Source organism: Geotrypetes seraphini, chromosome 1 (genome assembly GCF_902459505.1).
Source record: "Geotrypetes seraphini chromosome 1, aGeoSer1.1, whole genome shotgun sequence".
NCBI lineage: Eukaryota > Metazoa > Chordata > Amphibia > Gymnophiona > Dermophiidae > Geotrypetes > Geotrypetes seraphini.
The window spans coordinates 427,365,905-427,654,262 of NC_047084.1; the positions used below are offsets into that span (position 1 = coordinate 427,365,905).

Genomic DNA, 288,358 nt, shown 5'->3' on the forward strand with positions numbered 1-288,358 from the left:
GAGAGATCTGCATACAATGAAGGTGCCAGGCATGCAAATCTGCTCCATGCATATTCATTAGGGCTATCCTGAAAACCCGACTGGCCTGGTGGTCCCCCAGGACAGGGTTGGGAACCACTGGTGTATGTTATTCAGATGATATGCATTGTTTACTGTTGCCTGTTTGCCTCTGATTCCTTAATAAAAATGATTAAAAAAAAAAAAGAAGAGTAGTATATCCAAGATATCAGAGGAGAAATCATTAGAACATGTTTCATGCTTTTGAGATGTGATTTGTTTTCCAAAATATCTGCAAAGAAAAAAAAGATAGAAGACTGTTGATTGTTGGAGTTGCAGTGCTCTTGTCATTAACATAGTAACATAGTAGATGACAGCAGATAAAGACCCGAATGGTCCATCCAGTCTGCCCAACCTGATTCAATTTAAATTTTTTTTTTTTTTTTCTTCTTAGCTATTTTTGGGCAAGAATCCAAAGCTTTACCCGGTACTGTGTTTGGGTTCCAACTGCCGAAATCTCTGTTAAGACTTACTCCAGCCCATCTACACCCTCCCAGCCATTGAAGCCCTCCCCAGCCCATCCTCCACCAAATGGCCATACACAGACACAGACCGTGCAAGTCTGCCCAGTACTAGCCTAGTTCAATATTTAATATTATTTTCTGAATCTAAATCTTCTGTGTTCATCCCACGCTTCTTTGAACTCAGTCACAGTTTTACTCTCCACCACCTCTCTCAGGAGCGCATTCCAGGCATCCACTACCCTCTCCGTAAAGTAGAATTTCCTAACATTGCCCCTGAATCTACCACCCCTCAACCTCAAATTATGTCCTCTGGTTTTACCATTTTCCTTTCTCTGGAAAAGATTTTGTTCTACGTTAATACCCTTCAAGTATTTGAACGTCTGAATCATATCTCCCCTGTCTCTCCTTTCCTCTAGGGTATACATATTTAGGGCTTCCAGTCTCTCCTCATACGCCTTCTGGCGCAAGCCTCCTATAATTTTCGTCGCCCTCCTCTGGACCGCCTCAAGTCTTCTTACGTCTTTCGCCAGATACGGTCTCCAAAACTGAACACAATACTCCAAGTGGGGCCTTACCAATGACCTGTACAGGGGCATCAACACCTTCTTCCTTCTACTGACTACGCCTCTCTTTATACAGCCCAGCATCCTTCTGGCAGCAGCCACTGCCTTGTCACACTGTTTTTTCGCCTTTAGATCTTCGGACACTATAATCCCAAGGTCCCTCTCCCCGTCCGGGCCTCACAGCAGATTTTTTGTCCTAGAGTGTTTGTGAGACAGCAATTTGAGAATAGTGTTTTCTTGAGAGAAGAATTTAAAAGATCTTTTAAGCCCTGCACAGATATTTGTTGAACATAAAAGATTTTGTTCTCCTTTACCTAAAGATTTTTTTTTTAATGCCTATCATGCAGCATTTGCACTATAACACAACAGAGCAAGGCATTTATGAATCCAATTGATGGAAAGGTGATCATTTAGGAAGGACAGAGACAGTCAAAAAGGTGGAGGAGTAGCTCTCTATGTAAAGATCGATATCCAAGCGACCAAAATGCAAGGGACCTGGGGAGAGGAAGAAGTAATATGGATCGCTCTGAAAAGAGAAGATGGAACTTCTATCTACGTGGGTGCAGTCTAGAGACTCCGACTCAATTGCAGCAAATTGATAAGGATCTGATTGTGAATATCAAAAAGTTTGGAAGGAAAGAGGAGGTGCTGCTGCTGGGAGATTTCAACCTGCTGGATGTGGACTGGAATGTTCTGTTTGCGGAATCGGAAAGAAGTAGGGAGATTGTAGATGCTTTTTAAGATGCTCTGCTCAGACAAATGACGGAACCCACGAGGGAAAAAGCGATATTGGATCTGGTCCTCACAACTGGAGAGAATATCTCTAATATTCGAGTGGGTGCTCACCTGGGAAATAGTGGTCTTCAAAAGGTTTGGTTTGATATAACAGCTAAAGTGGAGAGCAGCCGCACGATACTTAAAGTCCTAGATTTCAAACATACAGTCTTTAATAAAATGGGAGAGTACCTGAAGAAAGCTGTTAGGATGGGAGGACATAAGAGAAGTGGAAAAACAGTGGTCTAAGCTGAAAGGAGTGATAAAAATGGCTAAGGATCTTTATGTGAAGAAAATAAATAAAAACAAGAGAAAAAGGAAACAGATATGGTTCTCCAAACTAGTGGCGGAGAAAATAAAGGCAAAAGAGTTGGCGTTCTTGAAATATAAAAAAAACCAAGAAGAGGAGTGCAGAAAGGACTACTAGGTGAAATTGAAAGAAGCCAAGAGAGAGATACGTCTGGTAAAAGTGCAGGCAGAAGAACAAATGGCTAAAAATGTAAATAAAGGAGATAAAAATTTTTTCAGATATATTAGTTGCTAAACTAAAAGATGCTGGGAACTGATATGTGGAGAGCGATGAAGAAAAAGCAAATGTGCTAAACAAGTACTTCTGTTCTGTGTTCATGGAAGAAAATCCTGGAGAAGGACCAAGATTGTCTGGCAATGTAACGCAAGAAAATGGAGTAGATTCTGTGCTGTTCACGGAGGAAAGTGTTTATGAACAACTTAAAAAACTGAAGGTGGACAAAGCGATGGGACCGGACGGGATCTATCCCAGGATACTGAGGGAGCTCATAGAGGTTCTGGTGGGTCCTATTAAAGACTTATTCAACAAATCTCTGGAGACGGGAGTGGTTCCTGGGGATTGGAGGAAAGCGGATGTGGTCCCTATTCACAAAAGTAGTCACTGAGATGAAATGGGAAACTACATACTGGTAAGCCTCACTTCGGTTGTTGGAAAAATAATGAAAATGTCGCTGAACTTCCTAGAATCTAATGGGCTACAGGATCCGAGGCAACATGGCTTTACAAAAGGTAAATCTTGCCAAACAAACCTGATTGAATTTTTTGATTGGGTGACCAGAGATCTGGATCAAGGACATATGCTAATTTACTTAGATTTCAGCAAAGCCCTTGATACGGTTCCTCATAGGAGGCTCTTGAACAAACTTGAAGGGCTGAAGTTAGGACCCAAAGTGGTGAACTGAATTAGAAACTGGCTGTCAGACAGACGCCAGAGGGTGGTGGCTAATGGAAGTCGCTCGGAGGAAGAAGGCTCTGGTGAGATGTTTATGTGGCACCATTTTTGTGAAGTTCACAGCAATGTTGTGTAAGATGCTCTCCACTGCTTTGTTGCCATATCTGGGTGGCCAGTCATTCACAATGCTGGCCCCTCCCACATCCAAATGGTCTTCTTCTGGGCATTTGGGACTTACACAAATTTTTGGTAGAAAATGTAGTATAAAGATAGATGTACTGGCAGTCTGGATGATCAATAGCCTGGATATCCAGATAGATGATTTTGGGGGAAAAAAATATTTTAGACTTATTTTTTTTAAATGGACATTTTTCTACTGCCAACTTTGGGTGTCTAGTGCCCTCGTCCGAATAGAACTTAGACATTTCTTTTGATTATGCCCATCCATGTAATTACAATATACGTTCTCCAGAAAATATAACTGCTATGATACTTCAACAGACACGCCAAAAAGCAGTAGAAGTCAATGGGTTCTCAGAGGGGCCCAATCTGCATAAATATGCACTTGAGAGAAAAATGAGAGGTAGAATAATTTAATTTAATTAATTTAATTTTATATGTGAAACGGAGTGTCCTCAGTGTGAGAGGTCAGCGAAGGGAGAAAATTCTCCAGCGCTTTACACAAGGCATAGGTTAAACAACTTCTGCCCGCACACCATCACTGGACACCTCACGTGTGCTCAGATTAATAGTGTTTATAATTTAAACAGTGATATAAAAAATTCATAAATCACACAAGTGCATAAATAAAGCAGGAAGCCCCACTCTGAGCACCCCCCAGCCAACTCCCAAAAAACATAAACTCAGACTTAGCTTGAAGATTTGTCCGTTAGTCTGTAGTCAAAAAAGAAGGGCAGCATTCCACACAGACCCAATCCTGAGCATTAAAGTGTCAAAAGGGGTTGCTTTAGAGTCCTCAGAAAACAACAGGAAGTGTATAGTCATCTTGGGAGATAATAATTCTATTAGAAATGCTTTGTTTGAATTTTCCAAAATCTTTGGGAACAGCTCCTATTGAATTGCTTAAGAAATACTTTATTGAGGTTCTGGGTTTTTCTTCTGAAAATATTCCCCCAATAAGTCAGATATATTATTTACCTGGGAAGAAAGAAATAGGAGATGACCTGGAGAATGTGCAAATGAATACAGCTCTAAATGACACGGATTTGCTTGAAACAACTATATCTGAAAATTCTGAAAAAGCAACTTTATTAGTATTCTTTGTGTTTGAGCAGGATGTTAATGCTATATTCAGATTTATTTTTTTCATAACTCTTATTCTATGGTAGAAAGGTTTGGATATTCCCAGATGTGACTAGACGAACACAAGAGCGAAGAAAATTGTTTCTCGCAATGAGAACTAAAACAGTGTCTCTGGGGGCTTCATTTCTTTTGGCCTAACCATGCAAATATTTAAGGGTAAAGTATGTATTTTTTGCCCTGGAGCAGTTAAGAGCATTTATAGATTTGAAGAAAATGATAACTAGCAATGTTTAGTTATTATGAACAGTTATTGTGACAAGTGGGATTAGCTGTTAAGCCTTATTTGTATATTTATTTCCACAATAAGTTTCTCTTCATTTCCTATGCCTGGGCACTCCCCAGCTGTGGTGGTCTAATGAAGATTTATATATTTTTTTCCTTTTCTTATACTGTTCAAGTATTAAAATTACTTTCTGTATTTCTGTAACAAGAATATTCTTGTGAATTATGGTTAAATGGCAATAAAATATAAATTTAAAAATGCTTTATGTTGAATAAAAAGGTAAAGAAAAACGCCGCCCCATCTTGTCTAGAGAACTATACGGACTTGATGAGGGATCGCGAGATAATACAGTAAGTAACAAAGGTATAAGGATAGTAGCTATAAAGTAGTGGGTGAGTTATAAATGAATAATTTTGTTGGGGTTTACTTGTCCTTCCTGCGGGAGATGTATCTCAGAAGACTAATAGAGTTTGTAGTTTCCTGAGTTTTTGCTATGATAACGATTTGCGATGGGAATGGATGAGTTGGGGGTGGGGGTATTATAGTCTGGTTCATTTAGATGTCGGTTTTCTTTTTTTTTCATGTTGGAATTGCTGTTGCACTGCACTATTGTGTCTCTTGATTTGTCTGCCTTTTGGGTCTTTATCTGGTGGGATGTGGTTCACTTTCTTGCTGTTGTCTTAGTATTTTTGTACCGCATTCTGGAGGATGCTCCCTGCTTCGGGTAGGGGGTGGGGGGTATAAGCTGTTTACTCTTGCTTGTTGTTCTAGTTTTGTATGAGACTTGTTTTGGTGTGGGGCTATGCCCTGAGTGCTTGTTTGTACTTTAATTTGAAAACCAATAAAAATTGTTGTACCATAAATGAATAATTTAGTTGCACTATCTTTCATGGGTACAGAGGAAAAAATTGGGGATAGTTTTAATGATAACACAACTGACATTATTCCTTTATGTATAGGGGACAGGCTTGATATAGCCTTAACGGCGAAACATGTCGGCAGAGTTCCCTAGCCGACAGAGCTTCAAATAAGAAAGATAAGTGATGAAAAAGCTTTTCAATAAGTTAAAGAAGTTAAGAAATTAATTAAATTATATAAAAATAAATGGGATCGATGACAATTTAGCAACTTTTCTATATAAAAAATGTGAAGAAATGACAGTGCTAAATTCTGATGATCCAAGAAAGGGATTTGAAAGGATCAATTGATCTAAGAAAATTGTATATTATTGGTATATGATTACACACTATTGATAAACGAGTTATGTTGTCTCTGACCATAATTCTCTGTACTGGGCCAATGCTCGTGATCTTTAGATACTGCATCTAGCACCCACACTCCATATGCAAATTGCTCTAGGAGGGGAAAGAGTTCTAAGTACTTGAAAGGGATGCAGCAAAATAGTTGTTCAATATTCCTCTTTACAAACTGGTATGAGTAAGTGAGAGAGACAAATTTATAATAGTGTGGTCCCAAGGCTAGATTCATAAGCTTATCAAAATCTGAATTTTTTACTCTTATACTTCCATAGACCCCAATGAATCATAATATCCCTCTCCCTGCACCCCAATTCCATTTACACCATTCATTTATGTTAAAAGGCATCAGGCCAACTTTCTGCACTATCTTTTCAATGTCACTTTCATTGAGTCCTGCAGCTCCACTGCTACTGGTGCTTTAAATTCATTTATAGGGGCTACAGCAGGGGTGTCAAAGTCCCTCCTCAAGGGCAGCAATTTCAGGATTTCCCTGATGAATATGCATGAAATCTATTAGCATACAATGAAAGCAGTGCATGCAAATAGATCTCATGCATATTCATTAGGGAAATCCTGAAAATCTGACTGGATTGTGGCCCTCGAGGAGGGACTTTGACACCCCTGGGCTACACTAACTTTCTGAATATTGCTCTTGTATGGCTGTGAAATTTCCTCCTTTATATTGGTCTGATTTTCCTCCTCTGATTCTGTGGCCTGTTTACCTTTTTTTTCTGTCCAGCTACAAATACTTCTGTGTAGTTTTGTTTCTCTATAAATTGACTGCATGACTTGTATGGTAGAGGTGCAGAGGGAGAAATCTGAGGTGCAGACTAGGGCACAGCATAAACCTGTCCCTGTGAGGCCAGTTTAGTTTTTAAATATTTCAAGTCTGCCTTAGCCTCTTCTAATTGTTCATTAGCAGATAAAAAATAATTTGTAGCTTGACATAAGAAGACTTGAAGCAGTTCAGAGAAAGGCAACAAAAATGGTAGGAGGTTTGTGCCACAAGACATATGAGGAGAGACTGAAAGCCCTGAATATGTATACCCTAGAGCAGGGGTCTGCAACCTTTAAGACATAAAGAGCCACTTGGACCCGTTTTCGAAAAGAAAAAAAAACTTGGAGCCGCAAAACCATTATAAAACAAATCTAACACTGCATATATTGTTTCTTATCTTAATGCTATATACAGGATCACTAAATTGAAAATAAAATCATTTTTCCTACCTTTGCTATTTGGTGATTTCATGAGTCTCTGGTTGCACTTTCTTCTTCTGACTGTGTATCCAATCTTTCTTCCTTTCTTTCAGCCTCCTGTATGTTTCCTCTCCTCCAGACCTCATTCTCTCCCCCAACTTTTTCTTTCTGTCTCCCTGTTCCCCCTTCTTTCTGTCTCCGTGCCGTCCCCCAAGCCACTCGGTTTGCTGCCACCGCAATCGGGGAACAGCCCCCAAGCCACCGCCGTCCCAAGCTTTCCCTGCAGAAGTGTTGCGCTGACCAGCATTCCGCTCCCTGACGTCAATTCTGACGTAGGAGAGGAAGTTCCGGGCCAACAAGGCATTTCTCCTCATTCCATCCAGCCTGAGCCCCATCTCTCCTTGATCCAGCATTTCCCTTCTGTGTCTGTCAGAATTACCATTCCACCTATTTTCCAGCATCCCCCTTCTTCATTTGTCTCTGTCCTTGTCTTTACCCCATGTTCACCATTTGCCCTTTCAATGTCTTTATCTCCCCCCCACACACACACTTTTTCAGTATTACTTCTATGTCTCTATTTCACCTCCTCTTCATGTCCCCTCTGTATCTCTATCCTTATTCAGTAGGTCCTGCTTACCCTTTCTCTTCTTTGTGTCACTATCTCCATTTTCAGCTTTCCCCCCTTTTCCATTGTTAATGCACCCTGTAGCCAGAATCTTTCCACCCTCCCTCCACTCCGGCCCAGCCCAGTATGAAATATTTCCTTTTGTTTCCCTCCCCTCTCTCTTTCTCTCTCTCTTCTGCTCCCTCACCCACGAGTCCTGCATCTGGCCCTCTCCCTTCTACCTGCACCTGGCAACATCCCCCTGCTCCGCGGCTCTCTTCAGCAATTCATCAGCAGTGGTGATCAAGACAAGCTGCCGACATCGAGGCCTTCCCTCTACGAGTCCCGCCTTTGTGGAAAAAGGAAGTTGAAACAAGCGGGACTCGCAGAGGGTAGGCCCCGACGTCAGAAGCTGCTGCTGAGTTGCCGAAGAGAGCCGCGGAGCAGGGGGGTGTTGCCAGGTGCAGGTAGAAGGGAGAGGGAGATAGGAAGGCTGTAGATCTCCGGAGCATGACACCGACCCCGGCCAGGATGATTTCTTTTTCAGGCACCTTACAAGTCCAGCGTCGCGGCGGGAAATAGCCACGCTGAGCAGTGAGCTCAGCACTACACAGATGAAAGCCTTGCTTGCTGATTGGTCCGGCGGCACGGCGGGGCGGGGCCGCCGGACCAATCAGCAAGCAAGGCTTTCATCTGTGTGTGCTGAGCTCACTGCTCAGCATGGCTATTTCCCGCCGCGACGCTGGACTTGTAAGGTGCCTGAAAAAGAAATCATCCTGGCCGGGGTCGGTGTCATGCTCCGGAGATCTACAGCCTTCCTATCTCCCTCTCCCTTCTACCTGCACTTGGCAACACCCCCCTGCTCCGCGGCTCTCTTTCAAAGTTATTCACTGTCCAAGACAATCAGTGAGAGGAGGGGGATTACTGTGGCTGTATAGGTCATTCTTTTCCTTGAGGCTTCAACTGTAATGCACTGCATTTAGGGGTGGTGAAAACTAAGGACTCCTTTTACTAAGGTGCGCTAGCGTTTTTAGTGCACGCACAAGAATAGTGCGCGCTAGCTAAAAAATTACTGCCTGCTTAAAAGGAGGCGGTAGCAGCTAGCACGCGTGGCATTATAGCGTGCGCTATTCCGCGCATTAAGGCCTTAACGCACCTTTGTAAAAAAGAGCCCTAAGTGTAAAGCGCTTCAAGTGCTGATGAACTCTGCTGCTAAAATGATTAGGGGTGTTTCAAGAATGACCCATATCATGCCTATTTTGAAACAGCTCCATTGGATTCCTATACAGCAAAGGATCCAATATAAAATATTTTTGATAATTCAGCGAGTGCTATATGATAAAGCACCTGGATGTTAGCAAGAGATGTTGGAGATATACCATCCAAGAAAGGTATTGAGATCTCAAAATACCATGAGATTATCTACTGAGAAGGAGAGTTAGAAGTTCAATGTTCTCTGTTGCAGGTGTGAATCTGTCCAGAGAGATCTTTAAAAAGTTTTTGAAAATGCCATTATTTGTTGATGTGTTCTTTTGAAAAGCCTTTTTATGACAGCTAATTTTATTGGAGTTGTGATATCCTTGAAGACTAGAGGATTTAATGTTTTGTACTGATAATATTATGCGAATAAGCAGGTTTTAGTCCGCCTTCTTGTTGGAATATTCATTTCTATCTCTATCTCTACCTCTGTCTTTATATTTTTATCTTTACTTTTCATAAATTGTTTCTTCAGGTACTTTAGTTAGATTGTGAGCCTTTGGGACAGTTAGGGAATTTCCAAGTACCTGTCTTATTTATTTTTATTTATTGTATCTTTTAATGCATAATTTTTGTAAACCGCTTAGAAACCTCACGGTTATTAGCAGTATATAAGAATTAAATTAAATTAAAATTAAATTAAATGTGGGTAGCAGTAGCTTTTGATAGCTATAAGATGTATTGTCTTTTAAAAGTTTTGTATGTTGATTGTAAACGGCTTAGTTTTGTAAGCGGTATATACATTTTTTAAATAAATAAATATATAGCTTTAATTAATGACTTGAATATATGATCTGGGATATGCAGAGCCCAGAAGATGGAAAAGAGCTGGGTATACTTCTGATCTATAGACCAGCAGGTAACTGGAATATGATAAAGGATAAACTTTCTAACTTAATACTGCACTGCACAACTACCTTTTCTAATTTGATATTGCTTGGGGATCTAAATTTACAACTCAAAATGCAAGAGGACCCTAAGGTTTATACCTTTCAAAATTTACTAAAACAGCTAAGCGTCACAACTTTTCCATATGAATCATAAAAAGCAGTGCCGTACTAAGGGGAGCGGTTTACCCCAGACACACATACTAAGGGAATGCACAGTTGGCATATCAGATCCAGGACCTCTCACCTTACTCTGCCACTGCTGCTATCCATTGTCCACCATCTCTCTCCCGGCTTCCCGGTCTCACCTTCAAAGCAACCTGCAGAAGATCGCCAGTCGGCTGTAATGAACCTAGCAGGCTGCCGATGACCTCTGCAGCACGTTCCCTCTGCTGCAGTTCCGTAGGTCAGAGGAGCAGCGGTACTGCAGGAGAGGGAACATGCTGCAGAGGCCAACGACAACCCAGGTTCGCTACAGCCGACTGTCGATCCTCTGCATGCTGCTTTGAAGGTGAGACCGGGAAGCCGGAGGACACTATAAAGAAGGGAGAAAACATGCAGGCCTTGGGGGGGGGGAGGAGCGGCAGGCCCTGGTGTAGAAATACACGGAGGGAGGGAAGAAGGGGTCCAAAGAGACATGCATATGCCATTCTGAGGGTGAAGGGGAGGGGTAGAAATAATGGGTCTAAAAACAGAGGAGAGGGAGAGAGATGGTGGACAATAGGATGGAGGGAGGGAACAGAAAGGGAGAGAAGTTGGATATAAGGGATGGTGTGGAGGGGGGATGGTTGTTGGGAAGAGAAAGGGAGCGATGGTGGACCCTGGGGTAGTGGGAAAGGAGGGAGAGATGCTGGATGAAAAGGTAGTTGAGAAAAGGAGAGATGGTAGATCTGGGGCTAGTGGGGTCTATCTCTGTAGCTGCAGGGAGGGAGATGAAAATAAGGAAAGATGACAGACCTCCGGGGAAGGGAAATGGAAGGAGAGGACAGAGATAGAAGATGGATGGTTAGCACGGAGAAAGAAGAAAATGACAAATGGGCAAGAGACCCTGGCAAGCGAGTTATCAGAAGACAATCAGAGCCTGGGACCAACATGATTTGAATAATGACCAGACAACAAAAGATAGAAAAAATAATTTTATTTTCTATTTTATGATTACAATTATGTCAAATTTGAAATGTGTATCCTGCCAGAGTTGGTGTTAGACAGCAAGTATGAACTAGGACCTAAAAGAGAAAGGAAAAGTCTTTTTTATTTATTTTGTTTACATCACAGAGCCGGCGTGGGGTTGGAGAGGTTGTAACCCTATACTTCTACCAAGACTAAGGGGTCCTTTTATTAAGGTGCGCATTTAGCGTATACTAAATTGTATAGTGTATCTTAATAAAAGGACCCCTAAGTATCTTAATAAAAAATTTGGCCCGTGACTTAGTCTATGTTTTAGATTTCGGCCCCTTATGTGATTAAGTTTGACACCCCTGTTCTAAGTCAATGCTACATAAAATGCAAACATTGCAAAATACAGAATTCTGTCTGATTCTCTGATTTTTATTTTTTTTTTTAACAAAAGGAGACTGAATCTCGCCTTATCTAATGAAGATGCATTGGCTTCCAATTGAAGCCAGGATCTGATTTAAGCATTTCTGTCTGTTTAAAATGTACTATGGAGAAGAGGCAATCTATATTTTTATTTATTTATTCAATTTTCTATACTGTTCTCCCAGGGGAGCACAGAATGGTTTACATAAATTTATTCAGCTACTTAAGCATTTTCCCCTGTCTGTCCTGGTGGGCTCACAATCTGTCTAATGTACCTGGGGCAATGGAGGGATTAAGTGACTTGCCCAAGGTCACAAGGAGCAGCTTGGGTTTGAACCCACAACCTCAGGGTGCTGAGGCTATAGATTTAACCACTGCGCCACACTCTCCCATATATATGACCCTCTTACTATGTTTTCCGGTGGTATGGGTTCATTATCTAGATTATGCAAATTCCATTTTCATTATTATTTATTGAAATTATATTGGTGTTTCTACTTTTATTGGTGAAAGGGAGGGGGGGTAAAAATGATTGTTTTCAAAATGTTTGTATATTTAAAGTGCTTTTCCTGATTCGTTTATGTTTAAATTCTTTGTAATGCACTGTTAATATTTGAAAAATAATAAAGATTTTTTTAAAAAAAGAGTTTATATGGGATTTTTTCCCCATTGTTTCCTCTTTCTTTTAACTCCTATCTTTTTGAATCTACAAGATATATACATAAATTTAAATTATTACTTCCCTCTATTAAACGGATTCAAACTTTAGGTAGGTTTTCAAATTCTTTGGTTTTTACGATGGTGAATATCTGGAATGACCTTCCTTCTGATATTGGAACTCTTGCCTCACTCACTCATTTTAGAAAAACCTTGAAAACATATCTGTTTGCGAAATATCTTATAGATAATTGATAGAACCCTCAGTTGATAATTGAATGTTGATATCTACTGATTCTTCCATTTTATTGTAAATTATGGATCCTTAACACTATGGGCTCCTTTTACGATGGTGCGCTAGCGGTTTTAGCGCACGCTACACGCTAATGCCTCCATAGAGCTGGCCTTAGTATTTTCCGTGTACTAGCATTGTAGCGTGCGCTCTGCACTGTTCCCATCACTCATAGGAACTCTATGAGTGTTGGGAACAGCGCATTCAGCATGCCAGTCTGCACTAAAACTGCTATTGCGGTTTTGTAAAAGGGGGGGTTAGTTACTATAAAACATTGAACATAAGAATTGCCGCTGCTGGGTCAGACCAATGGTCCATCATGCCCAGCAGTCTGCTCCCACGGCGGCCCCTAGGTCAAGGACCTAAGCCCTGAGTCTAGCAGGAACTTGTCTAATTTTGTCTTGAAACCCTGACGGGTATTTACTCCTACGACAGCCTCCGGAAGAGCGTTCCAGTTTTCCACCACTCTCTGGATGAAGAAGAACTTCCTTACATTTGTACGGAATCTATCCCCTTTTAACTTTAGAGAGTGCCCTCTCTTTCTCTCTACTTTAGAGAGGGTGAACAATCTGTCTTTATCTACTAAGTCTATTCCCTTCATTATCTTGAACGTTTCAATCATGTCCCCTCTCGGTCTCCTCTTTTCAAGGGGGAAGAGGCCCAGATTCTCTAATCTCTTGCTGTACAACAATTCCTTCAGCCCCTTAACCATTTTAGTCGCTCTTCTCTGGACTATTTCGAGTAGTACCGTGTCCTTCTTCAAGTACGGTGACCAGTACTGGATGCAATATTCCAGGTGGGGTCTCACAGTACAGTGGCATGATAACCTTCTCTGATCTGTTCTTGATCCCCTCCTTAATCATTCCAAGCATTCTGTTTGTCCTTTTTGCTGCCGCCACGCATTGCACAGATGGCTTCATCGACTTGTCGACCAGTACTCCCAAGTCTCTTTCCTATGGGGTCTCTCCGAGTACTGCACCAGACATCCTGTATTCGTGTATCTATCCAAGAAAATTTATTGTGTTGTACTTTTAAATATTAAACTTTGATTTGCATAGATATGCATAATGAGGCAGTTTATAAATTAACCAAATGTAATAAAGGTACAATCGTATTCTGTAAAGAACAATCTCAACTAAATGTATGTTGTAGATAGTTAAAGTAGGGGTTCATTCACACAAAAAATCACAAAAACAGGACAGTTGACAAAATCATAAATAAACGGAGAAAAATAAACCTCAATTGTGGGTCGCCAGGACTACACAAGTACCTAAGCTCACCACCTCATCACGGGTTTATAAAAAAACTCCGTACAGTTATAAATTACTTTCATACTTCAGCATCTCTTTAGAAGAATAGTTTTCAGAAAATTCTCAAAGGATTTGAAATTCAACGTCCTATAATTTTCTATAAGTAAGTGAGACAGCCCCAAACTAACTATATGTATGGCAATCAGCTACAGCTGAAGTATGAAAGTAATTTATAACTGTACGGAGTTTTTTTTATAAACCCGTGATGAGGTGGTGAGCTTAGGTACTTGTGTAGTCCTGGCGACCCACAATTGAGGTTTATTTTTCTCCGTTTATTTATGATTTTGTCAACTGTCCTGTTTTTGTGATTTTTTGTGTGAATGAACCCCTACTTTAACTATCTACAACGTACATTTAGTTGAGATTGTTCTTTAATGAGGCAGTTTACCAGGTAAATAGGCTTTTTGAAAACTGCCCACCTTCCCTGAAGGTAAAAATCTTGTGGATCTTTGAGTTTGTGTGATTGTCAGAATGTATTTTGCTTTGACTGCAGCAGCTCTTTGCTGTCACTCAAGAAGCTGCCACCTTAGGCAACTGCCTAATCTACCTAATGATAAAGTGAGCTCTGCTAACAGAATCAAGGAATTCTGATAGACTTTACAATCCTGAGCTGGTGAAACTTCTAGGTCAGCAAGGGCTCATGAGGCCACAGAGGTAGGGGAGTAGAAAGAAAAGGGTTATTCCCATAGATGGCCCAAGAGTATCCAACACCCTAGATCAGACATGGGCAACTCCGGTCCTCGAAGGCCAGAATCCAATTGGGTTTTCAGGATTTCCCCAATGAATATGCATGAGATCTATTTGCATGCACTGCTTTCAATGCATATTCATTGGGGAAATCCTGAAAACCCGATTCGATTCAAGCCTGATCCTCAAGAGCCAAACGCAGGTCAGGTTTTCGGGATATCCACAATGAATGTGCATGAGACAGATAGAGAATGGCATGTACACCTGACCTGCCTGTGGCTCTCGAGAACCGGAATTGCCTACCTCTGCCCTAGATGAACCTTCAATCATGCAGCTATCCCATCCCAGGTTAGCTCAAGGCCATCCACCACCATGTCTAGCATCTTTCTTTTCCCTACCTCCTCCTCCAACAAGTGTTCAGCATCTCTCTGCTTCCTTACTCCTCCCCTCCTCCAAGGTGTTCATACATCATAACATAGATGATGGCAGATAAAGACCCAAATGGTCCATCCAGCCTGCCAAACCTTACTCACTCTTTAAAATTACTGATTTAATTTAAATTTTCCTTCTTCTTAGCTATTTCTGGGCCAGAACCCAAAGCTCTGCCTAGTACTGTGCTTAGGCTCCATCTACTGAAGTCTCTGTCAAAGCTCACTCCAGCCCATCTTTCATCAACTTCCCTTCTCTGAAGACAAGCAGGATACAATAGCTTTACATGTGGGGTGATGTCATCTGACAGAGCCCACTTGGGAATGCTCTCTAGGTTGTTTACAACAATGTTTTAGAACATTGCACCACACACGTGTGTCTTCACACCTGCTGCTGTTTCACAAAATCTAGCCAGTTGCCATTTTTCAGAAGAGCAATTTGGTTGCACTTTTCTGCATTCCTCTCAGCTCATGTCAAAACATGGTTTCTGTGATTTCTTCGTAGTTTCTGTTTTCATTTGGTAACTCCTGTCATCTGATTCATGAGAGCAGTTCAAACTCTTTTGTTATTTTTTTTTCCTAGTAAAGTTTTTCAGCAATTTTGTTTTCTTTATTTTCCATGGCCTGTATAGGTTGTAGTTGAGTAACTTAAAAAAAAAAAAAAAAATCAAGTTGTTTGATTTCACTGCTGTTATTTTTCCTGACATGTCTCAGAAAAATATGTGCTTACTGGCTTTAAAATGTGTTTCAGGTATAACAGGATCACCAAAGAAAGGAGAGGAATTGCCCATCAAAATAAAAACAAATTCAAAGAAAGGGCAAGTGAGATGTCCAATCAGTGCACAGGACCAATTCCAACGGAATCCCAGTTTCGGCAATACACAGTAGCCTTCCTCAGTGGACTACAAATACATACCTGGACCCACACACACACAGCCCTCCCCCCCTATATGAATATCGGCAGGACAGATGTCCATTCCCTCCTGCCTCGGCAGCTACCTTATCCCCACACACATCCTAAACCCCCCCCTGATTATCGGCAGGAGGCATGCATACCCACTCCCTCCTGCCTTGGCCACATGTACCCTCTCCCACACTTCTCGACCCATCCCCCATACCTTATTAAGAAGATCGACAGAAGGGATGCCCCCTCTCTCCTGCCAGCAGGCCCGCCTCGTCAAAGTGACGGGCCTTCTGCTTCCCAGTGCATCCTGGGATGCACTGGGAGGGGCCTAAGGCTCTGATCGGCCCCTTTCCAGTGCATCCTGGGTCATGTGTCCTTTTTTTATTTCACAAATATGGTAACCCTGAGAAGAGGGACTATTGAGAATTGACTGGGAGAGGGAGAATATGGGTTATATAAATGGACCAGTGTGGACTGGAACGCATAACTTGAGTTGGGTTTGAGGAGGAAGAGAGACTGGTGGGACTTGCAGTGCTAACCCTAGATTTCTTTTAACCACAAGTCCTCCCTGTGTGGCATCATCTGGTGTGCTCTTCATTTCAGACAGCCTGACCAGTTGTATAGACAATCCACCATGCTTTAATTTCCTTTATGTGGACTTGGTAATTAGTGCTGAGTTAAGCACTCCAAATTATTTTGAAAAGTTGACTCCTATGGCTCTTGTTCAATTATTTTGTCAGGGAGATAGATAGCTGTCCATCCCTTTTTTGGGAGACTGAGAATGAGCCTGAAGCAATACCTTTGGACATCCTCCAGTTCAATGACACCCCACCCCCCACTCCTACCCTTGAAGAAGCTTGTGACAGTGCCTGTTCACAGAATCCTGAGGCAAATATAGATGAAGATGTGGGAGACTCCCCTCTCTATACAGCAGGTAAACAAGAAGATCAACCCTACATTTAGAGTTCAAAAGACTACAACCTTTGAGAAGCTCCAGCTTCTTCATCAATCCATGGTAGTTGAATCTGCTCTCAAAAGAGCTAAGATGAAGACTTACAGCATGGTGCCCCCAAGGAGGGAGGCAAGGACTTTGGAATCTTTTGGAAAAAAAAGATTTACCAAAATACTATGCTTACAGCCCACATAGCTTCTTACTAGCTCGTCATAAGCATGAATTTGTGGAATGTGCCAGTTGGAAGTTTGCTCCCTGCCCAAATAAATCAGGCAGCAACCAAATATCACAGCTGTAGAGCACAATAACCTTTGTTAGAGCTCTTTTAGTCATGTTAAGGAGCAAATAATGTAGGATATTTTCCTAACATAGCTTGATTACTTCCCCCTAACACTCTTTATTCTTCCCATCTAATCTTTTCATACCCCAGGCCCTCTTCCTCTTCTAGTCAATCCTCCATTCATTGCCCAGTTCCTCTACAAATTATTTACAGTCAATCCTCATCTCATCCTTTATGCCCACCCCTGGTTCAAAGCCATTTCAGCTGACTATGCTGTGACAGTCTGCCTTGGTAGGTCAGACAAAGGTCTATGAAGCCCAACATTTAGACTGAGTAAGTGGGAACGTATCAGAATACTATATTAAATTATACTGGCTGAAATTAGATTACCGGACACGTTACAAGTTGCTGGAACCAGCTGCCTTCACAGATCAGATCACTGAACTCTGATGAACTTCCGAAGAACAGTAAAAACCTTCCTTTTCATCTAAACTACCTCTAGCAAGCTGCCTCCCTCTACTCAAGTTTATTAAAAGTTTGTTGTACACACAATGTCAAATACTTCAATGTGTATGACAATTTAAAAATTAGAAGACAAAAATAAAACAATTTATACAAATAAAAATACAATCTTAAGAGGTGAACTTAGTAGTCTGAGAATTGACTGAGCAGGTACAGAAGGTTGAAGTTTTACCTAAGGTGCCTAATATCCTTGCACTGGTCCTGGCTGTCAGGTAATCTTCCCTAATCTCGAATGTTTCAAAAGCCTACTCAAGAATCATTTATTTAAAGAAGCTTTTAACATTTGATTTAAATATTACAGTATCCTTTTTAAACTCCCTTAAGGAATTAAGCAGCAACGAGTCCTTTCCTTTTGTTTTTTTCCTTATTTGTCTTTCGTTCCTATCCAAATTGTATTTCTAACCCTATTTCCTTTTGTCTCCCGCCTGTCTGTCTCATTTATCCCTTTTTAATATGCCAATTATTAGTTGATGTTTCTTTGTAATTTTTTTAAATTATTAATGGTATTGTTAATGGCATTTTTATTATGTTCATGCTCTTTTTTTATATATATTGTAAACTCGCTTAGAAATTAGATAAGCGATAAAATCAAATTTTAATAAAATCTTGAAAACCTTGAAAGTAGAGGAACAGGAACATCTCTGGTGAGTTAAGGAATATGATTTAAGGGGAGAAGGATGAGTTTGCATGCCCCTGTGTTTTGCTGGACAGAGAGGCCTTGAGACTTGGAGAAAGTGCACATCTGATATCATCACAGCTCACTCTCTAGTGCAGTGGTTTCAAACTCATGGCCCGGGGGCCACATGCGGCCCTCCAGGTACTATTTTGAGGCCCTCAGTATGTTTATCATAATCACAAAAGTAAAATCAAACAGTTTCTTTATCATATGTCTCTTTAGCTATAAATGACAATATTATTATTAAGACTTAGCCAAAAGGAAAGATTTATAAACTATAGAGTTTTACCTTATGCAAAAATGTCATTTCTTTAATAAGACATTAACTATTTTTTCTGCGGCCCTCCAAGTACCTCCAAATCCAAAATATGGCCCTGCAAAGGGTTTGAGTTTGAGACCACTGCTCTAGTGTCAGTCCTGTGGCATAAGAATTGCCGCTGCTGGGTCAGACCAGTGGTCCATCGTGTCCATCGTGTTTGGATAGTGGTAACTAGGACTGAGAGGTGGATTAAGTCCTCAGCATACTGTTGATAAGTTTGCAGAGAAGAGAATTTCTATTTTGGAACTAATAGGTGAGAAAATAGAACTGCAGCTTGCTTTATTACAAGCTCTTAATTCTTCAGCTATCAAAAATAGCTTGGTAAATCACCATCAGGTGGAACTTCTAGAGAATGTTTCAACAGTCAAGATATATTACTGAGGCATTATTTCAAGAATGTTTTGCTTTTTGATTATTACAATAAAATTATGATTCTAAATTGTTATTCCTCCTCTTTCACTAACGCTTAGCGTGGGTTTTAGCGCCGGCAACAGCGGTAACTGCTCCGACGCTCATAGGAATTCTATGAGTGTCTGAGCAGTTACCGCTGATGCTGACGCTAAAACCCGCTCTACGTGTTAGTAAAAGAGGGGGAATATTTATTCAAATTTGATATACCGCTTGATCAAATAACTGCTCCAAGCGGTTTATAATCATAAAATAACATACATTAAAGAAAAGAACACCATTAAAAAATAACATCTATCTTAATACTAAAAACACATTCACACAAGTATTCAAAGCAAAGTAACAAACAAAACAAAGAACGTAGTAACCACAGGACCCTACATTCTGATCCATTGTTCACTTATTTTATAAAACGGTAGTGTGGTTTTAAGCACCGGCTGCAGCAGTAACAGCTCCGACGCTCATATGAGCGTTGGAACTGTTACCGCCACAGCCAGCGCTATAAACCAGGCTACAATTTTGTAAAAAGGGGGAGAGGGGTGTTTAATTTAATAGACATGTGTCTCTTGGAGTGAATTTACCCCAAAGGCTTCTCTGACAAAAAAAATCTTCAACATATTCTTAAAAATTGTAAATTAACATCCAAGTGCAAATTGCGTGGAAGGAGGTTCCAGAGTTTTGGTGCTATTAAATTTTAAAAAAAAAACAACTCACCCCCCTCCCCCACCTTTTACAAAACTGCACAAGAAGTTTTTAGCGCTGGCCAGTGAGCTGAATGCTCTGTGCTGCTCCAATGGTCATAGAGTTCCTATGAGCGTTAGAGCAGCACAGAGCATTCAGCGTGGGATTGGACCCTAATATTTGAGGGTACTGTTGCATCTCTATGAGCCAGGCTTATGGCTGCAGTAGTGGTCAGGGAAATTTAGAATTAAGTACTGGCAGCAAGAGATTTTCGCTTGATATGGACAAAAGAATCATGGACACAGAGGGGAGATACTGAACGAGAAGGATAGGGGAAACAGGAAAGATGCACAGTGGACATAGAAAGAGAAGAAAGTTCTATAGGAGAGGAGACCCTGGAAAGAGATTTAAGAAAAAGAAAAAAAAAAGCAGAAAAGAGGCACAAAGATCAAAGTGATGCTCAGACAACAACAGAAAAATATATACATGTATATTTTTTTCTGAATTGATTAACTGTATTATTTAGCTTTGGGAAATGTGCATCTCTGATATCTTGCATTTCAGTTTCTGTTACTATGACAGGTTTTCTATATGTGTTTTGCCTTTTGTAGGGTTTGTTTACAGGAACACTACAGTTTCCCCTTCCCACCCACCCCTCCTATCTTGGGAGAGATTGTGTTAGAGGGCGGCTATCTTAATTTTTCTATTCAGGACCCGTTCACGCCTAGTTATGCCACTGGGAGACTTATTTTATATTTTAGTATTGTTTGAATTAATTTTAACATGATTTTGAATGTTGGTTGTTGCTTCCTTAAATTATGGGATAATGCAGACTAGAAATATTTTACATAAATAAGGAGAAAGAATGAGTGCTAATGAGCCAAAAAGATACATAAAAATAAAAACAATCAGAACTTTTCAATAATAAAATAAGGATTGGTTAAATTATACTTTTTGGTGGGAATCTCTGTCACACTTTTAAATGGCACGTATGGTGGCCATACAACAGGGACATTATAGGAAGTTTATGGATATTTGGGAGGCATTGACAAAATTCTGTAAGGAGTGATTGTTGATTTTTCCCTTTGATAATGCACGTCCAAGCTGGGTGGGAAGATTTTTTTTTAATTTTGAGTGCAAATTTTTGGATAAGTAGAAGGGGGGGGGGGGGATGATATATGTATTTGTCATATAATATAATTCTGATTGCATTTAAGTGCTGTTAAAGTGTAAATGATTGTATAATATGTTGCACTTATTTTTGGCTTTAAAATAAATAAAGATTTACAAAAAAAAAATAAAACAAGGATCTTTTAAAATGAGAAATTATATTAATAGGACACTTCACAAAGTTTATATAAAATGAAATTCAAACGCATAAGTTTCTTTTAAGGACTCTTTTACAATAATGTGTTAGAAGCTGGTCTTAATGCATGGTGCTATGTGACTTTTTCCCCTCTCCTTGACTACATCCCTCCACCATGTCAAAATCAGTTACACACGTTGCTTCAGCGTTAGGTACAGTATTAGATTTCAAAGCCATACATTTTATTTTGAGACGATGTGCCGTGGTACCCCATCCACACAAACATTTCAGGACACATGGTCTGGGGGGGAGGGGGGAGAGAAAGAGGATTCTGACGCGTAAGCGGGCTGTATTATTTACGAGAACAGGACTTCGCGAGCGTTTCCGTACTGCGCTACGTACGGTACCGGCGTCCTAAGAAAGCCGGTGGCAGCTCTTTTCGGGCGTGCTGTGCTCTGCTACCCACGTGCTGCAGAAAGGGGCGCGGCGGAGGTGGAGGTACGCCCCTGGCCGGCCCCAGAGGAGGACGAGAGCTCTGAGAGCGCCGCTGAGCCGGTCATCTTTTAGATCGCGGGAAGGCGGTGGGCCCGGGTCCCCCCCCCCCTCTGACAACGCCCACAGGTGGCTCAGCCTGGCATCGAGCCGCCGCCGAGAGGGCGCAAAATGGCGCGCGTGGCCGACCAAAATGACGCGGAGGAGGTGAGTGTGGCCACTGAGAGGCGCTGAAGGGTGGGCGAGGGGGGTTCGGATCCGATTTGTATTTTCTATGGTAAGTGCTTTAAAGCGTGTCAAACTTTAGGAGCAGCCGATCCGGGGGGGCGGAGAGAGTGGCGCCTCGGTCCCGCCATCCGGCTTTTACCTAGTTCCGAAAAGCGGGCTGGAGCTGTCACTGGTGCTCAGTAGACGGGAAATCCGTGGGCTGCCGGGAACAGGTCGTGCTCGTCGCGTTTGCTAGAGCATGAAATCAATAAAAAAAAAGAAGTCGATCAACCAGGCGAAAAAGAAAAAAAAAAACAACGAGGTGATGGGGAGAGGCGATCTGTTGATTTTACTGATCGCTGCTTTCACTGGGGCAGACGGAGTCGCTTCTGGCTTGGAATTCTTGTTCCCTCCCCCATCACAGAGCTCGCCATCTCACCTGGCGGCCTTGAAAGGCTTTTTTTTTATTTTTTAAATTTTAAGAATTACACCCAATGTAATCCACACGTCTCTGGCCCTGATGAGCGCGCTGTGTAACCAGGAAGTAAGCCAGCGGTTGCCCCCGTTTCTCACTTATTGTAAAATAGAGGAATTAAACAAATAATAAAGGATATGCTGTCCTACAGAGGTGACATCCTGGTTGGCATTTGTAAGGTTTATGGTGAGAATACTAAGAGACAGGTCAGACCACTGTGTGGACAGATATGTTTATTTAAAATATTGAATTTCAGTTAAAATTCGCACAGGTATACATATAAATGAAACAAGTCGTGGCAGGCATACTAAAAGGAAATTTTAAGACAATCCAGGAACATAAAACCTTTGAAATCGAAATGAGAAAATATTTTGATACTCACTAGACAGGACTTAACAAAGATCTAGCTTTTCTTTTTTGTTTCAAATATTTATTAATTTTTATGTAGTTCTTTTATAAAAGATTCATAAATAGATGGCAAAGGACATATACAGTTCATGCTTGTAAATAATAAAGTACAAAAATAGAATAAAGAAAAATTGTTTTTGAGTTATGAAAGATAATTGTCTAAGGATTTAAATTTTCTAATTCTTGAAGAGTAATTTGAAAAGTTGAGAGGTTACCTTCATATTTTTATATAGTAGAACCCACATGTATATGATAAATGATAATTATCTTTCCAGTTATTAATAACTAGATTTAAAGCAATGGAAATAAAGAAGTCAAAAAGGACTTTATCTTCTGAGAGATGTTGTAAGTGCTAATAGAATAGCTTGCATTTTGGTCTATATGTCAGACAAGGAACAAAAGCAAAAACTGCAGGAATGGTGTACAAGATGCTAAGTCTTTAATACACAAACAGTAATTTTTCACATGCTGACTTCTTCCCCCAAAATTACGTCACGAGTAAAGTACCTGTACTGTACCGATAAAAATGTTTGGCGCTTACCAGCTTTCTCTCAGAAAATTGCTGCTTCCAAGCTTTTACCCTCAAAATTGCCACTTCCCAGCGTGCACAGAGAAAATAGTTACTTGCCTGCTATCAGCCTGAAAATCGCTGCTTTCTTCACCGATATTGCGTCTCCTTTAGGAACAGGTCAGGTCTCTCACCGTTGTTTGCTATTCACGATTTCAATAGTAATAACGGTGGCTGTTACAAAAAACCGCAAATAACATATAAAAAGTTATTTGCAGTTTTTCCATATTTGCGGTTATGTCCCGCCCCTAACCACTGCAAATATGGGAGGGAGGAGTGTACTGGGGAACCTTATGGATAACAACTGGAAACAGCAATGTCGTGAACAACAGAGTGCTGGGTAAGCTCCTTCGCAGTGTGGGTACGAAAGCGAAAGTGAGGTCTATATGTCAGTCCAGAAACTGTGAGAATTGCCACAGTACACTTCTCCCTCCGTATTCGCTATGATAGGGGATTGACAGAACCGCAAATAACTTTTTCATATGTTATTCGCTGTTTTCTATTAAAAACCATTGTGAATATGGTGAAACCGTGAATAACATGGTGGGAGACCTGGTCTGTACCGGAAGGAGAGGCAAAACATGGTGAAGAAAGTGCTGGGAATCAGCGATTTTCTCTGTAAATGCTTGGAATCAGCGATTTCTCTATTCAAGCTGATGTAATTTGGGGGGAGGTGCCAGCAAGCTAAAAACCGTGAATAATCAAAACCACAATTGCTGAAATCGCAAATATGGAGGGAGAAGTGTAATGAATTTGATGCATAAAAGTACCAACTTCTTATGACATGACCAGCATAAGTCAGATTCTGTGGAATTACACAGCTTAGCTTTCCTTGGTGTCCATAGGGCATGGTGTTGGAGAATAACAATTGTGTGATAGCAGAGGATCTGGAACCTTGTGACTGAAATATATTTTAATTATGAGGGAATGTTGAGTCCAAGTCTTTTTCTCATAATTTTTGAGTGCCAATACAAAAATTTTTTGTGCTAAGCCTGGTGAGAGGACATATAAGAACATAAGAAGTTGCCTCCGCTGAGGCAGACCAGAGGTCCATCTCGCCCAGCGGTCCGCTCCCGCGGCGGCCCATCAGGCCCATTGCCTGAGCAATGGTCCCAGACTATCCCTATAACCTACCGCTACTCTTATCTGTACCCCTCAATTCCTTTATCCTCTAGGAACCTATCCAAACCTTCTTTGAAGCCTTGTAACGTGCTCCGGCCTATCACAGCCTCCGGAAGCGCGTTCCATGTGTCCACCACCCTCTGGGTGAAAAAGAACTTTCTGGCATTTGTTTTAAACCTGTCTCCTTTTAATTTTTCCGAGTGCCCCCTTGTACTTGTGGTTCCCCGTAATCTGAAAAATCTGTCCCTGTCTACTTTTTCTATACCCTTCAGGATCTTGAAGGTTTCTATCATGTCTCCTCTAAGTCTCCGCTTTTCCAGGGAGAACAGCCCCAGCTTTTTCAGTCTGTCAGTATATGAGAGGTTTTCCATACCTCTTATCAGTTTAGTTGCTCTTCTCTGGACTCCCTCAAGTACCGCCATGTCCTTTTTGAGGTACGGCGACCAATACTGGACACAGTACTCCAGATGCGGTCGCACCATTGCACGATACAGTGGCAGGATGACCTCCTTTGTCCTGGTCGTGATACCCTTCTTAATGATACCCAACATTTTGTTTGCTTTTCTTGAGGCTGTGGCGCACTGTGCCGACGCCTTCAAAGACGTGTCCACCATCACTCCCAGGTCTCTTTCAAGGTTACTTACCCCTAGCAGTGATCCTCCCATTTTGTAGCTGAACATCGGGTTCTTTTTCCCTACATGCATGACCTTGCATTTCCCTACGTTAAAGTTCATTTGCCATTTTTTGGCCCATTCTTCTAGCGTCGTTAGGTCCCTTTGCAGATCTTCGCAGTCTTCCATGGTTTCAACCCTGCGGTAGAGTTTGGTGTCATCCGCAAATTTAATAACTTTGCAATTTGTTCCCGCCTCCAGGTCATTAATAAATATATTGAACAGGAGCGGTCCCAGCACCGACCCCTGCGGAACTCCACTCGTGACCCCATGCCAGTCTGAGTTTTACATGCCAGTCTGAGTTTTACAATATAAGATTCTAGTAAACTTGCATCATGTATGCTATTAGGTAAATATGAGTAAGTAGCACATGTGAGAGCTGATACCATTTAAAGAATTGGGTAAATGAAATTCCTCTTTCAACTGTTCAAAGGTTTTTTAAAATATCACTAGTTAACAGTTGACATAAGTGTCATATATTGTACTTTTTCCATATAGTCCAATTAATTGGAGATTTATCAATTAGAATTGATGAATTACTTTTTATGACATGGTTATTTGGAATATCTAAAGGAATAGGTAAGCATTTACTCAAGTATGTGAATGAAGAAATTGTAGCAGGTATAATATGAAAAATGGTAGATGTAGATAAAGCATACATATTGGATAATACAAATAAAGACCTGTACTTAAGACAATTTCCAGTGTAATAGGTGAGACATTCTATACAAGTGGGTTGTATCCCAATGGCCACGTGCTATATGCAGAAGGAATCCACTCCAGATTTTTTCTGTGACTCCTGTACTTCACTGGGAGCTATAGTATCACCTACAGTTTTCCCCTTCTGCACTGTTCTGCTCTCCCCTTTTTCTTATTTTATTCAGTGTTATGGTCCCCTTTTCGGGATTTCTTTGTACTCGGAGCGATTCTTAAGCTCTGCCTGCATTGTGAACACAGGGGCTTCAGTCTGCAGCTGATAGGCCGATCCCAGTGGGTACCTGTTAGCCAGCCTGCATTGGTTTCTTAGGAGCTCAAGGCTGTCCCTGCACTTTTTTCCTACTGCCGAACTGTGGTTTGAGCGCAGGCTGTTAGGCATACCTAGGTGACTCAGCAGTGTCTAGCAGGGTGCCAGTTGCGTTTTTTGCCTTCGCCCTTTCCTGAGCATGTCCGTCGGTATGCGAGGGTGGAGGTACGGTCAGACACCATGTCTGACTGGCAGCCAGAAGATCAGTGTCGAAGAGGCATTCCCAGCACGAGGCAGTGATTTTCTGATTCAAGCTACTTACTGTAAGAGAGCTGAAGCAGGCTGCAGCACATTTCCAGCACAGGTTGCAGTGAGTAAAGGCTGTCACAGCCTGTGAGGTGGATGGGGGTGTGTCTGATTTTGGCACAGGCAGCTTTTCCCTCCTCCAACTGCATGGCGAGGTTCCATGGGCGGATGTCACAGTCGGTGTCTGACTGACTGGTAGTCCGAAAATCTTCAAGCCTGTCCATTTGAAGCAGTTTCTGGCGCAGATAATCCTTTTCCCCCTTTTTCTTCTGACAAGCAAAGCACAAACCTCCATTATTTCCTATGGGAACTTCGGGGGTGGCTTGTTAAACAATTTAAAAGTCATTTCTCACAGTTTCTGAGGGTAGGTTTCAGGTCCCTCACCTCCCCAGATCCCAAATCGCTATTTTTTATTTTCGGGTTTTATTTTTGCTTGTTTTGGCGCGAATTTGCTGGTGGTGGCCATCTTGGATTTTAAACAATCTTTTTTTATCCAAAGTTTTATTTCTGCCTCAAAACCCCTCGATTTGATAAAAAAAATCATTTGGGATGGACTCCCCAACCCCTAATCTGTTGAATGTGGGCATTGATTGCGCCGGAAGGGGGAAGGAGCTTCGGACTTCGCCTCCTCTGAGTACTTTAGGGATGGGGAGCTACCCTGGGTCCATGGCTTCAGAAAAAATCTCACACAGAGGCTGTTCTGGAGTCTGGCACAAAATGCATGTGTTCCGAGTCTGGGGACTCTTTTGGCATGGCACTTGTACCTCAACAGAGTCCTGGCGTGGTTGTGTGGTATCAAATATAAATGCCTGGACTAGTGTAAAGAGACTCGTTAACGTTCATGAGTAAGCCTCAGCCCCACCACTCCGCCGCTGTTCTATTTCATGACTGCGGGGAGAATTATGTGGCACTTCATCACTGGCTGCTCATAATGATTGTATTTATCATTTTTAATCAATTTGTAAATATTTTCTAAAAAGTATTTCAATACTAATTTTATTTGTGAAGTAATATATATACTTAGCTTATGTCAGCCAAAGCCTGAGAGTCTAACCCGACATGTTTCGCACCCACTGGCGCTGTATCAAGGGTCTCCCTGTGTACAGTACTAACCGCCCCTCTGTGTAGCCCTCAGCTCCTAACAATTTAAAACCTGTAAGTGCTTACCGAGGTCGCGCTTGTCATCCGACTCATGTTCATATTAAGGGTAAGATGGGGGCGGCATCTGACCTCGGGGTATATATACTCTCACCTATCATTCATAACTAAGCCTCTCCCCCCGGGTCTGATTGGTCAAACCTCTAACCAATAACCGAAATTCACTCTGTCTCCCCATTCAATCCATGAGGTTCAACAGTATCCAATGAAAAGATGTATCTCTGCTCACTTTCATTAAAAAAAGCTGAATGAAAGTGAGCAGAGATACATAACAGCTTTGCTTATATTTGCATTTCACTATTATTTCATGTGAGCTGCCAATTAATATTTTTTATGTGGCAAAAATCATGGGTTGTTTTTTTAACATGTTACTAAGTTTTCATACACATTAGAGAAACTCAAGAGTATTTTAAAGCAATAACTTACTGACAAATGCTTAAATTTCAAATGATACATACACATGTGCAGAGAATCATTGGACCAGAGCACAGAAATACAGCATTGACCAGTTAAGTGCAACTACTGGAATGTTGACAGTATTAAAAAAAAAAACAACAAAAAAAAACTTCGGCCAGACTTATAAATGGAACGTCTCCCATCAGGATCTCTACTTTCTGAAGAGCCTGCTTAACAAGACAAAAACAATCTTAGAAGTGTCTCAATCATTTAGCAGCATTTCTGACTACAAAATGCATGCTAAAAATGTACATTAATCATAAATGTGTACTTTGCCTATCCATTTCTTTATTAAATTAACAAAATCAAGAATCAGGTTACTTAAGCCACAACTTAGGTAAATAATATTGAGAGGAAAAGACCCCGGATGCCTGCGCTAATATAGAATATGAATTCCAAAATAGATTATGCAGGATCAGGTTATCTTTCATCGGTCTAAAAACCTCTCGTTGCTGATCAAAAACATTTTTAAATCAAATGTAACTTTTTGCACTATTTTCTATGCAAATGATCAGCAAACGATAAACAAAATGCACTTATCTTAGTGCTTGTCAGGTAAGGTTTTAAGCCCGATGGGACCCGTTTCACCAAAACTTGGCTTCCTTGTTTTTTTTTTTTTTTTAAAAAACTGCAATAAGAGAGAAAACAGTGCAATAAATAACTGCACAGTAGCGGTAACCACAAGTTGTCAAATCTGGGTCGGAGTGGAAGTTCTTGCCGTGGAGGGGTCCGGATGAACTGCGCCCTTTCTCTTTGAAGGAGGCGTTTGGTTATTTAGCACGGTCAAACAACGAACGGCTGAAGGTAATTTTTCCAGCAGTGAAGGGCTCTGCGATATTGACGCCGCTGCCAACTCCACCAAGTTCTGATGTTTTGAGTAGCCTATGTTTTTCTGTGTTTTGATCACTGAGTTGGTACCCACCCAATGTGGTGAATTGAGCAGCCTTACCCATTCTTCCCACTGGACTACAAGTATACATTGACTCAGTGAAGCCTAACCTCCTCTTTTTTTTCAGAGAGCAGCACCCCACACAAGACAAGGAGGCACAGGAGGGAGTAGGGATGTTGTGGTTGGAGTAAAAATTCAGAATCATCACTTTCATTTTTTGAGTGCTGTTCTTGAATACTATATTAGACATATTTTCCTGTGCAACTAATAACTAAGAATTCAGTACACATAATGATCCCCAGACACCATTAACATATATATTATTAATATCATGGCATAAAGATTGATAAATTTAACAGATGACAATGTACTACCATAATGTTTTAGTTTTAATGGCGAAAGATAAATACCAGCACAATCGCATCTGAAGATGGGACTTATTTGATTTTGAAAGATATGTTCTACTCCACCCTTGGATTATTTTTACTGAGCAAGACCTCTCACTAAGTCCTCTTTGGCTGATGCAGAAAACTATTGCAAGCCAGCCCACACAGTTACCATGCAGTTAATGTGCAGGTTACTGGCCAAGCAGTGCAGAAAGGGGTTGAAAGCAGGTTTAACTCGCACAGTAAACAAGGCTGCACACTGAATTAAAAATGAATGGTGGTGAGGCTATTACATATTCTCCTTAAGTGCAAAGGTAAAACTAGCTGTTGACTCGTGCACAATATGAAAACTTTTGTTGTAAGGTCTAGGGCATAGAAGAAGAGTTGATTGAATGAAGTGGATATTTAGCAATACCCTTTACTTCCCCCCAATCTGACCCGCCCCCATACAATAAAAAAAAATAATTCCTGGTGTCTAGCGGTATCCCTTCCCCAACATAACTGACACCCTCCCTCCCCCCTTCTGACCCCCAAAAGCTTTTAAAAAAAAGAAACTCGAAACAACCTTTCCCTGGTGTCTAGTGGTAGCTCCTACCCTTGACCTCTTTCCCAGGCCCCCCAGACCTTTGTACAGAGGTAAAACAAAATTCCTTTTATCCCAGGACAAGCAGGCAGCATATTCTTAACGCATGGGTGACGTCACCAACGGAGCCCCGGTACGGACCTTTTTAACTAGAAAGTTCTAGTTGGCCGCACCACGCATGCGCGAGTGCCTTCCCGCCCGACGGAGGAGAGCGTGGTCCCCAGTTTCTTCGTTTCCGCGGAGCGAAGAAGACGCATGTGTTTTCAACGGCCGTTGAAAAACTAATTTTTACCTTCCCGCTCGCGTATTTTTTCACTTTCTTTCCTTTTTTCTTATCGGATTCCCTTTATTTTTGTTTTCAAAAAAAAAACAAAACAAAACTCATCGAGTTTTCCTTATTTTTTCAGGCCGGCCCCGGTGGGGCCTGTTGCCACCATAAAGGCCTCCGGGTTCGATTTTGCGGAGGCCGTGTTTCCATTCATGCCCCCTCAACCGGGTTTTAAGAAGTGCCAGCGGTGTGCACGCCCAATCTCCCTCACCGACCCACACAATTGGTGCCTCCAGTGCTTGGGTCCAGAGCATCGGGCTGACACCTGCACCCGCTGTGCTACGCTTAAAAAGCGTACTTTGAAAAATCGGCAGATCCAGCAAAATATTTTGTTTGGTACCGGATCTGCCATGGAACCGGCTGTGACGTCGACGGCACCACAAAAGTCGGCTCTGAAGACATCGACACCACCGGACCCTTCCTCGGGGTCGTTGGGCCCAGGTAAGCCGGCTAAGAAGCCTCCCACTTCCCTTGAGTGCCCTCCTGCCATGGTTGCGACACCGGCCCTCCCGGCACCGCACCGGCCCCGCAAACGCTCCGCTCCGATCTCGGTGAGTGCCTCATCATCGGCCTCCTCATCGCCGGAGCGTAGAGCGGCACCTATGGTACCGAAGAAGAAAAAGCGGTACCGGTGCCTCCCTTGGACGACCGCATCGCGGCCATACTCCAAACACAGTTACAGGAGCAGCTGCAACAACAGCTCCAACAACTGTTGCCGGCTTTGCTGGCACCGCACCTTCCGGTACGGGACCGGTCCGAGCCTCACACTGTCCCATCGGTGTCGACCCCCTCAGTACCGATTAATACTTCCATGCCGGTGCTCTTGGCAGAAACACCTACAGTACATACCCGTGATGCTGCCGACCCTGTCCGGTCCCAGGAACGACATCGGTCTTCCTCACCCGGTACCGCCTCGGTGCGCTCAGGCAAATCTCTTTCAAAGACCCGCCATGCCGAGCCCTCCACACCGATGTCCAAACGTACGCACCCCGACGTTAGGGACCCAGATTTGTGGGAAGACTCCCCTCACGGTACCGAGGAGGACGCTTCGTCAACTGACGAAGAACCCTCCATGACCGACACCGTCTCCAAACCAGAGCAATCCTCTTTCTCCAAATTCCTTAGGGAGATGTCAGCAGCTCTTTCCATTCCCTTAGAGTCCGACTCTAAAAAGTCTCAGGCTTTCCTCGATGCCCTAGACTTTGAGCAACCTCCCAAAGAATTTCTGAAGTTGCCCGTCCACGACATCTTACGGGAAACTTTCTATAAAAACTGGGAAGCTTCCCTCACGGTTCCTGGAGCCCCTCGTAAATTGGATAGCTTGTACCGGGTTATTCCAATCCCAGGATTTGATAAGCCTCAATTGCCCCACGAGTCCCTCCTGGTGGAATCTACTTTGAAAAAATCTCAGGGTTCCAGTGTATATGCCTCCACCCCTCCTGGCAGAGAGGGAAAAACCATGGATAAATTTGGTAAGCTTCTGTGCCAATTTGGTTGGTGTAGTATATATTGAGGGAAGGGGATTGAGTTGGGTGTGTGGTGTGTGTATGCCAATGTTAACATCAAATTTTTTTTTTGGAGGGAGGGCTAGTATGGGCTGCTAAACTTTCAAAGCTAATGCAATAAATATGCTGATAGCTTGTTTTTAAATTGTCACCCCACCTGTCAGTTTGTGAGCCAAATCACTTACTATCAGGAAGGGAAACATTTTGCAATGAGCTGCAGGCTGTTGTATTTTTAAACATAGCAGTAATTTGTATGCTTAGTAAATACTGCATCCCATGGGCAATTTTTTTTGCTGAAAGCTTATGATAGAAGCCATGTAGCTGTGCAGTCAGCAGCTATGCTGCATGACTTTCTGCGTCAGCTCCTCTGTGTTCAGACAAGGGCACCAAAACAAAGGCAGGTTTATATATAAAGTCAATATTCAGTTTCAGTGAGTGTTGCATGTGTATCACTTCTGCATCCTATATAATAAAACCCTAAGTGCACATGCGCACTTAGGGTTTTGTGATCCCTGCTGCCGTGTTTTCTGTTCTGTGGCCGAATTCTATTTTAGAACACTGCGGCAGGGAACATTCTGGCGACTCTCCTCCTCCCGCCCTCACTCACCAACTGCTGTTGCTGGAGGAAATGCAGGCAAGCTCTCTCCTAGCGGCGCCTGAGCCGCGTTGTCGCCACCCGATTGCCGGTCACGGTGGCCGCTGCTGCTGTGAAACTGCCCAGTCCCACTGACGACACCGCTCTTCAAAGGAGCCTGGTGAGGATAGCGGCTGGCTGTAGCAAACTTCGCAGGCCGCTCAACACCTCGGTACAACATTTCCTCTGATGTACACGATCACGTCAGAGAGAACTTGCTACTGAGGTGCATAGCAGCCTCCGAGGTTCGCTACAGCCGGCCGCTATCCTCACCAAGCTGCAAATGAACATGCTGGACAGGGGGAGCAGGTAAGGGGTGCTGCTGGACCGAGGGAGCAGGGAAGAAGGACAGGGGGAGCACAGAAAAGGTGCTGATGGACCGGGGAAGCATGGAAAAGGTGCTGATGGACAGGGGAGCAGGGAAGAGGGACAGGGGGAGCACGGAAGAGGTGCTGATGGACGGGGGAGCAAGGAAGAGGGACAGGGGGAGCACGGAAAGGTGCTGATGGACCGGGGAGCAGGGAAGAGGGACAGGGGGAGCATGGAAGAGATGCTGATGGACCGGGGAGCATGTAAGAGTGATAGGGGGAGCATGGAAGAGGTGCTGATGGACCGGGGAGCAGGGAAGAGGTGCTGCTGGACATGGGGGAGATAAAAGGAAGGGAGAAGGGCTACTGCTGGACAGGGGGAGCTGGCAAGGGGTGGTGGTGGACAGCAGAGGAAAAAGAGACAGAAAGAAAGAAAGACAGACAGAAAGTGGCCAAGGAGAGAGAGAGAGAAATGCAGACACACACACATCTATTCTAGCACCCGTTAATGTAACGGGCTTAAAGACTAGTACATAAATAAAATCCAAGGCCTTCTGGAGTCCCTGCTCCTAATCTGTCTACAAAACAGGGTACTGAAGAAAGCCCCTGGCAGTTAATCATTAATGAGGCAGTGTCCCTAGCATTGCTTTTTTTACACAGCATTAGAACATATTGCTCTCCCAAACTTTTCAAGAAGAAGGACAAAAGTACAAACGTATCAAATTCATAGAAGGTGGGAAAGGTGAAAGGGAATAGGATTTGTATACTGCTTTTTCTGGTTACACATTCAAAGCCTATTTTGTACCTGGAGCAATGGAGGATTAATGGGCAAATTCTACAAGAAGCGCCCAAAAGTTAGGAACCGAATTAGGCACTATTCAGCGTGATTCAAGTAAAATTGGGTGTTGTTTAATGAATCACGCTGAGAAGCACCTATTTTGGAGGCGCTGGATAAGTAGGCCAGCTCTAGGCACAACTAAAAGTTAGGCGCCTATATGAGTGCCTAAGCACGCTTAAGAGCAGCAATTCTGCAACAAGGCGCCTAACATGTAGCCATGCCCATGCCTAACGTGCATAGCACGTATTTTTTTGAAGGCCACCTAAATTTATAGAGGTGCCTTATTGCAGAATCACTCTTTCTTGATAGGCGCCTAAGTTTCAATTATTGCTGATTAAAAAGCTTAATTGAGCTTGTTAATCAATTTAGATAGGCGCTTATCTAGATAGGCACCTCCAAAATAGTGCCTAACATTAGGCTTCGGTAACAGAATTTAGGCATAAGTGACTTGTCCAGGGTCACAAGGAGCAGCCCATAATCTCAGGGTGCTGAGGCAGCAGCTCTACCATTAGGCCATCTCTCCCTCTTCCATGAGATAAATTTCAAGGAAAGATAAAAGGCCCTGTGTACTGGGGCAACAGAAGTACTAAATGTGATGGAACAATGGATGACTGAATTTAGATTGAAACTAAACTTATAAAAAACAAAATTCTTTGGAGCTTCGCCACACTCACTTGACACTAAAACATTGCTGCGCATCAACAAACTCAGTTACCCTATCCAATCTACTATGAAGGTACTGGGTGTAATACTAGACCAGGGCCTAACCATGAAAGACCAGGTGGACTCTTTGGTTAGAAAGGTTTTTTTTACTCTGGAAGCTTCGGTCCATTAGAGCATATTTTGATGCTTCATCATTCAGAATTCTGATACAATCCCTTATACTGAGCCAACTTGACTATTGTAATATAGCCTATCTGCCAATTTCCCAGAAGAACTTGCAATGATTACAACTGGTGCACAATGCGGCGATCAGGCTGATTTTGTGTTTGAAGAAGTTCGACCATGTAACTCCTTCCTACCGACTCCTGCATTGGCTAAGGATGGAGGCACGTGTGAAGTTTAAATTTGGATGTTTCTGCTTTAAGGTACTTTTCGGCCAAGCCCCCAGATATATAACCGACCTTTTCTCTTTCTCAACCAATCGACTTAAGAGAAGCTCAAACTTGAATTTTGTTTCTCCGCCGGTTAAAGGATGTAAATTTAAGAGATCATCAACATCTTTTCTCTTATCAGGCAGCATTATGGGGTAAAGATCTGAAACAATTACTCGTGCTTGCAAATACTTACGGGGAATTTAGGAGACACCTAAAAACATTTTTGTTCCTAAAGTACTTAGGCAGCTACACTGAACAATCTTTCCTCACAATAACTGACCGCTAAATCTTAATTCTGTTAGTACTACTCAATCTGTAACTTTTTAATCATTGTAAACCGCATAGAACTTCATGGTCCTGTGGTATATAAACTGTTATTATTATTATTATCTTGTGCTCACTACAAGAGTCTGGTGACGAAGAAGAAGATGCTGCAGAAATATAAGGGAGCTGAAATTGCAGCTTAAGTGTCCTCCTGATGTTAGATAGGTCATGCAATATGTGTGCTCTACTTTCCAGCTGCATACATGGATTCATCCTACTACACTAAAATCCTATACTTTGAGATTTTACACCACATGCACTTCGACATGGGTTATCTATGTCATAATTTGTCCCTGTCAAAAATTGTACGTGGGCCGGACCACTAGGTAGCTGAAAACGCATCTTGCTGAGCACAAGAGTAGATTAAAAATGACTGTGGTTATGACCCCTATGGTTAGCCATTGTCTTGAATTCCACCACACATTTGCTGACTTACGCTGGCTGGTAATTGAACAAATTCCTTTTAATTTCATTGGAGATAAGTTAGCACAGGAGCAGTTCTGGAGTTTTGAATTGGAGACAGTTAAACCAGCAGGACTTAGAATTCCACTCAATGAGATCCATTGTCATTTGATGTGATCCATTTTGTTTTGGTTTTGGTTTTCACTGTGTGTTTCTTTTATCAGCTGAGTGATGATGAGTTTCTCATTGATGCTTTCGATCTGTTGCTCTGACGTCATCTTTGGGCTGTGTATTTAAGGGATGCTCTGTGCCTCTTTTGTCTTGCTGACCCGCGTACTCCCAGACTCCTTGGCATTACTTTCTTCTTATCTGGTTCCTGATGAAGGGGCTGGCTGCCCTGAAACCTTGCTTGGTTGGACCGCAGGGGGACAGAAATTGAATGTTTGAACCATTCGTGAACACTCTGATTGATTCTGCTGTCACCAGCTTTAAAAAGTCTTAAATCCAGCTAAGTACTTGAACTGTTTTTTTTGTAATCTGACCGCCAGTGGGTCTGCAGGATTGGCTATAGTGGGGTCTTGTATGCCATAAGCTATTACTTTTTACACGAGTGGTTTTCACTTAATTAATTTTACTAATTGCACACGTAGAGTGTCTGATGATGGCGTGTGACTGGCCCTTGTAGTGGTGCCGGCATTGACGGTTTACGAGCGTTAGAGCGGCTCATTATCCCAGGACAAGCAGGCAGCTATTCTTGACTGATGGGTGACGGCACCGACGGAGCCCCGGTACGGACACTTTTAGAGTGATTGCACTCTAAGAACTTGGAAAGTTCTGGATACCGCACCGCGCATGCGCGAGTGCCTTCCCGCCCGACCCCGGCGCGCGGTCCCTCAGTTTTCTAGTTTCCGCGGAGCTAAGAAGACGCGTTCACTTCAACGGCCGTTGAAGAGATTTTTTCACGCCTTCCCGCTCGCGTAAACCCCCCTTTTTATAATATAGTTTTCTTTATTTCTTTATTTCTTTTCTTATTTTCTTAAAATAAAATAAAAATAATAATTTTTTCTCCTCTTTTTCGATTCGGCCCGGCGGGGCCTGTTGCCACGATCGAAGCCTCGGCTTTCGATTTGGCAGAGGCTGTTTTCCCGTTCATGCCCCCTCAGCCCGGTTTTAAAAAGTGCCAGCGGTGCGCTAGACCAATTTCGCTGACAGACCCCCATAACTGGTGTCTGCAGTGTCTTGGTCCTGACCATCGAGCATCTTCTTGCTCCCGCTGTGCAACTTTAAAAAAGAGGACCCTCAAAAACCGCCAAATCCAGCAGCGGATCCTTTTCGGTGCCGAGATGTCCGACTCCGCAACTCCGGCACCGACATCTGTTCCACAGTCGGCTCCGACTTCGTCGACACCGCGTGATTCGACGCCGGTATCGCATCCCACAGGTAAGCCGGCTAAGAAGCCTTCCCCGTTGGAGCGTCCTCCGGTCTCTACAGCAGTGAGCCCAATCCTGCCGACCTCGAGGCGCCCACGGAAGCGCTCCGCTCCGATCGAAGTTAGTCCCTCGACATCGGGCTCTTCTTCGGAGTGTCGAGCGGCACCCAAGGCACCGCAGAAGAAAAAAGCGGTGCCGGTGCCATCCTTGGACGAGCGCATCGCCGCCGTTCTGCAGGTTCAGCTTAAGGATCAACTTCAAAAGCTGTTTCCTGCTCTCTTGACCCCGAACCTTCCAGTTCCAGTTCGGTCGGAGCCTCCGGTACCGATGGAGGAACGCCCTCTTTTATCGGCATCCAATTTATCGGTACCGGCACTTACCACATCGTCATCGATGCCGGTTCTAGCTCCTGAACCTAGGTCTCAGCACCAGGCGGTACAGACCACGGTACCGATACATCAGGTTGCATCGCCTGGTACCGTCTCTATGAGATCGGGCAAATCTACACATAAATCCCGACACGTAGAGCCCTCCACACCTGAGTCTCGACACCACTCTCAGGTTAGAGACCCTGATTTGTGGGGAGATTCAGAAGAGCCCTTCCTATCTGAAGGAGAATGCTCTTCCGATGAGGAGGAACACCTGGTGGCAGACCCTCCTTCTAAACAGGATTCCACCTCTTTTACCTCCTTTTTGAAGGAGATGTGTGAATCCCTGTCAATTCCCTTGGAGGCTGAATCCAAGAAGTCCAAAGCATTCCTTGATGCTCTGGATTTTGACCAGCCTCCAAGGGAATTCCTTAAACTTCCTCTCCATGATATTTTACGAGAGACATTTTATAAAAACCTTGAAACTCCCCTGACTGTGCCAGGAGCTCCTCGTAAGCTGGACTCTCTATACAGGGTAATCCCCATTCCTGGGTTTGACAAGCCCCAGCTCCCACATGAATCTCTTTTGGTAGAGTCTACATTAAAGAAATCAACGGGGGCTAATGTGTATGCTTCAGTCCCTCCTGGCAGAGAAGGGAAATCTATGCACAAATTTGGCAAACGGCTTTATCAAAATGCCATGTTGGCCAATAGATCAGGAAACTATGCTTTTCATTTTTCTTTTTATTTAAAGCATTTGGTCCAGCAGTTGTCTTCATTTGAACAATTCCTTCCTGATCGTAGAAAACCTTCTTTTCATTCCTGTGCTTCCTCTCTCCTTCAGTTGAGGAAATTTCTTGTCAGGTCAATTTATGACACCTTCGAATTGACTTCTAGAGCCACGGCTATGTCAGTGGCTATGCGCAGGTTGGCATGGCTCAGGGTCTCAGAGCTAGAGGTGAACCACCAAGACCGTCTAGCAAATGCTCCTTGTCTGGGGGATGAGCTGTTTGGAGAATCCATGGATTCAACAACACAAAAACTGTCGGCTCATGAAACCAGATGGGATACTCTTTTAAAGAATAAAAAGAAGACTCCCCCTGCTAGACCGTTTCGCCAACAATCGGCATACCAACGCCGATTTGCTGCTCGGCCTTTACCTCAGCATTCCCAACAACCTAGGCGTCAGCGACAGCAGCAACAACGTCAACCACCTAGGCAAAATCAGCAACAACAGGTGAAACCTCCTCCACCTCAAAAGTCTGCTCAACCCTTTTGACGTGTTTCTCCAGAACATAGCCATTTTGCCTCCATCAGTTCAACTTCCCCTACCCATTGGAGGCCGTCTCACTTATTATCTCAGCCGTTGGGAGAACATAACATCCGATCAATGGGTTCTCAACATCATCCGCCACGGCTACTCTCTCAACTTCCAAACACTTCCATCTCAAAGTCTACCAAGAGAGTCTGCTTTGAACACTCCCCAGGCTTCTCTCCTTATTCAAGAGGTTCAATCTCTTCTTCTTCTAAACGCTATCGAAGAGGTTCCTCTGGACCAGAAGGGGCAGGGGTTTTACTCCCGTTATTTTCTGGTTCCAAAGAAGACAGGAGATCTCAGACCCATCTTAGATCTTCGAGATCTCAACAAATGTCTGGTCAAGGAAAAATTCAAGATGCTCTCTCTGGCCACTCTTTACCCTCTTCTCAATCAAGACGACTGGCTATGTTCCCTCGACCTCAAAGAGGCATACACTCATATTCCAATCCATCTAGCCTCCAGGCAATACCTCCGCTTCATGATCAACAACTGTCATTACCAGTACAAAGTTCTCCCCTTCGGTCTTGCCTCATCTCCACGAGTATTCACCAAGTGTCTAATTGTGGTAGCTGCTTACCTACGCTCCCATCACCTTCAGGTGTTTCCTTACCTGGACGATTGGTTGATAAAGGCCGACTCATCTCAAACAGTTCTCCTGGCCACCAATCAAACCATCTTGTTCTTACAGCTTCTGGGGTTCGAGATCAATTTTCCCAAATCTCATCTACTCCCCACTCAACGACTTCAATTCATTGGAGCGGTGCTGGACACAGTCCTCATGAGAGCATTCCTACCGTCCAACCGTCTTCAAACTCTCCAATCTCTGTGTCAGCAGGTACTTCCACGACGTTCCATCTCTGCCAAACAAATGATGATACTCTTGGGTCACATGGCATCCACAGTCCATGTCACCCCCCTCGCACGTCTTCACCTGCGCATTCCTCAGTGGACCCTTGCTACCCAGTGGTCACAAGCGACGGATCCTTGCTCACGGCACATATCTGTGACATCATCTCTTCGTCAGTCTCTACAATGGTGGTTGATATCCTCAAATCTCTCCAGAGGTCTTCTATTCCATCTACCTCCTCATCAACTGATCATCACCACAGATGCCTCCCCTTATGCCTGGGGAGCTCATTTGAACGAATTCCAAACTCAAGGTCTTTGGACAGTGCAGGAAATGACACATCACATCAATTTCCTAGAACTCAGAGCGATGTTTTATGCCCTCAAGGCTTTCCAACATCTTCTCTATCCTCAGGTCCTTCTGTTGTGCACAGACAATCAAGTGGCCATGTACTACATCAACAAACAGGGTGGGACAGGCTCTCGCCTCTTGTGCCAGGAAGCCCAGAAGATTTGGACTTGGGCCACAGATCACCATCTCTTTCTGAAAGCGATTTACATTCAGGGAGAGCAGAATTACTTAGCGGACAAGCTGAGCAGAATTCTCCAACCTCACGAATGGACACTCGATCCCTTGACTCTTCAGTCCATCTTTGCTCAGTGGGGCACTCCTCAGATCGACCTTTTCGCAGCTCCTCAAAATTACCAGCTGCCTCTCTTCTGCTCCAGACTATACACTCCTCACCGTCTGGCAGCGGATGCATTTCTCCTCGATTGGTCCAATCTATTCCTGTATGCCTTTCCTCCGCTGCCTCTCATGTTACGAACATTGTTCAAGCTCAAGAGGGAAGGAGCCACCATGATTCTGATTGCCCCACGGTGGCCCAGACAGCATTGGTTCTCCCTTCTACTTCAACTCAGTTCCAGGGAACCTTTTCTGCTTCCACTGTTTCCTTCTCTGCTTACGCAACAACAGGAGACTCTTCTACATCCCAACCTCCAGTCTCTGCACCTGACAGCTTGGTATCTCTCGGGCTGACTTCACAGGATTCTCTTCTATCTCAGCCCGTTCGTTCTATTCTGGATGCTTCCAGGAAACCAGCCACTCTGCAATGTTACCATCAGAAGTGGACACGGTTTTCATCCTGGTGTCTTCTTCATCATCATGATCCCACGTCCCTTGCAGTGGAGACCCTTTTGGACTATCTACTTTCTTTGTCTAACTCTGGTCTCAAAACTACCTCCATCAGAGTCCATCTCAGTGCTATTGCTGCATTTCATGAGCCCATCCAGGGAAAACTCCTTTCAGCTCATCCCCTAGTCTCTAGATTCATGCGAGGTCTTTTTAATGTGAAACCACCTCTAAAAGCTCCTCCTGTGGTCTGGGATCTTAATGTGGTTCTCTCTGCTTTGATGAAGCCTCCTTTTGAACCCTTAGCTACTGCCGCTTTCAAGTTTCTCACTTGGAAGGTACTTTTCCTCATCGCTATCACCTCTGCCAGGAGGGTCAGTGAGCTCCATGCACTGGTTTCTGACCCACCTTTTACAGTCTTTCATCACGATAAGGTGGTTATGCGTACACATCCAAAGTTTCTCCCAAAGGTTGTCTCTGAATTCCATCTCAACCAATCTATTGTACTGCCTGTTTTCTTTCCAAGACCTCACACTCACTCTGGTGAACAGGCTCTTCATACTTTGGACTGTAAGAGGGCTTTAGCTTACTATTTAGACCGTACTAAACCCCACAGATCTTCGCCCCAACTTTTCTTATCTTTTGATCCTAATAAGTTGGGACGCCCTGTTTCTAAACGTACGCTATCTAATTGGCTCGCAGCGTGCATTTCATTCTGCTACTCTCAATCCGGACTGGCACTGGAAGGTTCTGTCACGGCCCATAGAGTTAGAGCTATGGCAGCATCTGTAGCTTTCCTCCGCTCCACGCCTATTGAGGAAATCTGCAAAGCTGCTACTTGGTCCTCAGTTCACACTTTTACATCACATTATTGTCTGGATACATTCTCCAGACGGGATGGTCACTTCGGCCAATCTGTTTTGCAAAATTTGTTTTCCTAATGGCCAACCTTCCCACCATCCCTCCTTTTGTTAGCTTGGAGGTCACCCATCAGTCAAGAATAGCTGCCTGCTTGTCCTGGGATAAAGCACAGTTACTTACCGTAACAGGTGTTATCCAGGGACAGCAGGCAGATATTCTTGCGTCCCACCCACCTCCCCGGGTTGGCTTCTTAGCTGGCTTATACTAACTGAGGGACCGCGCGCCGGGGTCGGGCGGGAAGGCACTCGCGCATGCGCGGTGCGGTATCCAGAACTTTCCAAGTTCTTAGAGTGCAATCACTCTAAAAGTGTCCGTACCGGGGCTCCGTCGGTGCCGTCACCCATCAGTCAAGAATATCTGCCTGCTGTCCCTGGATAACACCTGTTACGGTAAGTAACTGTGCTTTTGAGCTGCTCTTTAGAGTTTACAACCACACACTGAGGGCTCTCCTTCACCATTCAATTATTTAAATTATCTAAATATTGTAAGATTTGAATGTTTTTGCTTTTGGTATACAATTCCCCTGGCAAGCCCTCTAGTTTCTTTTGTGACTTTTAAGTATCAAGCTTTTTTCCTTGGGGCTCTTTGTTTGAGGCATATAGGGCCAGAATCAGCTCATCTTGCTGAAAAATAGGCACCAACACAGAAAGAGGCAGGTTTGATCCACAGATCATAGCAGTGAAGGAAAAAAATGATCACAACAGATGAGGTAGCTTATACTTTTATCAAAATAGCCATATTTCGCCTATTGCATGTTGATTTAGGGGCAGCAACTAGAAATCATAAATAAAAACATAACATCCATACAAAATTAAAATACCACATGCAATACATAATATGATTAAAATCATAACACATGTAAATTTAAATTAGTGGCATAACATATAATAAATTTAGTATAAAATCTTAATCGACCACAATTGTGGCATCAATGATTAAAAATTGAAACAAATAATATACATGTATAATAAAGGTACTGCTCTTAAAGGAATGTAAAAACAAATTGACTAGAAATATAGCATATTGGACTTAATAAATAATATGCATAATAATGGGAGTCTTGCATAATAAACATGCATATCTTTGAAAAATATGTAGTACTTTTCCTAAATGCTCTGATTTTCAATAGAGTGGGTACAATAAATTGAAATTCAGTATCTCATTTTAAGAGTAATTGTGAATAAAGCAACTATCAAACACCTTAACACCTACCTAAATGGGTAGGTGTGGAGCCTTAGCCCAGTAGTTGGTGGACTAACCTGGGAACCTGGGTTCAATTCCTACTGCATCTCCTTGTGACTCTGGGCAAGTCACTTAACCTTTCATTGCCTCAGGTACTAAATAAGTGCCTGTATACTATATGAAAACGACTTTGATTGTAACCAAAGAAAAGTGGCATATGAAATTCCATCCCCTTTCTCTTTATGAAAACGCGCTTCCCCTTAGTAGTACTGGCAGCCTATAAATATTTATAGTCATGTAGAGGTTAGTAATTGAATCTCGCCACAACAAAGCCTTACATTATTATTAAAAAGTCTGGAAGAAAGCAAGAATTGCTTTGGTATCTCTACAAAAACCAATTGCGGAGGGTGGGGTAAATTTTCCCAATTTTTATAGGTATCATCAAGCCTTTATAATGCGTCAAGGTATGTATTGGATCCTCCCTGAGCTCCTAGAACATTACCCAGACTGGCTATATCTTGAGTGGAAAATCATGTCCCCAATGAGACTGTCTCATATATTCAGTATTAAAATACCTAGGTACGCTAAGGATAATGTGATTTTATTGGACACATGGAAAACAATTACATTTATTGATAAGTTAACAGATGTTCCCGTAATAAAGTCTACTTTGCAGTCCTTATGGTTAAACTCCAAGATTCAAATAGGCGGTGCTGGGATTGCTTGGAAGAATTGGATTCAGGCAGGTATTCGGACATTAGATGACGTTATGTCTAATGGAAATCTGCTTGATTTTTCACAATTGCAACAGTCATTTGGAATTTTAAAATCTCACAAACATATTTTAGCCTGCAAATCCTTTGCTACCAAACTGATTTAGTAGGTCATCAGGCTGCTTAGTGATACAAATTGATTTTTGAATAAAAAGCCAAAAAATAGTCTTGGAGACAAAACAGTATATTTCTGTGTCTCGTTGGCCACGAATTTGGACTTGATTGAAATGTGCAGCGTCAGCATCTATGAGACAAACATGGTTATTTTTGTTACATAGGATTTTCTGGACCCCAGTTCGATTAAATAAAATAGATAGTTCTAAGTCTAATAGATGCTGGCATTGTCATACTGTTATAGGGCCTTTGGATCATCTGTTGTATTTTTGTCCATTTATATTAATATATTGGAAGTCAATTGGGACAAATAAATTTAGTACTAGATTCATATCATGTCATATGAGGCTATAATTTGTGGAACAATTTTACATGTGAAACCCACTCTAGATAAATATAAGAGTTGTCTATTTACTCACCGGCCCCGGCAGCCGCACCTGGACCGAGCAGAGGAAAGGAAGCGTGGGAGCGCACTCCGCCCCTTTCCCCCACGTTCCACCGCTGAGCCAGTTAAAAGACTCAGCGGCAACGGCGCACAGCCGTTCGGCGCGCCGTCGAAGGCGCTCGTACGTCAAAGGCGCCTTAGCGAGCGCCTTTGCGAAGCGACCAAGAAGTGACCGCAAAATCATCATCCTCTGACTTTAGGAATGGTCTCAACACAATACAGCGACCTCGAGCCGCAAAGGAGACTAGTCCCGCCTCCCATAGCCAGAAAGGTCCAACTACAAGACCTATTTTCCACACAACAGGGAGCACAATCACCCCTTGCCAGCACCCTGAACCAGCACAAGACCACATCCCCAATCACCAAAATGAAGTTATCCCAGAAAGCACACACTCATGCCACCCTACTGATAATCCTCCTCATTACCAGTTGGAAAGTAAGAGCAAACAACCTACCCACTTTTCCCGCAAGTTCCTATGCAACCAACATCCAGAACCTCAACAGGAGACCCCTCACAACAGGAAACTCGAACCACCACCCAAGCACTCAATACCCTATCACCATAACATGGAGTAGAAGACCTGCACACCACAAAACCAAACCCCAACATCATCCCAAAACTCTCATCTACCCTGAAACGGAACACAGTCAGCAAACAGACATCGCTTCCATAAACTGTGCATATGTAAACATCAGAGCCATAGGACCCAAAACGGACCATATAAAAAACTGGATAACAACAGAAAACCTAGACTGTCTCTTCCTCACAGAAACCTGGCTAACCTCAGACACAGACCCTAGAATAACCGAGGTATGCCCTCAGGGGTACAAAATATCAGTGACCTGCAGAGAAAAAAAAAGAGGAGGAGGTCTAGCAATAATAACCAAGGACTCCCTTACCCTAAACATACTAGAAAAAACGTCCACCCCACAAATGGACTTTCTCGCCTGCCATCTCACAAGCACTACTCTAAATAACTCATTAAACTGCATGCTCTGCTATATAACACCAGGCAACTGGACCACAGCGAGACCGGAATTTGAAAACTTCATTTACCAAAACTCCTTAACTGCGGAATACAACCTTATCCTAGGAGACCTAAATCTTCACCTAGATGACCCAACTTCCACACCAGCAAAAAACTGTCTATCCTTCCTCAATGCCCTGTCCTTCCAAATCCTAAACCCACAAACCACACATGAAAAGGTCATCAACTGGACATTGCAGCATTCATGACGCACCAACGATCCACCCCAGCAATTCAAACCCCCAAAGGTACCTGGTCCCCATCGCTTTGGTCAGACCACTTCACTTACAACTTCAAAATCAATTGGAACAAGACCAAAACCACACCTCAATCTAACATAAAAAGAACATACACCTCACGCAAATATATCGAACCAACCACCTTCTGGTCAAAAGTAGATGAATCACTCCAAGACCAAGACCCAAAAAACTTCATCTCTCACTGGAAACATATGTCCACCAACATCCTTGATGAATTAGCCCCACTACAAACCAAAACCAGAACCAGCAGAAGATTAGACCCATGGTTTGACAATGAACTGCTCCAACTCAAGAGACAATGTAGAAGATTAGAAAGAAAATGGAGAAAAACAAACCTAGAACAAACAAAAACTGCTTGGAAAAACATCATCAAACAATACAAACGACTACTAAAAGACAAAAGGAAAACTCATTACTCAAATCTTATAGGCACAGAAACCCAAGACACCAAAAAACTTTTCCAAATCTTAAAAGATCTGACAGACACCAAACCCTACACAACCACAAACAATACCCCACCCCCATCAGCTACCCTCCTAGCTGATCACTTCAAGAACAAAATTACCAATGCCAGAGCCACCCTCGATTCTACCCCATCCCACCTAAGCATAATCACAATTCACCCCACAGAAAAAGATTCAACCGCAGCAGACAGAACTTGGTCTCAATTCACCAACATACAATGGCCCGAGTTCAATAACCTCTACAAAAAATACAGCCACGCCTCCTGTGACTACAACCACTGCCCTTCTTACCTCCTTACCACCTCCAGTGTAAAATTCCGAACACTACTTCTACAATGGATTCAATCCACGCTCACGGATGGCATTTTCCCCACTGTACTCAGCAAAATCATCATCACTCCAATCCAAAAAGATCCAAAAGGACCACCAGACCAACCCTCCAACTTCAGACCTATTGCCTCAATACCGCTATACGTCAAACTTACAGAAGGGCCTAGTGGCCAAACAACTCACTAATTATCTGGATGACCATAACATACTCCACCCCACGCAATCTGGCTTCAGATCCAATTTCAGCACAGAAACTCTCCTAGCCTCCCTTATGGACACAATCGGACAACACCTCAGCACAGGGAAAAAAATGCTCCTTATACAATTAGACCTGACCGCAGCCTTTGACCTAGTTGATCACAATATCCTTCTGCAAATCTTGGACGCAATAGGTGTCTCTGATAAAGTATACGCTTGGTTTGAAGGCTTCCTAAAATCCAGAACCTACAGCGTAAAATCAAACAACGTAAAATCAGAACCTTGGGCAAACCCCTGTGGAGTACCACAGGGTTCCCCACTGTCCCCCACCCTCTTCAACCTATACACTGCCTCTCTCGGAACACATCTGAACAATCTAGGTATAACCACCTATAGCTACGCGGACGACATTACCATCCTCATACCTTACGATCAGCCTAAACCCACCATGCCAAACATCCTACACCGAATACTTAATACAGTTATGATCTGGATGAAAGATCACAAACTTAAACTCAACCCAGACAAAACCAAATTCATCCTATTTGAAAATGACAAAATCCAAACCTCAACAAATTTAGAACTCAACTCAATCAACTATCCCATCCAAACCACCATAAAACTACTAGGGATGACCTTAGACAGAAGCTGTACCATGCCACCACAAATAAATAATACAATCCAGAAATCCTTTACAATCATGAGAAATCTGAGACAAGTCCGGAAATTTTTTGAAAGAAATCAATTCCAGCTTATAGTACAATCTTTAATCCTAGGACTGCTAGACTATTGCAACATCCTTTTCCTCCCATGCCCTGCTACTATGATCAAACAACTTCAAACAATCCAAAACACAGCCTTGAGACTCATCTTCTCATTAAGAAAATTTGACCACATCACAGAAGCTTACATCAACTCATATTGGCTACCAATCCAAGGAAGAATACAATTCAAATTCTACTGTATGCTATTTAAATCCCTAAATGGAGACAGTCCTTCTTACCTGAATAACCGCCTCAACCAAGCATCCACACTCAGACACAGAAAAGCGCACTCCCCATTCATACCTCCTCCGATCAATGAAGTAAAAAGATCAAAGCTTCACGATGGCCTCCTAGTCACTCAAGCCGCAAAAATGGATACCCGAATCTCCAACCTACTGATGACCACATCAGACTACAAGACATTCAGAAAAGAAATAAAAACAATACTTTTTAAGAAACTCCTAAATCAGCCCTAACTTCACCTAATTTTACCTCCATGTACACAATTTCCTGTAAACTGTATTTATCCTTACCTCGAAATTACCTATCTACCACTCTAATGTATCTTCGATTCCTACATTGTAACCCCGTTTATAAATCTTTTGTAAGCCGCCTTGAACCGCAAGGTAATGGCGGAATAGAAATCCCTAATGTAATGTAATGTAATGTAATCCTAACAGGTATAGCCATCCAATTGATTACAAGTAATTGGAAAAACCATGATAGAATTAATTATACATTTTGGTGGGAGAATGTGTGTACTACATACAGATACGAATGAATTAACACAGAATGTAGGTGAGGTATTTAATAAAATTTGGAGCCCATTGACTAAATTTGTAAAAACATAATAATGTATTTTCATCATATCTCTTCTTTTCTTTGGTTTATTTATCTTTACAAATCCAGGGGGGTGGGGGGTTGGAGGAAGGGGAATAAATATTGATAGTGATATTTGGGTAACTTTATTCTTTATTTGTATTGCAAGAAAATGAAATTATTTAATGATATTTATGTTACCTGTATAGATAATAGTGTAATATGTGTAATATCTTTTGTTCTTTCATTTGTATGACACTGTTTTTGATTAAAAATCAATAAATAATTTAAAAAAAATAAAGTCTGCTACAACAGGTTTTATTTATGTATTTTTTAAATTGACACACTCAATCTTTCTTAATTTCTGTGGCAATATGTTTTATTCTACCAGTTGCTGAAAAAGCATGCGTTTCTGCCAAATAATCTTTGATCTTAGCGATTTGTGTTGGTCTATACATTTCTTAACACTGGGATTGTATACTGCAGAGTTTCACCAGTTAGTACCTGGCAAATCAAAGTTAGGATTTTGAATTTCACCCTCTAGGCCAGTGTTTTTCAACCTTTTTTGGGCAAAGGCACACTTGTTTCATGAAAAAAATCATGAGGCACACCACCATTAGAAAATGTTAAAAAATTTAACTCTGTGCCTATATTGACTATATATAAAGTAATTCTCTTGAATAGGAATCAAATAAACACAAAGAAAGTATTTTATAATGGTGCCACCGCCAACAACACCGTTGGCGGCGGTGGCACTCAAGTGGCTAAAGAGACGCAGTTTGCCAGCCTAGGGACAACACTGGAGGGTGGGGCAGACCGCCCCCCCCACCCTGGTATGCCACTATCTGTACCTCACTCCCTCCCTATGACCAAAAATTCTCCTTTCTTCTATTTCCCGTGTACACAACCATCTCTTTCCCTCCCTTCCTCTCTCCAAAGTCCATGCCTTCTGTGTCCAAACACTCATTCCCTCCCCCACCTCAGCATCTCTTTCCCTCCCTTCCTCTCTCCCAAGTCCATTTCTTCTGTGTCCAAAAACGCATTCCCTCCCCCACCTCAGCATCTCTTTCCCTCCCTTCCTCTCTCCCAAGTCCATTTCTTCTGTGTCCAAAAACGCATTCCCTCCCCCACCTCAGCATCTCTTTCCCTCCCTCTCTCCCAAGTCCATGCCTTCTGTGTCCAAAAACCCATTCCCTCCCCCACCTCAGCATCTCTTTCCCTCCCTTCCTCTCTCCCAAGTTCATGCCTTGTGTCCAAAACGCACTCCCTCCCCCCTTTTGTGTTCCGTGTTTGCCTCCCAGCCCATCTTTGCAACTTTCTCAGCCAAACGAAGCTCAAGCCGCGAGGCTTGTCTTCTGCTTCCTGCCTGCCCTGCCGCGCACAAATAGCCGAACGGAAGTATTCTCAGACGTCAGCGCTGACGTCGGAGGGCAGGCTTTGCTTAAGCCCTCCCTCCGACGTCAGCGCTGACATCGGGGAACGTTTGCGATTGGCTATATGTTAGCTGCAGGGCAGGCAGGAACAGAAGACGAGCCTCGCGGCTCGAGATGTATTGAACTCCGCGGGTCCCCCGTCCAGCTCTCTCCTGTCCACGTGGGGCGGACCGCCCCTCTCCCTAGACTGGTGGTGCGGCCCTGACCGTACGGCACACCAGGCAACATCTCGCGGCACACTAGTGTGCCGCTGAACAGCGGTTGAAAAACACTGCTCTAGGCTACTGAAAGCCAACACAATGTAGCCAAACAAGCTGAAATTTGATAAAAAATTAATTACCCCTGAAGCAGATGGGCTGCCACATTCCAAATGGTCTGTAATGCTTTCATTTTTAGCAACCCTAAGTATGATTAGTTGCAGTAATCTAACCACAAAGTAACCAAGCCCTGCAATACAGTTCAAAAATTGACTATGGGCAGGTGATCCCACAGTATTTGCAACAAATACAACTTTAAAAATGCAGAATGTACAACATCCTTTATCTATGATTTCACTGAAAGCAAGGAATCAAAGATCACCCCCAAACTATGCACATAATATACCACTGTAATCTGATATGTCCTCAGCTAGACAACATCTGAGTAGCCCAATCCTCTAGGACAGGGATAGACAATTCCGGTCCTTGAGAGCTGGTGCCAGGTGGATTTGCATGAACTGCCTCCTTGAGATGCAAATCTATCTCATGCATATTTATTGTGGATATCCTGAAAACCTGACCTGGCTCCGGCTATCCAGGACAGGAATTGCCTACGCCTGCTCTAGGACCACTTAGCACCATCAGCTGGGTCTTATCTAGGGTGATGTACAACCGGTGTCTATTCATCCATTCTTCACAGAGTGGTCTCCTTTTTGAATCTTTCCAGCTTCTCTTGGGGTTCCGTTTCCCTTGTTTTTCTTTTGAGGTTTTCTCTTTGCCCATTGTGTTTGCTGAATATAAATGACACATTAAGAAGACTAGCTTCATATCAAAGGAGCCTGGGATAGGCATGTAGGATCTCTTGGAGAGAGAAAGAGATAATGGTTACTGCGGATGGGCAGACTAGATGGGCCATTTGGCCTTTATCTGCCATCAAGTTTCCATGTTAATAGCTCCTTTCAGTTTCACTGTTTTCCTACTTCTTCCAGATGTTCCATCCAGACAAGAATTCCTTGACGTAATCCCCCATCTGAACAAAGTTAGTTTTTTAAAAGTCTAGAACCTTTACTTTTGAATGAGCCCCGTACACCTGTCTTAATATTAAAACACACCATGCGGTGTGATCACCATACGGTGATCACTTTATGCCAGATGATCAACCACTGTAACATGAGAAACACTTTCCCCATTTGCAAGCACTAAGTCCAGTATGGCCTCATCCTGTGTGGGTTCTATTACCAAGGGCTAGAACAATTCTCCTTGTAGAAAATCCAGGCTCTCTACTTCTGGAGGGCATCACAATAGGGATATCCCAATCAATATCTGGCATGTTGAAATCACATATTAGTAATGCTTCTCCTTTTACAGCTGTATTCTGAATGTCTACTATTAAATCTCTGCCTACTTCAGTTTGTGAAAGAGGCCTGTATATCACCAATGTAAATACATTTTCTATCCCTCTTTTCAGATTGTTCCAAGTACCTCTTCCTTACCCTGTAGGTCTTGCAATTGTATGACTTTAAAATGAACTTTAACATATAACACTACTCCCCCTTCCTTTTCTTCCTACCCTGTCTTTCCTGAACAGATTATTGCCCGGTATAACTATATCCCAGTCATGGTTCTCCATGAACTCTTATCTCTGTGATCACCACTAAATCCAAATCAGCCTCTTCCATCAAAGCCTCTAGATCCAGAACCATGTTTCCTATTCTTCAAGCATTAATATATACTGTTTTCCTGGCATTGCCCTCTTTTCCTATTTGTTTTGAGGTATTTAGTGATTCACTTATACTCACCAGAGGGCTTTGATCACCCTGCCCCTATGATTCTAGTTTAAAGGCCTCTTCAGTAGGTTAGCTAGTTTGCTACTGAAGACACTTCTTCCCTTCCTTGAGAGATGCATATACCATCCCTGCTCAGTAGCCCTTGGAAAATCATCCTACGATCCAGGAAGCCGAAATGCTCTCAATGATACCATCTGTGTATTCGTCTCCAGGATGTGAACTTCTCTGCCTTGGCCTTTAACCTCAACAGGGAGGATCAACAAGAATACCACTTATTCACCTGACTGCTTCTCTATTAGAGCCACAAAAGTCACTTTTGATACTTTCAGAGGGTTACCTAGCAATATTTTTAGTGCCAATATTAATGAGCAACATTGGATAATAGTCATTAGAACATAAGAATTGCTGCTGCTGGGTCAGACCAGTGGTCCATCGTGCCCAGCAGTCCGCTCACGTAGCGGCCCTCTGGTCAAAGACCAGTGCCCTAACTGAGACTAGCCCTACCTGCGTACGTTTCGGTTCAGCAGGAACTTGACTAACTTTGTCTTGAATCCCAGGAGGGTGTTTTCCCCTATGATAGACTCCGGAAGAGCATTCCAGTTTTCTACCACTCTCTGGGTGAAGAAGAACTTCCTTACATTCGTACGGAATCTATCTCCTTTCAATTTTAGAGAGTGTCCTCTCGTTCTCCCTACCTTAAAGAGGGTGAACAACTTGTCCTTATTTACTAAGTATTCCCTTCAGTACTTTGAATGTTTCGATCATGTCCTCTCTCAATCTCCTCTGTTCGAGAGGGAGAAAAGGCCCAGTTTCTCTAATCTTTCACTATACGGCAACTCCTCCAGTCCCTTAATCATCTTAGTCGCTCTTCTCTGGACCCTTTCGAGTTGTACCGGGTCCTTCTTCATGTACGGCGACCAGTGCTGGATGCAATACTCCAGGTGAGGGTGCACCATGGCCCGGTACAGCGCCATGATAACCTTCTCCGATCTGTTTGTGATCCCCTTCTTTATCATTCCTAGCATTCTGTTCGCCCTTATTGCCGCTGCTGCACATTGCGCAGACGGCTTCATTGACTTGTCGATCATAACTCCCAAGTCTCTTTCCTGGGAGGTTTCTCCAAGAACCGCCCTGGACATCCTGTATTCGTGCATGAGATTCGTGCATTAGGCTTAATAAGTCTCGGCAAGCTTTCTGTAACATCTTGGATTTTGGCACTAGGCAGACAACATCCTTCCTGAGACATCATGTGTGCAGATGGAAGCCTTTGTGTCCCTCAGAAGAAAATTACCAGCCACCACTAGCTTATGCCTCCTAGTGGTCACTGATCCAGCAACCTTAGGGATTTTGGTCCTTCCTCAACTCCTCCACTTCCAGGGTTGCATACCAGTGAAGTAATAATTCTGAGGAGTTCAGCGGGATGGGAAATGAGAAAAGGAGATACCTAGTACCTACCCAAAGAATGCTTTGATGCAGGAATCTGGAGTTACTAAAGAGCTCTTTGGGGAGGATGGGATAGAAAACAAATTTAATAAATATATAAATAAGAGTGCAAATGACATATTTAAGTATTGTGAGCAGCAGATACCAAAAAAGTGTCCTTGAGAGTTGGAGAACCTGGTAAAAGACCAGGGGGAATCCAGAATCCAAGAGAAGAAACAGAAGATGTCCCCAAGGTGTCTAGAAGAAACAATCTATCCCTTAGCCCAGTGTTCTATAGTGCAAGGTCCGGAGGCCAATGGCAGCCCCTGGAGACCTCTAGGGTGGCCCCCATTGTTTTCTGGGGGGGGGGGGGTTTCTTCTACTCTGCCTCTTTACCCAGGCTTAGGACAAAAGGGGAAAAACGATAGGGGGAACAGTTGCATGCTAGAAGGACAAGGCATTTCTCATTAAACAAAATAAAAATGCATTTGGAAATGCTCACAACCTTAAGAATACCCCCAAATGAAGCTGGAAAGAAGGATCTCATTGACATACACTGGTCAGCAGTACTGTGAACCTGCATTTGAAGAAATTTGGTGGCTCTCCTTCAGCTCATTAGAATCCGAAGTGGCCCCAGCTTAAAAATTAATGAAGACTACTGTCTTACTTTGTTTTTTGTATACAGTGTTCCCTGCAAATTCGCGGACTGAGTAATTAGCGGTATGCACTGACCACCTCTTTCTGTACTAAAGTCAGGCTACACCAATCAGGAGCTGCGTGTCAAAGCAGCTCCTGATTGGTGTAGCCTGACTTTAGTAACAGGAAGAGGCTGTCGGAGCATACTGCAAATGATTTTATGCACCTGCCGGCGCCCCAGCTGCCCTCTCTTGCCTTTTGACAGACGCAAAACCGCATTTGCAGTTTTTTGAAATTCGTGGGTGTTCCTGGAATGGAACCCCCGTGAATTTCAGGGGAATGTACTGTATTGTGAATTAGTAACTTGAGTTTGTTAGCATATACACTGTTTGATTTGAAGAAACATTTATCAGTAAAGACTTATTATCTAATCTAATCTGGTATTATGGAGCACCACTTTATTGCCTGAAGTATCATCTTGAATTTTCTTAGTATGTGTTGGGCCCAAAGTGAAGAATCTATGCAAGGTTCTATGGGACTTAGACATTGAATTCAGTGAACTGGGGCTTCTTGGAAGCCTGATTGAGCTTTATCGCTGTTGAGTAGTAACATAACTATGGTTTGGTAACACTTTCACATATTTTCATATCTGATTTTATAATTACAATTGTATGCAACTCCATGGTTCTGTAACATGCCACCTCACCACAAATATTATTTGTTCTCTTATACCTCAGTTTGATGCAATGATCAATAATGCAATGATTTTTGTTTGAGAAACTAATTCTTGTTTGTGTTTTCCATGCAGGACCAATTTGAAGATGCCTTGGAATGCATCCCAGTGTAAGTGCTGTTTTCTCCATGGTCTTTCCTTTTGATAATGGTCATACAGAGCCCACGTTAAACTTTTTATCTTGCTGTTGCCCATTGTCACTTAAAATGTACTAGTTTCTTTTGAGTTCCATTCATTTATTTATAATTACACAAATCTACTTCCTTTTACCCTGTATCCTTATACCGATCCTCTGAAAAGGGGGAAAGGGATTGGGACTTGTATACCACCTTTTTGTAGTTATACAACCATGCTCATTAGCCGGCTTGTTCTTGGCAGGAGGAGCCGGGTTCCTCCTCTTGCTCTGTCTTACATGTATCACATATGATGCTGCTAGTACCTGTTGTATTTTGTCTAGTTTGTACATTTGTTAATTGTGTTATTCCTTTTCTCTTGTTGACTCCTTAATGATATTAAAAAGAAAGAAACAAAACAACCACACTCAAAGCAGTTTACCTATATACAGGTACTTATTTTGTACTTGGGACTTTCCCAGGGTCACGAAGTGCAGCCCTGGGATTCGATACCTTAACCTCTGGGTGCAGAGGCAGCAGCTCTACCACTAGGCCACTCCTCACCTACTCCTCTTTAAGCTGGTACTGTGGTAATAGAGTAAATTGCTGTTGACTTTTAAAGATAAGAATAATGAAGGGTATATCTAGAGTTTCTGCTGTAATGAAGTGACGCTGCAAGTGCCAAAAATTTTACTTTCTGCTACAGAATATGCCCCCAGACACAGAAATGAGTCAAAATCCAGTCTATGCCATCACTGTGCCAGGCCTGTATCCTTTCTGTTGCAGTTGACACTCAATGAAGTTACAGGGAAATACTTTTAAAACCAATAGGAGGAAATATTTTTTCACTCGGAGAATAGTAAAGCTCTGGAACGCATTGTCAGAGGTTGTCGTAAGAACGGATAGCGTAGCTGGTTTTAAGAAAGGTTTGGACAATTTCGTGGAGGAAAAGTCTTTAGTCTCTTATTGAGAAAGACATGGGGGAAGCCTCTGCTTGCCCTGGATCGGTAGCATGGAATGTTGCTACTCTTTGGGTTTTTGCCAGGTACTAGTGACTTGGATTGGCCACTGTGAGAACGGGCTACTGGGCTTGATGGACCATTGGTCTGACCCAGTAAGGCTATTCTTATGTTCTTATTTCCTAGCTGTTAATTGCTCCCCTACTTCTTCCATTACTCTATTTCTGTCTACCACCATTTTTTTCTCTCTTCTGTGTTGCTGCTGTCCTCTTGCTTCCCATTCCTTCTGGTCTCCTGTCCACCCTCACTGCTTGCTTCAGGTTTTCGGTCAATTTTGTCCTCTTCTTCCCCTCCTCTTCTCCTGTGGTAATGCCATAGCTATCTGGTATTTTGTGTATTCACTGTATATCTGAATATAGAGCTTCTGAGTTTAAGTTTTAGCTGATTAAAGTGCGAGAGGTGGCTGAAAAGTTTTCAGCTTGACCAAGAAGAGAATGATGTGGAGGCATGAAATTTACAAGTTATTCCACGATTGTCGTTTCAATGATATGAAATGAAACGAAAAGTGTCAAGAAGAGTGTGGAATAACTTGTAGGTTTCATGGCTCCACATCATTTTCTTGCTTGGGCTGAGAACTTTTCAGTGGCCAGTTGGAGTCTGAAGAGCGGAGGGCTCCTTGGGAAGGCACAGTTTATGGGTTTCCCCTCGTTCCTGTCTGCTTTCTCTGGAGGCAGTGTGCCTGGGTCACTAATGTCTGTTTTTCCGCCATGTTACTCAAATACATTCAGACTCTCTGTATTGTGTAGGGGGTTCTTCACTGTACTCTGTCCCTTCTGGGTAGTGGTTCTGCTAATCTGTGGCCTGTTCCAGAGTTACTCTCCTCAAGAGTTCTGGTGTTCCTTTGGCAAGTTTCTGCTTTTGCCTCTCCTTGGACAGTCCTGGGATTTACTTTCTATCTCTATTGGCATCAAGCCCCGGTGGTGGGGAGCTGACTGGATCTCAAGTGCTGACCTAGCTTGAGGTTGGCTACATTTCCTTCTTTTTGGGGAGATGGGATTTGTCTTGATTTCACAGATCTTTTTTACTCCTCTGCGTGTCTCCAGGACCCCTGTCCTTGGGTAGGGGTGGAGGGCCCTTCCCTTGCAGGGGCAGTGAGGTGCCTAGACATTTATAGGCCACAGCTGTTTATTGATGGTTGAGTTCTCAAGAGTTATCTCGGCTGTAGGCTAGCCAGTTCTATATCAGGATTAGTATTCCCCTGTATTGCTCACCTTATCATAAGAATTGCCGCTGCTGAGTCTGACCAGTGGTTCATCATGCCCAGCAGTCCACTCACACAGTGGCCCTTAGGTCAAAGACCAATGCCCTATTAGAGTCTAGCCTTACTTGTGTATGTTCTGTTCTAGTAGGAACTTATCCAACCTTATATTGAATCCCTGAAGGGTATTTTCCCCTATAACAGCCTCCGGAAGAGCATTCCAGGTTTCTACCACTTTCTGGGTAAAGAAAAACTTCCTTACGCTTGTATGGAATCTTTTCCCTTCTAACTTGAGCGAGTGCCCTCTCGTTCTCTTCACCTTGGAGAGGGTGAACAGTCTCTCTTTCTCTACTAAGTCAGTTCCCTTCAATATCTTGAATGTTTCGATCATGTCCCCTCTGTCTTCTCTTCTCAAGGGAGAGGAGGCCCAGTCTGTTCTTTCAAGTAGTGAGTGATTACTTCAGCTACAGTTATGCGGCTTCAGGTTGTTTTTCAGCACCTGGTAAGCTCCTCGTCTGCTGTAATGCGTAGCTCAGTGTCACTACTGGATAAGCTCCATCACTGGCCCTTCTCCCTTTCTGGAGGGAGGATGTGGCTCCTCCTATAAGTTTGTGCTCAGCTCCTGTTGCCAGCCCCATTTTCAAAGCTCGAGGTAAGACTTTCCAGGCAGGTAAATGGAACGATTGGCTGGGTAACATTATCATTCATTCTTCATCCTATTTTAGTTTTAGAAAATCAGTAAAAACGAAATTGTTCAGTCGATTTGTAACCTAAAAATTCTATAGTTTATACTTCTATTCTGTATGCACGTATCTGACATTACATTACATTAGTGATTTCTATTCCGCCATTACCTTGCGGTTCAAGGAGGATTACATCCAAACTAAAAACATGAATTACATTCCAAATTTGAAGTAATAGAATAAGCGATGAGATAAAACATTTAAGGTTACCAGCAGGAAATAGAAGTCTTTAGGAGATAAGAATAGGGTGAATTATGGGGTTTTAGATAATGTTTGGTAAATAGAATATTAGAGAGTACTAAGGGTATAGAGCAGCGATGGCGAACCATAGAGAGCTGCACGGGTCGCGGGGATACCGTGGGGACGCCTCCGAGGGTCGCGGGGTTCCTGCTGGGCTGGATGTACTAAGTCGCGCGGCTTTTCTCCCTACCTGCTCTGCTTGCAGCACAGAGCCGAACGGAAGTCTTCCCGACTTCAGCGCTGACTTCGGAGGGGAGGGAGGGCTTAAACAAAGCCCTCCCTCACTCCGACGTCAGCGCTGACGTCGGGAAGACTTCCGTTCGGCTCTGTGCTGCAGGCAGGGTAGGTAAGGAGGAGTAGCCTCGCGGCTCGAGTGGCTACCAAGGGAGGGGGCGGTCCGCCCCGCCCCGTGTGCAGCACAGCCGGCCAGGTCCCCTTACTTTTGTGGCGCTTCCGCGACCGACAGACCGACAACAGCCCCGGTCTGACAAACCTCCCTGCCCTTAACCGCGAATCTAAATTACCTTCTTACAGCATCTGTAAGAAGGAAATTTAGATTCGCGGTTAAGGGCAGGGAGATTTGTCAGACCGGGGCTGTTGTCGGTCCTGGAAGCGCCACAAAGGTAAGGGGACCTGGCCGGCTGTGCTGCACCCGGGGCGGGAGAGAAGGAGGGGGGAGAAGGACGCTGAAAGCACTGGGGAAGACGAAGGGGTGAAGAAGGACGCTAAAAGGCCATGGGGAAGATGGGGTGGGGGGGGGAAGGACACTGAAAGCATTTGTGGAAGACAGAAGGGGGAGAAGGACGCTGACAGGACATGGGGAAGATGGGGGTGGGGTGGAGAAGGACGCTGAAAGGTCATGGGGAAGACGGGGGGGTGGAGAAGGATGCTGAAAGGCCATGGGGAAGACAGAGAGGGGAGAAGGACGCTGACAGGACATGGGGAAGATTGGGGGGGGAGAAGGAAAAGAGACAGTGGATGGAAGGAACTGAATGAGAACATGAGGAAAGCAGAAACCAGGCAACAAAGGTAGGAAAAGAATTCTATTTCTTTTTTTCTTTTTTTTTTGCTTCAGGATAAAGTAGTATATTAGTTGTGTTGATAAAAATTTATAAACAAAAGAGGCTCTGGTAGAAACCCGTTTACAAAGTGTGTATTCTTCCCAATTAATATTTCCAAATTAATAAAGTCTTTTTGCTTATTTGTAAATGGGTTTCTACCAGAGCCTTTAATTCAGTAGCATAATTAAATGAAATAACTATTTCTGAAGTTTATAGGGACGGGCGGGGACGGAGGGGATTCCTCACGGGGACGAGTGGGGAAGGAGGACATTCCTCACGGGGACGGGTGGGGACGGAGGACATTCCTCGCGGGGATGGGTGGGATTTCTCACGGGGACGGGTGGGGACGGGTGAGACTTTGGCGGGGACGGGTGGGATTTCTGTCCCCGCGCAACTCTCTAGTCCGAAATTAAGATATGCGGTGCGGCGGGAGGTGAGTGTGCCGGTGTCTGCTTTGCAGCTCACCTGGCAACAGGGCCGGACTGGCCATTGGGAGGACCGGGCATTGTCCCGGTGGGCCGCAGCCCATCCTCCTGTGCTGGCTGCAGTCCTGTGAGTGGATGTTTAGCCTGCCTGTCTTCCCCTTAGTATCCTATGAGCCAGGCAGTGTGTGAGGGGGAAGTGGGGGGAGGAAGAGAAGCTTCACACTGAGTCTGTCACAGGAACTCAGTGAGGCTGTAGTGTGACTCCACATGTGACATCTGTAATCAGGAACAGTTCCTAGTGCTCTCATGCTAGAGAGGTGAGGATATGGGGGGAAGTTAATGTGTCTAATAATGTGCTCCTCTGTAAAAACCTCTGTATCTTCCATGGGGGACATGCTAAATTTGAGGAAATAAAAAAGCTGCTTATGATGATTGCATAGAGAAGTTCAGTAAGCTGAGAGGAGGGCTGGGCTCTCTGTGAACAACCAACACACTAATCCTTTGCGCTGTACCTTATGGAAAACTCAATATAGCAAAAAACAGTAAAGTGTATATGTGGCCCTTCACAGTGCTTTTGTAAACATCATAATAAAATAACAAAGGCTCCAATAATGAAAAATAAAAGTCCTTTTCCCATACACTCAGGTTGCACAAGTCCGTTTTTCACCCGGACAGTATATTTTTTGACCAAAACGGATGTCTACAATTAGTAAAATTCCCCAATCACATATTTTTTTATGGGGACGGATTTGTATACAGCACTTCATTAGATTTTTTTTATTATACAAATTTTATCTTTTTGTAGACTTGAAGTCTTGAACAAAGAAAATGAGTACAGCAAAAAAAGCAATAACAGATAGTGGAAGACCATTCCAAGAGGCCTGGACAGAGTACATATGGAGTGATTGAACGCAGTGGGAAAGCATTGTGTATTATGTGTAATGAAAGTGTTGTGTCTCGCACATCAAGTGTCAAACGTCACTTTGAGACCAACCATAACAGTGTTGCTGAACTTGGTTTAGCTCAAAGAAAAGAGTTCCTTGTAGGAAAATTAAAGAAATATCACTCCCAGTCTCTTAGTTTTAGCAACTATCTTTCAAAAACTAATCATCTTACAGTTGCCGGCTTTCAAATTTCACTGTGCATGGCAAAACATGGTAAGCCCCTCTCTGATGGAGATTTTATCAAAAAGGCAATTTTGGCTGGGAGTAATTCACTCTTCCATGATTTCCAAAACAAGGATAAAATTGTGCAGCGCATCTCTGAGATGCCGCAAAGCAGAAATACTGCAAAAGATAGGGTTCTGCGAATGGCTGCTGGTGTTAGTCAACAGCTTACTTGCGACTTACAAAAAGCACCCTTCTACTCCATGTGCTTGGATGAAAGTACAGATATTACTAACCATGCAAGACTAGCGCTCATTTTGCGTTATGCTACTGGTGACATCATGAGAGAAGAGCTGGTAAAACTGCTGTCTTTGTCTGGAAGAACACAAGGGATAGATATCCACAATGCTGTGATGGAGGCTTTTTCATCACTAGACATAAGTCCAGAAAAAGTGGTTTCAATTACTAGCGATGGAGCACCTAGCATGGTGGGGACAACATCAGGATTCATTCATTTCTTTGCTAAGGAAGCAAAACATCCACTGATTCAATTTCACTGCATAATACATCAAGAGGCTCTCTGCGCCAAAGAAAGCAGCAAAAAACTTGACGATTTCCTCAAAGATGTAACAAAAATGGTGAACTTCATCATGGCGCGTGCTCTTAATTTTCGACAATTTCAAGCCCTTCTTGATGAAGTTCAGGCACAATATAACACTTTACTGATGTACAATAATGTCCGGTGGCTGAGCAGAGGACGAGTGTTAGAGAGATTTGTGGCCTGCTTGGAAGAAGTTAGGCTATTTATGAACGAAAAGGGGGAAGACTGTCCTCAACTCACCAACATGGCCTGGCTTACCAACCTCATGTTCTTTACAGATTTTACTAACCACTTTAATGTACTAAACAAAAAATTACAAGGCATGGGAAAAACAACAGAAAGCATGTTTAGTGACATCAAAGCTTTTGAGAGAAAATTGCATGTTTTTGAAAAAGACCTTGAGAGTGGACAGCTAAAATATTTTCCCAACCTAAAAATACATTTGGATAATTCTACAACATTTGTGGACAGTCATAAAAAACACCAGGAAATCCACAAAGCATATTCCACCATTGTAGCCGAAGCAAAGGAGAATTTTAGTAAAAGATTTTCTCAGTTCCGTAAGATGAAGACAACCCTTTCATTTATAACTTCCCCAGAAAAGTCCACATTTGAAGATCTTGATCTTTCCTGCTTACAGTGGTTGGATATTAAAAATTTGGAAATGGAGCTACTGGAATTTCAAGAAAGCTCTATCTGGAAAAGTAAATTCAATGACCTGCGTATTGAGTGTGAAAGGGTGACAAATGAAATCACTGCTAGCAGTTCTGAAAATGAAATCCTAAAAGCGTGGAATTCTCTGCCAGACAATTTTAAGTCCATGAAAGCACTTGGGATTGCTCTTCTTACTTTGTTTGGGTCATCCTATGCATGTGAGCAGCTGTTTTCGGCTTTGAATCATATAAAATCTGATGCTAGAAACAGATTAACGGATGACATGAGTGCTGCATGTGTTGCTCTGAAATTAACGCACTATGAGCCAAGGATTGCCAAGTTATCAGCATGCATGCAACAACAAAAATCACATTAATTTTTTTCAGAGCATGCCCAATGCATATGTTTACATGAAGCAGTGTTTTCAGTTTGCTGTTAAGACACTTTCTAAGTTATTTAAATATTATTTAAAGATGTTATTTAAAAAAGGGACTTTACATGGCCCTGTTGTATTCCAATCTGGAATTTCCAATAAAAATGGTTGGTTTAATTGAAAGCTCTTTTGTTTTCTTTACATCATATTATTAGAAATGTAATGATTTAACTATTTTCTAATTTGATTGTAAATTTTACAAAAAAACATGTATAGACTCTTTGGGAATGCACACCGAGTCTTGACACAGTTAACAGTTTTAAGAAGTTTATCTTTTTTTTTACTCAGGATACATTTGACATGTTATGTGAATAATACATTTAAAATATATTGTGTAACTGAATCAAATTCTTCCTAAATTCATTAAATTGAATGAAATCATTAAAACATTATAAATTGCCAATAAATTGAAATGAAAACCAAAGGAATGTGAATCAAATTGATTCTCTAACAATACAAAGATTCCAACCTTTAAAAATGATTTTACATAGTTCAGGCAACTTTATAAAGAGTTTTTAGATACTAAAATCTTGTTATTAAGTAATTGACGTGCTGGCACTTTGAGGAAATTCTTTGGTTTTGTGCGGCAGTTTGGGCACTCGGGCTCAAAAAGGTTAGCCATCACTGGTATAGAGAATGCTGGATGTTGGGTTGGGATTGGTTGTGCTGGATAGGTTTTATGTGTTTTTTGAAGAGTATAGTTTTAATATCTTTCTTGAAGGTTTTGTAGTCTGTGGTTGTAGTTAACAGAGTGGTGATTTGTCTGTCCAGCTTAGCTGCTTTGGAGGCTATTAGGTTGTCATAAAGTTTTTTTCGTTTGACATTTTTGGATGATGGGTAAGAGAATAGTGAATGGGTTCTTCTGTGTCTGGTTGAGGAGGATTGATTTAGTCGATTATTCCAGTAGATTGGACTTTCTCCGTTGATAGCCTTGTAAAGTAAGCAGTAGAATCTGACGACTCTATATTGTGACTATTTCTCTGATTGTCCAGCACCTCTTGTTGTAAAACGCCTCTATGGCTTTGGCGGTATGTAAGAATAAAACTGATACATGACAATCACCACTTACAAATTAACAAACAGAAATAAAACAAATAACAAGAAATAAGAAAATACCATTTTATTGGACTAATCCATTTTTCAATTAGCTTTCAGAGGCCAGATCTTTCTTCAAGACAGTACAGTATACTGCTGTTATGGTATCCTGTCTTGACCGTAGGAAAGGGGTTTAGTCCCCCCAAAATTGCCTTATTTCCATTTCCAGACTTTTATCAATACAGTTACAACACTACTTGATTCTACGTAAAGCAACAAAAAATTTCTTTCTACTTTTTGTCATTTTTTAAACATCTTCTCTTCGCTCTCTTCTTTCTATTCAGCGTTTGTCCTTTCTCCCTTCCATGCAATATCTGCACTCTCTTTGCCCCTTCCACCCAGCTTTTTCCCTCTCTCTCTCTACCCTTTCCATCCACTGTCCACCCTCTCTGTCCTTTCCATTCAGTGTCCACCCTCTCTCTCTTCCATATGGCATCTTCCCTCTTTCTATGTCCCTTCAATAAACTGTATATCCTGTGCCGTTTCTCTCCTTTGTACATGATTCATTTCAGCTTCACCCCCTCCATTTTTTTTTGTCTCCACCCTCTCCCCTATGCTCTGGCACCTCTCTCTTCTCCTTCCTTCCTTCCCACTCCACCCCATGGTCTGGCATCTCTGTCTCTTTCCCTTCCCTCCCCCCCATGCCCTGGCATCTCTCCCCTCTCTATCTCTTCTTTTTCCTCCTTGCTCTTGCACCTCCTCACCTTCCTTTCCCTCTGGTCTGGCATTTGTCTCCTTAATTTCTCTCACTCCCCCATGCTCTTGCATCTCTCTCCTCTCCTTCCACCTTCCCCCTCCATTATCTGACATATCCATTCCTTCCTTTCTCTCCCTCCCTCCTTCCTTCCTTTCCCCTGGTCTGGCATTTGACTCCTTCCCCCCCCCCCCCCACCCCATATGCCCTGACATTTCTCCCTTCCCCTCCATGGTCTGGTATCTCCTTTCCTTTCCCTCCCTCCCATGGTCTTGGCATCTCTTTTTCCTTTCCTCTTCAGTTTTTTCATCTACTGTCTTTATATTTTGCACATTATTAGGGAACACGTGTCACTGTTTCTGTGGTGTTGCATTGCATGTAGAGTCTGGTTTCTTGATGGTATAGTTTAACTTTTGTCTACATATTTCTATTTTTAGTTTGTGATTATTCCATATTGGGCGAGGGTGTATCTGTGTTCTGTGTGTATGAAAAGGACTGTACAGGATTAATCGACTGTGCAGGATCTGGCTTGTTTAGTTTTACAATGCGTGTGTTGGTGTTCTAGTGCTCACTGCAGTGTTTAAGATGCTGCCTTTTCCTAGATGCACCCTTGTTGTGTGACTCAGATTATTACTAAAAATAACTTTTTTATATAGAGGAGGGAGTTGTTAAAAAACGATCAGCACTGGCTGTCATATATACTAGGTACGCCACTGGATTTAATGACCCTATTCTAACTTTATTGTTGACGTAGGTGTTGTCCGTCCCCACCCCACATACACACTATAAAGAATTAAAGTTGTATTATCATCAAGCAGCTTTCAAATGACATTATAAGCAAATAAAAATAAAATATTTTTAATACATTACTAATTATCTGCTATTAACATAAGAACATAAAAACTGCCATCTCCGGATCAGACCTTCGGTCCATCAAGTCCGGCGATCCGCACATGCGGAGGCCCAGCAAGGTGTACACCTGGCGTAATTTTAGTCACCCATATCCCTCTATGCCTCTCGTAAGGAGATGTGCATCTAGTTTGCTTTTAAATCCTAGAACAGTAGATTCTGCAATAACTTCCTCTGGGAGAGCATTCCAGGTATCCACCACTCATTGCGTGAAGCAGAACTTCCTAATATTTGTCCTGGACTTGTCCCCCCTTAGCTTCAGTCCATGTCCTCTTGTCCGTGTCACATTGGACATTGTAAATATTTTTTTTCCTGCTCTATTTTGTTGATTCCTTTCAGTATTTTGAAAGTCTCGACCATATCCCCTCGCAGTCTCCCCTTCTCAAGGGAGAACAATCCCAGTCTCTTAAGTCTTTCCTCGTATTCCAAGTTCTCCATACCTTTTATTAGCTTCGTTGCTTGTCTCTACACCCTCTCCAGCAGTTTTATATCCTTCTTTAGGTTGGGAGACCAATGTTGGGCATAGTATTCCAAGTGTGGTCTGACCATTGCCCTATAAAGCGGCATTATAACTTTCTCCAATCTACTCGTGATTCCTTTCTTTATCATGCCTAACATTCTATTTGCTTTCTTTGCCGCTGCCACGTACTGTGCCAACGGTTTCAGGGTCCTATCTATCAGTACACCCAGGTCCTTTTCTTGTTCACTCTTACCCAGAGTTGCACCTGACATTCTATACTTGTGTTCCTTGTTCTTTCTGCCTAAATACATTACTTCATCTGCCATTTCTCCGCCCATTTCTCTAACTGACACAAGTCACTCTGGAGTTCCTCGCTATCCTTCTGCGATCTGCATAGCTTTGTGTCGTCTGCAAACTTGATGATCTCGCTGGATGTTCCTTCTTCTAGGTCATTGATGAAAATATTAAATAAGATGGGCCCAAGTACCGAGCCCTGGGGCACACCGCTAGTCACTTTCTCCCAGTCTGAGAACTTCCCATTTATGCCCACTCTCTGCTTTCTGTTCTCCAGCCATTTGCCTATCCATCTTAGTATATCTCCCTCTATTCCATGGCTTTGTAGTCTTTCATGTGGAACCTTGTCGAACGCTTTTATTTTGCTGTAGTGCAATCTAACAGGTCTCCTTCAAGGCTCAGTAATACCTCTTCATAAATTATGTGGAAAAGGTCTGGAAGTAGGGAATCGCATCTATTTCATATCCTCAGTGAGACCTCAGGAAGTAACCTAATGATCAAAACATTATTAGAGATGTTGTAGAGGCGTTTCTTGTATGAGCTATATTTATCTTTTTTTTTTAGTTGTTTAAATTAATGCAGAAATAAATGGCTAGATTAGAAACATAGAAACATAGAAATAGACGGCAGATAAGGGCCCACGGCCCATCCAGTCTGCCCACCTTAATGTCCCTCCCCTACCTTTGCCCTGTGAATAGATCCCATGTGCCGATCCCATTTTGCCTTAAAATCAGGCACGCTGCTGGCCTCAATCACCTGTAGTGGCAGACTATTCCAGCGATCAACCACTCTTTCAGTGAAAAAGAATTTCCTGGTATCACCTCGTAGTTTCCCGCCCCTGATTTTCAACGGATGCCCTCTTGTTGTCGTGGGACCCTTGAAAAAGAAGATATCTTCCTCCGCCTCGATGCGGCCCGTAAGATACTTGAACGTCTCGATCATGTCCCCCCTCTCTCTGCGCTCCTCGAGCGAGTATAGCTGTAATTTGTCAAGCCGTTTTTCGTATGGTAGATCCTTGAGTCCCGAGACCATCCGGGTGGCCATTCTTTGCACCGACTCCAGTCTCAGCACATCTTTGCGATAATGCGGCCTCCAGAATTGCACACAGTATTCCAGGTGGGGCCTCACCATGGATCTATACAATGGCATAATGACGTCCGCCTTACGACTGACGAAACCCCTTCGTATGCAGCCCATGATTTGTCTTGCCTTGGACGAAGCCTGCTCCACTTGATTACCCATTTGAAATAGGGTAAATATCTAATTATTCACTTCTAGAATTGGATACTTCTTAAATTTAATAAAAATATTCTGGCACAAGTGTCAAACCTTAAAAAAGGAAGTCATATTGAGCTTTAGAAAATAATAATAATTAACTAATAAAAATAGTACACATTTATTTTTCCCCACTACCAAATTTCCCAATCCGGCTACTTTTTCATGCCACCCAGCTGGAAAAAATTTCTGGGGAGAACACTGAACGGTTGTTTGATTATGCCCCTCCACGTATCCTTACCTATCTCCCGCCTTAGCCTGTAGCGAATCTATTTCTTGGACTTGCTTTATTCCTCTTAGGCACCTTCTCCCTCCTTTTCCATGTGCCAGCAGCAGTTACTTAAGCACGCAGCTGCTAGCTTCTGCCTCCTCTTTCTGATTGGTTCTCCCGCACAAAGCGAAACCAGTGTCCTGCAGAAACAGATCAGCCTGTCTTGTGGGATCAGCAGCAGAATGGAAGCAAACACAATATTGGGGTTCTCCCTGTTTTGCGCACTCAGTCGTAATGAGCCTGCAGCCCCTGCCACCAACTGCGACCATAAAAACCAACCAGCAGTAGGAAAAATTTTTTTTTAAAGTTGAAAACCCGCTTGCTGGCGCTTAAAAAAAAAAGTCAGGCTGAGGCGAATTTGCGACCGAGATGACAGCCGGGCGCTTTCCTAAATTAGCCAGGCAGAGTGCCTGGCTAAAAGGCGCTAGGGAGAACACTGCAAACATCTAAGTCCGTTTTGGGCCTAGGGCACTAGTCGTGCAAAGTCAGCAGCGACCAAAGTCCATTCTCGAAAAATACATCCTAAACATTTTTTTTTGTGAAAATCGTCTACTTCTATGTCCAGCTGTCTGATCGTCCACACAGCTAGTACGTCTATCTTTATACTACATTCTTGTCCAAAAAATCATCTGAGTTCCAAATGCCTAGAACAAGACCTTTTGGATGTGGAAGGAGCCAAATAAATGATGGGCTGGTTACCCAGACATGGCAACAGAGTAGTGGGGCACCTTATAGGGCACTGCTGTGAAGTTCACAAAAAGGGTGCCACAAACCTCACTACAACTCCCTTGCAGGCCATGATGAGCTCACCCAAAACACACCCAAAACCTACTACAACCCCAGTAGCCCTTATGGCTGTAGGTGCCACCTATATGGCAGTACAGTAGGGTTTTTTAAATTTTTATTTGGGGGGGTTGGTTGATTCAAATTTTCCATCATGAAGCAGTGGTTAGAGTGGCTTATGGGCCTGGGTTCTTCTCTCTATGGTTCACTAGCCCAACTCCAGACTATTTAAGCCACCTCTGTGCAGCTCTACTAGGCTTTTCTATGCCAGGTGCTGATGTTCTGGAGGCAGGTATGCACATTTTTATTTCGATTTTTATGGTAGGAGGGCAGTGATCATTGGGGGAGTGTGTGGGGGTCTGTACTTTGTGTCTGCAGTAGTTCTCTGGTCACTTTGGATGCCTTCTGGACACTTAGACCAGTTTTTAGATTGCCTAAGCCACAACATATAAGTTTCTTCCAGGCAGCCTTGTCAAACTTTCGATTATCCCTGCAGTATTACTAAGTCTAGGTTTTCCCACATCCCGCCCTAACACTCCTTCAAAAACGCCCCTTTCAGCTCTGGGCGCACAGTGGGATTCAGACACCTAAAAAGTCTCTGGATACGTCTTAAAAACATTTTGATTATTGGCACTTGAATGACCTGTCTTTTAGGTCATCCAAGTGCCGATATGGGCGGGTTTTTAGACATATTTCTCTTTCAGTTATGAGCCCTATAATGTTTCTTTTGGCTTTACTTGTATGATTGAAAAAGCTAAAAGTACAACCAAAGAAATATATTTTGAATTATTAAGTCTTTGTTGGGTCCTGTTAAGATTGTTGTTGATCCTACCCCATCTGTGGAAGAATTTGATAATTGGCTGGCTGTTTTCTGGACAAAGTAAAATGATGAAAGAGGAATACACAACATCAAAACATAGCTTTATGATTGAAGAATAGGCTATTTCTAGGAATGTACCATATTTTTCGCTCCATAAGATGCACCTGACCATAAGATGCATCCTAGATTTAGCACAGGAAAACAAGAAAAAAAAACAACATTCTGAACCAAATTGTGTACTAATATATACCAGGCTCTGCACCTAGCCCCCTCACTCCCTGCCAGGCTCTGCACCCTGTTCTCCCTCCCTGCCAAGTTCTGTCCCCTGTTCCCCCCCTCCCCTTCCTGTCTAACACCAGCTCTGGCAGGATACACATTTCAAATCTAACATATTGTAATCACAAAATAGAAAATAAAATCATCTTTCTACTTTTTGTTGTCTGGTCATTATTCAAATCATTGTGGTCCCATGCTCTGGTTGTTTTCTGATAACTCACTTGCCAGGGTCTCCTTCTTTCTTCTTCCCTTCCCTCCCTCCATCCCAGCAGCTGAAGACAGGCACCTCCCCCCAGCGGTCTGAGACAGGAGGCAGGAGAGGGCCAGAGGCCAAAGAGGGGCCCAACAGCCAAAAATAAGACCATATTGCAAGACCCTATTGCATGTGTCAATGTAGACTTACATGTCAATCTTGGTATCTAGAGTGCTGCCTTTCAACTTTTCCGTGAGAATGGCCAGCCTACACTGCCTGTATGCGGACCCGGGGGGGGAGGAGGAGCTGGAACTCCGGTGCACCCCATCCCCCCAATTTCCAGGAGAAGGATATCTTGCCCTTGCAGAGAAGTTTTTGACAGTTATTGTACATCATGTTGTTGATGCTGAGGCTACCCCGGTTCATTCTGCCTTCACCGGGCGAGTCCATGGCCGACTACCCTCTGGCTATCTCCGCAGCGAGCCAGGGTTGAAGATGCTGGGGGAGGGGGGACAGACAATGGGGCATCCAACGCTATTGGCATCAGCGCATCGAGTGCAGGGCTGCTCCGAGTTCCTGCGTGAGTCACCGGCCCGGTCTTACACCCTACCACATTCCCCAACCCCACACACAAAGAGCGCTCGCGACTGACAGTTCAGAGCTGCGCTCTCAAGCTCTGATTCATGCCTACAATCCAACAAACGGCCAATCACAATGCTGAGCCACACCCTCTGCAACTGCCCACTGGCCGCGCTTTGCTTGTTGACAACAAGGCAGCCAATCTGAACGCCCCCACACTGCACCACGCCTCTCCTTTCGCTAAGCCATCGTTTCACCCAATTGCCAATCAGGAGGCAGGAGCTCCTTCTTTATACCCAGAGACCCTGATCCAGAGGCAGGAGGGAGGTATGGGTTGTGATGTTACGCATCCCTCTCTTAGGGCTCTCGGGGGAGGGGGGGTTGGTTATATTCGCTCCATAAAACACACCTTTATTTCCACCCACTTTTATGGGGAAAAAAGTGTCTTATGGAGCGAAAAATACGGTATTTGGTTTAGTTTTCTTTGCATAGAATACCTGAGTTGGTCAAGGTATTAAATGATTCATTTTGTGCACTGGCCTGAAGCCTTTTCTTTCAAACTGTTTTATAGTTCAGGTTCAGATTCTCTTTTGAGGGTAGCTTATAGATTGCTGAATGCTTTCTTATAGCAGCAAATATTACCCCTTATGTTTGAAACCAGCAATTGTAACTCTATTTTTAAAGAAGGAAGGAGTCGATAGATTAAACAATGGTAATTTTAGACTGATTTAAGATCTATTAATACTTACTAATTGAGAAAGAAGGTGTTTTGTTTTGTTTTTTGAAATTTCAGGTTTCTTGGAAGATAACAAGTTATTAGATATGGCCCAAGCAGGGTTTAGGATAGGGAGATGATATTCAAATTTTGGAACAAATTTATTACGTTGAACCACTGCCTGGTTCAGTTAAAGTACTAGTTTTTTTTATTTATAATATTTATTTATTGGGCAGTAATAACACCAAATAGTACAACACCAATCTTGTACAAAGCATCAACACCAACATAGAAACATAACAAGATAAACCCCGCCAGTGCAGGTATGCAGAGCTTCAAAACAGCCCAATACAGTGTTTTACTATTGACCCCCAACCGCCCTACATGTGAAACCCCACTCTTCCCCTCCCCCCCAAGCCCCCCCCCTCAAAACCCAAACCCAAACCCGTATGGTGCATAACACTCTAAATGAGAATATACCAAGCGAGGAAGAAAGAAAGAGAAAAAGAAAAAGAAGAAGTCCCTAGATAAATAATTCCCTAGAGTAAAGAGACCAGGACAAAAGTCCCAGCACATTCAGTGTGAAGGAAAGAGCGCATGAACCCCCACCCAGGCCTCACTGTCCAAACGATTAGTTATTCAATAATATACTCCGTTCCCTATGAGTAAGGGACAACCAGTATCCCTCCCACACATCCTGAAACTTAGCCCATCTGCCCTCATCATGGGACCCCGTCATCCTGCGCTCTACTAGCGCTAACTCAAATAGGGACCCGTGCCATTGGGGAAAAGATGGGATAGATGGAACCCGCCAGAATATTAAGATGGTCCTCTTGGCCAGGAGCAAAGCCTTAAACACAAACAATTTTTGTCCCCCAGAGCAGCTGGAGAGAGCCGCTCCATCATAGAAGAGCGCCACCTCCGGGGTACACGCTGGGAGCGTGAGGGATAGGGAAGACAGGAAAGCCCACACTCGCTTCCAAAAAACCTGTATGAGAGGGCAGCCCCAAAACATATGTCCCAGGGTAGCAGAAGTCACTGAGCATTTGGGACAGCGCTCATGCTCCGCAAAGCCAGCTCTGCAGGCTCTCCGGGGAGAGATATACATTCTCTGGAAGAATTTATACTCCTGTTCTCTGTGTAACATATTGCATGAAAGGGAGCGCAGGAAAACAAAACAATGGGAAAGCATTGTGGACGTAATAATGCAGCTCAGGTCAGCGCTCCATGCCCCAGCCAGGAAGTCAGCCCTCTCCGATAACAAAGGCAACCTTAGCTCAGTGACATAGAAACGCAGGCGCGGAGCAGAATCCTCCCCCAAAGCCAGGCTTTGACCCAGTCTCTTCGCCGCCACAGCGCTTCGGTCGGCCCCCTCAAGCCCAGCAACATAGTGGCGTAGCTGCCCATAACTAAAAGTATCCACTCGATCCAACCCATATAAAGACGCCAGTCCCTCGGCGGACAAAATAACTCCACGGTCGTCAAGAACATCCCCCACTCTGCGAATTCCCCGTGAATGCCAGAGCCGAAAGACCCGATTGTCACTGCCCGGGCTAAACAGGGGGTTCCCCATAAGTGGTAACATTGGAGAGGCATCATAAGGTACACCCAGACGTTTACAAAGCAATTTCCAAATGAGTCTCATATAGGCCCATACCACATGTCCCCGTTGTAATGGGTCCAACTGGGCCGAGGGGGCATGTAGCAAGAACAGCCCGGAGACCGGATATAAAAAGTCCCGTTCAACCGAAAAAGTCAAGAAGGAGGAGCTCTCTAGACACCAATCTCGGACCAATCTCATACCACACGCTAGATTGTAGGCTCTTAAGTCCAAGAGGCCGAACCCTCCCTGCGCCTCCGGTAGCATTAACACACTCAGGGGCAGTCGGGGCCGTCGCCCCCTCCACAAAAATATCCGCAGGGCACCATACAATTCGTCTAGGTCCGCCCGGCGCAACCATATTGGCAAAGTCTGTAGCAGGTACAGCCAGCATGGCACTATCATCATATTATATAAAAAAATTCGACCTGCCAAGGAGACCGGCAAAGCTCCCCACAGGCGGAGGCTCTCAATAGACCGCCGAAGCAAGGGTCGTACATTTATCTCATAAAGGCGTGATAGAGATGCAGGGATGAAGACTCCCAAATATTTCACCTGTAGGGAGGCCTCCTTCATGGGGAAATCCGACCAATTATGCGAGATATTTAGATGGATAGGTAAAGCCTCAGATTTAGATACATTAAGCTTTAGACCCGATAAAGCTCCAAATGTAGCAAACAGATCCAACAAAGGAGAAAGATGTGAAACCGGATCGGTGAGGAGAACCATGATATCATCCGCGAAGGCCATGCATCTCAGGGATGAACCCCTAGTCTCCACACCCACGATCGAGGGATGGGTACGAATACCTAATAATAGAGGTTCTAAAAATAAGATGTAGAGCAAGGGGGACAGGGGGCAGCCCTGCCTAGTGCCTCGCCGTAGAGAAAAAACCGAGGACGGCTGCCCATTGACCAGCACCGCAGCCTCCGGATTTGAATACAGGGCTCGTAAAGCCCCCATAAAAAACCCCCCAACCCCATATCGGTGCAACAATGGGAACAGAAAGGCCCACTCCACCCGATCAAAGGCCTTTTCGGAGTCAAAACTAATGGCTAAAGCTTGCTGTTTCTGTGAAGCGCAATGGGCTAATGCAATCAAAAGCTTACGGACATTGTGACCCGCCTGTCTCCCCTTCACAAAACCCGCCTGTTCCACCCCTACCAACGAGGGAACCAAAGGGGCCAATCTATTAGCCAATATTCGGGCCAGAATTTTTAAGTCAACGTTGATGAGTGAAATAGGGCGGTAGGACTCCACCATAAGCGGGTCCTTGCCAGGTTTAGGTAGGACTGTTATCAACGCCCGATTGGATCCCACTGGGAACTGTCCCCCGTCCACTGACTGTTGAAAATAGTTTCTCAGCGGGTCCGCCACGTAGCCTTGCAGTATCCTATAGAACTCCCCACTATAGCCGTCCGGGCCTGGGGACTTACAGAGAGGAAGAGTCTTTATTACCCCCAATACCTCCTCCCGAGTAATTGTGGAGGCCAATCTTTCTCCATCCTCCTCTGAGAGACAAGGCAAAGGGAGAGAATCTAAGTAGTCTTGAATCGGAACATCCCTATCCACCACTTCCGCCGAATAAAGGGTGCTATAAAATGTAACAAAAAGCCGTTCTAAGTGGGATTGTGCTGTCACTAGTCGCCCCCCGGCATCTCTGAGAGAGGTAATGGAGGAGGATCCCCTCCGCGCCTTAGTCAACTGAGCCAACATTCTACCCGGCTTGTTGCCAAAACGGTGTAATCTATACTTATAATAAAAAAGGGTTTTTTGGGCACGTTCATGTAATAGGGCATGGAGCGCCGACTGCGCCATTTGGAATTCCCGTTTATGGGACCCCGTAGGGGACCGCAGGGCCAAAAGCCTGCTCTCCCTAACCTTGCGCTCAAGGGCCAGAATCCTGGCTGCCATCATCTTCTTTTTACGAGCACAGTAAGCCAGCACCGCACCCCGGAGCACCGCCTTAGCTGCTTCCCAGAAAAGACATCCATCCCCAACATGCTCACTATTGAATTCTGCGTAATCGCGCCACTGTTGCTCAAGGAAGGTTTTAAATTCAGGGTCGGAGTACAAAGCTACTGGAAATCTCCATTTTCCCCCTCCACCCTGTTGGCCCCCTGTCAGATTCACATCCATCCACACCGGAGTGTGGTCAGAGATGACCAGCGCACCTATTTCTGAGGTATATACTTCTGAGAAGAAAGAGCGAGATAGAAAAATAAAATCAATTCTAGATGAAGAATCATGCGCTCTAGAAGAATGTGTGTAGTCCTTTTCATCAGGGTGCAAAGTTCTCCAAACATCCACCAGATTCAGTGCATCCATCCACGCTAGGAGCCCATTGTCAGATCTACCCGACGGCCGGAGGTCTCCCCTGACAGAATCCAATACGGGATCCAAGACAGAATTAAAGTCCCCCAAGAATATCATAGGGACCCCCGGCGTCTGAGAGATGGACAGTAGAATCCCCAAAAGCTTCTTGTAAAAGGCTCGTTGGGCACTATTGGGAGCATACACTGATATCAAAAGCACTGGTCTATGAGACAGCATGCCCTGAACTATCACATAGTGGCCCTCTGGATCTGAAAGAACTCGGGAATGTACAAAGGGTATCGCTTTATGGATCAGCAAGGCCACCCCGGCCTTTGCCTTAGGGGAAGAGGCTGAGTAACACTGGCCTACCCACGACCTTCTCAATTTACCATGTTCCTCCTCACTAAGTTTAGTCTCTTGCAACCCCACAATGTCTGCCTGGTGTCTCGCTAAGTGTTGTAAAATCTTAGTCCTCTTAATAGGGGAATTAATACCCGAGACATTCCACGTCACACAACGCACTCCTCTCTTAGGGGACATCCCACACAAAGATCAGATCATCCCTCAAACCACAGGAAAAAGAAACCGTTGCCAGGAGTCCCAGCCCCCCCCCCCCAGCAACCAAACATCCAATCCTCTTTTATCCGTGTCCACGTCAGCACCACACACATCCCCCCCCTTCCCTCCCCTCCCATTGCCCCCAAGTCCCATCCCCACCCGTCCCCACCCCACCAGATACCACCACTCCAACAGAGGGACTCCCATAGGCCCAGTCCCCCTCCCCCGACCCATGAAAAACAGTATCCCAGGAAATCACAGATCGAAAGCACAACCTAGCAAGCCAGTAACTAAACTTATAAGTGGGTCTGTACCCCATCCCAGCCAAGGATAACAAACCCAATTACTCCAACTGACTACAGCTATTGAACCCATAAGGGAAAACCCACCAAGTGAGTCCCTATAAGCCAGCAAGTAGTATAAGAACATATTCACACAGACCCCAGTTCCAGAGAAATAGCATACATCAAGAAAATCCCACTGAAAGCCCCTGGAAGGGGCTCACCCACTCTTCAGCAGCCCTAGGGCCGCCAGTCAATAGATGCCAGGAACCAGAGCGCCCACTCAGGTGCGAGCTGCCAAATCAGGGAACCAGACATTCAGCTGTGTGCGGGCCGCCGCACTCGTGTCAAACACTACAGGTTGTCCATTGTAAAGGACCCGAAGTTTGGCAGGAAATTGCAGGGTAAAACGCAGCTGCTTCTCCACCAGGATTTTGCATACGGGTGAATAGCCTCTCCGCAGGGCTGCCACTTGCGCCGAATAATCCTGAAACAGCAGAATCCTATGGTTCTGGAATAAGAGTTCTTTCCGTTGTCTAAAGTTCTTCAACAGCAAATCCTTAAGAGCGAAATTCAGAATGCGTATAATCACTATTCTGGGTTTAGGTGACCCCTCCTGCTTTCTGCCCAGTCTGTGGGCCCTCTCAATCCTGAGCGGGCCAAAGGCAGAGGACACAAGCAGCTCCTCCGCTAGCCATTTTTCTAGCACCGCATGTAGGTCTGAGTCCAGCACAGTCTCTGGGATGCCTACCAGACGTAAGTTGTTTCGCCTGGAGCGATTCTCCAGGTCTTCCAGCTTGTCCGACGTGCTCTGGACTGTGTGCTTGAGCTGGCGAAGTTCTTCCTGCACCATAGTAAGAGAGTCCTCAGTAGTGCTCACTCGTTGCTCCACCTCAGTCACCCGATTATTAAAAGTTGTCACGGAGGCCGAGAGTGTTGCCAGGGATTCAGTGACCTGATCCAGCCTGGTCCCCAATGCCAGAACCACCGCCTCCGTAATTCGTGCGACCATGTCTTCGCACGTGGCATCCGCGGTTTCCGTGGCGCCCGCCATTTTGCCGTCGGCCCCCGCTCCCGACTTCGGCTTTTCACGCTCTTTTCTGCCGCCTCTAGTTGTCATATCCGGGGTTCCTTTGTGGACAAATTTGTCCATATAACTGCTGGCTTGTTGCTAAATATTCTGGGGTAGTTTTGTGCAAGGATTTTTGATCAGAAGGGCCGGTGCAGAGGGAGAACAGCGGAGCTCAGGGGAAACACGTCTTCCCTGCGCTCTGCACGGCCACGCCCCTAAAGTACTAGTTTTAAGAATCAGTTTTAGTAATTAATGTTTCAAAGACATCTTGCTTGAGAATAATTGAATTAGATCACAATGAACTGAGTGAAAATCCATGGTTTTATCAAATAGAGATTCTATGGGTGTCTGAGATTCTTTGGGGTTAATGCTTGGTAAAAGACGAGTGGGTCATGAGCATATGAGCAGTGCCTGAATTGGCTTTAATCTGTATATAGGTAAGTATGGATATGGTCCGATTTTTTTTTTTTTTTCTTCTAAGACTTTAGGCCATATAGGCTATGAATCTATGCATAGCTGAAATAATGCAAAAAGTGTACATGGCCCACTTTTGCTCTGAAGAGCTTATATTAATTTTGGAAACTCAGAGCTGTGATTAAATTGAAGGCTATTCACCGACTACAGCTCTACTTAGAAGGTAAAACTTAAAGGATTGTGATGCAGACCTTATTCATATGTCTATTAGATTATTGCAATGTGAGCATTGAAAAGGTTAACCAATATGATGAAAAAAAATTATAGATACTTTAGAACGGTATTCTTCAACCTTTTGACACCTATGGACGGGCGGAAATAAAAGAATTAATTTGTGGACCAGGAGTTGAAGAACACTGGGCTAAGTTGTGGGCCAGATCCCGCCACCATGATAGTATTAATTGTAACACCATTTTTTCCATATATATATATATACACATATACACACACACACACAATATAATCTTATTAACAACACATCTGGAGGCCTTCCCTCTGACGCTGCAACGTCAGAGAGAAGGCTACTGGTTCAGGCGCAGGACGCGCGTAGGAGCCACTGCCCGCAGCTTTGTGCACTGCAGCAGTGAGGAAGAGGGAGCCGGCCCGAAGATAATGCCGCATTGATCACATCGACAGCTGAAGAACACTGTCTCAGACCAGATGCACGTTCCGGCCCTCGGCAGGAAATTTCTGCGGACCGGCATTGGTCTGCGGACCGGCGGTTGAAGAACACTGCTTTAGAACATGACAGCTATGCTTTTATTTGAGAAGATAACGTGGGAAAGTGCCCACCCTTGATTTCAGCTTTATTGGCGTCCTGGAAAAGAGAAGTGTCAAAATATTATGGGGCTCATAATCGAAAGAGAAAAACGTCCAAAAACTGGCCTAAGTCAGCACTTGGACGAACATTTCTCAAAAACGTCCAAGTGCCGATAATAAAACCGAGTTTTGGACGAATTTCTAAACGACCTAGGCCTTCATAGTGCTGCTGAACGACCAAAGCTAAACGGGGCGTTTCGGGAGGCATGTCGAGGGCGGGAGTTAGGCGGGATGTGGGCCGGCTTAGACTTAGTCATACAGCATGTATAACCGAAAGTTTTACAACAGACGGAACTTGGACATTGTGACTTAGACCATGTCTAAGTCACAAAAACCCACCTAAAGTCATCAGATAAGCACTGAAAACACATAAAACAGACCCCCACACACTACCCCAGTGATCAACGACCCCCCCATCCCCATAAAAATTTTAATCACAACTTTAAAATTCAGCTTCCAGACCATCATCACCTGGCTGCCTGGCATAGGAAAGCCTAGTCGTCCAGCACAGAGGCAGCTTAAGTCGACTTTGGGGTGGGTTAGGGACTCATGGAAAGGAGGACCCATGCCCATAAGTCCCTGTAATCACTGCATTGATACTTAAACATGTGCACTGTCCTATAGACCCCCAAAACCCTTTTGTAGTAGCATATAAGTGGCTCCTGCAGCCATAAAGGCTATTGGGGTGGTAGATAAGTGGGTCTAGGGGATTCTGGAGGTGGTTTGGGGGGGCTCACCATGACTTATAAGGGAGCTGTAGTGAGAAGACATGACACCCTTTTTGTAAAGTTCACAGCAGTGCCCTGTAAGGTACCCCACTATTTAGGTGCCATGTCTGGGTGTGCAGTCCATCACTTTTCAGACCACTCCCATGTCCAACAGGGCTTGGTCTAGGCGTTTTGGACTTGGTCGGAAATTTGGACGAAAATGTGGTATAAAGATAGACGATTCAGTTGCTTGGTCGATCAGATCGGCAGGACGTATAATTAGACGATTTTCGAAACGAAAAAAAAAGTTGGACGTATCCTTCGAAAATGTGTCTTAACCTGTTTTATACTTTGGACAACTTGCGAGATGGATGTAAACGTCCCTTTCGATTATGCCCCTCCACGTCTTTAAAGTTGTCTTTGGCACATAAATTTATTAACAGTTACAGATAAGGTGGTAAAATATGAGAAATTCTGGGCCTTGTACTTTCTTTTGTATCTTGGGGTTAGGTGGGTCTGGGGGGGGTTCTATGCTGGTATGTGTGTTGTGGAGTTTTGTGTTTGAGAGTGTGTGTTTGGTGGTGTGAGGAGTGTATGGTTGTCTTAGGGGTATTTACGAAAATGGTGGAAGGGCACTCTAATTGTTGCTCTTGATTCTTTCCCTTTCCTGTTACTTTTGGTATTAGCACATGGCACTGAGCCCTGTTTTCCCTTTTGTCATACTGTACTTTTGGGTCGCCTGAATGGGTGGCTAGTTTGTGGGACGCTCTGTTTTTTTGCTGAACATTTTCTGTGTTTGGATGCTTTTGTATTTTTTTCAGAGTTTGGATGCTTTTGTATTTTTTCAATAAATATTTGTTTAAAAAAAAAAAGAATGAAAGGTGCAATGGTCTTTACTTTCATTCAGAGGGGGACTGAAAACAGTATTTGCTCAGGCTTGTGATTGTTAAGGTCATCAGTCTTCGTCTGTCCTTCTGAAAGAACCGGATAGCTTAACAGTAGCATTTAAAAGAAGCTTTTCTTTTAAATTGTATTGTTTTATTTGTATCTGTGAACCATTTTGAATAATTATTTTCATAAAAATGGTATAAAAAGATTTAGAAATAAATAAGGCCAGCTCTCTATAAATAGCAAAGCTTGCTGCTGTTCTTAAAGAAAAAAATCCCTGTATTTTTTTTCCTTACTGACCTATTGCATGTCTAAAACGAAATTGTGGCTACACAGGTAGGCAAAGGCGCTAAATTAATGTTCAGAGATATTGGGACCATAATATCACAGAGATCTGTTTAGTATACCAACACTCTCCAGGGATGGCAAAAGCTAGAGAAACCATTGCTCTGCCCTTCCGTGTCCTGATTCACAGACTGCAAATTTTCCCACCTCTATGTAGATCATTGTAGCATGAGTCTCCATGCTGTCAGGATACATTTTCTATCTGTGTAGGTGAAGCTTGTTGTGTATTCTTTTCGGGTTTGTTTCTAATTTTTCATTATGTCCCTCTTAGCTCAGCAGCATGGATTAGAAGTAGGCTGCAGTAGAGATTAGATGGGGAAAAAAAAAACAAAAAGCCGAAACCTCCCAGCATCCCTTTCCTGCATCAGCAGCATCTGTAGCTGCCTGCTCGGCTGACATTTCTTTTAAATTCTGATATGGAGAGCTCCTGGGATGCCAGCTGCTGTCTTGTGAACTTTATCTGGCCGCCTTTTTTTTTTTCTTCGGCGTGATAATTAATTAGAATTCCAGAGGTAACAAGAAGTAAAACAAAGGAAGTGGATATCCGCTGGGGGTCCCTCCCCATCCCTAGTAGAACTGTGTTTATTCATTTCAACTTTGCTGATTTTCATGCTGTAAGTATTGCTTGGCGATTCTCATCATCATGATTGCCGGTTTCACATCCCTGTGTTTCAGTTTGTTTTTATCTCGCAGCCCCATAGTGAAGAATCAGAACTACTGCTTAGAAATTTATAGTTTTAAGTATTAGGTCACAGTTTTGAAAGTTAATAAAGTAGGCGATGCAGAGGGTGAGTGATTGTATTTTTGCATTTCACCTTGATATATTCTCAGGGCTTCAGTCTCTCTCGCTGACATAAGTGATCACTGTGCTAGAGAACAGGAGGCTGGGATGTGGAATATTGCAAGGGATGCGTTTTCTGGGATGCTAATTTCCACTTTCCTTAAGGCAGCAGCCCTGGGATTCTTTGCAGTGCTATTTTCAGTTATCTTCCTGTATTCCTGCAGCCCCAGTTTGCTGACCAATGTGTATGTGCATGTCATTAGTTTCTGTTGTGTCCAGTGTAAATTTAGGAAGGTGCTTGAATTGGGTGTGGGGTTTGGTTAGTGCGGGTTTTGAAGGGCAGATGGCAGCATGGTGCATAACAGATGCTTACGTCACCGAGCAATACAGGAATACATTATGATATAAATACCAAATTGGTAGCAGTGTTCGACCACTTAGTTTTAATTGTTTGGACTGGAGCCAGCATTTGCAAGGAAGCCCTTACTAGTGTTATAAACATGATCTGATTGTGCCCTCCAGGCTAGGGTGTGAGCTGATAGCAGGAGTACTTGAAATTGGCATTGGTCTATGTCAGTGGTCTCAAACTCAAACCCTTTGGAGGGCCATATTTTGGATTTGGAGGGCCTAAAAAAAAAAAAAAAAAAAAAGCTAATGTCATATTAAAGAAATGACAATTTTGATTGAGGTAAAACTCATTATAGTTTATAAATCTTTCCTTTTGGCTAAGTCTTAATAATAATATTGTCATTTATAGCTATATGATCAAGAAACTGTTTTATTTTACTTTTGTGATTATGATAAACATACCAAGAGCCTCAAAATAGTACCTGGTAGGCCGCATGTGGTCCCCGGGCCGCAAGTTTGAGACCACTGGCCTATGTGCTGAATCTCTACAACCTACCTAACATTTTAAAGTGAACATGAATGACATTTTATGGTTGCTTCCCCCCCCTTTTTTTCATTCTTATGTTAAGCTACTTATTTTAGAAGCGCTATTTTCATTTTAGACATGCATGAACTGGCATTTAGACGTTTATGTAGCATAAAGGTCTAAATCTCAAATTTACAAAGCAATCTAAAATTGAAAAATGTGCACTTGGCAAAGGGGCCTGTTATGCGTCGTTTACTGTAATCCTTGGAGCATAGCGTGGATCAGGTGAGGGTCCTAGCCAAAGGAATTTGGTTTTGTTCTTGTTTAGGTGGAGGCGGTGGGTTGAGATCCAGTTTTCTATGACCTGGTCACGTTTTTTGACGGCGGGGAAGATGTTGGCAAATGCAGCCGTTGCAGGTAGCATGATCATTATGTCGTCTGCAAGGGTGAAATGTTTTATTTGTGCAAAATCTAGGTTGGCTCCCTAGGATTGCATTAGATGATTGAACACTGATGGCTAAAGTGGGAATCCTTGTGGGACCCTGCTTGGACGGTGTCAGCTGTCAGAAAGTTCACCATCCTTATGTACAGCATAGTGCCGAGTGGTTATTTATTTGAATTTATTTGATTTTTTTTAGCCCTTCCTCCCAGAAGAGCCCAGAAAGGGTTACAGGTTTACATACATAAAAGGAGTTAACAGTTTACAATTTTACTGACACATAAGAGTTATCAGTTACAAGTTTACATCCTTAATAAGAGCTGACAGTTTGACAATTAGTTGAGAGTTAACATGGGTGTTGGGAAGAATTATAAAACAGGATAAGTTCTGCGACTTCTCCCATTATTAGTAATTTCTTGTGAATACAGTATTGTAGTTTAGTAGTTTCTCATGGACAACATAGTCGCGGGAACTGTTTACGTTAGCAAGACAGTTCTGGCTGGTTCCCACAGTTGAAAGGACTTTGATATAATGGGATAGGATATATGGAGGATCTGGTCCGCTTTGGTTTACAGGATTACAGGTTTGGACAATCTATGTGACTGTACTAGGAAAGAGATGGGTTTTGATCGCTTTTCTGAAGTTAAGTAGTTTAGTTAGGAAGCCCTGGAACCAGGAGAGGACTGGGTGCTGAATCTGAAATCACTCAAGATCTCAGACATTTGATCGAAGTCGACTAGGTCAAATTTAAGTCAGATTGGATTATGTTCATAAGAACATAAGAAATGCCTTCACCGGATCAGACCGAGGTCCATCTAGTCCGGTGCTCCTGCACACGCGGCGGCCCATTTAGGTACTCCTTTTTGGAGACCCGACTTTACCGTATCCCTCAATATGATATGCAAGAAGGTGTGCATCCAACCTGCGCTTGAATCCCAGTACAGTAGGCGCCGCCACAACCTCCTCCGGGAGAGCATTCCAAGCACCCACCACTCGCTGTGTGAAACAGAACTTCCTGACATTTGTCATAAACCTGCTGCCGCTCAGTTTCAGGCTATGACCTCTTGTCCGTGTCACATCAGAAAATGTTAGCAATGCTGCTTCTTGGTCTATTATATCAAATCCTTTTAATATTTTAAAAGTCTCTATCAAATCCCCTCTCAGTCTTCTCTTCTCGAGGGTAAACGATCCCAGTTTCCTGAGTCGTTCTTTGTAGCTCAAATGCTCCATTCCTTTGACAAGTTTCGTGGCTTGCCTCTGCACTTTCTCCAACAGAGTTATATCCCTGTTGAGGTATGGAGACCAGTGTTGGACACAATATTCTAAGTGCGGTCTGACCATTGTTCTATAAAGTGGCATTATGACATCTTCTGATCTACTCGTGATCCCCTTCTTAATTATGCCTAACATCCTGTTTGCTTTCTTCGCTGCCGCCGCACATTGTTCTTTATAGTCAAATATATTTTATTGAGCTCTTAAGAAATGACAATCAAAACAACACAACAATACAAGAAATTCAGCTCACAATTTTGTCATGCATCCCTCTAAACTCTCCCCACCCACACGTTTATGCTCTTTATAACATAGGAACTGATTTGAAAGCTCAGTTTTCAAAAGAGGTTTACTCTGAGAAGTGAAAAGCACTAATGAGGCAGGTCTACAACTGGGCTGCATGGTAGGAGCCTATTCTTCAATAGCACCTGGGTGCAGATGTGCCATGTATAGAATACTAGTGTAACCCAGAATTGGTGTACGTAAAATTTAGGCACCTGCAGCTAGAACAGCCATGGATCTGGAATAACCGCAGGCACTAAAATGAAGCAGTCGTATGCATTACTTAAACACACATTACTTATAGAATGCTTTAACTGGACGTAGAGAATGTCACCGGGACAAATTTTCCCCGTCCCCGCAGGAACTCAATTTTCCCATCCCCGTGAGTTTTGCTGCTGTCCCTGTCCCATTCCTGTAAGCTCTGCCTTAACCGCACAAGCCTCGAACACATGATTTTAAAGTGTTTGAGGCTTGTGCAGATGAAGATGGAGTTTGCAGGAATGGGGCAGGGACAGGAAAAGAACTTGCCGGGACGGGAAAAAATTTGTCTCCGTGTCATTCTCTAAGTCAGGGGTGTCAAACTCAATCACATAAGGGGCCGAAATCTAAAACACAGGCAAAGTCGAGGGCCAAATTTTCTATTAAGATGCTTAGGGCTCCTTTTACAAAGGCGCGCTAGCGGGGTTAACGCGCGCGACTTTTTATCACGCGCTAACCCCCGCGCTGGCTAAAAACTACTGCCTGCTCAAGAGGAGGCGGTAGTGGCTAGCGCGTCTGGCGGTTTAGCACACGCCATTATGTGCATTAAACCACTAGTGCGCCTTTGTAAAAGGAGCCCTTAGTCTTAGTAAAAAAAATAGATCCTTCCTCGCCCTGAGACACCTGTGGTGTGGTCAGGCACTTCTGTGGAGTGCCCTGCTCCAACCTAGCTTTTACACTGGGACTGGGTCCTTCTGCCAGCAAATGGGTACTGAGGCAGCATGGTGAGGAGCTTGGAGTGCCACTGGGACCGGGGCTGCACAGTCAGGCACTTAGATGCGACAGAGTCACCGAGGGCCACATAAAACTGCCAGGCGGGATGGATTTGGCCCCTGGGCCTTGTGTTTGACGTGTGCTCTAAGTGGAAGCTCTACCCATATTATGGTATGTCCCCTTGTAATTTGAGTAGGTGTTTGCAGAATAGCTCTTAGTTGCTCTGGTGGCATTCTTATGGGTAACATAAGAAGTGCCTCTGCTGGGTCAGACCAGAGGTCCATCGTGCCCAGCAGTCCGCTCGCGCGGCAGCCTAACAGATCCAGGACCTGTGTAGTAGTCCTCTATCTATACCTCTCTATCTTCTTTTCCTTCAGAAAATTGTCCAATCCCTTCTTAAATCCTAATACCGTACTCTGTCCTATCACGCCCTCTGGAAGCACATTTCAGGTGTCCACCACCCGTTGGGTGAAGAAAAACTTCCTAACCTTGGTTTTGAATCTGCTCCCTTTCAACTTTTCCGAATGCCCTCTTGTTCTTGTAGTTTTCGAAAGTTTGAAGAATCTGTCCCTCTCCACTCTCTCTATGCCCTTCATGATCTTGTAAGTCTTTATCATATCCCCTCTTCTCCAGGGAAAAGAACCCCAGTTTCTCCAGTCTCTCAGTGTATGAAAGGTTCTCCATACCCTTTATCAAACATGTCGCTCTCCTCTGAACCCTCTCGAGTATCGCCATATCCTTTTTAATGTACGGTATGTGCACAAATGTTAGTATTCTAAACTTTTATGTATGCAAGGGCCACATAAATGTGAATGCTCAACACAAAAGCTTTGAACATTTTAGTGTACAACATTTAAGCAAGCGATATTTAAAATAACTACGTCATTTATATGCGCATCACTTCGGCAACTGTATCGGTTAAGCCCAAGATAGTTTAACGCATGTCCGTTGAGTGTGTCTCGTGTTTACTGTAAAGTCTGTTAAACTTAGCTGAGGCCACAAATATCACAGGCCAAACTTGCACGCACCTAAAAGTATAGCAGAAAGCCACCCCCAAATATTTAGAATAGCCCGGTCCCTCTCTATCTTCTTAGTCCCTCTCCTTTATCCCTTCATTGTAGTTCCTTTCCTCTTAACTTCTGTAAACCGTGCCGAGCTCTGCGCTTGCGGAGATGGCGCGGTATACAAACCTAAGATTTAGTTTAGTTTAGTTTAGCCCACAATGCTTTTTACTATATGGTTGGTCAAACAAAAAAAGGCAAGGGTGGTGTCTTTTCAATCAGTGGTGAAGTCTTTATTTAACAAATGATACTTGAAGTAGTGTCCCCTGAGGAAGGCGTTCTTATACGCCGAAACAGGGATCCTTGGTGGGACTATTTTTATTTAAATAAAGACTTCACCACTGATTGAAAGACACCACCCTTACCTTTTTTTGTTTGACTGTCCTGTCTCAAAGGCGAGGTGTTCTTCTGTTTTGCCTGCTTTTACTATATGGTTAAAATATTATTTTTTTTTAAACTGTGTATTGAAAATATTACAATACATTGGTTAACTTTACATATTCAAACTAACCCCTTCTTTTTTCAAGCTGCGCTAGAGGTTTTTAGGGCAGGCCGGCGAGGTAAATGCTTCATATTTATAGAATTCTATGAGTGATGGAGCATTTACTGCACCAGCCCGTGCTAAAAACCTCTAGTGCAGCTTGATAAAAACTGGGGCCAATTTTATAAGTGGCTTTAGTTAAAACCATTTTGTGTTCAATATTATTCAGAGTAATCATTAATCCAGTTTAATAAAATTGCACATTTAAGAACATAACATAAGAACATAAGCAGTGCCTCCGCCGGGTCAGACCATAGGTCCATCTTGCCCGGCAGTCCGCTCCCGCGGCGGCCCAAACAGGTCACGACCTATCTGAATCACCAGAAGGGGCTCCCTTGCCACCTTGGTTTCTCATTGAAGTCCTATCTTCCCATCGAAGTCCTAACTCTCCGGTCTTGCACATGCACGACCTGGTTGGGTTTCTATACTTATTACCTGGTTAGCTTTCTATACTTGTGTTACATCCCAGCTCCTCCCTCAGTATCCCACGATCCCTTTATCCCTCAGGAATCCGTCCAATCCCTGTTTGAATCCCTGTACCGTACTCTGCCTGATCACTTCCTCCGGTAGCGCATTCCAAGTGTCCACGGCCCTTTGGCTTATGTATTTCATTTCTTCAAAGTTTTAACTGTCTGAATGGTCTCCAGAAACTTTTGTATACTAGGAGGCTCATTTTCAAAAATGATAGACGTCCAAAAGATGGCATAAACTGGCACTTGGACGTCTTGCTAGTCAAAACATCCAAGTAGGCATTTTTGAAACTGTCTTTTTAGATCTCTTTCTGGTCATTTTGTCTTTACTGCATCTAAATCTTGAGGGGCATGTTAGAAGTGGGATTGGGGCAGGCTTAGCATGTGGACGTTTTACAGTGATATACTCAAACATTTTACAAAATGTTCAGAGCACAATTTGGATGTTTTGGACTAGACCTGTTTTTAAAATGAATAAGGGCCAAAAAGGAACCCAAATTGGATGAAAATATGGCCCCACACTTTCTCCCAGTGGTCAATGACCCTCTCCACCCCCCAAATATATCTATGAAATAGTACATATCTGTGTAGACTCAATAACAATGTAAGGAAATTCTTCTTTATGGAGAGCGTGGTAGATGCCTGGAATGCTCTCCCAAGGGAGGTGGTGGAGAGGAAAATGGTGACAGAGTTCAAACAAGCATGGGATGAACACAGAGGATCTCGAATCAGAAAATAATAGTAAATATTGAAGAACTAAGGCCAGTACTGGACAGACTTGCACGGTCTGTGTCCGTATATGGCTGTTTGGTGGAGGATGGGCTGGGAAGGGCTTCGATGGCTGGGATGGTTTAGATGGGCAGGAGTGAGCTTTGACGGAGACTTCAGTAGATGGAACCTAAGCACAGTACCGGGCAGAGCTTTGTGTTCTGGCCCAGAAATAGCTAAGAAGAAGGAAAATCTAAATTAAATCAGTAATTTTAAAGAGTGAGTAAGGTTGGGTAGACAGGATGGACCATTCGAGTCTTTATCTGCCATCATCTACTATGTTACTATGTCTCTGACAGCTACAGATACTTAGTCCTAGTAGAGCTGCAAACATAAGAATAGCCTTACTGGATCAGACCAATGGTCCATCAAGCCCAGTAGTCCATTCTCATGGTGGCCAATCCAGGTCTCTAATACCTGGCCAAAACCCAAGGAGTAGCAATATTCTATACTACCAATTCAGGGCAAATAGTAGCTTCCCTCCCCCCCCCCCCCGTTTTTGTCAATAACAGACTATGGACTTTTTCTCCAGGAACTTGTCCAAACCTTTCTTAAAACCAGCTTTGCTACCCGCTCTTACCACAACCTCTGGCAATGCATTCCAGAACTTAACTATTCTCTGAGTGAAAAAAAATTCCTCCTATTGGTTTTAAAAGTATTTCCTTGTAACTTTATCGAGTGTTCCCTAGTCTTTGTAATTTTTGATGGAGTGAAAAATCGATCCACTTATACCCATTCTACTCCACTCAGGAGTAGCCTGATGGACAGTGCAGTGGACTGCAAAGAAGGAGCCCCATGTCATATGCCACCCTAACTAGTACACCTATGGTGGAAAGAGTGAGCCCAACAAAACCCACCAAAAACCAAAATACTGCCATATAGGTGGCACCTGTAGACATAAGGGCTATTAGGGTGGTCGACAGGTAGGTACAGTAGGATTTTTGAGAGTTTTGGAGGGCTCACCATTAAGGTTTTAATGTGAAGTTCATACCAGTGCCCCCTAGGGTGCCCCACTGCTCTCCTGGCAAGTCCATTAAAAGTGTGGCAAGTCCATTAAAAGTGCTGGCCCCTCTTACATGCAAATGGCTTGTTTTGGCTGGTTTTTATTTGAACATTTTTTTTTTTTCCAATAATGGCAAAAAGTAGATGTCTAGTGGGACAGAACCATCTACCTGGGGCCTTTTTTTTTTAATAAGATAAGACGTCTTTTAGGTTCAAAAATGGACATTTTCTTTACCCGATTTTTGGACGTTTTTCTTAAATCCTCCAAAATCGGACTTAGATGTCCTATCGAAAGCGTCCCTCCGTGCGTATTGAAATCCTTCATGTTGAAGAGCTGCTAGAAATTTGAAGGAAGATGAATGGGGATTGTTGATCTGTGTTTGGAATGCCCAGTGCCACCCTTCTAGCTTATGTGTTCTCGGAATTCCTTTGGTTATCTTTTTGTGCAAAATCTACATATCGGGTAGAAAATTTGGACACTTTCATATACCTCTATGATTTCTTCAGCCAATGTAAGTATCCTAAAAGTAATCCAGCAAATCCCAAGATTCTTTAGATCAGTTCCATCCTGAAGATCATCAAATGCCTTGCCGACCTTGGTACTGGTAAAGCCAGGGAGCATAGCAATTTTGTTATATGACACACACCTTGGTTTTCTTGTTTACAGCATAAGCCACAATCAATCCATTCATTTGTACATTTCTCTAAACAGACTAGTCAAATAGAAAAAATAACCTTGAATATTGACATTTGGGAATTCCTGCTCAAAGGGTGCCTTTGTTGCAGATTCAAAATCCATTATGCAAGTTTTAGGCACAAGATTTTAAAAATTGTTTTTAAAAATCCCAAATGGCCAATAATACATAGAATGACATTTATCAGGTGGGATGGTGAAAACACAAGGGTAACCATCTACACCAGGGATCTCAAAGTCCCTCCTTGAGGGCCACAATCCAGTCGGGTTTTCAGGATTTCCCCAATGAATATGCATTGAAAGCAGTGCATGCACATAGATCTGCCTTAAATGACCCATCACACATCCAAACTTTGGCAGATCCAGCATAGAATCACTAGCATATATTAAGATGGATTTTACATTTGGCTTATCTGCATATAGACCAATATTTTCACAATGAAGAAGAAAATGCACAATGCTGCCTGAATGAACAGTGGTTTATTATCTCACAGGAATCTGTAAGTCAACAATAGAGATTGGTTCAGTTACATACACATCTGCACATTTATGACAACTCTGAATTCTATGCGCCATTGACCTTTTCAATGGAGCACATGTGAGTGCTTCTTCAGTAAATGATCTCATTGCAGAACTGATTATGTGCCTAGGGAGAACATGATTTATATACCTATCATCAATCATTTTTTTGTAATTAACCTTTAGCTCCTCAGCAGCAGGATCTGGTGGATGGTTATGGCCACTAAGGCCCATATTTTATAAAAGGTGCCTAAAATTAGGCACTGATAGATGCCCTACCGGCGCTTAACTTAATTGCAAAACACTGTTTAACAAAAAAATAGTGTTTAAAGAAAAAAATGTAGCTAGGATAAGGAGCAAAAAATCTGTTTTACTACTTGGGATCTAGCTAGGTACTTGGGACTTGGGTTGGCTACTATTGGAAACAGCAAGCTGGGCTTGATGGACCTTCAGTCTGTCCCAGTATGTCAATTCTTATGTTCTTATGATTGCATGTCAATAACGCACATGGCCTCGTGAAATGGAAATGTAGGCCAGTGTTTTCAAGGCCTACATTTCCAGTGCTTTACGACGCCTAATGCCACTTCTGATGTTAGCCACGCCTACAGTGGTGTTAGGTGTTGTAAAGTGCCTCTGTAGCCATGATGTAGGTGCCTACATATTTCTTTCTTTAAATGCTACAGCTCCCCCTCCCGATTCATGGTTTCCCCAATCACAAATTTTGTTATTTGCGGTTTTTTTGCTCTTTGATTTTTAATTCAGAAATGCTGCCCCGGACATTCCTCAGACCTTACTTGGTGGTCTAGCAGCGACGCAGGGCAGGAGCGATCTTCCTATACTCCTGCCCATGCAGAGCTGTCATTTCACATAAAGGCCACTATTTATATCTCACTGGAGTTTTCCTCTGTTTTTATTGATTATGATAATTTTTACCATTTATACACGCTGAGATCCCTTTGGAGTCATTCTCCATTTTTCCATCCATGTCATTTTCTTTATCACCTTCATTCTAATTCATCACTCTCATCACATTTGTCACATTCTTTCACCAACACTTCACTAGTTCCCTTTTTATTCTTGCGCTATATCACTTTTATGCATGATGCCACCTGCATCCGTAGATCTACCAACACAGAGACTGCACCAAATTGTTTATATATCACCCCAGTGTAACCCTATTCATTTATAGGACCCCTGAAGAAGACTATCTTGTTGAAACACGGACCGTGTTGGGTCCTACGCTTTCAGCGGACTAGGTCCTTTAGGGTTTTATGTGGATTACTTTATTTTTATGTGGATTGTTCAATTGTACTTTTGGAACTTTGAAATTCTCAATAAAGTCCATTTCAGGAACATCATCACTCCACAGTGTTTTTTGGTTTCTCTTGGACTTTCTTCTCTGTGGATTTCCTAGAGTCAATTTTTTTTTTTTTAATTCTTTATTCGTTTTGAAAACTTACAGCAAGCGTACAGGAATATATCATTAGTAACAATAATAACACTTGTAATTCTCATATAATTCTAAAAACATAAAAATTATATCCCGTCCCACCCACCTTCTTTCAAATATTATAATCAATTATATCATAAATATAATATAAACATATAATTTAGTGAAATTTCCAGAAAAACTCCCCCCCCCACCCCCCTATGTGTACATCTATTCATCCATTTTTTTGTTTTTAAAATTTTAAGACAACGGTAAATCTGTCGTCATGGATATTGTATCTGACAGCCTTACCAGTAGGTAAGGGTAATGGGATTTGATATACTACCCTTTTGTGGTACAATCAATGCAGTTTACATTTATTTATTTTTTTTAAATTTATTTTAGTATTTATATAACACTTATAGCTTAAGTGGTTTACATTCAGGTACTGAAGCAGTTTACATTTATTAAATACAGGTTCTTTCTCTTTCCCTAGTGGACTCGCAATCTAAACATTGTACCTGGGGCAACTGAAGGTTAAGGGATTTGCCCAGAATCACAATTTGTTACAGTAGTAATTGAACCCAGTTCCCCAGGGCCCTTGAGATTTAAATAAAAAATAAAAAAAAATCCAGGCAAGTAGAACGCAGGATTTTCATGCTAGTGTTGTAGGCCACTCTCGTGATGTTTATAACTGTTATTAATATATACCTTATTTTTATTAGGGCATCCAAAATGGACCTCATGTCTTCTCTGGAGGAATGTTCAATGGCATTGAATTTATTTCTAAATAACAAATTCTCAGAAGCACTGAATTTGTTGCATCCTTGGTAAGGTAATTTTGTTTCCTGGAGTTATCATAGTTCTTGTGCCATTTGTTTTCTGAGGATTGTTAATTCTTCAACAGACAGTGAAACCAATCGGGGTCTTAGGCTCCTCCCTCTCCCAGGAGGGGCCTTAGGCATCTGAGACAGTCAAGACATTAGGCCCCTCCCCGTGCATCACATGATGCACCAAGGGGAAGGCCTGCCATTTTGGATCGTTGGGCCTCAGAGCTGGAGGGACTGAACCTCCCTCCTGCTCTCTTCAGTCAAAGGTAGTGAGAGGAGGTTCGGGGGGAACAGCTGGGGCAGGAGAGAGTGAACATCCTTCCTGCCTTTTTGGGGAGAAGGGGGGAGGGGAGGGAATGGTTCGGTGGTGGCGCCTGGCACGGGGGGCCTCTGTTGGCAGGATGGAGTGAGCATCCCTCCTGTCAATTTTTTTTCTCGTGCTTGGGGATGGGGTTGGCATGGGAAAATGGAGTGGGCACCCTTCCTGCCATTTTTGCTGCCATGGGGGCAGTTTGTTGGGGGATGTCAGGGAGGTCTGTCATTGGTGGAAGGGGCTTTTTTATTTATTTATTTTTAATAATAGGGCAGATATTGTGCATGTGTAACACACACACAGCATCTTTGCCTATTGGAAAAAAAAAAGGTTTGGCATGTTATAAATATTTTTGTATTGGTGGGACAGGTCTTTTTTCAGATGGCTAAAAGCAATTACTTTTTTTGTGTATCAGCAAGCCATGCTTAAGTATCAGTCACTCTGTTAGTTTACATGGCATTTCAATATTCATGAGCAATCGTGCAGAAAACCACACGGTGAGCCATTTTCTGCATCAAGTCAGCAAATGCGATCGTTGCTAAACCATTCAAAATTGGTTTAGCAACGATTGTTAGTCAATCACTGACTTTAGTGCATCTAGCTCTGTATTCTGTAAATTGAGAGCTCAATTTTGCATGATAATTGTAAAGTTGAACACCCAATTTTATAGAATTTGGGAGTATGTCTCAAGGAATATGGACTTATTTGAATTATATCCTTTTTTATTGCAAAGGAAATGATATGTTCAATTAAACAAGGGTATCATGGTAAGAAATAAACACATTTATTTTTATAAAAAAAGGCTACATATAGGCACCTTCTTGCTCTCCATGAAGGTAATTCTGTAAAGAGGATGCCAACATTTAGTTGCCAAGAATGTGCATAATTGACCAGAATACCAACATATATGTGCACATAGGACTGAATTTCTATACATGGCGCCTAAAAATTGGCACAAAAAGAACCCCTCTTAAGTGCTATTCTATAAATGTTGCCTAAAGATAGGTGCAGTTTATAGAATAGCACCAACACCCAGGAGCTACACCTAACTTTAGGCACAACCATATGCACAATGTGAAACACTGTAAAAATCTTTGCACCGAAAGTTAGGCACCAATGCCCCTTATTCTATAATTATGTGCATAAATATGAGGAATGCCCTGATCTGCCCATGACCCTCCCATTTCTGCACCTCCTTTTTGGCTCTGTTTGTAAAATTTAGGTGCAGATCCCATACCTACATTTATACACACAAATTTAAATTCTGGTGCTGGTATTCGTGGAGTTATTCATCTGAACTCGCAAGTTGCTTGCAGAATGAACATAAGAATTGCTATTCTGGGACAGACCGAAGGTGCATCAAGCCCAGTATCCTGTTTCCAACAGTGGCCATCTTTCAACTCTGCCTCCTTCCCAGAAGGCTTGATCCTGCCTCCTCAGTTTTTCTTCTGCAAGCAAGTTGCTCAGATGTGTTTCTGATCTGCTCTATGGTTTTATTATTTTTAGGGGATTTTCTCTGTTGTTTTAAGTTTGAGGATTGGTGCCCAGAGGTTTCCTCTTGTTAGGACTTCTGTCTGGGAGAAGACAGAAACTTGCACGGTAGAAGTCTGCTGCTAGCAGGATCAGTCCCTCAGGGATACCTGTCTACCTAGCCCTATAAAGGAGATATGACTAAACACAGTTGTGTGAACACCACAGAGTCAGGAAGAGTCAGGGAATCCGTGCTGGGGTCATTGAGACCTTCTGTACAAGGCTTCACCCCAGATTTTGTGAGCCTAATGTGGAATGCTTATTTAAACTGATGTGGTCCTTTAGTGTCTGCTGAAGTTGTGACAGTGGTGGTGGATGGATTAGTCCTGGGCCCACACCACGTTCAGACAAGGACCCAGATCTGGACCAGAATGTCTAGTCTGACATCAACTGGGAGGATGGAAGGTCTGATTCTATGCCTTTATTGTCCCAGGGCACAGTTTCCTTGGCAGAGTCTGGTTTTCTGCATGACCCCACAGTACGGAGGCTGTTCAAGGCAACAGCGCTCCTGGGCATAATAGCTAATTCACTGTGTAAATTGCAGCTGGAATTTCCGCCAGCCTCCATGTCATAGTGCTCAATTATGAGTGGCTCATTGACTCCATCCACATTCTTCCCCTCACATCCTGACATCATGAAGCTGGTTACTGACCACTGAGAGTCTCCAGAGGGGATTATGCGAGTGGCCAAGACTATGGCTAAGCTTTACCCCATAGTTCCAGATTTTCAACAGTTGTTCAGCCAAAAGTGGATTCACTGGTAGCACAGGTCACCAAGTAGACTTCCTTGCCCAATGAAGGAGGTATGATGTTGGATGATACTCAGGATCACAAGGTAGATGTGGTTCTCAAGAGGTATTTTGAAGCTTTATCCTTAGGAATTAAAGCACCAGTTATGGCTTACTTTCTGGCATGTGCTTGCCACACTTGGCTATCTTGGGTCCCAGCCTTAGAGGAAAACGAGGACCCTTAGGTGATCTTTTCTGGGATGAATTATTTAGCAGATGCTGTGTATGACATGTGACTTATTAGCTAAGTGTCAGCCTATTCTGTCTCCTCACGATGGATGCTCTGATCAGGCAATCCGTAGGAGGCTTGGCTTCTAAGGCCATCCTCAGAAGGCTTCCCTTCAAGGGGCAGATGCTATTTGGAAAGGGTCTGGATGATCTGATGGCTAGTGTTATCACCCTAAGGCCTTGCTAGACTGCAGACCTCAGGTGGCTCGGAGTTTGAGGCACATAAATTTGAGACTTTCGAAGATTCCATTCTTATGCAGGAGCCAAGTAACAGAGAGGTCTTTTCAGGAGCTGCGAAAGAGGTTCAGGGTAGGCAGAAGGCAGCAAATCTCTGACTTTCTCCCGTTTCCAGCCTCCAAGAAAGTTTAATGATGCCAGGTTAGCAGTCGCACACCCCCACACACACACTAGATAGGGGGCAGGCTGTTGGCTTACTGGACGGTCTGGTCACAGGTACAGATCGTTGGAGCCTGGATGTTGTTTGAGAAGGTTACAAAATTGAGTTCTCTGCCCCCCTTCCAGACATCTTTGTAGTTTCTCCGGCCAGCTGGAAAGAGCCCTCAGAGTCTGGGCAATGGTGCAAAGTCTCCTAGATCTTCATGCCATAGAGCCAGTTCTGGACGAAGACGTGGGCTTTGGCAGATACTCCGTATAATGCATAGTGCCAAAGAAAGGCTCAGACAACAGGAAGCCAATTCTGGACCTCAAGTCAAGCAATGCTGTGCTGAAAATACCATGCTTCCACATGGAGACCGTTCGTTTGGGCATCACAGCAGTGGCCCCTGGAGAATTCCTTGGCCCCCTTGATTTGTGACAGATGCTTATCTCCACATTCTCATTTTTCTGATTCACAGGAGCTACTTGCAGTTCTGTGTACTGGAGCAGCATTTCCAATTCACCACTCTCCCCTTTGGCCTTGCCACAGCATCTTGCACCTTTACCAAGGTGATGGTGGTGATAGTATACTTGCTCAAGGCAGGGATCCAAGTGCATCCATATTTGGACAATTGGCTAATCAGGGCCTCGTCAAAAGAAGAGAGCGAATCGGTAGTCTCAAGAGAGGTCCAATTCCTGCAGGACTTGGGATAGATAGTCAACTTCAAGAAGAGTCACAACTTCAAGAAGAGTCACTTAGAGCCAACTCGTTCTGTTCAACATGGCTGTAGCTCAGGTTTTTCTTCCAGAGCCACACAGACAAGAGGCACCAGTAGCAAATATTGAACCTGCTACCGAGCCCGGCTTCGACGGTGTGGAATTATCTGCAGGTCCTAGGGTCATTGGAGGCAGCTATAGACGTGGTTCCTTGGGCCAGGGCACACATGAGACCTCTTCACAACACTCCCCTATCTTCCTGGTCTCAGATAGATTCACTTCAACAACAGCTACCATGGATACTGGAAGCAAGGTACAGTTTACGATGGTGGCTGCAGATAGCTTCCCTCTCAAAGGGCATGCCACTTCATGTATCTTCCTGGGAGATCCTAACGACCGATGCCAGCCTTTACGGTTAGGGGGGGGGGGGGTTATTGGAAACCCAGTTCAGGGTTGTTGGTCCCTAACCCAGCAAAAGTGGTCCATAAATCGTCTGGAACTCAAAGCCATTTGGCTTTCATTACAGGTCCTGGAGAAGTCCCTGGAAGGCAAGGCATTCAGGGTGCTCTCAGAAAATGTGACAACAGTGGCCTACATCAACAAAGAGGCTCAAGGAGTACCCTGTTTTGCCTAGAGGTTTAGCTCCACTTTTGGTGGATAGAAGCTCATCTGCAGGCTTTCTCAGTTGCACATGTTGTGGGAGTGGAGAATGTTTAGGCTGACTATCTCAGTCGGCAGATGCTTGACCCAGGCGAGTGGTCGCTGTCTCCACAAGTGTTTGATGCTATTGTTCAGCGGTGGAGGGGGGGGGGGTGGCACCCACTGATGAATCTCATGGTCTCAGCCACAAACATAAAGGTGGATCCCTTTTACAGCCAAAGATGTGAACCTGGAAGTGCAGGGTTGAACAAATTGGGCCAGCCATGACTGGAGAAGGGGCTCTTATACATGTTTTCTCCATGGCCCATGGGTTGAGTCATACGGAAGATCACGAGTCATCTTTAATTGTGCATCATGTATATAGGGTAATTGTGCATCATGTATATAGGGTAATGCAAAGCTTATATACATACATGCATGGGAAAATATTCTTAAATGAATACAATAACTCTGAATACATGTGCACAAATAGTAATACTGTGATACAGACTATACATAAGAAACTAGGTCGCTCAGATAAAGGAAAACACAGCTAGGATTTTAGTACTGAACCTATCACCAAATCTCAAACTTATCCAAGGCTCTAGAAAGTCACCCCTTTATACAATTGACCTCCATGTGTGTAACTTCATGCATAATTTATAAGCACATATTTCCATGCTTTTGGCTTTTAAAGTGTTCTTAATAGGTACATTTCAAAATGAAAGGTAGAAGAACCAACATTTCAGAGCAGACCAATGAAGAAGTTGATAGAGATAGGCTAGTCTCTTCCTCCTGTCTCCTAGTTCTGGTGGGGAAGGTTCTTTCAAATACCTTCAGGTTGAGTGCTGGTTGAAGGGTGGGTATGTTTGGATTTAGGACTTCCCAGCATCAAATTCAATAACTCTGAAAGGGCCTATGTTGCTGTAATTTATTTATAAATGTGCTCAAACTAAAGAGACCAAATATCAAGGTCAAGCGCAACTATGTATCTCTTTCAACTCTCAATCACTCTACATTTGTATCCGTCTCTCCCTTCTCCTCTCTTTATTTGTATCTTTATCTCTCTCCTCTCCTCTCACACTCTCCTCTCTATTTTCTCACTCTTTCTCTAGTTCTCCTCTAGCTGCACTACCTCTCCTCTTCTCAGTAACTCATATCTCACACAAATGTTTCTCCATGTGTAGAGCTATATATACACATTTAGCCCATTGTGGCAACGTTTCGCCATTGTGGTACCTTATTGACATTTATGCAGACGTTCTTCATACTCAGTAATACATTTGGCCCAGATTCTGTATAGGATGCCCGGGAAGGTCGTCCTATACAGAATTGGGCCTAGACCCACCCAAAATAAACCAGATTCTGTAACCGACATCCATGTTACAGATGCTGGTTACAGAACCGGGTTACTGTAGACGTGGCTGCTATACTTATCGCGGCAAGGGATCACCCTGCCATTATAAGTATGGCTGCCACTCCCCCCATACGATTGCGGCAGGAGGGAGCCCAACCCCTCCTGCCCAATGACTGCCCACCCCTCACCCCCACGTATGATCGCAGCAGGAGGAAGCCCAACCCCTCCTGCCCAATGACCGCCCACCCTTTTCTGAAGATCGCCGGCAGGAGGGTGCCCAAACCCTCCTGCCGAACCCCCAATGACCCTCCCCCGTCCCTGCCCCCCCAACAAAACACCCCAACCCCCCTCCCTGGCCTCCCCCCGACTCACTGAGCAAGTTGGCCAGCCGGGTCCTTGCACTGTCCAGCTGGCAGGCCCGCCTCTGTCCAAATGAGGCAGGCCTGCCCTACCCCTGCCCAACCAACAGGAGCCTAAGGCTAAGACTCCTGTGGGTTAGGCAGGAGAGGGGCGGGCAGAGGCAGGCCTGCTGGCTGGTGCAAGGACCCATCCGTCTGGCCAACTTGCTCGGTGAGCCCGGGGATTGGGGGGGGTTGTTTGGGAGTCCGGGGAGGGGGGTTGGGGTATTTCATTGGGGAGTTCGGGGATGTGGGGTTTCAGGGGGGGGGGTCCAGCAAGAGGGATTGAGCATCCTTCTACTGGCGATCAGGAGCGGGTGGGGGGGTCTTTCGGCAGGAGGAATTGGACATTCCTCCTGCCTCATTCTTTTAGGGGGAGGGGGTAGACTGGCAGCCATGGCTGCTATACTAGTCGCGGCAGGGAGATCCCTTGCCGCGATTAAGTTTAGTGGCTGCGTCTACTTACCATATAGGCCAGCATTTTGCTCTACTAGGGAGATGCGTAGGTTCACCTAAGGCTACCGCCTAGCCTTAGGCAGGCTTACGGGCCTCCCTAGGCTCCCGGAGACGCCATCAATATAGGCGACCTGCCTGGGGAACTTTATTTTTAAAACATGTATCACAGAATCAGGGCCTTTGTGTGGGTATTTTTGAAGAGTGGTGATGTTTTTCGATGGACAGTGATACCATCTGTAGACGCCAATTTCCCAGACATTTATTTTGGCAATTTTTGAAACACGTCATACATTTTAGGCAATTTTTGATTGCCATTAGATTTTGGACATCATCCAGCGACATCTAACTTCAGATTTAGAAAGTGCCCCTCTGTATTTCCTATTTTTTCTCTAAGCTTTTACAATTAATATTCCTTTTTAATATATCTTATATTTTAATTTGTAAACCACCCTGGAAGGCTACTCAAAATTGGTCAATCTACCCATCCTCCCACCCAACGTCTGCCCTCTGCTTCTCTGCACTCTCTTCCCCTTCCATCTACAACTGCTCTCTCTTCCACGTAGTAAACCCCTCCCCTCCAAACCCTCCCATCTGGATCGGGGGGGGGGGGGGCTGCTCCCCTTCCCCCTACAGAAATACATGCAGTTCCCTCGAGCCTGTCCTGTGATGCATCTTCATAATTCTGTGTGGTTGCATGTGATCTTGTCTATCTCGGTGGAATCCTTTTCAATTTGATTTAGGGATTATTTGGGGGAACCATTTTGATCTTGTACTTTAGCTAAGTGGCATATAAAGTATTTAAAGAAAAAACGTGAACAACTTCAACAGCGCTTTTTAGCTGGGAGACCGGAAATGTGGCTGTGTATTTGGAGAGGGAATGTCTTACAGAGAGAGGAAGATTGAGTTAGTAAACACAAGAGCCCCCCCATCTCGTGCTCCGTTCTGATGCTCGGAATTCAGCTTGGGAGTCAGCAGAGGAAAGGGCAGGATCGCTGAAAGCTCCTTCCATGCAGCGCTGGACGACAGGGTTTTTTAAAATGTATGAAGGGTACGGGGGGGTATTCGCCCAATAAGACACACCCTTATTTCCATCCACTTTTGGGTGGAAAAAAAGTACGTCTTACGGAGCGAAAAATACAGTAATTCTGTTCACATCCCCCTTCCTTTTTATTATTTTGTATGTAGAGGGGTCGAATGGAAGATAATTGGGGAAGGTAATTGAGGAGGAGCTATGGTGTGAAACTATCAGCCACCACCTTTATTTAATCCTGGGGGACAGCCTCAGCGGTTCAATGGGTTTTATAAAGTTTTCTAGAGTTGAACCTGCCGATCATATAAGTTATCCTCTCACTCTGGGCAGATAACCTCTTTCCCCCACCCCATGAGCTCCTCTTTTTTGGGTTTGTGTGTTGGGGGGGGGGGGTGAGTTATGTTTTGCTTTGATTGGAAGTATACTATATACTTTATTCTTTTCCCAAATGATGGATGTTGTGTGTATACCCCATGTCTTTTTGAATTGCATAAAAACAGAAGAATAGCCTATTTTTTTTTTTCTATGTTTCTATTTGGGTTTTGGTTCTTTGTACACCATTATGGATTGTTTGGGATATGTGCAATGTATAAATAAACAGTCTGTATTTGTATAATTTATTTGTTAGATAAATTAGAGGTATTTTCAGTGGCAATTGTTTGGGCTACTCTGACACAAGTTGGACTACTTTTGGCCATAAGTTTGGCTGGAAAATTTTTTGTCATCTGGCAACCCTGACTCAAATCGAAAAGAAGTTGGACACTACAGCACAGGAATTAAGAGCTCAGAGGAGCGTCTGTTGCTCAGTATAGAATGGTTTTGTTTTATGATTGGTTATGTTTCCACGCTCGGGGAATTTCAAAAAGAAGAATTTGAGCGAGTTGGGGGGGTGTTATGGTTGATATTACAGAGGAAAGGGCATATGAATTCGTTGGTAACTTTTAAAAAAACTTTTCAGAGACGCTGGATCTAGACATGGGGGGGTGGGGGGAGAGGATTTGGAGAGAGAGACAGAAAAGGACTTTGAGGAGGGGCGGGAAAGTAGACTTAAACCAAAAGGGAGGGGGAAGACAGGGCAGATGCTGGACTAGAGGGGTATAGAGGAAGAGAAAGAGACTGCAGAGATGGGAAACACCCTGAACCAAGGAGAGAGATATGCATATGCCAGGCCCTGGGAAGTTAGAAGACAGTGAGAGTGAGAGATACAGCAAGACCTGAAACAAAGGTGGGATGACTCGAAATGTTAGCAGAAGAAAGACAGAGGGAGAAACCTGAAACAAAGGGGAGGCAGAAGAGAGGGGGCAGATATTGAACTTGTGGGTGTATAGAGAGGGAAGAGAGAAAAAGACTGCAGAGAGGTGGAAAGATTCTGGACCAAGGAGGGAGGAAGGAAGGAGAGAGAGAGAGAGAGAGAGAGAGAGAGGCAGAGAAAGACCTGGAAGAAAGGAGAACAAATACTGGACATGAGAGCGGGGTGTTTGTAAGCAACAGAGAGACAGAAGCCTGGACCAAAGTGGCAGACTGGATAAGCCATTTGGTCTTTATCTGCCATCATCTTTCTATGACATGAGGCAGATGCTGGACTATGGCAGGTGCAGCAGACTCAAAACTTCTGAGTTTCTACAAGCAAGTCTGCTTGCGAGGCTGTCCGCATCCGGGCTCTGTTGATGACGTCACCCACATGTGAGAATAGGCTGCCTGCTTGTCCTGGGATAATTGGTGAAAACTAAAGCAACAAAAGGATAAGGGGGTGCTGTGGAGCTTAATGTTTAGAGTAGCAGGCTGAGAACTAGAGAAGCTGTTGACATTCCACTGCAATTCTTTGGGTAAGTCACTTAACTCTTCATTGCCTCAGGCATGAATTTAGTGAGTCCTCCAGGGTTGGGAATCTACTTAATGTCCCTAAATATAACTGCAGGTAGGGTATGCCCTGGGACAGTACAGACAATCTGATTCCCCAGCCTCCACACTTCAAAGCTGAATTAAATTTAAATATTTAAGTGAAGGAACACCCTCAGGGTGGGTTTGAAAGCTCTTAAGAGTTGCTCAAAAGAGCCGCTCTGATGCTTAAAGAAAGCAGAGCCAGCAAACATCAGCGCAGACAATGCTACTCCAATCAGCCGCACACCATCATTTGGGTGGTCCCGGGTGCTTAATAAGTGCAAATCATCGTGATAAACAAGTGCCCAATAAATAAGTGGAATGCCTGAAATAAACAAGGAATCAACTGTCATGTAATGCCCCGTAAGCCTGAGCCCGTTGACCCGAAGACAAAAAAAAAAATCAAATAGCAATCACTAATCCCTCCGTGAATCCGCAGTCCTGATGTTAAGCAGTACCAGAGGTAACCCAAGTCCTTTGTATTTATAGGCAGAAGTTGAAATAATGTCCTGTTTTCACACGGTGTAACCCAGCAGGGTTTCAGAGCAAAAGCCCCTTCCTCTGGAACCAAGCAGGATTGGGTAACACAGCCGCAGGTCAGAAAAAAATCCAGGCGGGCAAGGCAGATTTGCACTTATTAAGCACACGGGAGCACCCAAATGATGGTGTGCAGCTGATTGGAGTAGCATCGTCTGCGCTGATGTTTGCTGGCTCTGCTTTCTTTAAGCATCAGAGCGGCTCTTTTGAGCAACTCTTAAGAGCTTGTAAACCCACGCTGAGGGTGCTCCTTCACTTAAATATTTAAATTTATTTCAGCTTTGAAGTGTGGAGGCCGGTGAATCAGATTGTCTGTACTGTCCTAGGGCATACCCTACCTGCAGTATTGTGTCTTTTAAGTACCTTATTAGTTCTTTTTTGGGGTATTTTTTGTAGTACACTATATACAGTGGTGTGTACCCCAAGGAAGGAGGATCTTAAAAACCATTTCTTCCTTTAGCCATGGAAATGATTTCTAGAAAACTGCCTGTTAATCTATGCATAGGTTAATCTTCCTTCTGCATTCTTATTCTCCCCATGTCTAGCCATCTCTCTCTGTCCATATACCCTCCCATTTCTAGCATTATCCCTCTTTGTCCATATACTACCCCCATGCAGCATTTTCCTTTTTGTCCCTGTTCCTATGCTCCCATCCATGCCCACCATCTCCCCTCTTTTTTGTATATCTCCCTGTGTCCAGCTTCTCCCCTTTCTTACTCCCTTACACCAATGTGTCTCTCACACTCTCTCTTTTGTCCCTCCCTCCACTATGTTCAATATTTCACTCACTCTTCCTTCATCCCCTTGGTTCAGCTTTTCTCTTTCCCTTTCCTTCTCTCTCTTCTTCCCTGCAGATCCTGCACCTCTCTCCCTTCCCTCTAGCCCCTGTCCCATAACACCTCTATCCCCTCCCTTCAGTGCCCAGGGGTGGGTCTGGCACCTCTCCCTTCCCTCCAGCTGCACTCCACTTACCACATGGGCCCAGCACCTGTTTGCCTTCCCCCAGTCCCCAAACCAGACCTGGCAACTGTTGCCCTTCCCTTCAGCTCCTGCCGGTCCAGCAGCCCAAGCAATCCCCTCCCTCCTTGGCGGGTACAGTAGCAACCCCCCTCCCTCCCTATTGTGGGTCCAACAGCCCCCACCCTTGTACCCTCAAACCTGCAAATCTTCTGGCTTGGCCCCTTTGTACCTCCTGGGGTGGGCCTACCAGCCTCTTAGAAGCTTCCAGCATGCAGCGCTGCTACGGAACCTTCTTGCCGCTGAGTCCATCCTTCTAGTGTAACTTCCAGTTTCGCTGGGTCCATGGGGCGGTGAATGGCCTTGTCCCTGTACCCGCAGCAACCAGTCAATTTCCCCCCACCCCTGTTCTTGCGAGTTAGCCGCAGGTAACAGTCACCGTATCATTCTCTAATTCAAAGCGAAGATCATGAAGTGCAGGGACATAAAAAAAATAACCTGTAAAGGATTATAAAAAGCTTATAACAAAGCCTTAAAACACCAGAACATAAAAAACTATGAAGGAATAAACAAGGCAATCAAAACTATAACAAACCAAAAATACCTTAACACTCTTTAGCTTCCAGCATTAATGAAAAAATCTGCTCAGATGCCCAGGGAACTGGCATTCAAAATAGAAACATGGCTCGTGTCAAAGCCGGGGTTACTTCAAGCTAAGTGCCTTTTGCTATTGGTTACATGTTGATGCATTATACTCGTGGACAGTATTTCAAAGCTCCTTTTGGCAATAGTATGTGCCATGATTAGACCATTATTTTGTACCACTGGTAGAAGATTTTTTCCTTTTTACCACTTGGTGCCTTGTGAACTAGCATTCTATGAGCACATGAAGTAATTATTATCTGATATAATATCCAGGGCTATGGAGTCGATAGAAAAACCCTTCGACTCTGACTTCTCAGTTTCTGGTACCCATGACTCCGATTCCAGGTACCCAAAATTGTCTCCAACTCTGACTCCACAGCCCTGGTTTTATCTATATATTCTGAAATCAGGACTGTGGAGTCGGTAGATAAATCCTCAGTTTTTGGTACCCACAACTCCGAATCCAACTCCAGGTACCCAAAATCGACTCTGACTCACTCTCTCTACATAGTGTGTTGGGGGGGGGGGAATGGTTTAAATTTGTGTATGTCTGTATTACTGATTTTAGCCATACTGAGTCAGACTGATGGTCCATCTAACCCAGAATCCTGCTTCCAACTGTGGACAATCCAGGTCACAAGTACGTGGCAAAATCTCAGAGTAGAATGATTCCGTGCTACTGATCCCAGAGAAAGCAGTGGCTTTTCTCTGTGTCTACCTTAGTACAGTTTATAGACTTTTCCTCCGGGAACTTGTCCAACCCATTTTTAAACTAAAATATGCTAACTACTATTACCACATCCTCTGTCATAGAATTTCACAGTTTAACTATTTGATGAGCAAAAAATATTTTATTTTATTTATTTTAAAGGTATTACCATGTAACTTCATGAAGTGTCCCCTAATACTACTGTTACTATTATTAATCATTTCTTTAGCGCTGTCAGACGCACACAATGCTGCGCATTACATTAACCATGTAAGAGAGAGTCCCTGCTTGATAGAGCTTACAATCTAATCAGACAGACAAATTGGGATAGGGAATTACAGAAGGAGTAACAAACAGAAATGGGTACTTTGCAGAGTTAAGGGTTAAAAGTAGTCTAAAAAAAGTAGGATTTTAGTCTTTGTTCTTTTTGAAAGAGTAAACAGTCGATTCACATTTACCCGTTCTACTCCACTCAAAAGTTTTGTAGACCTCTATACTATTCAACTGTCTGTTTTTCCAAACTAGAAAGCCGTAACCTCTTAACCTTTCTTCTTATGAGAGAAGTCCCATCCCCTTAATCATTTTGGCCACTTTTCTTTGAGCCTTTTCTAATTCTGCTCTATCTTTTTGAGGTATGGCGACCAGAATTACAAACAAGCTGAGGTTGAACCACGGAGCAATAGAGAGGCATTATAATATTCTATATCCGTTTCCTAATAATTACTAGCATTTTAATTGTAATACACTCTGTACAAACTGTTGGTCGAAAGTGGCAATCTGCAAAAGTATGTATTGTATTAAATTAATCCCCTGTAATCGCAAAACCTCTGCGTTAGCTATTGGGGATGTTTTGGCAGTTTGGGGAAAGCAGTTGTGCAGTTAAAGCAGAGCAAGTCAGTACTGCTCCCCCTGGAAACCGAATTGTGGAGTCCCGCAAGGCTCTCCCCTATCTCCTATCCTTTTCAACATCTCTATGTCCTCCCTCAAACTCCTCCATCTATCCCCCCTTGAAACAATTTACACTTATGCTGATGACATCCTCGTCCTCCTCGAGACCGATTCGAACCTCACCAACCTGTTTAAAAACATATCCTCTTGTATACTGAACCTACAATCCTGGGCCCACACTGTACAAATGAAATTGAACGAGCCCAAAACAAGACTTCTCTGGCTCGGCCCAAAACTAGACCAACTACCCACCTCTGTCCCACTACCCTCTGGCTCCACTCTGCAGCTTGAGTTTTCGAGCAACGTTCTGGGCGTCATCATTGATTCCACTTTGTCTTTCAACGACCACCTCCAATCCTTGGTAAAAAAATGCTTTTTCAGCCTTCATAATGCAGAGGAAAGTTAGATCCTGCTTCCATCAAAACCATTTTACCCTCCTTGTCCAATCCATCATCCTTTCCAGATTAGACTACTGCAACTCTATCTACTTAAGCCTAACTAAGAAAATCCTTCATAGACTTCAGCGGATTCAGAATGCCACAGCCAAGCTCATCTTCGCTAAAAGTAAATTTGACCATGTCTCTCCGCTCCTGTCCAAACTTCACTGGCTTCCGATAATCACCAGGGTCCACTTTAAATGTGCCTGTCTAGCTTTTAAGATCCTACACGGTATCCTCCCTCCCTTTATCCCTCTTACTTGGAATTCTTCAAACCCTAATACCACCAGACCCCTCCACAAATTAAAACTTTCCTTCCCCTCGCTAAAAGGCATTTCCCATTCTGGAAAGCTAGGGACCTCCCTCCCCTTCAAAATCACTGAGCTCTGGAACAACCTTACCTCCCCTCTTCGGAACTTGAGCTCTCTCCAAGTTTTTTGCAAACATCTGAAAACCTGGCTTTTCTCAAAAATGTAAGCCTCTCTCCAACTTTGGAGCCTCTCCCCTCTTCGGAACTTGAGCTCTCTCCAAGTTGGTATCCCAAGTCCTCAAAATCTCTTCATATCTGGCTTCCCTAGTCCTCTAAATATTCTTCATACTTCGACCTCCAACTCTTTATTGTAGTTCCTTCATATTACATCTCCTGTAAAATGCGCCGAGCTCCACGAACGTGGAGAAGATGCGGTATAGAAACCTAAGGATTAAATTAGATTAGATTTGATAATGTATGTTTGTTAGATATAGCTATTAATGGGGCGTTGGCTGGTGCTATCAGTTGCATTAGCAAGTAACATGAAGGCATGACCTCTATGTTAACTGTAAGGAGCAGACCTACAACTCTTTCCACATTAACTCTTGAATGTGGCAGTTTGCATGTGGTAACACTTAGGGTCGGATTTGCACCATATGTTAGGCAGCAGTAGGTGACCTACTGCTGCCTACCTTAATTATTTTAATTGACTTTAATCGGCATGGTAATTGACTGTGTCATTAAAATCAATTAAAAAATTGTTAAAAAAAAAAAATAATAATAATAACAGCTTATATACCGCAATACCGTGAAGTTCTATGCGGTTTACAAAGATTAAGCAAAGGTACAAATTGATTGACTTTCAGAGGGGAGGAAGAAAGAAGGTTAATAGGACAGGAAATCCATTTTTGAGGCATCGTAATTGCAACTAGACCAGTGGTCTCAAACTCAAACCCTTTGCAGGGCCACATTTTGGATTTGGAGGTACTTGGAGGGCTTCAGAAAAAAATAGTTAATGTCTTATTAAAGAAATGATAATTTTGCATGAGGTAAAACTCTTCATAGTTTATAAATCTTTCCTTTTGGCTAAGTCTTAATAATAATATTGTCATTTATAGCTAAAGAAACATATGATCAAGAAACTGTTTTATTTTACTTTTGTGATTATGATAAACATACTGAGGGCCTCAAAATAGTACCTGGCGGGCCACGAGTTTGAAACCACTAATCCAGGCAAAGCCACCTAACAACACCTAATGTCAAAGTAGGCGTGGTTAGGGGCAGAAATGACAGGTGCCATTAGTCACGATTCTCAAAAGAACCTAGGTATCTGCAATGTAGGCCAGTAAAACCCTGGCCTACATTGCAACCGCCCAAGTTTTGTGGTAGACGCTGTTAGCTGTGATTCTTTAAATGGCACCTAAGCATACCGTATTTTCACGCAAATAACACGCACCCGTATAAAACGCGCACACGTATATAGCGCGCAGAAATCACGATGATAAGCACAAAAACTTTGGTATAACGCGCTCACGATTATACCGCGCATGCTGCCCGACTCTCCGTTCACCCCCCTGACTTCCGTGCACTGCCCCGCCTCTCCGTGCGCTGTCCCGACTCTCCGTTCACCCCCCCTGACTTCCGTGCACTGCCCCGCCTCTCCGTGCGCTGTCCCGACTCTCCGTTCACCCCCCCCTGACTTCCGTGCACTGCCCTGACTTTCCGTGCGCTGTCCCGACTCTCCGTTCACCCCCCCTGACTTCCGTGCACTGCCCTGACTTTCCGTGCGCTGTCCCGACTCTCCGTTCACCCCCCTGACTTCCGTGCACTGCCCCGCCTCTCCGTGCGCTGTCCCGACTCTCCGTTCACCCCCCCCTGACTTCCGTGCACTGCCCCGCCTCTCCGTGCGCTGTCCCGACTCTCCGTTCACCCCCCCTGACTTCCGTGCACTGCCCTGACTTTCCGTGCGCTGTCCCGACTCTCCGTTCACCCCCCTGACTTCCGTGCACTGCCCCGCCTCTCCGTGCGCTGTCACGACTCTCCGTTCACCCCCCCCCCCGACGTCCGATTCATCCCCCCCCCCGGCAGGACCATTCGCACCCCCACCCCGAAGGACCGCCGACTCCCCGACAATATCGGGCCAGGAGGGAGCCCAAACCCTCCTGGCCACGGCGACCCCCTACCCCCACCCCGCACTACATTACGGGCAGGAGGGATCCCAGGCCCTCCTGCCCTCGACGCAAACCCCCCTCCCCCCCCAACGACCGCCCCCCCCAAGAACCTCCGACCGCTCCCCAGCCGACCCGCGACCCCCCTGGCGACCCCCACGACCCCCCCACCCCCCTTCCCCGTACCTTTGGTAGTTGGCCGGACAGACGGGAGCCAAACCCGCCTGTCCGGCAGGCAGCCAACGAAGGAATGAGGCCGGATTGGCCCATCCGTCCTAAAGCTCCGCCTACTGGTGGGGCCTAAGGCGTGTGGGCCAATCAGAATAGGCCCTGGAGCCTTAGGTCCCACCTGGGGGCGCGGCCTGAGGCACATGGGCCCAACCCGACCATGTGCCTCAGGCCGCGCCCCCAGGTGGGACCTAAGGCTCCAGGGCCTATTCTGATTGGCCCACGCGCCTTAGGCCCCACCAGTAGGCGGAGCTTTAGGACGGATGGGCCAATCCGGCCTCATTCCTTCGTTGGCTGCCTGCCGGACAGGCGGGTTTGGCTCCCGTCTGTCCGGCCAACTTCCAAAGGTACGGGGAAGGGGGGTGGGGGGGTCGTGGGGGTCGGCCAGGGGGGTCGCGGGTCGGCTGGGGGGGCGGTCGGAGGTTCTTGGGGGGGGGACGGTCGTTGGGGGGGAGGGGGGTTTGCGTCGAGGGCAGGAGGGCCTGGGATCCCTCCTGCCCGTAATGTAGTGCGGGGTGGGGTTAGGGGGTCGCCGTGGCCAGGAGGGTTTGGGCTCCCTTCTGGCCCGATATTGTCGGGAAGTCGGCGGTCCTTCGGGGTGGGGGTGCGAGTGGTCCTGCCGGGGGGGGGGGATGTATCGGACGTCGGGGAGTCGGCCGGGCAAGAGGGCTTGGGCTCCCTCTTGCTCCGATCGTGGATGCGGGTGCGGGTGGGAGCGCGTGCGAGTGGTCGTTCGGGGTGGGGGTGCGAGTGGTCCTGCTGGGGGGGTGAATCGGGCGTCGGGCGGGGTGGGAACTATGTTTGAAAACTTTCGTATACCGCGCTCACGCATATAACGCGCGAGGGGTATGCGCGGTAGGTAAAAACGCGTATAACGCGCGCGTTATATGCGTGAAAATACGGTAATTGACATGCGGCAATACCATTTTTGTAGGCGGCTGCTGATTTAGGCACTGTTTATATAATCTGGCCTTTAATGTACAAGACGAATTGTTACTGTGCATTAATTTGCATGTGAAGCAGGTAATACAATTTAGTAAATAGCCCCCTTAAAATTCTCTCCACAGAGAAATTGTGTCCATTAGTAATCTCTTGCTATATATTCACATAGTTTCTTGAGTTTTGTTTTCAAACATTAGATTTGCTGTCTTAATTGCTTAGCTTAAGCACTTGAGAATTATTTCTGTATTTTTTTCCTCCTCGCTCCCTCCTTCCAGGTCTAAAGATAGTATGTATCACGCCCTTGGCTACGGCAGCATTTTAGTTATGCAGGCTACGATGACCTTTGAGCAGCAGGACATCCAAACAGGAATCAGCACCATGAAAGAAGCGCTGCAGACCTGTCAGAAGTAAGACTGAATAATTTAGGCATGCAGTTAGCACTTGCAAATCACTTGCCATTTGTGTAATGTTTATATCTGGCCAATTTGGATGAACGGGTAGGCAAGGCGTCATTGATATTTTAGGGTTGTATGCATACAGGAGCTGGTAAAATAACCAAAATTGTCACACCAGTGACTATGTACATCAAAATAATTTTGCATAAAATTACTTCTACTACTTAGCATTTCTGTAGTTCCACTAGACTTGCAGCATTGTACAAATAGACATAAGATACCATATTTGCTCTATGGAGCCGACTAGATACCATGGCATTGAAACAGAGCATGAATTATTTAATTTTATTGTCTTTATGAAAACCTTGGAGGATTTGATGGAAATATTTGTACTGACTGTACTCAGTGATACTAAATGCATGATAGTATCTTTTTTTGTGCATGATAGCGGCATTAGAAAAGGTTCAAAGAATAGCAGCCAAGATGATAAAGGGGATGGAACTCCTCCCGTATGAGAAAAGACTAAAGAGGTTAGGGCTGTTCAGCTTAGAAAAGAGATGGCTGAAGGGAGATATGATTGAATTCTACAAAATCCTTAGTGGTGTAGAACGGGTACAAGTGGATCGATTTTTTACTACATCAAGATTTACAAAGATTAGGGGACACTCGATGGAATTACAGAGTAATACTAAGCTCTGGAATGCGTTGTCAGAGGATGGTAAGAGCGGTTAATGTAGCTGGTTTTAAAAAAGGTTTGGACACGTTTTTGGAAGAAAAGTCCATAGTTTGCTGTTGAGACAGACATGGGGGAAGCTACTGCTTGCCCTGGATCGGTGGCATGGATTGCTGCTACTATTTGAGGTTTTGCCAGGTACTTGTGACTTGGATTGGCCTCCGTGAAGATGGGATACTGACTATTCTTATGTTCTTATGCTCTAAAACAAGTGCTTCTCAACCAGTGTGTCAGGGCACACTGATGTGTCCCCAAGAGGTGGGGGGGGGGAAGGATGTCACCCCAAAATTTTATTGACAGCAAGTCTGTGTTACCTAAACCACCATCTCTGTCTACAAACTAGGGAGAACAGAAATCCAGAGAGTCAGGTTCTAGAAGTCCTTCTAATTGGCCCCTATTTCTGCTTCTGGACTGCCTCCAGTGATACCTGCTGTCACCAGCCCAAATTGGAAGTGTTGCAAATTGCTGTACACAAGCTCTCTTTGCTACACAGTTTCTTGAGTAGCAGATTTGCAGGGTTTTGTGTTGCTTCACGGTATCTGGCAGTGGAGCGATTTTGCGTTGCTGTTGTTGATGCGACATCAAAATTTGAATATATATTTGTAGGGATGAATCAATATATAAAACCAAGGATTGGATTGGCTATTTGTTTTGTATGATAAGTGAATAATCTGGGACTGATGTGTTGTATGTAGTTTTTATGATAAGGGATTGAATGAAAGGCAAAATTACACTAAATTTACTGTCAACAATGAAACATTTAGGAGTTTATCTGCTCTGTGTTCAATGTATCACATGCATAAACATTGTCTGTCAGGTGTGTCACAACAGAAGAAAGGTTGAGAGCCACTTTTTTAAAGCAGTGGTTCCAACCCCTTCCAGGAGGATCACTAGCCAATCAGATTTTCAAGATAACCTTAATGAATATGCATGAGGCTGATCTGCAAATTGGAATGACTAGTGATTCAGATGATACTAAACTGTTCAAAGTTGTTAAAATGCTTGCAGATTGTGAAAAATTGCAGGCAGACCTTAGGAAACTGGAAAGCAGGGCATCCAAATGGCAGATTAAATTTAATGTGGACAAATGCATTATATACAATTACATACAGATCTCTCTCAAATGGCTGGTGGTCTTCCAGAACAGGGTTGGGAACCACTGCTCTAAAGTGTTCATGCTCTTAACAGTATAGGGGAGGGGAGGGAGGGTTAAATTTTCTTTGGGAGAGAGATCAAAGGATGACCATTTGAGTGCCAATAGAAACCCCTTTTTTATTAAAAGAATCAAAAACATAACCCTTTCATGCTTTCCACAATTTTCCAATAATGATTGGTTTGATTAGTTTGCATGAGGATGAGGTACAAGGTAGGGGAAATGCGTGGTTGAAATGTGAGGTGATTTCTTCTTTCTCATTCTATTATCTGTGCCATTCTACTGGCAGGCAGTAGAGACCAAAATAAGTTAAAAAAAAACCCCAAAACATAACAGTGATGTGAAGAAGTTTGCTCCTCCTGGTTTTCCTTATTATCTGAGGGCAAGCAGGCAGTATATTCTCACATGTGGGTGATGTCATCCACGGATCCCCTATAGTATAAATATGTAGTAGCTATTCATAGGCCAGAATGATGCATATATAACTCAAAACTGAAATTCCAGCAAATCTAGTATCAAAGAATGGTTATTTCATTACTCAGTAATTTTGATCCTCAGAAGGCTAGATTATCCCAGGACAAGCAGGCATGATATTCTCACATGTGGGTGACGTCATCTACGGAGCCCCGATGCGGAAGCATTTTCAAGCAAACTTGATTGAAGATTTAAGTTTGCTCTGCTGCTCCACGCATGCGTGCCTTCCTGCTCCACTAGGGGGTGCATCCCCTCGTGGTCTCCAGTTCAAAATTTTCCGCTGAGCCTAGAAGTCGTGTTTTTTCAGGCTCTGCCCCAACTGCCTTCTAGCACCGCGATTTTTCTTGTTTTTCATCGTTTAAGTCGCTGTGCGCAAAATTTTTTCTTCTTCAACTTGATTCCTGCTTCGTTTGACCGACCCGGAGGCTTCCGGGTCCCCGTGGCCGCGTGGCTACTCGAGCCGCGGCCACTTTCGATTCTATGTCCCGGCCTTTGACCGGCTTTAAAAAGTGCACCCGGTGCGAGCGGCTTCTTTCCATCACAGACCCGCATCGCCGGTGCATCCTCTGCCTGGGGGCCGCTCATCCAACCGACTCCTGTCCCCAGTGCGCTACTTTCCAGAACCGGGCCCTCCGTCGAAGGAAAGCCCGCATGGCGGATCTTTTCGCCTCAGACCAACCTTCTACCTCGGCCTCGAGGTCGGCCCTGGCCTCGGCCCCGAATACCTCGGCATCGCCTCGAGACTCGACTCCGAAGTCCTCGGGACAACAGAAAGCCTCGGCTCCGGGTAAGTTCCCTCTTCCCTCTTCAGGTTCTGTACCAGCGAAGAAACCAACCTCGGGGACACCGGCGACGCATGGCGGAAGTCCCATGCTTACAGCCCCGACGAAGCCCTCCAAGCCTTCGGGCCGTGCCTCCACCACACGGGAATACTCTGATACGAGGTCGCCCCCAGTGGAGTGCACCGAGGCAGGGGACATGCCTTCGATGCTGTCCGTGCCCGTCTTCCAGGACTTACTCCGAGCAATGATCTCGTCGGAGCTGTCCGCTGCAATGGCCCATCTACAACCGGCCTCTGCCTCGACCTCGACCCCGCATGTGCCAGACCAGCCTGAGCCTCGCGTCGAGCCACCTCGGGGAAAAGTGCGCAAACTTCGCCGCATCTCATCCTCCTCGGACTCCTCGCCGAGGCACCCGAGGCGCTCTCCCTCCACAGACCGCCACAGGGCAAAACGTCGGGCTAAACCAACAGAAACCTCTAACCGCCGTACCTCTAAGAAGGCCCGGGGTTCCCCCACTCTACGAGGCCGTTCACCTACACCTCGTACGGGACCGCTGAAGGTGGCAGAGTTATCACTCTCTAACCCACGCATCCTCCGAACTCCCCCTCGGACCGGGGCTCCGATCCGAGGTTTGGGGCTTTCACCAAGGGAGTCCGGGTCGAGGTCACCGATTCGACATCGATCGGTACCCCGAACCCCGGCATTGTCTCCGAGGGGCTCCTCGAGACGTCGGAGATCCACGACCCCGGAACACTTTCACAGTACTTCCCCGGTCTCGGAGCTTGGATCGGAGCAGGAACCTCGCTACTCGAGGGAAGCCTCCCCTTCCTTCTCCACCCGACGGAGGTCTCGTTCACCGACCCCCCCACGGGGCCTCGGGAACATCCCAACCATCCTTCTCACGCTTTGTCCAGGACATGGGCCACGCTTTGAATTTAGACCTCCAGTCCGACTCCAGATACTCTAAAGAGTACCTAGCGGAACTGGATATGCCATCACTACCCAGAGAGTCCCTTCGCTTACCGCCTAACCCGATACTCCAACAGGCTTTCTTCAGGAACCTGGAGGCCCCCTATATGGTCACAGCCGTGCCATCCAAAATGGAGGCCAAGTACCGTACAGTACCCTTTCCGGGATTTGAACAACCACAACTCTCCCACCAGTCGCTGTTAGTAGAATCCTCCTTAAAAAAGGCTCACCCCTCCCGGGTCTCAGCGGCGGTCCCCCCAGGCCGAGAAGGCCGAACCCTAGACAAGTTCGGCAGGAGACTATATCAAAATGCGATGATGGCCTCTAGGGTGCAAAGCTACACTTTCACCTTCACATCCTACCTCAAACACCTCATTGGACTACTGAGAGCCTTTGAGACTGACCTACCGGCCTCCCGCCAAGGAGCCTTTAGCCTACTTTTGGAATCCCTCTCCAACCTACGCCTCCATCTATTCCACGCGGCCTACGATGGCTTCGAACTCTCCTCCAGAGAGGCAGCTTTTGCTATCGCCATGCGCCGACTAGCTTGGCTACGCCTGGTCGACATGGACCCCAACTTACAGGACCGGTTGGCTAACCTCCCCTGCGTGGGAAAAGAACTGTTCGATGACACTATCGAGGCGGCTACAAAACGCCTCTCCGAACACGAACGCTCGTTTGCCTCCCTCGTCCGACAAAAGCCCAAACCGCCCGCGTCCAGGCCGTATAGGGCCCCTCCGCGCCGCTACCCACAAAAATCCACTCCTGCCTTCTCGCGGCCTCCACCCAGGCGTCCGCAAGCCCACCACCGGGCCATGCCCAAGTCCCAACCGCCTGCGACTACCAAACCATCCCCGTCCTTTTGACGGGATATGCGGAAGGGGGCGGGCCCCCTCCGCCATTGTCCCAGGCCTCCTTCCCATCGGGGGTCGCCTCAAAGCCTTTTACCCTCGCTGGGAACAAGTCACGTCGGACGCATAGATCCTTGGCGTGATCTCATCAGGATACTCTCTCAACTTTCGGACCATTCCTCCGGAAAACCCCCCAAGGAATTGCCCTCCCAACCGGACGCAGCTACCCCTACTCCTCTCCGAAGCTCGAGACCTGCTTCGCCTGAGAGCAGTGGAGGAGGTTCCCCCCGACCAACGGGGGAAGGGCTTCTACTCCTGTTACTTCCTGGTACCGAAAAAAACGGGAGGCTTACGCCCAATACTAGACTTGAGACGCCTCAACAAATTTCTGATACGAGAAAAATTTTGGATGCTCTCCCTACCGACCCTCTACCCCCTGATCGACGAGGGCGACTGGCTCTGCTCCCTCGATCTGAAGGAGGCGTACACACATGTCCCAGTGCACCCCGCTCACCGCAAGTTCTTGCGTTTTCAGGTAGGGGACTGGCACCTACAATACCCTTCCCTTCGGCCTAGCATCGTCACCTCGGGTCTTCACCAAGTGCCTCGTGGTGGTCGCAGCAACCTTACGCTCCCAGGTCCTCCAGGAATTCCCCTACCTGGATGACTGGCTGATCAAAGCCCCGTCCAGGGAAGCGGTTATCTCAGCGACCCAACAGACTATTACCTACCTACAAAGTCTGGGGTTCGAGATAAACTTCCCAAAATCCCAACTACGCCCCTCCCAGTCCCTACAGTTCATCGGGGCCACGCTGGACACTGTTCGCCTCCGTTCCTTCCTCCCCCCTCCGCATCTAGAGGCGTTAGTAAGCCTGAGTCGAAGGTTTTCCCTGCTGACCTCGATATCAGCTCGGCAGATGATGACTCTTCTGGGCCACATGGCCTCCACCGTCCACGTCACACCCTTCGCCCGCCTCCATCTGAGAATTCCTCAATGGACCCTGGCCTCTCAATGGCGTCAAGACCGGGACCCGATCGACCGCCCCGTGACAGTGACGCCTTCTTTGCAACGATCGCTCCGCTGGTGGGCCGACTCTTCAAATCTTTCCAAAGGTTTGCTCTTCCTCACCCCACCCCACCCCACAGCAAGATACTCACCACGGACTCGTTGGAGTACGCTTGGGGAGCCCATCTGGACGGCCTACGCACTCAAGGGATGTGGTCAGCAGAAGACCGTCGCTGCCACATCAACGTGCTAGAGCTTCGGGCCATCTATCTCGCAGCTGTAGCTTTTCAACATCTGCTCCACGACCGAGTGGTTCTCATCCGAACCGACAACCAGGTAGCAATGTACTACGTAAACAAACAAGGGGGAACAGGGTCTTGGTCCCTTTGCCGGGAAGCCCTGCGCCTCTGGAAATGGGCAATCTCCAACAACACCTTCCTTCGAGCGGTGTACATACAAGGAGAACAAAACTGTCTGGCGGACAGACTCAGCCGCCTCCTCCAGCCACACGAGTGGTCACTGCACTCTCAGATCCTGCGACAGGTGTTCGAAAAGTGGGGGACGCCTCAAATAGATCTATTCGCATCCCCCCACAACCACAAGCTGCCTCTCTTCTGCTCCTGGATGTACTCCCCGGACCGGCTCGAGGCCGACGCCTTCCTCCTCGACTGGGAGGGAAGGTTCCTATACGCGTTCCCGCCGTTTCCTCTGATAGTGCGGACGCTTGTCCACCTGAAAACAGTACAAACCACCCTGATCCTGATTGCTCCTCGCTGGCCACGCCAGCCTTGGTTTTCCCTTCTACTTCAACTCAGTGTCAGAGATCCACTGCCTCTGCCTCTGTTTCCCTCTCTACTATCACAGGGTCAGGGTTCGCTGTTACATCCCAATCTTCAATCTCTTCATCTGAATGCTTGGTTTATCTCCCCCTGACTGCTCTCCCCGTGTCTCAATCAGTCAAGGAGATATTGGAGACCTCTAGAAAGACCTCGACGAGAACCTGCTACTCCCAAAAGTGGACCAGATTCTCAACCTGGTGCTCCTCCCACAGCCAGGACCCGGTGTCGGTCCCCGTCCCTCTGGTCCTTGACTATTTACTTCAATTATCTCATTCCGGCCTAAAGACCAACTCCATTCGAGTACACCTCAGTGCGATTGCGGCCTTTCATCAGCCCCTGGAAGGGAAAGCCCTCTCGCTCCATCCCTTAGTCTCTCGCTTCATGAAGGGTTTTCTGAATGTCCACCCTCCTCTCAAACCCCCTCCGGAGGTTTGGGACCTCAACGTGGTTCTGGCTCAACTAATGAAACCTCCGTTTGAGCCCCTAGACAAATGCCATCCAAAATTCCTCACTTGGAAGGTAATTTTCCTGCTTGCGCTCACTTCCGCTCGGCGGGTTAGTGAGTTACAGGCTCTGGTAGCGGACCCACCCTTCACGGTATTCCATCACGACAAGGTGGTACTCCGCACCCATCCAAAGTTCTTGCCTAAAGTAGTGTCTGATTTTCACCTCAATCAGTCCATTGTCTTACCTGTGTTTTTTCCCAAGCCCCACTCTCACCCCGGAGAGGTGGCGCTCCATACTCTTGACTGTAAGAGAGCGTTGGCCTTTTACCTCCAACGTACTCAGTCACACCGGAAAGTCCCACAATTGTTTTTGTCCTTTGACTCAAACCGGTTAGGTCACCCAGTCTCCAAGCGCACCTTGTCCAACTGGTTGGCCGACTGCATCTCCTTCTGCTACGCTCAGGCTGGTCTCACGCTGCATGGTCGAGTAACAGGACACAAGGTCCGAGCGATGGCAGTCTCCGTAGCGTTCCTCAGGTCCACACCTATTGAGGAAATCTGCAAGGCTGCCACGTGGTCTTCGGTTCATACCTTCACCTCCCACTATTGTCTGGACTCTCTGTCCAGGAGCGATGGCCGGTTCGGCCAATCGGTTTTACGAAATCTATTTGCTTAAATTGCCAACTTCCCTCCATCCCTTTTCAGTCAGCTTGGAGGTCACCCACATGTGAGAATATCATGCCTGCTTGTCCTGGGATAAAGCACAGTTACTTACCGTAACAGGTGTTATCCAGGGACAGCAGGCATATATTCTCACAACCCGCCCACCTCCCCGAGGTTGGCTTCTTTGCTAATTAAGTGAACTGGAGACCACGAGGGGATGCACCTCCTAGTGGAGCAGGAAGGCACGCATGCGTGGAGCAGCAGAGCAAACTTAAATCTTCAATCAAGTTTCCTTGAAAATGCTTCCGCATCGGGGCTCCGTAGATGACGTCACCCACATGTGAGAATATATGCCTGCTGTCCCTGGATAACACCTGTTACGGTAAGTAACTGTGCTATTTGCCCTGTTGGTTATTGTAAAACTTATCACAAAACCCGATATTCATAAGATCAGTTAATTTACACTTTTGTTATTCTATACTGTTTTTTTGTTAAATAGTTAACAATTTTTCTTCAATAAATATTGTTCTTCAATAATTTAAATAGTACTTAGCTTATAGTCCATGTTTCAACAATCTTTCATCAGAGCTGAGGCTCCAAGTGTCAGAATTATCATGCGTTCCTCCTCACCATCGAGTATCAAGGATCCCCAGCATGGACAGTCAAAAAGTGTACTGTAACTTTAAAACTTTAAGACTGCTCGTACTGCATGGGTGCTGGTACCTTCCTGCCTGATGTTGCTTCATGGGACCATCAGTTCTTAGTTTTCCACAGAGCTAAGAAGTTGCTTCACAGCGTTGTCGTCAGCATGTTCCTTAATTTTTTCATTTTTTTGAGCCTTAATTGTATTTTTTCCTCATTTTCTTCTCGGTTTTCTCATTTGTGACAGGTTTCGTTGTTTTGAACATTTCCATTTTTCAGGCCTAGTGCCCCTTCAGGGCCTTTCCCTCGCCTGGGGGCATTAGCATTTTTTGGCTACTCTTCTGCTCGAGCTCCTTCACCATTGAGTCCTTTGGTGTGCCTTGGGCCTGAACACCAGGATATCACCTGCAATGTTTGCGCCCATTTACAAACTCAAACATTAAAAGCAAAGAATCTTTAGTATGAGAAACTTTTCAGTGCTACATTGAAAGCATCAGATATGCCTGGGACTTCCAATTTCATAAGAACATAAGAATAGCCTTACTGGGTCAAACCAATGGCCCAGTAGCCCGTCTTCACAGTGACAATCCAGGTCACTAGTACCTGGCAAAAACCCAAATAGTAGCAACGTTCCATGCTACCGATCCAAAGCAAGCAGTGGCTTCCCCCATGTCTGTCTCAATAACAGACTATGGACTTTTCCTACAGGAAATTATCCAAACCAGGTATATTAACTGCTTTTAGCACGATATCTGTCAGCACGTTTCAGAGCTTAACTTATCTGAATGAAAAAATATTTTCAGCTATTGGTTTTAAAAGTATTTCCTTATAACTTCAAGTGTCCCCTAGTCTTGTAATTTTTGATGGCATAAATAATCAATCTCCCACAAGATATGAAAAGAGTGCAACGGATATCCGTAACTAACTGGAAGGGCCTCAGTCAACGAGCCTACGCAAGTCATAGACTCTGACCTTACAAGTCTGCGTACTAGACTTCAGAGACTAGATCCGTGTCATTATAATCTAGGAGCATGCTAGACTAACTGGCCCTGAAGCAGTGGGTTTAAATAAATTACCACGAAACGTTGGCCACATTGGCATGGTCTGAAGCAGTTTGCTGGAGTGTAATTTGAAAGCTAAGTAACTTTAATGGATACTGAACATTGGGTGTTTAATTAAGTCTCCTATTAAGAAAAAGTGCATCGATTTAGAGAACTGAGTTTTTCAGTAAGCTGATATTTTTAGAATAAATTATAAGATTAAAAAATTTTCTAGAAAATAACTTGGAACAAAATCAAAAAATTTTTTTAGTTGATGTTAGAGACTGGAAGGCTGCCGATGATTAGAGCTAAAGAGCCAGGAATGTACGCAGACTTGTAAGGTCAGAGTCTATGACTTGCGTAGGCTCGTTGACTGAGGCCCTTCCAGTTAGTTACGGATATCCGTTGCACTCTTTTCATATCTTGTGGGAAATTAGGGATCTCTATTATTGTTAGTATTATTCCCACGTAGGGATTTGAGTTTAGTGTGTTTACTATAAATAATCAATCCTCATGAACCCATTCTACACCATTCAGGATTTTGTAGACTTCAATCATATCTCCCCTTGGCCATCTCTCTTCTCAGCTGAAGAGCCCTAAACTCTTTAGTCTTTCCTCATACAAGAGGAATCATTTTGGTCGCTCTTCTTTGAACCTTTTCTAGTTTCGCTATATCTTTTGAGATAAGGCAACCAGAATTGAACGCAATACTCAAGGTGAGGTTGCACCATGGAACGATACAGAGGCATTATAACATTCTTATTCTTGTTAACCATCCCTTTTTTTAAAAAAAATAATTCCTAGCTTCTTGTGTGCTGCCTCCACACATTTGGCAGAAGGCTTCAGCATATTGTCTACAATGACTTTTTTCTTGGGTGCTGACCCCCTAAGGTGGACCCTACCATCTGGTAACTATGATTTGGGTTATTATTCCCAATGTACATCACTTTGCATTTATCCACATTAAATTTAATCTGCCATTTGGATGGCCAGTCTTCCAATTTCCTAAGGTCTGCCTGCAATTTTTCACAATCTGCATGTGTTTTAACAACTTTGACCAGTTTAGTGTCATCTGCAATCCCTCGTCATTCCAATTTGCAGATCATTTATAAATAAGTCAAATAGCACCGGTCCCAGTTCAGATCCCAGTAGCATTTAACCCTACCCTCTGTTTTCTATCCGATAACCTATTCTTAATCCACAACTGAACATTGCCTCCTTTCCCATGACTCTAATTTTCTCAGGAGCCTTTCATGAGGAAATTTGTCAAAAGCTTTTTGAAAATCTAGATACACTACATGGACTGGCTCACCTTTATCCATATGTTTATTTACATCTTCAAAGAAGTCAAGCAAATTGGTGAGACAAAATCTCCCTTGGCTGAACCCATGCTGAATCTATCCCATTAAATCATGTTTGTCTCCGTGTTCAACCATTTTATTTTTTATAATTGTTTCCACCGTTTTGCCTGGCATGAAAGTCAGGCTTACTGGTTTTTAATTTCCCGGATCTCTCCTGGAACCCTTTTTAAAAATCGGCGTAACATTGGCCACACTTCAAGTACTAGAGACCATTTTAGCGTCACTAACAGCAGGTCGGCAATTTCATGTTTGAGTTCTTTCAGTACATTGGGATGTATACCATCCAGTCCAAGTGATTTGTCACTCTAACTTGTCAGTTTGACTTAGTACGTCTTCCAGATTCACCGAGATTTCTTTCAATTCCTCTTCATCATCACCCTTGAAAATCATTAACTGTTCAGGCAGATCTCCTACATCTTCCGTAAAGACTGAAGCAGAGAATTCATTCTGTCTCTCTGCTATGGCCTTACCCACCCTGCGCAACCCTTTTGCTCTTTGATATCTAACGGTCCCATGGATTCCCTCACAGGTCTTCTGCTTCTGATGTACCTAAAGAAACGGTTACTATGAGTTTTTGCCTCTTTGGCAAGTTTCTTTTCATATTCTGTCTTAGTTTTCTTTATCAATACTTTGCATCTAACTTCCCAGTACTTATATTTCTTCTTATTTTCTTCATTTGGATCCTTTTTTCCATTCTTTAAAAGATTTTTTTGGGGGCTCAAATAGCCTCTTTCACTTCACTTTTTAATCATGCCAGTTCTCGTTTCCTCTTGTTTCCACCTTTGTTAATACATGGAATATATTTGGTCTGGGCTTCCACGATGGTATTTTTAAATAACATCCATGCCTGGTTTACAGTCCTAACCTTTGTAACTGATCCTTATAGATTCTTTTTAACCATTTTCTTAATTTTATTGTAGTCACCCTTTTGAAAATGAAATGCCACTACAGTAGATTTCTTAGCGATGTCACTCCAGATATCAGCTCAAATTTGATCATGTTATGAGCACTGTTTCCCAGCAGACCCAGCACAGTTATCTCCGGTACAATGCTCTGCAGTCCACTAAGGACCAAATCTAAAATAGTTTACCCTTTTGTCAGTTTCTGGATCAGTTGCTCCAAGAAGCAGTCATTTATGACGTCTAGAAATATTACCTCCCTGGCACTGCCTGATGTAACATCCAGTCAGTGTTGGGGTGATTGAAATCACTCATTCATCTCCCCTGATCAAAAATATAAATCAAAGAACAAAATATAAACTAGAGTGGAGAAAAATATGTTAGTTGAACTTTGTTAGAAAAAAACTCTACTCTGTTCAAAAATGCTCTTAACATACAGGGGAACAGTTCACAAAGCCCAGCAGAAGAGGAGGCCGATCGTCGGGCACCGGCACCAAGCACAGGACATGCCGGTGCCCAGATGATGGTATGAAGCGGCGGGGGATGCCCGATCGTGTCGGGGGGGGGGGTTCCAGATCACGGTGGGGAGATGCCGAATCGCGGGGGGGAGGGTGCCGGACCACAGGGGGGGCCTTCGGGGGGAGCAATGCCGGTTCTCGTGGGGGGGGGAAACATATCAAAGCGAGTTTCCATTATTTCCTATGGGGAAACTCGCTTTGATAAACGAGCATTTTGGATTATGAGCATGCTCCTGGAACGGATTATGCTTGTAATCCAAGGTACCACTGTATATACCGTATTTTTTGCTCCATAATACGCACTTTTTTCCACCCAAAAGTGATGGAAATGCCAGTGCGTCTTATGCAGCGAAGATACCTTTTTAAACACCCTCCCCCACCTTGTCGTACCTTTTTAAATGTCCACGCTTGATAGGCTCTCCCTAGCGTCGGTGAGCGCCCAGCTGCCTTCCTCAGCTTCTCCCTCAGCGTCCTCCGGATTTCCCCCTTTTAAAGCTAATTACGGCTGTCCAGATCCAGCGTCCCGCCGGGACCCTCACGCCGGAGCTGCTTCCTGCACCCAGCGAGAGAGGTTGTCTTCCGCACTGTGACTGCTGCTGAGCTAATTATGGCAGCCTGCAGAGTGAACCTAGCAGGCTGCCTTCAGTCTCCAAAGCATGTTCCCTCTGCTGCGGTCCCGCCCCTAACGTCAGAGAAGGTGTGGGACGTCGGCAGAGGGAACGTGCTTCAGAGGCCAACAGCAGCCTGCTAGGTTCGCTCTGCAGGCTGCCATAATTAGCTTAGTGGTGGTCACTAAACTAAACTAAGCCTTAAGTTTATATACTGCATCATCTCCACGGAAGTGGAGCTCGACACGGTTTACAAAGCTTAAAATTGAAGAAGATGACCTCTCTCACTGGGTAAAGGAAGCAGCTTGGAGGTAAGGCCCCACCTGTTGCGAGGGCCCCGGCGGGATGCTGGATCTGGACACCGGGGGGGGGGGGGGAGACAGGAAAGGAGCTTGAGGAGGGGTGGGAAAACAGACTTGAAGACAAGGCAGTTGCTGGACTAGAGGGGATAGAGAGGGGAAACACACTTCAAATGTTAGCAGAAGAAAGATAGAAGGAGAAACCTGAAACAAAGGGAAGGCAGAAGAGAGGGCACAGATGTTGGACTTGGGGGTGTATAGAGGTAAGAGAGAAAAAGAAAGAGAGGAGGTAAGAGAGAGATGCAGAGAGGTGGAAAGATTCTGGACCAGGAAGGAAGGAAGGAGAGAGAGAGGGAGAGAAGCAGAGAAAGACCTGGAAGAAAGGAGAACAAATTCTGGACATGGGGATGGGATGGGGGAGTTGTAAGCAGAAGAAAGACAGAGATAGAGGATCATGGACCAAAGGGGAAAGACAGGAGGCAGATGCCAGACTATGGGAGGTGCAAACAGAAGATACAGAGGGGGAGAGACCCTGAGGAAGAACAGAGAGATGGAAGATCATAACAGAGGAGGGAGAGAGAGAGAGGAGACCTGGAACAAAGGTGGTGGTAGGTACAAAGGAGAACTGACACTGGATCTGGGGAGGGAAAGCAGAGGGAAAGAGATAGAGACCAGGACCCATAGGGGATGGGGCTGGGTTGTGAAAGAAATGTTGGATGCACAGTCAGAAGGAAGTCCAACCAGAAAGTAATTAAATCACCAGACAACAAAGGTAGGAAAAATTATTTTATTTTCAATTTAGTGATCGAAATGTGTCAGTTTTGAGAATTTATATCTGAAAAATTAATTTATATATGGAAAATGAAAGGAAAAAAATTGCATTACAATTAGTAGGGGAGGGGGTTCAGGGTGCAGATCTTGGCAAGGGGGCTGGGTGCAGAGCCTGGTATATATTAGTACACAATTTGGTTCAGAATGTTTTTTTCTTGTTTTCCTACTCTAAATCTAGGGCGCGTCTTATGGTCAGGTGCGTCTTATGGAGCGAAACATATGGTATATAGAAAACATCTCAGAAAACACTCTTTATTATAACACTTTTACAGAAGCTCATGTAAACTGCTCTGAATTGACTCCCCAGTCATTAGCTGCAGTACAGAAGCTTTCAATAAATAATATATATATATACAGTGTGTGTGTGTGTATGTATGTATGTATGTATGTATATATATATATATATTTATTTTTTTTTTTTTCCAGATATTTTTTTAAGGAGGTTATTAAAGTGCTTAAATAAGGTTTTCTCTTTTCTCTTCCCTGGCCCCCAACTCTAATTTGAGGAGTGTGTTAGAACTATAAGCCTTGGGACTTTTATACAGTAAAATGCAAGAAATGCAATTTAACATCTTGTCCTAGATCACTAGAAAAGTAACATCCTTGTCATAAAGCATTTTTATTTCTATACTTCATGTTTTGATGTTTTCCATGCGGGAGAATGACAATATTGATTGAAGGTTTTCTTGTTCCCACCTAAATAGATTTTCAGCAACTGAAAGTTAATTGTAATAGATTTTGGAAACCCTGAAGAGGAGGATTCTCAATTAATATCTCCCTCCTGTGTGCTTTCTTATCCCTATGCTATACTGCTCTAGATTTAGAAAAAGAAACTCGATGGTCGAGTCTCTCTCCAATCTTGTTTCTAAGCAGATGGGGGAACATTTCTCTGAAGGTAAGAGACTGGTAATATTACATTAAGGATTAAAATTAACATTAAAAATTTGGTGGTTGCATACTGTCTAGTCTGGTTAACGTGTTTGATTTATTGCAGGCTTTGTGTTCATATAGCATTTAAATGGTTTCCTATAATCATAAATGTCATTAAGTGGCTTCCATGAAGATTTGTGAAACATCCTGTTCTCTGTCTTGTCTGTTTAGATTGTAAGCTCTTTTAGCAGGGACTTTCTTCTTTGTGACTCTGCACAGTGCTGCATACGTCTAGTAGCGCTATAGAAATAATTAATAGTAGTAGTAATAATGAAAAAGAAAAAAAAAAACCCATTGCACAGAAGATAAGTGGTTTGAAATTTCAATAAACTTCTGTAATCTATTTAAATTTATTAAGATATACTGTATATACAGTACTTGAATATAAACTGATCCGATTATAAACCAAGAAATCCTTTTCCCTCTCAAAAAAGGGCCACTCAAATATAAACCAGGGGGTGTATATTCAATTGCCCTGCCTTGCACCCAGTTCTCCTTCCCTCCCTCCTTCCTTACCTTTCTCCTTCCCTTCCTGCCCAGCTCTGCACCCAGCCTCCCATGCCCACTGCAGGCCTCCCTTAAGTCACTACTGATTTGTTTGTCTAGCCCCCAGGTTTTTAATTAATTTTTAATATTGTAAAGATGTAAATCGCTTTGGTATGTAAAAGCGGTATATCAGGTCAGAATAAACTTGAAACTTTAAGTCCTGGTGGTCCAGTGGTGAGCCGGGACAGGAGAGATCCTTCCCGTGTCCTGTCCCAGCCATCTGTTAACCACTCTGCTTCCCTGTCGCACCCGTTGCAAGCCTCCCGTGAGCCTGCCTTAAGCCCTGGTGGTCCAGCAATGAGCTAGGACAGGAGCAATCTTGTACTGGCCAACTGTTAACCACCCTGCTTCCTTCCTGCCTCCCGGACCTCTCTACAACATACCTTTTGAACCTTGGTGGTCTAGCAGTGAACCGGGACAGGAGCGATTTAGACGAAGTACATGTGCCAATAAAGTCAAATCCAACTGAGTCCATCTTCGGAGCAACTCTGGCCTGGAGAGAACTGAAGGTTCCCCTGGAGAGGTAATTGATCGGACACCAAGACCTTCCAAATACCTTGGAGGGATCCCAGTGAAAAACTGGAGCATAAATAAGAGGGGAGGGAAGTCTGAGGAGCATGAAGCAGAGAATATAAATGCCAGGGATGATAAAAGGCCAATTCATAATCAAAACTAAACTAAGCCTTAGGTTATACACTTCCTTCCCTAAGATCCAGTCTCCAAGATAGCGAAGTAAACAGGCCTGATTTATATTTCTGCATATTGGGGACACTGTGACCAAGATCCCCAATAAATATCAGAAAGCCACCCCAAAGAAATCGAGATAGAAATAAGCAAAATTAGCAGCACATAAAGCTGTTTTGGAAAAATAGAAACATAGAAAAAAGCAGCAGAAAAGTGCTATAGCCCACCAAGTCTGCCCATTCCAAGTATCACATCCCCTGAATTTACTCCCTTAAAGATCCCACGTGAGTATCCCATTTTCTCTTAAAATCCGTCGCGCTGCTGGCCTTTATCACCTGGAGTGGGAGTCTGTTCCAATGATCCACTACTCTTTCGGTGAAGAAGTACTTCCTGGAGTCGCCATGAAACTTCCCTCCCCTGATCTTCAGCGGATGCCCTCTGGTGGTCGAGGGTCCCATGAGCCAGAAGATATCATCTTCTGATTCTATGCGTCCCGTGATGTACTCATATGTTTCAATCATATCTCCCCGTTCTCTTCTTTCCTCAAGTGAGTACAGCCGCAATTTTTTAAATCTTTCTTCATACGTGAGATCCTTGAGCCCCAAAACCATCCTGGTGGCCATTCGCTGAACCAACTCGATCCTCAGCACTTCCTTTCGGTAGTGTGGTCTCCAAAACTGAACACAGTACTCCAAGTGAGGCCTCACCATGGCTCTGTACAACGGCATCATAACTTCAGGTCTCCTGCTGACGAAACCTCTGCGGATACACCCCATCATTTGTCTTGCCCTGGAGGAAGCCTTCTCCACTTGATTGGAAACCTTCATGTCCTCACTAATGATCACCCCTAGGTTGCGTTCCGCCGTGGTCCTAACCAAGGTCTCACCATTTAGTACATAAGTTCTACGCGGGTTTCTCTTACCCAGGTGCATTATCTTGCATTTTTTAGCATTGAAGCCTAGCTGCCAAGTAGTTGACCATTGTTCCAGCAACAGTAGGTCGTGTGTCATATTATCAGGTAATTATACCTGATTATATCCATAAAATCTTGTGGGCAGGGATTAGACTTGTCAAGACTAGGATCGTGCACAATATTAAAATCTCCCCCCAGCACCACAGGTATTCCAAGGTAACTGTTCAAAGCCTGAAACAAGTTAGTGTAGAAAGCTTTCTTGTAAACATTTGGCGTGTAGACATTACAAAGGAGCAAAGATTGCCTATCCAAAACAATATGAGCTAACTCGTATAAAGCGACCAGAAGGATCTGCATAGAAATCCTGCACTGTCATATCCAAGGTTTTCCTAATGAGAATCAAGACCCCTGCCTTCAGTTGTACCGCTTCTGCTCCTATCATCCTTCCCACCCACCACCATTTAAATTTCTCATGCTCCAGAGAGGTCAGGTGCATCTCCTGTAAAAAGCCAAATCTGCCTTATGACGTTTCAAGTTCTGTAAAATCTTTTGTCTTTTAACAGGGGAGGTAATCCCTTTAACATTCCAAGATATCAATTTAACCATTAGGTTCACCTATAGACAAATATCAATGGTTTAACCATCAACGAAACAGGAGCAAGGTGGGGCTGTCCCAGCCTACAGACCCACCATTGTTGCAGCCACACCAGATCAGTGAATACAGAAATCCAAAGGGCAGTATGGGGACAGCAAACCCTGGGAAAGCATCCTCCCAGACAAAAACAAAAAATAAAAACCCCAAAGTAAGAAAAAGGAAAAAACAACCAGCGAAACATAAGTGCAAGTCCCCCCCCCCATCCACCCAAATCGAATCCCCCATACGTCCCCAGAAAAACCTTTATCCCTGAGGCCAACACAGGGCAGCCCGTAGCTACCCAGAACCCCGCTCTCTATGCCAAAGACATGCAAGATATCGCAAAGTATACAAACAACAGATAACAGTGATCCAAAAAGAAAACCCAGCCAGATGAGCATGGTGCAGTACAAATCAATCCAACCAAGGGATGCAATTGTAGAGCTTAAGTAGACGTCAGACATCACTAAAGATCCCCACTTTCCTAAACTCCCCACTTTCCTAAACTCCCAGTAGCCCAAGAACCAAATCCACATACATCCTCATTAAACTCTTCAAACTGTTCATCCACATTATGTAATAACAACTAGAAACCCCAGCCGCCACCCTCCTTCCCTACACCCCATCACAGACATAACCCAGCCAGCACACAATAGTCACTCACACAAACAAAGCCACCAGTTGGTTTTGCTAGGAAAATACCCACAAGGTGACTCCATATCCAAACATAAATTCAAAAGCAGAAATGCGAAGAGCACAGAAACCAAAAGTTCTCCTGTCCATTGGTCACCAAATGGCTATATTCAAAGGAATATAAATAGTAGCCAGGGTGCTTGCAGCCGCAAAAGCCACAGAGCGGCCAGTGAGAGCCAGCCCCGGAGCACAGAGTTTGTTGCAATCACTAGTCCACCAAACACTCAACACTACTGCAGCATTAGAATTGTACCAGAACGCAGACTCCAAAGGCAACAGCGCTAACAGGATGCAGCGAACTCCTAGGGTACAGGCAAGTTGGCAACATGAAAAAAATGGCAAGGCGCATTTGGAGTCAAAACACAACCCTTCCCCCATCCAGAAACAGGCCATATGCACCAACAGAAGGTCCTCCAGTGTGGCGTGGCAGGCTTGACCGATAAAGTAGCAGGTCTAAATAAGGTGGGCGGGAGCTATTGCGTTAATACACAGGCAAATAGCAGGGGGCAAATCAGTAATTCAAAATGCAACCCAAGATGATTACTTGGTTGAGGTGCTGGTGGATGGGCTAGCCATCTGAGTCACAAAACGCATGGCATCTGCAAGGTTGTCAAAGAAATGCGGCTTTCCCTCATAATAGATTTTTAGCTTAGTGAGCATAGTGGAGTATAATAAGGCAAACTGAACATGTTTGCGGGTAGATCTGCACATAAAGAGGCATAGGAGAGTAGTCGTGAAAGCAAAGCACTGAGTGATTGTCATACACAAGGGGGTCCCTTCAGCCGAATCGCTCTTAGAATTTCCATTTTGTGCACATAGTTGAGGAGCTTGAAAATCACAATTCGAGGTCTCTCCAACTGGGAACGTTTGGGCCCCAAACAATGCACTTGCTCAATGTGCACAGGGCCCGCCGAGGATCGCAGCGCCAGAGTTTCTACCAACCACCTTTCAAGAAACTCACGGAGCTCCGTCTCCATGATGGACTGTGGCAGGCCCACCAACCAAAGGTTACCTTGACGTGAATGGTTCTCAGTGTCATCCAGTTTATCTTCCAGGGCTTGTATTTTACTTTGCAGCATTACTTGCGTAGTTTTCACCTTGTCCAAGCTATCCTCTAGTGCCGACACACGCAGGCAGCATGCCGAGAACTCGCTGGTTAGGGACTCCAGGTGACCATCCATGATGTCTAATTTATCTGTGATGGTCTGGAGATGCTGATCCAAAGAAGTTTGAATTGCACTTTTCACTTCCGTGACAATCTCCTGCAGCCATACGGAGCTCACAGTGGGACCCTAGGGGCCTTTCCCATCTACCATTTTGGGATTCATGGGCTTCCCTTTCTCCTCCCGTCGAAGGGCTTTCGATGCCATGCCAGATGGTCAGACTGGGATTTTCGGGCCATCAGTCTGCACGGCACCAGAAGGTGAACTAAGAGGTAGAATAGTGGTCAGATTTAAGGAGCAAAGACGCTGATGGAGAGAGAGGGGCTCAGGAGCTTGAGGCACACTATCCCTGCTCTCTAGCTCAGTATCATGTGACCCCTATGGAACTTTATGTAATCAGTGGCTTTGAACGACCCCAAGGTGGGCTTTAAAAATTTTTTTAAAAAATTATTTTCTGATCAAGCACAATCAAATTCATGGGGAAAACTTAGTTTTTTTGGACAACGTGAATGAACTGGCTGCTTCCTGAATATGTCCCTTCTTTTTGTCAATAGAGAAGGCTGTAGATTGAGAAACCACTTATTATAGAACTTTTCATCTGTTAAATTAGCTTGTTATAGAATCATCTTTTTCTTATCAGGCAGTCTTGTCTTGGAATGCCTTGCATTACATATCTGTCTTCCTCTTATGTGATCTTTCAGAAATAAGTTAAAAGCTTACCCGCTTCTAACATTTTTGATCTCTTCTAACAATTGCTGAAATGTACTATTTTTCAACTGAATTCCTTCTTATTGTAAACCCCTTTGGACTCTAGTTTGCTGGAAATAAGACAGCTTATTAAAGTCAACATTAGATTAGATATTCTACTTTTGCTTATATTCTGCCATTCCAACAGGAGCTCAAAGCAAATCACAAGTTCATCATATGATTCAAGGTATAATATACAGAACTTTAGATCTATATATTCCAGTGAATTATCATTTTCCTGTATCAGCCTCTACTACGGTGTTTCTCAACTCAGTCCTGGAGTACCCCCTTGCCAGTCATGTTTTCAGGCTATCCACAATGAATATGCATAAACTTAATTTGCATGCACTGCCTCCATTCTGTACAAATTTCTTTCATGCTTATTCATTGTGGATAGCCTGAAAACATGAGAAAATACTGCTCTGCTAGGACATTTTATCAGGTTTATGGCTGGTCTAAATGGATGTGCCTAATTGCGACACTTATTCAAGAAACTTATATTTATACTAGTGTTTAAGCCCGTTATATTAATGGGTGCTAGAACAGATTAGTCTGATCCAGTATATGGCTATTCTTCTTATGTCTTACCCCCATGTTCAGGTTCCTATTTCCCCTTTTACCTTCCCTATTTCCACCTTTTTTCACCAACTTAAAAATCTGCCCCCTTTCTCTGTCCTTCACCTCCATAGAACTCCCTCTCCATTCCCCCTTTCTCCATCAACTTTTGCTTCTGCATCTTCACTTATTCTTCCAGCTCCTAGCTTCAGTCCAAGTCCTTTTCTCTCACATGTCCCCCTTTGTAGCCCCCTTCTCCCACCTCCCTCTTTTTTCATCCCCAGCTCCCTTCTCTCACACATTCCCTTTTTGTAGCCCCCAACACTAACCCTCTGCTCATACCTGCTCTTCCAGCCCTCAGTTCTAGCCCCAGTCTCCTTATCACACCTGTCTTCCTTTTCAGCCCCCAAATCCAGACCCAGACCCCTTCTCTCACAACTCACCTTTTGCAGTCCCAAGCTCCAGCCCTCTTCTCTGAACTGTCTTCTTTTAACAGCCTCTTACATTAGGTCTCTTTTCCCAAGAACCCCTCTTTAAAGTCTCTTTCCCTCACATGTCCCCTTTTTTCAGCCCCAGCTCCAAACCCCTTTTTAGCCCCCCCAACCCCCTTCTCCCATCTTTTCCTTTTAGCCTCCAGCCCCAGCCCCCTTTTCTCACATGTCCCTTTTGCAGCCTTCTTCTCACACATGGCCCCTTTTCTGCCCCCAGCCCCCATCTCTTACACATCCCAATTGTCAGCTCCCAGCTTCTTTCTCAAACATGTTCTCTTTTTACAATACCAACCCCAGCTCCAGCCCCCTTCTCCCACCTACCCTTTTTTTTCAGCCCCTAGTTCCCTTCTCCTATTTTTTCCTTTTGCCTCTGAAATGTGGCTTGGACCCTGGAATCTGGAATCAAATACATTGGCTAGGCAGTCACACCTCTAGCTCCCTATTGGCTCCCGGCGCTATCCATCACCGAGAAGTCCCGCCCTTCCCTGCCGCATCCGGAAGCGCTCCTTTCCCCTCCGCGGCAGCGGTTGTTTCTACTTTTGGTCTTGCCCGGGGTTTCCTCATTAGATGGAGAGAGAGCAGGAGGGTGGAGTCGCCGCCATGGTGATCAGAATTGGCTCTGGGCCCACAGCATCACCGAGGGAGGGTGATGGGGAAACTGCCACAGGCTCCTTCAAGTAGAGGAGAGTTCTATTGTACTGTGCTTAAGGAGGCACGGAGTTTCAATCCTAGTGCGCATACGCGCTAAGGGTTTTATTATTATTGATGTTAATGTTAAATTAAAGAATAGCACTTTTATGTATAAGTATACATTCAGGGCCTGATACTATATATAGTGCCCCCAAAAATCAGCACCAACTAGAATGGCACATTGGCTACCAGTCTCGCACAGAATTACATACAAAATTGCGCTGTTAACCTTTAAAATGTGACAATCTAATGCACCAAAATTTCTGGACCACTTTCTGATACCATATACCCCATTTAGGACACTTAGATCAACAGAACAGCATCTTCTGACTATCCCCTCCTTAATAGGCACTAGGAGATCTACTAATTTTTTTCGGTTATAACTCCTCAGCTCCGGAATAATCTTCCAAATTACTTGCGTGGTGAAACCTCGTTAGAAAAATTCAAAGGTTTTTAAAAAGTTTCCTGAATAAAGACGCATTCGAGACTTAGATAAGATAACCAGTTTACAGTTAAATTTTATATTTCATATCCTAATATCGAGTCTCAATCAGTCCTCATTCATAGGACTCAAAATTTTCCTTCTTTTTTCCTCTTATTTTCTATTCTCTACTTCCTTATCTTCACTTTTTGCCACCTCCCTGATGTGTTACCCATAAATGTTTCTCCGTTTTCTTTAATGATTGTAGTTCATCCCCCTCTCCTTCTGTATCGGCACTAAATTTGTATGTATACATTTTATTTTTGCAACAAACTGTCTTATGGTCTGTTCCCTATTTTTTTAACTTGTAATATGCTTTGAAATATTTGACATTGCGTGCATAACAAATTTTAATAAAACTTGAAACTTGCAAGGTGTGTGTACCTTTATAGAATTGTGCCAAGTGCCTGTGATTTACATAACTTTTAGGCACATACATGTAGGTGAGCTAAAACCTGGCCTAAAAGTCTGTGCCTAAGTAGTGCGTGGATTGGGCACATTCTGTAACAATGCACATAACTTTTAGGAACTCCCATGAGCCTTCCATGCCCCTCCTGTGACCATGCCCCCTTTTCAAATTCACACACTAGAACTCGTGCATACATTTTTTTTATTTATTTATAAAATTTCTAACCCGCTTAAATCTAAGCGGTTTACAAAATACATATGTACCATCAAATAACATAGAATCATTTTCCAAGTTGTATGTAACTTTTAATTAGTGCCAGTTAGTGTTAAGAGATGTTTATTGCCAATTCATTGCTGATTAGACCAAGTGGCTGTGTGCACAGTTTAAGATGCTATATACAGAATTTGGGGTCAGTGCATTAGTATTATGTAAATTAAAGTCATGCAAATGGCACATATGGAAACTTGAATTTCAGAGAGAGAAATTTAAGCAAACTTAACCATCTGAAAAGGGGCTGGAATTGGGGCATTATAGGGGTGGTCCCACTTGATATCCAACTTATACTTCCTTCCCACCTGTGCAATCCAGATATTTGGGTTTCACCCCCTTGCCTAGTAAATGGAGAGAGAGATGATACTAGCTGGTGAACCTATCTCAAATTGAGTAAAGTTAACAGTGCACAGTTTCTAAATTTGGCTCTTGGGCCCTGATTCTGTATAGGACGCCCGGGAGAGGTGTCCTATACAGAATCGGGCCTACACTAACCCCGATTCTGTAACCAGCGTCCATGTTACAGACGCCGGTTAGAGAATCGGGTTAGACGTGATCGCTACACTTATCGCGGCAAGGGAACTCCCTGCCGCGATAAGTATAGCGGCCGCCTATCCAATCGCTGGCAGGAGGGTACCGAACTCCTCTTGCTGGAAGGCTGCCCCCCCCCCCCCCCCGCGACAATCCCGATCGCCGGCAGGAGGGTGCACAACCCCTCCTGCCGGAATGCCGCCCCCCCTCCCAAAACTCCCAAGCGCCAGCAGGAGGGTGCCCAACCCCTCCTGCCGGAAAGCCACACCCCCCTCTGGACCCCCCTACGCTACCACATCCCTTAACCTCCCCCCCAACTAACCTCTAAAGTGTTGGCTGGCCGGATGGGTCTTGCTGCTGTCCAGCCGGCAGGCCCACCTCGTTGAAATGAGGCGGGCCAGCCCCTTCCCGGCCCATCCCCGCCAATCAGGCCTTAGACTTAGAGGGGATGGGCTGGGAAGGGGCAGGCCCACCTCATTTCGACGAGGCGGGCCTGCCGGCTGAACTGCAGCAAGACCCATCCGGCCAGCCAACACTTTAGAGGTTAGTTGGGGAGGGAAAGGTTAGTTTGGGGGGAGGTTAGTGGGTGGTAGTGCGGGAGGGGGTCATTAGCATGGGGGGTCCGGAGGGGGTGCGGCTTTCCGGCAGGAGGGGTTGGGCACCCTCCCGCCGGCGATCGGACAGGCGGCCGCTATACTTATTGCAGCAGGGAGATCCCTTGCCGCGATAAGTATAGCGGCCGCATCTACTTACAATGTAGGCCAGCATTTTGCTGGCCTACATTATAAGTGTCTCTTCCTCTACTAGGAAGATGCGTAGGGCCGCATAGGTTCGCCTAAGGCTTTTAGGCGAGCTTAGGTGTCTTGCAGGCCTCCCTAGGCTCCCGGAGGCGCCTTCAATATAGGCAGCCTGCCTGGTGAACATTTTTTTAAAAAACCTGCATCCCTACAGCTGCCTAAAATCGGGACACACTTTGCAGAATCAGGGCTTTGATGTCTAATTTCAGCTTTAGTGATGATGCATTCTCAATGCCTTTCTTGTCCATATCAGATGTCACAAATTGTCATCTGTTAAATTTCATATTAATGAACATAGTAACATAGTAAATAACGATCCATCCAGTTTATCCATTAGTTATACCCATTAGAAATACATAATTAAATTAACTTGTCTTGTCTTTGATATTTCTGGATCATAGACTCTAAAGTCCACCTGATACTGTCCTAAGTTCCAAATGAATTGTTGTTCTTTTTGTTCCTTTCACAAAATTTTATTGTGCTGTCTAAATAAGTGATTTTAGAAATTTAAGCTACTGATCTACTTTAGCATGAGCATCATGTCATTGTGTCTGCAATGAATAATGCAGAAGATATATTTTACTTCTTTCTCTTGTTTTAATAGTGGAAATGCACGCAGAGATCTGTTATGCTGAATGTCTGCTGCAGAAAGCGGCTCTGACTTTTGTGCAGGTAATGAAGCAAACTTCTCCTCCCTGTTAGCCAGGTACTGAACAGCTGGTATAGCTGGATTATTTTAGCAGCTGCTGTCTTACCAGGTGGTGGATAATTAATCTGTACACTTCTCCCTCTGTATTCATGGTTTCAGCTATCGCGGTTTTGATTATTCTTGGTTTTTAGCTTGCTGGCTCCTCCCCCCAAATTACATCAGCTTACATAGAGAAATCGCTGATTCCAAGTGTTTTCAGAGAAAATCGGCGATTCCCAGTACTTTCTTCACCCTATTTTGCCTCTCCTTCAGGAAAAGGCCAGGTCTCCCACCATGTTATTCGCGGTTTCGCCATATTCACGATGGTTTTTAATAGAAAACAACAAATAACATATGAAAAAGTTATTCACGGTTTTTCTGTATTTGCGGTTCTGTTAATCCCCTATCACAGCAAATACAGAGGGAGAAGTGTAATCACTCCCCTACCAGCAACGTGGTCTACCAGTAGCAGTTTAAGTTGAAACAACCCAGCAGCTGACAATAATAGAAAACAGGAAGAACCTACTATTTTTCTCCAAGATTTGTGAAACCAGAAAAAAACCCCCAAAAAAGCCTTGTGGAGTGACAATGCTCCTAAACTGGACTTTATTGAAAGTTTCAAAAGTCAACGTAAACAATCTACATGAAAAACTTAAGGACCTAGTCCACTGGAAGCGTAGGACCCAACTCGGTCCGTGTTTTGACAAGATAGTCTTCTTCAGGGGTCCTATAAATGATAGTGTAACATTGCGATAATAGGTTGGCAAGTGACTGGTGAAATCCAAAAAAGTAATATATATTTACTAGTGAGAGAGTGTAATAGATAAGAATGAAGGTGATAAGTTACTCCAATGAAATATCTACATATAATAGTGATGTAGAATTGTTCCAATAAGGTGTATATAGTGGATATTATGTAAAATAAATCATGAAAACACGATGGTGTGAATAAAATGAATGGATAAATGCTGCGCAAGAAAAGAAGTGAATCACTATGTAGAAAAAAAAAAAATACCCTTATAGTCCTATGGCAGTAGATACGTGGAAAAACTAATCAGTCCAAAAGAACTACAATTTAAAATTCAAATTGTTAAAACCACATGTGAAATGCCCAGAAGCCTAAAACAGTAAAATGTATGTGAAATATTAGGATTAAAAATATTAAGATTTAAAAAAAATGACTCATATATTATGGCTCATCCAATAAAAACTCATATCCAAAAAGAAAAAAAGGAACAGATAGAAAGAAAACTAGCATATTAATATGTTTGTGCATTAAAAAAGAAAAACAGAATAAATGGAACATTTATAGGACCCCTGAAGAAGACTATCTTGTCAAAACACGGACTGAGTTGGGTCCTACGCTTCCAGCGGACTAGGTCCTTAAGGTTTTCATGTGGATTGTTTATGTTGACTTTTGAAACTTTCAATAAAGTCCATTTCAGGAACATCATCACTCCACAGGGGTTTTTTTTTTTGTTCTCTCTGTAGATTTCACAGGGTCCCTTGTTTCTCCAAGGTTTGTGTCGTGAGATTTAAAATTCATTGACTTAGGGGTCCTTTTACTAAGGCGCGCTAACATTTAGTGCACGCTAAATTCTAAGGCGCCCATTATATTCTATGGGCATCTTAGCATTTAGCACGTGCTAAATTGATTAGTGCGTGCTAAATCAGTTAGCACGCCTTAGTAAAATGACCCCTTAGTTTAAAAAAAAAACGTGGATTTTTTAAAATTAAGTTCGGTGTGGCAACATAAGTTTATTCATAGATATTGGGTAGAGGTGACTTCTATTGTCTATAAAAGTAAACATTCTCTGAATTTGTGCATCCCAATAAATATATTGACACTAATCTGGGTGTGTCTGGGCACAGGCATGTAAGAGAATAGTATTAGAGAGGAAAGATATGAACCCATCAATGGAAGAGGAATTCATTTCAGATATATTAAATATTGTTCCTAAAGGCAGTAAAGTTTCCTTTTTGGCAGCCTGGCTCCTAATGGCAGTATTACCATTAGGAGTCATGGTTGCCATTTTGAACCTGGGACCAACCTGAACATCAGTAACTTGTGATTGGTTTGGCTCTCACTAGACATTAAGATATTCCAGTAAGAGGCTGTGGGAGGGGAGGAGGGTGATGTCTTTCAGGAGGTCTGCTTGGGGAGGTTGAATTTTTGGGACAGGGGAATTCTTTCATGTGAGATATCATAGGAAAAGGGACAGTGATGTTGAATTGAAGGGGGGAATTGATATTTTATTTCTGGGAGGTGAGGAGAAAGATCATAGGGTGTATACTTATTGGTAGCAGCATTTTAAAAAACTACTGCACAAGCTTTATTTCCCCACAAAGCACTTTTGAAATCACTGCTCATGTGAGACGTTCATACACATATTTTACAAGAGGCTCTACATTTGCTATCCTAAAGTGGGTGTCTTAATTCCCCTCTCCAGAACTGATGGATGTATCTGGTTATAAATTTTTAAAATAAAATAAATCTAGAATGAGGTTGCTGGGCTACTTTCCGAGAGGGTGGCGAGGGTTTGGGGGGTGGCAGCAAGAGGGAGTGGGCATCCCTCCTGCCAGGTGAATTTTTGTGTGGGGGAGGGGATGTCGGGGATTCGGGGGTTGGTGGCAGGAGCGTGTGGGCATCCATCCTGCTGATGGTGCTTTGGGGGAGGTCGGAGGATTGGGGGACGGCAGTAGGAGAGAATGGGCAACCCTCTTGCCAATTTGGGGGGTACTTGTCAGGTGGGGGCTCTGCTGTAGCTGCTCAGCTAAACGTGGAAGGTGGTATTTTCTCACTGATTAACTAAGCCTGCAGGACTCCCCAAAGCTGCGGCTTCGGGGAGGTCTGCTGGCTCAGCTGATCAGGGATTCCCTTGGTGTGATCAGCTGTGATCAGCTGCCCCTCAATATCTTTCTCCTTATACACCTCTCAGAGAACTCCATTCTTCGGTTAAGTCACTCTTAGTATTACCCTTCTCCTCCACTGCCAATTCCAGACTTCGTTCCTTTCAACTAGCTGCCCCCTATGCCTGGAATAAATTACCTGAGCTTGTCCGTCAAGCTCCTTCCCTTCCCTTGTTTAAAAGCAGACTGAAAACCCACCTTTTTGATATAGCTTTCAATCCTTAACCCTATTCCGCTGCCCTCCAACACAGCCAGCTGATTAACCATTCCCCTTAACTGTATCTATGACATCCTGTTTGTCTGTCTTGCCTGTTTAGATTGTAAGCTCTTTCGAGCAGGGACTGTTTTCTTATTCTTTGTGACTCTGTGCAGCTCTGCGTGCTATAGAAATAATGAGGATCCTACGATCAGGAAGGCACAATTCTGTAACTGGCGCCAATGACATGGGCACCGGTCACAGAATCGGGGGATAAGGCATCTGTTTTTAAAGATGGATGTGATTCTCAGCCGATTCTTAGGTGACTGCTGAGACTGGTGTCCTATACAGAATCAGCCCCCAAGGGTATGAAGAATAATATATTGCTCTAACACAGTGGGATATTATTTGAGCTCCATAAAAGTTTTTGTTTGGCATGATTGTTGTGCTGTTTTGATTGTTCAACGAGGAACAAACAAAACGAACTGCAAATGTGTACAAGATGCAGGCGAACTTTATTGTGACAAATATAAATATATATATAAAAACCTTTTTATCAAACAAGGGACCCAACACGGTCCGTGTTTCGGACAAACCTTCGTCAGGGGTCCGTGGTAAAAAAGGATTGAGAAATATGTCACAAAAAATGTAGGATAAACTATCATAAACCAAAATATCCGATGCGCCGAGAATCGCCAACTGCTGTAAAGCATCTCAAAAGTCTCTCCTCCTTTTTTGTTGCTTTGTGCTAAGATCTGGTTCCAACATGGCCTTTCCTGCCTGGGACCATATTTTTAGTTTTCCGGAAGAAAGGCTCAGTAGTTTACTGGAAGAACAACCTGCCATTGAGGAAGTGGAAGATAATTCCACATCTATTTTTGATGCTTGGAAAGACATCATCTTTATGAATCGAGAAATCATTAGAGCAGATCTCCATTTTGCCTTTCTATTGGAATATTGCCGGAAACAGATGATTCCCAGACTCTTGCGCATTATGAAAGGACCGACTATGTACAATGATGATCAGGAAGAACTCCTCCTTTTCCTTCTCCTTTTTTGTTGCTTTGTGCTTTGATTGTTCAATGTTTAACATGTTTATTATGATTTCAGAGCAGAAACAGAGTTGTAGTTTGGGGAGTTTCCCCATATCCCTCCTTCATATGTGTTTCTATTTGGGGCTGTCACCTACTTTGGTACAAACTGAAGAGGGATTCAAAAGCTGGAGTGGATTCCTTCTGCACAGCTTGCAAGCATGGGGATATTACCCATCCGTCCAGAATGACACAACTATATACTAGAAAAGATATTAGCAAGGTAAGAACCTAATCCCTTTTTATAGATTATTTGGCAAGCTTTTGAAGGCAGAACCTTTTGATAAAGATAATGATACCAGAGAGTATATAAATAAGTAAAATATGAAAAGAATTGCAATGACAGTTTTGAGTGAAAAGTAGAGGTCAGGGGGGAGGAAGGAAGGAGACAGAGTGAAAAACAGAAAAAAAGAGATGGGTGATTAGAGGGTGACATAGTATGTTATGGTTCCTTATTTAAGGTGAGTGTCAAGATATTTCATCATTTTAACTTCAAAGGTCTTATGTTCCTGGATTGTTTAAAAGTTACCTTAGTATTCTGACTGTAAAGTCATTAATAACTAATACACCTCAATCTAACTTTAACAAGGCAGATAAAATCATTGATACAGTGCCCAGGTTTGGAAAACTGTTCACTCACAAAGGTGTCGCCTTTATTTGCGTTGTGGCATTTGATATGGCACCATATCAAAACATATCAACCACCACTAAACAAATAAAAGCAACACCTTTGTGAGTAAACATTTTCCAAACCTGGTCACTGTGTCAGTGATTTTATCTGCCTTCTTAAAGTTATTCAGTGGGGGCAAATGACTCAATACTTCCAAGAGTTGAGTGATTAAAAAGAGTATATTAAGTCCAGTAGAATAATCACTCTTGTTCAACTCAAAATGTGCTATTTCAAAAGTACATCAACTGATAGTAGAACTTATGCTCAGAGACTTGGAGGCAAACAGGGGAAAAACCCCAACACTACTGCCTTTTGTTGGTTATGAAGTTATTAGATGTTTAACATAATATGCCACTCAGGCCCGCTTTGAGTTGGGCACCTACTTGTCTCACCCACAGGACCACTGGAAATTTTACTGTATCCTCTGGCAGCAGCTCTTGGACACTAATGCTTAAACGCTATCGTATGTTTTCAAGTGATGGATTGTATGGTTTCCCAGCTCTTCCTTCTATTCCTTTTACTATTGTTTACCTTGAGGGTAGGCCCCTGGTTCTCTGTATTTTCTTCCTTATGCGGCCTGTAGACCCATGTATTCTCTCTTCTCTGTCTCAGACCGCATATCCGTTGGATGCCTTATGGGGCTCCCTCCCCACTTGGTTCATCTAGGCGTTCCCCAGCGGAGAGAGTTTGTCCGTGTGTAAGTGTCTGTGTGTGTGTGTGTGTGTGTGTGTGAATGTGTGGCTGTGTTAAGGGGTGTATGGGTGTGTGTTGGCTGGTTTGAGTTTGTTGAGTCTGGTTGTTGAGTTGTTGTGACTGGGTGTTGATTGTATTGAATTGTTTGGGGATTCTCGTTATTGTTGTTTTTTTCTATCTCTAAAATGGACGGGGGTCACTGGCTGGTGAGTTGTTTTCCCACTTCACTTTGCTTATGATGTGGTTCTGATGTACCTTTTTTTTTTGTACCTCTTTGCGTTACCTCATTGATTGTACCACTCTGCTCCTGTTTGATGCACTGCTTGCTTTCATGCCTAGTGTTTTGTACTTGTTATCCAGCTGCCTCTTGTCTCAATAAACATGATATTAAAAAAAATATATATATATATATGCCACTCAGGCTATACTATTTGCTCTATGCGCTAGTAAATTTGAACTTTAAACAGCAAACTTATCTTTTAGCTTGCGGGTTCCAACGTGACACATTTCATTCCTGCTTCAGGGAACCAATAGTGCATTGCAAAAAGTTTTATAATTTTGGGCGATGTAGTCTCAATAAAGTTAAACACGTCTTACATAGTTGCCAAAAAATTTTTTGAGCTTCTTCCTATCTACTAGCAGTTGATGTACTTTTGAAATAGCACATTTTGAGTTGAACAAGAGTGATTATTCTACTAGACTTGTTAAAGTTATTGACACAGTGCCCAGGTTTAGAAAATGTTGACTCACAAAGATGTTGCTTTTATTTGAGGATATTAGTGATGTTTAATAAAGATGGTCTGCAGATAACAATTTGAATGGAAAGTACTTGTAACAAGATAGCACAGTAGCAATTGACTAGATTAGGGGTAGGCATTTCAGGATAGCCGCAATGAATATGTATGAGATGGATTTGCATGCACCGCCTCCTTGAAATGCAAATCTTATCTCATGCATATTTAATGTGGATATCCTGAAAACCTGACCTGCCTGTGGCTCTCGAGGACCGGAATTGCCTATCCCTGGACTAGATTTGAGGTCTAACTTTCCTTTTATTCTTTTTAATATTTTCTATCTTGTATGCTTCTTAACCTTAATGCAGCCAGTAATCATGTTGTCTTAAGCTGCATTCAAGACCAAGTTCTTAATTCTTTTTTTTATTTTTAATTCTTTATTCATTTTAAAACTGACAAACAAGTGATTAATATTAAAACATTACATTACTAATAAAATATACAGCACTTGACATTCTTACACATATAATCCATTAAAGTAGAAATTATAACCCTTTCCCCCCACCCAACAATTCTTCAATGAAATTTTCATAATACAAGTTCTTAATTCTTGGAAAAAGGGAGCTCTTTAGAGATTTTTATATTGGAAGGAAGATTTCTACCACAAAGCAATATGATGGTTTATATCCAGAATAAATGTGTATTGGAGCAGCTGAGAGAAAAGTGAAGATTCTCCAGAGACCAGCAGGGGAAGAGATGTAAGCACATTTGTTGATGAAGACCTCAGACTGATCTTGTGTGTCGGTGATCTCCCCTTGCTACAACAAGTTTTTGGATTACTGGGCATGTGCAGGGATTCCAACCCTCACCAGCTCAGTTTTTTCTTCAGCCGCTCCTCAGATTGCAGCTCTCCCCTTTTCTCACTGATATTCATTACTAAAAAACAGGATAAAAAAATAATACAAGGGCGAATCAAAAATTAAAGGTAATTGTTAAATTATGCAATAACCAGAACAGAGCTAGCGAAAAGCAACATATGTACTCATACATTGCCTGTTGGATAGTTCATCTACGCACATTGCAGCACTCAGCTTTTAGTCATGTGGCAGCCACGAGGTCAGAAACATTGACACTCCATTGTAAGATTGAACAACATGCAGTAGTGCTCTTTCTTTAGGCAGAGGGAGTGAAACCCGTGGAAATTCAGCATCGGATATTGACTCAGTATGGACATAGCACCATGAATCAACAAAAGGTTTATGAGTTGGTAAAAAAGTTTAAAGCGGGAAAGGTAGGTGTAACCAACGAAGGTCACTCTGGTCGCCCATCAACATCTCATACACAAGAGTGCCTTGATTAGAGAAGACCAACAGATAATAGTGTCTCAATTGGCTGTGAATTTGGATATCGGCTATGGATCTATATTTGCCATAATGTATGATGATTTAGGATCCAGGAAAGTCTGTGCGCGATGGGCTCCCAAACAGCTCACTGATATGCACAAGCAACAGCGTGTGGAGGTTGCAACCCAGTTCCTGAGATGGTATGAAGAAGATCCGAGTATTTTGGAGAGAATTGTCACCAGCGACCCAGAGAGCAAAAGACAAAGCATGATGAAATAAAGGAAGTTGTGCTCACCTGGCTTCAGGAGCAGGCGAAAAATTTCTCTGCAGAAATGCAGAAGCTAGTTGAATGATACAAGGAAGGAAGGAAGGGTGAAGCGTAAGAAGGTGACTATAGTAAAATAAATAAATAAATAAAAGGTACGTTTTTAGTTTCTTCCGGAATTCAAGGTAGTTGATGGGTTGTCTTAGATGTACTGACAGTTTGTTCTAAATGAGAGGTCCCTGGTATTCAAAGGTAGTTCTGAATATCATCTTTCACTATACTTGTTGAAGAGATGGGAAGGATAGTTTGTAGCATTGCATAGTGAATGAGTTGAAAAAGGAATGTGGGACTTTAATGTCTGAAGTTAATCCCCACTAGGACTGCCGTGGCTCCCTCTTACCGTGAGTCTCTGAAGCATATACAGCAGCAACTTTGGCCAGAGTGTGGGTCTCAGAGCTATGACTTCTACACAGCCACCAGACACTTTGATGGCTCCCTTCTCAAAGGGCCTTGTTTCAATACTGCTGGGGGAAGTAATTTGCTGCGCCCTGACAACCTCAAACCAGGACAAAGCGGCAGAGTCCACTGGATCAGCACGCGGCTGAGAACAGCAGAGGCTGCCAGATGCTCCTCTTAACTGCCACTGCATCGGGTCATCTACAAACAGAATGGAAGGCTTCTGCTGGCCCAGTTTTAGTCTTGCGGTCCTCTCTTTCCACTAGTAGACTGCCTTCATCAACCAAAGGTAAAGTCTGCAATTCTCACTAATTTTCTTGGCAAAACCCATTTTCACGTTATATACATATGTCTAACTCTAGCTGGTTTTGCCATTTCAGCAGGAATCCAGTAATTCTAAGGGCAAACATAAAAGGGCCAGATTCTGCAAATGGCACCTACATTGGCATCTGCATAAATAAACATCGCCTGCTGCATGTCAATCACATTATGACGCCATTTGCAGAATTGCACTTACCGTTAAACATAGGCGCCGATAATGTAGGCCAGGGTTTTGAAGGCCTAAGTTCCCGGAGCCAATGTTTGATAAGAATCACATCCTAGAGGTGCCTAGTGGCGCCTAAGATCATTTCCAGTGTAAGCCATGCCTACTTTGACCTTAGGCGCCTTTGTAGATGTGATTATAGTGTCCTTTTTTTGTAGACACCTATGGGCGCTTACATTTTAAATGACATTTTAATTGGTTTTAAACTAACCAGCTGTGACAATTTAATTCTGGCTGTTACTACTTTAGCCCTAACCAATAATTTCTTTTCTTTTCAGGATAATATTTATCAGCAGATTAAAGGCACTGTTATGGGTGCTGCCATGGCACCAGATTTTGCCAATCTATATGTTCATAAATTTAAAGAGAATCATCTTAAGAACCAGCCTTTTAAAGAAAATATTTATTTGTACAAGAGATATATCAATGACAGTTTTATTCTTTGGTGTGGTAGTGTGATGTCCTTCATAGTTTTCATATTTGGCTGAATTCAAGCAGTGTCTCACTTCCAGCTCACCACACGATTGTTTCCCACGTACTCACCTTTATAGGGACCCCTGAAGAAGACTTTTTGTCGAAACGCGGACCGTGTTGGGTCCTGTATCCCTAGCGGACTAAGTCCTTTAAGGCTCTTATGTGGATGATTTATTTTTATGTGAATGGAATTATTTTATGTGGATAATTTCAGTATACCTTTGGAACGTTGACACTTTCAAATAAAGTCCATTTAGGAACATCGTCACTTCACAGAGTTTTTTTTGGTTTTCGCTGAATTCTAGAGACCAGAATTTATCATTTAAATGATCTTTTCATGCACATGTGATCAGTTTTTTGGATATCATGATCAAGAAAGGACCACATGGCTTTACTAATCCACTCTACCGCAAATCGATGGATAGACATGCTCTTTTGGAGTATACAAGCTTCCATAATCCTTTGCTTAAGGACAATTTGAACTATAATCAATTTATGAGAGTAAGAAGATTATGTACGAATTTCACTGAATTTCAAGAACAAGCAAAATAAATGTTGAAGATATTTTACTCTAGGGGTTATCCACAAAGATGTATAGTATAAGGATACCACAAGGCTGTTATGAAAAGTAGGGATGCTTTTTTAAACCATCTAAACTCCAGTTATTGTCTGCACACTACGTTTCTCATACCTTTCCAGGAATATTAATCTCATCATCAGATCTCATTGGCATATTCTCGAGAATCATGAATGCTTTAAAGATAAACATTTGGTCAAGATAGAAATCTCAAAGAGAAGATCGTACCATCAACATTACCTGAGATTGATGACCAACAACAAGACGAATCTCGGATGGGACACCACAATTGTGGTAGATGCAGTGTATGTGCTCTTAGCATGAGCACAACTGTATTCACCCTCAAACTTCCAAACAATATCCTCTGTGTCAAAATTCAGATTGCAATACCAGCAATGTCATTTATGTGATTCAATGTCCATGCATTCTTATTTACATAGGAAAGTGCAAAAGGATGACCAAAACCTGGATCACTGAACATAGGAGTTGCATCAATAGAAATATTACTAGTGCACCCTTGATTGAACATTGGAATGAAGTGGGACACCAAACTGGAGAACTTAGGTTTTTGTCTTTAAGGTCATTAAATGAAGGAAGAGAGGAGGAGACATTTCAGCATATGTGCTGGTCTATTCATCAGTTTTTGTATTGGAACTTAATACATTTTGTCTTTATATTTATGATTAGATTTTAGCACTGTTTTATCTATTTAGATTTTATTCTGTTTTATTTATTTATGTAATTTGGTTATTATAATCCATATCCTGGGCTGCAGGAGAGCACATTTATTTTTGATCTCAGAAAAACTGCAGCCCTATTTCATACCAATCAGCTTTCCATCACCTACAACCTGGCCAACCCGGGTCAACCAGTCTTTAAACAAACCATCTCCCATGTAGATTTCCCACTGCATCAAATTCTGCTACACTAAAGTACGTCAATCGCATCCTGGTGAGATCGACGCACACAGATTATGTGCTACAGCTTCTTCCGATCACTCCCAGTACAGCAAACTTCCGATCACTCCCAGTACAGGACATCTGCAAAACTGCAACCTGGTCCTCAGATCACACTTTAACTAAACGCTATTGTTTGGACCACAACACAGCACAAAACATTTGCTCTGGACAGTCCATCCTAGGAAATCTGTTTGCTCCTTGATCTATCACCACCACACTGATCAAACTTGTAGCTAGGGACTCGCCAACAAGTGTGCCTGCATCTCCCCTGCTTGTCTCCAGAGAAAGTGAAGTTGCTTACTTATAACAGGGGTTGCCCATAAACAGCAGGGGAATGCAGCCACACTTACCCTCCCACCATCCTCACTAGAATATATATTTTTTCAGCTAGGCTACAAACAAAACTGAGCTGGTGAGGGGAGGAGCCACTGAAGGCAGGAATCCCTGCACATGCCTAGTAAGTCTGATCTTGCACAGGTTCAGTCTGAGAACTTTACCAACAAGGGTGGTTGCATTCCCCTGCTGTCTACGGAGAACCTCCGTTACAGGTAAGGAACTTCGCTATCTCACAGATCAGTGAAGTACACATCCTTGTTTAAGGAGGAAACAGCCCTTTTATATTTTTCTGTAACAGAAATGCATTGGGTTCTTTCAGGATGAAAATATGATCAACTTTATCAAAGGCGGAATCAAAATCAGGACAAGCTACCAAATATATAAGTATGTGATTGGAAATGATAACATTCTTTTTATTGGATTATGTACCATCCCTATTTATAGTACAGAGACTATTTTATGGTTGTAATTTATTTTCCACCTCTTTATTAGAGAATGTCACCACATTTTGAAGGGATTGTTGGTCAGCAAGGAAAAACCTAAAACATTCCATCAGTTTGAAGGAGGAGTCAAACTTGGAGTAGGTGCTTTCAACTTGGTAAGGGTTTGTGTTTTTTTTCTGGAATGTAAAAAAAATTAATGGGTTTTGTAGGTTTTTATTTTTTTTCAGAGGACAGAGTGGTTGAGGTTTTTTTATTTATTAGGGATAGATGTTGTGGCAGTGTGGGCGAGTAGATTGCTGAACGTGGAGATAGGCCATTCTCAAAAAAACCCTCATTTCCCTGCTGCCTACTTTCAGCGTCTAGTGGTGCTGCCTGATTCAGGAAAAAAAATTTGATTCGATTCAGCCTATTGAATCAATTTTTCGATTTGATTTTCCTGCCCAATTGAGTGATTTTTGGTTTTTTTTTTCCAAACATCCTGGTGGGTTTATTTTATAGCCTCTTCACCCCCTTTGCCCTCTCCTACCCACACTGGCGTTGTGGTATAAACAAAATAAACAAACAAAAAAGACTTTTCCTTTCTCTGTTAAATCCTAGCTCACGTTCGCGGTCTAACACCAGGTCTGGCAGGATACACATTTCAAATCTGACATATTGTAATCGCAAAATAGAAAATAAAATTATTTTTTCTACCTTTTGTTGTCTGGTCAGTATTCCAATCATTTTGGTCCCAGGCTCTGGATGTCTTCTGATAACTCACTTGCCAGGGTCTCTCCTGCCCATTTGTTGTTTTCTTCTTTCTCCATGCTAACCATCTATCTTCCATCTCTGTCCTCCCCTTCCCTCCCCCGGAGGTCTCGCATCTTTCCTTTTTTTTCATCCCCATCCCCAGATCCATCTTTACTCAACTACCCTTTCATCCAGCATCTCTCCCTCCTTCCCCACCACCCCAGGGTCCACCATCTCTCCCTTTCTCTTCCCAAATACCCTCCTATCCAGTATCTCTATCCCCCCTCCACACCATCCCTTGTGTCTAACTTCTCTCCCTTTCTGTTCCTTCCCTCCCTAAATCCCATTGACCACCATCTCTCTCCTTTTCCTCTGTTTTTAGACCCATTATTTCTTCCCCCCCCCCAGGTCCAGCATATGCACATCTCTTTGAACCCCCCTTCCCTCCCTCTGTGTATTTCTATACCAGAGCCCCCTCCCCTAAAGGCCTGCACCCCTCCCCTGAAGGCCTGCACCACCACCCCTTGAAGGTCTGTACCCCCTCCCCCGAAGGCCTGCGTGTTCCCCCATGGCCTCCCACTCTTCCATTTACCTAATTCCATCAGCGGAGCAGCCTGCATAGAAAATCGCCGGTGCTAGCAATCTTTGCAGGCTGCCATCAGCCTCCGGAGCTGTCTTCCCTCTGCTGCGATCCCGCCCCTCCTGACATCAGAGGCAGGATGGCAGCAGAGGAAACAACAGCTCCGGAGGCCGATGGCAGCCTGGAAGAGATTGCTAGCACTGGCGATCCTCTCTGCAGGCTGCTCCGCTGCTGGAATTAGGTAAATGGATGCGCGAGAGGCCAGGGGGGAAGCCGGACACCGCAGCACTTCCTGATTGACCCTCCCCCCTTGCCTTCTAAAGCAGGAGCGGCAGTGGCTGGCCAGCAAGAGGCAACGCTGCCGCTCCTGCTGTAAGGGGTAAGGGGGAGGGCCAGTCACCGATCAGGAGGCCGCTTTAAAAAAAAAAAAAAAAGGAAAGATTCGAATCGATTCACCTGAAGTAAATTGATTTGAATCGGGTAGCACTAGCATCTAGTGACTTAGATGTTTTTTTATTATTATGCCCCTCCATGTGTTTCTGGTTTGGTTTAAAGAAAATTTTTAGGTTATAACCATATTTTTTCAGTAATTTAATATACTAGTGACTAGTTTTTAAGAGCCTCCCTCTCTTCATCATTGTGACTGGAAGTGAAATTTACATGTTTTATTTAATAATATTCCTTTTCTTTATTGGTTTCAGATGCTGTCTCTTTTACCAGCAAGAATTCTTCGATTGTTAGAATTCATTGGGTTTTCAGGCAATAGGGTACTAAATGTATTTGCTTACTTTTTTGTGCAAAACCTAAAATTGTGCGCTCCTGACCCAGTCAGTAATTGATATCTTTTAGTGGAGACTGCAGAGAATAAGCTCTGTTAAGCTCTGGAATGTATTGCCAGGGGTTGTAAAAACAGATAGCGTAGCTGGTTTTAAGAAAGGTCTGGACAATTTCTTGGAGGAAAAGTCCATAGTCTGTTATTGAGAAAGACATGGGGGAAGCCAATGCTTGCCCTGGATCAGTAGTAGAGAATGACACGGGGAAAAAATCTGTCCCCGTCCCCGCCCCGTCCCCGGCCCACCATCCTCTGCACCGCCCCGTCACCGCCATTCCATTCACCGCCCCGTCACCGTCACTGCCATCCCTTTCACCGCCCCGTCACCGCCACTGCCATCCCATTCACCGCCCCGTCACTGTCCCCGCAGCATCCATATAAGCCTTAGTACTCTAATATTTAGCGTATTCCATTCTTATAAATCAAAGTTCCTGCTGCTGAACTAGAGAAAGAGATGTTCAGCTGGCAGGGCTTTGTTTATAAATTTTTATTAACACAACTAATATACCACCATAATGTTTCCGACAGAGGACAAGTATGCAATAAATGCATTTTGCTGTTTCAATGCCAGTGCTCAGCAGAACAACAGACAGCAATATGGACATTCACCTTATGTAGTACTTTTTTAATATATAAAAATAGGCAAAATTAGTTGCTGTTTTATCATTATATTTTCTTGCCATTATAGTATTCTTCATTGATCATTTTTCTTTTTAAATTCAAAACAAATTCAACCTATCTTGTGTCCCAGCATGAATTCATGTTTCACTCAATTGGCTGTTTCAAGGGAATTAACCCTCCAACTTCCATTTGCAAAAATACCCAATGTTGTTCCTTCTATGAGCAATATTTAAATTATGAGGAACAACATTGGGTATTTTTGCTGAATTGTGTGACACCATTTGGGCTGAACATGAAGATTGAAAATGCCTGGTTAGCCCTGGACAGATGATTTGAACAGCCAGGAGCCTGTCCTGGCCATTTAAATCATTTTGAATATCTAGTCCAATGATAACAGAATTAGGGTGATTATAGAAACATAGAACTTTGTTGATCACTAAAAACAGTGGAGACTAAGGGTCTATCAAGCTCAGCATCCTGTCTTTGACACTGGCCAGTCTTGGTCTTTGGAACTGCCCATTGTGTCAGAAGCAATAGGGATTAAGTGACTTGCCCAGGGTCACAAGGAGTGTAGTGTAGCTCTAACCACTGAATTTAGAAGTTGGCTTCTTTTGGGATCTTTAACTCATCATCGCTAGGACTCGAATCTGAGTCCGTGGTACCTAACATAGAATGGAATTAGTATGGCAAAGTAATGAAGAATGGTCCAGCAGCCCCCACCCTCCCTCCACCTCACCTTATATTCGTTCCGAGTTTGCCGGCTTCCTTTTTCCCTAGCCGCACGCGTTCAAAAAGCCGTGCATTTAGCCAGCTCCCTCCCTCCACCTCACCTTAAATTTCGAGTTTTCCGGCTTCCTTTTTTCCGAGCCGCACGTGTTCAAAAATCCGTGCACGCGCGGCTGCGCGAGTCAATCAAACTTCTCCTCTCCTGCAACTTCCTGTTTCCGGTTGCGTCAGAGGAGAAGATTGATTGACTCGCGCAGCCGCGCGTGCACGGATTTTTGAACACGTGCGGCTCGGAAAAAAGGAAGCCGGAAAACTCGAAATTTAAGGTGAGGTGGAGGGAGGGAGCTGGCTAAATGCTACGGGCGGGCGGGCGGTGGCTGCGGGGACCGCGCGATCCTTGATACCTCACTGCGGAGACAAGACCATTCACCGCCCCGCGGGCGGTGAATGGCCTTGTCCCCGTCGCCGCAGCGACTGCTAGTTTTCTTCCCCGTTTTCGGCGGGTGACCCGCGGCTAAAATGCGGTGGCCGCGGGTAAACCGCCACCGTGTCATTCTCTAATCAGTAGCATGGAATATTGCTACTGTTTGGGTTTTGGCCAGTTACTAGTGACCTGGATTTTCCACCGTGAGTACGGGCTACTCGGCTTGATGGACCATTGATCTAACTCAGTAAGGCTGTTCTTATGTTATGTATTACAAAGGGCAGATGTGTGACTTGAAATGTCATCCTTAGCATGAATTGTGAAACCCATCACATGACCATTAATGTCACAGTAGATTTTTGCAAACCTAGTATTACTGCTAGTGCCTCTCCCTAATTTTTTTCATATTTAAAATGACCGTTTATCAGGTCATTCAAGTGACTCGGTGTCTGAGTTTCACACTGTCACGCAGGGGCCTAGGAATTTGATTCTCAAGTCCAGGACTGGTGTTCTGTGCCCCTCTCCAAATTTGTGCCCTGGGCCTCAGCTTGTTTAACACAGGCCCTAGGCCTTCTGCTCCTGGGTTAGCTGAAGCTGTTTTTTCTGATTCCAGTCATTGCACAATGGTTTCATTTACTGATCAGATATAGGGCTCATGATTATATGGTTTCTTTAAGAAGCCCTGGTTCATGGCCCCAGTTGAAGGCTTTTGCTGCAATGACTGAGCTGAGAGGGAGCTACAAAATAGGGGAAAAATTCCAGAATGTTAATGAGGGGCTGGATCCTAATACCAGTTCCAGGTGAACAGCCTTAAGATTCCAAAAATATAAACAAACCTGGAACTAATTTCTCTCTTAATGATGTTGCTATCATATGTAGAAACCAACAATGTTAAAAACCCTTTTTATTTCTTCTGAAAGGACTTTAAAACACTATCCACAGTTTGTATTCCACGGACCCAACACAGGCCGTGTTTCGGTGAAACACCTTTCTCAGGGGTTCAATAGGATAAGATGTAATGGAATAGCTTTACTAACCTCTACTTGTGTTTCAGCAAGGCTTTAATGGTTCAGCGATTACCCCATTCTGCATTTGGTTAGAAAGGCTATTCCATTACATCTTATCTTATTGGACCCCTGAAAAAGGTGTTTCACCGAAACACGGCCTGTGTTGGGTCCGTGGAATACAAACTGTGGATAGTGTTTTAAAGCCCTTTCAGAAGAAATAAAAAGAATGTTTTTAACATTGTTGGTTTCCACACTTTTTGTTTTGTTTGGTTTACCATTTTCCTTGTGGAAACTTGGGTCATTTTTTGTTGTTGTTGCTATCATTTAATCCCAGGCCTTAAGCCTGCTCATTGGACTGGAAGAGACACTGACTGCAGTCCTAAGGGACTTGTCTAGAAGTCATAAATGGAGCAAACTGTGAAAGGAGATGCAGTCATTGTGTCTCAGCCAGAGGACTCCTATTTTCTCTGGCCTTTGGAAGCAGCTTCGTCAGTGAGAAAAGGCATACCTTAGGCTGTCTCAGTCTGTGGTCCTGTCCTATCATAACAGTATGTGAGAGGCATTGGGAACAGGCTCCAGGTGACCTGAAAGCCCAGATGTCAATGAGGATTAAATAAGCTCAGAAGAGAAAAGTATCATTTCCTCTCACTCCTCCTTCCATGTAGCTGGTTAGTAGATGAGACCTTGCTATTTTCTCAGTTGCTTATATGTAAGTCCTGTCTGAGCCAGTGTGAGGTAACAGAAGGTGAAAGTGAATGCAGCACCAGGCTGTATACTACACTGCTTTTGTATATTGCACTAGTGTTTTAAGATACCACCTTGATGTACCATGTAGTATGTCTTGTTTGGATCTCTCACAGGAGCTGGGCCTCTTTCAGCTAAGGGAAGGTGCGGCTGGTACCAGTTTAAGGGCGATACTGTGTGTGCTGATCCTGCTGCTATATCATACGTATGTCTGTTTAATTCTTGGTAAGAAGATCCTTGAATGTGCTGGAACTGTTCTCGCTTCTTTTACAATCTGAAATGAGCTCACTTTTAATTTAAGTAATTCCCTTTTGGATTTTAAAATATCCTAAGATTCGATGAAAAAAGTAAGATACTTGCAAACCCCTATAGTGCTTTACCTTTTCGCTTTACTCATCTGAGAGATGATTAGTACTAAAGCATTCCCCCACACTTTCTGTCTAAATCAACTTGTCAACTATACAGTTTATATGGTCTGCTAAGGATTTTAGCTAACTAACCTTCAAACCCAAAATCAAGGGAATAACATCAGGCACAGTGCTTAGAATTCAGATACTACTTTGATTCCCTTGGACATCCCTTACTCTTTTTGGTAATGCCACTGCCACCCCAAAAAAAAAAAAATGTGTTCTCTGTATGAGCCTTCCTTGATTTTCCCAGTAGATTTACTAACATACTGCTGTGACTGATAAGTTTTCTTTGCTAGCAGGTTCCTGTAGCAACCTGAGATTTTATGACACATTTATGTGGCGGTGTTTAGCTATTTTTATAAAGGAAGGCTCAGTTATACCCCAGAGTTCACAGGCATCACGATTCTTGAGGCAGGTGGGGTGCTGTCAAAACAGGGCTGTGTCAGGTTTTTTATTTGAGCTTCTCAATGCATGATTTTCAGTAAATACTGTGATTTCCATTTACCTCTAGGACTTAGTTTCATCCTTTGGGGGGCTATTGGTTCATCCCTACTTTCTGCTGCTATATTAAAGCAGTTCAGTTCTTTGTTTGGGGTCCCTGTGATTTTAAAAGAAGAGGTACAAAAGGGATCTCACAAATAACCTTCTTGTGACCCGGAGGGGGCACATTTTTATAGTGCTACTCCATTCGCCAAACAGGAAGTAGCAGGGGAACCAGAGGCAGTCTTATGGCATTATGAAGTGAACTCACTATAGAAGCTTCTGGGAATTATCCTTTAATGCTTTCCACAGTTCAGACACAAATCACTATCACATTTAGACATATTCCCAAAGCATTTTGGGCCTGACATTCAGCTGGTGGAGATCAGTGGCTTTGGATTTGGAAATTCAATGCTGGGCCATGCATAGCTGGTTGAGTGTAATATTCAGCACTTAACTGGCTGTGGGTTATTGTATAAAGATAGGACTGACTTTTTTGCAGTCTTATTTCTAGTGCAACAGGAATATCAGTCTTGACCAATGGGTATTTACCCTCCTTTACTGCAAAGTCTGTAGAGAGCTTAATTTGCATATTCTTCAGCCCCTCCTCCTCTCACTCTGGGCTGTGCTAGATTTCCTCAGTCTTGCTCTTTACAGCAAAGTTGTAAGAGCTTCTATGTTCTGTTCATGATTATTTTCTTTATTTTAGGGAGTTTTCTACCGTAAACGAGGCCTTTGGTGCTGCAGAGGCTCTTGGCCCCTATGAGACATCTCAGGGTAGAGGTCTGTAGCTCGCAGGCACTTGCTTTGCGTGATTCCTTTGTGGTTGGTCTGCATTAACAGCCTGTAGGCTTGGGGACCATTTTCTTAGAAGCAGGCTCGCTCCAGGTTTCATTCTCAGTGGGCTTGAGTGAGGCTGCATGGCTTCTGTGGTGGTTTGTACCAGGATCATGGCCGACTGCATTCCTTCTACCACAATGTCATGCAGGCTCTGGTGGGGGACTGAGGGTCCAGTTCCTCAGGGAGATTGTACAGCAGTCCGAAGAAACAAGCCATTTTTCCTTTGTCAGGCTTGTCTGAGGCAGAATTCTCATACCTGTCTAGAGGTTCTCTGTTAGTAGCTCCAAGCATCCAACATGGCACAGTGAGTAAGGCTGTTATTATAGTCTATGGAAAAATTGGGGGTGGGGGGTGGAGGGGAGATCCTTAAAAGTATCGTATATACTCGAATATAAACTGACCCAAATATAAATCGAAGCAACCCCCCAAAAAGGAGGAAAAAAGGTTGACTCGAATATAAACCTGGGGGTGGGGGTTAAAATTCAAGTGCACCTCCCTCCCCTGCCCTGCTGGTCTCTGCACCCAGCCCCACTCCTTCCCTGCCAGGTTCTGTACCCTGTGCCTCTCCTATCCGATGCCTTACAAGCCTTCACCAGGCCTGCCCATAAAACCCGGTAGTCCAGCAGTGGGCTGTGACAGAATGGATCCCTTATCCCAGGACAAGCAGGCAGGTATTCTCACTAGTGGGTGATGTCATCAGACAGAGCCCCGGTACGGACGTCTCACAAGCACGTGTTGCTTGTAGAAACTTAAAGTTTCTAGACGCCCGCACCGCGCATGCGCCGGTGCCTTCCTACCCGGAGATCCGGGCGTGTCTCCTCAGTTCTTTCTTTTCCGCGGAGCTGAGAAGTTCAACTTCTTCATGCGCTAGCTGAATTCAGTTAAATTTGCCTTCCTTGTCCGCGTTTTCGTTTTCTTTTAATTACAGTTAACAGTTCTTTTCTTTTTCACAAAAAAAAAAAAAAAAAAAAGAGAAGATTATTTCCTCCGGCGGGTCGAACGGGCCGGCCACGTGGCTCAGGCCCACTGGCTTCGACCTCGCGGCGGAGATTTTCCGGCCTATGTCCCGGCCAATCACCGGGTTTAAGAAGTGCAGCAAGTGCCAACGCGCGATTTCACTCACGGACCCTCACTGGCGCTGTTTGCAGTGTTTGGGCCCTGACCACATCCCGAAATCGTGCGGGCCTTGCTCTACCCTTACGGCACGCTCATTCAAGCGGCGTTGCCTATTGTGGGAATCGATGTTCAAGATGGACGCAGCTAAGGATCCCACAGCCTCCACTTCATCTGATACCTCCCCGGTTCGGGCGAAACCGGCATCGACCACCCCTGCATCGAGTGTGGTGAAACCGGCATCGCTCACCCCGACACCATCCACGAGCTTGACGTCGGTGCCTGCCCCGGTCTCCTCGGTTCAGGTACCTCTTCCTTCCACAGTGCCACCAATGGTCATCAAAGTGCCGAAAGCTACTAAGCAGAAGCACTCGACCTCGAAGGAGCGCGATGTCCGTGCAGGAGGACCCCCTTTCGGTGCGGATCCCTCCCTATCGGCTTCGCTACGGTCCGTGCTGGAAGCTCAATTCGTTGAGCTCATGCAGACCATCGGACCCGGGCTCATCGCTGCCATACAGGGTGACCTCCCGGTACCGATCCAAAGGGGTGGTCCGCCCCCTCCCCCTCCCCCACACCGTTCGACCTCGACAACCGACGAGGACGAACGGGGGAGGGCGGCGATGCCCACGCGGCAAGCCTCGCTTACCGATATGCCGCCATTAGAACCCATTACGCCTCCGCGCCAACATGGGACCAGACCTCCGCTCGATACTCGAAGCCCTGGGCATAGTCAGGAAGAGTTCTTCCGTACTCCTTACCAAACTTGGGTAGCATCGCAAGAACCCGCATCGCAAACCCAGTTGCGATCCACCGCTTCCAGCCCTATCCACTTGGGGGCCTCGGGAGACCATGCGATGCACAGACGATCCCGATCCCCGTCCCGCCACCGAGACGGGCACCGATCGAGACACTCATCCTGGCATTCCTCACGCCATTCGGAGGTGTCACCGCAGAAAAAACTGCAACGTAGGGGATACTCCTCATCAGAGGTGTCCCCTCCGAGGGGCCCGGAGTACGAGGAGACACCGGTACCCGATTCTCCTTGTCACTCCCCGATGTCCACAGACCTGGAGGCCTCATCCTCCTCCAGCCCGTCCCACAGGCCGACGCTGGCGGAACAATTGTCCTTCTCATCATTCCTCCGACAAATGGCGGATGATCTGGATGTGACCCTTGACACGGGCTCCAGATACTCCAAAGAGTATCTGGACACCATGCACTTACCTAACCCTCCAACGGAGTCGCTTCGGCTCCCCTTGCATAAATTACTGGACCAGACCTTCATGCAGTGCTTCGAAACGCCGTATTCCATACCGGCGATCCCCAGCAAACTCGATGCTCGATACCGCATCGTGCACCATAAAGGGTTCGAGGGCCCCCAACTCTCCCACCAATCCCTACTGGTCGAGTCCTCCCTTAAACGCTCTCATCCCTCCCAGGTCTACGCCTCTGTACCGCCGGGCCGAGAGGGAAGAACGATGGACAAATTTGGTAGAAAATTCTACCAAAACTCCATGATGGCGTCACGGGTGCTAAACTACAACTTCTTTTTCTCTTCCTATCTGGAGTTCTTCTTGCCGGTACTCCGCAAGTTCACTCCGTTCATAGACAACCAAGCTCGATTCGAGTTCGAGGAAGTGGTAGCCTCCCTCTCCCAATTACGACTCCAGCTGATGCAATCCTCCTTCGATGCATTCGAACTCTCGGCACGCGCCGCCGCAAGCGCGGTAGCTATGCGTCGCCTGGCATGGCTCCGTACTATCGATATGGATCCCAACCTACAGGACAGACTCGCCAACGTACCATGTGCGGGAGCTGACCTGTTCGATGAGTCTATCGAAACTGTTACCAAGAAGCTGTCGGATCATGAAAAATCCTTTCAATCCATCCTACGGCCCAAACCCAAACCTCAACAGTCTCGACCTTCCAGGCCACCCCTGATTTACCAGCGGCGTTACATGCCCAGACAAACGCCCGCTGCGAGACAGCCTGCGAAGAGACAACCCCCCCAGAAGTCTCAGCAAAAAGTCCAGCCACCCGCTGTACCTAAGGCTCCCCAGCCCTTTTGACGCCCCTCCCGGGAGCATAACCTCGGCCTCTCCCATAGGGGGCCGCCTCCATCTTTTTTACCACAGATGGGAGGCCATAACCACGGACCTATGGGTCCTCTCCATCATAAGAGAAGGATACTCTCTTCAATTCCACCGGGTCCCCCCGGACCATCCTCCAAGAGAGTATCCTTCAAGCTCGACGCAGACCGCCCTTCTTCTTCAGGAAGTCCAAACCTTACTTCAGCTTCGGGCTGTCGAGACGGTCCCATCAGACCAATTGAACCGAGGGTTTTACTCCCGGTACTTCCTCGTCCCGAAGAAAACGGGCGACCTGCGACCCATTTTAGACCTTCGGGCCCTCAACAAGTTCCTGGTCAAAGAGAAGTTTCGCATGTTGACTTTGGCTTCTCTATACCCCCTCCTCGAGCAGAACGACTGGTTATGCTCCCTGGATCTCAAGGAGGCCTACACTCACATCCCCATTCACCCGGCCTCCCGAAAGTTCCTCAGATTTCGGGTGGGAAATCTGCACCTACAGTATCGAGTGCTACCATTCGGCCTATCTTCGTCCCCCAGAGTCTTCACAAAGTGCCTGGTGGTAGTGGCTGCAGCACTCCGGGACAGGGGTCTACAGGTCTTTCCATACCTCGACGACTGGCTCATCAAGGCCCCGTCAGCCCCAGAGGTCACTTCGGCGGCCTTGGCTACAACCTACTTCCTCCAGAATTTGGGCTTCGAGATCAACTTCTCCAAGTCCCATCTACAACCCACCCAGTCCCTCCCCTTCATCGGAGCGGTCCTGGACACCACCCGACTCCGAGCATTCCTGCCCCGGCAACGCATGGAGTCTCTTCTTCATCTCTGCCAGTCGGTGGTCACTCACCAAACCATACCGGCGAGACAACTGATGGTGCTCCTGGGCCATATGGCCTCCACAGTACACGTGACACCCTTTGCCAGACTCCACCTCAGGATCCCCCAGTGGACCCTGGCATCACAGTGGAATCAGACATCCGATCCACTATCCAAACGCATCGTAGTCACACCTGCTCTTCGGCAGTCTCTACTTTGGTGGATGACCTCTTCGAATCTATCCAGAGGTTTGCTGATGCACTCTCCCCCCCATCAGAAAGTTCTCACAACCGATTCGTCGAATTACGCATGGGGGGCCCACCTGGAGGGTCTCCGCACCCAAGGATTCTGGACCAGTGCGGAAAGACTACACCAAATCAATCTACTGGAACTCAGAGCCATCTTCAATGCGCTCCAAGCTTTCCAACATCTACTTCACGACATGGTAATCCTCATTCGCACAGACAATCAGGCTGCCATGTATTACATCAACAAGCAAGGGGGCACGGGCTCGTCCCTCCTTTGCCAGGAAGCTCTACGAGTCTGGGACTGGGCGGTGCGCCACAACGCCCTACTCAGAGCAGTATACATCCAGGGGGAGAACAACGTCCTAGCAGACAAACTAAGCCGTCTGCTACAACCGCACGAATGGACTCTCCATTCCAACCCCCTTCACCAAATCTTCACGCAATGGGGGACGCCTCAGATAGACCTCTTTGCGGCTCCCCACAACGCCAAACTGCCTCAGTTTTGCTCCAGGATCTACACTCCTCATCGCCTCGAGGCAGATGCTTTTCTACTGAACTGGGGGAAACGATTTCTATATGCGTTCCCACCATTCCCGCTGATCCAGAAGACTCTGGTCAAGCTGAAACTCGAACGGGCCACCATGATCCTAATAGCCCCTCGGTGGCCCAGACAACCTTGGTTCTCCCTCCTACTTCAACTCAGCAGCAGGGAACCCGTACCACTTCCAGTGTTTCCTTCACTACTTACTCAACATCAAGGATCACTACTTCATCCCAACCTGCAGTCTCTCCACCTGACAGCTTGGTTCCTCTCAACGTAACCCCTCACCAATTCTCACAAGAAGTGAGGGAAGTCTTGGAAGCTTCCAGGAAGCCCGCCACTCGACAATGCTACTCCCAGAAATGGACCAGATTCTCCTCATGGTGCGTTTCTAAGTCAAAGGAACCTCAGCGAGCTTCCTTATCCTCCGTGCTGGACTATCTCCTGCACCTATCTCAATCTGGGCTCAAGTCCACATCCATACGAGTCCACCTGAGCGCTATTGCGGCGTTCCACCAGCCTCTACAAGGGAAACCCCTCTCGGCCCATCCGGTGGTCGCCAGATTTATGAAAGGACTCTTCCATGTTAACCCTCCTCTCAAACCACCCCCAGTGGTTTGGGACCTCAATGTAGTCCTTTCCCACCTCATGAAGCCCCCGTTTGAACCACTCAACAGGGCCCCTCTGAAGTATCTCACCTGGAAAGTGCTTTTCCTTGTAGCCCTTACGTCCGCTCGCAGAGTCAGCGAACTCCAGGCATTGACGGCGGACCCACCATTCACAGTATTCCACCATGACAAGGTGGTCCTCCGCACTCACCCGAAATTCCTGCCTAAGGTGGTCTCCGAATTTCATCTCAACCAATCCATTGTACTTCCAGTATTCTTCCCTAAGCCTCATTCTCACCACGGAGAATCGGCCCTTCACACTCTAGACTGTAAACGTGCCTTGGCTTTCTACCTGGATCGCACCAAGCCACACAGAACCACTCCTCAACTTTTTGTCTCCTTCGATCCTAACAAGTTGGGAAGACCCGTATCAAAGCGCACCATCTCTAACTGGATGGCGGCTTGTATCTCTTTCTGCTATGCCCAGGCTGGATTATCACTCCCTTGTAAGGTCACAGCCCATAAGGTCAGAGCAATGGCAGCCTCAGTAGCATTCCTCAGATCAACACCAATCGAGGAAATTTGCAAGGCTGCCACCTGGTCCTCGGTTCACACATTCACCTCACATTATTGTCTGGATACCCTCTCCAGACGGGATGGACAGTTTGGCCAAACAGTATTGAAAAATTTATTCTCTTAAGTCGCCAACTCCCCCTCCATCCCACTGAGGTTAGCTTGGAGGTCACCCACTAGTGAGAATACCTGCCTGCTTGTCCTGGGATAAAGCAATGTTACTTACCGTAACAGTTGTTATCCAGGGACAGCAGGCAGCTATTCTCACGTCCCACCCACCTCCCCTGGGTTGGCTTCTCAGGCTAGCTACCTGAACTGAGGAGACACGCCCGGATCTCCGGGTAGGAAGGCACCGGCGCATGCGCGGTGCGGGCGTCTAGAAACTTTAAGTTTCTACAAGCAACACGTGCTTGTGAGACGTCCGTACCGGGGCTCTGTCTGATGACATCACCCACTAGTGAGAATAGCTGCCTGCTGTCCCTGGATAACAACTGTTACGGTAAGTAACATTGCTTTCCGTCTCCTGCCTCAACCAACTTTAACAATTTGTATCTCCCTCCCGCCAACCCCCTCCTCACTGTGTACATTTTAAATCCCTGGTGGTCCAGTGGTGAACCGAACAGGAGCGATCTTCCTTCGTTTCTGCCTGTTCGGAGCTGCTAGCTGATTAGTTGCTGCGAGTTCTCGTGGTTCCACAAGAACTTGCAGCAGCCAATCAGCTAGCGGCTCTGCATGGGCAGGAGCGACCTTCCTTCTAACAGCGAGTTCTCGAGGTTCCATATACTAGAACATCATCTCCAGTTCTCTACTTTTCCATTCGAACTAGGCACAGCACCACGCACCTTCACCAAGATCGACCCTCCACAGATCCCGACGCATACTACATCTATTAACCATGTATTCTCCCTGGAAATGCCCAGGCCAACTCTTTAAACCACCTAGAACTGAAAGGTATTGGGATAGAAGACACCAATGCAATGTAATGATCATAGTAGCGGCACACCTCCGCAAGGTGGGGATACAGGTGCACTGTTATCTGGATGATTGGCTAATAAAGGCACCATCTGAGGCAGAGGGAAAAGCAGCGGTGGCCTAAGTGGTCTAACTTCTGCAGATCCTAGGTTGGGTGATAAACTTCAGAAAGAGTCACTGAATTTAGTGCTGCCTTGCACAAACACAGCTCTGCGCAGCCTGAGCTGGTGGCTGGAGCCGTGGTTCCTATCCCTGGGAATGCCTCTGCGCATATCCACGTGGCAGATCTTGATGACAGATGCCAGCCTCTTCGGCTGGAGATCCCATTACCAGTGGTGCCCGTTGCAAGGCTGGTGGTCATCTTCACAGAGGGATTGGTCAGTCAACTCTTTGGAGCTGAGAGCAATCAAGCTAGCCCTTCGGTCACTGGAGAGCATCTTGAAGGGCAAGGCGGTCCGTATCTTCTCGGACAATGCCACAGCAGTATTCTACATCAACTGGCAGGGAGGCACCAGGAGTGCAATGCTGTGATTGGAGGCTCATTTATTGGCTTTCTCGGCAGCACAAATAGCAGGAGTGGGCAATGTTCAGGCAAATTTCCTGAGTTGTCAGATGCTGGAACCAGGAGAGTGGTCTCTGTCTCAGGAGGTCTTTGACAACATTGTACAGCACTGGGGGCAGCCAACGTTCGATCTCATGGCATCAAGAAGGTCACTCAGAAGGTCACTCAGTTCTTCAGTTGAAGATACAAGCCAGGAAGCAATGGCTTGGATGCTCTGGTCCAGCCCTGGTCTCCAACAGAGCTTCTGTATTTGTTTTTCCCATGGCCGATGATAGGAAGAGTCCTACAAAGGATAAGGTCCCACAAGGGGTGAGTAATTCTAGTTGCCCCAGATTGACTGAGGCGGCCATGGTACGCAGACCTGGTGCATTTACAGAGAGGCCAGGGGCTCAGGCTTCCCTGTCATCCGAGACTCTTTTTGCCCAGGAGGATCCAGAGTACTTTGTTTTCACAGCTTGGCTCTTGAACATGAAGCCTTAGTGCACAAAAACTATTCGGACTTGGTGATAACCCCCCTGCGAAGATCTAAAAAGCAGTCCACTTTGGCAGCCTATGCGAAGGCTTAGAAGTGTTTCCACAGTTGGTGCAGTCAGAGACACACACATCTGACAAAGGCTTCAATTGCCATGGTTTTAGCCTTTCTTCAGGAGAGACTCGATAAAAGCCTTGCAGTGGGTTCGCTCAAGGTACAGATAGCAGGTCTTTCCTGCTTTAGAGGGCAGACCAAACAGTGAATCTTGACCTAATCCAGATGTGTCCAGATTTTTAAAGGGAGCATTGTGAATTCACCTCCCTGTGTGCCCACCCTTCCTGTCTTGGAATCTTAATCTTGTCCTGCAGGCATTAACTCGAGCTCCATGTGAGCCCTTGGAGGAGGCCTCACCCATGGACTTAATATTCAAGGGTATCAGAATTGCAGGCTCTGTCTTGCAGAGAACCCTTCTTCAAGATTTTGGAGACTGGTGTCTTGCTTTGATCACTACCTTCCTTCTTACCAAAGGTAGTTTCCATTTTTAACATAAACCTGGAAGAGCGTCTCCTTGCCTTTTTGCCCTGTCAGTTCGTTAGCCTGCTTTCTGTCTCAGACATGTCTGGAGAGTCAGACATCTTGTTCACACTTCTCCCTCCGTATTCGTAGTTTCAGCACTCGCGGTTTCGCTTATTCACGATTTTTCACATGGTGACCCCTCCCTCCAAAATTATATCATGAGTAAAGTACTGTGCCAATAAAAAGTTTTGCGCTTACCAGCTCTCACAGTCACTGCGTCCTAGCTTTCACCATGAAAATTTCTACTTCCCACCTTTCAAAATCGCTGCTTCCCAGCGTGCACTGAGAAAATTGCTGCTTCCCAACTTTCACCCTGAAAATCGCTGCTTATTTGTTGTTCGCGATTTCAATATATTAACGGTGGCTGTTACAAAAACCCCACAAATAACATATAAATAGTTATTAGCGGTTTTTCCATATTCGCCGTTATGTTCTGCTCCAATCACCGCGAATACGGAGGGAGGAGTGTACTTCCATTGTCTCTTATGGTCAGGGAGGAGAAGAATTTATTACAGTAGTATAAAGTTTACAAATTGAGTAACTTGAATTGCTGAAGCAAGTTGCACACAAGTTTCAATTCACCAAGTTATACATTGCAAAATGTTTTAATTAATGCTGTTTTGTTGAGCAGAACAGACTTGTGTTATCTTGGGGAGAATCCTTGCATCCTCTCTCTTTTTGTACCCACTCTAGGGCTGTCTCACTGCTTTGATACAGACTGAGGAAATCTAGCACAGCCCAGAGTGAGAGAAGGAGGAGCTGAAGAATATGTAAATTAGGTTATCCCAGGACAAGCAGGCAGGTATTCTCACTAGTGGGTGATGTCATCAGACAGAGCCCGATACGGACGTCTCACAAGCACGTGTTGCTTGTAGAAACTTAAAAGTTTCGAGATGCCCGCACTGCGCATGCGCCGGTGCCTTCCCGCCCGGAGAGCCGGGCGTGTCTCCTCAGTTCTTTTCTTTCCGCGGAGCTGAGAAGTTCAACTTCATCATGCGCTAGCTGAATTCAGTTAAATTTGCCTTCCTTGTCCGCGTTTTTCGCTTTCTTTTAATTCTTAATAGTACATTTCTTTTTCAGTTTAAAAAAAAAAAAGATTATTTCCTCCGGCGGGTCGAACGGGCCGGCCACGTGGCTCAGGCCCACTAGCTTCGACCTCGCGGCGGAGATTTTCCGGCCTATGTCCCGGCCAATCACCGGGTTTAAAAAGTGCAGCAAGTGCCAACGCGCGATTTCACTCACGGACCCGCACCGACGCTGTTTGCAGTGTCTTGGTCCTGACCACATTCCGAAATCGTGCAGGCCTTGCTCTACCCTTACGGCACGCTCATTCAAACGGCGTTGCCTATTGTGGAAGTCGATGTTCAAGATGGACGCAGCTAAGGATCCTTCAGCTTCCACTTCATCTGATACCTCCCCGGTTCGTGCGAAACCGGTATCGACCCCTCCTGCATCGAGTGTGGTGAAACTGGCATCGTTCACCCCGACACCATCCACGAGCTCGACGTCGGTGCCTACCCCGGTCTCCTCGGTTCAGGTACCTCTTCCTTCCACAGTACCATCAGTTGTCATCAAAGTGCCGAAAGCTACCAAGCAGAAGCACTCGACCTCGAAGGAACGCGATGACCGTGCAGGAGGACCCCCTTTCGGTGCGGATCCCTCCTTATCGGCTTCGCTACGGTCCATGCTGGAAGCTCAATTCGTTGAGCTCATGCAGACCATCGGACCCGGGCTCATCGCTGCCATACAGGGTGACCTCCCGGTACCGGTCCAAAGGGGCGGTCCGCCCCCTCCCCCTCCCCCATGCCGGTCGACCTCGACAACCGACGAGGACGAACGGGGGAGGGCGGCGATGCCCATGCGGCAAGCCTCGCTTACTGATATGCCGCCATTAGAGCCCATTACGCCCCCGCGCCAACATGGGACCAGACCTCCGATCGATAATCAAAGCCCTGGGCATAGTCAGGAAGAGTTCTTCCGTACTCCTTACCAGACTTGGGTAGCATCGCAAGAACCCGCATCGCAAACCCAGTTGCGATCCACCGCTTCCAGCCCTATCCATCACTTGGGGGCCTCGGGAGACCATGCGATGCACAGACGATCCCGATCTCCGTCCCGCCACCGAGACGGACATCGATCCAGACATTCATCTTGGCACTCTTCACGCCATTCGGAGGTGTCACCGCAGAAAAAACTGCAACGTATGGGATACTCCTCATCAGAGGTATCCCCTCCGGAGGGACCGGAGTACGAGGAAACACCCGTACCCGATTCTCCTTGCCATTCCCTGATGTCCATGGACCCGGAGGCCTCTTCCTCCTCCAGCCCGCCTCACAAACCGACGCTGGCGGATCAATTGTCTTTCTCATCATTCCTCCGACAAATGGCGGATGATCTGGATGTGACTCTTGACACGGGCTCCCGATACTCCAAAGAGTATCTGGACACCATGCATTTACCTAACCCTCCAACGGAGTCGCTTCGGCTCCCTCTGCATAAATTGCTGGATCAGACTTTCATGCAGTGTTTTGAAACACCGTACTCCATACCGGCGATTCCCAGCAAACTCGATGCTCGATACCGCATCGTGCACCATAAAGGGTACGAGGGCCCTCAACTCTCTCACCAATCCCTACTGGTCGAGTCCTCTCTCAAACGCTCTCATCCCTCTCAGGTCTACGCCTCTGTACCGCCGGGCCGAGAGGGGAGAACGATGGACAAATTTGGTAGAAAATTCTATCAAAACTCCATGATGGCGTCACGGGTGCTGAATTACAATTTCTTTTTCTCTTCCTATCTGGAGTTCTTCTTGCCGGTGCTCCGCAAGTTCACTCCTTTCATAGACACCCAAGCTCGATTCGAGTTCGAGGAAGTGGTAGCCTCCCTCTCCCAATTACGCCTCCAGCTGATGCAATCCTCCTTTGATGCATTCGAACTCTCGGCACGTGCTGCCGCAAGCGCGGTAGCCATGCGTCGCCTGGCATGGCTCCGTACAATCGATATGGATCCCAACCTCCAGGACAGACTCGCCAACGTACCATGTGCGGGAGCTGATCTGTTCGATGAGTCTATCGAAACTGTTACCAAGAAGCTGTCGGATCACGAAAAATCCTTTCAATCCATCCTGCGGCCCAAACCCAAACCTCAACAGTCTCGACCTTCCAGGCCACCCCTGATTTACCAGCGGCGTTACATGCCCCGACAAACGCCCGCTGCGAGGCAACCTGCGAAGAGACAACCTCCCCAGAAGTCTCAGCAAAATCCCCAGCCACCGGCTGCACCTAAGGCTACCCAGCCCTTTTGACTCCCTTCCTGGGAGCATAACCGACACCGTTCTGCACCCCTCAGCCTCTCCCATAGGGGGCCGCCTCCATCTTTTTTACCATCGATGGGAGGCCATAACCACGGACCTATGGGTCCTCACCATCATAAGAGACGGATACTCTCTTCACTTCCATCGGGTCCCCCCGGACCATCCTCCAAGAGAGTATCCTTTAAGCTCGACACAGACCGCCCTTCTTCTTCAGGAAGTCCAAACCTTGCTTCAGCTTCGGGCCGTCGAGCCGGTCCCGTCAGACCAATTGAACCGAGGGTTTTACTCCCGGTACTTCCTCGTCCCGAAGAAAACGGGCGACCTGCGACCCATTTTAGACCTTCGGGCCCTCAACAAGTTCCTGGTCAAAGAGAAGTTTCGTATGCTGACTCTGGCTTCTCTCTACCCCCTCCTCGAGCAGAACGACTGGTTATGCTCCCTGGATCTCAAGGAGGCCTACACTCACATCCCCATTCACCCGGCCTCCCGAAAGTTCCTCAGATTTCGGGTGGGAAATCTGCATCTACAGTACTGAGTGCTACCATTCGGCCTCTCTTCGTCCCCCAGAGTCTTCACAAAGTGCCTGGTGGTAGTGGCCGCGGCACTCCGGGACAGGGGTCTACAGGTGTTCCCATACCTCGACGACTGGCTCATCAAGGCCCCGTCAGCCCCAGAGGTCACTTCGGCGGTCTTGACTACAACTTACTTCCTCCAGAATTTGGGCTTCGAGATCAACTTTTCCAAGTCTCATCTACAACCCACCCAGTCCCTCCCCTTCATCGGGGCAGTCCTGGACACCATTCAACTCCGAGCATTCCTGCCTCTTCAACGCATGGAGGCTCTTCTTCATCTCTGCCAGTCGGTGTCTACTCGCCAAACCCTACCGGCGAGACAACTTATGGTGCTCCTGGGCCACATGGCCTCCACAGTACATGTGACACCCTTTGCCAGACTCCATCTCAGAATCCCCCAGTGGACCCTGGCATCACAGTGGAATCAGACGTCCGATCCACTAACCAAACACATCGTAGTCACACCTGCTCTTCGGCAGTCTCTACTTTGGTGGATGACCTCTTCGAATCTATCCAGAGGTTTGCTGTTGCACTCTCCCCCCATCAGAAAGTTCTCACAACCGATTCGTCGAACTATGCATGGGGGGCCCACCTGGATGGTCTCCGCACCCAAGGATTCTGGACCAGTGCGGACAGACTACATCAAATCAATCTACTGGAGCTCAGAGCCATCTTCAATGCTCTCAAAGCTTTCCAACACCTACTTCACGACATGGTGATCCTCATTCGCACAGACAATCAGGCCGCCATGTATTATATCAACAAGCAAGGAGGCACGGGCTCGGCCCTCCTTTGCCAGGAAGCTCTACGAGTCTGGGACTGGGCGGTGCGCCACAACGCCTTCCTCAGAGCTGTCTACATTCAGGGGAAGAACAACGTCTTAGCAGACAACCTAAGTCGTCTTCTACAACCTCACGAATGGACTCCCCATTCCAGCCCCCTTCACCAAATCTTCACACAGTGGGGGACGCCTCAGATAGACCTCTTTGCGGCTCCCCACAACTCCAAACTGCCTCAGTTTTGCTCCAGGATCTACACTCCTCATCGCCTCGAGGCAGATGCTTTTCTACTGGACGGGGGGAAACGATTTCTATATGCGTTCCCACCATTCCCACTGATCCAGAAGACTCTGGTCAAGCTGAAACTCGAACAGGCCACCATGATTCTAATAGCTCCTCGGTGGCCCAGACAACCTTGGTTCTCCCTTCTACTTCAACTCAGCAGCAGGGAACCAGTACCACTTCCAGTGTTTCCTTCACTACTTACTCAACATCAAGGATCACTGCTTCATCCCAATCTGCAGTCTCTCCACCTGACAGCTTGGTTCCTCTCAACGTAACCCCTCACCAATTCTCACAAGAAGTGAGGGAGGTCTTGGAGGCTTCCAGGAAGCCAGCCACTCGACAATGCTACTCCCAGAAATGGACTAGATTCTCCTCATGGTGTGTTTCTAAATCAAAGGAACCTCAGCGAGCTTCCTTATCCTCCGTACTGGACTATCTCCTACACCTATCTCAATCTGGGCTCAAGTCTACATCCATACGAGTCCACCTGAGCGCTATTGCGGCTTTCCACCAGCCTCTACAAGGGAAACCCCTCTCGGCCCATCCGGTGGTCACCAGATTTATGAAAGGACTCTTTCATGTTAACCCTCCTCTCAAACCACCCCCAGTAGTTTGGGATCTCAATGTAGTCCTTTCCCTTCTCATGAAGCCCCCGTTTGAACCACTCAACAGGGCTCCTCTTAAGTATCTCACCTGGAAAGTGCTTTTTCTTGTAGCCCTTACGTCTGCTCGCAGAGTCAGCGAACTCCAGGCATTGATGGCGGATCCACCATTCACAGTATTCCATCATGACAAGGTGGTCCTCCGCACTCACCCGAAATTCCTGCCGAAAGTGGTCTCCGAATTTCATCTCAACCAATCCATTGTACTTCCAGTATTCTTCCCTAAGCCCCATTCTCACCACGGAGAATCGGCCCTTCACACTCTGGACTGTAAACGTGCTTTGGCTTTCTACCTGGATCGTACCAAGCCACACAGAACCACTCCTCAACTTTTTGTCTCCTTTGATCCTAATAAGTTGGGAAGACCCGTATCAAAGTGCACCATCTCTAATTGGATGGCGGCTTGTATCTCTTTCTGCTATGCCCAGGCTGGATTATCACTCCCCTGTAAGGTCACAGCCCATAAGGTCAGAGCAATGGCAGCCTCAGTAGCATTCCTCAAATCAACACCAATTGAGGAGATTTGTAAGGCTGCCACTTGGTCCTCGGTTCACACTTTCACCTCACATTATTGTCTGGATACTTTCTCCAGACGGGATGGACAGTTTGGCCAAACAGTGTTGAAAAATTTATTCTCTTAAGTCGCCAACTCCCCCTCCATCCCACTGAGGTTAGCTTGGAGGTCACCCACTAGTGAGAATACCTGCCTGCTTGTCCTGGGATAAAGCAATGTTACTTACCGTAACAGTTGTTATCCAGGGATAGCAGGCAGCTATTCTCACGTCCCACCCACCTCCCATGGGTTGGCTTCTCAGGCTAGCTACCTGAACTGAGGAGACACGCCCGGCTCTCTGGGCGGGAAGGCACCGGCGCATGCGCGGTGCGGGCATCTCGAAACTTTTAAGTTTCTACAAGCAACACGTGCTTGTGAGACGTCCGTATCGGGCTCTGTCTGATGACATCACCCACTAGTGAGAATAGCTGCCTGCTGTCCCTGGATAACAACTGTTACGGTAAGTAACATTGCTTTCTCTACAAACTTCACAGTGAAGGAGGGTAAATACCCATTGGTCAAGACTGATATTCCTGTTTACAAGAAAGAAAATTAGCAAAGGTATGAACCTAATTTTCCATTGTGCAGATAACCTGGCTAGTTAAGTGCTGACTTTGCCCCTAGAACATCGTCAAATAACCGGTTTTCATTTTGGCACTAACGGGCTATTTTCAGCATCATCAACTGATTAAGTGCTGTTTCTGGCCAGTTAAATTGCCTTGAATATTGTCACTTTTTAAATTTCAGTCATTTTCTAGTGTGCCAGTGACCCCAATTGGAGTCCAGGTAGAACTTGAGTATTTTCAACATTAACTGTTTCAGCCATTCAGACTTCAATCATGAGTATCCAGCAGGCACTAAAGGCACATTAATGTCACCAGAGAGCATATGACTTGATAAATTATTGGAGCAGGGGACTGGATGCTTGTGTCTATTTTTATTTTTGTGTTTACTTTGCACTTGTATGTGCGTCATCCTACATGTGAGCCTGAGGTAATTTTTTATATTTTATTTCAGGTACCGGAGAATCTAATCTTAGGGAAGCAGAAATGCTCCTTCATCCCTACCTCAAGAAGTTCCCTAATGTGTGTACACTGAGTATCCTTAAAAAAGAATGCAAAAAAAAAAATTAGATTGACTTGACATTCTGCTGGAGAATATTTATTTTGTTCATTTTCTCTATTTTCCACAGGGTTCAATAATTTTGTTTTATGCTGCCAGGATAGATATACTGAAAGGAAACTTTGAAAAGGTAGCATGTCTTATATTTTACTTTGTTTAGTTTTCTTTTCAAGATGCATTTTGCATGGGCAAAAACACTTATTAGTTTGAGTCTGTCCTCATGCTTGTCTGTCCATCCATACTTACAGGACAGGAGGGGTAGGGAGGAGAGGACAAAGCATGGAGTAGAGGAAGAGCAAGGGAAGGAAGGAAAGAAGGGGAACTGAGGGAATAGGAATAGGGGAAGAAAAAAACCCCAGTGAGTACACTGAAAAAGGCATCTCTGACACCTCCACATCCCATCACACAGCACCTACCCTCAAGCAGCCTGACACTCCTAAACACTGTGGCACAAATTCTCTATAGTGTACTGTAAGTTAGGTGGTGGTAGGTACCCTATTGCCACCTAACTGAACTGTTTTAATTAGTGATAAATGGCGCGGTAATTGACAGCATCGGTTAAAACCAATTAAAATCTAACTTAACAAAAATGTAGGTGCTTGCAAGCGCCTACAAATGACAACATCCAACTCTCTTTCATAGAGGTGCTTACTGGCGCCCTACATTTTAAAGCAGACATGGTTTATACCAGAAGTGAACATATCTATGGACGCAATGGGAGAGATGCCCATGCTCTCCCGCCACCAACTGACATACACCACTGGCAGCTGGAGAGATGCCCAGTCTCTCCTGCCCAACCAACACACCCCTAGGCAGCGGGAGAGATGCCCAATGTCTCCTGCCGCCAACTAATGTGCCCAACCCCCCTGGCAATGGGAGAATTGCCCACGCTCTCCTACCACCACACAACCCCCCCTCCAGCCAGCATACCCGCCTCTTCAAAATGGTGGGCCTTCCCCTCCCTGGTGCACCCTGGGATACCCGGGGGGGGGGAAGGCTGAGGCTTTGATTGGCCCAGGTTGTTTAAGGCTCCTCCATTTCCTCTCACCTCCAGAGTGCTTCAGAAAGTTTTAGCAGACAAAGCACATCTCATTCTCATTGCACCAAGATGGCCCAGACAAGTCTGGTTTCCACTGCTTCTGGATCTGCTGGATGCACCCCCAGTTCCATTGGGCAACCATCCTTCTCTTCTGTCTCAACACAACAGCCAGCTGCTACATCCCAATCTACGCAGTTTGAGTCTCACGCATGGAAATTGAGAGCTCTCTCCTAAATTATCTTCCGCTCTCGCAATCTGTCAAAAATTTTCTTCTAGCTGCAAGACAACATGCTACTCAGAAGTCCTATCAAGCAAAATGGAAATGTTTCTCCTTAAGGGCTCAGAACCAAGGGCTACCGCCTCTCCATTGCCCATTGGACCGTGTCTTCACTTATCTCCTGCATTTGTCCAATTCAGGACTTAAGACTAATTCTGTCAGAGTTCATCTGTCAGCAATTTCAGCATATCACTCGTTGGTCAACGATAAACCAGTCTCACAGCACCCTCTCATGGCACATTTCCTTAGGGGGCTCAACAATTTTAGACCTCCATTGAAGACCCCTACTCCATCTTGGAACCTCAATGTAGTACTAGAACAATTGATGACAGAGCCCTTCAAACCACTGGGTTCTGCCTTTCCTGGAAGACAGTTTTTCTTGTAGCGCTCACATCAGCTAGAAGAGTCAGTGAGCTTCAAGCCTTGGTCACTTTTTATCCCAATTTTTTCCAAACAAACTTCAGCTACGAACTCATCCTAAGTTCCTGCCTAAGATGGTTTTGGATTTCCATCTCAACCAAACCATCACTTTGCCTTCATTTTTTCCACCTCCACATGACTCTGAGGCAGAGGAAAAGCTTCATTCCTTAGATTGCAGAAGAGCACTGCTTTTTTACCTGAAAGCAACTTCTCATCTCGCTTACCTGTAACAGGTGTTCTCCGTAGACAGCAGGGGAATGTAGGCACACATACCCGCCTGCCATCTCCTCGTCTCCTCTTCTTTGGCTAGGAACGAAACTGACAGGAGGAGGGGAGGGGGCTCGAGGAGTAGGACAATCTGGCACATGCTTAGTAAGTTCAAAAGCTTACTATAGCTAGGGGAGAGTCCGATGTGATTGGCTCAGTCAGAGACTTCATCATCAAGTGTTGCTGCATTCCCCTGCTGTCTATGGAGAACACCTGTTACAGGTAAGCAACTTTGCTTTCCGGTTGGAGGGACTGGGCATCCCTCCTGCCAGTAGTCATCGCTGGGGAGGGAGGGGGTTCCCTGCTGCAGCTGCTAAACTGATCGTGACAGGAAGATTACCTTGCTGCAATAAGCTCAGTGACAACCCGATTCTCTAACTGGCGCCTGTGACATGGACACTGGTTAAAGAATCGTGGTGTTAGGCGGCAATTCTATATAGGATGCCCGTGTGCGATTCTCAAAAGCCACTTAGGGCATCCTATACAGAATCTGGCCCTTAATGTGCAAAGTATCCATTGATAGATTATTCACTCCGAATCTTTACCCTACTGCCCTTATTTCCCAGAGGGGAGATAGTAAACTATGTTGATAGGAGGAAATGTCTCTGCTGGGACTTGGGCTACCTTAATGAAATTCTACTTGAGCATTTCCACTGGGGTCACATTTGGAACATTTAAAAAGCAGAAATTTAGCTTCTTGTCATGTTGTAATAAATACTTCAGTTTGTGGAGACATCTTATTAATGTAGCATAGTTGGTTTACAGCATAGTTTACCTGGAATTTTAAATTCCCCAGCTTTTTAAAATATTTTAATTAGAAATTGATCATTCATTTAGATTTAAGCTTGCAAAGAAACATCTAAGATATCATCAATATGCTTAGGAAAGAGACTTTTCCTTTCCAGCTGCAAAGAGCACATGGAGTCCAGGATCATAGTCTTGGGTATGAGTAATAAGTTTATTCTCTCCACAATTGCTTTGCTTCAATGGAGAAATGCAACTGCAGTTCTTAAACTTGAGCAAAGTAACTCCTGACCGAATTAGCAAGTTATAAAAAAGAACAGTGTCTCTAGGCCTCCAAGTGGGACACTTCATCTATAGTGGCTAGCTGTGAAGTTGAGGAAGCTTCCAGATAAGCCTCCTCTTCCTTCTCCTCCTCCAGCAGTGATAAATTCAAGAGCCTGAACCACATCAAAAGGGGTTGTTGTGGCCAGTGTCTTGGACCACAGGCATCAGAGGTGGTGTGTAGTGGCCAAGGTTTAGTGTGGTCTTGTGATCCCTATGAATGGTTACTCCATTACCAAGCCTATATCCCCTGACACATCTCCAGGACCATGAAGAACAAACTTTCTATAATTGTGTAACAGGTAGGTGACAGCTTAGAAGGGAGAGCCCTCAATTTCAACTTAAGCTGTAAGGGCAGCCAGGCATATAGGCAAATTGTTTACAGTTGCTCAGGAAAAATCTGCAGTTTAGACATCTCATTCCTTGTTGCCGCTTCCATCTTGGTTTTGTCAGAAAGATAGAGTTCTAACCTTTTTCCCATCCTTTACAAATGTGATGCACTTTGCTTTTATCTTTGTTTTCTGGTTTCTTTAATTGTAGGCACAGGCAACCTTTCAGAAATGCATTGCTGCCCAGCAGGAGTGGAAGCAGATTCACCATCTTTGTTACTGGGAGCTAATGTGGTCACACATTTACCAGCAGGACTGGCTTCAAGCATATCACTATGCAAACCTTCTTTGCAAAGAGAGCAGGTGGTCAAAGGTAATTCAACCAATTAATGTAATTGTCATGGTATAACATGAAAAAGAAATATGACATTTATTTCCCCTGGAAATAAGCAGGTTCGGTGAGTCATACATGTGGCCTTGTGGGAGCTGAGCAGACAGATCTAGAAATTTTTGGAAAGGCCTAAAGGCCTTATTGTTTCAGTGCTGGCATAGCCCTATGCTGTCTTACTACTTTCTTTTCTTGCCAAGACCATTTGTTATAGGTTCTTTTTTTCAGCAGTTCTACTGTGTTTTCAGATCTTTCTTCTGTCTTTATCTTCAGAAGTGTTGTTCAAAGTACTTAAGTAAAATTAAAAATAAATGTATATTTTAATTCATAAGTAAAAGTACAGTGAAGAACACATTTAAAAATTTAAGTGAAAGTAAAAAATTTCTTGCCTAATATAATACTTTTTTGAGTAAAAAGTAAAAGTACTGTAGCTTCGATGTCTGCTCACCAAGAATTCCAATCAGCTTCAGTTTCATCTCTGCTTTAAAGTGACCCAACTCATCACTGTTCTTTTGGGCCGGAGACCAGTAACAAATTTAAACACAGGCAATTCCAGTGTTCTTATAGATCAGTGGTTCCCAAACCTGTCCTGGGGGATCCCCAGCCAGTCAGGTTTTCAAGATATCCCTAATGAATATGCATGAGAGAGATTTGCATATAATGGAAGTGACAGGTATGCAAATCTCTCTCATGCATATTCATTAGGGATATCTTGACAACCTGACTGGCTGGGGGTCCCCCAGGACAGGTTTGGGAACCACTGTTATAGACTATAGTCACTGAACAGCAAAATTTAAGATTACTGTTTCGTGATGAGGTTTGCAATAGAAAGTGTTGTTCCCAGTTTTGCTGTTTCATTTAGTTTACTGAGGAATTGACATTTACATCTCCCTTCCACTTTTACCTGCAAGTATCAGATGTAACTAGGTTAAAGTAGTAAAAAAAAATTTTTTTTAAATATTTTTTATTCTTTTTTTAAATTCTTACATCAAGTGAAATACATGTAATACATTCAATTATGAAAAAACACTTGAAATTATTATTAAATGTTCTTACAATGTGAATTAAATAAACCCTTTATCAGAATTTTATATCATATTAATATTACAATAGTTTTCCCTCCCTACCCCTTCTATATGTTCTATACATGTGTTATTATATCTGATCAATAGAATAATTTGTCAATGGTCCCCATATTTTATTAAATTTTTTAATATAACCTTGTTGTAATGCCAATACTTTTTCCATTTTATATATATGACAAATTGAATTCCACCAAAAAGTGTAATTCAATTTAGTGTAATCCTTCCAGTTCTGAGTAATTTGCTGTATAGCGACCCCTGTTATAATTAATAAAAGTTTATTATTGTTAGCTGAAATCGGACTTTGTGTTCTCATTGCTGTTCCAAATAATATTGTATCATATGATAGTCCAACATGATTTTCTAATAAATTATTAATTTGGGGCCAAATTAATTTCCAAAAGGAATTAATGCAGGGACAAAAGAATAGTAAATGGTCCAATGTCCCCACTTCTATCCTACAATGCCAGCATCTATTAGATCTACTACTATCTAATTTTTGTAATCTCGTAGGGGTCCATAAAACTCTATGTAATATAAACAACCATGTTTGACTCATAGATGCTGATCTTGTAGTATGTATTCTCCAGGACCAAAATTTTTGCCATTGAGATGGAGAAATTATCTGTCCTATCTCAATACTCCAAATATCCCTAAGTCCTGATCTCTTTTTTTTGTTTAAAAATTCGTTTATATTCTTATACCATTTTGCGGCTTGGTGTCCTTGAAAATCCGCCTGAAAACAAAGGATTGGTAAACTATATTGAGTGTTTAGATTCTTCCATTCAGGGAACCCTTCCTGAATGGCCTGCTTCAATTGCATCCATTTAAAATATTGTGTTTTATCTAATCCAAATTTTTGTTGCAATTGTGAAAAAGTAAGCAGTGATCCATTTATTATTATATCTTTTAAAGTACCTGCTTTTATCCATTGTTTCCATACTATTTTAAATTTTAAGATCTGCAGAATGATATATCAGTTTATTCTAAACCAATATGGAGATTTGATAATGCTTTACTTGCAGACATAAAATTTATAGAAGATATTAAAGAAAAAATGCATGAATTCTTTCAATTCAATAATTCAGATAGCATAAACATTGAAAAAAGTAGTAAAAATTAGTGAAATGATTATTTCAGGAAAATTTAAAGTAACAAATGTTATCCTGTACTTCTTTACTAGTAAAAAAAAAAAATCCCATACCAAGCAGGCAGCATGTTCTCACAGATGGGTGACGTCATCCACGGAGCCCGATACGAACAGTGCAAAAGTGTACTGTCACTTTAACTGTACCGTGCATGCGCGAGAGCCTTCCTGCCCAACGTTGACTTGTGGGACCATCAGTTCTTAGTTTTCTGTGGAGCTAAGAAGACGTGTCATTGGAATCTCTCCAATTGTGCTATTATTTCCCCATTTTGTGCCTTCCCGGGTCGTTTTCTTCATCTTTTCCCTATTTCTTTTGTAGTCTTAATTTCTCGAGTTTCTCTCAAAAATTTTTCTTCATGTTTTTTTGAGCCAAAGGATCTCAGATTTCCAGCCAGCGGCATCAACTCTTTTTCGGTCACTAAATTAATCGACCCTCAGAGGAAAAATTGCTTCCTTCGATCTCACATCGGTGGTTTTTCCCTCATTGTCAAAGCCTTATAGTGGCTTCAAGAGATGCTGTTGGTGCAGCAGGGCAGTATCAGTCACTGATCCGCACAATTGGTGTTTTCAGTGCCTTAGTCCTGAGCATCGAATAGATTCTTGTCATCATCATTTAAAATTAAAAAAAGCTCTTTGAAGGCTTGAGGTCTACTCTACAACCGGAGAAACTTTTTGAATATAAAGATCCATCAAAGATGTCCACAACATCCAGTGTTGAAAAAGATGTGTCAAAGTCAACTCCACAGTCACCACATTATTTGGCACCAACTTCCTTGATACTGGGGGTGCCGCCATCATCTAGTAAACAGGCTAAGAATTCCAATACCTCACCTCGCCACACAATGCCGACATCTCCAGCATTGAGTAAGTCGATGCATGCCAAATGACGTCAGCAACAGTATCGCTCTCTGTCATTGCAGGAAGTGTTGTCTCTGAGGTGTGCCTCGACATCGGGGTCACCATCACCTCAACACCCTTGCACCGATGGTACCATCGATATTCTTGCTACCACAGCTTATCAGTTACAACCAGCTTTACGAGTTGTTTCATAAGGATCTAGCAGCTATGGTTCAAGACCAATTGAAGCCAACTGCTGCATCGATGACTCCTGTACCAGCCCAGCCTAGGCCACATGGTACCAGATCTAAGTCTCCTCGACGCAATTCTGGTCCCATGTTTGGAGCACTACCTCCTCATCGATGTCAAACCATCATAGGTGTCCTTCCTGATGCTCTCATCGGCACCATGGCCAATATACCACACAGGATCATGCTTCTTCTGGAAGAAGAGTTTTTACATCTCCAGCCCTAGAGCATAAGGACTCCAGTCTACCCCTTCAGGTTTTCTCTGACCCACAACATTCTCCTGTGCATATAGAAGCTGAACCAAAATAAAGAGCTGTACTTTTCGATTCACTTACTTTGAGCAAATACCAAAGGAATGTCTAAAACTTCCACTCTCATGATCTCGTGCAAGAATTCATGTTAAAAAAAAAACCAGGGAGGCCCTACTAAGTCCAGCGGCACCATCAAAATTGGATTCCCTCTACAGGGTACAATCATGTCCTGGCTTTAATAAGTCTCAATTGCAGCATCAATCTCTCCTAGTTGAATCGAAAGGGTCCAGAGAAGAGCGACTAAAATGGTTAAGGGGCTGGAGGAGTTGTCGTACAGTGAGAGATTAGAGAAACTGGGCCTATTCTCCCTTGAAAAGAGGAGACTGAGAGGGGACATGATTGAAACCTTCAAGATAATGAAGGGAATAAACTTAGTAGATAAAGACAGATTGTTCACCCTTTCCAAAGTAGGGAGAACAAGAGGGCACTCTCTAAAGTTAAAAGGGGATAGATTCTGTACAAATGTAAGGAAGTTTTTTTTTCACCCAGAGAGTGGTGGAAAACTGGAACGCTCTTCCGGAGGCTGTTGTAGGGGAAAACACCCTCCAGGGATTCAAGACAAAGTTAGACAAGTCCCTGTGAAACTGGAAAGTACGCAGGCAGGGCTGATCTCGGTTAGGGCGCTGGTCTTTGACCTAGGGGCCGCCGCGGGAGCGGACTGCTGGGCACGATGGACCACTGGTCTGACCCAGCAGCGGCAATTCTTACGTTCTTAATCCATTTTGAAGAGGTCATCTAGCTCCAGATCATATGCCTCTATACCTCCAAGTAAAGATCATACTTTAGACAAGTTGGGTTGTAAGCTATTTCAAAATACAATGCTTACTAGCTGCATCCTCAATTACTATTTCTATATGACTTTATATCTCAAGAACTTGTCAAGCATACCCTTATTTCACCACAGATGAAACTGATGACTTCATTAGAGGGAAAGGGTAAGTGGCTCTCCAATGGGTTAGGAAGGCGGTTTTAGGATGTTGAGTAAGCAATCCAGAAATGCACTAAAAGACTGAGTGAACTCGTGCTAAGTAGGAGTTTGGGATTTTTGAGAAGGTTGGTTTCTAGGGCGCTTTAAAGTCAGATTTGCTTTGGAAGACGTTGATGACATAGTGTAGCACTGTTTAAAGGACACAGTTGACTGTTTAGGTTCATAGGAATGAGAAGGAGTTTTCGGTGTTGATTTAGGAGGCTGAGGGAGAGGTCATTCTTCATTTATGCTTGGTGATCCCTTTGCACAGCTTTCTCAATGTGATTGCTGAAAAGCTGGTCCCCCATACAAGAATTTTTGAGGCGATCATGGACGGGGTATTCAACCCTGATTCACGAAGCCATGCCTGCTGCCTTATTGCAGTGGAAAAGGTTGATGCTCTGGAAGTTACATCAAAAGCATCAAAGATGGATCCTGACATGAATTTCCTGGTCTCAAGGAGATTATGTGTAGTGTGTTGAAAGTCAGGAAGCTGTTCTACGGGGATGAATTGCTCAAGTTAGACAGGTGTTGAACCAAGTTCTTGAGATCAAAAGAGAAAAGGAAACCAAATTTTGCATACTCTTTTTACCAACCTTGTATCCTCTCTAAAACAAGAACACCTGGATGTGCTCAGGATATTTCATCGACACATGCATATAAAGTATAGCGATGAGGCCAGATAGTGTACATCCGAGGGAGAAGGACGTTGAAAGCACATGGGGGAAGGCAGAGTGGGGAGAAGGACGCTGAAAGCACATGGGGAAGACAGAGGGGGAAGAAGGACGCTGAAAGGACATGGGGAAGACAGAGGGGGGAGAAGGACATTGAAAGCACATGGGGAAGTCAGAGTGGGGAGGACGCTGAAAGGACATGGGGAAGAGAGAGTGGGGAGAAGATGTTGACAGGGAAGAAGACAGAGATGCCAGACTATGGGGGGAGCAGAGGGAAGAAGATGGGTGCCAGACCAATTTGGAAGGGGGGAGAAAGGGAGAGGCACAGTATCAGAGCAAATGGAAGACGCAGAGAGAAGAGAGACAGTGGATGAAAGGAATTGAATGAGAAAATGAGGAAAGCAGAAACCAGAGAAGACAAAGTTAGAACAAAAATTTTCTATTTATTTATTGCTTTAGGAGACTTGTGTCACTGTTTATGTGGTGTTGCATTGTATGCAGAGTCCAGCTTTTTGCTGGTTCAATTTAACCTTTGTCTATGTATTTCTATTTTATCCCCCCTTTTACAAAACTGTGGAGCGTTTTTTAGCGCCAGACGTGGTGGTAGCAACTCTGACGCTCAGAATTCTATGAGCGTCAGAGCTGTTACCACCGTGGCTAAAATCCACACTAGTTTTGTAAAAGGGGGAGGGGTTAGTTTATGATGACATATTCCATATTAGGTGAAGGTGTTTTCTGTGTTCTGTGGGTTCGAAAGACATGGTTTTCTATTAGGATTGACGGTGTAGGATTGATCTGTACTAGTCTGGCTTGTTTAGTTTTACAATGGGTGTATTTATGTTGTACTGCTCACTGCAGTATGTAAGATGCTGCCTTTTCCTAGGTACTCATGTGTGACGTATGGCTTGTTACTAAAAATCATGTTTTTCATACAGATGGGGGGGTGCCAAAAAATGATGGGCCCCGGGTGTCGCATATGCTAGGTACACCACTGCAAGTAGTATAATCAAACAAGAAGAATATAAAAAATATTAAATTACCATCCAAAGATATTCAATAAAAAAACACGTAATCAGAGATTATTGAGGGCAGGAACCTACCATGGAGAAATTCCCTTAGAAATTGCCCTGAAGCAGCAAGATTGCGAAACAGGGCCTGTCGGGAATTGTAAGATGATCTTCCAAAATTGAAAACTGAAGTGAGAGAGCTTATTGCACAGAGCTGCGGTGATCTTTCCCCGTGTCAGAAGACTTTATTGAGATAAGTGCGGTTTTCCTATATATTTTTCTACTACTTTTATTGAAAGAGACTTTATAAAAAATATATATCGTGGCCGTGCCAGGACCCGAGCAAGTGGAAAACCCTGCTTTGACCGCAGGTAAGATTTATTTGCGCCTTTTATATGGTTGGTTGAAGGAAAACCCGGACACCGGATTTCTTACAAAACTTCACCGGGTTTATTAAGGCCAAAGAGAAACAAAAAATTCCAGAAATAAACAATTGTTTCTCCTAGGCATTAACCATGCGATTTATTTCTCCTAAGTCCAGCACACTTTATCCGTGCTCTATTTCAGGGACTGGACCGTCCTTGTTAACAAAAAGGATAACTCCAAAATCAATTAAACTTTTCAGTCTTTCATATGCCTAATATTTTCCCTTCTCAGGGTCACTGGCTTCTCTAAGCCACAGTTCATTACAGCATAGCTGAGCACTGCAGGTGTCAGCTCTCTTTTCACATATCTTTTCATAAAGAGCAAAAAAAAAAAAAAAAGATGTCATTTCTTTCACTATTTTCCCCCTTTAACACTCTGTCCCCTTGAAAGACGTTCATGCCCGGACTTACAGGCTGTGTGGGGCAAGCCTCCCTTTACCTAAGGTCTTCAGACCACCCTATTATGCCCCTAACATCCTTTATCTTCAGTTCTTAGGGAGACTTGGAAAAACGAGGTTCAAAGAAACATTTTTCTTAATTAGGCACTGCTGCCTTATCATTGCTTGTAGCCTCCCTCCGGCTCAGGTCTCCATGGCAGTGACTGGACTCCTTACAGGAAGGACCGAAACACTCACACACTGCTCACTCCTGTGTCCATGTCTTCCCCAAAGTCAATTTCTTCCGGGTCACCTTCACTATACATTTCCCATTCTGTGTCCAGGGAACTGGGGCTTTCCAGCAAGTCATCCACTTCTGGCTTTACCTCCCATCCCCCTTTCTGAATGCTTGCCAGCTTTCCTAAACCGTTTTATTCATTAGGATAAACTTCCAGCCCTTCACCCCAAAGCTTAATGGGAAAATTACTGTACCTCCCTGGAGTTAGCCTTTCTTTCCTTGTGGGCTGGCCTCCTGAAAACCTTCCTTGCTGGGGAGTAGGAGCAGTGTGGAAACTGCTATTCCCGTGTGCTGCTTGGTTCCCCCAATCAGGGCCAGCTGAGACTACTTGACTTCCCTGCGGTCTTCCTACTTGAGGCTTACGTGACTGCAGAGCTCAGTGGCTAACTCCACCCCCTTCTGTATTGAGCTCATGTTTCTCCCTAGCTCTGGGAAAGGAGTAATAGGGGATAGATTGTGTGTTTTGTGCCCTCCCTGCCTGAATTTCTGGCTATGACCTCACCTGCCTTATCTCCCTTCTATCTTGCTGTACTAAACTACTGCCTTTAGCAGGGTGTACAAGCTTTGTTTTAGGGGTTACAGGCTTAAGGGCTGCACTTTTGACTGGGCTAGCAGTCTTTTTAACCATGACAGGAGCTTCCCTGTCACAATATCTATTTAAAAGCACTGACTACACTTTAAACGGAGTTTTTCTTTCTGACCGAGGATGTGTTACCTATGACAACTTAGCAATTGTCATAGTAGTTTCCTGAGTTTATTCTCGGAGAACACTGAGGTCTTTTCTCCGTGGTAGGTTCCTGCCCTCAATAATCTCTGATTACGTGTTTTTTGATTGAATATCTTTGGGTGGTGACTAAAAATTACGCCAGGTATACACCTGGCTGGGCCTCTGTGTGTGCGGATCGCTGGACTTGATAGACCGAAGGTCTGATCCAGAGATGGCGCTTCTTATGTTCTTATGTATCATGCCAGCTTTATGCTGGATGGTCGACTGAGGAGCTTCCATGCGCCACGTGCGGTGTGGCAAGTAAGAGGGTGGGAGTTCTAGGTTAGCCTCTTTTAGTCCCTTCCGGGTCTTGAAGTTGCAGGATGCTTGTTTGTTGGAGCCCTTGAATTGTTACTTCTCCTCCTCGTGGTCAAAACGCAAGTGTGCAGATGCATCTGAGCCTATGAGGAGACAAGAAGGTCCTCTGGAGATCCAGTTCAGGGTTTTGACTCTGGTTTTGTGAGTTTGATGTTTAAAGCCTATATGAAATATAAAGGGCTTCCCCAACATCTGGAACATCACCAGTGGTTGTACAGGGGGTGGTACCTTTGCAGTGCGCAGTTCCTCAGTGGAAAGCTTTACTGCTGGAACCAGAGGTCCAGTCAGAAAATGATTGGGAGTTGGGGGTCCATGCCTCTACTCCCTCAGAGTGAATCCTCAGGGCTAGAAGATTCTGGGTCTCAGGTGGGCTGTAGTAGCCAAGAGTTTGTGGCAGCCCTGGATCAGGGAGAGGACGTGACGATGTACAGGCTTTTCAAGCTGATGGGCCTGTGGAAGTCATTACAGTATCTTTGCGGTAAGTAAATTTGGGTATCCCACAGTCTTCCAATGCTCAATTTCTCTTATAAGCAGCTTTGTCCCCCTCCATTTTTTCCTCCTTGCACCCTGAGATAACTATGATATTAACGGAGCACTGGGAAGCACCAGATGGCCTCCTGAAGATTACCAAAGCTTTGACAAAATTGTACCCAATGACTCCTGAATTCCAGCAGTTTTTTTTACACTGCCTAAGGTGGATTTGCTAGTGGCCCAAGTCACTAAGCAGACTTCACTCCCTAGTGAGGAGAGAGTGATACTGAAAGATCCTCAGAATCGCACGGTGGACTTTGTCCTCTAAAGACAGTTTGAGGCTTTAGCTCTGGGGTTGAAAACAGCAGCTGTGACTTCCTTTGTAGTATGCACCTGCCATAAGATGCTTTGCTGGGATCCGTCTACAGCGGAAAGTGCATACCCAGGTGTTGCTGTCAAGGGTGGACTATATATCAGACGCTTTATATGGCATGTTTAGAACAAGAGACTTCCTTATTATTTTTCCTTCTTAGAGATTATCCATTGCTTTGGAGTGTCCTGGGGGACTGAGGCACTGCCCAGTGATACAAGGAGATGGAGTTGAAGAAAAATATAAACAATGTCTTCTGCAGTCCATGTGGGTAAGCAGAAAGATCCCAATAGTCAGGACTCCTGTCCGTCCCTTTAGGAAAGATTACTGAGGTATGAACCTAATCTTCTCTTAAGTACAGTAGCTAGTTATATTTACTTAATTACTGTACATTACTGATCTTCAGGCTCCTTTCTGAAAACTCAATAGTTTTTCCTTTGGGGGGGGGGGTTTCTGCATTTTTTCAAGTTTTTTTTGTTTGTTTGTTTGTTTTCCTGATAAATTAATTCATGGAATGTTTCCTTTCAAAGTCAATTTGAACCATCTGCCTGTCCAAATATTTTCTCTGTTGAGCCATCTTTAAAAGAGAAAACTCCACATTTGTTTTTTCTTCACTGATTTTCTTCACAGTATCAAGACAAATGGCTGTAAAATTTGTTGTTCCAAGGGCAAATAGAGGCTATCCATCGTTGACAACTGTGAAATTTTCTACAAGTGCATGGGAGTATGGTTCTATCTCTACTTCAGGAAGCAGTGATAGGTTGGCTCTTCTCCCAAGTTCTTACTGGAAGAATCAATTAACATGCTAGTCTCACAGACATATAGGCTAATACTAGCTGCAAATTCATCCCTTCCCAGCCTTAGACAGCGGAAGCTCATCGTAGTCTACCCTGGTGGTTGGAACCCCAGTTGCTCACCAGAGGAGTTCCCTTTCACATCTCTGCATGGGTTATTCTGACGATGGATGCCAGCCTATATGGCTGGGAGGTGACTCATTGTGAGGGGCATCCAACTTTAGTGACGCTGGTCCCTTTTCCAGAGGAAGTGATCGATCAACCGCTTGGAACTTCAAGCTATCTGCCTGATGCTTCAGTCGTTCGGGAATGTTCTGCAGAGCACAGCAATATGAGTTTTCTCAGATGCCGCAATGGAAGTAGCCTATGTCATTTGCCAGGGAGGCACTAAAAGTGCTGCTCTAAGCTTGGAAGCCCAGATGCTGTTTCGATGGGCGGAAGTCCATCTTCTGGCGCTTTAGGCTGCACATGTATCAGGAGTGGACAATATGCAAGCAGATTTTCTCAGGCAGAAGACTCTGGCTCTTGGGGAGTGGTCTCTGTCTCAGGAAGCTGTTGTCTTATACACAATCCCATCTTTCTTACTGAAAGTGGCTTTCAGCTTCCACATCAACCAAGAATACATCTACTTGCCTTCATTCTTTCGGGATCAAGAAAAAATGATCAAGTGAAGAAATTATTAGATGTGTGCAGACTCTTACTGCGGTATCTAAAGGTTATGAATGAATTTCGATTATCAGATCATTTGCTCATATTGGCAGTAAAGGTCAACCAGCATCTAAAGCGACAATTTGAAAATGGATCCATATAACGATTTCTTCTGCTTATATCAGAAGTGGAAAACGTCCGTCTATATCAGTGAAGATGCACTCCACTAGAAGCATAGCTTCCTAGCCTCCATCTGCCTCAAAACCTCTCGATTTGGCTCAAAATCAACTGGGATGGACTCCTCAGACTGTTCTACCCCCATATTATGACAGTTTTGTGCTGAATGGTCGGCCAAGGAGTGTCTGTGTACAGTATGCTGCAGGGCATGTGAGTGAGATGTGGGAGCTTCAGAGGGTCTGGGTGACGAGGAAGAAATCCCTCCTGGAGACCCCTAACAGTGAATACACAAAGCTCAAGTGTATGAAAATGGTGAAACCCAAGAGAAGCCAGTCTGAGGGTCTGTAGGAGTCTATGGGGCCTCTAGTTCAGGGGTCTATACCAGATTTTGTTAATCACCTGTGAAAAGCTTATTTAATGGCTCTGGGATGCTCTGTGATGTCTACAGGCGCACCAGCATTGGACCGGGGAGAGATTCCTCTCCAGCAGACCTCCCCGCTGCTAAGGAATCCAGTGCGACCAGGTGGACCATGGAGAGGATTCTTCTGTCCAGCGGCTTTTCAAGTCAGCTAACATGCCTCACATTATTATATATGCGCTCGGGGAATTGAAGCTGGAACTTCAACAGCCATCAACCTTACTGTGCATGATTATGAATTGCTCAAATGCTCAGACTATCTTTTTTCTTGCACACCAGGACATCACCTTGCTAGTCACAGAGCAATGGGAGTCTCCGGAAGGCTCCCTTAGGGTAGCCAAGACTGTCCAAGCTTTACCCTATGGCTCCGGAATTTCAACAGCTGTTTAGTTAGCCGAAGGTGGATTCCATGGTGGCTTAAATAACAAAATGCACCTCCCTTCCTAGTGAGGGAGATGTGATGTTAAAGGACCACAAGTTGGACATTTTGCTTAGAAGGCAATTTGAAGCACTAGCTTTGGGGATCAAAACTACAGCAGCAGCCTTGTTTGTGCCTGCCACACCAGGTTGCGGCAGAGTCCCACGGCAGGAGAGGATGCATGGCCCTAGCTACTATTATTAATTATTTCTATAGCTTTACCAGACATATGCAGCACTGTACAGACTGATGCTGGAGGGAGTAGATTATGTAGCAGAGGCTGTATGATATCAGAGTCATGAGCAAAGTGTCTGTGTATGCCGTTTCTGCCTGCAGGATGCTGTGGATCAAACAATGGGTGGGCATTTCAGTCTCCAAGACCACCTTAAGCAGACTGCCTTTTAAAGGGCAGATGTTATTTGGAAAGGACTTAGATGATGTCATGGTCAGTGTGGCGGATTGCCATTCTAAATCTCTGCCAGGCAGAGGAAATTTTTGTTTCTCACGATGTTCCCACCAGTACTACACATTTGCCTCCGCTCAAAGATCTTATCAGGGATCCAGATGGAGATTTGGCAACTTTAGACGCCAGCAACCCTCAGAGTCTTGTGTCAGCCCTGTTTCCAAAAAGGCATAATGACACTAAGGCAGCAAGTATGCTCTCGCACATTGGTAAGAGACTGTCGGCGTTCTGGAAAGCATGGGAGCAAACTTCCTTGGACTGCGGGGTTCTAGATCTTATTTGGGAGGGTCACAAGATCGAGTTCTATTGCCCCCCCCAAATCTATTTGTGGATTCTTCAGCCAGACAGCTGATAAAGGATATCAGGTCTGAATAACGGTACAACGGCTACTAGATATAGAATCAATCCCCAATGAAAAATTGGGCTCTAGCAGATACTCCATATACTTCATAGTGTCAAAAAAGGCACCAAAGACTGGAGACTGATTCTGGAACTGAAATCTGTAAATGCAGCCCTGAAAGTACTGTGGTTCCTTAAGGAGACGGTCCAGTCAGTAATTGTGGCGGTGGCACCAGGGAAATTCCTAGCCTCCTTAGATCTGTCAGAGCCATACCATAATATTCCCATTTTCCCAGCCCACAGGAAATACTTGAGATTTCATGTCTTGCAAAGGCATTTTCAGTGTGCGGTTCTACCCTTCAGGTCCACAAGGCTCTGTGCACCTTCATTAAGGTGATGGTAGTGGTTGCAGCTCACTTCCACAGGATGGGAATCCAGGTGCACTCATACTTGGATGTTTGACTGGTCAGAGCCCCATCAATGTCAGGGAGAGCAGGCAGTGCACCAAATTGTAAATCTACAGGATCTAGGCTGGATAGTCAACTTCAAGAAGAGTCATATAGAACCAACCCAATGTTTTGAGTATTTGTGTGTCTGCTTCAGCACGACAATGGGCTGTGTCTTTCTTTCTGAGCCACGCAAACTGAAGCTCAGGAAGCAGATTGCACATCTCCAAGCGATTCAAAACCCCACTGCCTGGCATTACTTTCAGGCCTTGGTTTGATGGCAGCCACCCAGGAAGTGGTTCCATGGGCAAAAGTGCATATGTGTCCACTACAGGATTCCGTCCTCTTTTGGTGGTCCCCGTCACTACATTACCTTCAAATGTCATTTCCCTGGACAGTAGAAGCAAGGAACAGCTTGCACTGGTGGCTCAGAGTAGATGCCTTATCGAAGGGCACTTCTCTCTGAATCTCCTCATCCTAACAAATGATGTGAGACTGTTAGACTTGGGGGGGGGGGAAGCCCATTGCAGTGGGCATCTGGTACAGGGCTGATGGTCGCTCCATCAGAGAAAATAGTCCATAAATTGCCTGGAATTGTGAGCCATTTGACTAGCCTTAAGGTAATTGGAAAAAGATCTGGAAGGCAAGGCAGGCAGAGTGTTCTCGGACAATGCCGTTTCGGTAGCTTATGTGAATAGACAAGGTGGCACCAGCACTGCTCCATTGCATCTCGAGGCTCAGATGTTGTTCATATGGACAGAAACTCACATTCATTCTCCATAGTCCATGTAGCAGGAATGGAAACTGCAGGCGGGTTTTCTCAGCTATCACATTCTAGACCTAAGAGAATGGTCACTGTTTCAAAAAGCATTTGACCTCATTGTTCACCACTGGGGAAGTCTAGCAATGGATTTGATGGCTTCAGCCAAAAAACATGAAGGTGAGTCACTTTTACAGCTGAAGACACAAACCAGGAAGTACAGGGTTGAATACATTGATTCAGCCCTGACCGAAAGAGAGGCTGCTTTATGTGTTTCTACCATTGCCCATGGCGGGCTGGGTCATTTGCAGAATCGTGACTCACCCAGGACTTGTGATCCTAGTAGCCCCAGATTGGCCTCACTGGCCATGGTAGGAGGATCTGGTACGACTCCAGTGGGACAGATGCATCAAGCTACCTGTTCATTCTGGGCTAATCAGTCAGGGACCAATGCACATGGAGAACCCAGGTCACTGTGGTCTTACAGCATAGCTATTGAGCGCTCAGCCTTAGTATGCAGAGGACATTCGAAGGTAGTCATTTCTATTCTCTGAGCTAAAAAGCCTTTGACTGTTTCGGCCTACCCTAAAGCTTGGAAGGCTTTTCAGCTCTAGTGTGCCAAAGATAATGTTGAGCCTTTCAAGGCTCCAATTCTGGTGATTCTTGCATTTCTACAGGCTGGACTAGAGAAAGGCCTGGCAGTGGCATCTCAAAGTACAGGTGGCAAGCCTCTTGTGCTTCCGATCTCAAGTGGGAAAGGTTTCGCTGGCATCTCATATAGATGTGACCAGATTTTTGAAGGGAGTGCTTAGATTGCAGCCTCTTTTCCGACATGGAATCTTAACATTGTCCTGAAGGGACTTAGTAAGCCTCCATATGAGCCCCTTCAAGCAGCGTCCCTTCTGGATCTCACAGTTAAGATGGTGTTTCTGATGGCAATAGTCTCAGCGAGAAGGGTCTTGGAATTGCAGGCACTCTCATGCAGGGAACCATACCTCAGGATCACAGAGGCAGGAATTGCCCTACTCATGGTACCTTCCCTTTTACCAAAGGTTGTTTCAGCCTTTCACATCATCTAAAAAGTCTACGAGTTCATCCAAGCAAGATAAGATATTGCAGAGACTGGATGTATGAAGAGTTCAACTCCACTATTTGGAATGGCTTTTGTCTTTCTGACTGTCTTTTGTTCTAACCAGTAGATCAAAACAAGGCAGACCAGTGTCCAAGGCATCTATTGTCAGATGGATTCGTATGGCAATTTTGTTGACGTACGTTTCCTGTGGCAAACAGCTGCCCATTTTTCTCAAAATTCATTCAACTAGAAGTGTGGTGGCTTCCTTGGTAGAGACCAGGGCAATGCCGCCCAAAGAAATCTGTAGAGCAGCTACTTGGTCTGCTTTCCATACCTTTACAAGATTTCACAGAGTAAGCATAGCATCTCAGGAGGACACCACTTTTAGGTCCCCGGTTTTGCAGGCAGGCTCACCTGTCCCACCTTAGGCATCTGACACTGCTTTGGTGCGTCATCTAGAGTACAGACTCCTATGTTAATGCTACAGAATAGAAGATATTCTTACCTGACTAATCTTCTTTCTGTTAAATGACATAGGAGCCTGTACAACCCATGCTGTCAGTTTTCAAAGCGCCTGCTTCCTGCCTTAGATAAATCTATAGACTTGAACTGGGAGCAGAGGCTGTCAGTTGGAAGTGTAATCATATATGACTAATAAAGCCATAAGTTTGTTTTGCCTGAGCTCCATATGTGTTTGTGTTGCACACAGCAGGGTGGTTTGTTGGTACACCTATGTTATTAGTTCATGCTAATTGTTTTGGGAAGTTCTTGTGCTCCTCCTTCTGCTTTCTTCTATTAAAGTGGGTATCGATTGCTTTGGTACAAGCTGAAGAGGGCACTATACTCCACTGATGGAGGAGGAGCTGAAAGATGTGATTGACATCCTTCTGCAAGCATCTCATGACCATGGGATATTTACCTAGAGTACAGACTCCTATGTCCTTTGATAGAAAGAAGATTATCCAAGCAAGAACCTAATCTTCCATTCTTTGAAGACGGCAGTTCACCAGCCTCCCCCCCCTTGGAGTAATTGTACCCTGCTCCAGCCTTATCCTTGTCTGAACTTTCAAAGCTATTTCCTAGACCTGAGAGACTATATAGATGCAGCCTACAGTGCCTGAGCAATAAAAGACTTTTTATAGAAAGCTGCAAAAGGATCTGTCAATTAGCATTGAACCCATTTGAGTGATTGATATTTTCAGAGGACACTGCTTACAGAAAAACAGCTTTGCTATGTACAGATGTATAGTAGATACAATTATATACATTTTTTTACAGGCAATATACATATTTCAGAAAGCAGCAATTTTGAGTATGCTTCCAGATGATCTTGTGCAAACAACAGGAGAGGATATTGTAGCCTTGTTCAGGTACTGTTTTCAGCATTCTGACTTATACACACACCCTCACATAGTGTGCCAAAACATAAGTGCCAATTCAGTGAATTACTTCCACACTACACTGGCAGTTATGTGTTAAAACAGGGATGAAACGGCGGGTATATGTGCTATTGGACTTGGGCACAGTTCTGTAACTTGGTGCCTAAGTGTTCTAGTGTAAACTGCAAGATGAGGTGTTCACATGGGAGGGGCATGGGTGAGCCAAGGGATGTTGCCAAGCAATGCACACAATTGATAGAATACTGTCAGTTGTGAGCTTAGGATGACATATTTAGGTTTTGCACATTTATACCTGCCTATTTCTCTCAAAGTCCCAAATCCCTCCCCCCTCAACTATACATACTCTCGTTCTTCCTGGTTCCCTTCCATAAATGTTAACATGTAAACCTCACCTTATCCTTAGATACACTGCCACAAAATCTGTATATTTGTATATTTCCCTTTGATGATAAATTGTTAGCCTTAATATTGTATCTAAGCTCTCTCTGCTTTTATAGCCTCCCTGCTCTTCTATGACCCCGCTCTCTGAATCTATGTTTGTTCTTCTAGTAACCCGTTTTCAGCAACTGTGTTTATTCTACTGTTATCCGCCCTGAGCTTTCTGGGAGGGCAGGATATACATCGAAATAAATGAATAAGTAAGTGGGTGTGCCTAAACATGGACGTGTACCTGCTACTTTATGCTAATATTATAGAATAAATTTGGTGTGCAAATCCACTCTTACAAAATACTGGCTTTAGCGCTCAGCTTTTTGATGCTTAACTTTTAGCACCCTTTATAGAATCGCTCAAACAGTGTTCCTGATATCTTGCTCACCTCTCTGTTTTCTTCATTTTATTACTGTTTGTTTATTGCAGACAAGTGGAAGGTTTGAAACAAAGGATTGCAGGGAAGTCCATACCAACAGAAAAGTTTGCTGTGAGGAAGTCGAGGCGTTACAACAGTGCTACTCCTGTGAAACTGGTTCTCCCTGCACTGGTAGGCACTATTGACATTTTCCAGTGCTGTTCTGCAAAGCTTCTAGCACAGGAGCAGGAGGGAGGGATTTCTTCTAGAAGCACAGACGCTAACAAATCCAAAATAGTTTTCAGTATTTCTTTCAGTAGTTAAAATCAATAAAATCCTCTAGATATTTTCTTTCTGAGAATAAGTCATTTCCAAAGACAAAAAGAGTACAAAGAAATTAAAAAGTATACCATAGAGAAACAGAAAAATGAAGGCAGATAAAGACCATATGGCCTATTCAATTTGCCCATCCATGCTATTACTTATCCCTTCCTCTCCCAGAGAGATCCTATGTACTCGTTCCAAGCTTTCTTGAATTCAGATGACAGTTTTCGTCTCCTCCACTGGGAGGCCATTCTATGAATCCATCACCCTTTTCTTGAAGTATTTCTTCAGGTAATTTGAGTCTATCACCTTCCACCTTCATCCTAAGCCCCTTTATTCCAGAGCTTTCTTTCAGTTGAGAGAGACTCACTCACTGTGTGTTTATGCCACATATCATATATACTCAAATATAAACCAAGATTTTTGGGCCAAAAACAGCCCAAAAATGGGGATCTTGTTTATATTCGGGTCAATGCCCATCCGCCCCCCTCCCGCACCTGTTTCAGGCCTCCACTGGGCCTGCTGTAAGGCCTGGTGGTCTAGCAGTAGGCCGGGACTAGAAGGATCTTTCCTGTCTCCTGTCCCAGCCAATTCTAACAACTGTTACCGTCCCACCTCCCTAATCAGTAAAAAAAATCTTACCTCTAAAATCCCTGGTGGTCCAGCGGTGAACTGGGGCAGGAGTGATCTTCCTGCGCTCCTGCTCTGTTCAGAGCTGCTGTCTGAATGGTTGCCACAAGTTCTCGTGGTCTCGTGAAGTTGCTGTGAGAACTGGCGGCAGCCATTCATATAGGAGTAATCAAAATTCTGCACAGGGCAGGAGCTTAGGAAGATCGCTTCTGCCCCGGTTCACTGCTGGACCACCAAGGATTTTAAAGGTACACTTTTTACTAATTGGGGAAGCAGGAGGGTGGTAAGAGTTGTTGGGAGTCAGCAAAAAGGGGAGGCAGGAGGGGATCCCTCCTGTCCTGGCCCACTGCTGGACTACCGGGGATTTTAAAAATATGCTTTTTACTAATCGGAGAGAAGTGTTTTCCATGAATTTGACTAAGCTTGATCAGAAGATAATTTTTTAAAAAAAATTTTAAGCCCATCCTGGGGTCGCTCAAAGACACTGATTACATAAAGCTCCATTTTTCTTAAATTTCTTAGTATTATAGCTATAAATTTTATGTTTTCACACTCAGCAATTATATTTCATTGTAGAAAATAACAGAAATTTAACATACTTAGCGAATAGCTAAACAAGTACATTAGGGTTGTCCAGAAAAAACAAGAGTTGGAGAAAATTTTTCCATGAATTTGTATGTACTTTATCACAAAATATTTTTTGTACAATTTTTTAGGCCTACCTTGGGGTCACTCAAAGCCAATGAATATAAGTACCACCAAAATCTGTTTTTTCCCCCTGCTTCAAAGCTGTTGAATACACCAGTGCTCAAACAGTTTTATTGGAGCAATCTAGTTTTCAAGCAGGTAAACCGAAGCACGTCGCTGGGAGACTTGGTTGGACCCGAATCATATTTCCTGTTTCACGCTCTTGAAATTACCAATGAATGGTTGGCAAAGCCAGTGGTCAAGTGGTCTGAAGATCCAAACTTCATACTGCTGAACAGTTAATCAACACAATGAAGGTGGCTAATGACACAACTGAGGACTTAGGTCAGATTTTGATTACACCGATTATAAAAAATCCCAAGGAATCTATTTTGTTGACATCAAAATACCGACTTATTGCAAGTATTCCCTTGTTTGTCAAGCTGATGGACTGTCTAGTTAACCAGGATTTGGTAACATATTTGGATAAATTCAGCATACTGCAGGATAACCAGTCAGGTTTTTGATCTGACTTTAGTACTGAAACAGTTATCGCTTCACTGTTAGATTTTCTTCTCAGTTTATTTAGTCAAGGTACGAGCGCACTAGTTTTGCAACTAGACTTAAGCAATGCCTTTGATCTAGTCGATCATGCTATCCTGACTGATTATTTGGAGTCAATTGGAATTTCTGGTAATGTATTAAAATGGTTTCAGGGATTTCTGAGCAAAAGATCTTATCAAGTTTATAGTGATGATAAACAATCCTGTCGTTGGGTAAATTCCTTTGGAGTCCCTCAGGATTCTCCGCTATCTCCGACATTATTCAATATTTATCTTGCATCATTGGGGAATTTATTGCAAAGTTTAAAAATGAAATTCTATATCTATTCGGATGACATCACTATAGTTGCTCCCCTTACTAACCTGACTCCTGAGATTAAAAAAATCACTTATTCTTTATCTGTTTTAAATCAATATTTGGTATGGCTCCTTTTTTTCTAGACCGTTTTAACCAGGGCTGTGGAGTCGGTAGATAAATGTTCCGACTCCGACTCCTTAGTTTTTTGTACTTCAGACTCCGACTTCAGGTACCCGAAATTCCCTCCGACTCCTTGACTCCGACTCCACAGCACTGGTTAATTTTCAGATCGTTAAAATGGAATGTCAAGTTGAGAGAAATGAGCATTTTCGACACCACCTTCTTTTTGCTTTTAATCAAGGTTCTAAGCGCAGAAGCTGCTCGCAACATTTGTGCTGTGTATATAGTGAGTGCTATAGCTGAAAGAATCGCTCGTGATTGGTATGCCAAGTTCAAAAATGGAGTCGGTAGATAAATGTTCCGACTCCGACTCCTCAGTTTTTTGTACTTCTGACTCCGACTCCAGGTACCCGAAATTTCCTCCAACTCTGACTCCACAGCCTTGGTTTTAACAGGCCTACACACAGAATCCATATGTTTGCTTACCCAACAGTAAATGCTTGTCGCTTTAAAAGATTTCTGGATAGAACTCTTGCATTTCGGCAGGCAAATTGAATGACTGGTTGGGTAATATTATTATGCGTGCTCTATCTTATTTTACTTTTAGAAAATTAGTAAAAACACAGTTGTTTGATCAATTTGTAACCTGATTCACTGTTTTTAATCTTTTATCCTTTTATCTTGTATGTATTTCTGATGATTCGTATTGTATTTTTTTCACTGATTGTCCAGTACTTCTCATTGTAAACCGCCTCTGACTATTATGGTTTTGGCTTTATACAAGAATAAATTATCATTATTAATAAACTGATAGCCGACTTTGCTACTGGCATCACCACAGACCCAGTGCAGCACAAGGCCTTGTTGCAAGGGGTTGAACAGCAGGCTTTATCCTGACTATCTCAAGAAGACATTGAATGCTTGAGTGTTTGGAAAGCCATTGGTAGATGATTACACCAAAGTGTACATGTTTAGCTATTAGTAAAGTATGTTAAAGTTCTGTTACTTTTCACAATAAAGTGCAAATGATCAGAAAAATAAAATCGCCAGATGACAAAGGTAGGAAAAATGTTTTTATTTTCAATTTAGTGATTGAAATACAGTAGAATCTCAGCTAACCAGCATTCAGTTAACCAGCACTCTCAACCAACTGGCAAAAAAATTGCCGCCCCCCCCAAAAAAAAGTCTCCTGTGCTCCTCAGACAACCTCCAAACAACCCCTTCCCTCCTTTCCTCCAGCCCCAGAAGCAGCAGGTAACTAGAAATTTCCTTCCAGTCCCTGAAGCAGCAGCGGCAGCAGCCATCCTGACAACTCTGCCTTTCTCCCTTCGTACCTGAGGCAGCAGCGGCAGCCAATCCTGACAACCCCCCTCCCTCCATTGGCCCCGAAGCAGCAGCAACAGCCGTCCTCACAACCTCTCCCTCAGCCTCAAACATCAGCCAGTACTGACAAATCCCCTTCCTCCTTTACCAAGGCAGTAGTGGCAGCCAGTGAACAGAAGAAGCGCTGTAAAGAGACTGCTTCCTGCCAGCTCTGGCATTGTCAGGATCAGCTGACGCTGCTGCTTTGGGGCCAAGGAGGGAGAGGGTTTGTCAGGATCAGCTGTTGCTGCTCCTTCAGAGCCGAGGGAGGGAGAGGGGTTGCCAGGATTGGCTGCTGCTGCTGCCTCAAGCACGGAAGGAGGAAAGAGGTGTTGTCTGGACAGCTGCCACTGCTGCTTCGGGGCTTGAAGGGAGGGGGTTGTTTGGAGGTTGTCTGAGGAGCACGGGAGACTTTTTTTTCAATCACTAAATTGAAAATAAAAACATTTTTCCTGCCTTTCTTATCTGGTGATTTTTATTTTTCTGATCATCTTGTTCCATCTGTTCTCTTAACTGTTTCTAAGGCCTCCTTATGCATTTTCTGTTTCTTTCCTCCTTACATGTGCACCATCTCTTCCCTCTTTTCTCTCCGATTCCCACCATCCATGTGCCATCATCTCATTCCTCTCCCCTTCATCCATGTGCACCATCTCTTCCCTATCTTCCTCTTCCCTCTGTCCATGTGCACCATCTCCTTTCCCTTTACTCTTGTCTTCTCCTCCCCTTCATCCATGTACCACCCCTCCATCCATGTGTTCCCTTTCCTCTCCTCTCTGCCCCATCCATTCAGCATTTCTTCATTCTTCCTCCCTCACTCCCCACCCATTCCACCAAATATTCTCACCCAGTTCCCAAACTGCCTTCACCATGGAAACTACAAGGAGGTTGCTGGCATGGCAGTAATTATCTTGTGCTTTCCACAGCCTCCTCTGCATGGTTCCTTTGTTGTGGTCCGCCCAAGCGGGAAGTTGCTTCATGGGGGGGGGGGGGGCGGGGTTAGACTATGGCAAATAAACAGTACAGAGGAAGACACCGGCAGTGCTGGAGAATTGCTGCTGCGCCAGTGCCCTCGTAGTTTTTGAGGTGATGGGGGATTTGGAACCCAGTGGGGAGCTGTGAGCCACAAAGGAGGTCCCTGCGAACTGCCATTAGCTTGCAGCCCTTGCAATGAAGAACAATAGCATAGGCATTTCTGTCCTCCCTGCCCCAGACCAACATTGCACTTACAGTTCTAGTGCTCAGGAAGTCAGTGCCAATGTTCTTTGTTGGACAGATGCACGGCCTTTAGCTTGTGTGTGTGCTTAAGGTTTGCTGGACTCCAAGAATTCCAGAGAGGGCTGGAGCCAGCATGTCTTGAGCATGTGCAGATGCTCAAGGCCCCTCACTAGCTCGGCACAGAGCATTGGCATCAGCTTCCTGAGCACCAGAGCTGAAAGGGCGATGTTGGTCAGGGGCAGGAGGGAGTAAGTAGTGGAGGATAGGAGTGCCGATCATCAGAGGGGAGGATAGCAGTTTCAGTCATCGGGGGAGGGTGGAGGATAGCAGTGCCAGACATCATGGGGTCTGCGTGGTGATAGATAGCAGCGTTGGTCATTGGGTGGGGAGGGGAGGAAAAAAAATTTCTTCAGAAGGAGGCTTGAATTTAAACTGAGCCCCCCCCCCATTTTTGGACCATTTTTTGAGGCCAAAAATCTCAGTTTATATTCAAGTATATACCCTTTTTTAAACTCTGCAAAGCTGACTGCCTTCACCACATTCTTCAGCAACAAATTCCAGAGTTTAAGTACACGCTGAGTGAAAAAAAAGATTTTCTCTGATTTATTTTAAATCTACTTCATGGCATGCTCCTTAGTCCTATTATTGTTGGAAAGTGTAAACAAGCGATTTCCACTCCACTCAGTATTTTATAGACCTCCATCATATTTCCCCTAAGCCATCTTTTGTCCAGGTTGAAGAGCCCTAGCCGCTTTAGTCTTTCCTCATCGGGAAGTCATCTTATTCTATTAATCATTTTTGTTGTCCTTCTCTGTATCTTTTCTAATTCCATTATATCTTTTTTGAGATGCGATGACCAGAATTGCACACAATATTCAATGTGCGGGCTGCACCATAGGGCGATTACAAGGGCATTCTCAGCTTTGTGTTCTATTCCTTTCCTGATAATTCCTACCATCTATTTGCTTTCTTAACTGCTGCTGCTGCACACTGAGCTGAGGGTTTCAACGTATCCTCAACAATGACACCTAGATCCTTTTCCTGGGTGGGTGACTCCTAATGTTGAACCCTGCATTATGTAGCTATAGTTCAGGTTCCTCTTTCCCACATGCATCACTTTGCACTTGCTCACACTACTCGAAAGGGTCCAGAGAAGAGCGACTAAAATGGTTAAGGAGCTGGAGGAGTTGTCATACAATGAATGATTGGAGAAACTGGGCCTCTTCTCCCTTGAAAAGAGGAAACTGAGAGGGGACTTGATCGAAATGTTCAGAATACTGAAGGAAATAGACTTAGTAGATAAAGATAGACTGTTCACCCTTTCCAAGGTAGGGAGAACAAGAGGGCACTCTCTAAAGTTGAAAGGAGATAGATTCTGTACAAATATAAGGAAATTCTTCTTCACCCAAAGAGTGGTGGAAAACTGGAACGCTCTTCTGGAATCTGTTATAGGAGAAAACACCCTCCAGGGTTTCAAGACAAAATTGGACAAGTTCCTGCTAAAATGAAATGTATGCAGGTGAGGCTGGACTCATTTAGAGCACTGGTCTTTGACCTGAGGGCCGCCGCGTGAGCGGACTGCTGGGCAGGATGGACCACTGGTCTGACCCAGCAGCGGCAATTCTTATGTTCTTATCTGCCATTTTGATGCCCAGTCTCATAGTTTCATAAGGTTCTCTTGCAATTTTTCACAGTTGTCTTGAGATTTAACAACTTTGTGTCATCAGCAACATTTTGTCGTCAGCAAATTTAATGATCTCACTAGTTACTCCCATTTCTAGATCATTGATAAATATATTAAAAAGCAGCAGCCCAAGCACAGACCCCTGGGGAACCCCATTGTTTATCTTTCTCCATTGAGAATATTGACCATTTAACCTTACTCTTTCATATCTATTAACCAGTTCTTAATCCATAATAGGACATTATCTCCTATCTCATGACTCTGATTTCCTTAGAAGTCTTTCGTGAACTACTTTGTCAAATGCCTTTTGAAAGTCCAGATATACAATATCGACAAGCTCATCTTTATCCTAAGTATATTCATCCCTTTGAAGAAATGTAGTAGATTGGTGAGGCAAAATTTACCTTGATTAAATCCATATTGGTTTTGTTTTCTTAATCCATGCTTATGTAAATGCTCTGTAATTTTTGCTTTTTGTAATAATCTTTATCATTTTACCCAGCACCAATGGCAGATTCACAGGTCTATAATTTCCTGGATCACCCCTGGAACCATTTAAAAAAAACTGTCATAATGTTGGCCACCCTCCAGTCTTTTGGTATCATGCTGGATTATAAAGATAATGTAAGGAAAGACTTCTTTATGGAAAGGGTGATGGAGGCCTAGAACAGCCTCTCAGTGGAGGTGGTAGAGATGAAGACTATATCTGAACTCAAGAAAGTGTTGGGCAAACGCATAGGATCTCTAAGGGAATAGAAAGGATAATAGATAATATGGATGGGCATGCAGTCTTATCTGCCTTCATTTTCTCAGTTTCTATAGAAGAGAGAAGGGGCAGGTTTATTCTGTTCATTCAGTTCTTAACCTCTTGCTATGAGTCAATGTTTTAAGTATCTATCAGCAACAAAAAAGGAGCAAACTCTAAATCTTTTTGGTAAATTTAGTCCCGATGTGTCTACTTATACTTTTGTGACAGTGACCACTCAAAACATATTAATCCAATGTAAACAAATCAGGCCTCAATGTTCAGCACAATTAGGACTCTAAAAGGCAGCCAACCTCATAAGAATCTCCAGTATTATCACTAGCCACTGGAACCGGAAAAAGGCTGAGAAGAAAAAACTCCCGCCAGGGAGAAAACTTACTCATTCAAAAAAACAGTTAATTTTTCACTCTCAAAGTTCATAGTATAGTCACTGTATACAAAAGGCCAAACCCCCCCAGTAATCTTAATAAAGTTATATCCACTGCATTCTTCTTTTTAAGGACCAATTCAGATTCCAAACACCTCAATGATTGTAATCCCAAGAGTAACGCAGAAGAGAATTGAAGACGTCTATAGCGGCGTCTATAGCATTACTATTGTGTCGATTTACAATCATTGAAGTGTTTGGAGTCTGAATTAGAGAGCTGCACGAGAACGGGGACAACGGGAATCCCACGGGACCCGTGGGGATCCCACGGGTTACCCCTTCGGGTCGCGAGGATCCCGTGGGGATGCCCCCTAGGGTCACGGGGATCCCATGGGGACACCCCCTAGGGTCGCGGGGATCCCGTGGGGACGCCTCCGAGGGTCGCGGGGTTGGATGCGAGGCTCGTCTTCTCCCTACCTGCCCTGCCGCAGCACACAGCCGATCAGAACGGAAGTCTTCCACGATGTCAACACTGATGTCGGAGGGAGGGCTTAAGCAAAGCCCTCCCTCCCTCCGACGTCAGCGTTGACATCGGGAAGACTTCCGTTCCGATCGGCTGTGTGCTGTGATCGGCAGTGGCGTACCAAGGGGGGACGGGGAGGGCGGTCCGCCCCGGGTGCAGACATAGGAGAGGGGTGCACAGCCGGCCAGGTCCCCTTACCTTTGTTTCGCTTCCTCCGACCAACCGACAACAGGCCCGGTCCGACAAACCTCCCTGCCCTGTAGCTGCGAATCTAAATTACTTTCTTACAGCAGCTTCAATACTCCAGCTGCTGTAAGAAGGTAATTTAGATTCGTGGCTACAGGGCAGGGAGGGTTGTCAGTCGGGTGGGGAAGCGCCGCAAAGGTAAGGGGCAGGGAGAGAGAAAGGGAGGAAAGGTGGAGTGGAGAGGAAAAGATGCTTAAGGTAAAACTGAGGGGGGAGAAGGACGCTGAAAGCACTGGGGAAGTCAAAGGGGTGGAGAAGGACGCTGAAAGGACATGGGGAAGACGGGGGCGGGGAGAAGGACGCTGAAAGGACATGGGGAAGACGGAGGGGAGAAGGACACTGAAAGGACATGGGGAAGACAGAGGGGGGAGAAGGACACTGAAAGCACATGGGGAAGACAGAGGGGGGAGAAGGACACTGAAAGCACATGGGGAAGACAGAGGGGGTAGAAGGACACTGAAAGCACATGGGGAAGACAGAAGGGGTAGAAGGACACTGAAAGCACATGGGGAAGACAGAGGGGGGAGAAGGACGCTGACAGGACATGGTGAAGATGGAGGGGAGAAGGACACTGAAAGGAAATGGGGCAGAGAGAGTGGGGAGAAGACGCTGGCAGGGAAGAAGATAGAGATGCCAGACTATGGGGGGAGCGGAGGGAAGAAGATGGGTGCCAGACCAATTTGGAAGGGGGGAGAAAGGGAGAGGCACAGTAACAGAGCAAATGGAAGACGCAGAGAAGAGAGATAGTGGATGGAAGGAATTGAATGAGAAGATGAGGAAAGCAGAAACCAGGCAACAAAGGTAGGAAAAAAATTCAATTTCTTTTTTTTTTTTTCTTTAGGATAAAGTAGTATATTAGTTGTGTTGATAAAAATTTATAAACATTAGAGGCTCTGGTAGAAACCCGTTTACAAAGTATGTATTCTTCCCAATTAAATATTTCCAAATTAATAAAGTCTTTTTGCTTATTTGTAAATGGGTTTCTACCAGAGCCTTTAATTCAGTAGCATAATTAAATGAAATAACTATTTCTGTAGTTTATAGGGACGGATGTGGACGGAGGGGATTCCTCACGGGGACGGGTGGGACTTTGGCGGGGACGGGTGGGATTTCTGTCCCCGCGCAACTCTCTAGTCTGAATTTGTCTTTAAAAAGAAGAACACAGTGGATATAGATAAGTCTTTTGCAAATCGCTTTATTAAGATCTGCCTGTGATTTTGGTCTTTTGTGTTCAGTGACTATACTATCTATGATCTTTGAGAGTGAAAATTTTACCATTGTTTTGACTGAGTACTTTTTTCTCCATAGCAGGAGTTTTTTTCTTAGCCTTTTTCCGGTTAAAGAGGCCAGTGATAATATTGAAACCTATTTTATGAGGCTGGTGGGCTTTTTAGAGTCCTGATTGTGCTGAACTTTGAGTCCCAATTTGTTTAAATTGTATTACTATGTTCTGAGTGGTCACTGTCACAAAAGTATAAGCAGACATATTGGGACTAAGGGCTCCTGTTACAAAGCCGCGCTAGCGGTTTTATCGCACGCACTGGATTAGCGTGCGCTAGCCGGAATTCTACCACCTGCTCAAAAGGAGGCGGTGGCGGCTAGCGCGTGCGGCAATTTAGCGTGCGCTATTCTGCGCTTTAAGGCCCTAGCGCGGCTTTGTAAAAGGAGCCCTAAATTTACTGTAAATGTACTAAGTAACATTTGTACTTTTCTAATAACATGCAGAATAGAAAAAAGATATTCAATTAATAATATTTGTGTTCAGGAAGGTATTGTAGAAATTAGAAAGCTCTAAAACTCTTCTATGGGATCCTGTTTCTCTGACCACAGGAAATGATGTATGTCTGGAATGGCTTCACAATAGCTGGGAAAAGACGGGATATCACTGAAATGTTGTTGTCTACTGTTGAAAAAGGAGAAGCTACTTTACAAAACGAAAAAAGTAAGTGAGAATTTGTCACGTTCGCCCACAGTCACTCAAGCTATCAAGGATTCTGACTGGACTGAGATTTAGGGGGTCTTTTACTAAGGCGCGTTAGCCGATTTAGCGCGTGCAAAATGCTAATGCGTCCATAGAATATAAGGGGCGCGCTAGCATTTAGCGCGTGCTAAATTGGCTAGCACGCCTTATTAAAAGACCCCCTTAATTTTGGATAACTGAGCATGGTGAATCCTGAGAGATGTTTGTGTGTGTTCCCTGAAGTGGGAACACAGGTTAATTTGGGTATCATCCCTTCAGCTTGTTCTTTTACTCTTCTCTTTCTCGGCTTTCTTGAAATCTGCTGAAACGGGAAAGCTACTGCTGCCAAAAATGCTTCCAGAAAAGAATGCATTTTTAATGAAGGGTAAAATGAAAACACTTGCTCCCTCTCCAGGATAGCTGCAAAATAAATGAACACTATTGTAGTTTTTACCAGATTTATGTGCCTTGAGTTTGCTTAAAATTTACTATATGAAAAGCTTGCCATGAAAATTACTACTTCAGACTAATTATGATTGGTAATAAATCATTGCTTTATTATTTAAGCATGATTTTCTTGGGAGTTAAAACAGGAGAAATGCTGTTTTCTCAAGCCATATGTAGAAGGTAAAAAGTAATTTTAAGCTGTCAGTCTGAAGATTGCACAAGTTGTCCTTGCATGAATGTTCATTCTTGCTGCTGCCTATTATGGTATGATTCATATTCTGCTGACATCATATTTCTGTACATAAGAACATAAGCGATGCCTCCGCTGGGTCAGACCTGAGGTCCATCGCGCCCAGCAGCCCGCTCACTCGGCGGCCCAACAGGTCCAGGACCTGTGCAGTAATCCTCTATCTATACTCCTCTATCCCCTTTTCCAGCAGGAAATTGTCCAATCCTTTCTTAAACCCCAGCACCGTACTCTGCCCTATTACGTCCTCTGGAAGCGCATTCCAGGTGTCCACCACACGTTGGGTAAAGAAGAACTTCCTAGCATTGGTTTTGAATTTGTCCCCTTTCAACTTTTCTGAATGCCCTCTTGTTCTTTTATTTTTCGAGAGTTTGAAGAATCTGTCCCTCTACTCTCTATGCCCTTCATAATCTTGTAAGTCTCTATCATATCCCCTCTAAGTCTCTTCTTCTCCAGGGAAAAGAGTCCCAGTTTCTCCAATCTCTCAGTGTATGAAAGGTTTTCCATACCTTTTATCAGACTTATCGCTCTCCTCTGAACCCTCTCGAGTAACACCATATCCTTCTTAAGGTACGGCGACCAATATTGTATGAGATTGCTTTACAGTGCTTCTAAATGTTTATATTTCTAATACTGTATCCTGTTAGCACTGTTACTAGGATTCAATATTCCATCTTCAGGTTTAGCTCATTTATTGTATTTATGCTTATATTTGATCCTTTTATTATTATGCTGGTTAACAAAATTGTACATTTTGGGGCTCATTGTCAAAGCACATAGACACACAAAATATCATAATAACCTATGGTACTTTATGTGTCTGTCAGTGTATCGCAAACCATGTGCCGCCCAAAATTTCAGGTGTGCTGCGAGACGCCAGGGAGGATAGGCAACGGCTGACTACCTACAGGACATGCCTCTCGTGGTTAGAGACATGTCCTGTAGGCAGTCAGCTGGTGCCAGCGTTTTGCTGGAGGGCCTTCGCGCAGGCGCAGATGTTGACGTGAGGATGTCACACATGTGCGTGATGTCATCATGTCAACATCTGCGCACATCCGGATGCCTTGAGCCGTGGCTACTCTATTTAGTGTGCCGCAACTTTACAAAGATTTCGAGACACTGGTCTAAGTGCTTTGAAAATGAGACCCTTTATGTCGAGCTGTACCTCTCTACACTGCCTTGAGTGAATCCCTTCAAAATGCTGGTTAATAAATTAAGAAGAGATATTCTCATAGGAGCACATTAGTCAGGCAAAGTAAATGTACATGGACAATCAACATTTAAGAAACGTTTACTGTAACTTCATGTAAAACATGTTATCTTTTGGATTCCTTGGGTGAAATGTGGCCCACGTAAGGTACTTTTAAGATTGTTTGAAATAAAGAATTACTTTTACTACACCTGGGATTAGAGAATGACATGGGGAACTCAATTTCCCTGCCTGTCCCGTTCCCATGAGCTTTGTCACTGTCCCTGCCCTTGCTCCATTCCTAAGTTCTGCCTTAACTGCACAATCCTCAGCCACTTATGATTTTAAAGTGTTTGAGGCTTGTGCAGATCAGGACAGAGCTTGCAGGAATGGGGCAAGGACAGGAAAAGAACTTGCCAGGATGGGACAGGAAAATGAGTTTCCATGGGGACGGGGAAAAATTTGTCCCCATGTCATTCTCTACCTGGGATCTGCTCTTCATTCCATGTAAAACATGTTTTACATACAGAGAATGGCTCTTATCTAATTGTGTAGGGCATGCACGCATACAGGTATGCTCCCTGACAAGACTGTCTGTACTTATAGACTGTGTATACACGTTCCCAGAAGTGAAGTTTCAGTGGAGCAAGGCAGAGTTGAGATGTATGCAAGTCCTTTCTAAAACACATGGGTGCTTACATGGAGTGGCATAATCAAAACGCATGTCTAAGTCCGATTTGGGTGTATGTCGCTAGACGCCCAAAGTCGGCAGGGGAAAATGCCATTTTTGAAAAATACGTCTAGAATACATATACAGTGGTACCTCGGTTTACGAGTGCACCGGTTTGCGAGTTTTTAGCAAGACGAGCAAAACATTCGCAAATTTGGTGCCTCGTAAACCTCGCTGTACGAGCGCCCCCCCCGGCCGCCATCGGGCACCCCCCCGCCGCCACCTGAGATCCCCCAACCCACCCGAACCCTCTTCTTACTTCCAGTGTAGTCTCCGCATCGGCACCAGCATGTTCAAGGCCCGGCACAGGAAGCAGATTTTCGGGCACAGTACATGCTGATGCCGGCGATGCCGATGCGGAGGCTACACTGGAAGTAAGAAGAGGGTTCGGGTGGGTTGGGGGATCTCAGGTGGCGGCGGGGGGTGCCCGATGGCGGCGGGGGAGGTTCATGATGATGGCGGCGGGGGTTGCCGGATCGCGGGGGGGGGCTCTTCGGGGGGAGCAATGACGGTTCTCGTGGGGGGTGGGGAGCAGCACTGCTGGCCTCGGGGGGGGGAAGGTTTGGGGTGGGAACATATCAAAGCAAGTTTCCCTTACTTCCTATGGGGAAACTTGCTTTGATATACGAGCATTTTGGATTACGAGCATGCTCCTGGAACGGATTATGCTTGTAATCCAAAGTACCACTGTATATATTTTTTTTGAAAATCATCTATCTGGACGTCCAGGTTATTGTTCATCCAGACCGCCAGAATGTTTATGTTTATACCACATTTTCAACCAAAATTTTGTCCAAGTTCCAAATACCCAGAACAAGACTATTTGGAAGGGCCAATCCTGTAATGGACTGGCCACCCAGACATGGCAACAGATTAGTGGGGAACCTTAGAGGGTACTGCTGTGAACTTCACAAAAAAGATGCCAGATAACCATCTCACCAGAACTCCCTTATAGGTTATGGCGAGCTCCCAAAACCCACCATACCCACCTGTCTATAACCCCAGTAGCCCTTATGGTTGCAGGTGATACCTATATGGCAGCAGAGTAGGGTTTGGGAGGGTTTTGCTGGGCGCACATGTTCCACCATAAATGTGGTGGTTAAAGTGACTTATGGGCCTGGGTCCTCCTTTCTATGGTTCACTAGCCTGCCCCCCCCAGACTATTTAAGACACCTTTGTACATCTCTACTAGACTATCCTATACCAGGTGCTGATGTTCTGAAGACAGGTATGTACTTTTTTTATTCTGATCTTTGTGGGGGTGAGAGGGGGTTAGTGAACACTGGGGAGTGTGTTTGTGGAGGTCTTTACTTTGTCTCTGCAATGGTTATCTGGTCACTTTGGATACCTTTTTGGCACTTATACCTGTTTTTATATCGTCTAATTCACAATGTTTAAGTTTCGTCCAGGATGTTTAGTAAAACATTCGATTATCCCTGCAGGATGACTAAATCTAGATCGGCCCCAATACAGCCCTAAGCACTCCTCTAGATAAGCCCCTTTCAACTCTGGCCACAAAGCGGCATTCAGATGCATTAAAAGTCCCATGACACGTCCAGAAAGTTGGTTTGATTATTGGCACTTGGATGTCCTGTCTTTTAGGTCGTCTAAGTACTGACTTGGGTGGGATTTTAGACGTGTTTAAGTTTTGATTATGAGCCCCATAGAGTATAGCAGGGGTCTCAAAGTCCCTCCTTGAGGGCCGCAATCCAGTCGGGTTTTCAGGATTTCCCCAATGAATATGCATGAGATCTATGTGCACGCACTGCTTTCAATGCATATTCATTGGGGAAATCCTGAAAACCCGACTGGATTGCGGCCCTCAAGGAGGGACTTTGAGATCCCTGGAGTATAGTCACATATTACATCTACTTCAGAAATATCCCAATAGTAGAGAGATTGTGGATGCCTTTCAAGATGCTCTGCTCAGATAAATGGTGATGAAATCCAGAGGAAAGCGATAACCTGGGGTCTAGTATTCACAAACAGAGAAAGGGTGTCTAATGTCTGGGTAGATGCCATTATGGGCAATATGGTTAACATATGGCGTGATTTGATATAAGAGCTAAAGAAGAGAGCAGACATACTAAACTCAAGTACTAGATTTCAAACTTGCTAACTTGAGTAAAATAGAGGGGTACCTGAAGGTAGGATGAGAGAACATAAGAGAAGTGGAAAGACAGTGTGCCAAGAGGAAAAGTGCTATGAACATAAGAGAAGTGGAAAGACAGTGGACCGAGAGGAAAAGTGCTATGAAAATGGCTACACAGTTCCATGTAAAAAACAAACAAACAACCATAAACAGAAGTAAGAGAAAAAGGAAACCTGATACAATTCTTCAAGCACGTATCTAAAACAATAAGAGCGAAAGAGACAGCGATCACAAAATGCAGAAGATTGCAAGAAGAGGAACACAGAGAAGAATACCAGATAAAGCTCAAAGAGGTGAATAAATAAATATGGCTAAAGGTCAGAACACGCTAACAACTGACTATGTTCAACAAAGATAAGTTGAGATTTTTTTATTCATGCTTTAAATGGAGAATGCCCAGCACACTTGAAAAATGGCTTTTAAGCGCTATGATTGAAAAAGGAGAGATTTTGTTTGGGGCATGACTCCAGTCTTTGGTCTCTCATAAACCCATTTTCTGAGTACTTTATAACACCTTTGAAATATAAAGTTCAAGTGGAACTGGGTTATTTTTGCTAGTTATCTATTCTTTGTACCTTCACTAAAGATTATTAGTACTCGCCATATGACAACATTATCAGTAACTGCCTCCATGATCTGGAATACACTGCCAATACACATTAGGAAAGAAAAAACCCAAGATAAATTTAAAGGAACATTGAAATGTTTTCTCTTTAAAGACACCTTCGAATACTGATTTCCCCTTTTCTTTTTTTCTGCCTAAAAGGTATCCAGTGGTTATGAAGCTGTTCCTATTGTTTACCCTTTTAATGTTCTCTTTCCTAGATTTTATTGTAGTACATCCCTCTCCCCTTTTGTTTAATTTTATGTTGTGTCTACGTATTTTGTTTGCTTATGTCTTAGTTTTAAATTTTGTATTTCCCCTTTATATTATTATATATCGCCTGGTATACAAGATAGGCGATCAATCAAATATTAAATAAAACTTGATATTCCATTCCTGGTTCTTTTTCAAATATTAAGGGCCCCTTTTACTAAGGTGCGCTAGCTTTTTAAGTGCGCGCTGCACTGCCGCATGCGCTAACCCCACGCTATGCGCCAAGAGCTAATGCCTGCTCAATGCTGGTATTAGTGTCTAGCGTGCGCGGCAATGCAGCACGCGCTAAAACTGCTAGCGCAGCTTAGTAAAAGGAGACCTAAGTGTTTTGCCCTATTTTTTGTTGAACTTGAACAATTATTCCAATTATTAAATATGGTACTTGAGCAAGTAACATACAGTCATGTGTACGCCCTTTGCACTTATGCACTAAGGCACAGGTTTCAAAGTTGGTCCTCGAGGGCCGCAAGCCAGTCAGGTTTTCAGGATTTCCCCAATGAATATGCATGGGATCTATTAGCATACAATGAAAGCAGTGCATGCAAATAGAACTCATGCATATTCATTGGGGAAATCCTGAAAACCCAACTTTGACACCCCTACTCTAAAGTCTTGATTCTATAAATGGTGTCTAAATTGTAGGCGCAATTGTCAATCATCCACTAAGTACTCTTTATAGAATCACACCTAGTGGCGACTAAGCAGTCGTAGGCCCTGATAGGCATTGAACCCTTAGGCACACTACCATTTAGGCCAGGGTTTTTCTTGGCCTCAATGAGTGTACATAAGGTAGGTGCTTACCGGTGCCTATCAATCTATGCCTAAATTTTGCCCCAAATCTGCTCCCTAACCATGCTTACATGCTGATAGTAGTAGGCGCCTACCGTGATAGGCACCTACCAGCTAATTAATTTTTTAAAGTTTTTTAAAATGGTACTTTCTATTATCAGCATCAATTAAGAAAATTAAGTTAGGTGCGTAGATTGGCTATGCGTGCCGATCTAGACACCTAACTTTAGGCATCTTTTATAGAATCAGGACCTAAGTGACATGTAAATGATAGAATACTGCTTTGTCATGCATGTAACTTTAGGCACCCTATTAGAGAATTAGGAGGTATATGATTTAGATTAATGACTATAGAAATAATTAATAGTAGTAGTAAATGTACAAACAGTACAAAACATAGCCCTAAGACTTATCTACTCGTTGAAGAAATACGAGCACATTACAGAGGCATACCATGACTACATGCTGGCTCCCAATACAAGCGAGAGTACTCTTCAAATTCTGCTGCCTATTATTTAAAGCCATAAATGGAGACAGCCCAGCGTACTGGAACAACCAACTAAATCAATCCACCTCAACCAGACACAGGAGAACCCGTGCACCATTCACGCACCCTCCAACCAAAAACGTCAAACGAAAAAAGCTGTACGACAACCTCCTAGCCACTCGAGAAGCAAAACTGGACCACCAACTCTACAATCTACTGATCTCGACCACAGACTACAAAACCTTCAAAAAAGAAACAAAAACCTTACTATTCAAAAAAAATATATAAAACCAAACAAACACAACTAGATCTACCTCAAGAATCACCTGCAATATTCTCCAATCCTTAGCAACTTAGAAAATGTCCAGACCACTCCTTATGTACTTCTAAATGTTCTGACAATTCATATGTAATCCGCTTTGAACTGCAAGATAATGGCGGAATAGAAATCACTAATGTAATGTAAATTGGGGTAGGAACTTAGAAACTGAAGATGGATGTAGGATGGAGCTTGGGTCCCCCAAACTAAAAAAAGTATTTTGGCGTAGTGAAGAGAGAGAAGCGATACTGGATAGATGGGAGAAGGGGGGTGCCAACTGATAGGTTGCAGAGGGCACTAGAAACCTTTTTACTGGCCCTTTGTTATCCATAAGAGCCATTTACCTGGCAAGAAAAGAGAATGCCCTAGCAGAGAGATGACATAGTAGTAGTAGATGACGGCAGATAAAGACCCGAATTGTCCATCCAGTCTGCCCAACCTGATTCAATTTTAATTTTTTTTTTTTTTTTTTTTTCCTTCTTAGCTATTTCTGGGCAAGAATCCAAAGCTTTAACCGGTACTATGCTTGGGTTCCAACTGCCGAAATCTCTGCTCATCTGCACCCTCCCAGCCATTGAAGCCCTCCCCAGCCATTGAAGCCCTCCCCTGCCCATCCTCCACCAAATGGCCATACACAGACACAGACCATGCAAGTCTGCCCAGTAACTGGCCTTAGTTCAATATTTAATATTATTTTCTGATTCTAAATCTTCTGTGTTCATCCCACGCTTCTTTGAACTCAGTCACAGTTTTACTCTCCACCACCTCTCTCGGGAGCGCATTCCAGGCATCCACCACCCTCTCCAAAAAGTAGAATTTCCTAACATTGCCCCTGAATCTACCACCCCTCAACCTCAAATTATGTCCTCTGGTTTTACCATTTTCCTTTCTCAGGAAAAGATTTTGTTCTACGTTAATACCCTTTAAGTATTTGAACGTCTGAATCATATCTCCCCTGTCTCTCCTTTCCGCTAGGGTATACATATTCAGGGCTTCCAGTCTCTCCTCATACGTCTTCTGGCGCAAGCCTCCTATCATTTTCGTCGCCCTCCTCTGGACCGCCTCAAGTCTTCTTACGTCTTTCGCCAGATACGGTCTCCAAAACTGAACACAATACTCCAAGTGGGGCCTCACCAATGACCTGTACAGGGGCATCAACACCTTCTTCCTTCTACTGACTACGCCTCTCTTTATACAGCCCAGAATCCTTCTGGCAGCAGCCACTGCCTTGTCACACTGTTTTTTCGCCTTTAGATCTTCGGACACTATCACCCCAAGGTCCCTCTCCCCGTCCGTGCATATCAGCTTCTCTCCTCCCAGCATATACGGTTCCTTCCTATTATTAATCCCCAAATGCATTACTCTGCATTTCTTTGCATTGAATTTTAGTTGCCAGGCATTAGACCATTCCTCTAACTTTTGCAGATCCTTTTTCATATTCTCCACTCCCTCTTCGGTGTCTACTCTGTTACAAATCTTGGTATCATCTGCAAAAAGGCACACTTTTCCTTCTAACCCTTCAGCAATGTCACTTACATACATATTGAACAGGATTGGCCCCAGCACCGAACCCTGAGGGACTCCACTAGTCACCTTTCCTTCCTTCGAGCGACTTCCATTAACCACCACCCTCTGGCGTCTGTCCGACAGCCAGTTTCTGACCCAGTTCACCACTTTGGGTCCTAACTTCAGCCCTTCAAGTTTGTTCAACAGCCTCCTATGAGGAACTGTATCAAAGGCTTTGCTGAAATCCAAGTAAATTACATCTAGCATATGTCCTCGATCCAGCTCTCTGGTTACCCAATCAAAAAATTCAATCAGGTTCGTTTGGCACGATTTACCTTTTGTAAAGCCATGTTGCCTCGGATCCTGTAACCCATTAGATTCAAGGAAATACACTATCCTTTCTTTCAGCAACACTTCCATTATTTTTCCAACAACTGAAGTGAGGCTCACCGGCCTGTAGTTTCCTGCTTCATCCCTGTGACCACTTTTATGAATAGGGACCACATCCGCTCTCCTCCAATCCCCAGGAATCACTCCCGTCTCCAGAGATTTGTTGAACAAGTCTTTAATAGGACTCGCCAGAACCTCTCTGAGCTCCCTTAGTATCCTGGGATGGATCCCGTCTGGTCCCATCGCTTTGTCCACCTTCAGTTTTTCAAGTTGCTCATAAACACCCTCCTCCGTGAACGGCGCAGAATCTACTCCATTTTCTCGTGTAACTTTGCCAGACAATCTCGGTCCTTCTCCAGGATTTTCTTCTGTGAACACAGAACAGAAGTATTTGTTTAGCACATTTGCTTTCTCCTCATCACTCTCCACATATTTGTTCCCAGCATCTTTTAGCCTAGCAATTCCATTTTTTATCTTCCTCCTTTCACTAATATATCTGAAAAAATTTTTATCTCCCTGTTTTACATTTTTAGCCATTTGTTCTTCCGCCTGTGCCTTCGCCAAACGTATCTCTCTCTTGGCTTCTTTCAGTTTCATCCTGTATCCTTTCTGCTCTCCTCTTCTTGGGTTTTTTTATATTTCATGAACGCCAACTCTTTCGCCTTTATTTTCTCAGCCACTAGGTTGGAGAACCATATCGGCTTCCTTTTTCTCTTGTTTTTATTGATTTTCTTCACATAAAGGTCCGTAGCCATTTTTATCGCTCCTTTCAGCTTAGACCACTGTCTTTCCACTTCTCTTATGTCCTCCCATCCTAACAGCTCTTTCTTCAGATACTTTCCCATTGCATTAAAGTCCGTACGTTTGAAATCTAGGACTTTAAGTATCGTGCGGCCGCTCTCCACTTTAGCCGTTATATCAAACCAAACCATTTGATGATCGCTACTACCCAGGTGAGCACCCACTCGAACATTAGAGATACTCTCTCCATTTGTGAGGACCAGATCCAATATCGCTTTTTCCCTTGTAGGTTCCGTCACCATTTGTCTGAGCAGAGCCTCTTGAAAGGCATCCATAATCTCCCTACTTCTTTCCGATTCCACAGACGGAACATTCCAGTCCGCATCCAGCAGGTTGAAATCTCCCAACAGCAGAACCTCCTCTTTCCTTCCAAACTTTTGGATATCCACAATCAGATCCTTATCAATTTGCTGCGATTGAGTCGGAGGTCTGTAGACTACACCCACGTAGATAGAAGTTCCATCTTCTCTTTTCAGAGCAATCCATATCGCTTCTTCCTCTCCCCAGGTCCCTTGCATTTCGGTCGCTTGGATATTGATCTTTACATAGAGAGCTACTCCTCCACCTTTATGACCATCTCTGTCCTTCCTAAAAAGATTATATCCCGGTATGTTTGCATCCCATCCATGTGATTCACTGAACCATGTCTCTGTGATAGCAACAATATCTAGATCTGCCTCTAATATCAGGGCTTGCAGATCATGAACTTTGTTGCTTAGACTGCGAGCATTTGTGGTCATCGCTTTCCAGCTATTTTTCAACGATAATCTCCTTTTTTGTATGGATTTTTGTGTCGTTTCACTTTCCGTTGCAATACTAAGAAATGAGTTGCTGATATTGCTTATGTTGCAGCCTTTACTACTATCACATCTTTTCTTTTGCCGGGGGTGGTCTCAATAATTGTCCTTCGTACATACACCACCCCCACCTTCTAGTTTAAATGCCTAGAAAAATATTGTCTAAATTTCTCTGCAAGTTTTCTTTTTCCTGCTGTAGTAATATGTAGCCCATCAGTGCAATATAGCTTCTTGTCCTTCCATGTATTTCCCCATCCTCCTATGTACCTGAAGCCTTCTTGATGACACCAGGCTCTGAGCCATCTATTAAAGTCCTCTGTGTTTTTCACTCTTTGCTCTCCTTTTCCATATGCAGGCAGTATTTCAGAAAAAGCTAAAGTCTTTACAAAAGGTTTCACGCCCTCACCAAGCTCCCGAAAAGCTTTCTGTGCTGCAAGTGTGGAGTTGTTGGCCAGGTCATTTGTTCCCAGATGGATAACAACATCAGTGTTAAAATCCTTAGTTTCTTCCTTAATTATAGTCAGTATTTGCCTGGAACTCCTGGTAGCTGAGGATCCTGGAAGACATTTCACTATTTTGGTCTCCTTGCCTTGTGTTCCAAGGTTAATGCCTCTGATGATGGAATCCCCCAACAGTAATAGTTTTCTGTTTTTGGCTTTTTTATTTGTACTTAGGGTGCGCTTGTTCTCTTGAGTTACCTTCATTGGTTCCAGTCCCACCTCCCTTCTGTTTTCTTGAGTATCGCAGTGCACTTTTAACTCTAGACCCACTTATGACATTTTTAACTCTAGACCCACTCAAACAGTTCTTGATTCAAAATGTGAAATAGCTTGTTCCTTATTTAGCTAAGGTGCTATTAACATCTTAAACTGAGCTATTGATGGTACATTTATTTATATTTGCTTTAATGGTCTTGGATTTTTTTTCTCATCAAACACAGGCACACTCGTAAGTGTATTCACTCAAGAAATCTATCTGGTCAATATTTAGCTAGTAGCGTTATGCTCCTTACAGGCAGTCGGCTTTTCTTTTAAAAGTTGGCAATTGGTGGCTGAATTAGATCCAAAGATTCACTTCCAGTCTCTACCAAGGTACTGGCACTGAACATTCAGTTCTTGGACAGCTACTGAGAGTTGTCAGGTACTGCAAATATTCAGAAGCGGTACTTGAAGAGCTACCTGGTTGTCTTATGACAGCCTTTTTTCCCATTCTAAGTTAACTAAACTAAACTAAACCTTAAGTTTATATACCGCATCCTCTCCACGGAAATGGAGCTCGGCACGGTTTACAAGAACTTAAAATATAAGAAGAGAAAGGAAAAGGTTTACATGAGCTTATATATAGAATGGAAGAGTAAGGGGGAAAATAGAATTACATGTTAGAGAAGAGCCAAGTTTTCAGTTGCTTGCGGAATAGTTGGAGAGAGCCCAGGTTCCGCAACGGGATAGTAAGGTCTTTCCAGAGACCTGTGATTTTGAAGAGAAGAGATTTTCCCAGTTTACCTGCATAGAGAATACCGCATAGAGAGGGGAAGGATAGTTTATATCTTTGGGCGGGTCTGGTGGAGCTATTTGGCTATCATTCCTCAATATTGGTGGTGCCTGGATAACTCCTGGCTCTGCTCTATCCCTGCCCCCAGACTGCTTCAGCACTAGCCACATAGTGCTGCAGTGGTTTGCCCAGATTTTGGGGTGGCACTATCTGAATAATTGTCACTGAAAGTCTTTGGTGAGTAGGAGTTTTCAAAGTAGCAGCCATTCCAATATGAATAACTCCTTCTGAATGTCAACCCCTATGATACTAAAGTTCATGTCCTCTAATACTGCAGTATCATTGTCCTTAGTCTGTTCTCTGTTTTAAGATCCTACAGAATACTATGAGGATGACCAGTGTTTGGTCCAGCTACTGAAAGGTCTGTGTTTGAAATATTTGGGGAAACTTTTGCTAGCCGAGCTATGCTTCAGTCAAGTTATCAAAAGGTATGAATAATTTTGTAAAAATGTGTCAGTAGCTAATAATGTGTGTCTTGGCTTCTAGGACATCATACAATATTATACTATTAATACACCTACTTTATTTAAGTCTTTCTATCTTTTAAATTTATTGTTAACCGGCCAGATATTAATTTGATGGTCGGTATATTAAAATTAATAAAACTTGAAACTTGAATACATGTATGTAGTGAATCAGAGAATAAGGTCTTGTAGCAACATTCTTTGAGATTATAACATTTCTTATAATCATATATATTTTTTTTCAGTCAACTTCCCAGGGAGCCCCAAACAATTATGTCCTTAGCATTATATAGGAAAGGTTTGAAGTATTGTTTATTTGACATTGTGGTATGATGATTAGGATTGCTGCTGTCAGACCTTATTGTTGCCTTTTTTCCATTTGCTTCAGAATTATACTTTTATGATTTTTATGCTTTGTAAACCATCTCAAATCCATGAAGAGGATCTATAATTCTATATATAAATCTTACTACATACTACAGTAAATCAAAAATAATAGGGACAAGGTACCTACTTAATTGTATAAACTATCTAATGAATGTACCTTGTTCTTTTTTGTGCAAGGTAGCAGCTGAGGAAATAGTCAAATTAAACAATAAGCTGTGTTCCCGCTAAGCTGCGCTGGGGTGCGCTGGCGCACAAAATATTACCTCGCAGCGCACAAGTTTCTCGTCACAGCGCACACAGTGTAGAGCACAGTTCTTCAACCGCCGGTCCGCAAACAAAATCTTGCCGGTCCGCGAAGGATTCGGTCCCCGCCGCAACGAAAGGCCGGCGTCAGCTGACTTGCAACTTCCTGTTGCAGTCGCTGTGCCGGGACTCCTGCCTTCGCCGGGACTCCTGCCTTCCACCGCGTTTGCCTCCTGCCTTGTCTCCGCACCTCCAGACCAGCAGCGGCAGCTGTGTATGCTTTTAACTTCGGCACAGAGCTGCCCCTAATCAATAGTTTAGCGCGGTTTCATAAGGCAGCCTCGGGGCCTTTGCTAGGCCGGCCCACATCGCATCATCGAAGCGGGCCGGCTATCAAAGGCCCCGAGGCTGCCTCATGAAACCGCGCTAAACGATTGATTAGGGGCAGCTCTGTGCCGAAGTTAAAAGCATACAGAGCTGCCGCTGCTGGTCTGAACTCTTGGGCCGCTGAAGGAGGGCAAAAAGCAGCTGTCCTGGAGGTTTCCCTTCCTCTCGCCTTTACAGGTTCCTTTTTTCCACCTTTTTTTTTTTCCTTCAAACGGCAACGGGCCCCAGCATCGACATCAATCAAGTAAGTTCCACTGTCAATCAAGCGGTTCTGCTCGGCCAAAGCTTCCCCTGGGACATGAGCCACCCTCAGGGGAAAGAAAGTGACCCACAAAGGTGAGGGGAAGGGGGGCAGATGATGGAAGTTGGGGGGGGGGGGGGAGAGAGAGAGAGAGAGAGAAGGGGCAGATGATGGAATGGAGGAGATGAGAGAGAGAGAGAAGGGGACAGATGATGGAAGTGAGAAGAAGGGAGAGAGAGCAGAAGGCAGATGGATGTCAGTTGAGAAGGGAGAGCAGATGCTGAATGGAAGTGGGGAAAGAACACATACTGGATGGAAGGAGGAGATAAATAAAGGGGGAAGAAAATAGTAAGATAATGGAGGGGTGAGGGAAAGGGGTGACAAGCTGTGTGTAGACACAGTGAAAAGAGGGAAACAGGACTAAATAGTAAGAAAGAATTTAATTTAGATGGAGGCAGAAAATAGAGAAGGAAGACCAGAGAAGAAAAGGGAAGAGAGAGCAGAGAATGATCAGATCTGAGTGGAGGAAATGAGAAGAGAGATATGCTAAAAACCACAGGGGGGAGGGAAGGATAGAGATGCCAGACCATGAGGGGAACAGAAGGAAGATGATGGATGCTAGACCAAATTGGGGGGTGGGGGGGGGGGCAGGAGGAGAGATGGCAGGGAAAGATAGACAGTGAATGGAAGGGGCAGATGCTGGACTGAAGAGACAGAGAAGGTTATCATGCTGCTGTACCGGGCCATGGTACGCCCTCACCTGGAGTACTGCGTCCAGCACTGGTACTTTAAGAAGGACACGGTACTACTCGAAAGGATCCAGAGAAGAGCAACTAAAATGGTTAAGGGGCTGGAGGAGTTGCCGTACAGCGAAAGATTAGAGAAACTGGGCCTCTTCTCCCTTGAGCAGAGGAGATTGAGAGGGGACATGATAGAAACATTCAAGGTACTGAAGGGAATAGATTTAGTAGCTAAGGCAGGGAGAACGAGAGGGCACTCTCTAAAGTTGAAAGGGGATAGATTCCATACAAACGTAAGGAAGTTCTGTGGTAGAAAGCAACATATTTATTTGGCTCATAACTTGCTGGCGCCCGATATTTTTAGCTCACAGTGAAAAAAGTTTGCTCACAACACCCGCCCGCTTAGAGGGAACACTGACAATAAGCCTCAAAATCTTAGAGGGAGTTTATTGCTTATCATTGGCTCCACCCAGAAAACCCCCAGAGAAGAAAAACTCCACTACAGAGAACAATTCTCTAGGTTAAAAACCGGGTGTATCCACTACACTCGAGCTGCTTACCTAGCACTAACAGCTTACAGCAAGAGGAATTAATAGAAAAGACGGTACTTAGCTTCCAAACAATTATGTATAGCTGTTGTACCACAGATGCCGAAGTCTTCAATTGTTGCTACTTTCAGCGTCAGGCTTCCAATAGGGCTCTCAGTATTTATTTATTTAAAAAATTTATATGCCATTTAAGCCTAAACGGTTTACATAATGTACGTACACAATATTAAAAAAGAGGACAAAGTAAAAACAGGTACATAATAAAATACACCTATATTAAAATGAATATACATACAATCCTCCAGAAAGCATCATAATGTGGATAGTAAAAATCATAAAAAATTCATCAGTTTTAACTGGGGTAACTAAGGGCTCCTTTTACTAACGTGCGCTAGCGTTTTTAGCGCACGCAGGAAATTACTGTGCGCTACGCTTCTAGAACTAACGCCAGCTCAGTGCTGGCGTTAGGGTCTAGCGCGTGCAGCAATGTAGCATGCGCTATTCCGCGCATTAAAGCCCTAGCGCACCTTCGTAAAAGGAGCCCTAAAAGAAAGCATCTACGAATAACTGTGTCTTTAGTAATTTTCTGAACCTACCCTTTAAATAACAGTTTCGTATCTGACCCACCAAGGAGTTCCATAACTTAACTCCTGCACAACAGAAAGTCCTTTTACCAGTCTTAACAAGTCTTGGATTCACGGACGTCGTCAGTAAAGCTAAACTTGAAACAAATCCCAAATCCCATGTACATACTGCCATAGTGATGGAAAGAGAGACGGGTATAGAGACTTCAGCAGAAGAGTTTAGCTGAAGGATAGCAACTGATCACACTAGCAAGCCCATTTATAGTTTTAAGTGGGAGAAGGCGAGAAAGGAAGTAATATGTATGTTGTTTATCAGGGCTGAGCTATAAGAAATCCCAAATTCCAAAAGGAATGCATGTGTTTGCCTAGCAGCCATCCACCTCTGATTTGGCCACTCTTAAAGTGAGAAATTTAAAGAGCTCCGGCAGTATCCAGGATGCTTTCTGCATGATGATTTATGAGACCGTTGCAGAATGGAAACACTTTCTCTTTTTGCACTGTCTCCTGATAGCAGCCAGTGGCCTGATTGCAGTGTGAATGAAATCTTGTTGACCTGAAAATGGATGAGAAGTGAGCAATTTTCTAAGTTTCTCATGGTTTGCTGGTGATGCTCTACTTCCTGAGGAAAAGAAATACATTGACTAGTTTTCCTGAGAATCCTACCAATACACTGAACAGTGAAAAGTGGATGTCTTCCACCATAATAGTCTGAAGCTGTTTGTGGCAAGGAAGTGGTAACTTTTCAAATTCACAGGCAAAAGCATTTGTTCTCTGTGAATGCCACTTTAATTCTTAGCACAGATATAAAATAATGCTTCTCAAAAATAAATCATTTTTTTTCAAATATCTTTATTGAATTTTCCAATAAATTACATATAAAGTAGAACATGAACAACTGCAAAAACAGTGATTACAAAAGTTGTATCATGGCAGGTGTACAACTGTAAGAAATGGCATATCAAGTTGTATTAAATATTAACTATTACAAAATTTGTCTTAAGGGATCCCAGGATTTAGAAAAAAGATAATGACAATTAAATTTAGAAGCTATGATTTCTTCATACTTCTCAAAAATAAATCTGATGACTGTTTGCTCCTCACAAAATCCAAGAAACCTGATTCTTGACCTATGCACCCTTTCTAAAAGTTACTTTCTTTTCCTCTGCTGTCTCCTCTCTGCCTTGGGTCAAGACCACAAGTTAAGGAAAAAGGTATGAGGGCAGACTAAGCACTAAACCAGCAAAAATATCTGCGAGCAAATTGAGCATCATGTCACCAAGGCCAGACTATGCTTTCTCTTCCCTTCTTTAAGAGCTGATACAAAAATACACATCAGCTGCTGATGTTAGTGAGTAGAGAATACTAAAAACCTACAGCATGTCTTTTGTGTCAGCACACCTCAAAGTTCTTCTTTACTATACACGCTATGTAGAAGCATTTGCGCATGCTCAAGTCTTTCTAGTTCTCACTCTCTCCGAGATTCTCGTCTTGCAAAATACTCGCAAACCGGTGCACTCGTAAACCAAGGTTTGACTGTATATGATTAAGGTAACCACACACAGCTTCGGGACGCCGAAATGTCCCGTTTTTAGGGACAGCGTCCCGAAGCTGTGTGCAGGGACAATGGGACAGGCGATTGCTTCCTGTCCATCCCTGCCGCGCAAAAAAAAGCCTCCTTTGGCCCGCCGGTGTGGTGCTTTAGGCAGCAGCGTCGTGTTCATCGTCGTTGGCGCACCCGAACCCCCGTTGACCCTCCCACCCTCCCCTCCCACCACGAGACGACCACAAACCTCCCGGCTCCAGCAGCGCCCGTAGCACTCTAAATACACTGCTTCACGGCCTTCTACCACCTGATCTCCTGCTGCATCCTTGATGATATCATCAGTGATGCGGCAGAGGGAATCACAGGCAGTAGAAGGCCGCAAAGCAGCGTGTTTAGAGTGCTGTGGCTGCCAACGCTGCTGGAGCCAGGAGGTATGATGGTCGTCTCGCAGTGGGAGGATCGGATGGGAGGGTCAGTGGGGTCGGCTGCACGGCGGTGGTGGTAGATGGAAAGATGCTTCTCAAGGGTTCTACTGCACAGGGGGATGGGAGGTAGGCAGGCAGGCTGGCTTCGAGGGTGTTGATGGGACAAAGTCTGGAAGGCAATGAGGGGGACATAGGAAGGAGGCACTGGAGGCACTAAGGACATAGGAGGCACTGAGGGCACTAAGGACATAGGAAGGGGCACTAAGGACATAGGAAGGAGGCACTGGGGGCACTAAGGACATAGGAAGGGGCACTAAGGACATAGGAAGGAGGCACTGGGGGCATTAAGGACATAGGATGGGACATTAAGGACATAGGAAGGAGGCACTAAGGACATAGGAGGCACTGAGGGCACTAAAGACATAGGAAGGGGTACTAAGAACATAAGAAGGAGGCACTAAGGACATAGGAAGGAGGCACTGGGGGCACTAAGGACATAGGAAGGAGGCACTGAGGGCACTAAGGACATAGGCACTGAGGGCACTAAGGACATAGAAAGGGGCACTAAGAACATAGGAAGGAGGCATCGAGGGCACTAAGGACATAGGATTGGACACTAAGGACATAGGGAGGAAGCACTGGGGGCACTAAGGACATAGGAAGGAGGCACTGGGGGCAATAAGGACATAGGAAGGAAGGAGGGAATAGAAAGGGACAATTGTTGGGCCTGAGCAAAATGAAAGAAAGGATACACAGACAGAAGGAAACGCAACCAGAGACTCATGAAATCACCAGACAGCAAAGGTAGAAAAATTGATTTTATTTTCAAATTTAGTGATCAAAATGTGTCAGTTTTGAGAATTTATATCTGTAGTCTATATTTTGCACTATATTTGTCTATTTTTCTATAGTTACTGAGGTGACACTGCATATTTTAAAGTCATCTGCCTTGACATCTTTGAACCCTCCCAAATATAAATGATAATTAACATTTTCTCTGCGTATAGTGTGCTTTGTAGTTTTTTAAAAATTTATGGTTACCATTATCAAGTTTCAAGTTTCAAGTTTATTCAATATTTGATCAATCGCCTATCAATAATTACTAAGCGATGTACATAAAATATTAATATTGGGTAAACAAGAACAAAATTGAGTAAAAAGATAAAATCTTTAAACATAGACAAAATACAACATGATACATTTGGATGGAGGGGAAAGAACTACATTGCCTGATAGAAAAGGAAGAACAATTAAGGGTAATATACAAAGGGAAGGGGAAAATTAGTTTATTGGGAATAAAATACATAAATAAGTAGAATGAATTATTACTATAAAGAGCAATTGGCTTTTCAATTAAACATTGAAAGCGTCTTTAAAAAGAAAGCTCTTAAGTTGGCCTTTAAATTTATCAAGGTTTTTCTCCTGTCGTAAGTATAGCGGGAGGGAGTTCCACGTTTGCGGTGCTGTAACTGTAAAAATGAATTGCCTTTGTGTATTGATCATTTTAAGGGTAGGAATAACCAATAAAAGTTGTTCGTTTGATCTTAAAGTTTTTTGAGAGGAGTATGGGATTAAAACTTTGTAAATAAATGAAGGGGTTTTATATAGCAATGATTTAAAGGTATTAATGGGTACATGAAAAATGAATGGAAGAAATTGGGGGTGGGATTGGGGTGGGGCTAAGTCAGGATTGGGGGGCGGGACTGACAATTAATAGATATCCCCTTTTGATGAAAAAAATAAATGGTCACATTATATATGATGGACTATTAGCAACCCAAGCAGCAAGAATAAACTACCATCTCTCCAATCTGATGACCACAACGCCCAAATACAAAACCTTCAGGAAAGAATTAAAACCCATGCTATTCAAGAAATTTATCAATTGATCTAACTAAACCTTCTCAACTCCCCAGATCAGGGGTGCCCACACTTTTTTGGCTTGCGAGCTACTTTTAAAATGACCAAGTCAAAATGATCTATCAGCAATAGAATTTTTAAAAACACAAAGCACACTGTAAGCAGAGAAAATGTTAATTATTTATATTCAGGGTTTTTTTCAGAGGTCAAGGCAGATGACTTTAAATAAGCAATGTCACCTCAGTAACAACTATACAAAAATAGACAAATATACCCTTGCCCCTTTTACTAAACCTCGATAGCGGTTTTTAGCACAGGGACCTGCGCTGAATGCCTCCCGATGCTCATGGGCTCCCTCGCTACAAACCACTATCGCGGTTTAGTAAAAGGGGGCTATAGTGCAAAATATAGACAGCAGATATAAATTCTCAAAACAGACACATTTTGACCATTTTTCCTACTGTTTTGTCTGGTGATTTCATGAGTCTCTGGTTGCACTTCCTTCTGACTGTGCATCCAATATTTCTTTCTGCCCCCCCTTTTCTTTCTGTCTCTCTTTCTTTCTCTCTCCCCCTGCCCCCTCTTTATGTCTGTCTTTCTTTCTCCCCCTGCCTTTCTTTCTCTTTCCCCCTGCCTGCCTTTCTTTCTTTCTCTCTCCCTCTGCCCCCACCAAGCCATCGCGCTGATTTCTCCACTTCCACAATTCAGAATTGACGTCGGAGGTGAAGGCTTGTGGGTCTGGTGCTTGTACGTGCCTGGGCTGGCACGGGGAGGCAGGAAGAACAAGATTGCAAAGGCAATGTGATTGACTTGCGTTGCCTTTGCAATCTACTGGTTGATCGCGATCAACCATTTGGGCACCCTTACCCCAGATCCTAATGCATGTTCCAACTATCAACCTTGTAATCTCTCAGGTCAATTATTTTGTAAACCGCTGAGCTGAAAGGTATTGGCGGGATACAAGACAGCAATGTAATGTAAATACATAATGGTAGCATTGCACCCTGCGCTGCTCTCTGTGACCCTGGTCAAGTCATTTAATCCTCCACTGCCCCAGGCACATTAGATAGACTGAGCCCACCAGGACAGATATGAAAAATGCTTGAAGTACCTGTATGATACTTATGGACATATGCTGCTTTGAGTGTGGTATAACTACAAAAAGGCGGTATACAAGTCTCAATCACTTCCCCCCTTTTACCTTAAATTCAGCTGAGTGTGACCAGTAAAAGGCCAAAAGGAATATGATGAAGAACATATATTGATTATATGCCCATGAAGTAAAAATCATGGAACTGATATGGCCAGGTAATGGTGGAAATGCTTGCATGAAGAATCACATGATCTGACAATATACTTCAAAAAAATGTGGACGTGTGTCAGATCCCCTAAAACTTAACTGTGTTGAGTCCTTGATTGTTACTTCAGGGATGTATAATCGAGACTTGTTGCTGTTGGACATTTAATAAACCAGCAGCGAGGGGAACAGGAACAAAACTTCCCCATATGGAGAGCCAAAGGGGAAAACGGTGGGAACAATGCCACAGTATTAGGGTGAAACAGTGAGGTTTATTGCAAAATCAGATCTCAAATGTGGATAAAAATAATATAATCCAGAGCAGGACCCAACATGGTCTGTGTTTTGGCAAAATTGTACCTTCCTCAGGAGTATTATTTTTATCACATTTTGAACAAACACATTTGAGACAGTAATACATATCGATGTGTATTGTGGAGTGTTGGCTTTCATTTTTGAGATTCCAGGTGTGCCGTGAGATGCCAGGATGAGACGCTGGCTGACTGCTTACGGGACTTGCTTTTCATGGTATGAGGCACGTCCTGTCGGTTATCAGCTGGTGCCGGCACCTCTCCTCCTCGCTGGCGTCTCCCGTCCTCTCCCTGCACTTCTCCTTCATCAGTAACCTCTACCAATGTAGAAGCTCAGGGCTGCAACTGGAGGGCCTCTGTGAGTGCGCGAATATCGACGTGATGATGTCACGCATGCACATGATGTCATTTCATCGACGTCCGTGCACTTCTAGCTGCCCTCCAGCCACGGCACAGAGCTTAATGTGCAGTGGCATCAAAAGGTTTGTGTGACACTGCTCTGGAGAATTGTGCCCTGGGCATGCTTTTAGAATTTGCAATGTCTCAGCTGTCATAGAAGTATCATCAGAAGCTTGTCTGGATGATGCTCTATTTTAGAGAATGACATGGTGACACAATTCATCACCGTTCCCGTCCCCGCGGATAACCGCGGGAAACCATCTTCATGTCATTCTTTAAGGAGAGAGGGAAGAATCAGAGTATGAATGGCCACAACCACTGACCCGCAAGCTTTGCTCTGAAGAATGCTGGTGTAGAAGGATTGAAGTTGAGATAGACACTACAGAATGACAGTCTCTGGTATCCAGAGCAGATATTGTGATGTCATAATGCCTCATTCCACCAGTGCCTAAGAGCCAATCACATCAGTGATGTCACAATGGCTTCATTATCCTTGGCTCACATAAGAATCAGAGTATGAATGGTCACAACCACTGACCCGCAAGCTTTGCTTTGAAGAATGCTGGTGTAGAAGGACCGAGGTTGAAATAGACACTAGAAAATGACATGGGATTATTTCCCATGGTTATCCGTGGGGACGGGGACGGTGATGAATTTTGTCATCGTGTCATTCTCTACTCTATTTCCTCACAGAGGGAACTTTCACCACCAAGGTGAAATGAATCTAAATGGTCCACAAGTGAACTTCCAGTATATTCTCTCCATACTGTGTGGGGAGTCTACCTGTATTCTGAATGGAAAATGAATGCAGTTAAGGGGTCTCTGCCCATAATGTTAACAAATGTAATGTTAGAATTCCTGCAGTGGTCCAAGAAAAAGATGGAGAGGCTGGTCATGTCTAAATAAGTTGGACCAATAGAATCTGAAATATGTTTTTGATACTTCTGTGCAACTCAGATTATAAATCGCTCTTAATTTTATTTTGTTCTTGTAACAAACTTTTCAACTGCTGACTCAGCGAGAAAAGATTAAAGTATGATCACTATTTGGTGCCGTTCACCTATTATGAGCTGGGACTTCTGTACAAAGAGCGAGGAGAGAGAGACAAAGCAATCAAACACATAGAAACTGCAAAGTAAGTGCTTGCTATTGCACATCTGTGGTTTGCCTCAGAAAAGATTGATCTGCCTTATGAAGCCTGTCTTTGTGTGGGGGCGAGATAGTGGTGTGATAATTAATGCTATTCATCTTAGAGGTGGTATATAAATAAACATTTTTTTGCCTTCTGCAGTACTGATGGAGGGAAAAATTCAGCAGGCTTGCAGATGCGAAAATGATCTAGATAACTAAGTGCATGTTCAAAGGCTATAAATGCAACTTTAGACTTGGCCTGACTTATTTATTTATTTAAAAAATTTATATTCCGCTTAACAAGCAAAGGGGATTACAATTTGCATACTCAAACAGAGAGAAAACAATACCATAGACTCATTAGCAAATTAAACATGCATCCAATTTCAGCATCATCAGGGGTTACCAGTTTAAAAGAAAGCTTTAACGAAGAAGTACATTTTCAAGGGTTTTTAAAAAAACTTTTAAGATCTTGACACAATCTCAGTAATCCATTTAAATGATTCCATAATTGCTGTCCTGCTATTGAAATTGCTGCTCTCCATGTTTTTTTTATAATGCACTCCATGCCCCTGCTCGAGGCTCAACCTCATAGCAGACTCAGATCTCAATAAATGAGAAGGTAGATATTCTTTAGCATCTCTCCAGACTGGCACAGTTTACTAATGGGTAATAGCTCACCATGACCAGCAAGTGAGCTATTACCCATTAGTGAACTGTACTGGTCTGGAGGGTCTAAAAGAAAGAAAATTAGCAGGTAAGAACCTAATTTCTCCTTTGCTTATAACTTGCATCAGGTACCATGGTGCCTTTCCATATATTACCTGATGTAAAATCATCAAGATTTTAAATTCAACACGAAATGCTACAGGTAGCCAGTGTAGTTGTTTCAACACTGGAGATATATTGTATGTTCATATTGAGATATCCCAGTGATCATTTTTGAAGCCGTGTTCTGCACCACCTATAACGCCTGACTTGGACTTAGCAGGATAACTTTGAATATTAGCTCTGCCCAGACACAGGCCTTGCTACCAGGATATATTTGACTGTATTTTCTGAGGCCAGCAAGCTGGCTGGATGAAATTTAGTCGGTGAGTAGGGACGGTCATGCATTTGGGCTGCAAAAATCTGAAGGAATGGTACAGTTTAGGGTGTGAAAAACTTTTGTACATGACAGAAGAGCGAGACTTGGGTGTGATTGTATGTGATGATCTTAAGGTGACCAAACAGGTTGAAAAGGTGACGGCAAAAGCTAGAAGGATGCTATAGTGCACAGGAAGAAGTATGGCCAGTAGGAAAAAGGAGTAGGCCAGTAGGAGTAGTATGGCCAGTAGGAAAAAGGAGGTATTGATGCCTCTGCATAAGACTCTAGTGAAACTTCATTTAGAATATTGTGTACAATTCTGGAGGCCACACCTTCAAAAAAGATATAAAATGTAATGTAATATAGGGAGTTACAATAATTGAGTTGCTTTAGAGTGAGCATTTGGACTAGTATACAGTCGATTCCGCTTAAGTGCAAGCCCTTCAGACCGGACCGCCACCTGCGCTTAAATGGAGTGTGCGCTTAATCAGAGTACCACATTTTAGTCATGAAAAATCACAGTACGCTGTAGTCAGATGCAATAAAACTTTTATTCAACAAAAAACACATTGAATACAAAGTAAAACGGTTCAGTTATAGAAACAGCACTTTTCCATCTAATGCAATACGCACACCGTAAACCTTTTTTTAAACTCAACATTCTACTGAAATAATTAGTCATTGTTTTCTGCACGCAGATTGCATGATTCAGGCTGTGTATCTGACTACTGATGCTGTAAAACTGTCCATAGTTGTGACATCTATTTATCTCCAGATAACAACGCAGTGTGTGTAGGGATTTCAGTGCGTCTGAGAAGGAAACAATCTCTGCAGGTGTTCCATTAGTCGTGATGACAGCAGCAATATATCCGTCCTCAGACACTTGGTTGTCTGCAGTGTCTTTTAGGACTATACAGATATCGGAATTAGTGCTGTTAAATGATGTGGGCACATCATTGTCAACTGCAACATACAGCTCAAACTCTTGTGAGAGTCCAACTGGGAGTTCAATGGATAGTGTCAGCTTCAGTTGTCTCATCAGATGCGTGAGCGAAGCTTGCCCGTCGATAGCAATTTGAAATCATTGATGATGAGACTCGACTCCATGCCTCCCGTACCAAATGAAGAGAGTCGAGTGCCATCATTTTTCTCACAAGCTCAGCAGCTCGGGGGCTGGATTCCGTGCTTGCATCAATCACTGCCATCACATACCTTAGGACGAGTGACATGTAATGATGTTTGAAGTTTGCGATTATCCCTTGGTCCATCGGCTGAATCAAAGAGGTCATGTTTGGCGGCAGAAACACGAATTTGATGTTGGTTAGTCTTACATCATTGCTGTGTGCTGCAAAGTTATCACACAGCATTACAATGTGCCTCCTACGCCTTCTCATCAGATCGTCAAGCTACTGCAACCGTTCAATCCACAGGGTCGCCGTCATCCATGAGTTTTTGTTGCTTTCATATTCAACAGGCAGACATTTAATGTTTTTGAAGCACTGAGGATTTCGATTCTTCCCAATCACCAGTAGCTCGAGCTTTTCACTTCCGTCTGAACAGCGATGTCAATCGTTCCTTTGGTACCTTGAAGCCAACAGTTTCGCTGCGTTTTAAAGCCAGTGTTCCTTCAGGAATGGCATGCCAGTATAGGCCTGTCTCATTGGCGTTGAAAACGTCACATGGTTCATATCCACCAATTACTGATGGCAACACTTCTATGACCCATCTTTCGGCACCAAACTCATCCGCGTCTTTGTTTTTCGCCATGCTGCTTCTTAAATTTTATACCGTTACAAACTTTCCACCTCTCTAACCATCTGTTTGTTGCTTTGAAGTCTTCTATACCCAGTTCTTCAGATAACTGTGCCGCTTTCTCCATCAGCAGAGGTCCACTGATTGGCAGTTGTCGACTTCTAGCTTCAGCAAATCAACACAGCAATGCCTGTTCAATGTCTCCAGCCTTCCCAATTCTTTTCCGTTTTCTGGTAGGATTGCTGCTGTTTTGTCAGCCTTTCAATATGGCTTGCTTTTTTTGTAAATCTGAGAAATCTGGCTAGGATAAATGCTGTAATGTTTTGCAATAGAGACCTGACTCTCCCTTTGGTCAGGTCTCTTTAAGACATCGACACGTTCAGCCAAAGTCAATGATTTTTATCCACGCGACGCCATGGTGCAGTTCCGAAAGTTTGAACACTTGACTGCTGTTCCGAAACACATGGCTTATCCATGTCAGAACGTGATTGATTTTAACCGGAGTGAACGTAATGTGAAAGAATAGAGGTGGGACCTATAACATCAGTACGCATAAACGGATTGTGTGCTTATCAGAATTGCAAATATCCAGAATTTACGTCCATTAACTTTAAGGTAAAAAAAAAAAAATGGGACCATGGTGGTCGGGTGCGGATAACCGACGTGCACTTAGGTAGAGTCGACTGTAGTAAAGTGTTGATTGTAGAAGTAGGGTTTGCCTAGTCTTAGTTGCTTTAAGATGTAGAAGGGTTTTTCCCCCCAAAGGTTGAAGATTTGGGGTTCATAGGAGAAAGTGGAGTTGAGCAGGATGCCTAGCACCTTGAAAGTCTTATTTTATTTATTTAAAATATTTATATTCTGCTACATCCACAGTTCTGAGCGGATTACAATTTATATAAATTAATTCAATTTAAGGCACAATAAGAAAAACTTCCCTCTCTGTCCCAGATAGGCTCATATTCTAAACTAAAGTGGCTGTGGAAATAGCAAGAATAAATAATATAATAAATATAATTATGTACATATCTGAGGAAATAAAATAAGGAAAACATAAAATAAGACAGGACAACGTAAAATTAAATAGATCCTAACAGAAATAAGCTAAAATAATAACTAAAAATCTGGCCAATCATGTTTAGCATTGTACTTGAGGGCATCTATAGGGTAGTGGGGATAGTCTATGGTATAGTGGAACCAGAGTAGTTTTGTTTTGACGGTGTTTAGTTTGAGTTTATTAGAGATTGCCCAAGAGAACTATCTAAGCAGTTTACAGTAAAATCAGATAATTACAACAAAGCATAGTAAAAAAAAAAAAAAAAGTGAAAAGAAGGTTACAGTTGTCCAAAAGAAATGTAGGAGAGAAGGACAATACTGCACTGTAGTTGATCCCCTGTCAATGCTTCTCAACCCAGCCTTTGAGGCACACCTGGGGCTAGATTCACTAAAGATAGCGACTCAATCGCTGTTGGCCAATTCTCCAACAGTGATTGATTCACTATCAAGTTTGCATGCAAATGATTTGCACGCAAATGTGACCAGTTCAATCGCTCAGTGAGCGATTGAAACATGCGCACAGCCTAACAGCAGTGACAGGGAAAGCAGCCTCAAACCAGAAAAAGAACCAAAAGTCCAACTTCGTCTGCAGTGAAAAAACAAACCAGAGCAAGCAAACCAAAAAACTGCAGACTTGTACACAGTGCAGGCAAATTTTATTTGGACAAATAAATCTTAATCAAGACGAACTTGCTTTGCATTTTGGCGATTCACTGGTGTGCTACCAAACGCTATTTTTTCCAGGCTTCTTCTTTTTTTGTGACTTTTTTCCTTTATCACCATGGACCCCTGATGAAGGTTGTCCGAAACACGGACCGTGTTGGGTCCCCTGCCTGGTAAAAGGTTTTTAGTTAAGATTTATTTGTCCAAATAAAATTTGCCTGCACCGTGTACAAGTCTGCAGTTTTTTTGGTTTGTTTGCTAGGGAAAGCAGCCTCCTCATGTGCCCCCCTCCCCTTGCAGTGCCATGCACCCCCCTGTGCCAGCACCCCTGAGCCCCCAGTCCACTTCCTCATGCTGCCAGATGCTTCCCCCTCCCCCCTGCCAAACTTAAATATGGCAGGAGGGATGCCCACTCCCTCCTGCCAGTGACGGCCACCTTCTGTATCCCGGATACAAGGGAGAGGAGCCTTAGGGAAAGTGAGTGCAACACTGGCGGTATGCACACCACTAAGGTAGTCCGATTTAAAGTGACTGCTTACATTGTAGTGGTGACGTGACTTTTTCAGTAACAGGTAGTAATGGATAGACAGAATATGCAATTTGATAAAGGTTCAAAGTTCTCAGCGCACCTAAAAACATACAACTGAGAGCACGCAATGAAAACTCTAATATCAGTCAAGATGCCACTAAGATTGTCCGATTTTAAAGTCTTGTCAGTTGGGGAATACCCTTTCAAAACCTCGGGCAAGATGACACTGCTTAAGCATTGTGATCTTCTTATTTTCATTTAATTTCCAATGCCAAGATAGTGGACCATGTCATTTCACTGATCTTTTAAACAAATTTTCTTGACCTGCTTATTGCACCCCTTGCATGCAGAGCTGTGTCATGTATACACAAAAAATGAGGGGGTTAGAGTGCTCTGGAAACAGCTTCAGAAGGACTGCTCTATAGATTGGGAGGGCAGGAAGGTTCCTGTGTCTCTTTATAACATACTAGCAGAAATTGCACCTACAGTGCCCCTAGATTCATAACCCCTAGATTCATAAATGCTGCCAAAGGTTGCACATATCAATTTGGATGTGCAGCCGATTTGTAAGTGCAATTTAATTGATCAGAAAGCCAATTAGTGCCAATAATACATTACATTAGTGACTTTTATTCCGCCATTACCTTGCAGTTCAAGGCGGATTACATAAGAGGTTATCTGAACATTTCCAGAAGAGATACATACTTCGGGGGGGATTGAAATGCTTCCTACGGTGTTAGTTTGTCTTGATGGATTTCTTGAATAGCAGGGTTTTTATTTCTTTTCTGAAAGTTTTGTAGTCTGGTGTTCTTGATCAGTAGATTGGTGAGTTGGCGGTCTACTTTCACTGCCTGCGTGGCAGTAGGCCATCGTACACTTTTTTGCGTTTGACGCCTCTGATTGGGGGGTGCGTGAATGGTGTGACAATAGGCTAACAATTATTGGCGATAAGTGACAGCAGTTTGAATTTACATGACTATCTTGCTTAGCTCTGGTCTACAAAAATGGGCGTGCAAATCTTTTAGCATGTAACTGAATAGGGGGTGTGGGCATGGGTAGGTCAGGGGTGTTCACTAAAACGGTGAGCAGTTTTATAGAATTTGGGGAATCCATAAGTGTAGGTTTCAGTAGGTGTAAATCCTTGCACCCAAAAGTTGGTTGTGGATAGGGTTACCAGATTTCCTCTTTCAAAAAAAAAAAGGACACCTGGCTCTGCCCCCAGCCTCGCCCCCACACAAACCTCATGTCTCTGTCCCCAAGTTCAGGGCCGTGTCTAGAGGACATGCATGCGATGGGCATCACGTCAACATCTGAGCAGGGGCCTTCCAGACCTGACCCTAAATCCAGGGCCAGGCAGATTAAATTTTGAGAACTTCTGTAAAACATTGAAGCTTAATACTCAAAAAGTACTTGTGTGCCTCTTTTCACTTGTCTAAGGGGCTGATCTACAAAATGGTTTTCCACTTTGTGGGAAAAATGCTTAGTATATCTGACGCTGTGACAGAGAGCAAGGGCTTGTCTTATAAACAGACTTCAATAGGCAAATTTTACTATTGAATGCAAAATCTCTAGTAGTTGAGAAATTGATCTGAATAAGATTAATTTGTTGTTGTTTTTTTTAAAAATATATATTTATGTTGCCTAGCAGCTTGTTTCACACACTCTGAGCAACTGCATAACATGGGAAATAAATGAGCCATCTAACAGGACGGTTTTGTGCATTTTAGGACTAATTACAAAGATTACTCTATGGAGTCCAGATTGCACTTCAGGATTCATGCAGCACTCAGTAACCTCAAAGGCTCTCCTCCTTCAAGCACCTCTTTCACATGAGCACATTGGCTTGTTCTGCAGTTGCTTCATTGATACAGAGGCCTACAGCAACTAAAGCCTGGTTTACAATTATAGGAATGATTGTGTAAGTGAAATCAGAGGAAAAGAAGAAATGTATTCCTAAATTATAAATATTTTTGAATTAGCCTCTGGATGAACTGCTATTTGTTTTACCAGTGTACACGTCTCCCTCCGTATTCGCAGTTTCTACACTCGTGATTTCAATTATTTGCGTTTTTTGTTTTGATGGTTTTCACATGTTTTTTGTTTTGATGGCTTTCCCCTGCTTCGGTTCCGTGCCCACAGCAATAAATTTACTTTTCCCTGGCCTGGCTGTCGGATAGTACGGTGTTACTCTTGCCTTTGGCTTGCAGAAAGCTCCGATTGTCAAGTACCTCTTCTGATTGGCCAGCAGCCGTCTCAGGCACCACCCCCTTCGTCGCGGTAACCCGCTTGATGGACAGGCGACAAACAGCAAAGCTTCCTCCCTCCCCCTGCCTCCCTTTCTCCCCTTCCACAGTAAAAGGGAGAATTAGAAACAGTCCTCACATTTTTAAACAGTTGCTGGCAGACGCCACTGAGTCAAGAAAAAGAGAAAGCGTGGTACGGATCACTGAGGTGGGAGGCGAGTGCAAAGCTGAGCAGAGTCTGGGAAAGTACATAGAAATAGTTATTCGCGATTTCTGTGTATTTGTGGGCCAGCTCTGCCCCTAACCCCCCGCGAATATGGAGGGAGAAGTGTGTTAGATTTTTTTTTCCCCCAAATTGTGGTGAAATACTTGAAAAAAGGGTCTCTATTTTCTTTCATGACAGGGTAATTTAATGTTTGACCTGATTGAAGGTATTCTAAAGAGAATTGCTGGCACAATAAATTATAATACAATTTATTTTTTTCTATGTAGAGAAGAATATTGTTTATGTATTCAAAGAATTTTATTTATCATTTCCTTTCTAGCTATGATGACAATCTCTGTTCTCCCTAGTAAAGCACCATTGTGTTTTATTATTTCATGCTGTCCAACCCTTGAGCTAGGAGGTCAAAACATGTCCTCTGTTTTTAGGTCCCAGAGAGCAAATATCTTGGGTAAATTGTGCATTGGCAAGTAGAAAATGTCTTTCTGGAATGGTCTCCTCAGGAGATCTGTGGAATGGTCACACAGAAATGTATATAATTGAAGAAGTGAATTTCAAAACCTGTTAACTGTTAAAAGCTGTTCTCTGGATAAATGTGAGTTTTATTTTCAAAAATTCCCCGCCAACATAAGAAATTTGTTTTCACTGAATATCATATACCTTATGAATAAATGCCTTTTAGTGCAAATTTCACACATCCTATCTACAAAGACAGCTTGTTTCTGGTATGAACTTATTAAAAAAAAAAAAATACTTAAAAGTTCTTGAAACTCAACTGTTCATTTACATTTGTTAATAGCCTCTGCATCCTAGAAGTGACCCACAAAGACTTATTCACACAAGGTATTCACTCACAGATCTATTTAATAGTTCACTGGACCCACGGCGACCCTTAGGTCAAAGACCAGTGCCCTAACTGAGTCTAGCCTTACCTGTGTACGTTCTGGTTCAGCAGGAACTTGTCTAACTTTGTCTTGAATCCATGGAGGGTGTTTTCCCCTATAACAGCCTCCGGAAGAGCGTTCCAGTTTTCTACCACTCTCTAGGTGAAGAAGAACTTCCTTATGTTTGTATGGAATCGATCCCCTTTTAACTTTAGAGAGTGCCCTCTCGTTCTCTCTAATGTCAGAGGGTCAGCATCACCAGTATAAGAGCCCTCAATGGAAGAGATTTGAAAGACTGCCCCCCTAGAGCAGGTTTGTCCAATTCTGTCCTTGATTTTGAGGATTTCACTAATGAATATGCATGAGAGGGGTTTGCATACTGCTGAGGTAGTGGACAAGCCTGCACTAGAACACTCATTGTCAATCCTTGTCCTTGAGTACTCACTAATAACCACCATGTATATGCATGAGAACTTGTATACACCGATTCCTCTGTAGGCAGAATCGGTCATTGATATTCATGAAGTTTTCCTGTAGGGCAAGGAGTGCATCTAAGGTCAGGGCATGAGATTGATTTGTGTAGATTGCCTCCATTGTATCTCTTCCATACATATTACTGTGGGTATCCTGAAAACCAGACTGGCAAGGGGGTACTCCAGGTCTGACTTTGGAAACACTGCTCTAGGTGTCCCAGATCATGAAAATACAGTTCTAGGATTCCAGATCTCAATGGAATTCATACAAACATAAATAGTTTTCTGTATTTTTTTGAAGTTTGAATGCAAACTTGTGCAGCCTTATAGTAGCAGTAAAAGTAATGCAAACAGGTCATATGAACTCTGTAAGCATGTATAAAAGGGAAAGCTAGATTATAAAGGGGGGTACATTTTTTCATAACCTTATGTAGCAAGAGGACAATTCAGCTTATTTTATGCATAACCCTACTCTCCTTTCTGTGAATAATGTGTAGAAAGAAAGATCTTCAGAGCACTGGAGCCACTCCCAGGATTATAGCAGATGCTGATAAGCTTAGATAAATGTGTAAAGAAAGAAACAGGTACCGAATATACTCGAATGTAAGCTGAGATTTTTGGGCCAAAAAATGGCCCCAAACAGGGGTCTCGGCATATATTTGGGTCAGCACCCACCCTCCCACCAACCCAGACCAGATGCAGGCCTCCACCAGGCCTACTGTAATACCTGGTGGTCCAACGGTGGGCCGAGACAGAAGAGATCCCTCCCAACTCCTGTCCCAGCTAACTATGACAACTCCCATCTCCCCCGTGCACCTTTGAAACACTTGGTGGCTGAGCAGTGGGCCGGAGCAGGAATGATCTTCCTGCGCTCCTTCCCATGCGGGACTCATGAGAACTCATGGCAGCCATTCAGCTAGCAGCTCAGCACAGGGCAGGAACATGGGAAATCTGTTCCTGCTCCGGCCCACCGTTCGACCACTAGGGATTTCAGAGGTACATGGGAAGTGGGAAGGAGTTAAAAGTCATTGCAGTCAGCCGGGACAGGAGGTGGGTGGGGTCCCTCCTGTCCCGGCCTACCAGAGATTTCAGAGGTACACGGGGAGGCTGGAGAGAGTTAAAAGTTGTCACAGTTGGCCAGGGATTCCTCCTGTCCTGGCCCTCCGCTGGACCACCAGGGATTTCAAAGGTATGTGGAGGAGGCCTACATGGCATCTGGAGGGAGGAAGAGTGGACAATGAACATGGCAGGAAGTGAGGGGGACAGGGTACAGGCCAGTGAGAAAGGGGAAACAGGGTGCAGAGCTAGGGAGGGAGGGAGACTGGGTGCAGAGTTGGGCAGGGCACTTGAATATTAACCTCCCCCCCTTACCGGTTTATATTCGAGTCAACCTTTTTTCTTCCTTTTTTGGGGAAAAAAAGTTACCTCTATTTATATTTGAGTATACTGTATTTACTAAAGAAACATCATGAGGTCAACATGCCACCCCTTGTAGCATTTCAATTCAATGGATATTTTAGGTAGACAGCTTTCATACGATTGGTTGGTTAAAACCTGTTAAAAATCTGGCCCTTTGATATGGCTTAAGTTTACACTAATAAACCATCAAGCTCAGGGATCTCAAAGTCCCTCCTTGAGGGCCTCAATCCAGTCAGGTTTTCAGGATTTCCCCAATGAATATGCATGAGATCTATGTGCATGCACTGCTTTCAATGCATATTCATTGGGGAAATTCTGAAAACCCAACTGGATTGCGGCCCTCAAGGAGGAACTTTGAGATCCCTGATCAAGCTGCTTAAATTAATCTCAGCAAGAAAAGAAAGAATGGGCCAAAAGCATTTCTGGAGCAGATTCTTAACTAGTTAATGTGATATTTGGTGCCAAAATGTACCTGCTCAAACTTTTGAATAGATTGATCTAGTCCAGACATGGGCAACTCCGGTCCTCGAGGGCTGGAATCCAGTTGAGTTTTCAGGATTTCCCCAATGAATATGCATTGAAAGCAGTGCATGCAAATAGATCTCATGCATATTCATTGGGGAAATCCTGAAAACCCGATTGGATTCCGGCCCTCGAGGACCGGAGTTGCCCACCCCTGATCTAGCCACTAGCCAGATATTCAGCTGCAAAATTACCTGGGCAAACATAACTGGATATCTCGGTTGGAAATAACCAGGCATAGTTGCCCACTCCATAAGCTTCAAATATCCCCAAAGTAGAATGAATATTAAGCAGAAGGACACTGGACCCCGAGCTGTATTTTAAAATTTGCTTTACAATAGTAAATAGTGATATGACCTATGTGGCCTTGTGATTTACCATTTGCACCTTATAGAATTGCTCTTGGCTTCTATGTTGTAAAGGCAGCAGGGACAGAAGAATGCCTTTAACGGAGATCCTGCCAGGTATTTGTGACCTGGATTGGCCACTGTTGGATATGGGATACTGGGCTAGACAGGCCTTTGGTCAGACATAGTATGGCAAGTGATATGGAAAATTAGTAGAAATAATTGATGTGTGTTCAGGGATATGTCCGTATGCGATTCCATTGATTAACTTTTTTCCCTTTTTAGTTGTGTTTTTAAAACTCTGCTTCTGTTTCTTGTTTGTGATTTAACATGCTTATCTTAATCTGCTCATTCATTATCTTCCCCATTGTTTCCTATGAGAAGAAGATAATGTAATTGTTTGGAACAGAATCCTGAGGCAATATTTGATACCAAATGGACAGCTTTATTCAGCGTCTTGCCTTCTACTGTGCACCGACACCATGCCATGAGCATGAGCATGTTGCCTACTCTTTTTTTTTTTTTTTTTTTTTTTTTTACAGAGGTCCAAGGTCAGAGAAATGACTGTATATTCTCCTAAAAGGATAATGAGGAACATGCATATTTAATAGTTCCAGCCCTTTCAATAACCCTGATTAAAACCCTTTAAGCATTAGGCCTGCCCCCATTCTCTAGTATACAACAATACAATGCGAGTATACCAGAGACTGGGGAGAGATCAAACCCCACATCTCAGTGTTTAATCAGGAATGTAGAGATATATGAAACCTCTTAACAAAACATATTACTCTTTATTTAATTTTTATTTGCTTTTGGCATAAAATACTTTTTTTTTTCCCCTGATATTTTTCTAAGTTCCAGATTGAACAGAATTAACCTTTTAGTTGCTATGGTTGTACCAAGTTCAGATGTGGCAATATATGGCAGGATTTTGTAGGCAGCTGTTACTACTGTACCAGGTTAAGTCTCCTTTGGTATCTTATGGCCTTCCTTCAATCACTCCCTCCTGTTATGCCTGGAACATGCATTTGTCTCCTTCACAGTGATGGACAGACTTCCGAATAGTTCCTGTGTGCTGTCTAGATCCTATGTAGCATCCATGTCAGATTGTGTTTCTGTTCTAAATAATAATAAAATCTTGATTTCTCAAGTCAAATTGGTTAGAAGTCTTCAATGATCTTCAAAATCAACTTCATGACCTATAATCTTACTAATTCAGGATAAATACAAAGTTACCAGTAGCACACCACAAAGCTGATAAATTGCTCCACAGGAACTGAGCAGTGGGACAAAGCCCATCATTTGTATGCTTGGAAGGTTTGTTGACTTTGTTTAGGGAGGGAGGGGGCAAGGGATTTGGGAGTTCAGATTAGTGGTGGAGGGAGAATTTTCTCCTCCTCTTAGATGGGCATTGATTGGCTTTCTCCCCTCTTATTTTTTCACCTTCCTTCTGTTTCCCTTTATCTCATATAAACTGTTATCATTGGTCTCTCCCTCTCCTGTTCATACCCTTCACTCCTTTTGTGAACTTACCTGGTGTTTGCTTCCCCACTTTTCTATAATTTCCTCATCTATCCTTTTTTCAAGTTTATTTACAGTTTGATATACCGACCATCAAACAAATATCTGGACGGTTTACAATTGCTAAAATTAGAGTTTTAAAAATTAGGTAATAATAAAAATAAGGGAACATAAAAACCAAAGATACAAACAAAGTTGGTACAGCAGGCACTGGGGGAGGGGAAGGTTCAAAATTACATCAAAGTCAAAATAAACATGAAAGGGAAGTAGGAAGGGGAAGGGAGAGAACGGGGAGGGGAGGAGGGTCGCTTTTTGAAATCGGTTGTTTATAACAAAAATTGAAAAAAGGATCATATCCAGAATTTTGGTATGCATCTTGAAATAAAAAGGTTTTTAGTTTGGTTTTGAATTTGTCAAGTAAGTTTTCCAATTGATGGTAAGATGGGATTGCGTTCCAGAGGGTGGGGGCTGTGATGAAGAAGATAAAGTTTTGAGTGTAGAAAAGATCTTTGAGAGATGGAACATTTAGTAGATTAAGATCAGCAGATCTCAATGCCCGAGGAGAGGCATAAGGAATGAGATATTTATCAAGAAAAGATGGGGAGTGGGTGAGTTTAATCTTAAATACCAAGAGGAAAATTTTGTAAGTAATTCGATACGAAACAGGGAGCCAATGTGCCTCACGTGGCAGCTAGGTGACATGATCGTATTTGTTTGCATTGTGGATAAGTTTAATGGCAGTATTTTGAATCAACTGCAATTGGTGGATTTCTTTTTGCGTGATTCCATGGTATAAGGAATTGCAGTAATCTATGAGGGAAATAATCAGGAAGTGAACTAGGGTTTGGATTGAGGCCGGTTCGAGAATGGAGGATATAGAGCGAATTAGTCGGAGTTTATAGAAACATTTTTGGATAACTGCACTGATTTGGTAAAATTATTAGGAATCATCCTAGATAGAGACCTCACCTATCTGGTCACCTATCTGGTCATGATAGGTGAGCTCTCTATCTAGGATGATTCCTAATAATTTTACTTTAGGTTCAATTTGAATTTGTTTAGCGTCTGTGCAGTTTGGTCCTTTTAAAGATTCATTATTTTTAGCTGGAAAAAGAATACCACAGGATTTGTCTATATTGAGAGAGAAATGGTTAGATCGAAGCCAGTGACTGATTTTGTCGAGTTTAGTATTTATTTCTTGGATGTCACTTGTGTCTGAAGGGTTGATGAGGTACAAAAGTTGGATGTCATCGGTGTAGGCAAAAGTAGTAAATCCTGCTTATGCTGGTTCCAATCTCAAAGTAGGTGCCATGGGAAGTCTTGGCAGAGTTTTTGACTGAGGACCTGGCCGGGGCAAGATCAACTGGAAATCACTCTTGCCAAGAAGAGGCCATAAGACCACCAGAGCATTTAAAGGTAAGTCCAAGGAGGGTCTTCAGGTGTCAGGTGGCCTAAGGGAGGGGGGGGAGAGTGATCATGATGCCTGAAGCCAGATTTCTACGGAAATATGCAAGGGATATGTAGGCACTCTTGGTGAAGTCCGCTGACTGAACTTGTGTGTCAGTGTTCTCCCCTAGCTATAGTAAGCTTTTGGCTTACTGAGCATATGCAGGATGCCCTACACCTGGAGCCCCTCCCCTCATCCTGTCAGTTTTTTCTTCAACTGCTCTTGTACAGTTGCAGCTCTCCCCTCTATCTCCTCAGAAAAACAAAAAGGAACGAGAAAGCCAAAAGTCTTTCTAGCCATTAGGGCATTATTTCTTTCAATTAATTTTAAAAAGAAAAAGTAAAGAGAGAGTGAAGAAAGCCTCTCACAGAAAAAAATATCAATGTACAATATATACAGTTTTAAAAACCACCTAAATACTGCATGCTTTGAGACCGCAAAAACATCTTTTTTCCTTTGAGGCTGGCGCCATGGATAGTGGCTATCTCTTCACGCCAGAACTGTAACAAAGGCGTCAAGGCTGCCAACTTCACCACTTGCTCCCTCCCCCCGGGGCCCTGTCTCGGTACCACCAGGGAAGGGAAGCCAATGCCGGCAGAGAAGGAAAAACCGGCAGTTGCAGCAGGACATAAAAAGAAGCCTATCCAAAGGGATGATACTCCCTCTCTACCAGTGACAATTTTAACACCATGTCCTTCACAGAAAGACACGAGGATGCCACTGTTAACAGCGGATGTTTCTGGGAAGGCTCCTGGGGGCTCAATTTCAGCCTTACGGTCCTCTCCCAGCTCCATGCTGAAAGATTTGGCTGCAACTTTGAAATTCACAGCAAAATCTGCAAAAACCTATGCTAAGACTAAATAGGTTACCTCTCCAGCTCCTTTGGACCATGACCAGGCATCACATAAATGTCTTGCTCTGCCTGTTTTAGCTCTGAACCTCCTTTTCAGGGTTCTGAGTCTATTCAGTCACTTTCTAATTTTTTTCAATCTTTTACAAAAATTTATGCAGAATAGTGCTGCTTTATTTCAGCCTTCTTCTCCTCCTGCTATTCATCTCTTCGAAGCACATCAGTGCCCTGCTTGTGTGGAACAACTTTCTTCAGACATTCCTGTTTTATCAAACTCTGTTGGTATTCCTCAGAGCATGGATTGGGGTCCCTGTACCCCATCTGTTCATCTCCAGCCCAGGCAGATTATCCTAAAGATTGGTCAGATCATGATGATGTCCTTGTATCAAACTAAACTAAACCTTAAGTTTATATGCCGCATCTCCACGGATGTGGAGCTCGGCACGGTTTACAAGAACTTAAAATATAGGAAGAGAAGGAAAAAAAAGGTTTACATGAACTTATATATAGAAGAGAAGAGTAAGGGGGGATAGAATTACATTTTAGTGAAAAGCCAGGTTTTCAGTTGCTTGCGGAATAATTGGAGGGAGCCCAGGTTCCGCAACGGGGTAGTAAGGTCGTTCCAAAGACCTGTGATTCTGAAGAGAAGGGATTTTCCCAGTTTGCCTTGCATAGCGAATACCGTGTAGAGAGGGGAAGGATAGTTTATACCTTTGGGTGGGTCTGGTAGAGTCAGGACTTGAGGAGTTATAAGATAGTGGGATTAAGGGAGGAAGGATACCGTGAATGATCTTAAAAGCCAGGCAGGAGCATTTGAAATGGATTCTGGAAATCACTGGGAGCCAGTGAAGTTTGGCTAGGAGTGGGGAGACATGGTCAGACTTGCGTTTTGCAAAGATCAACTTGGCTGCAGTATTCTGGGTTAGCTGGAGTCTTTGAAGACTTTTTTTTGATAGGCTTAAGTAGATGGCATTGCAGTAGTCTAGTTTGGAGAAGATGATGGATTGGACAAGGACGGCAAAATGTTGGCGAAAATAGGATCTTACTTTCCTCAACATGTGGAGGCTGAAAAAAAAGCATGATTTAGCCAAGGAGTTGAGGTGGTCATTGAGGGAGAGAGAAGAATCGATAATGATGCCAAGGACCTTGCTTGAGAACTCAAGCTGCAGTGCAGCGCCTGAGGGTAGAAACATAGAAAAATAGAAGATGACGGCAGATAAGGGCCATAGCCCATCAGGTCTGCCCACTCTACTGACCCACCCCCAAGTCTACTATCCTAGGGATCCCACTCCTGGTGACAGGTTCCCTTGGCTTAACCCTCTAAGGGATTCCACATGGGCATCCCATTTGCCTCGATCACCTGCACCGGGAGCTCGCTCCAAGGATCAACCACTCTCTCGGTGAAAAAATATTTCCTGGTGTCGCCATGAAATTTCCCGCCCCTGAGTTTGAGCGGATGCCCTCTTGTGGCTGAGGGTCCTTTGAGAAAGAGAATCTCTTCTTCCATCTCGATACAGCCGGTAATATACTTAAACGTCTCGATCATGTCTCCTCTCTCCCTACGTTCCTCGAGTGAGTACAGCTGCAAATTTTTCAGCCTTTCCTCGTACGATAGATCCTTGAGCCCCGAGACCATCCTGGTGGCCATCCGTTGCACCGACTCTACTCTCAGCACATCTTTTCGGTAGTGTGGCCTCCAGAATTGCACACAGTATTCCAAATGAGGCCTCACCATGGTTCTGTATAATGGCATTATGACTCCAGGCTTCCGGATGACGAAACTCCTGCGGATGCAACCTAACAACTGTCTTGCCTTAGATGAAGCCTTCTCCACATGATCAGCAGTTTTCATGTCTGCGCTGATGATCACTCCCAAGTCTCGTTCTGTTGAAGTTCTAGATAAGGTCTCACCATTCAAGGTGTAAGTTCTGCACGGGTGGGCAGGTGTTCTAATTTTGGGCCGAGCCAGAGTAATTTTGTTTTTGATTCATTCAATTTCATTTGTACTGAGAAGGACCAGGAATGGAGTCTCATTATGCAAGCTGTAATGTTCTCGTGGAGGTTGGTGAAGTTCTGGTCTGTCTCAAGGAGGACAAGGATGTCATCAGTGTATGTGTAGATTGTTTCAAGGGGGGATAATTGGAGGAGTTTCAGGAAGGACATATAGATGTTAAAGAGAATAGGGCATGGGGTGATCGCTGAGGGACATCGTAAGATGGTGTCCAAGGAATGGACATGGTGCCATTTGTGTTGACAGTGTAGGAGCGAGATTGTAGGAAGTTTGAGAACCACTTTAGGACGGTGGAGTCAATTCCTATCTCGGAAAGTTGATAAAGTAGTATGTCGTGGTGGACAACTTTGAAAGCTGCAGAGAGATCGAATTGTAATAGGACAGCAAATTTGTTACGAGAATATAGTTGTTGCACCTTAGAAATTAAGGAAAGTAGGAGGGATTCGGTGCTGAAGCTGGGTCTGAAGCCATATTGTAGGGATGGAGGATGGAGAATCTAGGTAAGAAGAGAGCTGGGTGGCGACTATGGCCTCTAGCAGTTTAATTAGGAGAGGGATATTTGCTATGGGGCGGTAGTTAGATGGTAAGGAAAGGTCGAGATCGGCTTTTTTCAGAAGAGGGGACAAGGCAATGTGTCCCACTTCTGTGGGGAACAGGCCCGATAGTAAAGCAGAATTTATAAGCCTGGTAAGGGAGGAGATGGCCTGTGTGGGAATGTTTTCGTAAAGGTAGGAAGAGAAAGGATCCAGGATGCAATTGCAGGATTTCAGTTTGAGACAGAGTTTAGAGATCCAGGATTCGGATACAAACCTTGACCAGCCTTTTTTACCTCTTTTTCAGCCAGTCCCAACAGAGGAGTTTTCTTATCCTAAGTTTTTACAAAAGGTTTCTATTCTTCTGAATCTTCATCAGGCCACTGTGCCCACAGGCAGTAAGGATTTTCAAGCTATCCTTCAGTTCTGTAAAACTCCATCAAAGGAAATAATTTCATTGCCAGTACATCAGATATTACAAGACCTACAACTGGCTAACTAGCAAAAACCCCTATCAATCTCCACAGCTTCTAAGAGACTTGAATTATAAGGTGAAAGCGGCACCTGGTCATGACCTGCTTCAACTTCCTCACCATTCCATGGTCTTGGAGTTGGCTATTAAGAAATCAAAAACATCAACATTTCCTGCTAATGCTCCCTCAGGAAAAGATTGTTGTCTTCTGGATTCCGCTGGCCACAAGGTATATCAGGGCTCTATGCTTTCTTCTAGGATTATGGCTCAGCTTCAAATCCTGCATTTTCAACATTCAGTCCTTCAACAACTTGACACTGTTTCTCCTGAGGCCATTCCAAATCTTTATGTAGCACTTCAGGAGTCTATGTACCACTTAAAACCAACTTTGATGCCTATGATATGATGACCAGAACTGCGGCAGTGGCTATAGCTGCCTGACGCACAGCATGGCTTAGAGCATCAGACCTCAGAGAAGACCTCCATGACTGGCTGGTAAATGTTCCCTGTTTAAGTGACATCTTGTTTAAGAAAAGGTACAAGCCACAGTCTTAACAGCTTAAAGATTCCTCTACCAGTCGGGAACTCTCAGCACATCCTGTGGATCACTCCCAGCAGTTTCGTCACCCTGCCTTTTCTTTTTCTTATCATAGAGTTTACTATCAACAATTATTTTAATAATATTTTCCTTAGCAACAGTAGCAGAGGAATCCAGAGACCAATGGGATAGCACACATCTACCAGCAGGCGGAGATAGAGAAACTGATTAACAGGTGGTCCTATTGGCTGGCACTCCTGTATCTTCAGTATGCTCTATCTCCCAGCAGTGATGGTCGCTATTCAACTAGCTCATGAATTCTGGCTGTGACTGGAAAATTATTTTCTCCTGTTGAGAAAATAATCCTCTTCAGTGAGATGGCAATTTTATTCTCCTGTTGAGGTTTTCTCTTCAGTGAGACAGGGGTGTCTGGCTGAACGGTGCCGGCTTTAGGGGTTACACCTGGGCCCTCCCAGGTCCCTGCCTCACCCTCCCTCCAATGATAGAGGGTCTGACTGGGTCTCGATTTTTCTTCTTTCCCTTCTCTGTTTAAAAAAAAAAAGAGACCACATTTGCTACATTCTGCCCTGTTAATGCTGCACAACCAGCTCTTACTTGCTTCAACCGGCCCTAACAACAAGCTTGTGAGTATGTATTTTTTTTTTTTTTACTGTTGTTTGAACTTCAGGTTCTGTTTGGGTTGCTTTTATTCACTGCATTTTTTTTAAAAGTGCGTAGCATTCTCCACTAGCTAGGTTTCTAATGACTTATAGATGTTTAGATCACCTTTTTGTATTCTTCAAGGGACGCCTCAAATGTATGGCGGCATCCAAAGCTCGATGGGTCCAGGAGGACATTATTTACGCTTGCTTGATGGCAGGGAAATGGTTGGCGAAAGAACTTCATGACCATTCCACCAGAGCGATTGCTACTTCTTGGACTCGGTCCAGAGGTTTTTTCCTTGGAGGAGTTTTGTCTCGTGGCTACTTGGTCTTCCGAGAGTGCTTTATCTCAGCATTACCGGTTGGATGTGGGGGCGCATGTGGTGGATGCGTTTAGTGCTTCGGTTGTTGCGGAAGCGGCATTTGCTTCCCACCCAGATTGAGGATTGCTTTGCTACATCCCATTGGTCTCTGGATTCATCTGCTGCTGTTGCTAAGGAAGGAAAAATTATATTCTTACCTGTTAATTTTCTTTCCTTTAGACGCAGCAGATGAATCCAGAGCCCCACCCTTTCTGGATATTGTCTGTCAGTTTTTTTCTTTTGCAACTTTCAAAAGTTTGTTATTGATGGTTGTATTCTGTATTATTACCTTTTGAGATTTGTTATGGGAAAGAAGTTTTTTACATGCTATGCCTATTGAGGTTACAGATGCTTGGGCAAGGAGCTATACTGAAGATACAGGAGGAGTGCCAGCCAATAGGACCACCTGTTAATCAGTTTCTCTATCTCCACCTGCTGGTAGATGTGTGCTATCCCATTGGTCTCTGGATTCATCTGCTGCGTCTAAAGGAAAGAAAATTAACATGTAAGAACATAATTTTTCCATCCTAGGCAACAATCCACGCCTTATACTAGAACCAACATGCAACGATCACAGTCTTATGCACCAAAACAACATCCTAGAAGACCGTAAGTAGTCATCTGTATCTTCACCACTTGCACTTAAACCTTCACCTAGTTTTTGACCCTTTGCTGGTGGGAGGGAGGCTAACCCAGTTCTTTTAAGCTTGGCAGAACATCACAACAGATCAATGGGTCCTCAGCATTATTTCTCAAGGGTATTTACTAAATTTCCTCCCCAATATTCCACCCTCTCAGACACCACCACTGTCCACTGTGCCTCATTAGCACATTCCTCAACTTGCAGCAGAGTTACCTCTTCTTCAGAACAATGCTATAGAAAGGGTACCACTTCTTCAAATAAATCAGGGGTTTTATTCAAAAATTTTCCTAATCCCCAAGAAGACACAAGGTTTCCGCCTGATCTTCGATCTCAAACCTTTCAATGCCTGCCTCAAAAAGGAAAAGTTCAGAATGATATCCCTTCCAGCAATTCTTCCCTTACTGAAACAACACGATTGGTTAGCTGCCCTAGACCTCAAAGATGCAAACACTCACACTCACATTCCCATTCATCCTTCCCATTGGCACTTTCTACGTTTCTAGTTTCTCAACATGCATTTCCAGTAGAAAGTCCTGCCCTTTAGCCTATTATCACCTGAAGCTACACTGGAATCAACTCCGTCATCCGTTTTCAAAGCTGATTCCTCTGCCTTCAAAGATTAAAGATTCTCTTCTGTGGTGGATTCATTCCACCTTCCTGCAAAAAGGATGTCCATTCCAACTTCCACCTCCAATACTTACAATAACAACTGATGCTTCCAACCAGGGCTGGGGGATGCACCTTAACAGCCTCAAAACTCAGGGTCAGTGGTCAACAAAAGAAAAGACCTTGCATATCAATCACTTAGAACTCCGAGCAATTTATTATGCTTTTCAGGCCTTCCGTCTGTGGATTTCCAAAGGAAACATTCTCATTCAGATGGATAATCAAGTGGCTATGATTTATGTAAACAAGCAGGGGGGCTCGGGATCCCTCTGACTGCAGGGAAGCTTACCATCTATGGAACTATGCTCTTTCTCTTCAAGTGGACCTTCATGCAATCTATATTCCAGGGGAACACATTGTGCTGGCAGACTCCCTCAGCAGGAAACTTGATCCTCATCAGTAGACCTAAATTCCACTGTTCTACACCACATTTACAACAATGGGGGATTCCCCAGGTAGATCTCTTCGCTTCTCAGATCAATGCTCAATGCAACCTGTTTTGCTCTCTATGTACAGCTCCATGAGCAATAGCAAAAGATGTGTTTTCCATTCCATGGGGGACACAATCTTCTCTATGCTTTCCCACCATTTCCTCTCATTTCCAGGGTTCTTCAGAAAGTTACCGCAGACAAGATGCAACTCATACTCATTGCATCTCGGTGGCCCAGACAGATAGGGTATCCACTGCTCCTGGATATTCTGAATGCTCCAATTCCATTAGGAGACCATTTTTCTCTCTCAACAAAATGGCCAGCTACTGTATCCCAATCACTACAGTATCAGTCTTACGGCTTGGAAATTGAGAGTTCACTCCTAACCTGGCTTCCTCTCTTGCAATCAGTAAAGTCAGTTCTGCTTGCAGCGAGACAACCTTCTACTAGAAAATCTTAACAGGCTAAATGGAAGCGTTTTTCACTATGGGCACATGCACAAAGTCAAGATCCTTTTCATTGCCCACTGGATTATATCTTTCACGCATCTTCTACATTTGTCAGACTCTGACCTAATCAGCGTACCACTCATTGGTGCATGGTAAACCAGTTTCACAACACCCTCTCATTTCTCGCTTTATGAGAGGTCTTACCAATCTTAGACCTCCACTGAGAGACAGACCCTCATTCATCCTGGGACCTCAGTGTAGTCTTGGAACAATTGATGAAAAACCCTTTTGAACCACTGGGATCTGCATCTCTCACCTTTCTTTCCTGGAACACAGTCTTTCTTACAGTGCTCACATCAGCTAGGAGAATTAGTGAGCTTCAAACTTTAATCATGTATTATCCTTATTTACAATCTTTTCCAAATAAAGTGCATCCTAAATTTCTTCCCAAGGTGGTTTCAGAATTCCACCTTAATCAAACCATCACTTTGTCATCATTCTTTTCACCTACTCACTTCTCTGCAGCAGGAGAGTCCCTTCATATATTAGATTGCAGAGGAGTACTTCTTTTTTTACCTCATGGAGATTTCTTAATTCTGCAAATCCAGCCAACTATTCATTTCCTACCATCCAGCTACCCATGACCAACCAGCAACTAAAAGAGCTGTATCATCATGGATTACATGCTGTATCCACTTTTGTTACACAAGATCTCTTATACAGCCCCCTAGTTCAATTGGCATTTCTGTCCTCTCCTTCCCTGCCCTGGAGGTCTGGCATATTTCTATTTCCCTCCATCCCCTCGATCCTGCATTTCTCTAATGTCTGTGTGACCCCCCCCCCCCCTGAACCATCCCCCCCCCGTGTTCCCTCCACGGGATCTGATAAGGCAGCCGCTCTTTCATTCTTTGGGCTGCCGACGGTGGCCCATAAGCTTTCTTTCTGCTACTGGCAGGTGACATAATGCAGTAGCAGAGAGAAAGCTTTCAGGCCACTGAACGCAGCATGTGTTCATTCATGCTGCCGGTTACCTGAAGGATGAAAGAGCTGCAGAGAATGAGCCCATGGGGGTGTGTGTGTGTGAATGGATAGAACCCTGGACTGCAGGGAGCAGCCGCTTGGCATGCTCCAAGATACATCCTGGTGGCGGGAAGAGCTGTTCCTGGTTCGCAGCAGTTGGGCTCTGAAGAGAAGTGCATGGCGCGCACCTGCGCAGTAAAGAGGGAACATTGTCTTCCACCCCAATGCCATCCAGTATATTGCCACATCACCTCCCCACTGCTGCTATATGCTTCTCAACCCAGCAGCAGCAGCTGTAAACTTAAATGCAGTCATCGCGGGACTTTGCTATGTCTACCCGTGGCTGCCGGCTCTGCCCCGGAACAAGGAAGTGATGTCGGAGGGGGTGGACCGGCAGCCACGGGGAGGTGCAGAAAGGTCCCACACTGACTGAATTTAAAATTTACTGCTGCTGGTTCAGGAAAGCAGCACTGGCAGAGTAGGGTGAGAGGTCCCAGACCCAGTGGGCCAGCTGTGAACCTAGCCCCTCCCCCCCTTTTTCCAAAATACAGAGTCTGAACATTATGAAAATAAATTCTAATCACTGCATCAAGGTCTTGAGGAGTGGCCTAGTGGTAGATCTGCCTCAGTACCCTGAGGATGTTTGATCTTATCCCAGCACTCAGTGGCATAGTAAGGGGGGGTGGTCCACCCCAGGTGCCCCCCTGGTGGGGACACCAGCACCTCTTCTCTCTGCCCCATACCCCTTCAGCTGTTCACCAGCTCAAGCAGCATCTCTAACCTGCTTGAGCCAGCCTCAGCTCTCCTGAAGTCACTTCCTAGTCACAGGACCTGGAAGTGACATCAGAGAGAGCTGAGGCTGGCATGGGCAGCAAGTTAGAGATGCTCATGTCAGTGAAGAGTTAAAGAGGTATGGTGGAAAGAAAGGTGTGCATGCAGCAAAGAGATTAGAAAGGAGTGGGCAGAGAAGAGGGGGTGCTTCAACCCCAGGTACCCCCACCCTTGCTACACCACTGCCAGCGCTGCTCCTTGTGACCCTATGCAAGCCACCTAATCCTCCATTGCCCTGGGTGCAAAATAAGTATATATATATATATATATATATACACACACACACACACACTAGTCTTTAAGCCCGTTACATTAACGGGTGCTAGAGTAGATGTCTGTCTGGGGTTTTTTTTTTCTTTGTCTCTCTCTCCTTGCACGCTGCCTGTCTGTCATTTTTTTCTGTCTGTGTCTCTCCCTATGTCCTTAGTGCCCTCAGTGCCTCCTTCCTATGTCCTTAGTGCCCCTTCCTATGTCCATAGTGTCCCTAGTGCCTCCTTCCCATGTCCTTAGGACCTCTTCCTATGTCCTTAGTGCCCCCATTACCTTCTTCCTGTGTCCATAATGCCCCCAGTGCCTTCTTCCCATGTCCTTAGTGCCCCCAGTGCCTCTGTACTGTGTCCTTAGTGCCCCAGTGCTAGCGTACTGTGTCCTTAATGCCTCCAGTGACTCCTTCCTGTGTCCTTAGTGCCCCCAGTGCCTCTGTCCTGCTCAGTGCCCATTTCTATGTCCTTAGTGCCCCCAGTGCCTCCTTATGTCCTCTTCATTATCTTCCAGACTTTGTCCCACCCCCACCCCTGATGCCAGCCAGCCTGCCTCCCATCCCCCTGAGCAACATGTTTCCATTTAACTTCACCCCCCCTCCCCCCCGATGCTAGTCTGCCTGCCTGCCTGCCTCCCAGGCCCCTTTGACTAAAGTAGATGATAGATTTCAAGGAAAATATCTCATTAACACATTAGCTGAGCCAAATTTTCCTACTTGAATATCTTCTAATTACTTATTTATTCAATTTTCTAATCTGAGCTCCCAGGGGAGCTCAGAATGGTTTACATGAATTTATTCAGGTACTCAAGAATTTTCCCCTGTCCTCACAATCTAATGCACTGTTCTTCAACTGCCAGTCCGCAGACCGGTGTCGGTCTGCAGGAAATTTCTGCCAGTCCGCTCAGGGCTGGCAAGATTAAAATGACTATAGGTCCGTTTTCAGACCTCCTGTCCCGTTGTCCCTACACACAGTTTGCTGTGCTCGGGGACAACGGGACAGGCGATCATTTCCTGTCCCTCCCTCCTTCCTTTCCCTGGGTCCCCTTCTCTTACCGCCCTGTCCCTACTGCTAAAGCTGACAGGAAGTCTTTCCGACGTCAATTCTGACATCGGAGAGGACGTTCTGGGCCAGCCAATCGCTGCCTGGCTGGCCCAGAACGTCCTCTCCAATGTCAGAATTGACGTCGGAAAGACTTCCTGTCGGCTTTAGCAGCAGCGGCAGGGCGGTAAGAGCAGGGGAAAGGAAGGAGGGAGACTTTTTTTTTTTGCGGGGCAGGGAGGGAAGGAGGTGGGCAGGCAAGCAGGCTGGCTTTGGCCAAGGAGGGAGGGAGAGAGGTAGACAGGCAGGCAGGCTGGCTGGCTGGCTTCGGGGGTGGGTTGGGACAAAGTGTGGAAGGCAGTGAGAGGGACATAGGAAGGAGGCACTGGGGGCACTAAAGACAGGAAGGAGCACTAAGGACATGGGAAGGAGGCACTGGGGGCACTAAAGACAGGAAGGGGCATTAAGGACATATGGAGGAGGCACTGGGGGTACTAAAGACAGGAAGGGGCACTAAAGACATGGGAAGGAGGCACAGGACACTAGACTGGAAGGGGCATTAAGGACATGGGATGGAGGCACTGGGGGCACTAAGGACATGGGAAGGAGGCACTGGGGGCACTAAAGACATGGGAAGGAAAAAGGGAGGGAATAGAAAGGGACAATTCTTGGGCCTGAGTGCAGAAAGAAAGAAATGAAAGAAAGGATAAACAGACAGAAGGAAACGCAACCAGAGACTCATGAAATCACTAGACCACCAACTCTCCAATCTACTAATTGCGACCACAGACTACAAAACTTTCAGAAAAGAAATAAAAACCGTGCTATTCAATCCTCTAAAGCAACCCGCTCTACTCTGTAACATCTCTGGACATGCCCATAAATCCTCTTCTGTAATCCGCCTTGAACCGCAAGGTAATGGTGGAATAAAAATCACTAATGTAATGTAATATCCACAATGAATATGCATGAAAAAAATTTGCATATAATGGAGGCAGTGTATGCAAATCAAGTTTATGCATATTCAATGTGGATATATCCTGAAAACCTGACTGGCAAGGGGGTACTACAGGGCCGAGTTGAGAAACACTGATATACAGTAGAGAAACTCTTCAAACTCCCTTTCTCAGTCACTGGCATAAAAAACTATCCTCTAGAGCTCAATATTCAAATTCAAGTAGTTATAAATATAAAGCCATTCTTTGCTTATTGAGCACATGTCTTTCAGTCCTGCCCCTGCAACAAGACATGTTTGAAGGGGCAGGACTGGTAGATAACAAGCATGAACATGGGCTTCAAGATCTCGGGCTGCTATTTTGTTTCTGCTGTCTTTCTATTCCATTCTGGGGTGGTGGTGGGTTGCTTGCCAGTATGGAGGGAGGAGGCCTCCCCTACCATTGAGTGACTCTGTCTCCATGCCAAATTAGTTCCATTTCTGTTATTTCCAGTGGCGTACCTAGCATATGTGACCCCCTCCATCTATATGAAAAATATGATTTTTAGTAACAATCCACATATCGCACAAGAGTGTACCTAGGAAAAGGCAGCATCTTAAACACTGCAGTGAGCACTAGAACACCAACACATACATTGTAAAACTAAACAAGCCAGATCCTGCACAGTCAATTGATCCTGTACAGTCGATGCTATCAGAAAGCCATGTCCCTTTCATGCACACAGACAGATACACCCTCACCCAATATGGAATAATCACAAACTAAAAATAGAAATATGTAGACAAAAGTTAAACTGAACTGCCAAGAAACCAGACTCTGCATACAATGCAACTCCACAACACCACAAAAACGGTAATACATGTCCTCTAATACTGTACAAAATATAAAGACAGTAGATGTAAATTTGAAAAACCTGATACATAACAATCACCACTTTAAAAATTAAAAATAAAACAAATAATGAGAAATAAGAAAATACAATTTTATTGGACTAATCCCCGTAAGCTCAGTCCTCATCCCCACAAACCACCTGATTCCATCCACACAAGCCTTGAATTGTTTTAGATTGAACTTATATTAAAGTATAAAAAGAAACAATATTCTGTACAATTGTCTATTTATAAATCAGCGTCTTCTCCCCACTCTCTCTTCCCTATTTCCCTTCAGCGTCCTCAGCCCACTCTCTCTCACTTTCCTTCAGTGCACGCACATAAAAACAAGCAAGTAATTTTATATCATTTTCATTCTATTCATAGAAATTAAAGTCTAAATAATGCCAGTCACATAACAAAACATGATTTTACAAAAATAATTCCCTGCACAGTCAAGCCTGCAAGGATTACTAGATGTCTTTCAGCAGCTCCCCTCCCTTCCTCCCCCTTACCTTCGTGGCCAAGTCAAAATGATCTACCAACAATAAAATTTTAAAAACACAAAGCACACTGTACACAGAGAAAATGTTAATTATTTATATTCTGCGGGTTTTCAAAGAGGTCAAGGCAGATGACTTTATGCAATGTCACCTCAGTAACAACTATACAAAAATAGACAAATATACCCCCTACCTTTTTACTATACCGCGATAGTGTTTTTTAGCGCAGGGAGCTGCGCTGAATGCCCCACGCTGCTCTCGACGCTCATAGGTTCCCTGCGCTAAAAACTGCTATTGCGGTTTAGTAAAAGGGGGCCATAGTGCAAAATATAGACAGCATATATAAATTCTCAAAACGGACACATTTTGATCACTAAATTGAAAATAAAATCATTTTTCCTACCTTTGTTTGGTAATTTCATCAGTCTCTGGTTGCACTTTATTCTTCTGACTGTGCATCCAATATTTCTTCCCTTCTTTCAGCCTCCTGTATGCTTCCTCTCCTCCAGACCTCATTCCCTCTCCCAACTTTTTCTTTGTTTCATCCTGTCCCCTTCTTTCTTTCTCTCTCCATGCCCCCTTTCTTTTTGTATGTCTATCTTTCTCTCTCTCTCTCTCCGTGCCCCATTTCTTTCTTTCACCCTGCCCCCTTCTTTCTTTCTCTTGCTCCATGCCCCCTTTCTTTCTCTATGTTTGTCTTTCTCTCTCTCTCTCTCCGTGCCCCATTTTTTTCTTTCACCCTGCCCCCTTCTTTCTCTCTCCATGCCCCCTTTCTGTTTGTCTTTCTCTCTCTCCGTGCCCCATTTCTTTCTTTTTTCTTTCACCCTACCTCTTCTTTCTTTCTCTCTCCCCATGCCCCCTTTCTTTCTGTTTGTCTTTCTCTCTCTCTCTCTCTCCATGTCCCCTTTCTTTCTTTCTCTCTCCATGCCCCCTTTCTTTCTCTGTCTGTCTTTCTCTCTCTCCACATGCCCCATTTTTTTTTCTTTCTTTCTTTGTTTCACTCTGCCCCTTTTCTTTCTTTCTGGATCCCTGTACTCCCCCTACTATCTGGCTCCCTGTCTCCCCCCCCCCTTTCTTTCTTTCTCCCTGCCCTCCCCCATTGCCACCACAATTGGGAAACATGCTGCTGCTGCCACCGCCGCCGGAGAAAGGCTGCCACTGGTCATCGGAAACAGGCCAGCACAGAGTTCGCCCTGCTTCTCTTCCCCGCGGGCCGACCAACTCTTGCTGCCCAACGTCAATTCTAATGTCAGAGAGGATGTTCCGGGCCAGCCAGGCAGCAATTGGCTGGCCCAGAACGTCTTCTCCGATGTCAGAATTGACGTTAGACGGCTAGAGTTGGTTGGCTCGCGGGGAAGAGAAGCAGGGAGGGAGAACTCGGCACTGGCTTCTTCCTGATGACGGCAGTGGCAGCCTTTCCCTGGCGGCAGCCTCTTTCCCGGTGAGTGGCCAGCTGTGCACCCTCTTGGGCCATGCACCCGGGGCGGGCCTACCCCCCCCCCCCTTGGTACACCACTGGTTCTTTCACACGCAGACACATTTTCAACCCCTAATGCATAACTTTTTTTCCCCAATAATTTGAGCCCCAAACAATAAAGTTTTAAGCTGTATTCAAAAAGTGAAAATATGTTCTGTAAGAACATGGCCAGGGAGAGGATTCCAGGCTTTAATCCCCACCACTGAAAAAACACAAGAGGGAAGGGAGGATTTTCCTACTTATCTAGCTGACGTGTTTCCAGTAACTCTTGCTGACTTAATTGCACTTTGTGAAAGTAGTTTAAAGTTCAAAAACAAACATGCTTTTATTTCAAGTACTTCCATTAGGTTTGTTTAATAGTTCTTGTAAATAATTTATTGAATGTGCTCAAATGCAAAGTTTTAGAACATGGTTATTGAGTTCCTAAGTGTCATGTATGATATATTGTAGTGGTTAGTAGCACTCAGAAGATCTATGCTGCCACCTACTGACCGCATATACTCAATACATTTTACTGTGCAACTTCCTGCCTTGGCCTTTTTTGAATTTGCTGTTTCTAGATGATTTTACTTTCTTTTCTTTATAAAATAACATAATATAGCTTTATTCTTCTATACCGCCACAATCAAATGATTTCTAGGCGGTTTACACTGAAGAGAGCTGGACAATCAGCGAAATACAAAATACAAATAGCAAAAATACAACATATTTTGTATATTTCTGATATGGTATCTGTGTGGAATTTGTTTTTGTCTATTGCTCTTGATACCATTGCAGCAGAAAAATCCATTCATATTTGCTCCAGAAAATGTTTCCTTTGGTACCCTCATGGATTACGCATTCTTAAACACCAAGCTAGGAAAGCTGAACGCTCTTAGGGCTTCTTTTACTAAGCTCATGTTTTTAGTGTGTGCTAACCCCCCGTGCTATGCGGAAAATACTAACGCCAGCTCTATGGAGGTGTTAGCGTGTAGCGTACACAGCAATGTAGTGCGTGCTAAATTGCCACTTACGCTACACATCAACGCCTCCATAGAGCTGGCGTTAGTATTTTCTGCGTAGCGCGGGGGTTAGCACATGCTAACCTTCAGCATGCACTAAAAAGGCTAGTGCAGTTTAGTAAAAGGAGCCCTTAGAGGTGTTCCCATTCTTCTATCTATAGCATTTACACATGACACCATATGATGGTGTGATGATCAATCAGCAATTAGATCTGCGAAAGGTCCTATTATGGAAATCTTATTAATTCAGCCCCAAATTGTTAAAGCAAAAATCTTTTCTGTATGACAAGTACAAAGACAATGGAGCTTTTTTTCAAAAGAGAAAAAGATCCAAAAAGTGGTAAAAAGGGGCTGTTCATCTGCAGTTCATCTAAATATCAAAGGGGGGGGGGTGTTAGAGGCATGGTGAGAGCAGGACTAGGGCGGGCTTATGACGTGGATGTTTTTCTCAAAAATAAAAGGGACACATTACAAATAATTATTAATAGGAAAATAGTGTGTAAATGTACTAGGCTATCAAAAATCTGTTCCTGCTACAGGAGTGGATCTTCAGTATTACAGTTTACTCAAAATAGCTTCATAGGCTCAACACGCATAGAGAACAGCTTGGACTAACTTAACTAAACTAAGCCTTAAGTTTGTATACCGCATCATCTCCACGGAAGTGGAGCTCGACATGGTTTACAAAGCTTAAAAATATAGGAAGAGAGAGGAGAAGGATTTACAAAAGCGTATAAAAAGAGGGGATGTAAACAGGAGAAGAGATGTTATATGTTAGAGAAAAGCCAGGTTTTCAGTTGTTTTCGGAATAGTTGGAGGGAGCCCAGGTTCCGTAGCGGGATAGTGAGATTGTTCCAAAGGCCCGTGATTTTGGAGAGGAGGGATCTTCCCAGTTTACCTGCGTGGAGGATGCCGTATAGAGAGGGGAAGGATAGTTTGTCTGTGGGCTGATCTGGTGGTAGCAGACGTCTGAAACGCCTGCTATTATGGAGCACAGAATCTTTGTGGACTGACTGAAACGCTCTGCTATTATGGAACACAGAATCTTATCATCTGCTTATACAGTGGTTCTCAACCCTTATCATCGGCTTATATAGTGGTTTTCAAGATAACCCTAATGAATATGCATAAGACATATTTGCATGCCTGTCTCCTCCATTATATGCAAATCTCTCTCATTAGGGATATCTTGAAAACCCAACTGGCTGGGGGGTCTCCTAGGATAAGGTTGAGAACCACTGGGCTAATAGGTACCTGAAAAAAAGAGCACTTAAAAAAAAATAATTCAAGGAAGTAATCCCCCCCCCCAAAAAACCTGGTATCTCATTCAAAATAACTAACCAAAATTGCTTACATTACAGATCACTCCCGTAACCAGGGAAAATTTTTTTTCACCCACAAACAGTTCTCAAAAAAAGAGAAATCAACAGGAAAAGTAAAAATGCAAGCACTTATCTGAGGGAGAACATTCAGTCATTCGATAAAAGAACTTCTCCTCTTCATCTAATTGACTTCCACACAGCCGAAGCCTTTATTGACTGCTACACCGCTTTCAACTACGGTAATGTTCCATATAGTGTGCAAGAGGGACAAAAATGCCTCCAGGCCAAGCGTTAGAGTTACCACCACCGTAGCTCACTGACATCCGGAACACAATCACTTCCTCTCTGATTCTCATATGCTGGGGCAGCTAAGTCTCCCAGATCAAAATCATCTTTTCCTTTTCCAAATTCTAGTTCTCCATCCTTTTCTTTTCCAAAACCTTAACAGGAGGCAGATACTTGAGAACAAAATGGCTCAAAAATTTAAACAGGTGAGTGTCGGTGCATATCAACCAATCAAAATTCACAACATTTTTTTAAGGGCCCTAAGCTTATTCCTTTCAATAAAAGGCATGCCATTCAATCTTCCCAATCAAACCATATGGTTCACTTGTATTAGGATTAACAATCCATTGCTGCTCGATACTTCTTAATTTCATTTTTATGTTACCCCCTCTCATAAATTTAGGCTAAGCTAATAGTGAACCTCGCAGCTCTTCAAACTTGTGCCCAAATTGGATGCAGTGTCAGACCGTTGGAGCTTCCTCTTTTTGTTTGGTAATACAGTATTTATGTTCTGTCATTCGGGTTTTGAAAGAGCAGGAGGTTTGGCCAATATATGTTAACCCGCAAGGGCACCTTACACAATAAATCACCTCCCTTGATTCACATATAGTGCTACAGTCAATTTTACAATGTTTTTCTCCTATTTTCACAACTATTCCTTCTGTTATAGGACAAATCAAATAATGCCCACATTTTTGTGTCCTTCTTCATTACCAGGGACTATTGACCAGACATTCAATGTACACAAGGAATCTGCCAGATTTTTATTATGAGAATATGTAATCATACAGCAAGTATTAACAATTGGATGTTTTTCTGCCATAATCAAACATTTAAGAATACGTCCAGGGCACAATTTGGATATTTGGGACTAGACCTGTTTTAATAAAGAGCGTGCCAAAAAGGTACTCTAAATGACCAGTTGACCACTTGAAGGATGTAAACATGACCCTCCCCCAACACACTCTCCCAATGGTCACTGACCCCCCCCCCTTCCACCCTCCAAGATGTGAATGGAAACAGTACATATCTGCCTGTAAAAGCCAGTTCTAGTAGAGCAGCATGCAGCTGTGTGTATCTTTTTGAACCATTTTTGAGAAAAACATATCCAAAAGAAAAATGTGCAAAACAAGCCAAAGGGGTGTAGGAGGGACCAGTATTTTTAGTAGACTGGCCGCACAGACATCCCAGCAGAGCAGTGGGGCTCCCTAGGGCAGTGTTTAGTACCCCGTTGGCAGTCAGGTTTTCAGGATATCTACAATGAATATGCATAAACTTGATTTGCATACGCTGCCTCCATTATATGCAGATTTCTTTAATTCATATTCATTGTGGATATCCTGAAAACCTGACTGGCAAGGGGGGTATTCCAGGACCCGAGTTGAGAAACACTGCCCTAGGGTGCCCCACTGCTCTGCCGGGATGTCTGTGCGGCCAGTATGCTTAAAAATACTGGTCCCTCCTACACCCCCAATAGCTTGTTTTGGATGTGTTTTTCTCAAAAATAGTTCAAAAAGCTAGACGCACATCTGAAAAATAATTATTATCAAAACACTCCCCCCCCCCATCCATTTTGCAGTTTTGAAAATAAGCATGTTTGGTACTGGATTTTGGGGAGTCTTCCACAAAACATCCAAACTCAAGATCTGAATGTCATATCGAAAATGGCCCTCCACGTATTCTACAAAAGGAGAGTGACTTGTGAGGGTTTTCGCACTATGTTCAAATCTATTTTGAAGTTCTGCTTATTTTGCTTTAGCTTTCAATGTATGATGTAGCTGCTATTAAACGAGACGCTGTTGATCGCTGGAGCCCTGCAGAGTCCTATCTCCTAAATGTATTTCTATTCTATTTCATGAAGATTACTCGAGAGGGTTCAGAGGAGAGCGACACGCTTGATAAAAGGGATGGAAAACCTCTCATACGCTGAGAGATTGGAGAAACTGGGTCTCTTTTCCCTGGAGAAGAGGAGACTTAGAGGGGATATGATAGAGACTTATAAGATCATGAAGGGCATAGAGAGAGTAGAGAGGGACAGATTCTTCAAACTTTCGAAAAATAAAAGAACAAGAGGACACTTGGAAAAGTTGAAAGGGGACAGATTTAAAACAAATGCTAGGAAGTTCTTCTTTACCCAACGAGTGGTGGACACCTGGAATGCGCTTCCAGAGGGCGTAATAGGGCAGAGTACAGTACAGGGGTTTAAGAAAGGATTGGACAATTTCCTGCTGGAAAAGGGGATAGAGGGGTATAAATAGAGGATTACTGCACAGGTCCTGGACCTGTTGGGCCACCGCGTGTGCGGACTGCTGGGCACGATGGACCTCAGGTCTGACCCAGCAGAGGCATTGCTTATGTTCTTATGTTCTTATTATACACTGAATATTATCTTCCTCTCAAGATAGCAGATGACCTAGCCTATTACTTTAAAGAAAAGTTGGTTTCCCTTTGCACTTCTGATATACTAACAAGGGAAAGGGACTGGGGCTTATACACCGTCTTATTTTTGTAATTTTAGAACCACACTCAACAACTGATAGCACTGTGGACTGACTAGCCTCTTCGTGTAATGATACTTTTACTTGTAACCTTTCACCATCTTTTGCCTCTTCTTGGGTGACTTTTGACCTGGTCATAAGAACCTAAGAATTGCCATACTGGGACAGACCAAACATCCATCAAGCCCAGCATCTTGTCTTCCCAGTTCCCAAGTACCTAACTAGATCCCAAGTAATAAAAAAAGATTTTATACTGCTTATCCTAGGGATAAGCAATGGATTTCCCCAAGCTATCTAAATAATGACTATGAACTTCTCTTTTAGGAAATTATCCAAACCTTTTTAAAACCCCGCTAAGCTAAAAGATTTTACCACATTCTCTGGCAACAAATTCCAGAGTTTAATTACATGTGTGAAAACATCTTATAGCAGAACTTATGAAGTATAATGTAATACTACTACTAGACTTTTGGTTCAATATTGCCTTGATAATGAATGTGACTGTTGGGCAGACTGGATAGACTATGCGGTTCATAGACAAATTGCGCGAGACAATGGCGCGCCTACAACTGAGCGCCGACAACTGAGCACTCCGAAGAAAAGCACTATTTTAAAGGGTTCCGACAGGGGTGTTGGTGGGGAACCCCTCTATTTTACTTAACAGACATCGTGCTGGCATTGTGGGGGGTTTGGGGGGTTGTAACCCCCCTCATTATACTTGAAACCAAACTTTTTGCCTGTTTTTTTAGGGAAAAAGTTCAGTTTTAAGTATAATGTGGGGGGTTACAACCCCCCAAACCCCCCACAACGCCAGCGCAATGTCTGTTAAGTAAAGTGGGGGGATTCCCCCCCCCTCAAGCCCCCCATCAGAGCCCTTTAAAATAGTGCTTTTCTTCAGCGCACCGTCAACCTTGCGCTCAGTTGTCTGCACTCAGTTGTCGGCGTGCCGTTGTCTTGTGCAATTTAGTTCCGTCACCGACTACACGAGTCTTTATTTGCTATCATTTACTATGTTACTATAAAATGGAAATAAAACAGAGAAAAGAAAATAAGATTAGTCCATTAAAAAATTGTCTCCTTGTTCACCCACTATTAAAAAGGTAACTAGGATTACATCTTTCAGAATGTGCTAATTATTGCCCTTTTTCCAACCTGGGGCACATATCTATGTTTATTAGTATTTATAGACTTCTGTTCGATACATCATTATAGCGGTTTATATAGTACTAAACAAAAAAAAAGAAAAGAACTCCATCATCAATAGGAAAGTAAAAATACAAAGAAAACAATAAATTAAAGAGTAAATTCTAATTAAAACAAACAAAAAAAAATCACCTGTTAGAACATCTGGTCTTTCAGCAAATGAGAAATCTCTAGTGCTACCCCCCTGGCAGATCAGGTTGCAGGACAGGGCATAGTACCGAGACAATTCTCGCTGCAGGCTTGAATAAAATTTATGGAGCATATGGGCAGGGCAAGGCTGCATTAGCAGTGTCACTTGATCTTGCTGCTGCTTTTGACCTGGTTTTGACCGTAAGTGTCTTTTACACCATCTATGCTTGATTGGTTTGTCATCAGCAGCACTTGGTTCTTTTCTTATCTTTCATACTCAGCTTCCCAGAGGAACGATTACAGAACCTTTTAAGGGATTTACCCCCGATGGAAGCTGATGAAAATGCACCTACCCTTTTAGAACAGTGGAAGGATATCGTCGCACTTAATAAAGAAGTCATTAGACTAGATTTACATCATATCACGCATTCCTTCTAGAGTACTGCAGGAAACTTCGTCACTTCACAGAGGTTTTTTTTTGGTTTTCTCTGGATTTTCTTCTTTGTGGATATTTTGGGGTCAATTCCTTTTGTTTTTTTGCTTATCTTTCAGAACGCAGATTTCAAGTCTCATTCCATCAATTATCTTCCACGGTCTGTACCTTACCCTGCGGAGTCCCACGGGGTTCAATACTTTCCCCTCTCTTGTTCAGTAGTTTCCTAAGTCCTCTTGCTTTTATTCAAATCTTTGGAATCAGCACGTATTATTACATGGATGATATGCTCCTTCTTAATTTTGCTGATTTGTTAGCCTCGTATTTTTCCTCTCCAAGCATGCCTTGATTATGTTTCTTTGTGGTTCTCTGAAAATATTTAGATTCTAAATCCTACTAAGTCAGTGGCTCTCTGGCTTACCGATAGACTTCAGAGACTAACCCCCTGTTTTACTATAAGGTGCACTAAGGCCCTGATTCTACAAAGTGAGTCCCGATTTTAGGCAGCTATAGGCGTCCTACAGCTGTCTAATCAGCCAATCGGGATGCACATTTTTTTTAAAAATGCTCCCCAGGCAGGCCGCCTATATTGAAGGCGCCTCCGGGAGCCTAGGGAGGCCCGCAAGACGCCTAAGCTCGCCTAAGGGCCTTAGGCGGGCCTTAGGCGAACCTAGGCGGCCCTACGCGTCTCTCTAGTAGAGGAAGAGACACTTACAATGTAGGCCAACAAAATGCTGGTCTACATTGTAAGTAGACGCGGCCGCTATACTTATTGTGGCAAGGGATCTCTCTGCCACTATAAGTATAGCGGGCCGGGGCCACCTGTCCGATTGCTGGCAGGAGGGTGCCCAAACCCTCCTGCCAGAAGATGCCCCCCCCCCGACACTACCGACCGCCCCCCCGACACTACCGATCGCTGGCAGGAGGGTGCCCAAACCCTCCTGCCGCCCCCCCCCGACACTACCGATCACCGGCAGGAGGGTGCCCAATCCCTCCTGCCGGAAGATGCACCCCCTCCGTACCCCCACCCCCCTCCTGCTTACAGTCCCCAAACCTCCCCCCCACAAACTAACCTTTTCTTGTTGGCCAGATGGGTCTTGCCCGTCCAACCGGCAGGCCCGCCTCGTCGAAATGAGGCAGGCCCGGCCCATCCCTCCGAAGCCTAAGGCCTGATTGGCCCAGGCTCTGGAAGCCTGGACCAATCAGGCCTTAGGCATAGCAGGTCCGCCCATCCCCACTAAGTCTAAGGCCTGATTGGCCCAGGCGCCTAGAGCCTGGGCCAATCAGGCCTTAGATTAAGTGGGGATGGGCGGACCCGCTATGCCTAAGGCCTGATTGGTCCAGGCTTCTATAAGTATAGCGGGCCGCGGCCGCCTGTCCTATTGCCGGCAGGAGGGTGCCCAGATATCTTAACCCAATCCTTCCCCCTCCTCCTAGATAAATTCTCCCCCAAAACCTCCACTTAAATAATCTCTTCCTCCCCAAAACACCAACCAAGTATTCAGATCCCTGAAATGTAACGTAATCTTATTTTTACTCTAACTGTAATCTATTTGTTATATCACACAGTAATGTACAGTCAATTTAATATCCAATTTGCAAGTTCTTCCGGAATTAATCCAGCTACCTCTCCTCCTTTGTAACCAAAAAAACAACAACAAAAAAACCCAAAACTGTTGTAACTTTACTGGAAATGTCCAGTTAGCTCTTTTGTAATCCGCCTTGAACTGCAAGGTATAGGTGGAATAGAAGTCCCTAATGTAATGTAATGTAATGTTTAGCATACGCTAATCTACGCGCATGCTAATATGCGCGTATTAGCATTTAGCACATGATTAGTGCATGCTAATACTTAGCACGCACTAAAAAGCATGGTACATGTTAGTAAAAGGACCCTTAAAACTTTCACAATATCTATCAAGTTTCAAGTTTTATTTTAATTTGATGAGTCGCTTAATTTAAATTTAACTAAGCGAATTTCCACATAGAGAAAAAAAACCATTAATTTTTTAATATAATGCTTAAAAATTTTTAAAACAAAAGTTAAGACCAACAGACATACAGACCAACCGAGACACTAGGCTAGGACTAGATTATACCAGGAGGCTGAATAAGCAATTCAGACTTCTAATAACCTCAACTAAGGGCTCCTTTTACGAAGGTGAGCTACCGGTTTTAGTGCACACAGAAGATTAGCGTGCGCTAGCCAAAAATCTACTGCCTGCTTAAAAGGAGGCAGTAGCGGCTAGCGTGCACGACAGTTTAGCACGCGCTATTCCGTACGTTAAGGCCCAAATGCACCTTCGTAAAAGGAGCCCTAAATAGCTCAATGTTATTCTGAACCAAGGATTGTACTCAGTCAAAGTTAGCTGTATAACCAGTTTGCAAGTACACACGTGGCAAGAGGCAGTTTGCAGTAACTTGAAACAGTATCCAAACTTATATACAAAGACTTGAAAATAATGTACTTCAATTAACAAAGTTAAAGATTTTATTTATATGAACATTTACTTTAAAAATTTTCAGAATCAACTTGCCTCCTGGACTCCTGTTTGGTTTTTCTTATATACAAAAAAAACAACAACTTTCATATTATATAATTATCTGGATTTCTTCATTCCTGAACTATGTTTTGTCTGTTGGATACTTTCCTCCATTGATGGGTAAGATGAGTTTAATGCCAATTTCCACAGCAGCTAATATGAATATGGCAGAACTTAGTCCCTACAGACCTTTAGTGACTATCATGGAACTCTTCTCATATGAGGAAAGACTAAAACAGTTAGGGCTCTTCAGCTTGGAAAAGAGATGGCTGAGGGGGGAGATATGATTGAAGTCTACAAAATCCTGAGTGGAGTAGAATGGGTACAAGTGGATTGATTTTTTGCTCTGTCAAAAATTACAGACTAGGGAACACTCCTTGAGGTTACAGGGAAATACTTTTAAAACCAATTGGAGGAAATTTTTTTTTTCACTCAGAGAATAGTTAAGCTCAGAACATGTTGCCAGAGGTTGTGGTAAGAGCGAGTAGCTTAACTTGAGGAAAAGTCTATAGTCTGTTATTGAGAAAGACATAGGGGAAGCCACTGCTTACCCTGGATCAGTAGCATGGAATGTTGCTACTCTTTGAGTTTTGGCCAGGTACCTGGATTGGTCACTGTTAGGAAGTCAGTATGGGCTTATGGGGGGAGTCTTTGTTCAGCAGATGTACGGGGGCCCCTGGGACTCTATTGCATTCTTTCTTAGGATGTCCTAAATTGTCTCTCTGGAACTCCTCCTTTGCGCAGCTTCAACTGGTCTTGCAACGTGATATTGAGTGCGACTACAGAACATTGCTTCTTGGGGATCAGGTCCTGTTGGAGGAACAGGGTTTCACTATACCTCAGCGGCGCTTCAATTACCTGACCTTACTGGCGGTTAGGAGAACAATTCTGCACCACTGGACTCAGGAGGACTCTATTCCTTTGACATACTGGATCAACCAGATGATCGAATTGGCCCACTTTGAACTATGCTAACATGCTCACTCAACTAACGCTGAGGTGCTGGCATACCTGGCATTATGGAGGGTGTTTTTGCAGTTGCCTCTGGTCTCTCGGAATGGGATGGGGGAGGGGACAGGGAGGGGGGGAGTGTGACTGTGGTGTGTTCTTGGACTGAGTGTGTTTGTTTGTATGTATGGGTGGTGCTATCTGGTCGGCGTGCTTTCTCCCTTCTGTTGGTATTGGTGGGGGGGGGATGTCCTGTTTTATGGGGAAACGAAAATGATGGAGCCGACATGAGAGACTGGCTGCCTTTGTTTCTTGGACAGTTCTGCAATGTCATGTTGTATATTCTTTTCTTGTTGCTGATTGTTATTCTCTTCCCCTGATTGCCATTGTTTGCTTATTTTTCTTCTGTGTTCTGCTTGTTTCTCTTGTTGACTCATAATAAAAATGATTTAAAAAAAAAAAACCAAAACAAAACGGGCTACTGGGCTTGAACCATTGGTCTGATCCAGTAAGATTTTTCTTATGTCTTATTTATTTATTTAGCTTTCCATCTCATTGTCCCCAAAGAGCTTAGAATGAGTTACAGATTAAACATAGATATTATATTGTTAGCAGGTTACAATTTGACATAAATATAATACAAGTTTACAATGCAATGTTGTATCCTAACTTGATACAAACTAGGAGTCTAGTACCAACAAATATAGAGTTTCCAGGTTACAATTTACCATAGGTCTACAAGGATGTAAAAAAAAACTTGAGGCGAAGGACACATAAGGTGACAAAAATGGCACAGGATTTGTGCCATAAGATGTATGAGAAGAGACTGGAGGACTTGAATATGTATAAGTTGCAAAAGAAGAGAGAGACACGATATGATACAAACCTTTACATACTTGAATGGCATTAATATTCAAACAAATCTCTTTCAGAGACATAGAGGTGGTAGGACTAGGGGACACCAATGGAGGTTGTTGGAAGATGGACTCAGTTGTAATGTTAGAAGAGCCGGCATTAGGGGAGGGCAAAGAGGGCAAATGCCCTGGGCCCCACAGCTCCAGGGGGCCCCATATTCCAGCCAGCTCACTTAGCTGCCATTAGTCCTGTCTTCAGCTGTGGTCATGCTAAACGGATGGCAAAAATGAAGATTGAAGTCATAGGACCTTCCCTTTTGCCTGCATTGCTATAGGCTCTGCCGATCTTGATCCCGTCCCCTCTGAAGTGACTTCCTCTTTTTGAGGGGCGGAATTGAGACCAGCAGAGCTTATAGCGAATAGTGATGCAGGCAAGAGGGAAACTCCAATGGGTTTTGTCTTTGTTATTGCTTCCCAGTTTAGCAGGACCAGGGTCGAAGGCAGGGCTGATGGCAACCGAATGCTAGAAGAATGGATCGGGGCCAGCACGCCAAGGGGATATGGATCAGGGTCAGACAGTCAAGGGAGGGAATAGAGATACTGGATTGTGGGGAGAGGGAAAAATGTGGTATGCCTATTATCAGAAAGGGATAGTAGACACAGGGGGGATTGGTGGGACAGAAGGCAGATGATGGATCCCCTTGGGGGAGGACAGTTATTGGACCTAGGTGGGAGTTGGAAGAATAGGGACACAAAGACAGATGCTAAACCTTTCAGGGAGCAGAGAGACATGGAAAATGCTGAACACAAGAGGGTGGAGTATAAAGACAGAAGGAAGATGTCAGACATGGATAGAGGGAGTAGAGAGACAGAGGGGATATGCTGGACATGGTGAAAGGGGAATAGGTCGACAAGGGGAAGATGCTGGATAGAGGGGGATATGAGATGCTGAATAAGGAATGGAAAGAAAAGGAATATGCCTGCTTGGAATTGGATGGAAGATAGTGATCATGGAGGGAGTAGAAGGTATTTGCTGGATTAAGATGGGGAAAAGAGGGGAGGTACTGGAATGGGTTGAGGGAAGATGGTGGGCTGGCTGGCTTAGGAAAGGGGAGAAAATTGTTGCTAAATTATATAAGGAAGAAAAAAAAGCAACAATCATTCGGTATTGCAAAATCTCAAGCATATAAGTGGCTGCAGTTGAAGCAGGCCATTTAAATGATCAGTATAGCTTACCAGGCCTATGCTTGCAGACAGATTTGCTAGGGCATCAGGCAGCTAAGTGTCTTGAGAGACATTTGGAGCATTGAGATTAAGCAGCAGATTTCTGCTACTCAATGGTCAAGGATTTGGACTTGGAGAATGATATGTACAGCGTCAGCATCTATGAGGCAAACTTGGTTTTATTTATTACATAGAAGTTTTTGGACCCCTGTTCGTTTACAAAAGTTGGACTGTTCCAAGTCTAATAGATGCTGGCACTGTCATCTTGAAATAGGGACACTGGATCATTTATTGTTCTATTGTCCTTTGATACTCAATTTTTGAAGATCTATATGGGGGCAAATCAACTTGATATTGGAATCCTCAATTCCATTGACTTATGAGATGGTAATATGTGGGACATCATTACAGACTAAACCTTCATTAGGTAGGCATAAGAGTAGGCTCTTTATGATTATGACTGGGGTAGCCATACAAATGATAACTAAAAACTGGAAAAATTGGGACAGACTCCATTATACCTTTTGGTGGGAATTTTTATGCTTATATTATAAATATGAAAGAATTAATAGGAAGAAAAAAGGAACACAAGAAGATGCTGGACATGGGAGTTGTACGGTGAAGGAAAAAATGGACATGAAGTGAGTAGGAAGATAGATGGGAGATGCTGGACATGGGGTGGAGGCAGTAAGAAGACGCAGGGGGTTCTGGACTTTGGAATAATAGGCAGATAGGGGGTATGCTGACACAGAAGGAGGAAGGAGAACACAGAGGGATGTTGCATAAATGTGATGGGAAGAAATCTTGGATGGAGGTGGAGAGAGAGTTGAAATGCTGGAGGAAAGAGGGGAGAGGATATGCTGAATGGAGGGGCAAGAGAGGAGAATAGTAAGTAGAGTGAAAAGAGGAGGGAAAGAGAGAAAGAGAAGATGTTGGAAGGAGGGAGGGGGAGGGTTAGCAAAAAACTGGAGAATAATAGGATGAGGGAGATAGAAAGCTGTAAATAGAAGCAGATAGAGATGCAGAAAAATGGAGAAAACTGAAAGGAAAAGGTTAAAATTAGAGATGGATGTAGGAAAGGAAGTGAAGAAGACAGGAAGGGGGAGAAGTGGCAGACTGAAGACCCTGGAAAGCAAATTTAAAAAAAGACAGAAGAAAGCAGAAACATGAATAAAATGGCCAGACATTAAAGATAGAAAATAATGATTTCCCCCCTCTTTTACTAAGGCGCGCTAGCCTTTTTTTGCGCAAGATCAATATTAGCGTGTGCTAAACGCTAACATGTCCATAGAATATAATGGACGCAGTAGCGTTTAGCACATATTAAAATGGCTAGCACACCTTAGTAAAAGGACCCATTTTTATTTTTAATTTCATGAACAGAAAATGCAGTTTTACAGTAAAATTACACGGCTTTCTTTTTTATTTTCCAAAGTATATTAGAGTGCTATTTCTCTTTCTCTAGTGTTGCACTTCATGCAGCGTATGGCTTCTTGAGGTTTAAATTTAATTTTTTGTCTACATATTTTAAGCTTGTGGTTGCTTGTAGTGGTGTTTTTCTATGTAGGGGTCTTGTTGCAAATATGTTAGTTTTTTTATTGCGCTTATTTATTTGCGAGATAGCAGAAGGGAAGGGTGGGCAGTGGCACTGAGCCCAAAATGGGTGGTTACCAAATTTTCTTCCCATTCTCCCTGCCTCCTGCTCAAATGCAAAATATAAATACCTAAGCTGGTATCCCAGGCCATGACAGCTGAATTCCTCTTCCTACAGTCCGGTGGCCAGAACTTTCCAGGCTCTGCAGCTGGTCGCAGCTCACTGGCCCTACCACTAGCTGCAGAGCTTGGAGATTTCTGACTGCCAGACTAGAGGAGATGGCCTTCAGCTGGCAGGGCTTTGGAATCCCCACCAACCACAGCAAGGGAGGTGGCTAATTTTTTTAGGGATCTGGGCTCGGGATCACCTGTATGATCAGTACAAAATAAGTGCATATCTAGATTTTTAGTACTTCCTGAGTTTTTTTCAGTTCAAAGATTTTTATTGATTTTAATAAAATACAAAAATACAATAAATGTTAACAAGGCAAGATAGAGACAAGTTATACAAAGCAAAGAATCATAAAATATTATCTATGCAATACAACAAGCTGACCCCTGCCTATCTAAAAAAAGAGTGTCAGCACAACCTACAGCCATAACCATATACAATATCCAAAGCACAGAGAAACACCGGAGCTATACTTTCTTACATTTCATTAATCAGTACTTGCTGAGTTTAATTTCTTGGGGCTCCCAGTTCAATTTCTATTTGTGATCCCTTATTCTGTGTTTGGTAAAGGTCTGTCTGTGTTTTTCTGTGTGAAGAAGTCATTTAAAGTTGTTAAATATTCAGTAGTAATGGCTGTGAGGAGATTAAGGAGCGGGGGATCAGGGGTCCCTTCCTTAATTTCTGCCTTGGGCCCCAGCATGTCTAAAACCGGCCCTGAATGTCAGGAAATACTTTTCCACAGAGAGGTGGTGGTTGCTTGGAACACCCTTCTGAGAGAGGTGGTAGAGTCCAAAACGGTGAATGAAATTAAAAATGTGTGGGATAGACACAGGGGATGCTTAAATAGAATGAAGATGGAAATGCAAAATGGCTATTGAGGTGTTACCTTGGACATGAATAGTGGGAGCTGAGCACAATGCTGGACAGACATGTATTCTGTCTCGCACGTGATGAGAGACAAAGAAAATCCAGTATAGGAGAATGGGCCTGATTCCAGACAGACTTGTATAATCTGTGTTCCACGGTACACCGTCAAAAGCGTGCTGGACATCGGCGTGCCGACAATCCCACTGCGATATTTGCATGCAAGACAAATGCACGCTGCCGCTTCCGCCGCTTTGAGGCCTTGCTGTTTGTGCTGTGAGTGGGGTTGTGGATGGGGAGCCCCCCAGCAAACTTACAAGTCCTCGTGCTCCCATTGGGGGGGAGGGAATCCCCCCGTACACGGAAAACTCCTGTTGTCCTTCTCTTTGGGAGTTTTCAGTGTAGTGTGTGTGTGGGGGGGACCCCTCCCACATCTCCAACACCTCCCCCCATTGGAAGCGTGAGGAATTGTAAGTTTAGTGGAAAGGTTTCCCCCCTCACCGCAAACGGGAAGGCCAGGAAGGCCAGAAAGGTGGTGCACATTTGTCCTAAGCGCAAATGTTGCTGCTGGATTGTCATTGCGCCAATGTCTGGTGCGCTTTTGACAGGTCACCGTGTTCCACACATGGTGAGAGACTAAGAAGAGGGGGAATGGGGCCTGTTGCAGGACAGACTTGTATGGTCTGTATCCTGCATGTGGTGATAGACAGGTGAAGGTTTAACAACTCCAGTGTGTTGATCATTTTATTGTCACATACTGTGAAATGGGGGGGGGGGGATGACGACGACTAAGCAACCTAAGAGGGAGGGAAAGGCATCTTGCGGGCCGAGAACTGGCGGAAGCCAATCATAGAGCAGCACGGGATCGAGCATGTAGCATGAATAGCTCGGTCCTGTGGGGTGTACTGCGAGATCGGAGGCAGCGATTCAGCACAGGGCAGGAACAGAAAGATCGCTCCTGCCCCATACACCGCTGGACCACAAGAGATTAAAACCTGCTAAAAAAGGTACGTGCGGGTGGGCAGACAGGCGTGCAGTGGGGGGCGGGGAGAGTTAAAAAAATTGTCAGCGGCCGGGACAGGAGATGAGAGAGGATTCCTCATGTCCTGGCCTACCAGAAGCCTGCATGAAGTCCGGGAGAGGTTGGGTGATGACCCAAATATAGGACGAGACCCCCATTTTTGGCCCAAAAATTTCATCCTATATTTGAGTATATATGGTAAGTTAAACACAAACAGGAGGTGGAGGTCATAAGAGTCAATGACTGAAACTGTGAACTGCTAAAATTTAGCACTGGGCAATATATCCCTACCCAAGTAGGTTTCTGAGACCCTTTACCCTCCGTTCTCTCCTGAAACACCCTACAGTGGGATTTTCTTTGTATTTGTGGAATGTTTCTAATGAATCCTACAAACCATTTTCCCTGATTTCTTCAGTGGTTCACTTGTCTTTATTGACCCAACACGAGCCGTGTTTCTGCATACAACACCGCATCAGGGGGTCATCTAGTGAGCAAAATGCAATTACCAAACCCCGGGGGCCAGAATCAGTTCTTACACTGGAGTGCAAGAAAGCAATCTCAATGTCCTTTGTTACTGCTGAAGCTTCTTCAGGAACCCCAGAATGTTAAAAAAAAGCCAAAGCTGGTTTTAATTATGCTGTGGTAATAGAATTTTGACTTCTGGTCTGAGCTTCTGCAATTTATGCAGCTGTGCAGGAGACATAGGATGGAAGACTTCTCTGTAGCAGACAGCGACGCATATAATCATTGAGCTAAGTACCAATATTTATATTGTTACAAAAACATTGATCATTTGTTATGGTACGAAGATCACAAGCCATTTACTTTTGCTGTGATTGTAACTGTGAAGAGGCATGTCAAATGGAGGATCCATTTCAGTCTCCTCTATACATGAGCACTATACACAGTCATGTTCATAATATATAAAAATGTGTGTTAAGTTGTATAGATGCGTGGGGGTGCTTTGGAACATTGTTAGTCATTTTTTCTCCTGGTGATTATGTTTAGCTATTTAGCCCAGTTTTGGTCTTGAGTGCCTACTGATGAAGTTGCAGATCCATCGTAAATTGTCTCCTACGGCCGCAGGCAGCTATATTCTGCAATACACTCTAACCAAAATCCAGTGAGGTGGATTCTATTGACTGCGGGGTGTCAGATTGACCATATCAGCAGGTCTGTCAATTCCTCATTCATCCCCTTCAGACAGTATTTTTTATATCATTTTTATATGCTTTTTATATGAGTATATTTTTCTTTCATAATAAATAGTGATAAGAACAATATTAAAGGTGACTTAGCTTATTTCTGTGAGTATATAAGTCATACTGGTTTGAAGTTTTTTTTCTCCGATGTTATACATAGAACACTCCCCTCTGCCAACGCGTTTCGCCAGTCTTTCTCAAGGCATGGGGTTCTGAGGAGAAATTATGAGATATATTTTGAGATATATTTTGAAAACCAATCATTTGAATGAAACAAAAAGCTAAGCTTAAAAAGAAAACTACGGCACATACCTGATGCATAAAATGTACCTAGTTTGCGTATCAGCGGCATCGAAAAGATGGCCGCGGCATTATTTTCTCACTGAAATAGAGGTTATTTCTGACGTCAAGAATGACGTTAGTAATTGAGGTCAACTTGAGCAAGCCAGTCAGCTGTTTCATTTAACCCTATTGGAGCCATGGAGTTTAACATAAACATCCATCTGAGTTCTTTTAAATTAAGGTTCTTTTCTATATTACCTCCCTCCCACCCTGCTATGATACAGTCCAACACTCGCCACTTAAGATCTTTTAAAGTGTGATTGCACAGTTTCCAATGATGAACCAAAGGAGACGTTTCATTTCGAGTATGAACCCTGGACTTATGTTCCGTCAACCTTACTTTTATAGGCCTTGAAGTCCGACCAACATAAAGTTTGGGGCACGGGCACTGAATGCAATAGATAACCTGACTGGAGTTACAGTTGGTTGAAAACCTAGAATGATACATCTCCCCTGTAATAGGGTGAACCCACGATTCTCCCGGGATCGTGAACGGGCACCATTGGCGTTGGCAGAGGGGAGTGTTCTATGTATAACATCGGAGAAAAAAAACTTCAAACCAGTATGACTTATATACTCACAGAAATAAGCTAAGTCACCTTTAATATTGTTCTTATCACTATTTATTATGAAAGAAAAATATACTCATATAAAAAGCATATAAAAATGATATAAAAAATACTGTCTGAAGGGGATGAATGAGGAATTGACAGACCTGCTGATATGGTCAATCTGACACCCCGCAGTCAATAGAATCCACCTCACTGGATTTTGGTTAGAGTGTATTGTGAATTAGTCTTTGTCTACTTATTAATCTTGAAGAATAGCTATATTCTGCAGCAGGCATCAGAGCTCAGACCTCTAGCAGCAGCAGCACTCTACTCCCCTAGCATGGCCCAATGGGCTTTGTAGGACGGCCAAGCCACAAGCACACACTAGAGCAGTGGTCTCAAACTCAAACCCTTTGCAGGGCCACATTTTGGATTTGCAGGTACTTGAAGGGTCTCGGAAAAAATAGTTAATGTCTTATTAAATAAATGACAATTTTGCATGAGGTAAAACTCTTTATATTTATAAAGCTTTCCTTTTGGCTAAGTCTTAATAATAATATTGTAATTTATAGCTAAAGAGACATATGATCAAGAATCTGTTTTATTTTACTTTTGTGATTATGATAAACATACCGAGGGCCTCATAATAGTACCTGGTGGGCCGTGAGTTTGAGACCACTGCACTACAGCGATTATCAGGGTCACTAACCTCTAGAGAGCAAGGAAAGCTCAAGGAAGCAGGTAAATACATGCCCTCCGACATCAGTGCTGACATTGGGGAAGACTTCCGGTCGGCTATGTGTGCGCGGCAGGGCAGGCAGGAAATGGAAGATGAGCCTCACGGCAACAGAAGCATTTACAGAAGATGGGAAAGTGGAAAAAAGAAACTGGGACCAACTTTATGGAAAAATAAGTCTCCAGACAACAAAGGTAAAAAACGGAATTTATTGACTAAAATATGTTAGCTTTGGGAAATGTATATAGCAGATGTCTTTGTATTGTGTTCAAAAGAAAAGGAAATGCATTTCTGGTTTTATTTCTACAGTGTTGAAGTACTTGCTGACCCTTTCTGTGGGGATCCCCAAGCATCGCCAGCAGAGGACCTCCTCTAGAGACGGCCAGAACTCCCCTCCACCAAGCACAGCAGTCACTGGCAACATCCATGAGCCACTGAGGTGCCAGTATCTGTGACTCAGGGATGCTACTGCTGCCTGCCAAGCTTGGCAAAAGGGACCTCCGGCCAACTGTAAAGGAAGTCCTCAGCTTGGGGGTCTCATCAGCTGAGTATTTATATTTTATATTTACATTAGAGGCTCTGATAGAAACCCGTTTAAAAAGTATGTATTCTTCCCAATTAATATTTCCAAATTAATAAAGTGTCTACCAGAGCCTTTAATTCAGTAGCATAATTAAATGAAATAACTATTTCTGAAGTTTATAGGGATGGGCGGGGATGAAGGGGATTCCTCGCGGGGAAGGGTGGGGATGGAGGGGATTCCTCACGGGGACGGGTGGGGATGGAGGGTTTCCTCATGGGGACGGATGGGACTTCTGTCCCTGCACAACTCTCTAGTGCACAGCACGCCACCCTCCCTATTCTGACGCTGCTGCTTTTCTTAACCAGCAGCAGCGGCAGTAAACAGGGGTGTCTGTGGGTGATCACCAGTGTTGCTCATCTTCTGGCCGGTTCCCCTGCTGAAAGCTGCGGGCGTCCGCTCCTTGTGCAATCCGCAGCTGCATTGGAATCATTCCAGGAGCGGACGCCTGCGGCTTTCAGCAGGGGAGCCGGCCAGACATGCTGGGCAGGAAAGGGGGGGAGGGTAGACATGCTGGGCAGGGAAGGAGGGAGGGTATAAATTCTGCACAGGGAAGGGTAGAAATACTGCACAGGCAAGGGGGGAAAATGCTGCAAAGCCAAGGGGGGGGGAGAGACATGCTGCTGCTGCACAGGGAAGGGAGGAGGGTAGAAATACTGCACAGGCAAGGGGGAAGACATGCTGCTGCAGCACCCAATTGGGGAGAGAGAGGGGAGAAGGGAGAGGAACCAAAGATGCCAAGTCCATGGGAGGGAGGGAAAGGAAAAAAGGAAAGGAGATACCAGATCATGTAGGGGGAGGAAGAGATGCCATGGCATGAGGGAAGGGAAGGAGATAGAGAAACCACACCGTGGTGTGGAGTGGGAAGGAAGGAAGGAAAGGAGAAGAGATAGAGAGAGATGCCAAAGCATAGGGGAGGGGGTGGAGACAGAAAAAAATGGAGAGGGGTGAAGCTGAAATGAATCATGTGCAAAGGAGAGAAGGGACACCAGATATACAGTTTATTGAAGGGCCATAGAAAGATGGAAGATGCCACATCAAGTTTCAAGTTTAATAAAATTTTGATTAATCACTTAATCGTAATTCTAAGCGATGTACACAGTACTAAAATTACAAAATTTAGGGAACAATACAACGCATAACAAGAGCTAAGTCTCTGAGGACTATTGACAAACTTGACAAAGCTATAAAACACTAGGGAGGGAAGGAAAAAAGAACTACATGTTATTTGAAAGTAAGCAAGACATTCAAGGAGAATACATGAAGGTATGGGAAGTCAAAATGCTACAATGAGGTTATACAGTAGAATTAAAATCAGCTAGAAAACTGGCTAGCTAAGTATCAAAAGTGTCTTTAAAAAGGACTGTGCAGGATCTGGCTTGTTTAATTTTATAATGTATGTGTTGGTGTTCTAATGCTCACTGCAGTGTTTAAGATGCTGCCTTTTCCTAGGTACATTCTTGTGTGATATGTGGATTGTTACTAAAAGTCATATTTTTGATATAGATGGGGGGGGGGGGACGCCAGAAAATGATGGGCCCCAGGTGTCACATATGCTAGGTATGCCACTGTATCCATGCATGCTCAGATGCCCTCCAATTGCAGCCAGAGCTTGTCAGGGCTTTCCAAAACCCGAACAAATGCCAGGTTTTGGAAAGTCCATCCAGGAGCCCGGTAGTCCTCTAAAAATAGGACATGTCCAGGTTTTCCTGGATGTCTGGTAACCCTACCCCTATGTCCAACATCCCTTCTGCCTCCCCTGTTCCCTCCTCCATGTATCTGGGTGGCTTCCTTATCTTTATTTAGCCTTAGATATTCAATGCTAATGCCTGGATATGACCTGGCATTGAATATCTGGGGCAAATATGCCTACTTGATCGTGTCAGCATTTTATTTCAAATAATTTTTATTGAGCTCATCACAGAAAAGATACAGAGAAAACAGATAAATGAAAGCTCAAGTCATTTTGCCAACCAAAAGAATAAACCCAAGGCATCCCACCCTCCCAACACCCCGTATCCCCCCCAGTCCTCCTTCCAGCAAAAACACCAGGAACTGACAAAAAGTCAAGATAAACACTAGGTCAAAACATCAGAACAAACAACACTCTGGGCTGAATATATTGGCCAGGTATTCTCTGAAATGAATAGCTACTGCCTCTTCCCCCTCTCCCTGCAGAATATCTATCATTAATGTGAAGGCAAGCATATACCTTTTGGTAGTTTAAAATCCATTTATACAAACTCAAGCCCCGGGCAACTCCTTTTTCACCAGTGTAGATTCTGACCAACCCCCTCTTTTACTAAGCCCGACGTGTTAAATGCTCCAACGCTCATAGGGATTGAATGGGTGTTGGAGCATTTGCCATACAGCCCTTGCTCCCGCGGCTTAGTAAAAGGGGGCCTAAGCTTTTGAAAATCAACTCTCATTTCCCCATTATTATCCATACACGTGTGGGTTTTCTATACCACCACTAGATGGCACTCCATGCACTCGCAAATCCACTACTGCTTCTCATCATGTTTCTCCTAATTTTAAGTTGTAAAATATTAATAACACAACAAATGGAAAATTTATTCAACATCACTCCCACAACCTCTTGAATATGTCAGAACCCCAGAGGTCACCTAAAATTTCTCCTACATTGGTCACAACCTTTTACCGATCAACTACCGCTCTGCTTTAAACAAGGTAATCTGTGTCTGCTGGTTTATTATGAAAGAACACTAGAGAATGATATTAAACTGTTTTTCTCTGGAGACCAGAAATTGAACACATCTGAAGACTCACATTACCCCGCATTTGGTTTATTTTATATGCCTAATAAACCCACTGTATTTATACATTTAATGCTCTTCTATTTCTGTATAATACTGTCTCTAGCACCGTGCAACTCTTATTCGTCTCTCACACGTGTGTGTTTGAATTATCCTGAAGGGGTGCTCCTATCAAGCATAACCTAAGCATATTTCCTTCCCATCTGAACAAAGCAGACACATCAGGGCATTTACAACAAACTGGAGGTGGCTTCAAATCCACGAGATCCAGCATTGCTTTTACTGAGGCCCAACTCACCAAACCCAGGACACTGCCAAGTCAGAATCAATGCAAACACTATAAGCTGGCAAACCGAGTATTTCCCTTGTTCTGCATTACCTTTAAACTGTGAACCTTCTGTGACACTCACAGCTGACCACAAGAGAGGATGTGGCAAGAGAGAGGATGTGGTAAAAGCGGATAGTGTAGCTGGTTTTAAGAAAGGTTTGGACAAGTTCCTGGAGAAAAAGTCCATAGTCTGTTATTGAGAAAGACATAGGGGAAGCCACTGCTTGCTCTGGATCGGTAACATGGAATATTGCTACATCTTGGGTTTGGCCAGGTACTAGTGACCTGGATTGGCCACCATGACAACGGGCTACTGGGCTTGATGGACCATTGGTCTGACCTAGTAAGGCTATTCTTATGTCCCTGTAGAAATGTGGATAAAAACAAGGAGTGTGCAACAAAGGGGAGGGATCAGTAGCGTAGTAAGGGGGGAAACGGGGGGTAGGGGTTGTCCACCCCGGGCGCCATGGTGGTGAGGCCGCTGGCACTCCTCCTCCCCGCCTCTTCCTACTCCTCCCCTCACCATGTGCACACTCCCCTCCCCTCCCCTTCCCTTCCCCTGTACTTCTAGTTGTTCACTGCAGTGAGCAACAACTTCAACATGCTCCTTGCAATCTCCTGCTGACATCACTTCCGGGTGCTGCACATAGGAAGTGATATCAGAGAGAGAGAGCCAACGGAGCATGTTGACATTCTTGCTGCTCAACTAGAGGTACGGGGGAAGAGGGCATGCACGCGGCCATGGGGGGAGGATCGTTTCCGAGTGAGCTGTACTATATTGTAACTCTATTCCCCAACATCATAGGCATAAAAAACCTCTATGTGGCGAAATCAACTGGCTTAAGAAATTTATGCAAACATATGAGCACAATGCAAACAGTATAGACCCTCCCAACGTGGGCCCGACAGCTCAAACACCACTTCTTTAGGGCTCCAGGGATAATGGAAGTGCAAATGTTGTTGCTTAGTCCTTTCGTTGGGGAGACTATACTGAATGTATTATGCTCACGTTTGCGTAAATTTCTTAAGCCATGATACACCGAGGAGGGGAAGGCCCACCATTTTGGATCGGCGGGCCATGAAGCTGGAGGGACTGAACCTCCCTTCTGCTTTCTTCACACAAAGATACTGGGGGGGGGGGGGAATTTCAGGTGAGCAGCGGTGGCAGGAGGGAGTGGGCATCCCTCCTGCCTTTTTTGGGGTGGAAGGGGGAAGGGTAGCGGATGGTTTGGGGGGGTGGTGCCTGGTGTGGGGGGGGGGGGCACCTCCATTGGTAGGAGGGAGTGGGCATCTCTCCTGCCAATTTTTCTCATGCGGGAAGGGGGGGTGTCGTCAAGGCAGGAGGGATTGGGCATCCCTTTTTCCGATATTCATTGGGGAGGGCTATCATTGGCAGGGTTGTGTGCTTTTTTTTTAATGGGGCAGATATTGTGCACATGCACAGCATCTGTGCCCATTAAAAAAAAATGCCAGTAAGTTGGTAAGTGAGTGGTCTTTTTTTATCTCTTTTTTTTGTGCATTGCCAAGCGATGTTAGTGCATCAATCGCTCGGGTAGTTTGCATGGGGGTTTTAAAATTAAATAGCTAATTTGTATGGCTGGATTGGAAAATGGGCGATCGAGGAGAAAAACCCATGATATGACATTTTTTTGCATTGGGTTGGCAAATGTGATTGTCGCTAAAGCAGTAAAAACTGGTTTAACGACGCTCGCTGACTTTAGCACATCAAGCTCTCAGAACCTGAGGCTTTTTCCTTCGTTTAGTTTTAAGTTTTAGGATATGTATGTAGTTTAGTGGGAAAATTGTTGGACATGATAGTAGTGGAGAGGAGGGAGGGAGAAATCTTACACTGGGAGGGAGGAGAGATGACTCAAAGAAGGGAGAGATGTCATATTCTGGAGAAGGGTGATGGAAGGAGGGAAGAGAGAGAAGTCAGAGCACTGGAATGGGAAGGAGAGAGAGATGTTAGACCACGGAATGGAAGGGAAGGAGGGGAGAGAGATATGCCAGCCTGCAGGAAGGAGAGTAGAAAAGGAGAGAGAAGTTAGACCACAGGAAGAGAGAGGGAAGGAGAGAGAGAGATGCCAGACCATGGGAGAGAAGAGAGATTTCAGGCTATGGGAAGGAGAGAAGAAAGATGCCAGACCATAGGAGGGGGGGAAGAAGGGGGAATACAGAGATGTCTGACCACATGAGAGGGAGAGAGAGGGCTGAGATGGTGCACAGGGATGGAGAGGAAGGGGAAACAGAGGGAGGAGATGGTGCACAGCATTGGGTGTGGTAGGGAAGAGATAAGAAATGTGTATTTGTTCCCTTTATGTTATATTTTAAACTTTTTAACACTGTTAAAATTGGAAACCGCTTTGACTATAAAGGCGGTATATCAAGACTTAAATAAACTTGAAACTTCTTATGGATAGATGGGAATAGGGGAGAAGAAAGAGGGAGGAGATGGTACACATGAATAGATCGGAAGGAAAGAGACAACAAACAAAAAAGTGTTCCGCTGGAGATGCAATTTGAGGTTAACAGTTATGCTCAGTACTTAATCCACTAATATAGGGATGCCCAAAAAGTCGATCACAATCGACCAGTAGATCGCAAAGGCAACGTGAGTCGATTGCGGAGCCCATCCTGGGCTGTACAATAGATTTGCATTGCCTTTGCATTCTGTTCTTGCTTCCCTGACGCTAGGCCTGGTGCGTACAAGCGCCGGGCCCACAACCTTTCTCCCTGATGTCAATTCAGATGTGAGAGACGAAGTTCTAGGCCAGCCAATCGCTGCCTGGCTGGCTTGGAACTTCCTCTCCGATATCAGAATTGATGTTGGGGAGGAAGGCTGTGGGCCCGGCGCTTGTACATGCCTGGCCTGGTGTTGGGGAAGCAGGGAGAAATCGACAACGGTGGCTTGGGGGGGCAGGGAGAGCGAATGAAAGAAAGGGGAGGTGGCAGAGAGAGAGAGAAAGAAAGAAAAAAAGAAAGGGGAGGGGGCAGGAAGAGAGGAAGAAAAAGTTGGACTCATGGAGGGACAGAGAGAGATGTTGGTTGGAGAATGGAATGAGGTCTGCAGGAGAGGAAGCATGAAGGAGGCAGAAAGAAAGAAAGGCATAAATAAATAAATATTGGATTTACAGTCAGAAAGAAGTGCAATCAGAGACTCATGAAATCACCAGACAGCAAAGGTAGAAAAAATGATTTTATTTTAAATTTAGTGATCAAAATATGTCCGAATTTATATCTGCTGTCTATATTTTGCACTATGGCCTTCTTTTATTAAACTGCGATAGCAGTTTTTAGCGCAGGGAGCCTATGAGTGTCGAGAGCAGTGTGGGGGCATTCAGCGCAGCTCCCTGTGCTAAAAACCACTATTGCGGTTTAGTAAAAGGGGAGGGGGTATATTTGTCTATTTTTGTATGGGTGTTACTGAGGTGACATTGCATATTTTAAAGTCATCTGCCTTGACCTCTTTGAACGAACCCCCCCCCCCCGAATACAAATGATAACATTTTCTCTGTGTACAGTGTGCTTTGTGTTTTTTAAAATGTTATTGTTGGTAGATCATTTTGACTTGATCATTTTAAAAGTAGCTTGCAAGTCAAAAAAGTGTGGGCACCCCTGCACTAATAGAATAAAATCCTCTGGCTGACTTTATATGCAGACAGGAAGATGGGTGTCCTTTAGGTGAACTTCCTATGTTTCTGGCTTTCCAGAAGGGGATAGAAGATGCAGGAAACTTGAACAATGGAAGGAGTGTCCATTATAATCAGCTGGAGGCTCTGGTGGCAGCAGAATCTTCCTTTCTCTATAAAACGGAAGCTCCCCCTTGCAAACATGACTTAGGTATGAATCTCCCACTTCTGACCACTGCTAGGGATAACCTTCTAGCCTTCCTTACCATCATAATACCTGGGCTAGAAAGTCTGTTATCTATGTCACTCAGACCAGCTAAATATTAAATATAAGGAGATAGACTGAAGTGTGCAGGTATCATATCCACTGCCAGATTTGTATCCCTATACATCCTTTCTAATCTACTCCCACAATAAGTGGAAGAGCATGCTGGATTATTGCTGTCATTTCCATCCAGACACTGGACCACAAATCATGTGGTTCAGAAAAAAACCATCTTAAGGTTGAAGGAATACAGCTGGAGGAGTTCAAATCAGAGAGTAACCATTTTGCAGTACCCTTGCCTCTACGCCTCTCATTCCTTCCCTGCCCTCCCACCGCACGCACGCCCCTCTTCCCTTCCCCCATATCTCTAGTTCACCGTCATGAGCAACAAGAACTTCAACGTGCTCCTCGTGACCCAGTTGTCTGTCCCGCTGACGTCACTTCCTGTGCACAGCACCCAGAAGTGACATCAGTGGGAGAGACGATGCGGTCATGAGGTCCACGTTACAGTGGCTGCTCGCAGTGGTGAACAACTAGAGGTACGGGGCAAGGGGAGGGGGTACGCATGTGGCAAGGGGAGGAGTAGGAAGAGGAGGTGCTGGCGCCCCCACCAACATGATGCTTGGGGCAGACTGCCCCCCCCTTACTGTGCTGCTGACCATTGGAGCTGAGTTTCCCTGAGTTTCCATCAAGAGTGTTAACTAATTGAAAATAATAACTAACTGATAACAGCGCTGATATATAATCTAATTCTATCTATGCGCAGCAATTGAAACTGTGTTAAGGAGAACTATGTTTCACACTTGCCATTCTCAGTACAGTGGTACCTAGGAATCCGAACGCCCCAGAACTCGAACAACTTGGAATCCGAACTTTTTTTTTTCTTAAATTTTGCCCCAGAATCCGAACGCTGCTTTGGAATCCGAACAAATTGCAAGCGTTGCTCAGCCCAAAGCTTCCCCTCTGACGCAGCTTCCTGTTTCCGCTTGGGAGGGAAGCTTTGGGCTGAGCACCGCTTGCAATTTCTGTTGCCGATCTTGCTGCCTATGCCGGTGGGGGACCCGATCTTTGCTGTTTCTGCCACGTGGGCCCGATCTTGCTGAGTTTGTAGAACCAAAGAACAGATTTATCCAGTTTCTATTATTTTCATTGGGAAAAATTATTTTGGAACTCAAACGTTTGGAACTCGAACGGGGTTCTGGAATGGATTAAGTTCAGATTCCAAGGTACCACTGTAGTAGGATTATAGGAGTGGAGTACTGCAAAGAAACAGAAGTGAAATACAGGAAAGACTTTATATATTTTTTTGCCATAGCTTAACATAACATAACATAAAAATCAACTTATAGACTGCATAACCATGAAGATCTATGGGTTTACAAAAAATGAATCTAGATTTATAAATTAATATCTGAATTTATGAATAAGAAACCCAAAAACGCTCTTAGAGACATTTGGAGCATTGAGATTAAGCAGTATATTTCTGCATCTTGATGGCCACGTATTTGGTCTTGGAGGATGAGGTGTACAGCTTCAGCATCTATGAAACAAACTTGGTTCTTTTTGTTACATCGTTCTTTTTGGACCCCAGTTAGATTGAATAAGTTAGATAATTCTAGATCTAATAGTGCTGGCACTGTCACCTAGACATAGGAACATTAGATCATTTACTGTTTTATTGCCCTAAGATATTGATTTTTGGGAGATCAATTTGGGGACGTATTAATAATATTTTAGAATCTGAGATTTCGTTAACATATGAAATAGTAATTTGTGGTACCATTTTACATATCAAGGATCCCCTAGATAAATATAAAATAAGTCTTTTATTAATTATGACTAGTACAGCTATACAAATGATTACACGAAACTGGAAAAACTGGGATCGTCTCAACTTTATATTCTGGTGGGCAAGTTTATGTCTAATTTACAAATTTGAGAAAAGGAACGCTGATTTATTAGGGAATACAAAAAACTTTAACTTAATTTGGGGCCCATTGTCGTCTTTTGTAGAATTATTATAGTTATGATTTTTGATGTTAGATAAAATGCACATCCAGGGAGGGGGAGGGGGATGATTATAAGGTCTTTTAATTGATTATTTATACAGATGATAATAGGAGAGAAGGGTGGTATTTTTGAGGTTGATAAATAAGTCTGATTAATCTTATGTATAACTTATGTTTAAAATATGTATAATATATGTTTAAAATATGTATAACTCTGGACATATGATAAATTTTATAATTACTTTAATGATAAAGATTAGGAGGGGTGGGGGAGGGTAATGTTCTGTATGAATCTTGTAAAATTATAAGTGTTGCCTAAAGTGTTAAATGTATAATCTATGTTGTTTTCACTTATTGAAAGTGTTTTAAAATGAATAAAGATTATTAAAAATAAATAAATAAAATTAATCTAGATCACAATAGGAAACTGAGGAATTTAGTTAGCCAAAAATCTAGAGAATAAATAAGTCTTCAATTGTCTTCTAAAATCTGGATAAGACGTAGATAGAAAAAGTAGCTGTTCAAAGTCTTCATCCCAGAGGGCGGCCTGATAAGCCAATGTAGGTTCATGATATTTTTTAAACCTAAATCCCTTAACAGAAAGGTAAACGAAAAGAGCAAACACAATGCGAGAGTTTTGGGGATTAGAAAATGAAAATATCTCCAACAGGTATGTGGGTGCTTGACCGGTTACAACTTTGTAATAAGTACAACCAAGTTTGAAAATAATTCGGGCCTCCATAGGTAGCCAGTGCAATTTATGGTATAAGGAGGACACAAGATCATATTTTTTCAAACCAAAAATCAATCTCACTGCTACTGTTCGTTTTACCACTGTTATACACTTCTCCCTCCGTATTCACTGTGATAGGGGGATTAACAGAACCGCGAATACAGAAAAACAGTGAATAACTTTTTCATGTTATTCACGGTTTTCTATTAAAAACCATCGTGAATATGGTGAAACCACAAATAACATGGTGGGAGACTTGGCCTGTTCCTGAAGGAGAGGCAAAACATGGCGAAGAAAGTGCCGGGAATCAGCGATTTTCTCTGCAAAAGCTTGGAATCAGCGATTTCTCTATGCAAGCTGATGTAATTTGGGGGGAGGAGCCAGCAAGCTAAAAACCACGAATAATCGAAACCGCAATTGCTGAAACCGCGAATACAGAGGGAGAAGTGTAGTTATAAATGACTTGAAAAGATATTTGTAAATTCTGGCATTGACTGAGTTATTGATTGTGGAGTTATAAAACTCTGAACTGCTTATATGGCCTATCAAAAACCAGCCCTGGTTTTGGTCCCCAGATCTATAAATTGTACCCAGTTTCCACTCCATGAGGCAAGCAGTAGGCAGCTGCCTAGGCAAAAACATTGACCCTGGGGATACAAATATGTAATGTGAGAATTTGGGGGATTCAAGAGGGAACAGAAGATGAAGTTCGTATAGAAATATATTGACATGTTTTTGCCAAAGCTTTTGGTTTTGAAACTGACATACCTACCAGCAAAAATTAGAGAAGACCCAATGGTGATTCATACCTTTGAGATCAGGTTTTGGTCATCTGAACTCTTGAAAGGAAAAGAAATTTTGATTCTCACAGACATAAATATCAAATGCATACATTATCGGCCTCTTTTACAAAGCCGCGCTAGCGTCTGCTGTGCGGCAACAGCCCCGAAGCCCTTTAAATCTCTATGGGCTTCGGGGCCATTAGCCCAGCGCAGCCACTAAAGTGGCTTTGTAAAAGAAGCCGAATGTTCATTAGCCTGGCAATGTCAAAATTTCTCACTGAAAGTTTGTCCTGCATTCCTTTAAGTTGGGAATATTTTATAATTTCTGATCCATTTTCTGCAAGCTTGGAGTACCTGGCTGGAACATACTGTATAGCCAGTCCTCAAATGAGTGGCGCCTATTGCTAAACTCTTACATTCTTTTCTCAGGCACACAGCACATAAATAAAGGCTGCTAGCAATAGAGTAATAAGTCTCTGGACAAAAATATTTGTTACAGCACTATAGACTAGGGGTGTACTGCATATTTGTATTCAATTTGTTTCGGCCCCAAATAGTACCTTGAATATATTATTCATATTCAACCGAATAGTGATTTAAATTCAAATATACATAATCCAGAGCTCTGCTATCCTACATTCTACACTTCATTATTTCCTTTTCTGCATTAAGAGCATTGACTATTTGATTTTACTTTTTCCTACCTCTTAACCAGTTTCCAATCCAGAGTACAATGCTGCCTCCTAACCATGGGAGGGGCCTTAGGTATCTGGCCAATTGGAGTATTAGGCTACTTTCACTGCATCCCAGGATGCACTGGGAAGGAGGTCTAGTTGGCCCAGGTGTCTAAGGCCCCTCCTGTGGGAGTACAAATGAAAATCTGCAGGAAAATACTTTTAGCCACTATCACAGGGTATCAGAAACTTTGGGTTCCTTTTACAAAGATGCGCTAGGGCCTTAATGCGTGCAATAGTACGCATTAAATTCCCGAGCGTGCTAGCCACTACCGCTTCCTTTTTAGGAGGCGGTAGATTTTCGGCTACGGTAATTTTATGTGTGCGCTAAAAACCCTAGCGCACCTTCGTAAAAGGAGCCCTTTGTGCACTAAAACATGTTATAGTAAATTAAAGATACCATTGTGTTTTTCAAAATTCCTATCTGATACAGTCAGTAGGAAATTATATTTGTGTTTATTTTGAAGGGGTCTATCATAATCACCAGTTTGTTTTAAGGAAATAAAACCTTTGGAAAAATTTGTTGTCCAGTGTTATTGAGGTTGATTGATACCCATTAGAATTTGCATTTGCTTCTGGCTACGCGCTATTCTATAAGGCAGGGTGTCTAACTAGCTAAGAGTAAAAAAGGGGACTGGCCCATGGGGGGATGTCAGAGGTGTTCCAAAAAGTTGCACACATTTATTTAAAAAAATTCTATTCCGCCTATCAACTAGGCAGATTACAAATTCACATACATAAAATACAAAATTCTACAGGTAAGAATAATTTTAAAAGTAATACACTTCTCCCTCAATATTCACGGGGGTTAGGGGCAGAGCTGGCCCATGAATATTGAAAATTCGCAAATAACTTTTGTGCCGGCTCTGACTCGCCCCCACCTTCCCCCGGCATCCCAGGCCTTTTTTTAAACAAAACGCTGCATCCCGGACCTCCCTGGAGCTTACCTGGTGGTCTAGCGGGCTTTCGGGGCAGGAGCGATCTTCCTACGCTCCTGCCCCATACAGATCACTAATACAAAATGGCTGCGGGAAGTTCCCATTATAGTCTCGAGAGACTACGAGAACTCACGGCAGCCTTTTTGTATGAGTGATCTGCATGGGGCAGGATTGTAGGAAGATCGCTCCTGCCCCGAAAGCCTGCTAGACCACCAGGTAAGCTCCGGGGAGGTCGGGGATGCAGTGTTTCATTAAAAAAAAAAAAAAAATGTGAATAACCAAATCCACAGATACTGAAACCGCAGATTCGGAGGGAGAAGTGTACGTCAGAGCTTCATTTTAAATTACCATAGTCTTTGTGAGAGAGCTACCAATATCTCCTCACTTATGAAAAAGCTTTGACAAATAGGTGAGTTTTCAACAATTTTTTAAATGATCCAAAGACAGGGTATAATCTTAATGACCCATTCATTGTATTCCATAATCTTGGGCCAGCTGCCGAGATTGCTGACAGCCAGGTCTTTTTATAATACACATCATGAACATTTACACCACGTTTCAGCAGTGGTAAGCATGATTCTATAAATGGCTCATGCCCTGGATCGGTAGCATGGAATGTTGCTACTCCTTGGGTTTTGGCCAGGTACTAGGGACCTGGATTGGCTACCGTGAGAATGGTCTACTGGGCTTGATGGACCATTGGTCTGACCCAGTAAGATTATTCTTACGTTTTTAGTTATAGAATCACGCTTAGTGCTGATGTTTTCTGGTACCCATTTTTGAGCGTGATTTGTAGAATTTCTTCCTAAGGCTTGGATTCTCTAACCAGCGCTGATTTTTTTAGGTGCCGGTATGTGCCCAAGCTCAGTAGAAAATGTCATTGAAACAATGTTTTTAACTGAGTTTCAAGGAGCTTACTGCATCTAAAAAATTGGTGCCACAATCGCGGCTTCATAGGCACTTTTGTGGAAACCTGCTACAATTCAGAAAACTTGTTGAAAACCTATCTTTTTGTACAAGCATTTCTCTGCCAGCTGTATCGCATTTTATATTGATTCTGTTGCCCTGTCAAAATGGCTATGAGATGCTGTCTACCTTTTCACTTTTGCCTTCCTTTGCTCTTGTTTGCTACGTGGATTCTTAAGACTTTGCATGTGTTTAAAAGTTGTGTATGTTAGCGACGGCGATCCAAGATTGGCCGCATGCTAGGTTGTCTGAGCTTCATTCTCTCTGAAGCTCCTTTCGAATTCACTTGTTTGTATGATTCTTACCTGCCTAATATGCTGAAGAGGAGAGGACGAAGCGCTGTTGGAGCCTCACAGCACTCCAGGACAGTCGTCTTCGGCAACATTGAGGAGCTGGTGAGGAGAATGCAGGAAACGCCGATATCATCGAGGAGTTCACTGCAGGAGTCGTGCAGTGGTGGCGAATCTGTGTCGTTCTCCATAGGGCTAGAGACATCGTTAAGCCCCTACGTGAGAGCACCTCCCCCACGCCCTCAGTCCACCAGTTCCCCTTGAGTGGAGGTACTTCTGGATGTCGGAGTTCACCTCCTCCCGGAGGCTAAGAAGATTGAAGGGGGAACTGTGCTGCCAGGTTCCTTGCTGTTGCAGGGAAATCCGAATGTGGAGACTGAGGAGAAAGCGGAGGGAGAAGTAAGAGCCCAACAAGACGTTTGAAGAGATATGTTGCCAGTGGGTGAGCTAAGTAAATTTAATTTACATTCTTTTCAAATAGAGAAGCCCCGGGAGGTAACACTGGACTCCCTGTGGGATCTTGTGGCTAATCTGGCAAAATCTATAAATCCACAATTACAACAATTGGAAAATAAATTTAGTGACCATGAAACTGAGATAAAAAATTTGAAGATTGGAATTGAGGACTCAAAGACCTCAATACAGAATGTTTAGAAGAACTAAAGGTTTCTAAACAAGTTACTGAGACATTAATTAAAGATAATACCAACTTAAGAAGGAAGATGGAGGCAATGGAAAATTTTTCCCGGAATAATACCGTATTTTCACGCATATAATGCGCGCGTTATACGTGTTTTTACAAACCGTGCATAACCTTGCGCGGTATACGCGTGAGCGCGTTGTACAAAATTTTTTTTACATAGTTCCCCCCCCCGACGTCTGATTCACCCTCTCCACAGGACCACTCGCACCCCCATCCCGAAGGACCGTTCGCACGCACCCCCACCCCGAAGGACCGCTCGCACGCACTCCCACCCGCACCCGCACCCCCACCCTGAAGGACCGCTCGCACCCCCACAGCCTCCCAACCCCCCCCATCATGTAAAAGCTCCTACCAGTGTCCTGCTGCTTCCTCTTGGCGGTCCCGACACCCGACACGATCGGGGCAAGAGGAGCTCAAGCCCTCTTGCCCCAGCCAACCGCGGCACCCCCGACACGATCGGGGCAAAAGGGAGCCCAAGCCCTCTTGCCCCGCTGACTCCCCAACTCCCCGACAATATCGGGCCAGAAGGGAGGCCAAGTCCTCCTGGCCCTGGCGACCCCCCCATTAGTTGTTCGGGCCAGGAGGGAGCCCAAACCCTCCTGGCCACGGTGACCCCCTACCCCCACCCCGCACTACATTACGGGCAGGAGAGATCCCAGGCCCTCCTGCCCTCGACGCAAACCCCCTCCCCCCAACGACCACCCCCCCCAAGAACCTCCGACCGCCCCCCCAGCCGACCCGCGACTCCCCTGGCCGACCCCCACGACACCCCCACTCCCCTTCCCCGTACCTTTGTGTAGTTGGCCGGACAGACGGGAGTCAAACTCGCCTGTCCGGCAGGCAGCCAACGACGGAATGAGGCCGGATTGGCCCATCCGTCCCAAAGCTCCGCCTACTGGTGGGGCCTAAGGCGCTTGGGCCTATCAGAATAGGCCCGGGAGCCTTAAGTCCCACCTGGGGGCGGGGCCTGAGGCACATGGGCCCAACCCGACCATGTGCCCAAGGCCCCGCCCCCAGGAGGGACCTAAGGCTCACAGGCCTATTCTGATTGGCCTAGGCGCCTTAGGCCCCACCAGTAGGCGGAGCTTTGGGACGGATGGGCCAATCCGGCCCCATTCCGTCGTTGGCTGCCTGCCGGACAGGCGGGTTTGGCTCCCGTCTGTCTGGCCAACTACACAAAGGTACGGGGAAGGGGGGTGGGAGTGTCGTGGGGATCGGCCAGGGGGGTCGCGGGTCGGCTGGGGGGGCGGTCGGAGGTTCTTGGGGGGGCGGTCGTTGGGGGGAGGGGGTTTGCATCGAGGGCAGGAGGGCCTGGGATCCCTCCTGCCCGTAATGTAGTGCAGGGTGGGGGTAGGGGGTCGCCATGGCCAGGAGGGTTTGGGCTCCCTCCTGGCCCGAACAACTAGCGGGGGGGGGGGTCGCCAGGGCCAGGAGGACTTGGCCTCCCTCCTGGCCCGATATTATCGGGGAGTTGGGGAGTCGGCGGGGCAAGAGGGCTTGGGCTCCCTTTTGCCCCGATCGTGTCGGAGAGTCGGGGGGGCAAGAGGGCTTGAGCTCCCTCTTGCACCGATCATGTCGGGGGTACCGCGGTTGCCTGGGGCAAGAGGGCTTGAGCTCCCTCTTACTCCGATCGTGTCGGGGAGTCGGGACCGCCAAGAGGAAGCAGCAGGACACTGGTAGGAGCTTCTACATGATGGGGGGGTCGGGAGGCTGTGGGGGTGCGAGCGGTCCTTCAGGGTGGGGGTGCGGGTGCGGGTGGGAGTATGTGCGAGCGGTCCTTTGGGGTGGGGGTGCGGGTGCGTGCGAGCGGTCCTTCGGGGTGGGGATGCGATCGGTCCTGCGGGGGAGGGGGGGTGAATCGGACGTCGGGGGGGCAACAGGCTTTCAGGGTGGGGACAGGACTTCAAGGGGGAGAGGAGAGTCGGGGCGGGCAAAAGGAGAGTCGAGGTGACCAGAGGAGAGTCGGGGCGGGCGAAAGGAGAGTCGGGCGGCGACGGGAGAGTCGGGCAGCATGCGCGGTATACGGGTGTGCGCGGTATATAAAAATTTCTGTACATAAATTTGTGTTTTCCGCGCACTATACCTGTGTGCGCGTTTTACACGGGTGCGCGTTATCTACGTGAAAATACGGTAATCTTAGACTGATTAACTTTCCCAGGGTGCCTATGATAGCCCCTAGAGAAATGTTGAAACGCTATATGATAGAAATTTGGAGCTTTCTGAAGAAACATTACCTCCATTTACATAGGTCTATTATCTTCCAAATAAGACACAGGATCAACAACAACAACAGAATTTGGGACATGACTTAATGAACATATCTAATATTTTGGAAACATCTGATAAAGAATTAGTGGCCCCAGCAACTTTACTTTTGACAGTAGCTCTCGCACCAGATAAAAACTGGTTGCTGAAACTTTTCTTTAAAAATAAACAAAAAGAATTTTTAGGTTGTAAAATATAGATGTTTCCAGACTTGGCAAAGGAGACCCAGCGCAGGAGACGTGAATTTTTGTTAAGGAAACCTGGTGTTATAGCTCTAGGGGCTACATTTTACTTGCAACATCCATGTAAATGTGTAATTAATTATCGTTCACATAAATTTGTTTTCTTTGAGCCATCTCAACTGACAACCTTTCTCTCAACTTCATGTTTGGAGAAAGATGGAACATGAGCGCTAAGTTTAAGAAAGGGTGTATTAACCTCAGTCAACTAGTTAATATCTTTGTAACTTAATTTTCCTTTATTATTATTCGCCTATCATCCACCTTGGATCCTTTTTGAGGACTTGAGTTGAGATTTAAGCTTATATTTAATGTTTTATTATAATGTCTATTCTTTATTTTCTGGCTGAATTTCCTTTCTGTACAAGTTATGCTTGATTATATTGAAAAATTCAATAAATATATATATATACACAAGAAAAAAAAA

The 288,358-nt window shown here is 44.2% G+C and overlaps 1 protein-coding gene across 3 annotated transcripts; it reads left to right on the forward strand.

Annotated features, from left to right (window-relative positions):
• Nucleotides 1-21,160: 21,160 nt before the first annotated feature.
• TTC39B (tetratricopeptide repeat domain 39B) lies at nucleotides 21,161-231,465 on the forward strand. Of its 3 annotated transcripts, XM_033919149.1 has the most exons (20): nucleotides 21,163-21,469; nucleotides 53,567-53,601; nucleotides 90,338-90,442; nucleotides 108,250-108,381; nucleotides 123,302-123,378; nucleotides 133,622-133,689; nucleotides 145,273-145,337; nucleotides 145,446-145,551; nucleotides 147,407-147,472; nucleotides 151,176-151,284; nucleotides 168,539-168,606; nucleotides 168,714-168,773; nucleotides 172,252-172,413; nucleotides 188,540-188,631; nucleotides 189,520-189,640; nucleotides 200,064-200,175; nucleotides 203,999-204,034; nucleotides 212,786-212,903; nucleotides 222,923-223,039; nucleotides 229,847-231,465. In XM_033919149.1, exons 1-20 carry the CDS (start codon nucleotides 21,434-21,436, stop codon nucleotides 229,950-229,952), a joined length of 1,791 nt encoding a protein of 596 aa, XP_033775040.1. In that variant the 5' UTR covers nucleotides 21,163-21,433; the 3' UTR covers nucleotides 229,953-231,465. The 3 variants fall into 3 exon arrangements, 2 of the variants coding, with proteins under 2 accessions (XP_033775040.1, XP_033775049.1); XM_033919158.1 differs by lacking the exon at nucleotides 203,999-204,034 and having other exon boundaries at nucleotides 21,167-21,469; nucleotides 229,847-231,462; XR_004536836.1 differs by lacking the exons at nucleotides 203,999-204,034; nucleotides 229,847-231,465 and having other exon boundaries at nucleotides 21,161-21,469; nucleotides 200,064-200,179.
• The last annotated feature ends 56,893 nt before the right edge of the window (nucleotides 231,466-288,358 follow it).

Coding starts and splice junctions, on each gene's coding strand:
- TTC39B (XM_033919149.1), top strand. CDS start 21,434: ATGGCGCGCGTGGCCGACCAAAATGACGCGGAGGAG. Junction 172,414..188,539: donor AAGAGAGCAGGTGGTCAAAG/GTAATTCAACCA, acceptor ATTTTTTTACAG/GCAATATACATATTTCAGAA. Junction 204,035..212,785: donor TGCTGATGTTCTGAAGACAG/GTATGTACTTTT, acceptor CTCTGTTTTAAG/ATCCTACAGAATACTATGAG.